Here is a 271931-nt window from a genome sequence, read left to right as displayed (position 1 = left end):
TTAAAGAGCATCTAATGGAAGATAATACCTGTTCCACTGTTAAACTATGTGCTGCAAACTATAAAGTACCACAGAGAATTCATTGAGGTCTAGAGTTACCAGGTACCTTCAAGAGGGAAAGACAGGGAGGATGCTTTAACCAGAGTGGAGAATGTATCAGAGAGCACAGAGAAATAAGCCTGCATGGGTTTTTATAAACACAGGATTATTAATTTACCTAAGAGAATAATAGATAGGCTAAAAAAGAGACGGCTTAATCTGTGTGTTCTTTCCTTCTTCACTAAGGAACACGAACTTGAAAGTGGTAAAGGCAAAACAACATAGGAAGAGAGCTGAAACTTGAGATGGCTGAGGAGACCGTACGCAAACACCTATCTATTTCAAATAAGTTCATGTTTCTGGGCACAAACTACATCCCACAGCTGTTTATAGGTAACCTAAGACCTACTGCATTGCTGGTAAGTTCAGAGAAACTGTAAAAAATGAAAAAGATAATAGATCACCTGCTTTAAAAAATGTTTAAAAGACACTGAAAACTTTAGAACAGAAAAGTAAAACTCCAGAATCCATCATTCAATATATTTTATGAACGTTTAGAAGAGAGGTTGGTGGTCACTAAGAACCAGAATCACTAAACTAAGGATGTCATGCTATATACTATACTTCTTTTTTAATCTTTGAATTAAAAATGGGAATTATATAGTCATGATAGAAATTAATTTCAGCAAAGCATTTAATCTGGCCCTTTATGATGTTTGTGGATGAGACTCTAAAATAAGGGCTTGACATAATAATACTTAGGTAAACTCAAAGCTGGGTAACTGTAGCCAAATTTTTGTTGATAATCTTTCATAACTTACAGAGGTTAGGATATAGAAATCATTTTCTGGTCAAATCAGAGTATGAAATAAAACCTATATAGCATAGAAAATATGACTGAAGACAGAACCAGGAAACAAAATTCATTTTTTTTTTTTTTTTTTTTTTTGCGGTACGTGGGCCTCTCACTGTTGTGGTCTCTCCCATTGCAGAGCACAGGCTCCGGACGCGCAGGCTCAGCGGCCATGGCCCACGGGCCCAGCCGCTCCGCGGCATGTGGGATCCTCCCGGACCGGGGCACGAACCCGTGTCCCCTGCATCGGCAGGCGGACTCTCAATCACTGCGCCACCAGGGAAGCCCCAAAATTCATTTTAACAATTTGAACTCTGAGCTAAAACCTAAAAGATACAATTTAACAGAAATATATAACAACCCCCACATTTGTTCAAGTTGGAAAGAAAACTGCAGAAATACAAAATAGGCTAGGTCCTGGTGGTAGCCATGTAAACAGCATGCAGAGGGTTTAGTGTCTGCCCAGATCTATAGGAGTTACTAGTCCACTCAGGCAGCTGACAGTCATACCTCCAACCCTTCCATCTGAAAACACTATGCCCACAGTCACCTAGCCCTTGCTTTCCTTTGGGGATCCCTTTGCCAGAATTCACTGTTCCTCTGGAATAGGCAGAATAATGCCATCGTGCACCCAAAGATATCCACATCCTGATCCCCGGAACCTGTGAACATGTTACTTTACACGGAAAAAGAGGATTACGTTTGCTAATCAGCTGGCCTTAAGACAGGGAGATTCTCCTGGATCATCCGGGTGGGCCCAGAGTAATCCCAAGGACCCTTAAAAGTAGAGGAGGGCGAACAGGTCGTCAGCAGGTTATACCCTGAGGTCTGCCCACCACTGCTGGCTGTGAAGCGGCAAGAAGGAATGAAAAAGGTCAGGACGCTGATTCTCCCCCAGAGCCTCCGGAAGGGATCGCAGCCTTGCCAACACTGTGGTTTTATCCCAGAGTGAACTTTGTGTTGGACTGCTGACCTACAAGGACTCTAAGCTAATACATTTGTATTGTTCTAAGTCACTAAGTTTATGCAATTTGTTAGAGCAGCAATAAAAAAATAATACGCCCCTTACAAGCTAGTTTCATCCTCTGCAAGGTGGCCCTGTGATTACGTAGCATCCAAACCTCCTTTATTTTCTTCTCTCCCTCTAGGTAAGCAACATGGTGACAAAGAAGGGACGATGAATATTACTTAGTGTGGATTCAAAAATGTAATAACTGATGTAACTCCATAATATGGTTAGCCTCTATAATCATGAGTTTTCTCATTTGTAAAAAAAACTTTTGAGGGGGCTTCCCTGATGGCGCAGTGGTTGAGAGTCCGCCTGCTGATGCAGGGGACACGGGTTTGTGCCCCGGTCCGGGAAGATCCCACATTCCACGGAGCGGCTGGGCCCGTGAGCCATGGCCACTGAGCCTGCGCGTCCGGAGCCTGTGCTCTGCAACGGGAGAGGCCACAACAGTGAGAGGCCCGCGTACCGCAAAAAAAATTAAAAAAAAGACTTTTGAAATACCTGCCTCCTTTGACTCTCTGGGTGGCTTCAAGGAGTTTATGAGATGAGGTGGTAAAAGAATAAAAGTGCCAACTATTAAACACACATGATGTGCTACACACTGGTCCATAGGCTTTATATGCAGCCTTTTGTTTAATCTCTACAGTAACACCATGAGCTATTTTCCTCTATTTAAAAATATTTAGTGCTTAACTATTTTTAAAATACTTAAGTATTTACTATTTCAAGTAGTATCTTAAAAACTATTTTTCCCCCACCAAGGTAGAGAGTAGCTAAGGACTCTGAAAATGATAAAGCACCAGAGATTATAAGTAAATGGACTTCATGCGCAGAATCAACATACAATGAAGAAAAATGTTTTTCTTCTACTAGTAATTTTCCTGAAAATATTTTCTTTTTGCGTTTAAGCTTTACTGATATTAACTTTCAATATGTGTTCCTTGGACATTTCTATCACAGTTATTCTCTTCATTTATCTGTCCCTTAATTTTGTAAATAGTATATGTGGGGTGCCTGTTAGATGGCAGGTACTACCCTAAGCATTACGGATAGAAAAGTAAACACCAATAGCATGGTACCAGTTGTTGAGGAGTTTAAACTGTAATGAGGTCTATAGACAAAAACGGGAAGTGACAGTGCAGTGTGGTCACGGCATCATGGAGATGGTGGTCGCTAGGAGGACATTAAGTGATTCATCTAATCCAGACCTGAGAAGTCAAGGAACACTGTCCAGAGGAAGTCACATCTGAATTAAGATCTGAAGGCAAAGTAGGAGTTAGGCACGGGGGAGAAGAGAATATTCTGGTCAAATACCTTTACCTCCAGTATTTCAGCCTCTTCCTCATTTACATGGACTTGCCTTTTCTTGACTCTCTCTAGAAACTCAACTAGATCCTGCTTTAAGGTTCATTCTAAAATACAATTTGATGTTAAGTCCCTGATGTGAAATTTTCAAAGGTTTCACGTTTAAGAAGTCCTTGGTCTATAATCCATTTTTATCTGATCCAATATTCTCGTAAATCAATGATAAAAGTTGTTTGAGACCACTTGATTTCCCTGTCCAGTTAGAGTGTGGCCCACTTTTATTAGCTAATCATTATATAAACAAGTGAAAAATAAATGTTTTCTATATCGATTTTCATTCCAGTGCTTACCTTCTTTGGCCACTAGATGGAGCTTGTATGCCTGAGAGACAAAAATGCTGATTCAGTTTACCTCGGAAACTAGTGAAACTAAGCTATCAGGACACTGAGAAGAGGAAACCACTCAAACTAAATTTTAAGTGATCCTGGTCCTTAAGTTTATCCTTAAAAGGTAAAACCAACATCTTCCTTTCCTTTTAGATAAATAGGATGGTAAGAAATTTTAAATTAAATTAAATTAGTGCCCATCTTGTCCCACCTCATCCTGACCCAAGCTTTATTTTCATTTCTTTTATTTTGACATTCTAATCATACTGTCTTCTAACATCCTAACCTGGTAAATGGCACTACTTGCTGTTCCTTATTTATGCCCGCCACTCTCCCGTCTCCTTATCTAAACGGATGCTTTTCTCTCAACCTGGAAGACTCACTTCCTCTCTTCCAATACTTCCCCCTCCATTATTATTGATACTTTTAGAAATCCCACTCATTATTCAAGACACATTTCAACTAGCACCTCCCCCATGAAACTCTTCTGGTTACTGCAAGAAAATGCTTTCTTTCCATTCCCTTTTCCTTCTTTTAACGAGCTTACTGTTTTGTTTAATAATAAATGTAGCATGCATTATTGCAAAGCGATATGCATCTCTCTAGCACGTAAAGATTTTCTGCCTTATGATTATTTATGAACATTTCTTCATCTCTGTACTGTATAATGTTTGCCTCTTGAGTGCAGAGACTATCTTAGTCATCTTTATGTTTCCTGAAATATCTAGCACAATATTATTTATTGAGTTGATTTGAATAATGTCCATACGTTGTTGCCAAAAACTCTAAGAATCAGAAGTGGGATGATGATTCTTCGTGATAGTCTCTTGAATAAATTGGATGAAGTTCGTTTAGCAAGAACTGTGGAACCAAATCGTCTTTCTACCTAGAAATGACGGTCGTGGCATGAGCCTCCAAATTTATAGAAATGACAGATACTGTGTAACTATTTTAAAATATAAAACTGATCTCAAAATAGAGAAAGCAAAAGCTTCAGATGGCAGAAATAAAGGTGAAATTCAAAGTCACAGTAGTAAGACCCAGGAATTGAGGTCTTAACCCAATGAAGATGTGGCCCTAGAGCCACTTAATGAGAAGCTGAACTGAAATCCCTGTGTAAATTAGGACCCTGAAGAGATTTTCACTTTCTGAAGGCTCAGGAAGTTGCCAAGCTTATCCTCTGCTCAGCACTCTCAGCTGAGTACAGAAGGTAATGGTTCCCATGGAAATTCAAAGTCCTAGTCTGTGAGAGTGCAATTTTACATGTTTGGGGAAACTAAATGAGTATTGGTTGTAATAATAATGCATTCTAACTAAGAAAATTAAAACGTCGTAACATTTAAGAAGGAGAGGTTACAGTTGAAACATTTTGTGTTCCTAAATTATGGTTTTTCTGAGAGGAGGCTACAATCAATCATTGATTAATTTCGAACATCGTAAAATCAAGTATGCATGTTTAAAATTTGTAATCACCAGTCGTGTGTTTGCTGCAACATTTAAGAACATTCAATTCTGTAATAGAAAAAGAAAGAAAGAAACAATGAATAGATACACAGATATGTTGCTGTAGGTAAAGAAAACAGACTATATGGATACTGAACATACAGACAGAAAGGGATGGGAGGACCAGGTTAGCACATTCATGAGACATACAAGACACCAAAAATTCATGAGGATTTACTGTGGCCCCGTGTGCCCTCTGCTCAAGCCAGTTAGATAAAATCCATGGATGCTCGGCAAGTTATCAGGGTTGAGTTACAACTCTAGCCAGTCATCCCAGTCCCTGAGTCTGGTAAAGAAAGTATGAACTGGCTCCAGACACCTTCTATCTGCTCACCCTCAATGCTGGTCCTCACAGCCACAGCGTCAGAGAGAAAGGCTGGTGCAGAAAAACGGGGGTTGGGACGCACGAATGTTTCCCTCTCCGGGATTCAGGTAACTTGGTCCTTCCATCTCAACTGCAGCCTTTCCTAAGAACACCATTAACTTACTCCCTCTCTTTTCCTTTGTCTCTTGCTATCGGCTTTACATGGGGTCAACAAACCGTGTGATTTCAGCATCTTAATTTGTTCTGTGAGCCTTTGCAAGTTAACCCCTTGGTAGTGGCCTTGGAAGCTACCATTGCATCACAATAATTCCCCACTGACATACCACTAAGAAATAGAGATAAACATATAACTCATAAATAAAGAAGGGAGGAAAAGAGAAAGAAAAAAATCACTCAAACAGAAGGCAAGAAAGGACTAAAGGGAATTAAGAAATGATATTTATAAAATTAGATTTGATTACCTTCTCCTCTATTTCAAGAAGGGACAACCAGTTTTTCATTCACATGCTGGCTCACATGGCTCAGTAGTGGCTGAATAGGACACCAGGTTAAGAAGGAGTCTAAAACCAATCCTCTTCATGAAGAAAGAGGACCCTCATCTATTAGCAGTCTGCTAAAAGCCACTGGAAATGAGAAGAAATAATATGAGGAGCACATATTTGCCTTTCCTGGTCCAGGTTTTTGAAGCTTAAAAATATCACCACCAATTCCTAGGGCTTTCAACAACTCAATTATATTTTCTTTTAGTGTGTGTGTGTGTGTTTTTTTTTTTCAGGTGGTGCTCTTACACTCAATTCTTGTATCTAGCTAGGAGAAAAGTGAACTTATATACCATTAACTTAAATATGAATATTTATAATATCTACAACCTCATCAAAATCATAAGGTAACACATATATATGTACGTATGTATAGTGCTGCAGCATAGGAAAGAAGGTACAATGATATGCTTATACCTGGCAAGAGATATCAGCCGTTATTCAGTTTAATTCTACAAATGGTCATTGAGTTCTTACTCTGACATGTGCAAGGCACTCTACTATAGCAAAGCATAGTTCCTGCCCTCAAGAAACTTAATTATAGTGAAGGAGAAATCCATGCACAGAACCAACTGTAAAACAGAGATACTAAATCTAACTTGGCATCATGGTCATCCAAAAACCTGTTTTTTAAATCGAAATATATTTAACACACTGTGTAAGTTTAAGGTGTATAGCATGTTGATTTGGTACATTTATATATTGCAGTATAATTGCCATTGCAGCATTAGCTAGCACCTCTTTCACTTCACATCCCATCCCATAATTATCATTTCTTTTTTTCTGGTGGGAATAATTACGATCTAGTCTCTTAGCAAGTTTGATGCTTATAATGCAATATTGTTGCCTTAACACATGAATCATAATTTAGCTGGGCACAGAATTCTTGGGTAACACTCTTTCCCCCTCAAAGCTCTGTAGATACACACATTGATGTTATTATCCAAATCATCTGAGAGTAGTTGCACACATCAAACCCCTTTACCCCTAAATATGGTGTGTATTACCTAAGAACAAGGATAGGCTCCTGTACATACAGACATATTAATTTGCTGACCTTCAGTCTTTCTTCTAAGAATATGAGCCCCACAGGGGCAGGAACTACTTCTTTCTTGGTCCCTGCAACATCCCCAGGGGCTAGGAGAGTACCTGTCAATTAAAGAACAGGGATAGGCAAAGTTTTTCTTTAAAGGGCTAGAGATATGTATTTTAGGCTTTGCAGGTCAAGAGGCAAAATCTAGGCTATTATATTGACTCTTCTATAACAGGGAGAAAACAAATTTTCACAATTTTTTAATTGATGGAGTTCAAAATATAAGGATTCTAACTGAACACAATGTTTTAGTAACACTACAGGCTGGATTAGGCGGCAGCAGCGGGCAGGCAGCAATGGTTTGGCCACAGCAGAGGATCAGTGACGCAGAGACAGTTCTTTGGGGGAGGAGAGAACAAGGGAACGCAACAGACAGCAGAGGACGCTGGGGGCCTCGTCCACACCCGCAGCCCGAAAGGGGCTCTCAGGGGCTCCACGGTACTCAGAGAACTAAGGTGGCATCGGAATCCTTCCAGTCACTGGGAGTCTGGTTGGGGAGGGGCGGGGGTGGCGGCCAGGAACGAGCCGCGATGAGATACAGCAACGAGAAGGAAGGTGGTAGAGGGCAAGAAGGTTAGATCAGGTCTCTGTAGCAACTGAGCAACTGTTGTAGCAGGAAGGCAGCCATAGACAATATAGAAACTAATGAGCGTGGCTGTGCTCCAATCAAACTTTATTTATGGATGCTAAAATTTGAATTTTGTACAATCTTCCCATGCCCCGAAATATTACTTTTGTTTTTTTCTTTTTTAAATTGCTAAAAATGTGAACATCATTCTTGGTTAGTAGGCTATACAAAAACAGGATTGGGGTTAGATTTGGCCCCTGTAATAGATGCTCAAATAGAAAGAAGAAATAAAGCGTTAAAGAAAAAAAAATTAGGGCTTCCCTGGTAGCGCAGTGGTTGAGAGTCCACCTGCCGATGCAGGGGACACGGGTTCGTGCCCCGGTCCGGGAGGATCCCACGTGCCATGGAGCGGCTGGGCCCGTGGGCCATGGCCACTGGGCCTGCGCGTCCGGAGCCTGTGCTCCACAGCGGGAGAGGCCACAGCAGTAAGAGGCCCGCGTACCGCAAAAAAAAAAAAAAAAAAAAGAAAACAAATGTAATGGTGAAGTCATGAGTCATATACAAATACGACGTGAACGTACATCAAAGATTTTATTTAACTCATTAAATTATGGGGGAAGTCAGTCAGACGTTACAACTGGTTCAAGGAAGAATTCAAACACACACACACAGTCACACACACAATTAGGAACGCTGAAGTAAATTTACTCATGGATGCAAAATTGGGCGGTATCTACAGGGCAATGATCCTTTGTATTCCTCTGCACAAAATTCATCTGCATTACTCCAACTCTGAGTTGTAAACTAGCTCAAAGACAATGAGAGGCCCTGGGCCCTTCCATTCAGGGCTACATTTGGGAAAATGAGACCACTTACCAGTTGAAAAATCAAGTATTCTGAAATCTTAAGCATGTACTGGTTTCAAAATATCAAATGTGTACTTTGTGCTGCTTTACAGGCAATGCTAAAAATTTATTTGTAGCCAGTTTGTTCATAAACTATCATAACATTTTAAGAATATGGTAGTTGCAGAAACATTTTATTCCAAATCCTCCAACCCAAGCATACCACCTGTGGCCTACAAGACTTTATGTAGGATCAGGGGCTTCCCTGGTAGCGCAGTGGTTAAGAGTCCACCTGCCAATGCAGGGGACACAGGTTCGAGCCCTGGTCTGGGAAGATCCCACATGCCGTGGAGCAACTAAGCCCGTGTGCCACAACTACTGAGCCTGCGCTTTAGAGCCCGCAAGCCACAACTACTGAAGCCACGTGCTGCAACTACTGAAGCCCGTGCGCCTAGAGCCCGTGCTGTGCAATAAGAGAAGCCACCGCAGTGAGAAGCCTGCACACTGCAACTACGAGTAGCCCCCACTCGCCACAACTAGAGAAAGTGGACACGCAGCAACAAAGACCCAACACAGCCAAAAATTAATTGATTAATTAATTAATTAAAAAGAAGACTTTGTGTAGGATCAGGAGCAACAGAGTAAAGTAGCTTTTTTCAAAATGTAGATTCTGGTCACAGGTCCAGCACGTACTGTCTGTGGGGTCTTGGGGGAATAAGTTTGACATGTCTCAGTCTCAGTTTCTTCATCTGTTACTTGGGAATAATAATAGTAACTATTTCAGAGGACTGCTACGAGAATTACATGATATAATACAAGTGACACACTTAGCATACAGAGTAATCACACTACATGGTTATTCTTTTTCTTTGAGATCAGGGCTTGGTAAATTCTAATTTGTCTAAAATTTGTGTAGGACCACATACCATTTGGGGGCAGTCTTGATAAAGCCATGAGTTACTATTTTATGGCATGTTTGTATATTATGAGAGAAAGTTTCCTTTTCTGGGGGAATACCAATACACTTAAAACTCTGGATCTTAACTGAACTGTAGTGATGTGGAATTGCTGAGCTCTCCTGGTTACCCCATCTCTCAGAGGCATGCATGTCAACAAAAAGAGGAGAAACACCACCTGATTTTCTGCAAAAATCAAGATGTTCTTTGAATTAGACACAAGTCTTTTCTAAAAGTCTCCATTGAAACTATGTGGGTATTATTCTCCAGAATGCATTCAATTATATTAGATCCTAATATTAAAAAGTCATCTTTTTCTATATGGCTGTTAAAAAACTGGCATCTCCCACACTACAGTGGGCACAGAAGAAGAATTAAATTTGAGCCTAATTTCATTCCAAGTACATTACACACTTAATTACATCTTTTTCTGTTCAATTTAAAGAGCATTCGATATTTAAGAAATTAGAATTGCTATACCTGCACTTCTAAGTTGAATAAAACAAGCGTCACTGAAATGGCTTTTTTAAAGAACCACAAGAGTTTGGGTTTTTTTTCTGAAATAGAACATTTTTCTATATGAAGAACTGGCATTTTTACTCCGTACCCTACCCATTCATCACTCTGCTCAAATTATCATTTCAATTCCTCAACTCAGTGGTTTGTTGTTATTGTTGTTGTTGTTTCTATTTATGGCAGATGAAAACCAGTACTGATGCTATAAAAATAACATTAAGATGCAAACTCAAACCTCATAAGAAAAACTTTCTGAGCTGAGGGCATTTCTGGCTGGGTTTTCCATAAAATGAAAGTCCCTTAAGATTGACTCTTGAAATATCCTTTGTTTGACCTTGGATTGCTCTCTTTCGCCCACTTGGGCAACCCAGGTGAATTTAATTTTCTCTCTCCTTTGTGCCATTATCAACTCTGCAGGCAACGCTTCCATGGAAATCCAAACTGCTGTAAGAGGACCCAGTAGGGCAGAACTGCCCTTGAAATGGTACAATGGGGAAAACAGCTTGAGAATGTTATGAGGCAAGGCAGACTGACGTGAAAGATATTTTCATCTCCACTCACTTGGTGCCAGCTCAGGGCAAAGCTAGGAAAACAGTGCACAGTGTACTGTAAAGTAATACTGTATGGAACAGGTGAGTTAAGAATGGAGAATGGAAAAGTGAGTCAGACACAAGTCACACCATTGTGAATTTATCCTCAAGATAAACTGTCAGTGGCAATAACTGGCAAATTTCTGTTACTGTTTAATAGGAAACTAATTTATGCTATGAACATCTGCATTCTGCACAGAGCACGGTACGATGTTCTTAGTATAAAAGTAGATTAAAAGTGGAATTTAGCTCTCAGATCCAAGCTGTCTCTTAAGTTACTGATTTCTATTGCAAGCCGAAGGAAAGAAAATTATCGTTCAGGAAACATAAACAGTCTAGGGTGCATAGTGAGGAAAGGAGAATGCTCTGCTAGCCAGGGCTTTATGTAAGAGCATGATAAAAAGTTACTGAGGGAGAGTATGTTTTCTGTGCATGTGACAATTTTTCTACATTACTGTTTTCCAACAAAAATGATGTCTTTGGGGACTTCCCTGGTGGTCCAGTGGTTAGGAATCCGTGCTTCCACTGCAGGGGCAAAGATTTGATCTCTTGGCCAGGGAACTAAGATTGCACATGCCCCACGGCGCGGCCAAAAAGAAAAAAAAATGACATCTTTCATTGCAAGCTAGATGAGGCCTTCATATTGAAGAAAGCCTACATCCCAGGTCTTTGATTGTCAATCCTATTAACAAATTGCCCTGAAGCCATCTCAGGTTCCTAGTTCTTAGCTTTTCCTTTCCATGAATATAAAATGGAGATGATGAAATAATGGAAATTTTTTAAAAGTTTTTTTTTTTCTTATGTGTTTGCTTTAGGATTCCTGAGTGGCCATTTTTACCTCTATGAAATACCACTAACACCGAGAACTTCAAAATACAGTGGTACATCCATGGGCAATGCCATAGAAGCTACGCCTATTTGGATGAAATAAAACTTTAAAAGAACAAGCTTCAGAAAACTTTAAAAGAGGGAATTCCCTGGAGGTCCAGTGGTTAGGACTCTGCTCTTTCACTGCCAAGGGCACGGGCTCGATCCCTGGTTGGGAAAATAAGGTCCCTCAAGACCTGAGGCGTGGCCAAAAAAACTTTGAAAGAATAGATAGAGAGATAAATGACTGATACATAGATACATCTTGAAAGAATAAAATTTAAAAATGTTTTGAATGTGCTAGTGAGAGTACAGGGCAATAGGGCTCCTTACATACTGCTGGAGAAATGTATATTGGTAACAACTTTCTGGAAAGTAATTTATCAGTATGTATAAATAACTTTTAAAATGTGTTAGTCTGCTCAGCCTGCCATAACAAAATACCATAGTCTGGGTGACTTAAATAACAGAAACTTATATTTCACAGTCCAGAGACTAGAGTCCAAGATCAAGGTACAGCAGGTCCTTTTCTGGTAAGAGCTCTCTTCCTGGCCTGCAGACAGCTGCCCTCTCCCTATGTGCACACGTGGTGGAGAGAGAGAAAGATTTCTCTCACTTTCTTTTCTTAGAAAGCCATAGTCCAGTGGGGTTAGACTTACTCCAGGACCCTATACTGCGTGTGAGGTGAGGGTGTGGATCAGGGAATGGTAACTGGAATGTAGCCCTATATGAAAACTTAAAAACAGTCCTTGTATTGTTTATAATGTTAGACTATGAAAACAAACACACTGTTCAAAAAATATTAATAGTTGAGTATGTTGTGATACAACATAAGACAGAAAATTAATCAGTCAATGAAAGGGTTAAAGTGTTTTTCCTATCCATGGAAAATACTTATTTTACAAAGTACAGGATGAAAAATTATTTAGGTACTATGATATCAACTATGAAAATATATGTATAGATGCATAGAGAAAATCCTTAAGGAATATATAACAAAATATTAAAAGTTATTATGTCTGGGTAGCAAGATTATGCCGATTCTTTTCAAATTTTCTACAATAAGCATATATTACTGCTGATAATATAACAATCTTCTTTCAAAGTCAACAAATATGTAAATGTAGGGTAAAGCAAAGACAGGAGAGCTAAATGTGTATTATCTAGGAAGCTCACCGACTATCTTAATAAGAGTAATTAAAGAATTTTATAATGAAATCTTATGTAAATAACTTGGGTCTACCCTTTTTTTGTAAGCTCAAAAGGGGCATTTTCTTCCTCATTTTGCCCATGTATACATGTTGCAGATAGGAAAATAAGGGAGAACTGCTTCTCTATCTGATGTATTCCCTCATATTGGACTATTTAAATTACAGTACGTAAATCTAATTTATGTTCCTCTCAGATGCGGCTGCTGAGTGGAACACACAAACATTTATTTTTTTGTTTTGCATCTAACACTTTATGCTTTGCCTTATTTCCAACATTGGGGTGCTGAAATTTTCTAAACACAGTTGAATTTCAAGCTTCAGTGGAAACAAAAACGCGTCTGACATTATGCTACTGAAGAAAGCTCTTTCCTGTTCCCTATCCTTCAGTTGGATGTAGTCCCTTCCGAAATTAAACTTTCATTAGTATTACAAAAACTTCAGCCGGACACTAAAAATACAACTCTTGGTCTTGTGGATCGGTTGCCTTTGCCCCCAACCTCCTCGAGTCTTTCTAGAGGAGCACATTCAAAAACAATTTATAAGTATTTGCATCTCTAAGTGATCAATGCACATACCTCCAAACTATTTTATGTTTTACCCTTATAATATTTAAGAATAAGTCTTGCTACTTTGTTACTTAGTTGTAAGTCGTCTGGTAACCAAGTAGGTACATGGGCTCACTCTTAAAGAAATACACATATTAGGAAGAGCACAGGGGAGAGAGCCCCAAAGGCAGGTGTTTGTGATGATAATTTATTTTTCTGAATACTTAATCCCTATAGAGTCCCCATTTTGTCTGTTGGCTGAGAAGGCAATCTAATAGCTGCTAAATAAAGTCAAAGACTTCAGTCGTTTATCCCTGCATTCAGGTTTAACACCGTCAGTCCCTTCAGGACGTGGCATCTTACTCACCGCCAGCACAGATTCAGGGCTCAGGGTATAATGATGTGGCAGGCTAGCGGGGCTCCTACAGAAGGGGAAGAGTTTGGGTCTGCTCTCACCCTCTCTCTTCCACTGGCCTCTACAGAGAGGCAATTTGTCAATTCAGGTCATCGATTTGGGCTGCACCCCTGCTATCACCTCATCACGTAATCTGGCCCATCACTTACAGACTTCAAGTTCATCCCATGTTATCTTCATCCCAAACAGCTCCACGACCTTTCTTCCTTTTGCCATTTAGATGACCATCAATGAGAATGGAAAATTTTAGTCCACGCCCCCTGGGCTATGTCAGAGTCAAGTAAGACTTAGGCAGCCACACTGGACCTTCTCTGTCCAGAGATGCCACAGCACCACCCCTCCCTGACTGCCACTGAACTCTGCTGGGTGGAGATTCTTCTTTCATGGACTTGCCACATCCTTGGGCTTTCTTGGGAAGCAGGACATGTAGGTCCTTTCTACTCCCAGATGTTCAAGCCCAGAACTGTACCATTCATAACCTCCTCTGGGACCAGTTACGAGGAGACAGGGTAAAGGACCTTAGAGTTCACTCAAACCAGACCCTCCTCCTCCCCCAACCCACAGAGACTCCTTCCACACTTTGGGCAAACTTGGTCAAGTTGAAGATGGGGACAAGGATACCTTGGCTGTTTATCTATTCTCTCCCTCTCCCATTTATTAGTCTTAAATTTTAAATGTCCATATGTTTGAAACTCAAAACACTATCGTCTTTCCAAAACCCAGCTCTGAAGATGAAAAGTCTAGAGTTCCAAGAATATTTCCTCATGTGTATTTCAAGGGCTTATCTTCGAGGTCAAATGCCACACATTTTATGGTTCCATCTCTACCCCCAGCATAATGAGCAGTTCAAATTTCACAGTGCAACTTACAGGGGATGAGAACCACCTCAGTAAATAACTCAAACTTACCTAACTACCTATCCAAGACCCCCACCCATTTATTCAACATTTATTTATTGAGCACCTATTGTGTGCCACGCACTGTCCTAAATACTGATGTGTATATTGCAAAAGGTAGAAATACAATTGGTTTTCATAACATAACTTTGTAATGTTTATAAATTTCCTGAAATATTTTGAAAAGATAGTGGTGACCGAGCCACAAGCTGTACTAGATTTACCATGAGTTGAAAACCAGGCAGTTGTGCTCTGGGCACCTAGGCAAGGTGGGCATATCATCTCCTGAATAAAAACCATGAGCTAGTCGCAAAAGCAGAATCCCATTAGATTTCCAGGTTGGCATCAATGTAAACCAGAACAGTGTTGCAAAATTCAAGTCAGGCACAGCAAGAAATTAATGAGCTAAAAATTCAAGTAAGTCACAAACTAAAGGGAAACCAATGCAGAAGGAAGTTCCAAGTAGGGAAAAGGAAGGTGAAACTGGCATAATTCTCTGAGCCTCCTTGAAGTGTTCATCAAAACTTTTTTTTTTTTAATTGTGTTGGTGACCTCAAGCCTGAACGTGCTATAGTGTAACCTCTTTTGGCTTTTGCACTTTCAAAACAGTTATAAGCAACACTATTTCAGGAACAAAACAAGTAATACTTATGCACAGAGTAACAATTAAATTCTGAAACAAATTCCTCTTTGGCTATTTCCTCTATTTGCATGACCTCAATAATGGCAATTCACAAATCTGTTACCCTGAAGACCCAGCGCAAATGAATGCCCTGACACATCTTGCGAATCTAGTGATGCATGGCCAAATGCTTGATGCTCATTTCCCTCTGATTGTTTTGGCATCTCAAACTCATTTCATCTCAAGCAGAAATCACCTCTTTCAGAGAAAGGTGCTTACCACCCTGAGATCTTTATCTCTCTTCATGCATTCCTGCCCCTGGGGCCACCCAAATTCAGAACCTCCAAGCTGTCTTTGATTGTTATGTCTTATCCACCGGTCTTCCTCCAGCTCACATTTCCCATTCAGCCTTGGGTTGACATTAAATTGAGTTATAAATAACAGATGATCATTATATACTTTGGCTTTTTATTTTTCTGTGCTACAGAGAAGCTATAGCTTTGGGTCATATTAATCAATGTATTCTTTTTTTTTTTTTGCCATTTTAAGACCATGTAAGAGATGTATGTGTGTCTTAGCCTGTTCAGGCTGATATAACAAAAATACCATGGACTGGATGGGTTCCACAACATTTATTTCTCACAGTTTTGGAGACTAGGAAGCCTAGGATCAAGGTGCTGGCAGATTTGTTGTCTGGAGAGAGCCTGCTTTCTGGCTCATAGATGGGCATTTTCTCTCTGTGTCCTCACATGAGTGACATGTCCTCACATGGGTGATGGGGTGAGACAGCTCTCTGGGGTCTCTTTTATAAGGGCACTAATCCCATTCATGAGGGCTCCATCCTCATGACCTAATCACCTCCCAAAGGTACCATCTCCTAATATCATCACATTGGGGGTTAGGATTTCAATATGTGGATTGGGGTGGCGGGACACAACCATTCAGTCCATAATAATACAGCTGCAGAAAGTTATGTGTATTCATGAGTGCTGCTAGTCTGTTAAAAAAGGCTTGTGTCTGATAGTTCTCAACCGTCCACTCCCTGCTTTTCTCTGTGAGATAGAAGCTCATCACTTTCATTAAAGGTTATAAACAAGAGGTTGAAACTATACCAAGAAAAAGAGTGACAGAGAAATACCACTGTCCTTTCACTTTTCAAGGAAGACTAGTTTTGTTCTGAAGCAACAATCTTTAGGCTTTTTAGTCTCTGAGTTACTTTATACTTTTAGGACCTGTTGAGTATCCTAAAGAACTTTTGTCTGTGAGTTATAAATATCAAGACAATGTTTTGGAAATTGAAAAACTGAAAAGTTATTTGATTGGTTTGAAGATAGGAATAATGAACATACTGCATATTTAGTTAATGTCATCCTAGTATTAATATTAGTATAATTTTGACATCATACGCTAAGAAACTATTGTCCTAAAATGTCAGTTTGTTCCAGAATATGAAAGAGCATAATTAAGCACAAAACTCTGAAACTGAGTTTATCTGCTTTGATTTATTATACCTGAGTCTCAATAAAAGCTATGAAATGTTAAAAATTATAACAAAATTTTCTCAATTCTGATGGGCTGTCTTCCTTGGTTTACCAATTATTGCCTTCACCTATGATATCAAAGTTTATTGTTTACCTGATGTGTAATCTGCCTACAAAGCAGAGAGTCTGTGTCTTAAATAATTTTCTTCATTTTATATTGACATTATTATGAACTCGATTATTCAAGAAAAAGAAAAGCAAAGATCCTCACTTATGAAAGAGCTAAGTTCTGTACAATAATGCTATTTCTATGCTTTTAAAAAATAATTATTTAATAAACCATGGACATTTATTTCTCACAGTTCTGGGGACTTGGATCTGAAGCCCATGTTCAGAGTGCTGGCAGATTCTGCATTTGGTGAGGGACAATTTCCTGGTTCATAGATGGACATTTATTTTCTATGCTTATTTTTATATTTGTTTTCTTTCAGCCACGTCACGTGGCATGTGGGATTTTAGTTCCCCAACCAGGGATTAAACCCATGCCCCGTGCAGTGGTAGTGCCAAGTCCTAACCACTGGACTGCCAAGGAATTCCCATCTATGCTTATTTTTAAGTGTTATACTGTCACTTTGATTAAATAGTTTCTCAGGCACCCATTATCTTATCTTAATCAAGTCCCCCAATTTCCTTTGATAACATTTTTTATATAGAATTTTCTTTTTAATTTCAGACTATCTTTTATAATAAAACCATCTGAGATTTCCTAGAGGGCCTCTGGAAAAGCACAAAGGTTTGTGCTTTTACTTTATGAAAAGAGAGATGCTAGAAATAATTCGGTTAAGTTTGTTTGATGTGTTACAATAGTAAGAGTTGCATAGGAATATTTTTCAAAGTAGAAAGTGCACACAGCCTAGCCTAGGTTAAATATGTCTAGGTAAACCGTTATCAGTATAAACATTTCAGAAATCAAATATGGTAGAAAAGCCTGGAGATTCGTTAATACCTTTGCTGATGATAATGTTTTACACTCAGAGTGAACACAGACAATCAAAATGCATTTTTTAAAAATAAATTTATTTATTTATTTATTTTTGGCTGCGTTGGGTCTTTGTTGCTGTGCACGGGCTTTCTCTAGTTGCAGCGAGTGGGGGCCACTCTTTATTGTGGTGCGTGGGTTTCTCATTGCGGAGGCTTCTCTTGTTGCCGAGCACAGGCTCTAGGCGCATGGGCTTCAGTAGTTGTGGCACACGGGCTCAGTAGTTGTAGCTTGCAGGCTCTAGAGTGCAGGCTCAGTAGTTGTGGCACAAGGTCTTTGTTGCTCCATGGCATGTGGGATCTTCCTGGACCAGGGCTCGAACCTGTGTCCCCTGCATTAGTGGGGGATTCTTAACCACTGCGCCACCAGGGAAGTCCCAAAATTCTTAAGAAATAGTAATTCAATGTTCCCCGATAAATTCAGTATCTTCCATTATGATATCACTGGTTATAGTAATAAATTAGTGGGACAATGGCTTGGACCAAGGTAAGGTGGAGGTGATGACAAAAGTCCGTTTCTGGATAAATGTTGAAGGTGGAGCCTACAGATTTATTCATGAATTGGATCTGCGTTCGTGAGAAAAAGAGAGGCTGTACGGTCTACGTCAACTAAACATGGAACTCAGGTGGTCTCTGCATTTACTGAATCACTAACTCAGGATTAAAAATCATTTTTCTCGGGCTTCCCTGGTGGCGCAGTGGTTGAGAGTCCGCCTGCCGATGCAGGGGACACGGGTTCGTGCTCTGGTCCGGGAGGATCCCACATGCCGCGGAGCGGCTGAGCCCGTGAGCCATGGCCGCTGAGCCTGCGCGTCCGGAGCCTGTGCTCCGCAACGGGAGAGGCCACAGCAGTGAGAGGCCCATGTACCGCAAAAAAAAAAAAAAAAAAAAAAAAATCATTTTTCTCTTCTCTAGATTAAATCCCAGTTTCATTTAACCTCTATAGTCTGTATACTCAAATCCAATTTGCAATTTTAATAAAGTTTTCGACAGACCCAAAGTGTTCAATATAACATTCAGATGATGGTGTCTAAAACTCGTCGTGGTGCTGGAAAGAGAACCAATTAAAATTGCAAGTACAGTGAAAAGATTTCACAGCAGTCCCTCCAACATTTTTGATTTTTCCAAATGCAAGATGTACCTGAAGAGAAAATCTCATTATGTTGGGAACGTTTATGCCTTTGCCAGCACAAGTCATTTTTTGAGCCAAGCATGTACTAGCCCAGGACAGATGATCTCTATTCCAAAGAAGAGATTGCAACACTTTTCCCTTGTTCACCAGATGTGCTCCAGCCTTTAGGTCATAAAAGACCTAAACAATCTTTCTCCAACACTAATGTTGACTGATTAGTTGCTACTTTGGTCAGAGGATTGCTTTCTCAAAGTCAGAGTGAATGGTTTTGGAAAACGGACATAGATTAAGTAGAAAAACCAGTTATGTGATTCACTCCCATGCAGGAGCCTTTGCCTATTTCCCACGACAGAAAGTTATTGCATCTGTTTACTTACTATTATACAGGCAGAGCTTGTTTTATTGTGCTTTGCTTTATTGCGCTTCAAAGATAACGTATTTTTTTACAAATTGAAGGTTTGTGGCAACCCTTCATCAATCAAATCTGTTGGTGTCATTTACCCAACAGCAATATTTTTAAATTGTTATCCACATTATTTTTTTAGACATAATTTTATTGCATACTTCACAGACTATAGTATAGTGTAAACATAACTTTTATATGTACTTGGAAACAAAAAAAATCATGTGACTCGTTTTATTCCAATATTCGCTTTATTTTAGTAGAACTGAACATGCAATATACCTGAGGGTCTGCCTGTCTTGACAACTACAATATGAATAAGCAGATCAATGGATCTCCAGGACTTTCCCACTTGTGAAAGTATGTTAAATCAAGCTGTATTGATTACCTATATGTGCATTTCAGTAGCTTAAGTAGCAAAGAAACACTGTAACAAACTGATTTGTTTATATATATATATGTACATATATATGAATAAAATCTGAACATGACTTGATTTTTAATTTAAATATTGTAGCTCTCAGGTTGCTTTTCTGTTGGATTAAATGTCAAGTACATCCTTAATTTACTAAATCAGTGTTCAAGTCTGTAATTGAAGTAATCTCTTTGATAATGTGTCCTTAAGGCAGGGGAGTACTTTGACTTAATTAAAAAGAGAATGTCAGTTGATGAGCATGACTTTTCAGAGAATGTCTCCTGGCAGGAATATTGAATCAAAGAAATAAGACTCAGTTCAGTGAAAACTTACAGTTAAAGAAAATATTTGTAATCTTAAAATGAACATACCATTTGTGTCATCAGGCAGTGTGAGTTTGTCACTTTTGCTCTGATGGGAGAAAACAGGTTTTCTGATACCAACACAGTCCCTGATCTTATCCTGAACTATGACCTTAGGGAATTTTCCTAACTGATATTTGCTTCAGTTCATTTTTATCATAGTGAAACTGAGTCCCCCTAAAACCGAGTTCCCCTGCCACGTTTATGATTAACTTCTCTATCCAAAACTGTATTCCTTTTCTTGTCCCACCCCTGGTCCCCCTAGGATTGAGGAATATCAGAGAAAAGGGGGGATTAAAACTGACCAGGACCCTGCAGGGCCCTCCTGAGTACAAAAAGTCCTCCATGTCCCCTGTTTCTTGTTTGGAGAAAGAGGCTTAATCTTCTAGGCCTTCCCTGAGTTCCACAGAGCAGACCCAAGCAGTTACTAATTAGGGAAGTGAGGGAATGCAGAAACAAAGGAAAAGCAGCCAAGCAAGAAAAGGAGTGATGGTTTAAACAACAGTTCAGTGATAAAGCAGAGCCCTACTTACCCCTCAAGGGCTACACATAACAATCTGACACTTATCTTTGAGTTGTTCTGCAGAAATTAGTCCCCTACCCAGGGGGAGGGTGGTGACTGCATGCTGACCACAAGCACATGGACCCCCAGCCTGGGTGGAACCAGAAGGTTGATGATTCCAGAAGCATCACCCTGTTACCTCACCACCCACCAGTCAGAAGAAAGTCATGCACCCTGCAACCCTAACTGAAAACATGGCCTTTAAAAACCCTTCTGTGAAAGCCATCAGGGAGTTGGGGTCTTTTGAGCATGAGCTGCCTGTTCTCCTTTCTGGGTGCCCTGCCCTAAACGCTGGACTTTCACTCACCACTGCCCAGTGTCAGTAGACTGGCTTTGCTGTGCCATGGGCGAGCAGACCCCAGTTCATCTTGGTAATGATAGAGGGGGTAATTTTTCTTTTTCGGCCGTGTGGTGCAGCATGTGGGATCTTAGTTCCCCGACCAGGGATCGAACCCGGGCCCCCTGCAGTAGAAGTGTGGAGTCTTAACTACTGCACCACCAGGGAAGTCCTGAGGGGTAATTTGTTAAATGTAATATATCTAAAGGTAATTCTAACACACAAGGTTTTAAAAATTTTTTGTTTCTCTTTAATAATACTCTAGGAGAAAGTCCTGGTTTCTCTGTTCTTCTCTTGACCTGCCAACACCCAACTTTATGACTTTAGGTGAATTATTTAACCTCAGATTCTCTCACGTATAAAATGTGAAGTTTTATCTGCAACGTTTGATCCAGATCTAATATTCTGATTACTTGCTTTATTTAAAGATCATCTTTTGTTTATCAAAAATTTGAAGATTTTATTTATAGTAAACTGATCTTTTATTCCTATGCATTGAGTTCTAAAACCTCCAAAGTTGGAATAATACTGTCAGGAAAACACTGAAACAACAATAGTAAAAGACTTTGAAATGGATGAAGAGTATTGGGTGACCTGTCTAGCACAACCTTCTGGGTTATCTCTAACTTTCACTGTCCTTGAGCTATTTTTTTTAATTTAATTTTTATTTTTTATGGAGTATAGTTGATTTACAATGTTGTGTTAGTTTGAGGTGTACAGCAAAGTGAATCAGTTATACACATACATATATCCATTCTTTTTCAGACTCTTTTCCCATATAGGTTATTTCCTTGAGCTATTTTGTAACTCCACAAGATGTAAAATACTGATAGTAATTCAAATGAGTCTTGTCCATATGCAAATTGTGTCTACTGAAATGTAGACATGATCATTGTCTTTGGATATTAACCTGTTTTACATTTATTTGTAAGTTCCTTTCAGTATTCCTAATTGACTACATGTGTGTAGTTCTTTGAACTGTTCTTTGAATCAGTTATAACACCTTATTGGTTTCCTCGTTTATTAATAAGTTATCATTGAATAAAATGCATTAAATAAAATAAATGGACATGTGTGCATTTTATATTTGTATTAGGGTTATGATTTAAACCTTTAAAAAATTACCCTTCTAATTAGCTAAATAGGTTTCTGGGGGGATTAAATGAGATGACACGAGTGAAGTACTTGGCATATAGCACCTGAGACACAATGATGATGATTTTTCATGTTTAGTTTAATGATCAAGTGAACTTTGATTCTAGTGAACAAGTGTCTTCAGAGTTAACTGGTAAGAATTCAAAATAACATAAAGGATTTATTTAGCTGAGGTGGTTTGAAGCTATATTTGTTATGGTGATCTGTGATGAGTGATCTTTGAAGTTAATGTTGTAAAAAGATATGACTTGCTGAAGGCTCAGATGATGGCTTGCAATATTTAACAATAAAGTATGTTTTATAAGGTATGTGCTTTTTGTAAGACATAATGCTATTGCACACTTAGTAAACTACGGTAGTATAGTGTAAACATTATCTTTATATGCACTGGGAAACCAAAAAATTCGTGTGACTCACTTTCTTGTGATAGTCGATTTATTGCGGTGGTCTGGAACCGAACCTGCAGTATCCCTGTGGTCTGCCTGAACCTACCTGGAGATAGCCTGAGATTCCATGAGATTCTACAGATAAAGGACTCAGTCCCACAAGACTGTCCTCCACTTCAGGTGCCAATTGCAAGCCCAGCTTGTTACTTGTGCTTCTGACCCACCGGCTACAGCTTTGAGGCTCCCAAGACCCCCTCCTTGGGTTCAATTAATTTGCTAGAGCGGCTGACAGAACTCAGAAAACCCACTGACTCACTAGATTACTGGTTTATTACAAAGGATATTAAAGGATTTGAGTCAACAGCCAGATGAAGAGAGAGATACACAGGGCAAGGTCCTGAGCAAAGGAGTGCCTGTCCTCCTGGAGCTTGGGGCCTGGTGGCACATGAAAGCATTCTGGTTCCCCCCACCTGGAAGTTCTCTGAACCCCCTCCTTTTCTGGGTTTTTATGGAGGCTTCATTACATAGGCATGATTGATTAGGTCACTGGCCATTGGTGATTGATTCCTCCAGTTCCTCTCCCCTCCCCGGAAATCAGGGAGTGGGCTGGTTGGTTTCCCTGGCAACCAGCCCCCATCCTTAGGTGCTTTCCAAAAGTCACCTTCTTAACAGAAACCCAGTTGTGGCGGAAAGAGGCTTGCTATGAAAAACAAGACACCAATTCCACCTTTATGACTCTGAAGTTTTGCAGGAACTGAGGACAAGACACCAAACATTATAACAAAAATGCTCCCATTTCTCTTATCACTTAGGATGCTAAGCCCAAGGATTTGGGGAGTTGTGAGCCAGGAATTGTGGACAAAGAACAAATATATATGAGAAGTATATTTTGGTCATCTGAATGATCAAAAATATATATTTTCCATAAATCACAATATTGCACTGCTGCTGGGGGCGAGGAGTGAGATCAGAGGAATGAACAATGAGCCTCACTGGCTCATGGATACAAAGGTTCTAAGGCTATACTGTGAATTGAGGGAAATGGTTCAAATGTTGAATAAAGAGCTGTAATGCACGGTGGGAAAAAGTCAAGAGGTTACCTCATTATAACAGGTGAGATAGAGGTACCCGGGCCTTCAAAAGCAACTGCCTCCTAACTATGCACATACCCTGTAAGGGGAGAGGAATACAGCTTGCAAGAGGCACGGAGCCGCCTTAGAGGAAACGTAACTCAAGAACAGACCAAAAAGGGGTATTATTGACCTAAGGAAACCCATCACAAGCTTCAGTACAATGTAATTAGAGAACTAAGTAAAAAAATTTAGAAGTAACAATTAATAGAATAGACACTACTGAAATTTGAATTACTGACATAGAGGAGCTTCAAATAATCAGAGTGAATGCATATAAGAAATACAGAGAATAAAGGAATAAACAAAGCTACAGATCCAATTACTGGGGGTGTTAGGGGATAAGGATAAACTGGGAGATTGGGGTTGACATATGCACAGTACTATATATAAACTAGATAACTAATAAGGACCTACTGTAGAGCACAGGGAACTCTACTCAATACTCTGTAATGGCCTATATAAGAAAAGAATCTAAAAAAGATTGGATATATGTATATGTACAACTGATTCACTTTGCTGTACACCTGAATCTAACACGACATTGTAAATCAACTATACTCCTTAAAAAAAAAAAAAAAAGCTAAGAGATCCAGAACATAGACCAAGGTCATTCAATAAGAATAATTTCTCCCCATGAAATAGATGGACCCCATCAGATGGTACAGAAGATGTATTTTAAATTATAATTCAAGAAGCATATCCCATAAATGAAGAAAAAATTGCATCTCCAAATTTAAAAACACATTTTTTTTCCCTACTTAAGTCTGATAGAGAATGCTCAGATCCAGTGTGATGACTGAATCTCAGGATAGACGAATTCTTCAGGCATCCAGGCAGAAGAAGCAAATGATTTTTAAATGGGGAGAAGTAAAGCAGGTGTTAGACTTCTCTGTAGCAGCATTTGGGATCCAGAGATAACGAAGCAAAATCCACAAACGTGGTAGCATGAACAATAATACCTGGGCGCCTGTTAGAAATGCAGAATCTCAGGCCCAATGTCAGGCCTGCAGAAGCTGCATTTGTAACAAGTTCCCAGGTAATTTCGATTGCAGATTAAAGTCTGAGAATTAGTAATCTACAAAGATCTCACAGAGAGAAGGTGCTGTCAGGAATATCCTATTGCAGTTAGTATGTCATTCTATTATAAGGTCGTATTTTCAAATATGAAATTATTTAGAGAAATAGCACCCAGGAGCCCTTCTGAAGGCTTGATAACAAAATTCAGATGTCTCAAAGAATTCAGGAACAAAGAAGCAAGAAGTGAAAGCCCGGTGTTAACTTTGAATCCATTTGAACAAAGAGCAAAACAACCACTAGAATTATGGTAAAGAGCTGAGTTTCAATGCAGTAACCTGGATAATGTAAAAACAATATAACTCACAACAGGGAAAATGGGAGGAAGAATACCCTATCTTGCATATCTTTCACAGCAGACAGGCTAAAAAGACTTTCTAAATTTGAAGCATGTAATGTTTTAAAAAAGCATAATGACTCATATCTTAATGTTTTTAATGTTTACATCTGTGCTTTTTTTTCTTTTAAATTAACCTAAGAGACATATTTTAGGAAATGAGGTTCCTTGTGGTAAAGAGACATGTGAAGTTCAACAGTTCCCTCAATTTCACTTCCTTTTATTTTTCTTACACTAAATTCAAGAAAATCTAATATTTTAATTACAATAACATTTATAGTTATCTTTACAAAAGTAATTTTATCTTTCTATCTACTCATCCATCATCAATATTTTCTCTTATCCTTATGCAGAAAAAAGTTGCATATGTATTAGCGGTGTCTAGAATGTTGGTGAAGGTTGACAACACAAGTTTTAAAATGCTCATATATTTACATTTCTTTGTTGTCTAAATTACTTCAAAATAGCATGAATAATTTTTAAAAAGTAATATAGCGAAACAAATATGAGAGGATATAAATAGTAATTAATTGTAGGTGGTGGAAATGAAGTTGATTATTTTTTTCTTTGGATTTTTATGTATTTTTTACTTCAAAGAAAATTTTTAGCTAACCTTTACATTAGAGCATCAAACACATTTTTGAGCTAAAGAAGATATTTGCTGATCCTTCGTACTTGGGCTTTAGTTCCTTCGCCTTAAGTGGAGTAAAGGTAGATGCCAATGACCAAAGTACATCTAAAGTAGAGTGCTTTAGAAAGAATACATTCTCAGGGTAAAGATAAACTAAAACTGATCTCCCCGGGGCCCCAACTTTAGGGCTGCCCTGGCATAAAGGTTGCACTGGCATGTCCTGGGGACAAAACTACTATTCTTGCCACAGACCAGCCTCACGCAGATCTGCACCCTGGACGTGCAGAGCTGGGATGGGCCAGGGAATCCCAAGCCTTGAAGTCAGTTTGAGGTGGTCCTCAGTTGGTAAAATACACTCGGGTATTTTGGCAGATGTGAATGGCAAATCTCTTTAGAAGGAAGCCACCATCATTAGAGGCACTGGAGAATCCCCACCAAGTTTTTCAAAGACAATGACCAGTATTCCATCAATGGTAACCAAGATACAAGGTAACAGGGAAACATGAATGATGACCAGCAGAAACAAGAGACAGCAGAAACAGCCCCACAAACAGCCAGATACAGACTATAAGACAAACATCCTCAGTGTTTAAAGGAATAAATGACAAGCTTGGAAAATATCTGCAGTCAGCAGGAAACTAAAAGCATGACCTTGCAGTTTTGAAAAAGAACCAAGTGGCATGTCTCAAAATAAAATATATATATAATAGCTAGAATTAAAAGCTCAATAGGGAATTCCCTGGTGGTCCAATGGTTAAGACTCTGCATTTCATTGCTGAGGGCCCAGGTTCAATCCCTGGTCAGGGAACTAAGATTCCACAAGCTGCAAGGCACAGCCAATAAAAATTAAAAATAAACTAAAAGCTCAATAAATCTGTGAAGAAGCAGACAACACAAAGTAGAAGAATTAGTTAATGGGAAGATTGAAGTATTTATCCAGAATTTTAATACAGAGTAAAAAAAAATGTGGAAAATTACAGAAAAGAGCTTAAGAGAGGCAGAGAATTCTAACATATGTTTGATTAGTTATAGAAGGAGAGGGAAGACACAGAAGCCATATTTGAAGAGATAATGGCTGAGAATTATCCAGAACTAATGAGGTCACTAATCCATAGACTTAAGTGGCTCAGTACATCCCAAGAAGGGAAAATAAGAAGCTAAATATACTCATACGCATTTGAGTGTGTAAACCACAAGGCAGCTGGGGTAGTCAGATTGATATAAAAAATGTAGATGTTAAGATAAAAAGTGTTACTAGGGATAAAGTGGACCACCGCATAAGGATAAAAAATTTAATAAAAGGAAGGTAACCATTTTACATTTTGTGTACACCTAATAACACAGCCTAAAAATATATAAGGAAGAATGAAGAACCACAGAAGAAAGAAAAAGATCCATAGATCATATTGTGGGACAAAAAAACCAAAACACTTTTAGTAATTGATGCAACAAAAAAATTAAAATGTCAGGACAGATAGAAGATTTAAATAACATGATTAACAAAACTTGAACTAACAGACATTTGCAGAACAGTGCTTGAAACAACCATGGGATGTGCATCCTTTTCAAGAGTATAGCACTCCTTCAGAGTGTTGATATTTGCGTTTCAGCAGGCAATTAACTATGCTATGCAGTGTGTTCCCATCAGTTGTCTATTTTATACATAGTATCAATAATGTATGTGTGTCAATCCCAGTCTCCTAATTCCACCCATCCCACCACCTTCTCCTTTGGCATCCATACATTTGTCCTCCACCATTTCAGTGGAATCTTGAAACATGTCACGGGTGGAGCAGGCGGGCTCGGAGGGCATCTGGGAGCAAGGAAAAGCCTCAGTGTTGACAACACACCTTGTTCTCATCCGTCTGGCTAGCAGAAAGGGCTGTTTGGAGGGCAGTGCGACAGATAAGTGTGGGCAGGTGAGCCGTTTTACAACGAGCCTCACACACCACGCTCAAGAGCAAGCGTTCCAGCCGGCAGGGGAAGGTGTGCAGTGATGAGGAGCCGCTGGTAGAGTGGTGGCTTAACGCTGCCATTCCCGCTCTGTTTGCTTTGCAGCAGCTACACAGATAACGGAGTGAAACCGACTGGGAAGAAGGAACGTCTTAAGTGTTAGCCCTTCACTCGCCCCAACTTCCTCCTCAACACACGGCTCTACCTTCCTGCTCTACCACCTGCTCCTCTCGGCCGCATCCCTGCATCCCATCCCTCTCTGCTGCACTCGTGCATCCCGTCATCTCTACTGCATCCGTGCATCCTTCTCTTTACTGCAGGCCTCTCACTCTGCTGTTCTGATTTATTTACACGCATGTGTCCTCTACGAGATCGTAAGCTTCTCTCTTCCCCCGCACCCCCACAGCTGAAAGGTTTTATTAATCCATTCTTTGAAAAGGCAGCCAAACCCACTGAGGACCTACCAAATGAGAGGATGTTAACCTATTCAGCGGGTTGTACGTTTGGGGTTCTGGCTGGAATTGCAAGCTCACGTTAGGGGCCTGGCTCATGGTTGCAATTTACACTGTTCATCAGTACGACTGCTGAAGCGCTAAGGAGACTGGAAGCTTCTCAAGGGCAGGGGCAGTGCTTCACTTACCTTCCTATACTCAGTATTCAGCCTGATGCCTAGAGGAAAGTGAGCAGTGAATACATTCACCATCACATTCCTTCAGTATTTATTGTGTGCCTACTACGTGCTTCCTAGGAAAACTGCTAAAAGCACTGCATGCAGGACAGTGAACAAAACAGAAAAATCCCTGCCCTCGTGGAGTCTGCGAAAGAATTCTGAGAGACACGCAACAAATCAGGAAGTGCATCAATAAATAAATGGGTAAAATTTTAGTATGTAAGATAGCGATAAAGGCGATGGTAAAAAATAAATCAGAGGAGATGAACTAGCATGTGATTTGAAATAGGGTGGTCAGAGAAGGCTTCACTGTGAAGCGGATCTTAGAACGTAGACTTGAGAAATGAGGGAGGAGGCCGGGTGGACACCTGAGTGGGGTGAGGGGGAGGAGGCTGTAGGCCCACGGACTGACAGCCAGGCCCTGAATCAGGACAGGCCGGGTGTTCAAGGCGCAGCAGAGGCCGGCCGGAGCGGACGGTGCGGGGAGAGCAGGGTGGGGGAGGCGGACCTTGTGAGGCTACGCTGAGGCCGCTATAAAGACTCTGGCTTTTACTCTGAGTGGAACGGGGAGTCGCTGAAGGATCCCGAGCAGAGGAGAGGCATGACTGGACTTGCTAAGTAAACAGGGCAGCTTTAGCAGATTGATAATGGACACGTACTTTTGGGTGACAGAGAAGGTAGCCGGGACCCGTGTGGTATCAGTGGATGTGGAAAGAGGGGCTGGATCCTGTGTGAAGGTGGTTTTCTTCAACTGGATTCGCTAACGGTGGACCGGGGTTATGAGAGGCTGAGCAGAGCTAAGGATGTCTCCAAAGGTTTGGCGTGAGCAACCGGGAAGTTGGAGTTGCTGTTGACAGAGACGTGCTGGGTAACAATTTAATTCCCTGTCCAAATGATGACACTTCTGAGAGAGAAAGGGATGCTATATATTTGGGAAAACATGTAAACTTGGATTATCTCGGAGAATCTGTTCACCCTAGAGCAGTGGTTCTCAATCAGGGGTGAGTTTGCCCCCAAAAGGGGCATTTGGCAGTGTTGGAAGACACATTTGGTTGTCACGACAAGGAAGCTGCTGCCAGCACCCAGTGGGAAGAGGTCAGGGATACAAAGGATGGCACCCCATGACAAAGAACTACCGGGTCCAAAATGTCAATAGTGCCGGAGTAGAGAAACCCTGCCCTAGAGATGGAGAAAAGAATGAGAAGGCCAGGTTTGCTGATGGGAATTGAGATGAAGATCAATGCAATCGAAGAGATAAACTATGAGGATGCTTTTTTCTTCATTTGTTTATCATTTCTATCCAGGCTACTTCTACAAAATATATAACGTCCTTTACCAAAACAAAAACAAAAACAAAAACCAGGCATATACCCTTGAACACAGCAGTGTATTAAGAAATTATACAACTGAAAGAATCTACAGAACTCACTAGCCTTAACATTAAAGAAGGTTTGAAAAACAGTACGAAGAAATAAACGCCATCAATTACTATTGTGATCAGGGTTTTACTGGGACCCTCACCCACTCCCCAGTTACCCTTTCCCTTACCCAAGGCTCAGTTCAGCTACAGCATCATTGTTGGCTTCTTGGATTTCCAAAGTAGATATATAAGGAAAGGAAGTTTGAATGCAACCTTAAGAAAAATGATCGCCGTGATCACCACCCATCTGAATACGGTTCGCTGACACTGATTTTACCAGCAAAGTTCTTCCTGTTCACCACCGACGGGTAAATCTCTCAGGAAGATGATCAAGGGAGATAGCCAGGCTCATTCTCATCCTCACTCCGTCTTCCCTCCAAAGCTGAATGAATGAATGAAAACCCCATTCAAACGAGTGGCCGACTGCCAGATCTCTGTAGCCATCCTTTCTCCCCTTCATCTGTTTGGACCATCTGTGAAGTTATAACGAAAACTGCACACTGGGCTTCCCTGGTGGCGCAGTGGTTGAGAGTCCGCCTGCCGATGCAGGGGACACGGGTTCGTGCCCCGGTCCGCGAAGATCCCACATGCCGCGGAGCGGCTGGGCCCGTGAGCCATGGCCGCTGAGCCTGCATGTCCGGAGCCTGTGCTCCGCAACGGGAGAGGCCACAACAGTGAGAGGCCTGTGTACCGCAAAAAAACAAACAAACAAACAAAAACTTCACACTAGCTGACCTAAAAGCATTCTTTTAGTCCCAGTTTAGGTTCCTGCATTTTTTTCCTCCCCTTCTTTTTTTTTTTTTCCAGTTAAATGTAGTCATAGAATGAGGTGACTCCGATAGTTGGATATATCTGAATAAGCCTGCTGGCTTCTGAGCAGCCAGAAACGAAGAGTAGCATCTCAACCATTAAGCTAATGAAAGAAATGAAAACTTTCAAACCAGCCCTCATTTTCTGCACTCAGGTCTAACAGACAAGGGTTTAGGATCTCAAACCCTTTCCTGTCTCATTTTCCTCTGTGATCTTATAACGGGGTCCCAAACTTTAGCAAAAGGGGCAAAAGCACCTTTCTGCCTAAAATACTGAGAACACAATGTTTTGTTTCTGGCGGAAATTGTATCAGGGCTTAGTTCTGTACCAGCCCCTTTCTCCAGGTGGTTTATATGCAGGCACACAAGAGCATTTACAGCGATTATATAATGTGACCAGTGGGCAAGGGTTTGTGCGTACACATTTGAGAACTCTGCCCTCAGTCTGGAATGTGACAGAAACAAGTTGAAGCAGGACTGTGCCCCCGAAGACAGGGGCACCTGAGGGGGGGGCACACGGAGACCGTCAGCAACCAGTCTCTGTGTTCTGTTCACTCAGGTGAGATGTCGTGAAAAGGCAGGAAAGCTGAAAAGGATCTGTGTTTCTTGAAATCTGTGGATTTCCACATTTGATTATCAGTCAGGTAGCTATGAATGTGTTAAACACAAACACTGTTTCTACCTACGTCATGAGGGAAATAGCTTGCCCATAAGGCACTGTTGGTGCCTTGAAGAATAAACAAACCCACGTAAACATTCAAGGAACGCATAGACAAGCAAAGGTACAGGCCTGCTTTTGAACTTCAGAGGCTTGTGTCTGGCTACCATAGGCTTGGAGGCCACAGTCACGGGTAGAATCACATGAGGGGGTCCAAAGAGGTGGCATTTCTACTCTCAGCCCTACACGTCTCCCCAGAGTACAACAGAACAAGCAGCCCGGCTAGGAGGTGCCAGAAGGATTAATACATTGTCCTTACTTGACCTTTTCCTCACTTCCATTTGAAGAGAACAGGTGGTTCAGTCCAGTGACACAGAGATTCAAGACCCGATCCGGAAACCTAGACTGAGGATCCTCACAGATGAGCTGGATTTGCCTGTTTTCTCAAGAATAAAAGACACCCCTGTTCAGAATGATGCCAAACCCTTCCTCTATCTTCCACAGCGCTCACTGTTAATCACTACTTGTCAATGCTCGTTAAGAGCTGCCTGCATCCACTTTCTGAATCTGGGAATAAAACAGATGCACAGTGGGCATACTTCCTGAGGCTCCTTGTGTGCGAACCCAGCACACTTCATCATCTCAACGTGACAACATGAAAATAATTTGGGGGGGGCATTTGTAAAATCCAAGAGTGCTCATACTCTTCAGGGAAATTGGTCTTTGTTCTTGGAGTCTCACAAGTGCACTGCATAAATTGCCCGTTCCAAGGAATACGGAAATAGAATGAAGAGGGCGCACATATAGTCTCTTGAAAAGTGATTTCACATTCCTTGTTATTCTGCTTCCAAAGCATTATACAGAATTGATTGAAGAGACAACTGGAACAGCATCCACCACAGCTCAGCTCTTCATCTCCCTTAAGACTTATTTTAAAAATACTGCTTTTTAAGATACAAGGCTCAATTCATTTTTTGGAAGGTGCTCTGATATAGATGTTTGCTCAGCTCTTGCTGCAGAAACTTTTTTCTTTGAAGGAATCTCAGTCACTGTGAACATGGAATCTTAAAAATACCTTATTTTCTTCACTTTCTATCTACTCAAAAGCAGCACTGACCATAAATGGCTAAAATAATTCATCCATATCAATTAAAGTTAAAAGGTTAAATGTATACTCTCTTAGTAAGGTCAAAATTTTAGCTTTATGATTCATAATACCTGGAGAAAATAGTAATAATATTATGGAAAGAAAGCAAAAGCACATCCTACTTACAGGTCAGACTTTTACATTGTTCTCAACTCTGAAAAATTCAATATAATCCTAGGTAACCTTTTGAAATTCTGCAGATTCTTACAGGATGATTTTCATGTCTGGACTTCTCTTAACACTGATAAAGGAAGAATATGCACTTATTTTCTATGTTCATTTTTTTAAATTCACTATGATGGAAAAGAAAATATTTTAGCTAATAAAAAAATTAATTTGTCTTTGTTTTCTGGTTCTTTTCTTTTACCCCTGCCTAATTCCAAACTATCCACATGGATCACTTTGGATAGGTAGTACTGAACAGTTATTTTAAACATAGACTCAACTAATAAATAAGAATTAAAATAGACTCAATAAATGAGAATTTCTCCATTTTAAAATTATAAAACATCTCCAATACATGCTTAAACGCCTCTACTATTTAGTTATTAGGTAACTAGGCCACCACAGAAAATGTATTTTGGTGGTTTAAAAAATATGCCTAAGGTAGACTTTAAAATTGAGCTAATTAGTTAATTAGTAAAAAGGTAGCAACCAGTAGTAACGGTCACAAGAAAAACGTTAGTACAAAAGCCATGAATAAGGAATATGCAGATAGAATAAATAAAGTGGAAGGACATAGAATAGCAAGGTCCTAATGTGTTCAAATGATTAGAAAGAACCCAAATGTGATCCGTCTATGTCTTTCATAAGGAAAACCATATCATAAAAGCTGATCACTGAAGTCTGACAGCCATTTCCACCTCTCATTAACTACCACTCTGCCCCCTGTCGTTTGCTTTACAAGGCTGTGACACGTCATGGTCAAAAGCCTACATCATTCATGCCCTAGCTATTCAGCCGTCCTTCCATCCAGTCCACACAGTGGAGTGGAATTGTTTTCTCCAGATGGTCTCCATTCCTCTTCACAAGCATCCAACAGAGTTCTGATTTGCCACAATAATAAAATATGTCTTCTCCCTTTCTCTTTCATTAAACTAAGCATTTCTGTTCTTATGTCCTTGGGTCAGTGGAAACAGTCCTCTAAGATCATAGCTTTCTTATCTCCTGTCTTAAAAGGCTTTTTTTATTACCATTCGGTAGGACACATGTTCTTACATCTCAGTGTTCTTCTATGTCAATTACAGTATCTTCCTTCTCAAGAAAGGGACCAATGCTTGGAAATGTAATAGCCATAATAGTAAGAAAAGCTCCAGTAGCTAATAGCCACTGAGCATATATCATGGATCAGATACTGTTCTTAGAGCTTTAAGTATATTAATTCAGTTACTCTTCTCAACGACCCCATGAGGTAGGTACTACTATCATTGTCTTTGTACAGGTAGGAAACTGAGGCATAGAAAAGTGATCTGTTTAGCCTGTCACAGAACTAGTAACTGGTAACCAGTAATTAGTAACAAGTCACAGAACTAGTAACTACAGCTGGGAGTCCAACCCAGGCAGTCTGGCTCCAGAGTCTGTGGCCAAACTATGTAGGTATAGCATAGTCAAGTTACACCTACGAACAACTAGAAGAAGATAATGGAAACTGGAATTGATCATAGAAGCAAAGACTAGAGTTGTCAATTTATCTGCTTCTATGGAATACTGTACAGAAAAATATATATTCCAATGGTATATTCTTGGCATTTGACACTTTACTATTTCTACCAAAGACTTCAGAATGTAAAACTGGGGTCCAAAATTCACATTTACTTGAATGTTTATTGCACCTAATTCTTCACAATATTTACAGCCTAAATCACAACGAACGGTATCCCATCAGCTGAACTGTCTTTAAGTCCTCAATGAGCAACTGTTCAGTTGAATGAAAATGATGTCGATTATAAGTGAGATAACAGAGAAGCTTATATACTTTTCCATCATATATACCTGAAATAATTTATTTAATCTAAAATTGATGACTTTACTTTTTCTGTGTATTAATTTAGTGTTTGAGGTATAAGTTATAAATAGATCAAATACACTCCAAATTATCCGATTCCCTTTCATTTTTCTCAGAGTCTGACCATATTTACTAATTTTCATGAAATACTTATATTGTAATATAACATGTGAACATTCTGAATCTTTCTATCTCTTCCAAACTAAACTGGTTTCAACAGAACACTTGAATTTAAGAAACAGTCATCATATTTGACTCTTCCATTAACATAACTTTTAAAAACAGGTAGGATAGGTATTAATTTACTTACTCAAATTCCCTTCCCAATTTAAACGTGAATGGCTGAGAAAAGAGCTAGAAGGAATCCTTAGAATGATTTTTTTTTAATGTAATAGCTGTTGATACACTATCAAAAATGGGTATGGAACAGAACACATGAAACATAGAATGAGAAGGACACTTGAATGGCATTATTGGTCAGTAAATTTCATATTTCAGAGTCATCATTGCCCTTGAAAAATAGTCCATGGCTACTGGTTATAAAAAGACTTGAACCTGAAATAATTAAACAACTTTATAGAGCATAAGCTTTATGTATCTGAGTTGGGAGGAGTATTAATATGTCAGTAACATCCAAATAAGTGTAATCTTGTTTTAATCATATTTTGGAAACCTCTGCTTCTCTGATACTTAATTTTAAAAATAACAGTGAAAATAGCTAGTAATGGTTTCAGTTTCACCTTGGTATTGCTCCCAGGTCAACATCATATAAATTAGGTCACTTAAAACTGTGACAATGAGGGTTCTCAGTCTGCAAACTAACACAGTGCCTTCAGCTCACCAAACTAAAATTTGAATTGACTTGACTCCTCCAATGTTGAGGAAAAAAGAAACAGGCATTAACAGACACAGGAATACACAGAGCAATGCATTTTACATTTGAGGTGCCTTTTTACTCACTTCCTGTGTTACAATTTTTTTTATCCTAGCTTAGTAGTTAGATGTCATAGGCAGGTGTAGAAATGCTCTGCTTCCTTTCCTGATTATACCTGTCACATCACAAACAAACACATATTATGGATGTCCTTCAGTTTCTCTAACTTCAAACTGGGAGGCGCTTTGCTTTGCTACCTCATTAAGATAAGAACTAAAATTATGATTTAGCATATGCTCCATTTTACACAAAATTAATGAGTCATTAAAAGTTAAGAGCCAAGCATTATATTTTTCACAAAGCACTATCTGGGTATAAAAAAAAAAAATCATTGAAATGTCTGTTGAAACCCTACAGAATGAGTTTCCTAAATCATGGGTCTCCTGGAAATATATTTAAGAAAATTATACACAAAATCTCCTAAATTTTTCTTTGAAGTTTCCACAGCATTCCAAAACTCACTCACAGTGCCAGATGGTATGACCATAATCCACAGTTTCCTCACGTACAGTAGCATCCGATTTGGCAACATGCCCCCAACACGTTTAATAAATGCATGTTGATATTTATTTGGATTAAAAAAAAAACAGCAACAAAAGGAGAAATAAGGCCCTGTGAAATGGAAACCTCCAGTCTTTAGCGAATGAGCAGGTTTTGGGGTTCACTTCAATTCCCATCTAGGTAAATTCCCAGTAGGTAAGGCTGCTGGAAAGGGCTCTAGAATAATTTCCAAAGACTTCCAGCGGCAGTAGACTACTGTCTAATGTATCTCTGCTGTTTCACTCCTTATACTGTAGGAAACAAAGTTACGGACAGGTTTGAGGCATGTAACTCACGCCAGTGCCCAATCCATAAAATACCATCAGGTGTTCATTATAGCCTCAAATAGCTAATTTTTAATATTATACAATTTCATAATACTTATACTTTTCAGTTATGCAATATATTAATTTAAAGAATACATTGAACCCACTGTTTTTAGGAGCTTGGCCGACAGATAAAATGATTAGTCTACCCGTCTCAAAAAGAGAGCAAATATGAAAAATTGGTAGTATTTTCCATGATTCTGCCATAGGCTGTTACTAATAAAACATTCCCTTTGGACACTAATCCAAATGGAATAATGTAAGAACAAGCTGATTTATTATATTGACTCTAATTATTTCTACACCACTGTAGTTCAGACAGTTTCTTAATTTTCTGTGGACTTCTGAACTTTTTCTATAACTTGCATATATCACCCATCTAAAATATCTCCCAGAATATTTTATAGTTTTTTTTAAGCAGTGCAGCAGGTCAGTTTGACCTGAATTATTCAGGCCTGTGACTGAAGCCCAGAACCATCTATTAATATCAATGTAAACAGATCAAGGAGCCTTGAAGGGCACAACACTGCCTTATATCAGTGTTTCTAACTCATCCTCAAATAGTCCAGCATTTACCGAATTTTCAGTGTATCGCCTAAGGTGCAGCGTGTAAAGGAGATATACTGATTTACTAGGGACTTCGTAAGTCCTGAACTGTGCTTGTCCCGTTAATAACGCATACAAAATGAGGCAAAATGTTACCAGACTACACTTAGCCTGACGAAGGCACATATCTAGGGCATTTATTAAAAGTCACTTAGCTTAAGACAAGACTGGACCGCTTAAAGGAAGAAACTAGGGATCAGAAGACAAGTTTTTACATCTGCAGTCAGGACAGTTTTAAATCACGTTCTTCCACCTTGGCCAAAGGAAGCAACAACATGAGGTGATCTGGATAAACTGAGATGTTGGGACAATGCATTTCACAGTGTCATTGTAAGGATAAAATGATGTAGAGAGGACGGAAAGAGCCTGTAAACCTTAAAATATTACAAAAATGTTATTAAAATTAGCCACAGGATTTTAAGCTTCTCAGACCAGGGATCATACTCTGTCCATTTTCTTTTCTTTCTTATTATAAATTTTTAAAAAATTACTTTAGCATGTTTTTCACTTATTTATTTTTAATTTTTGGCCACGCCACGCGGCATGTGGGATCTTAGTGTCCGGACCAGGGATCGAACCTGAGCCCCCTGCAGTGGAAGACAAAGTCTTAACCACTGGACTGCCAGGGAGGCCCCACTTTGTCCCTTTTCTTCACCCATACCATACCTGTCATAACTGTAGGCCTTAATAAAAGTCTATTACTTCTTAAAATGAGACATGATAAACTGGGGTGCTTCCCTCTTCTGTTTTCTTTTGGTCCTAGGGATAAAAAGATTTGTGAGGTGTGTGTTTTATAGCTGGCATTGCCTGTATTTTATATTTTGATTTTTCCTAATCCTTCTCTAGTACGTAGACCTAGTATTTAAAAATGTTAGGACTTGAACATTCTGAGAGATACGTAGGGAAAGCAAAATAGGTGGAAAGTCGGATACATGCAAAGAAAACTGAGAGCTAATTTTTTCTTATGTTACAAGATTCATAATTCTTACAATAAATGTTCAATTTAATCAATCTATCCAGAAATACTTATAACAGCCTAGCTATGCACCCACTGCTATGCACCCACCCACTTGTTATGCACCCAAAATGATATAGGATTTCCAGGGTATACGAGAGTATTCTCAAGGATTTTGCAGTATAATTATGGAGTTAAGACTGTTGTATTAGAAACAGTTAAGTACAGGGTGATTCCAAGCGAACTGAATGCCAACAAAAATGCACTAATCAGTACCTGGGGTTTATAGGAATATGTAGAAAAGACCAATTTGTAAAGTTGGGTCTGCACGCATTCTGTAAAGGGACAGACAGTCGCTGTTGCAATATTTAATTCTGATGTAGTATAAAAGCAGCCATACACAATCCATATGAGAATGTGTGTAGCTGTGTTGCAATAAAACTTTATTTACAAAAGCAGCAGACAAATGGATTTGGAGCAGGGGCCATAATTTGACAACCCCTATTGTAAAGAAATTCTCCCAGGTGTCTCTATAATAAATGTTCAATACATCCCTTTCATGTCACTAGGGCATGCGTCAATCACCTTTGACCCCTTTGTAATACATCACCTTTGACAACCCAAATGGCAGCCGCAACAAGATTCTCATTTCTTTAAGGTTAAAACAATGAGGGTGCCGTACAAACACGAAGTGCTTGGAGATATTCTCTCTGGAAGAAGTTGCAAGGTGAGCTATCTGGGGATCTGGGTGGCCAAGGTGCAATTCTTTTTTGAATCTTCAGACTTTCAGAAGCCAGATGAGGCAGGGCCAGAGAAGAAAATGAGCGAGTGTTGTATGAGAGAAAAAAACCATACAGGCACACACAGACACATACACATACACGTGTGTGTGTGTGTGTGTGTGTGTGTGTGTGTGTGGAAAAAGAGACTGATTTGCTTACGGTAGAAGGCGGAGGAAAGTATACAGTTGGCACTCCATATCGATGGGTTCCGCCCAAATCCTCAGGTTCAATCAACCTCAGATGGGAAATATATATTTTTTAATTCCAGAAAGTTCCAAAAAGCAAAACTTGAATTTGCCACTCACCCCAGCAATTATTTACGTAACATTTACATTGCATTTACAACTGTTTACATAGCAATTATACTGTATGAGGTATTATAAGTCATCTGGAGACGATTTAAAGTATATGGGAGGATGTGCGTAGTGCCATTTTATATAAGGGACTTGAGCATCAGAGGATTTGGGTATCTGTGGGGAAATGGGGCAGGGGAGGGGGTCCTGGAACCAATCCCTGACAACTGTATGCATAAGTGATATTAGACAATATTCCAATTCCCTCTCTTGATTTAGCAGGATTTGAAATCTTTTTTCTTCCCTGTATCGCTTATATCTAATGATCTAAAGTAGTTACTACTTGCCAGTGCTTTAATGCACCATCCAGATAATCACTAACACCGTTATTGGGTTAATGCTAGGCTGGAATCATTTCTAGTCTTGCTTTCCTAGAACATACACTTTTTTGTCAGTTAGCCCATGCTAATAGGTCTGGCCAAGAGTCAACACTGCTTGGGGCAAAGGTTGAAGCAGCTTCCCACTGGGGCTCTATATGCCCCTTCATTGCTCAGAAACAGTGAACATTCATATTACTTATTTTTTATTCAGTGAGAATGCAGTCCAATAAGGATTCTGGATAGTTGGTTGGCATTTCCATAAGATATATCAGACACTATTAATTTTATTTTTATTATTTTTTAAATGTTTGTAGATGTATAGTCAACTTACAACGTTGTGTTAGTTTCAGGTGTACAGCAAAGTCAATCAGTTATCCATATATATATATACCCACTCTCTTTTTTTTTTTTAAGATTCTTTTCCTGTATAGGCCATTACAGAGTACTGAGTGGAGCTCCCTGTGCTATACAGCAGGTTCTTATTAGTTATCTATTTTATATATAGTGGACTCTATTAATTTTAAACGTTATTCATATGATTTGAAAATCTAGAATCTTAATAGGAGTCTTAGTAAAGTATTAGCCCAAACAGTTTTTAGATAATTAGATATCATAGTTAAATAAAAATTCTTCTTCCTAGCAAATCCCTATGCCAGTATTTCTTTTTTTTTATGCCAGTATTTCTTTAACTTTCAAAAAAGAACTCTAAGATAAGCTAATTAACCTGTTCTAGATGAACTCATTGATCAGTAATAAATCCATCCATCAGATAAACAGGTACTGATTGAGCACATATCATGTGCAGGACATATAGTAGACCTGGGGCTACAGGATGAAGATGAAACTGTCCTGCCCAAGCTTAGATTCAATGGCCAAACACAGATGAGCAAAGGGGGTCTACTCAAGGGCAATGGGTTAGGGACGTGCAGGAAACAAGAGACTTAGCAGAAGAGGTAAGATTCGTGCTCAAGTAATAGCACTGCAAGTTATATTGGACACACGGCTCATAAGAGCAAACAGATGCCTTCAGAACTCAAGGGGAGGGATGTTCTTTGACAAGACAGGAGGATGTGATCAAAGACAACTTCACGGCAGAGATGACCTTGAACCTTCGAAAGGTAGAATTTGGAAAAACGAAGACGCAGGTGGGGACCAGAGAAGGGTGAAGACAGAGAATAGCACAAGTTAACAAACAGAAATGGTAACATGTAAACTCATGTCTCCAGTAAGATAAGTAATCCTGTTTTGACCAGACTGTTTAAACAAATGAAGCGTAGAGTAGACGAGAGAGAGAGAGAGAGAGAGAGAGAGAGAGAGAGAGAGAGAGAGAGAGAAGCCTGAACAGGTATGGTTGCGCCATATTGGGGATGACAATGGAAGCCAAGCTGAATCTATTTTGGGATTTCTAGAATTTCTGCTAGTAGACATAATTCACTGTGATATTTTGATACAGTAAAAAAAGAATGTACTTAAAGATGCTGTAGGGCTTCCCTGGTGGCACAGTGATTAAGAATCCGCCTGCCAATACAGGGGACACGGGATTGAGCCCTGGTCTGGGAAGATCCCACATGCCGCAGAGCAACTAAGCCCATGCGCCACAACTACTGAGCCTGAGCTCTACAGCCCGTGAGCCACAACTACTGAACCCATGCGCCAGAACTACTGAAGCCCACACACCTAGAGCCCATGCTTTGCAACAAGAGAAGCCACTGCAGTGAGAAGCCCGCGCACCTCAAAGAAGAGTAGCCCCCGCTCGCCACAACTAGAGAAAGCCCACATGAAGCAACGAAGACCCAACACAGTCAAAAATAAATAAATAAAATAAATAAATTGTTTTTAAAATTAAAAATAAATAAATAAATAAAAAGATACTGCATAAGCACAACTCATCGTCCAGTCCCCTAAACCAATCCCCCATGTGGGGAGATCCTCAACAGACTTCATTATATAGTATACATAACACACCTATTTATACTACAATTTTCTAAAATCTAGAAAAGCAGATATTCAGACCTGAACTCTTAGCTTTACCTTTGGTCCCTTCCTTTCCCTTGTTCCTGAGACCTAGTGGACACTGTTGGAAAACATTCATAAATGTCACATGCAGGTGAGTATTGCGACCTGAGAGGCAATGTTTCAAACTGTAACAGGAGTATTTCCTGTCTCACCTCGGAAGTGATACGGTCATGGTGGTCACTGGCTGTCTTGCTAGAGCAGGGGATCAGGAACCCTTCTAATTCCTGAACAGAAGGACAGGAGCCAATGTGAAAAGCAGGATGTGTGATCACGACTCTCTTCACATCACGAGTGGCCTTAATCAGACACATGAGCTGGGTTCACAGATATGAACTGTTCAAACTGGAAGGGGCCTTAGTCTGACCCTCCTTATTTTAGTGGAACGAGAAGAGGTCCAGAAAGGTGAAGTGCTTGCCTTAGAAGACACAGCTAACTTTTCTACAGCCAGGACTCGAATTCACATCTCCTAGATTCTAGATTTCTTACGTCAAAAGTTACACCTTGGGAATTCCCTGGTCGTCCAGTGGTTAGGACTCCACGCTTTCACCACCAATGGCCCGGGTTCAATCCCTGGTCGGGGAGCCAAGATCCCATAAGCCATGTGGTTTGGCCAAAAAAAAAAGTTACACCTTACCAAATCTCATTAGCTTTAAATGAACTTAAAAAAATAGAGCGTAGGTAACTTCTCATGGTACTACTACCCAGCAGGGTTTCTCAAATGCAGTACCAGATGATTTATGACCGGACAATTGTTTGTTGGTGGAGGCTTCCCATGTACTGCAGTACAACTGCCAGCATCCCTCATCTCTACCCACTAGATGCCACAATCACCACCACTCCTTGGTTGTGACAACCAAAACCATCTCCAGACATTGTCAAATGTTCCCTGGGGGTAAAAAGTCACCCTCGGTTGAGACATTCTACCCCCAGTCCCCGCCTTCTCCAGCTCACGTAACCCTCTAGAGAAATTCCTTCAGAGCCAGTCGGACCTAACCTAAGGGCCTCCTTCCAAGCACCTCATACCTCTAACCTGACGGCAAAGGGCTCTTCCCAGGTGTTCCAGTTTCCCCTGTAGGTGTTAACTCTGTCGCTGGCATCTAGTTATTCCAGGTCATCGAGGTGACAGGCCCTCTTCCATCTACTCCATTCCCTATTTCAGCGCGCATTTGAGTGAGCATTGTATGCTAGGTGCTGGGCGTGGGGAACACAGAGATTAGTCTCTGATCTCCAGCAGTTCAGTCTCCTGAGGGAGACATATACGAACGTGAACACCTGCCTGCCTTACGGTGAGTGTTGCGAGACAGCTGTGGGCAGGCTGCTCCAGAATTAGGGAATACCCTCCTTCACACTGAAGGTGGCCACAGGGTGATGCATCCCAGGAGGTGGACAAAAGGAAGTGCCTGCTAAGCAGAGTCTTCAAGGACAAATCTGAAGGAGCTAAGAAGAGAATGGATAAGGCTTGCCAGGCAGAGCTAACACTACCTAGAAGCAAGGAGGCAGCAAACCTGGCTTCTGGCTGTAGCATCAACACAGGGTGAGAATGAAGTGGCAGAGTAAGCAGGAAGCAGGTCTTGAGGGGCCAATTATACCAAGCCCGAGAGTCTGGCAGTGACCTCGAAGGGAACTAGGAGCTGGGTGGGGGGACAGTGCTTCAAACGCGCACTCTAGAAAGATGGGAAGTACAGACAACTTCAAAGACGAGGAATTCGAAGTAGCAGCACAGGTCACCTCAAGATAAACGCCTAATGTGCTGCAGCTTTGGCTCCTGCCATTCCCACTGTGGGAGGGATTCTCTCCCTAGGAGCACTGCCACAAACGGGCAAGAAGAAAGGCTCACGTCTGTACGGAGGTACAACCTCTTCTTCCACCCAGGAATGAGGCGGAGGAAACCTTTTACCACCAAGGCAAGAAGAAGAAGAACTTTTTCTCTGGGAATCTAAGACTTTACAGAGAGGTTGAGTTCCCTGTGGAAATTCAAAATATGTTTTTTCCAGAAAGAAAAATGATACATGTTGCAATTTTTAAATGTATGGTTCAATTTATGGTCAAAGGTATTTCGCATAGGTGAGGGTGTGTGAGCGTAGATGTGCACTGGCTATTAAACATATCACTGTCTCTATGGGAATATGAATTACAGACTCACTTGCAGGACACAAGCCATTTGCCAGCTGTGAACCGTGCACGCCTGTGCAGAGAAACAAGCGCAATGGCAGCAAAATGCACCAGATATGATGTGATTAGAGCTCTTCCATAGTTGGGAGTCTAGGGCGATTTAAGAGCAATGCTGCTGAGCACATAAAATGAAAATGGAAATGAGTTCTAGGCGGCTGTTCAGGCCTCGCCTGGGCTGAGTCTCAGAGCAGCTCCAGTAGCTGACCCAGGGCCTGGCGCACAGCAGCTGCTCCATTGATGCTTTGGAAAGTGACCTGGATGCATTAAAATGGATCTCCATGCCCACATGTCTCTTGCTTAAATGAGACTTAGAGGAAAAAATACTGGTTAGATGAGGCTGAGATTGTGCATGTAAGAAAGGGAGGAACAGACAGCACGGATTCGCCCAGAAGGAGAGGGAAAGAAAGTGAATTAGCAAGTTTTCCTGTCTGAGCTCATGGAACAGAGATCTCTGCCTTTCTGAGGCAGAAGCTAATGGGAACATGAGGTGACCTTGATTAATTCTCATTAATGTCAGCAGAGGGGATCAACTTAAGTAAATTAATGTTAGTTACATGACCTATTGCATATTTGTTTTAAGAGCTGATTTGCTGATTTGTAGCTGAAACATGGCAGCCTTCTTCCCTCTGATTCATCCATTACTCAGAAGGCCCTGCCTTCTTAGAATTCTTAATAAAATTCCAACAGTGTTCATCAGCAGTCATCAAATACAGCCGAACGCTCTTTCAAAGTGCGTCTTTTTGCCTTTTGCTACTGACCTGACCTATCTCCAGCCTCTCCCAGTTTCAACTCACCTTGATCGCTGACGGCAAATTTACCTTCTTAAAACAATGCTTTGATTCAGTTACACCCCTTTTCAAAGCCCTTTCACCACCCTGCAAGTATCTGCAGAATAAAGTCCAAACCTCTGGCCTGACTTTAAGGCCCTGTACAGTCCCCACTGGTAAATCCCACCCACGCCCACTTCTGCATACAATGCAGCAGGCAGCCTCGCCGGCCCCTGAAGAGGCGCTCTGCAGGCTTCTACTGTGCTTATTCACACCTCAGCAGCCCCACACCCTCCATTCCTCCCCCTGTACCTGAAAAGCACATTTCTGAGTCTGGTCCACTCGATGAAGTAGAAGTCTAAGCTCATGTCAGCCCAGGTCCCCTCACTAATGGAATATTCTATGCCTCTCTGCTTCCCTGAGAAGGGGTGACCCTATTCTCGGCCAGGATGGTGTCTAGGCCCTAGCTGTGAGCAGTACAGGACAATGGGATGACCCAAGGTCCTAGAAAGGTGCCTGGCACACCCTGGGAGCTCAACAAAAGTCTGTAAATTTTGTTGAATAAATTCAAGATATTTGATTTTGTTAATTTAAGATGACCACCCACTTTCTCCCTGAGGCCAGGGGCTTTCCTCCCACCCAAGTGAGAAAAAAACATCGAAACATTTTAACTCTGATAAAGTTTGCTTTGACACACCAACAGCAGAACTTTCTCTTTAACCCTTCAAGAAATGAGAACTCCCCGATCCCCCACCCCCACCTCCACTCCGCCTCAGGACTGAATTTCAGATTCCTGGCTGCAACCGACCTGGATCCTTTGCATCTCCTCTGCTGTTACCTCCGCCCAGCCAGATCAGCAGCAAATTCTCCAGGCAAGAAAAAGATTTTTTAAAATGCACGTTTGAGAGGAATAAAACGTCTACAGGCAGGAACAGTCCAACAGGTGCTGCCCTACAAACACTTGAACCCCGAAACTGACTTTCTGAGCGGGCCGAGTGGTTTTTAGCCAAACTGATACGTTTTTTGGCTATTTCAGGGGCTTTTGGAGAACGTAAATGCCCGCTCCCCTGGGCCTTGCCTTTTTCTCCCATCGCTTAGTACCGAGTGCGTCTATGACTTGTTTACCTGGATGCAACCTATGTTGCTCCCAATCACCCCGCTCAGCGACCCGCGCGACCACGTGTCCTTAAATCAGAGCCCCGTGGACTCCGCTCGGGAACTACATTTCCCAGCGGCCCCCGCGCCCTTCGCAGGAAGGACGTCTGCGCACTAAGATACTCAGTTCCAAGTTTGGAGCTTTTAGCTGCCAGCCCTGGCCCATCATGTAGCTGCAGCACAGCCTTCCCTAACGTTGCAACTGGGGGGAAAATCACTTTCCAGTCTGTTTTGCAAGGTGTGCATTTCCATCTGGATTCCCTGAAAGTCCATCTGCTGCCTCGGTCAAGAGAAACTCCACTTGCATGAAGATTGCACGCCTGCAGCTTGCATCTTTGTTGCAAAACTAGCTACAGAAGAGAAGCAAGGCAAAGTCTTTTGTGCTCCCCTCCCCCATCAAAGGAAAGGGGAAAATGTCTCAGTCGAAAGGTAAGAGCCTATTTGCATTACTTGCAAAAATGCAAAGGGTTGTGCATGCATTTATGAATGCATGGATGCAATTTTCGCCTGGCGATTGCATTTTTAAGTTTGAGGTTTTCCACATCTCAGTTGCATTTCCTGTTTAGTATGTGTCTCTCTTTTTTTTTTTTTTTTTTTTGCAGACACAGAGAGTTCCTGTAAGGCAGGGCTTGCAGTTCAGCTGTGCATTGACGTTATTTGCATTCTTCTGCTAGGATTACTGAGCTCTTTTTGCCTTTTGCACAGTCAGGAGAGATAGAGCAGGTTGGTGGCGTCTAAATGTGCAATGCTTTATATAATTGTAAAATTCTTTAGTATGCACACATATAATAGGTAATTTTACGTGCAACAGGAATACAAACTTTTAAAAAGTCTGTAGATGAAAATGAAAGGTAAAACTTGATTTAAACTAGTAGGAAATTAATGTAATCTTATATTCCTTTGGGAATGAATTGTTGGTGCTAGTATTTAGTTAAATTTCCATTGGTATCGTTTTGAACATTAAACAACTTCTGATCTTTAAAGGAAGTAAAGGTGAATAATAGCATTTTACAAAAAAGCAGACAAGAAGTCTTTCTCCTTCTGAGACTTTGCACTTTACACCAATTCCTTATTGGTTCACAGTATTTAGAAGCAGCAATGAGGACATCGAGGTTTTATATCTTCCCATTTGGGAGATGCTTTGCATCTCGAGGGAAAATACTGGGAGAAAAATTGTACTTTTAAGCATTACGCCAATGTGGGAGGACTGCACTGTTTCATTGACAACCATAATGAAATCTTTTAAGTGTGTAATTGCATATATTTAGTCAGCTGTAATAGGTCAGAAGTTCAGGGTTATGGCTGTTTTCTTTCTTTCTTTTTTTTTTTTGTTGTTCTTAAAAATATTCTTTTTACACAGTTGTACTTTGCAGGCGTAATGTCATGCTGGGGAGGGGATTAAAAATATAAAAATCCTGACATGGCATTAGAGAGCTGAGGGGGTGTTGTCAGGTGGCCCTAGGACTGTAAGTCACTTGTTTCAGAACAAATCCCTATTGAGCATAGAGAAAGCATATGCCCTGTGAGAAGGTATGGAAAGGAGAGGTGAGCTCAGCACAAGGTGAGTTAGGCTACCCAGGGAATTAGGTAAGTAAGATCCAGTGAAATTCAAGTGTCTCATCAGCGTTCTGCTACTTTTGGGAGAGTTGTTGTGTCACTTTTTAGTTCTACCTGATGGGAATCATACATCTCAGCCCCAGAAGGAAGTAATATATATTCTAAAGAATTCAAAGTAGGGCTCTTCTTTTCTTTGAATATTAGGGGAAAAAATGGAAATCTGAAAAGCTAAGAGTGCCGAAGTACCTAGGAATTGGCATTATGAGCTGCCAATGTTCCTTAATATTGGGAAAACCGACAATCTTTTAACTGAGCAGAGAAATAATAGCTTAGGAGGGCATTCCAGGCTTTGATGTATGAGAGAGATTGCATCTAGTTACTTTGTATTTGGTTTGCATTCACTCATTCATTCAGGTCAGTTTAATATATGAGTAAATATATTATGAGATGTGTGTGTGTGTGTGTGTGTGTGTGTGTGTGTTTGTAGTGCACAGGATTTGGGGACATACAAAAATATTTTATATGTAGTTGTTTCCTTCAAGGAGTTTACCATGTAGTTGGTGAAAGAAAGCACATATGCAAACCATTGTGATATAAGATAACTGCATAGATAGTGAAGCAAAATGGTGCATTTGCAGTTTAGAGATGGCAGTGATCTCTCTGGGAGATAGGAGGGGGGTGCTCTAGTGATCTTATCTTTGAACCTTAGGGTTTAAACTCAATCAGGTTTCTTTGTGCATTTTGGGGGGCTCACTCCTAAGGCGGCTCCCTCCTAGCAGAAGAAGTTGGGAAACTGAAAAACGTATTAGCATGGCACTCTTCCATTATGGGTGCACCCATAGTAGATCAGGTACTGGTGGTTCTTTACATTAATTCCCATTTATCCAAATAGTTTTCTTAATTGGGTCCCCTTTGGAAGGTGCATCTGGTGTGAGCATGGGATTCCTGTCCAAAAGGAAAGTTTTGATAGAAGGAAGTGTGTGATCATTTCAGAAATGGCAAAGACTTTTGGCCTGGGCTTTAAATGTGGAACTGGCCTAATTCAGCTACGGTATTCTCAAATGGCCAAGAGAGTGTTTTGTTTTTGTTTTTGTTTTTGTTTTTTTTTTGCAGTACCAAACTTCTTTGTAATACTCTAACCAAATGAAATGGAGGAAAAGTGAAAGGTGGCTATAACCTCACAGTATTGAAGGATTTAACAACATGTTCAATTCAAGGACCTTCATGAACTTTCTAGATCACTATAATTCCGTTTTACAGACCTCTAATTTAAGGCACAGCAGAGGCAAAAGAATTACAGACTCCCTGGGAGCTGGAAGGACTGGGTTACTTCTTTCCAGCCTTACCAACAGTGAGATTCCGAGAAAGAATTTCTTAAAAAGAAATTTTGTTTTCCACAGTTGTAACTTTAGGTGGTATGCTTTTCAGCTTGTTTATATTAGCTATCTGGGGTTGAGCTGACATTTTTCAAATATTAAAGTGGTAGAATGCCTTTTGAGGAAATCTGAAATGTAAGTTAACAGGAAGGGCACCCAGAAGGTGCAGGAATTCCTGCACTTTACAGGAAGACAGGCTACAGGAAAAATGTGTCATCTACATTACCCGGGAAAGTAAAACTATTGTTACCAGCCATAATGATCTGAAGGAGGGAGGGTCGGGGCGGGGGGAGAGGGCTGGCACCCCCCCAGTTCACCTGAAAATATACAAAGAGTTTGACCCTGTTACAAATGCACTTCTTCTCACTTCTCCTTCTATTCACCTTCAAAAAATATTAGTTTATCTTGGCTTAAAATAGTAATAGGTACATTGTGTCATGGGAACTGTGTATAAGGCATAATTCAGAAGCATGTAGCAGAGTGACAGGCAAGGACTCAACCCTACTGTGGGTCCTTTGCTTCTGTAGTTCATTCCACCCTGGGAAACGAAATGTGTAAATTTCTCATTCTGTAAATTCCTTTGTTAGGTTGCACCAGAGGGACCTGTCATGCTTAGCCTGTAACCTGAGCCAGTATGTTTTATAACCTCGCACATCGTAGGACACAAAATCAGAATAGGTACCCTGGGTTTCCTGAGTTTGTTTTGCATCAGTGTGGCATTCATTACTTTTCAACATGCTGCAGGTCAGCTGCAGGGGCTTTCCTGGGGTCTCTTGGTGGTAATTTGATGCTGGAGCAAAGGGCTGAGATTCTCATTCCTTTGTTTTTCACCGATTAGTATCATTATAACTACCTTGCCTTATTTTAAAGTCTGAAAGGTCTATAAGGGATGTTTTTAAAACTTAAAAGAAAAAAGTACATAAATAATACTTGTTTATTGTAGAAACATTTGAAAATGTAGGGAAGAAAAATAAGAATCACTAGTTACCACAGTATACATTTTGGCATATATGCTTTCGGACTTTTTTCTATTCTATATATATGTGAATATGAATAAATCCAAAATGTGTATAAAATTATTTAGTTGCCTTTTGTTTCACTTACCAATAATACTGTGAAATATTCCAAGTTAATATATTTCTATATTAATAATGTCTAATTCTAGTGTATTTATTTAAATAGAACATTAATGTTTATTAACTTTCAATATTATGAATATTGCTATGATAATCATCCCAGTTCATACATTATTACGCATACTGTGGTCTTAGACTAAATTCCAGGACACAGAGCTACAGGTTATGGATATCTAATTCTTCCCCATGACCCATTCTTCTCTTCACCTTTTAAAAATAGCTTTTTTATTACTATAAAAACAATATATCCTCATTGAAAAAAATTCAAGCTGAAGAGAAATTCATAATAAGAAAATAAAAATTACTCAAAGTCACACCACACACAGCTACCTACTGTTAACTTTTTAGTGACTCTTTGCATTTGTACATGCATACATATATTTGCATACGTGCTCTTTTACACACTATATGATATTTTGCAACTTGCTTCATACTCCATATATCTTCGACATCTTTCTATACTCATGCACATACAGTTTCCTCATTCTTTTTAGCAATTGCTCATTTTAATTTGTAAGAATGTAGCTGTTTCATCAATCTCCAACTGGACTTTCACAGAGTTCCACTTTTTTACAGCTATAAACAAACTGCAAGGAATACCTTGAACACACATTTTTGCACATTGGCCCAATTATCTCCTTAGGATGAATGAATTCCTAGAAGTGGAAGTGCTGAGCAAAGGGCGGGCATGGATGTACTGCCCTCCAGAGTGCCTGCAACTAGTTCTTATTCTCACCAGTAATGTGTGGAAGTGCCCATTCTCTCCTCTTAAGCATCCTGCTAAATATTGCCAAATAAATTACACTACTATATATAAAATAGATAATCAACAAGGACCTACTGTAGAGCACAGGGCACTCTACTCAATATTCTGTAATAACCTAAATGGGAAAAGAATTTGAAAAAGAATGGATATATGTGTATGTATAACTGATTCACTTTGCTGTACACCTGAAACTAACGCAACATTGTAAACCAACTATACACCAATATAAAATGAAAGCTAAAAAATAAATAAAGAAAGAAAGAAAGAAAAAGAAAGGTTATGCTCACTTTCCTTCATCCTGGGTACAATAATTTGAAAAAAAATTTTTGCCAATTTGATAAAAAGTATCAGTATTTTACTATTATTTGCATTTCTTAGTGAAAAAGAAATTGAATTTTTCTTTTATTTTTGACATTTGTGTTTCATGTGTTTGTGTTTCTTTTTTTCCTCATAAAATGTATCTTTAAAAATTTAATTTGGGGATCAAATTATTTTCAAAGTTAGGTCAGAACATTCCAAGATGGCAGAGTTTAGGTAATCATGGGTTGAAAGTTGGGCTCAGCTTTAATGCATCTAAACAATTTAATTCCCTGGTGAGTTCTAATTTTAATATTAACCAAAATGTCTTAACTAAACTTACACTTTATAAACTCATTTTGTTATACTAATTATACCTATCCAGATCTTACGAAAATAATAAGAAAAGTGTAATGATTTGATTTAAATTCCATCTGGAATTTACTAACTTCTGGACGTTTCTGCATTTTCAGTTATCTCTACAGGCAAAAGTAGTTTTTCTTTGGTTTCATAAATAATTCTCACATAAGCACCTGGTTGTGTTATGTGCATTGTTGCAGAATAATTCTTTTTTTTTTCTGCTTCATGTGTAATGTCTAATCATAAAAAGTGCTTTCCTTTACCAGATTTGTTAGAAGAATTAAGGCAAGGATCGACTTTGATGACCTCAGAAATTCTATCAAGTCAATCACACTTCACGTATTCTTAACATAGCCTTCCTTAGTAAACGCGCCTATGTATGCATCTTGATATTAAGTAGTAGAATTTAGAGCTTTGAAAGGAGTTTTATAGTTTAATCATCTCATTTTACAAATGAGCAAACTGAAGCTTTGGAAGAAAGTGATTTGCCTGAAGACAGAACCATAGGTGGAACTCACATCTCCTGCTTCTCTGCCCCAGTGTTCTTTTCACTAAATCACACACAAATGCTAGTAATCCACATTTATAAAACATTTTTTCCCCCAGAATCTTTAGTATATTTCACATTTTTTGTTTTGTTTGTTTCTGTGCGGAGCAGGCTGGTAAGGAAGGCTGACAGTACAATCAGCAGGGGTTCTTATTCTGTGCCCAAGAAATGGTGATACATCAATCATGGTGGTGGGGCTTCTTACCAATTTTCTGCCAAAGGATATTTTGCGAATGCTCTCATTTTAAGTCCCAATGCCTACACTATACAGCTGCAAGTTTTAACCACTGTAATTGTTGTTTGCCTTTTATGGACGATCTCTGAGAGCCCCTGCTGGGTAGCTCATATTTCTTCTTATACATCTTTGCAACTCTGCCTCTTTGAGCATTGAGCTTATAAATACTAGGTGCTCAATAAATGTCTGACAGTGAAAGTATTTTTCATCCGTGGAGATCTCTGTCATTTTGCCCCACATTTCATAAAAGGTGTGGGGTAGTTAAATTATAATGCAGTTTTCCTCTGCTTCCTTTTTTTGCATTAATATTTCCATTCTATCTTTGCTTGATTATTTGGAAGTTGCAAGAACAGCATAAAAAGCAACTTAACAATGGCTGAAGAAGTGTGATTTCTCCCGCCTAAACAGATCTAAAGTTTGCATGATCCTTGGCTATTAACTCTTTTAAAACTATGCAGAACTAAGATGGGTTGTCTGAAGGGTCCCGTGGGATAACTTAAGTGAAGGACTTAAGGACTGAAGTGAATTCCTCCACCCTGTGCTGGTTTTAGGAGCTGGTTTGTAAATTACCTCTGAACTCGAGCCTCTGAAGCGTTGGGAGAGATAACCTGAAAGTTTTTAACAGCTGGCTGCCCTATGACAAAACAGGGAACTCTGCATGGATAACCCCACAATGAAACAACTTCCTTCCCGACCACCTACCACTGTCTCTGCCGCCCCCTCCACGCGCCCCGCCCTAGGTTCTGTTTCCTACTCTGCTTCCTCAGATGGTCTTCCTTTCCTGAGCTGGTCCATAAGGTTTGGTACACGGTTCATAAAACCCCCTCTTTCTGCAGTTGAAAGGGTAGTCAGGTTATAACCTACACACACGAAGTCTGTTACAAATCATCGTAATTTAGTCAACTCAGTTCTGAGTTGAAGCATTAAACAGGCTCTTGCTGAATCTCTCTTCATCTGTTTTATTTTCTAGTCTGTATATCCCTCCTTAAGTTGGATTGGGGTCAGCCTTGGTTTCTTGGGGTTTTTTTTTTCAGAGACAATTAGCTATAGATCTGATGCCATCACGACCCACACCCAGACACCCAGTTCTATCACCATCACCATCATCACCACTTATTTTATGTCAGTCACTTTTCAGGTACTATGCTTTTGAACTTCACATAAATCCTAGGGGGACAGATACAGTTATCGTTAATTTACAGATGAAGAAGCTGAGGCTCAGGTGAGTTCATGAACTTGCCCACGGCTGAAGAACCAGCAGGCAGCCCAGGCAGGATGCAAGGCCAGGCATGTTTGGCCACGGGGCCCAAGCTCATAACCGGGGGCCAGCAAACTACAGCCTGGGGGCCAAATCCAGCCCCTCCTGTTTTTAAGTACAGCCTGTGCGCTAAAATGATTTGCACATTTTCGAATGATTGGGAAAAGAATAAAAAGAATAACATTTCACGACACATGAAAATTATATAAAATTTGAAGTCAGTGTCTACAAATAAAGTTTTATTGGAACACAGCTCTGCTCATTCATTTACAGGTTGTCTAGGGCTGCTTTTCCCCCACGGTTGTACAGTCCAACAGTTGTGATGGAGATCCTATGTCCCGCAGGGCCCAAAACATTTACTCTCTGGCCCTTTTCAAAAGAAGTTTGGTGACCTTGCCCTTTTTGACTTTCCTCAATCACGTAATGACTCCTGGTCCGTATTACATTCCTCTTTGGCTTTAACTGGAAGTTGTTAACCTGGATAACTACTCGCCCATGACTCAGCCAGCGACCTCTGGGGCCCAGCCCACAGGAAACGTCTGAGCGGTGTTTCTCCTGGTTGTGAGATTGGCCGGCCATTGCTCATTTCCGCTCAGCGGAGCTCCCCGTCTCCTTTGGCCCATCCTGGGGTCCTTTCCCCTCAGCTGCACTCTTCCTGTTTGCTTGACGTCTCTTTGCCTTTCTTGCCTTTCTTTCCCCTCCCGTTGAGAGGCTGTTCATTAGTTCTTCTCCTGGTCCCTTCATCCTCCCCTTCTTCGTCCCATATTGTGTTTAAAAAACAAACGAACTAAAAACACCTCTCGTGCTACCACCATTGCCTGGCTTTGTTGATTCCTGCCATGACTCAGGTCAGAGGTGCCATCATGTCGTCTGTGTGGAATGAGGATGGAAGCCCCCCTTCATTGTAGAAGCCTCCATCTCACCCAGACGGGTTTCCGGTTGTCGCCTCCTACAAAGGCTAGAGCCGTTTTCTCACATGAACTGCCCCAGCCCTGGGGACAGTTTTCTTTTGCGTATGAGTATCCTTTTGCTTTCCGAGTCACTGATATTGTAGGGATTGTGCGTATTTAGCAGGGAAGGTCCTGGCCCAGGTTCTGGAAATGAAGGGAGGGGAGGATGGGGATGGAGGCTACCTGAGGACAGAGTAGCTTTGGTAGGACAAGCCCAGGTTTGTTCACGGCCTTCCAAGTGAGGTCCGTTCAAGTCCCGTACAAGGAGGTGCCATCGTTTCTACCATCTTAGGTGGTTGCACTGATGGAGAGCCCTTCTCTACGCCAGATACAGCGCTTAGTGACCAACATGAGTTATCTCCTTCTCCCCTCGCTAGGGCCCGATGAGGTGATGCCCCATTTTGTATATGAGCAAACTGAGGCCAGAGGTTAAATGTCAAGGTTGATCGTGGCAGAGCAGTTGCTTTCATCAAGGTCTGTGTGACCCCAGGACCTGGGCTCCTGGCTACTCCACTGGAGGTGTCACTCCATAATAAATGTCTGAACCCATTTCCCAAAAGACGTGGTTGGAGATGGAAAACATGAATGGATGCCATGGGAACCTGTGCATACCAGGGCCAGGTAGGGTAATTAGGAGGGGCTGACCTGTGTCTAGCTATACATGGATTCCTTCTGACTTGTTCCTTTAAGCCTCTGCTGATCATAGAATATTGAGACTGACGCATTCTGAGTTTTAAGCTTGAGTTCCAAGTACAAACTGCCCATTGGTTAAAGGAAGCTGGTTATAACTGGTCTACTGGTAGGTCTACTGGTAGATACAGGTGTGTACAGACAGGAAGTTTATGTTAAACCTCAGTAATGAATGTTGATTCCATTAGCTCTCTGAGAGGCTGTAACTAAGCAGATCTAAACTTTATGTGTTTCTCTGCACATCCAAGTTGAATTGTTTTAAAACAGTAATGAGAACATGGCCATTTGGCAACATACCTACGTAGAGGAACAAGCCTTTTTGGCTTAGTGATTTCCTTTCTTCTTGGTTATTTCTATGTAAAAGTAACAGGTGCAGTTTCCTTGAAACTGAGCCTGAACCCGCATCTTCACTGTTTCCCTCTTCCCTGGACAGAGTGGAGGAAACCGGAATCACGTCTTTTTTGTGGTATAGGAAACGGGGGTTTCGGGATGAGTTTTCTCTCTTAAACCAGTGAGCCTTCTGCCAGCTGTCTCTCGAGCCAAGCACAGCAGCGAGCGCCTGTGTGTGATTCCTTCCCTTGATCCCTCACAGAAGCCATGGGAGTAGGTGGCCTGGGTGTTGAGTGACGAGTTATTTATTCCCCTCCTCCAGTCCCACATGGGAGGGATGAGTTTGAGATAAGGGAGAGGCTAGAGTCTGGAGAACCAGTGGGGACAGAGTGGCAAAGAGTCTGGGAATTATTCTGTAGTGAACGTGCAGAGACAGCCTTTCCGTGATATCTGAAATCTTTATAGGCATCTTCTCCCCACTTTACTTACTCCTTCCCGTGCCCCAAACTTCTTAGCCATTGAAAAAAATAACCCCAAAGACTCCAAACACATCTAAAGAGAGAACGTGGATAAAGGGCCTGTCCGTATCAGTTCAACAAATAACTTTTTACTGATTGCTATGTTTAAGATACTGTGCTAGGTGGAACGAAATAAAAATGCATGCTGCTCTACTTTCCCACTTACTAGCTCTGAGCCTTGAAAAATCTACTTGACTTCTAGCTTCAGTTTCCTGACCTGCTAAATGGAGAGACTGATACTCATTCACAGGATCGTTATAACGATTAAGCAAGGCTATGTATGTAAGGTGCTTTGGCCAGTGCTTGGCATTCATTTGTTCAGGAACTATTTACTGAGAGCTCTTCTGGGTTTGAGGCACTGAGCTATATAGTAAGCTCGCCATAAGCATAACTTTGCTTTACTCTTTCTTTCCCTCTAGGCTTTAAGGAGCTTAGAGTCTAGTAGGAGGTAAGATTGCACAGAAATGTACAGAATACAAGCTAGAATCCTAGATATGCTTAGAATAGATACTATGGGTTAGAAAGCCCTGCAGGTGAGGGTGATCAGGAAAATTTTTTACAACGAGCGTGCAAGTATCAATATGATTTTCAGAGCTGTTGAGGAAATGGTGTCCTAGATCCAAAGTAAATATGGAGAAGGATCTTGACTTCAAGATCAATAGAATAACCAGTCCAATGTTGATAGAGGCAGAACCATTCCTCAGAAGAATAAAGAAGAGAAGATGCCCTAGGAAAATCTCTGGAGCTTTAAAGACCTTATGTGTGTTTTCTAAGAACTTCCTTTTCTTAGCAAGCTCAATACGGTTTTATCACTTATGATCACAGGAGGTTAATAAACGGAACATGTCATATCTCATACTTTTAGGTGCTTTTTTTTTTTTTTTGGATTGTGGAAACTCCAGGAAATCTAGAGGTTAATAGTTAAACAAGTCTATCATATCAACTGGGTTTATAGGCACGCTGTAATTATATAAGCAAGCTGTTGGTTCAATAGTCAATGTCTACCTAGGTCAGGGAATAGTTTCCAGAGCATGGCCACAGCTGTAATTTTCATTTTTCATAACCTGCCAACCTGCCTTTTCCACTTCTTAGTTCCTTTTCTCTTTTCTAGAATTAGCTGAAGTCCGTTGACAAGAAGGAAAACTGCACTTCTGAATTCTCATTTTGCTTTTACCTGAAGAGAAGTGCTCCAGAAAGTTCTTTGTTTTACCAAACTTACTTTCTCAAGCATGATACCGGGTACTGACAAGGGGGTTCATACATTTTTGTGTGTATTTTTAATTTCCGAAAAATTCCATTTAAAAGGTGAACAGATTTAATACAATTGATATTTTAATACAATTGTTAGATTAAATCTGTGTTTCTTTCATTATCTTGGTTTCAAAAACACAGTGACCTACAGCTCTGGAGCTCACAATAGGCTGTTTCTCAGTGTAACTATACTAAGTCACCTTTTTCTCCTTGGTGACTTCATTCAGCTCAGGGTCCGTAGAGTGGACTGGGTGGGTGGGCTAAATCACCCCCAGTCTGAGTCAGGAAAGCCATGGGGCAGTTTTTGCCTCACCTTGCTGGGCAGTTAAAGAGAACATACAATCAGCCAGGGGGCTAGGACCGACCTGCCGATTCTGTCATCTCCTTCAAGTGGCTTGCTAAGTCTCCTTGCTTGGGACTTTGTTCCTGAATGAGCTTCTATTTTTATAGGTAAAGTAGTGGGGGGAATGCAGATTTAGTTCTGGAATTGATTTAAGAATGAGATTGAGAAATTTTGATACCCTAGGGTTAGGATGACTTTTTCCGTCTTAAATTTCAATCTTTCTTTTCTGGTGTGACCCGTCCTTAGGCAAGACCGACAGCAAGTCAGTGTTGGCGGGGCAGGGGGTGGGGATAATGTGTGAGATTGTGTGTCGGGGGCAGAGGACCATATATGTCTTGGCTGAATTTAACAAGCGTTATTGAACAACTATATAAATAACCTGCACCTTGCGCTGTGCTCAGTGACTACAAAGGTGCATAGAATTCCATCTCTACCCTCAAGAAGCTCACCGTCTAGGAGGATGTGTTCGTTTGCTAGGGCGGCCATAACAAAGTACCGCAAAGTGGGTGCCTTGCACAACAGGAGCTTGTTGTCTCACAGTCCTGGGGGCGAGAAGTCTGAGCTCAAGGTAGCAGCAGGGTAGATTCCTTCTGAGGTCTGTGAGGGGGAGCCTGCTCCGTGCTTTCCTCCTAGCTTCTGGGGCTTTGCAGGCGATCTTTGGCATTTCTTGGCTTGTAGAAGCATTGCCCAGATCTTTGCCTTCATCGTTACACGGCCTTCTCCCAGTGTGTGCGCCATCGCCAAATTTCTCCTTTTTATAAGCACACCAGTCCTATTGGATTAGGGACCCACCCCAATCCTGTATGACCTCATCTTAATGGTATATGCAACCACCCTATTTCTAAGTAAGACAAATTCTCACATTCTGGGGCGCTGGAGGTTAAGTCTTCAAGTTAGGAATTTGGGGGAGGGGACAGCGTCTGACCCATAGCATGAGAAGATGAGCACGTCAGCAGGTTAACGCTCCTGTGTGTGATACGCGTGTAGTTTTGATACAAGGTGCGCTGGGGTACGGAGGACGGAGGAGGGCACCCCTCGACCTGGGTTAGAGCCTGTTGGTAGAGGGAGGACATCAACTTGGCCAAATGGAGCTTTCGGTGTCGTGCTCCTCGGGAGAATAAGCAAGTAAAACAGGAGACTTGCCGTCTGGTCCTTGAGCACACTACCGGCTCTTTCTTCTGATTTTCTGTTGTTAGTGAGAGACTGGATGCTTCTAAACTGGGGGGCGGCAGGAAGGGGGGTTGTTAAATTCACACACACACACAGACACACACATACACGCTCGCACACACACACATGCACACACATACGCGCTGTTGCTGTCTTGATTCCCAGACTTAATTAGTGTTTGCTGGTGAACCGTCCGTGGCTGTCACATGGCCCTTCCGTGCACATATACGGAGGCCTTTCCCTTTGTAACAAATGGTTCCAGTCCTAATGGAACAAAGCTTAAGAGGGAATGGCAGTGAGTAAGAACCAAGGATCTGTAGCCAGGCAAAGCTTATTTTTAGAAAAGGCCTGTAAGCCTTAGAAAAAAAAAAAAGTACTTCTCGAGCGTTACCAAGCTTTTCAAATATTGATTATTACCAACAGGTCTTTTCAACCTGTGTGTCTTACTTATTCGTGTTAATAGGTAGCTTTATTTTATGTGGTCTGAGTATGTTTAGCCTAAAATTCTGAATAAAAGTACCCGTATCAGCTTCAGGAAGAGGGTACAGTAAGGGATGAAACTGTCAGGATGTGTTATATGGGGTGGTCAGGGGCAAGGTCAGTGGGAAGGAACTTTCCCAGCTTAGGACAGATGTCCATCGTCGGTCAGATTGTCCTGCCAGGGTATTGATGGCAGCATCCTTCAAGTGTGAGGCCAGGTGGGCAACCCAGAACAGGCCACAGGAAGGTAAGGCATCCCTCAGAGCTGGGTGGATGGTCCCGGGGCAGGTGATCCAAACAGCAAGAGAACAGGTGGGCAAGCAGTCGTGAGGCAGAAAGTCAAGAATGAGATGAGCCAACATGGAAGAGGAATAAAGAAATCATCAGCAGGGAGGTCAGCTGGAAAGTGGGGATCAGAGGGTGAAGGGGTCTGAGGACCCAGGGTGCAGAAGCCAGGCATGAATGTGAGTTTTTATTCCATATTGGCCCTGCATATAAGAGACAAGTATCCACCTCACCTGTTTGCTGCAGCTTCGGATGCAGTCTCTGTTCACCTGCCTATAGTGTGATGATGCCTTCCTAGGCAGCCGGGGTGTACGGATATGAGGAAAAGGGCAACAGAAACTAGCTTGGGGCTTGTTTAAAGCGAGCCCAGACTTATCTCCTCGCTGAGGACCTGCACACAGCTCTCTAAGTGGGACCAGCAGAGTCAGAGGAAAAGAGGAAGTAGCAAATCAGCTGGATGGTCAGACCACTGGTTTTAGGGCTAAAACCAGCCCCTGATTTTCCGTCTCAGATTCGGAGGTGAATATGGTCTCATGTGGAAAAGCAGCCCTGACTCCTAGACTTTCAATTCCAAGGCAAAGCTGGGAAGGAGAAATGAAACTTCTAGAGGAAAGTTTGTGCTGCTTTTCTGTTTTAAAAATGGTATCGGCGAGGGCGGGGGGCACCTGAAACTAATATAATATATGTTAATTATAATTCGATTTAAAAAAGTATATCAGGGGTGCAGAGTCTTTGCGAAAGCAATTGGGCAGTGTCGAGAACCCGGACAATTTCGTTCCCGTTTATGAGACTCTCCTAAATAGCGAGTGATTTTTGAGTGCCTACTGTGTGCAAGGCTTTGTGATAAGCACTAAACTTACTAGGGCTAATCTTCATAAAGAGAGGTAGGTAAAATTATCCCCATTTTACAAAGGAGGAAATTGGAACTTGGGTTAATAACTTGCCCAGAATCATACAGTTAGTGGTTTGCAGAGCTGGGATTTGAGTCTAGTTCATTGAAATCCCAAAGTTCATGTTTTTCACTACGTAACTGTCACGTGAAAATAGTGAAAAATAGAAACACCCTATTGCATAATAATAAGGGAATAGCTGAAGTTACAGATGCCTACCTGATGTAATAGGTAATGAAGGCAGACGAAACCACTAATGGAAAGATGCTTATGACCTAGGAAGAGTGTATACAATATACAGGTAGAGTGATCACAGGTATGTGTATGCATTTGTGTATTTGTGTGTGTTTTGTTTTCCCTCCAATAAAAGAGTCTTTATGAAGGAGAATTTTATTGAGTCCAGTTGCAGGAGGCACAGCGGAGCCTGATAGGAACTGAGAAAGGCATCTTCTGACTCCTTTCTCTCTCCCTTTGCAGGGGCCTCGTTCTGCTTTTCTAGAAGAGTCTTTACTCTTTTCCCCTGCAGACCAGGCTTTGTTACCTTATCAGTGTGCACAGGGTGTAAAGGAGTCACTAGCCCTGCATCTGTGTGACTTTGTCCTTGAGTACCCACCATTGTTTGACTAGTTACAGGCTCTGGTCTGAGATCAAAATCTCTGTTTTGCAAAAGAAAAAAGAATTCTGACGATGGGTGGGTGCTGGACTGAGTGGATCTGAGTCAGGATCTGAGTGGTCTGAGTCAGGTGTTCATAGGCACCAGGAGTGCGAGGGTGACACGCATGGCCTGCTGCCCACCTAGAGGGGCTGTGGGAACAGGTCATCTGAGTACGGGCGTAAGTGAGACAAACGGATTGACATAGTAAATCAGGAAATACATGGAAAAATGAAAACAGCGAATACGGCTGCTTAGCCTTCAACTTGAATGAAACTTTGATAGTATTGTGACCTGTGGCATTTTACATTTGCGTAATATTTTTAAAATTCGCATACTGTTAATGATGAAGAACTTAATTATTAAGGAAGGAGCTGTGTCTACTCATATTCCCTCATAGTCTCTGTGAGTGGAAGAGACTCAGACCATATACACCAGCATTTGCCTTTATAAGGAGGCCACTTGAGCAGTGAAAAGAGCACTAATACCATCTGGTGAACAAACTGAGTCAATGCCCTGGAACTGAAGAACAGCACAGAAAAGGCGCCCTGGTGCTCTCTAATGGCTGAGTGATAAATACATGATTAACTTTCTGCTGATGTGACAGGTGCCCAAGTATATTGGTACAAAGAGTCTGGGCGGTAGATAGATACCTGGCAAAACGTAAAGGGTTTAGAACCATGGGATGTTACATCTAGCGGGGACCCTAGAAATCATGTAGGCCAAGCACTTCATTTTATAGACAAAGCAGTTATGATCAAGAGGGATTAAGTCACTGGGAAATCCAAGGTGATAGTGGATTAGGTCGGGAAGACAAATCTCCTGACACCCACATGGGCTGTTGCTAGCATCCCAGGCGCATCTTGATGCTAGGCCAACCTTTGACTCTCTGGGAAGCCCTTATGCTCATCCTATAAAGGCAGAAACTAACTAACCCTTGAGGCCTAAAGATAAAAAATAAATGAGAGCACCAGGCCCAGGAAATCAGGACCTCTGTTTATTCAGTCAGTCATCAGATGATTGAATGGGTCTGTTCAATCCTGCACACAGTCATTCTTGCATTTATTCGTTTTCCCTGACCACTTATTAGATGCTCTTGGTGTGGTTCATGGCTGGATGCCAGGGAGGGTGCAGAGAGATGATTCCTACTTGCAAGAAGCTCACGTTCTAATGAGGGACAGACGTGTGTACCAACATTTGTGACTTAATGAGAGCTCAGAGGAAAGGTTGAACAACCGCTTAGATCTTGGAAAGGGAATGGGAGACTTGGAGACTGGGTGGGAGTGGGGAGTCTGAGCAGACCCAGCTCTGGTCTGAGGGGCAGTGTGTGCAGGCATGAGCGTCCAGGAAATCCTAAAGCCTCGTGTGGCTGCAGTGTAGGGGGTCATCTAGCAGGGCAGTGAGGTGAGGGAGGGGAAAAAGCAGGGACCAAGGTAGGGAAGGCCTTGCAACTTGGGAGCCGTTCATTGCCGGACTCAAATTCACAGTAGGAAGTACTGCTGAGAGAGGGTTTCTTCCAGCAGCTAGCTGAATATAATTTTTAGTATATTAGACTCAACTCTGCATCTCTGTCCCTTGGCAACAGGTTTTGTTAATATCCTGAGCTGGGTTTAAAGTGGAGAGCCAAATTGGCCATGAAAAGCTTTCCTTTGGCAAGTCTACGACTAACTTTCTCTATCAGTTAGGAAAAAAAAAAAGATATCGAGCTTTATGGGAAAGAGTTTGCAAGGGTTGATTAGTATTGGTAGTTTTCTTTCACTACCATTTGGTTTTTTTTGTTTGTTTTTTTAAATTTTTATTTTATTTTATTTCACTACCATTTGATAACTCAACTCATAATGACATTTTGTTGGCGGTTCACCAGCTCGCGCCTGCCTCTGCACCAGGGCATGCCCGGAGGCCTGATTCTACGGTTTTTGTTCATAGGAGCATGTCTCCCACCCTGCTGTTTTTAGTTTTTAGCTAATGAACTTGACATTCCTGCCTGCTAAGCCCCGGGGAGATTGTCTGCTTACCCCATTCGCTTTCCTCCGTGAGGGCAGGCGAGTGCTACTCACATCTGAGGGCCTGCCATTCTGGAGGTTTTACCGACGGAAACCCCAGCCTCAGTTTGAGAGCCTGAGATTCTAACCATCCGGACCTCTGGAGGTGGGTCCTGATCTCTGAAAGAGGGAAACTGCTCCATGGGTCCCAATGTCTTAACAAAAGTGCTAGAGGGAGCACCTAGGAAATGGAAAATCAAACCTAAGATGGTTTCTTCCAAATTTCATGAGCAGTTAATATTATTTTTGTGTTATTTTCAACTTGCTTTTTTTTTAACTCAAAATTTCCAAAGTCTACATCCACAGCGTTGCATAGTTCTTAGCAACAAACTTAGCAACAAATCAGAGAAAAAAAATTAACCAGTTTTCTGTATTTTTTCACTACATGTGTAATCTCATCTATTTCCTCTTACCTCCTTGGGGCTTGGTTTCATCTTGTTGTAACTAGATGGTCGCTAATTCTGTTGCTTTAAATAAATGCCTAATTTGATTGGGAAGATACATTAAGGCTGAAACGTGCAGAGAATACAGAGAGATGGTGCAAATTCAGAAGCGTGAAATTAAGGCAGGTGCACCCTAGTGGGTGAGGCATCAATACTCCAGACATTTCACCCTTCCTCTACTCCATTTGGGCTCAAGGAAATCATCCATGCTTTTACGGTTTGTGGTAGAAGTTCGGGAGAAATTAACTACTTAAACCATACTCTAATAGTAACCTGAATTTACCTGTAACTGGACTCATTTGTTTTCCAAACTGCATTTATCCATTTTAAACACCTCTGAGAATAAAAGATAAATATGATCCTGCAATCCCACTCCTGGGCATATATCTGGAGAAAACTCTAATTTGAAAAAATGCATGCACCCTAGTGTTCACAGCAGCACAATAACCAAGACATGGAAGCAACCTAAGTATCCATCGACAGATGAATGGATAAAGAAGAGGTGGTACATGTATACAATGGAATATTACTCAGCCATAAAAAAGAATGAAATAATGCCATTTGCAGCAACATGGATGGACCTAGAGATTATCATACTAAGTGAAGTAAGTCCGACAGAGAAAGACAAATATCATATGATAACACTTATATGTGGAATCTAAAAAAATGATACAAGTGAACTTATTTACAAAACAGAAACAGACTCACAGACATAGAAAACAAACTTAGGGTTACCAAAGGGGAAAGGGGCGGGAAGGATCAATTAGGAGCTTGGGATTAACAAATACACACTACTATATATAAGACAGATAAACAACAATGTCCTGCTGTATAGCACAGGGAACTATATTCAATATCATGTAATAGCCTATAATGGGAAAGAATCTGTAAAAGGATATATATGTGTTTATACATATATATGTATAACTGAATCCCTTTGCTGTACACCAGAAACTAACACAACATTGTCAATTAACTATACTTCAATTAAACAAAAAAAGAAAAAGATAAATAGTGGAGATTGAGGAAGAACTTTGTTTTTCATATAAATTGTAAATGCAAGAGTATATGACCAAGAAAGGCAAGGAAGTCTTTAAAAAAAAGGACAGACTCAGCTTTAGGGATTGTTTTAGATCTGAGGTTCCTAAAAGTTAAAAAAAATCTAAAATGTATTTTCAATCATTTGGAATTGATTTAAAAACAAAATGCACGTGCTGCCAACAGTGTTAGCTTGTTAGACTGCAAAGAGCACTTTGAAAGAAGTACAGCTGTCACATTTTCTGTCCTTTGTAGAGATTTAGCCTCGGGAAGATAGCAAGTTTGCAAATTAACAGATCTCATCGAAATTCCATCCTTCTTCCCTGGAGCTTCCGCTATCCCAACTCCACTGCCCCCGCCCCCCAAGAGCACAATCCTGTGGTTATCTTGATTCATAGAACATTTTTTCCTTTTTCTCACTGTTGGATATGCTAGTTATCAGGCAGGTTTAAAATGAGAATCAATGAAGAAATGCTGTCATTTAAAAAACTGTATAATAATGACTCTACAGTAAATATTCTGCATATTTAGTTTTGCAAAAATAACTGGATGGGGGCTTTTGCGCCAGTTAATTATAGACTGGGAAGAATTGTAAGCAACACTTTTCTTTCTTGTTTTCTAGTTTATCCTCAGAGCCAGGCTCAGTGCCTGGCACATGGTAGGTGCTTAACAAGTACTGTTTGAATAAATTATGGACTAGCAACATGCAGAGTTAGCCTTATGCAGACTTGTAAGGTAGGCTGAGATGGACTTTGACGAATTCAGTCTCCCTTTTCTAACCTTTCCTCTTGCTTCTCACAGGAGAACTTCTTATCACACCTGTGGAATCCTCATGTGTCTTCTTTATATATGTATAGTTTTTATTGTGGTCAAATATCAATACATGTAACATAAAACTCACTATTAAATCATTCTGAAGTCTACAGTTCTGTGGTTTTACCGTCTTCACAGGGTTGTGCAACCGTCACCACTGTTTAGCTCCAGAACAGTTTTGTCACCACAGATGGAAAGCCGTCACTCCCACTCCCCGCCCTGGCAACCACTGACTTTCTGTCTCTATGGATTTACCTATTCTAGATATTTCCTGTGAATGGAACCATACAACATGTGGTCTGCCTATCTGCCTTCTTCCACGTAGCCTAATTTTTTTTCAAGGTTCATTCCTGTTGCAGCGTGTTATCAGTACTTCATTCCTTCTTACAGCCGAGTAGCATTCCATTGTTTGGATATATCACATTTCTTTCCTCTTTTTATTTCCTATCAAAATCTAGTGTCTAAGAGAACCTCTTAAAAAGTAGTTAATAAACTACATAATAAATATAACTTAAAAACTCATCCAAGGGGAATTTGCATTGTTCAAGTGGAAAACAGCTGAAAATAAAGTAATATATTTCTGATGGGGGAAGCTCCAAGATGGGAAGACATTTCCAAGGGGATAGGGGATGTTTTTTTTTTAGTGCTACTGAACATCTGACTTCTTGTAAAACCAAGTCTACCGGTGGTTGTAGGACTGGAAAAGGTATTGAACTGAGGATATGGGCACAGGTTTCTGATCCTGGGTTAATTGTTAGTTGACACTATGTTGCCTAGTGTTTTCTGTTTGTTGTTTTGGTTTGATTTTGAACCAGGCCTTCTGCTAAGCTCTTTTACATACCTTTTTATCTCACGTAATCCTCACAAAAATTGCATGGAATAAGTGTACTTTTACTCCACATTTGATAAATGAGGAGTCTGTACATAAGGAAATGTTGGAAGACTAGATACCAAAGCTGAAGTTTCACTTGTAGTAAATTGTGGAGCAAGACTCAGACTCATGTCTGATTATCTTTAGCCTGAGCTCAGAACCACTTTCTTTTACATTATTATTATTACTTTTTGTTTTTTTGGCTGCTTTGGGTCTTCACTGCCGCACACAGGCTTTCCCTAGTTGTGGCAAGCACGGGCTCCAGGCGCATGGGCTTCAGTAGTTGTGGCTTGTGGACTCTAGAGTGCAGGCTCAGTAGTTGTGGTGCACAGGCTCAGTAGTTGTGGCTCGCAGGCTCTAGAGCGTGGGCTCAGTAGTTGTGGCGCACGGGCTTAGTTGCTCTGCGGCATGTGGGATCTTCCCGGACCAGGGCTCAAACCCGTGTCCCCTGCATTGGCAGGTGGATTCTTAACCACTGTGCCACCAGGGAAGTCCCTCGGAACCACTTTATGGCAGGGGTTGGCAAACTACGGCTCACTGTGTGTTTTTATACAGCCCACGAGCTAAAATGGTTTCCCCTTTTTTTTTTTTTTTTTTTTTTTTTGCATTACGCGGGCCTCTCACTGTTGTGGCCTCTCCCGTTGCGGAGCACAGGCTCTGGATACGCAAGCCCAGCGGCCATGGCTCACGGGCCCAGCCGCTCCGCGGCATGTGGGATCCTCCCGGCCAGGGGCACGAACCCGCGTCCCCTGCATCGGCAGGCGGACTCTCAACCACTGCGCCACCAGGGAAGCCCCGGTTTACACATTTTTAAATGGTTAAAATGATCAAAAGGAATGTCTCATGACCCACGAAAGTTATAGAGTTCTAGTTTCTGTGTTAGAACAGTCATGCCTGTTTGCTTTATGTATTATCTCTGCTTTCATGCTACAATGGCAAAATTGAGTTATTTGGACAGAAATTATGGCCCACAAAGCCTGAAATATTTCCTATCTGGCCCTTTATGGAACACATTTGCTTGTTTCCTCACCCGTAAAATAGAGACAGGGAAAGAATTCAATTAAATTATCCTTCAGGTCCCTTTTAGCTTTAATGTTCTGAGAACTGCAGAGAAAGCTGTTTAGATATTCTGCTTTCCTGGGAGGTCTCCAGCTCCCTCTGCCTTCCTCACTGTCAGCAAATGAGTTTGCTTCTTTGAGGAGAAAGACTGAGTCCATCTGAAACAGACATTCCTCCCACCCACCCCACTCCTGGTCATACCCATCCGTGCCCTGACCTCATATCTCTCTGTGCATCTGTCCTCTCACTGATTCATCTCGTCTGAGTAATAAACAAGGTTATGGTTTATCCCGTGCCTGTCATACCCAGGCACTCCATGGGACAGTGAAGAAAGTTCAGAGATGATAACGTGTAAAGTCAGGTGTATTGTGTCCATTTTAGGGATGTGAGAACTGAAGCTTAGGGCGGTGAAACTGCTTCTCCGGGACACATCAGTTAGCAAGTCGTGGTGCTGGCAGAGGGAGCCCAGTCTTCCTGACCCCAGGGCCGCTACTTCTCTTGACCGATGTGATCTTGGCCCTCTGTCTACCTAGTTATCTCCCTGACCCCATACGGCCCCCATCCCTCTATGTATACCCTCTTCATTCCCCCCACTTTTTCTGATGTTCTTTTCTTTTTCATATTAAGCTTGCATCCTGAGAACAATATCGCTTTGGGTCAGCTCTTCTTCTGACCATCCCTGCCAGCCCTACCCCAACCCCTACCCTCATGAGATTCCTCTCCTCTTGGGTGTAAGTAGGGCAAAAAAGCATGAGTTCAGTTTGGTTCTGTCATTTGCAGCCATGTGACCTTGAATACTTGACTTCACTAAATCTGGGTGTACACATCTGTAAAATGGGATGGTGATCATAGCAGTCACAGAGGCTTGACTCGAGGATTAAACAAGATCACCTATGTGCTATACCTAAACGTGCCTGTGCCTAACAGACACTAAGAACTGCAGCTCTTGGTCTTCTATTATTATAGAATGGTATTTTCTATCCTTTTTTTTTTTTAAGAGTTTTTACTTTTACTCCAGAAATTTAACACTTTTAATTTGTATGCTTAAAAAAATTTTTTTTTTAAATCGGGGTATAGTTGGTTTACAATGTTGTGTTAGTTTCAGGTGTAGAGCAAAGTGATTCAGCTATACATACATATATATATATATATATATATATATATATATATATATATATATATATATATATATATATAAATATATATATATGCTCTTTTTTAGCTTCTTTTCCCATATAGGCCATTACAGAGTATTGAGTAGAGGTCCCTGTGCTCTACAGCAGGTCCTTATTAGTTACCTAGTTTATATACAGTAGTGTGTATATGTCAGTCCCGATCTCCCAATTTATCCCTCCCCTGCCCTTACCCCATGGTAACCGTAAGTTTATTTTCTACATCTGTAACTCTATTTCTGTTTTGTAGATAATTCATTTGTACCCTTTTTTAGATTCCACGTATAAGCGATATCATATGATATTTGTCTTTCTCTGTCTGACTTCTATCCTGTTGCTCAGTCCCAAGCCCCCAAATTACCTCACTCGGTTTTCTGGGGTGTTTCATGGTCTCTTTCCACTCAAACCATCCAATTTATATTCAGCTTGTTTTCCCCTCTGTCACATGCATCCTCTCCTCTAGCCTCTTATCGTTTTTTCCCTCCAGCATCTCATACCCCTCCCATAGGCGGTGCCTTTTCATAGATTGACCATCTTCCCCTCCTTTGCTTCAAGTCCTATGCGTCTGTCAGGCCTCACCTAAGAGCTAGAGCCTCCTGTGACTGGCCCCTCTTGTCCTGGTCTCTTCCTTTATGAACTTCCTTTGAACGGGGAGTCACAGAGTCATCAACTGGCCACAAAAGGCACCACGTTGTTCTTCCCACTTGGTCAGGTTACGTGACTTCAGGAAGGTCATCCAACCCGTTGGTGGCAATGTCAGACACTGCCTTCTCTATTTTCATATAAATAATCTCTGAATCATGTACATGTTCTTACATTATTCACCGTTGAATCCACAGAGTCTCAGTACTTATTTTATGATAGGTTCTGAACTGAAGAAAGACAGTAAGGACGCGTTTCGTGCACTTGCACTTGAGAGCAAGTGCCTCCTGAGGCACCTTGCTTGCCCTAACCTACTCCTGGCCCTGGTAAGACCTCCACTTGTCCTGAGAGCTGACGATCAGGGTGGGGTGGGGTCCGGGGAATGACTAACCACACCAGAGGCTCCAGCAACATAGAGGAAGTAGTGATTAATTTGGGGCCCATTAGGAAAGGCTTCACAGTGGAAGTGGCATTGGAGCTGGATTTTGAAGGATGAATAAGAGTTCAGTAGCAAGGGGAAAACATTTTGGTCAGACTGAAGAGCTTAGGGAGAGCAAAGGAGGCCTGAATACGCATGTCCTGTATTTTATGTAAGTTTTGGGTACAACTGGGTTTTGTCTGGGGTGCAGTTTCTTAGGGAGTTGGGGGAGAGGAGGTGATGGAGTGACCAAAATTCAGATTTTTTTTTTTAATTAAAAAGTCCATGCTCTTCTTCTAGTACCTCATTGTACTTCCTCCCATATAAAAGGTCTGAAGAGATTTGGCCCTGAAACCTTTTGAGGTGCTGTAACATTGTCTGTTTGTCTTTCTGTGCCCTTGAACTACAATTTTGTTATTTTCAGGCTTCCCCCACCTCCCTTTTTGTTCAATCCTTCTGCTTGCTGTGTGATGCACATTGTGAATGCAAAGGTTGATAGGGTCGTAAGTTTAGTGGTACTTCAACTGGAAGTTTCTGGATGGAGCAGGGTGCTCTGCTGGTTGATTTCTTAGCCTTGAGGATGATTTCTGAATCAATGAGAGTTCGTTGTGAAAAGGTATAGAAATTGATTCTTACGGATCTTGGCAGGAAATGAATCCGTTGAAAGAATCTGGGGTAGTTCGTAGAAGATGCCGAAGGGCCAGAGAACTAGAATCAGACAACAGAGCTTGAACAGACACGAAAATATACCAAAGAAGGGGGCTGGTGCCAACACCACTGCTACCACTAGTGGGTACAGATTCCTCGCTTGTGCCCCTGCTATTGGACCTGGGGTGTGGTCCTCATCGTAGCTGCTCCGGTAAGGCTTCCCAAACTGGAAGGAGCTGCCACTGCTATTGTCAAGTGCCAGAATGGATCCTGTGCTGCCCCTGCCTGTTTACATCACGAGGGACAAATTCCAAGTCTACAGTGGTTGTGCTGGGCCCAGACTCTAGCGCAAAGGGTGCTGAGAAAGTGAGTAACCTGCACTCTTAGCTTCCATCACGGGTAGCTGGCTCTGCCTCATGAGGTTGCAGATTCTCCAAACATAGGAAGGGGACTCATGCTAAATGCAGGACCAGTATCTACTGCCATCTCTAAGCTGGCCACTGTATGCTTGCCACCAACTTTCAGACGTATGGGAAATTCAAAGTGTATTTGCCTCGGGAAAAGATTTTCAGCAACAGTCTGAGATAGAGGAAGGAAACTCAGACTCGGAGTGTTCAGTAGTGGAGCGAAAACTCTCAGTCTTAGATTACTTACTGACCTCAAAAGCAAAAGGGCTGGCTCAGCCTTAGTTAGGTCTGTCAGGGAGCTAATTCTGTTTCACTTAAGAGAAGTGAGATTTGAAATGTGAATGGCATTGCCTTGATTTGTGAATGATTTTCAGAAATCATAGACAAAATCAGAGAATAAAGTTTGTTTTATCCTTATTAAAAACTTGAGTAGTAGAATAGGTGTTTTTCTTGTTTCACAGAAGGGAAAATTGTTGCATGGAGTAGGTCGTTTGGGGTTATGTAACGACCAGGTGGTCGACCCGAGGCTAGGACCTAGTCTCTCCCTTTTGCTTTCTGTATTTTCACCACGCCTTGGGTATTTGTCTGTAGGAACTCTGTTTTCTTTGGGTAAGAAATGAGTTGTCTGTAAATGCCCTGGTACCATGAAGAGTATTAAAAGAACTCTGATTTTATGCCTAACGATTGGGTTGGTAGGACATAAACAGTAGCTTTACTTCTCAGGGTGGTTATTTGGATGAGGGATATGTTGCATTTCTATACTCTGGCTTGAAAAAGTAAACCTCGTGGAGGTGTCTCTTCCTTATTTTGAGGTATTTTATACCATCAACTTCAGTTTCAAATGTATCATTCTGAGCTTTAGTTCACATTTATTTCGAGTCATTAAAGCAGGCAGGTCAGGTGGCCCAAGAAATCAGATAGGTACACACACAGCTAAGGAGTAAGAGTTTAAGCAAGAAAAAAATGTTGTTTCTATTTTACCCTGCAACAAAGGTATTTTGGGTGTGTGCACGTGGTCTCGCCAGCTGTTGTCTCCCTCAATGTTAGATTAGCTTTCATTGCTTTCGTCTCTTCTGGGGACGAATGGAAACGGAGCCGGGGGAAGGGCAGGTCTATCACTTTGCCTCAGAATATCAAATTTGTATAATCTAGCCGGTGATTGACAGTTGACTGTTGAGTGGCTGAACGCTGACGTTCTCCTAGGGAATGAGGACGCAGTGCAAGGATACAGCTTGTATTTACGTTAGTCAACAAGTGTTTGGAGTGACGCACAGGAAGCCTAAACTATACCAAGTGCTAGAGATTGAATTGCTGCATATTCAGAGTCGTGTTACACGGGCTAAATCAGTAGCAGCAGGACGGGAGAGCCAAGTTACTCTCTGTACCTCAGTTTCTCCTCCAGTGTTTAGAGGTATAGCCTAGATCCCAGACCTCTTAAGTGTGGCTAGGCTTGGAGGTGGCTGTTTTCTCTCTGTTGCAGGTGAGGAAATCCAAGCTCGGGGAGGCTGGGTACTTTCCTTTGAGGTCATGGAGCTAGTCGGTAGCAGGGTGGGGATGCGGATTTAGATCCGGGGCCCCTCAGCCACATTGCCTCTTCTTATCCCCTGCCTTTCAGCATCATATCAGTGCCCCCCACAGATCCTGAAAGACACGTGTGCACGCCTCCTCTGCCTTTTCACAATGGCTGTGTTTTGAGCTTGTTGGGGAACAGGTGCTTGAAAACACAATGGCTAGACTTCGTCATGATTCTTTTTTTAAAGATATTGAATTATTCAATTCTGTGAAGTAGTCACTGAATTCGATACCCTTAGCAGGTTCGATGATGTGGGTGATTTATATAACTTCATATTTTATTGTCATCTTTGTTTCCTACCAATAAAGGAGTCCTGTGGAAAGGTAGGTTTGGGAAGCGGAAATGGGTGATAGCACGGAAGGCAGTTTCGTAAACAGGTAGGGACTGGAAAAGGGAGGAGATGACGCAGGGAAGAATCACGGCAGCCGTTTGACCCGGGGCCGTCGGGGTATTCAGAAGGGTGAGCGCTCGCCGACCAGAGGGAAGTCAGGTCCTAAAGGCATGATGGGAGTGAAGAGGAAGCAAGGTCCACGTTTCCCTAGCAGGGAGCCCGGAGCAGGGAGACTTGGAAAAGAGGGGACGGCCGAGTCCAGGGAGATGCAGACGTGCCAGACTGTTGAGGTCAGCTGGGAGCCAGGGCCCTTTCAGCCTGAAATTGAGGGACTTCCCTGGCGGTCCAGTGGTTAAGTCTCTGCACTTCCCCTGCAGGGGTCACGGGTTCAATCCCTGTTCGGGAAACTGAGATCTCGCATGCCAGCGTGGCCAAAAAACAAACAAACAAAAACAAAACAAAACAAAAAACCTGAAATTGTGGGGCAGCGTATGGAACACCGCAGCGAGGAGACCTAGGGACTCGGGGTCAGAAGCAGGCCAGCAAGTCAGGCAGCCCAGGCCTGAAACGGGGAGGCACCCTTGAACGCTTGTTCCCTCAGGAAGCAGGACAAATGCACCTCAGTCTTGTCACAGCGCCTCTCTCGGTTGTCTTGCTCCTCCTCGTTTGTGCGAGGACTCCTTACCCCACCGTAAAACCAAGCAACTGGCTCAGTTATCTAGCTTTGTAGGGAAATAGTCTCAGAGCATTTTTTTTTTTTTTTTTGCTGTACGCGGGTCTCTCACTGTTGTGGCCTCTCCCGTTGCGGAGCACAGGCTCCGGACGCGCAGGCTCAGCGGCCATGGCTCACGGTCCCAGCCGCTCCGCGGCACGTGGGATCTTCCCAGACCGGGGCACGAACCCGTGTCCCCTGCATCGGCAGGCGGACTCTCAACCGCTGCGCCACCAGGGAAGCCCTCTCAGAGCTTTTTTTTTTTTTTTTTTTTTTTTTTAAAAACTAAAGTCCTCTCAGCATGGAGGCGTAATTGAACCCTCTTTTACGTAAGACTCTTTCTGAAAAGGCACTGTCTTTTCTTCTTGTCACTTAAATGCAGTCTAACGTTTCTACGTAACAAACATGACCGCCTTGCGGGTGTGCGGTGCGCGGAGAGCCCGGGAGAGGCTGCTAAGATGCTGGGCCTGGGTGCTCCCAGCGGGGTGGGCAGCCCTCGGTCTCCCCGCTCCTGTCCTGCTGCCGTGCCGCGGTCCCTGTCCCCATTCTGGCCTCGCTCCCGATGGCAGCCACCACTGGCCACTGCTCCTTCCATTCTTCTTTGTGTGCTGCTTCTGTTTTTTCGCTCAGCCACATCCCGACTGTCGGCCCCTGTGGTTTACTTCTTTAGCATCTCCAGGTAACGCCAGGCTCCTTCCTCTGGTTGGTGGATGGGCTGCTTGCAGGGCCGGATGTCCTTTTGGTGCTTTGCTTTATCGTGGCTCTTTTCAGCATGGTTCAGAGCATTTGTTTTCGTTGCTGGCGGTGGAGGTGCTTTCCCTTCCTTTTTGGCCTCTGGTGTCTTCTGTCCTTGGGGTTCACGGCTTTTTTCCACATGGTGAAGTTGCTGAGTGAAAGGCTCCCCTCACAACTGGAGTGTTTGTAGGTGTTGCAGGGCTGGCCGAGCGTGATCAGCCACGCGTGCTGTGTCAAGGTCTAGGGCAAAGGCCGGCACGCCTGGGTTACAGCTTTGAAAGTGACATCACCGGTCCTTTGATGACAGTGGTGAAAGGAGCCTGTTTTTCTCCTTCTTTTAGCATGATTAAGAGCATCGATTTTGGAGCCAGGCTGCCTGGGTTTAAATCCCAGCTCTCCCCTAATTAGCTGTGTAGCCTTAGGCACATGACTTAACATTGTTGTTTCTCAATCTATAAAATGAGGATAATACTAGTACTCTGGAAATAAGGCTGATGTGAAGATTCTATATTATGTGATATATGTTTTATATATTTATAACATACCACATGTAAAAGAACATATGTCAATACAATGTATTATTATTTATGCATTATATAACATATAATAATATATTTATAACATATATGTTATCTATCATAATACTATATTACTCAAATTATATACAATATTATAATATATAACATATAGTGTATAAACCATGCATATAGAGTTAATAAATGTAAAGCCTTTAAAACAGAGCTGGTATACAGCAAGCAGGTGCTATGCAAGAGTTTATTATGATTGCAACAACATTTAATGGAGTATAATCTGTAAAAATACTGAGTCACTATGCTGTACATCTGACACTAATATAGTATTGTAAATCAACTATACTTCAACAGAAAAATCAATAGGAAAAAAAGAGCTTGTTCTTCTGTGTTTCTGTGGAGTTTTTTCTGCAGGGGGGAGAGGGGAGTGCATTTTTGGTTTTGACTTAAAAACAAGGCTGATTATTATTGCTCAGACTGTCCTGAGTGGTTAGTTGTCATTTCTAGCCTTAATTTAAAGATGTAGTGTTTTCCTAGGAGTAGGTGCAGAGTGAGTATGTGTAGCTTGATCTAAATCTGAAGCACAGCAAGCACCTGGATGGCTCTGGGTCTGGGGCAGTAGCATTCGGAAAGCCTGGTCTCCACGTTGCCCGGACAGAAGGTAACCAGTCGGTCACCTGCCCACCTCCTCGGGCCTCCAAATGTCTCTCTTGTTTTCAGTGCTTTTCAGCTCCTTTCTGAGACTCTGGGGTTCAGGATGCAGCCGTGGAGGTCATGCTCTGGCCCAGCCTTCATCCATGCTCGGCTTCTCTGTAGCATTTCGGAGGTCGGGGGCAGGGGGTCAAACCCATTGTTCCAGTTTGGGGTAACAGTGTAGTTTTTCCTTGAGAAAAAATTTCTTCCAGAGTACTTTTTCTCTTAAGACCTGTGTTTCATGATAAAGTTGAGCTAGGAAGTTGAGGCCAGTTTTTTTGTCAAAAAACACATCTTGTGAGCACCTTCGATGCAAGAAAAATATAAATACAATCCTGCCCTCAGAGTAATTACGGTCTAGACAGTACAGTTTTGTAAATACACACATGTATATATAATGAAATATAATAGGAAAGTATTTTTGGTACTTGTGAACACAAAACCAAGAGGGTTCTAGTTAACCTGTGAGTGAAACGGGATGGGTAGGGGTGAATCTTGAAAAATGTTTATGGAAGGGATTTTCTTTGAGCTGAATCCAGAACATTGAGTCGGATGGCGTGAGTCAGTCAGGGAAAGGAAGCATAGTCTAGACAGAAAACAGCGTGAATAAGGGCACAGAACCTCAAAGCATCCTGGTGGTCTGAGAATGGCAAGAATTTGTCCTGGCTGAAGTGCAGTATGAGTGAAGGACAATGACAATTAACAATAGTGTACAGTCAGGGGTTATCAGCGGCATGCTGGCGCTGGCTTGTGTCTGGTTCACGAAAGCTGTTTATTAAGTAGCCAGTAATTTTGCAATCTGCTTGTTCAACTGTGGGTAGCTTGAAATCGACAGCGGTGGAAATATTTACACCATGGAAATCGGCAAATATCAGGGCTTTTATCCCCCAGAAGAGGGCTTTCTCAGTGCCCTACTGATGGTGATGCCCTTGTGTGCCCCTCTGATCGTTTTACTTTAGGGCCCCTCCGTGTAGGGCATGAGAGCCAGTGCAGGATGCTGGCAATGGAGTGGCACGATCAGCTTTGTAATTTAGAAAGAGAACCCTGTGTCTTTGGTTTTGTCCCTCAGGAAACAGACCCAGAGAGGGAGCTTTTCATGCAGGAGGTTTCTGGGGAGTGTTCTTGGGACTAGAATTGAAGGGGAGTGAATGACACATGCCTGGACAGAAGGAAGAGGGGACAGACTAAGCCGCTAAGGCCCGGGCCACAGGGATGCTTTGGAGCTGGAAGGGTTCACCCCAAGGGTCCCGCCCAGAGGCCCAGGGGTCAGGCCTTTATACAGCCGCCATCAGTGGATGAGGCTGGCCCCGTGGAGGGGCGCGCAGCCACTGGGAAGTGGCTCTGCAGCTGAAGACAGTCCCAGGAGAAGCTCTGCAAGCGGGGAGGGCGCGCTGCGGGCCTGAAGGCCACTCGGGCTGTTCCACCCCCGCACCCACTGCACCCCAGCGGCAGTGTGGAGGCTCTGTGAGCCCCACGGGAGGAGGGCAGGCAGGAAACCAGATGGGAGAGTGTGACTGTCGTCCAGGTCAAAGGTGATGAAGGCCTAGATAGAGGAGCAGCCCCAAGGATGGAGGAGGTGGGGGAGGGGCAGCTAGTGAGCAGGTAGGTCTGTGGGACCCGTTCGCCTCCCGTGGTGGTTTTCAGCTGCGGGCCGGAGCCGCCCCTGAGGCTGCATTAGGCAGCGTCCAGAAACAGTCTTGGTTGTGTAACTGGGAGGGGCTGTGTGTTTGTGTGTGTGCTCTTGGCATCTTGGGAGTAGAGGTCAGAGAGGCTGGCAAACATCCTACAATGCACAAGACACTCCACAGCAGAGCATTACCAGGCCCCAAATGTCGGTAGTGCCAAGGTCGATATGGTGTTATGAGCAAAGGAATGCTATCAGGAGAAGGGGAAAGGAAGTGTGAAATGCCTTCCTCCTCTGTCTCTGCCCAGGGCATCTGGGTATTGCGTCCACAAGTCAGTACCAGATTGCAAACGTGGAGACAGTCCTTTACTGATGGGCAGAGAAGAGAAGAACTCTTAGCCTAGAAGCAAATACACATCATATTGTGTCTAAAACCCTTCCCGTCTCCTATGGAAACTTTAATTCTAGATAGCAATAGATTCTCATGTCTTTCCTTTCCATCTCCCTTCCAAAAAGTTCAAAATTCATCTGTATTTAAAAATACAGATGTGAAGGCAAGCAAATAATAATAAAGGGGCTTTTGGAATCACCCCTGGTTTCTGCTACCATGGTAAAAGTTTTGCTAAGAAATAGTAGAACTATGGGGATAAGTGAGAAATGCGTTACTTAGGTTTTAGCAAGGTAGCAAAAGCAAATGAAGAAAACGAAATTTAATCAGGGAAAACCAGAAGCTGATAAAGGAGGTTTGAACTTAGGTTGTGAAGAAGGGCATGTCAGGTATCTTAGTTGGCTTCTAGCATGAAGACATTCAATTATAGCAAATCGGTAAGGACTTTGGTGCTATTTTTTTTGCCTGAAAGCTGGTATTGCACAGAGTGACGGTGAGCCAGGCCTCTGAGGTGTCCTGGCCAGAGCCGAGGAGGAGACTCCAAGCGAGCTGGAGTGGAGGGGCCCCTGGAGCCACTGCAGCGCCCTTGGACGGGCCTGAGCAGGCGAGCAGACTGTGGCAGGAGCAAAGGTGCAGATTTCTTGGACGTGCATGGGTGGGAGAGGTAGCAAAGGCAGGCACATGAACGCCTGGTGCGTTAACGGACAGGATGACGGATAAGAGCGGTGGGCTGAAAACCGCTCCTGTAAAGGGCCAGGCGGTAGGTTCTGTGGGTCTAGGGTTTCCTTTGCATCTCTGCTGTCATAGAGTGAAAGCAGGTAGATAAGGAGTGAGTGTGCGGTGTTCCAGCAAAATTTTATTTACCAAAACGGGCGACAGGCCAAATCTGGCCCATGGGCGGTAGTTTGCTGAGCCCCTGCACTAGGGTCTTGAGGAGCTGGGTGCACTTAAGAAATGATTCTAATGTGCAGTTTAAGGAAGGTGTGGACAAGGAGGCGTAGGTAAGATTTATGGCCAAGGGGTCCAGGCGCGTTCACCCTCCTTCCTTATGTCTGGTCTCCTTCTCCTAGCCACCTCTCTCCTGTCTCTCTTTATTGTTTGTTTGTTTATTTTGGCCGCACCACGCGGCACGCAGGATCTTAGTTCCCCGACCGGGGATCAAACCTGCGCCCCCTGCAGTGGAAGTGTGGAGTCTTAACCACTGGACCGCCAGGGAAATCCCTCTCTCCTTTTTCTAAATAATTTTTAGTGTGTGTGTGTGTGTATTTTTAGCTGCTTATTGATTAATAATAATTGATTTCCTGTTATTTTGGAAGTGTTAAATTGTAGGAGGAACCTCTTCTAGTTCTCTCTGTTAGCCCTTTGTAAATGCAGTTTAGCTATTTTTCTCTTGCGGGTAGCTCCTTAATTACATTTTCTTCTATTTGCCACTGACCTTGGGTCAGTGTTTCTCAACTTTGACTGTATGTTAGAATCACCTGGGGGATCTTTTAGACATCCCAATACCCAGGCTGCATTTGGAACAATTAATCAGAACTCCAGAGGCAGGCCCAGGCATCATTATATTCTAAAGCTCCCTGGGGATGCCAATGTACGGCCAAGGTTAAGAACCACTGCCTTGGATTTAAAGGGAAAAAATGTCCCCAACACATTGTCCTAGATGCTGAAATGAAGAGGGAATTTTAACCTGCGTAGATAACCATTTATGGCCCACAGGTTATAACTATGAAAATGGAATTCCTCAGATTTTAAGGGCTGTATTCAGACAAACTTATTTCTCAGTGCCACAGTCAGAATTCTTTGTTGTGGTAGAGGGAAGAAAAGAAAGATCAGGAAGGTATTGTGACTTGGCTGACGTCTGCATTCCTAGCCAGAAGCACTTTTTCCATCACCGGGTGCGGTGACAGCCTTTGAGCATGGTGAAAGCTTCCAGGCTCCAGTGATTAAGTCATTATCCACAAGAGCCAGTCTTGACCAGAGTAAATGATCAGGACAGATGCTCTGACTGTGTCCAGAGGGAATAACCTTCTAACGTAGTCATGGGCGCCTACATATTTGATGACGTTTCTTACAGAGAACCTACTTGGCCACTCAAGGTGATTTTTGTTTCATGTAGGGAGACCCAGGGCAATTGAAAAGGTAAATTCAAGGAACTTTTATAAAGATAGGTCAAAATTATTTTGAAAATATGTATCTGGGGATAATAATACTTTGTAAGTAGCAACATTTTTAAGGGATTGTGTCAACAGCATATGGTTCACAAATTTTTTTTTTGCACTTTATAAATGCAAGATTCTAACCTTGTGATGCTGGAATTGCTCAAGTATTTACTATTCAAGGCTGAACTTCAAAGATTTAGAGCTTTCTTTCCTAAGCGAGAGTTAGAGAATCATGATGCTGGGGGGCGTGGGGGGCAGCCTACAAGGTTCTGAAGGGTATTGCAGCTGGGAGCAGAGAGCCTAATAACTACTGCAGCTTCTCAAGTTCCATTACATATGCTGGGGATGTGACTTCGTTTATTGAGGGACCATGGAAAGAGAACAGGATTCTGTCCACTGCAGGTAACTGAATGCCAGTAAAAGTGGTTGCACAACGGGGGTTTCTTACTCCCTCTACAAGAATACCTGGAGAGGCATCCCTCCAGAGTTGGTTAATTCACCAATTTAACCCTGCCCGGGGCTTGGGAGGGTATCCCTTCAATTCGTGATTTCCTTGACTTTTTCTTTGTGGTCACAGGATGGCTGCTCTGTAGCCCCAAATATCATGAGGTCACATGACAACATCAAAAGGCAGGAAAAGAAGGGGGCATTTCTCCCCTGGGTCTTATTATTATTTTAATCAGGAAGGAAAAGCTTTCCAGGAGCTCCCAGAAGACTTCTCAGATTTCAAACCTGGAGCCAAAAGCTGTGTTATTTATTCCCCCTCAAACCCATATTGGCAAAAGGCGTTAATTTACCGCGGTTGGCATAAAATAGGGGTTAGCAAACTTTTTCTGTAAAGAGTCTGATTGTGAATATTTTGGCTTTGTGGGCTACATATGGTCTCTGGTCCATACTCCTCTTTTTCTTTTCTTAACCCTGGGAAAATGTAAACAAGCATGATTATATCTAGGGGTGTGTGCCAGGCATACACCAATCAATTGCTTTTCATCTTCTGAGGCTGCTGGAGGGGCCCACCAGCCCTGCCACCCATTTTCAGAACAAAACTGTGATTTTGTTAGCAAACTGAGTGGGCAGCCAACTGTGTTTGCCTCAATATCTAATTTGTAGACTTGTAATGATTATTACATGTCATAACTAAAGAAAGCAAATAATGTAGTTCTGGGCACATCTTAGGCCCGCAACCAAAATACTTATATTATTATTGTTATTTTGTATTATTGTCGTTGTTTAGTAATCTTGTTTCACCCTGTGGAATTCTGTCATCTAAACTTGGCTTAGATGCATGCATGGAATTCTGATTAGACTGTAGTAAAACATTATTTGGTGATTTTTTAGTTGATTCAGTTTTCCTCTATTGTGGGGAAGTGTGGCCTCTGAATTCCATATCTCGTCCATTTATACAAAATTTTAAAGTTCTGAGATTATCATAGTAAGTGAAGCAAGTCAGACAAAGACAAGTATCGTATGACATCACTTATATGTAGAATCTAAAAAAAATGATACAAATGCACTTATTTACAAAACAGAAACAGAGTCACAGACATAGAGAACAAACTTATGGTTACCAAAGAGGAAAGCGGGGGGAGGGAGAAATGAGGAGATTGAGATTAACATACATACACACTACTGTGTATAAAATAGGTAACCAATGAGGACCTACTGTAGAGCACAAGGAAAACTACTCAATACTCTGTAATAACCTATATGGGAAAAGAACCTGAAAAACGATAGATACCTGTATATTTATACTAAAGCACTGTGCTGTACACCTGAAACTAACACAACATTGTAAATCAACTATACTCCAATATAAAACAAAAATTTAAAAAAAAGTAATTTGGCAATGGGCAATTTGATGAAGAAAAATTGGGATTTGAATTCTGAGGACTTTAGTAGCCTTTTCATTGGAATGGAGTTATTATTCTCACTATGTTCGTCAGCTTAGACTAGGTTGCAAAACACCTCCAAATTTCAGTGGCTTAATACAAGAAAAATATTATTCCTTGCCCAAGCTCCATGTCCCTAATGAATCGTCAGGAAACCCCACCCCTCTCAGTGACTCAGTGACCTGGCCTGATGGAGGCTCCGCTATCAATGGTTGTACCATCTGGAGAAGATGGCCTTGTCACCAGTCTCCATGACAAGGGAGCGCCTCACTGCCTCACCCGGGAAATGACATATTTCACGTCTCATATTTCAGTGGACAGAACCGATCACATGGGTCAATCCAGCTGCAAGGAGGGCTGGGAAATATGGGGGAGCAAATGGAATACTGGGTGCGTATTACTGACCCTTTCACCATCCCATTGCTCTATTCATTTTCTTCAGAAGGAGAGAGTTGATGAAGTTGGACCATTATAACACGTGTAATTCCTAGTCCTTTACTTTCTATCTTGTCTTACACTCTTGTGTATCCCATTCTCACTTGTTTTCTCTTTATTTTTTTCATTTTTAGATTACATTCTTCTTTTTCCCTTTTCTTATACAGTTTAGAATCTTGTCAAGAGTTTCTAAAGGTCACAATGAATGAATTAGAAAGTGATAGAAGTGAGAAGGTGTGTTCCAGCTGGGTAACTACAGTGTGGAAATCTGACAGGATTTATCATTGCAAATGTCAAAAGCACCTTCTGTTGCTCTTTGCACACTCCTCTAACCCAGGGAGTCTCAATTAGGAGAGATGTTGCCCCCTAGAGAATATCAGGCAACATCTAAGAGCAGTTGTGCTTGTCACACAGGATGGGGGTTGCTACCAGCAACTAGTGGGTAGAGGTCAGATAGGCTATTAAACATTATACGATGCACAGGACAAGCTTCGGCTGCAGAAAATTGTCAGGGCCTGATATCAACAGTGTTGAGACAGAAAATGCTGCTTCTGTGTGGTACATGTATGTAATGGAATATGAGATAAAAATAAAAAAGAATGCAATCATGCCATTTGCAGTAACATGGATGGATCTAGAGATGATCAAACTAAGCGAAGTAAGTCAGACAGAGAAAGACAAATATCATATGATATCACTTACATGTGGAATCGAAAATATGACACAAATGAACTTATCGACGAAATAGAAACAGACTCAAACTTATGGTTACCGGGGGGAAGCGGGGAGAGGGATAAACTGGGAGATTGGGGTTGACACATACACACTACTATATATAAAATAGATAACTAACAAGGACCTGCTGTAGAGCACAGGGGACTCTACTCAGTACTCTGTAATGACCTATATGGGAAAGAATCTAAAAAAGAGTGGGTATAGGTATATGCATAACTGAGTCACTTCGCTGTACAGCAGAAACTAACACAACATTGTAAATCAATTATACCCAGTAAAAATTAAAGAAAAAAAAAGAAACAGACTCAGACATGTAGTTGTCAAGAGGGTGGGGGAGGGGTGGGTTGGGAGTGTGGGGTTCGCAGAGGTAAACTATTATATACAGGATGGAGAAACAACAAGGTCCTACTGTACAGCACAGGGAACTATATTCAATATCCTGGGATAAACCATAATGGAAAAGAATATGAAAAAGAAGGGATATATATATATGTATATCTGAATCACTTTGCTGTACAGCAGAAATTAACACAATATTGTAAATCAACTATATGTCAATAAAAGAAAAGAAAATGCTGCTTCTTTCTCTTACTAATTACTATCTTGAACCTACTTATTCTTGAGCAGCCTTTACGTATTTACATGAGCCTGACTTACTTCACACCTTTGTGGACTATATAAAGGTAAAAATGTAAACCCGCCCCCCTCCCCCGTCCCCCCCGCCATGGAAGCACAAGTAGCTCGTTGATTCTTTTACAGACTTTGTGATTATTAAGTAGACTTTCTCAGGGTTTGGGTAGAATCTCTGAATGCAATTTTCACGTTTTACTTTTGTCCTTCTCAAGCTTTATACGTCTGTGGAGTTCTAGAATATTTCATGTTGTTTGTCCAAGTCACCATTGTCAAAGTACGATTTCTAAATAGCTAAAAATATGACTCATACAAAGGTATAGGGAACATATATTGAATAATTATGTAATTCGTTAATGAGGATAGCAAAGTTGGTTCATGGGAGAAATCAAGACAATGAGGATCTACAGACACTGAAGAAAGACTGTTGGCATAGGGTTGATAGTTTAGGTAAAAACCTTGTTAATCTTTCAGGGCCATAAGACTGTAACCGTTGAGGTTATTTTTGGTAACAGACAGAAGTCATTTGCATCTGTACAGATGTTAATGCAAGTTAACACACAACTTCATGGAGTCCGGGTCTTACTCAGTAGAAGATACCATGTCAAACAATTAGAGAGTGCTCTGGAACAATGGTTCCCACATCTAAGCCTGCGTCAGAATCACCCCCAGGACTTGTAGAAACTAGATTAGTGGACCCAGCCTCAGTTTTTCCTTCAGTAGGTGTGTGGTGGGGAGATCCTGGCGTGTCTAAAAGAGGCCTCAGGTGATGCTGATACTGGTGATCCAGGGATCACACTTCAAGAGCAATTGCTCTAATGTGTCATTGAAAGACACAGTCGACCTTCTGCCTTATTTTAAATTTGGATGTATTTTTCTTAAGACCCACACAAGAAATATCATAATTGAGAGAAAAGAAAGAAAAAAAGAAAGTAGCCAGGGTAAGCTATCAAAGTAACTGGCAGCTCTCAGTGACTTAACACAAAATGCTGTTTCACTCATTTTATATCGGATAAAATTGGATGAGTCTTAGACTACCCTCCTTCAGCAATGCCATGTAGGACATGTGGATTTTGAAGGTGTTTATGGCAGGAGAAGAGAGAACCAGAGATCCCAACGTGGGCTTTGCACTAACTAATTCCTAAACCAGAAGTGGCACCTGTCACTTCTACTCACATCCCATTGGCCAGAACAAACGGCAGAGGAGGCTCGGAAATGTGGGGGAACTCATGTGTATTCAGAGAGCGTCTGATGTCTCTGCTGCATGTTTCAAAAATACAAAAAAGTTTGTAAATGTGTGCTTACCGTTCAAAGGACCCAAAGCATTTTAATGATGGTAATGATATTCTTGCTAAAATTATATTTGGATGTGCATATTTCACACTTAAGAATTTAGATTTCTAGGAGAGCAAGTAAGGGATAGTGTAACCAAAGAAAAAGATGAAGTTGACTTAGGGAAGATTCTAATGCTTGAAACTGCTGTTAATGATTTTAAAAATATGTCTGGGGAAGACTAGTAATTAATTACATAGACAAACATTGGTAGCCCCAAGTAAAACATACTTAAAGAGAGAGAACCATTCATTCTCTTACCATGATGATAAGCTCTTCTATTTCAGGACGCAGCAGGCTGTAGGTTTGGTGTTTGTAGGATGGGGTTCTAACTCTTGCCCTGCCCCAGTTTCCCTTATGGGAAAAACCACTGCACTCACCAAACATTTACTTAAGGATTACAAGTTGCCATACTCAAGGTGAGAGGAATCAAGTGATTCTTAAAAGCTTTCCATTTGGGACTGGTTGTTATGTAGCCTTGTGCATCACTTAGCTTTCTGAGTCTCAGTTTACTTATCTTTAAAATGGACCCCATTGAAATACTGTGAAAGTTAAATAGACACGAACACAAAGTCCCTAAAAATCCCTGATCTAATGGTTCCTTTGTTCTTCTTTATCTTATACTTGTCAACATAGGCTAGGAAATCTATCATCTGGATCTTTGTTAGTTGTGGGAGGACCAACTGTATAGATTTGCCTGGGACTGAGTGGGTTCCCAGGGTGTGGATTTTCAGTTTTAAAGCCAGGAATGTCCAGGGCAATGCAGAATGAGTTGGTCACCATATTTAGTGGAGCATTTTGGAACCTGACTATGGTCGGCCTGGGGGAATGCCTATACATTTGATCTCTGGGAGGAAATAGTATCTAGGCTTTATGATGAGATGACTCTTTTGTTCTTTTTTTTTTTTTTTTTTTTTTTTTTTGCGGTGCGCGGGCCTCTCACTGTTGTGGCCTCTCCCGTTGCGGAGCACAGGCTCCGGACGCGCAGGCTCAGTGGCCATGGCTTACAGGCCCAGCTGCTCCACGGCTTGTGGGATCTTCCCGGACCGGGGCACGAACCCGTGTCCCCTGCATCGGCAGGTGGACTTTCAACCCCTGCGCCACCAGGGAAGCCCTCTTCTGTGCTTTTACAGGGAAAGAACTTGGTTGGGAATGGCCTGGGATTTGTGTTGAGTCTTATTTTAAAGTAGGGCAACCTTATGTCTTTGGAACTTTAAAATAATTGATACTAGAAATTGTCCTGAGTTAACCTTCTCTACTGTACTAATCAGATCTTTAAACTCATTATAGTTTGGTCTGCTGAGCGCTACACATCTATGACTTTTCTAATGTAGAGCTAGTAATCTGAGGATGAGAAGTTGCTATCAATGTTCATAGAGATATGCTTGGTGTGACTGAGAGCTCTCCGTGTGAGATACAGACACCTGGGGTAAAGCCTGTCCTAAATGACCTTCCCCCTGGTTCCTGCCCACTAAGCCCTGTTATTCTGCCTTCACGCCGCCCCTGCCTGGCCTCCTGTCTTCAGGAGCTGACTGCTTTGTGTTGGAGGCTACACGTCTCTTGTGGGTGCTCTGACAGCACCTGCTCCCTTACGCTGCTGCTAAGTATCTTCCTACAAGACATTTCTCATCATCCTCCTGCTCTAACACTGCTGTTGCTGTTTCCTTCTGGCCACCGCAATGAAAGCCAGCTTCTTAGCTTGGAAGCTCTGCCTGACGGGCCACTGGCTCGAAACCCTTTCACAATCCACACCTTTGCCCCTGCCGCTCCCTTTGACACCCTCTCCCTTTTCCACCTGGACATTATGGATGCATCCTTTTGGACCCAGTTCAAGTGCCCTCTTCCCTGGGAGGCTCCCCAGCAAGAGTTCCGGCCTCAGAGAGACCTTAGTACCTTTCTGTAGTGGTGGCTTCTCTTGTTGAAGGATACAGCTTGGGGGTTTAGAGAATGAGCGTGTGACTCCTACTCTGCCTGGAATGACCTTTGTGCACCAACAGTGAGCACTGCAGGAAGGACCCCCATCGCTAAGCCCTGTGATGGTGTTTCCTCTCTCTTATCCAACGCCTGTTGGCATGTTTGTCCCCCATGTTGAGCAGTATTCAACTGGGAATCCTCAGTGCTTGGCCCACCGTTCTGCATGATGCTTGAGTAAATGAAGGAGCCCAGTCTGGCATTTTCACGGGGCTTCCTCTCCTTTTCAAACTACATCCTTTGCTGGGGGCTTGTTATCCCTAGTGTGGTCCCTGGACCTGCAAACTAGCAGCCTGGAAGAGAGCTTGTTCGAAATTCAGGGTCTCCAGTCTCCCCCGAGACCTGCTACCCCACAATCTGCATTCTACCAACATCCCCAGAAGATTCATAAGCGCGTTGAGGTTTGAGAGATACTGCTTTAGGCTTGTTTCCAGTTATGGTACCAGTACCACCTCTAACACGATCACCCTTGAATGCGGGGTCCTTCAGAAAAACCTACAGTTCTCCCTTCCTCCCTCCTCCCTCCCTCCCTTCTTTCCTTCCTAAAATGCACGTTCATAGGACCTCCCCTAGACCTACTAAATCAGAATCCCAGGGAACAGGGCCACAACCTTTGAACCAAATACCCCAGGAGATTTCTATCACCCTGAAGTCTGAGAACCACCTCCCAGAGCATTTCTTAGCTGTTTAGTTGTCTCTGATTTCCACCAAAATGTGGACTTATGAGGCCTGTCCTCATACTTAGTGTTAAGTCTGCTGAGGTCTGCGTCCCTGGACCCTTCCAGTTTCCCTGCTGCTCTCAGCAGTGCTGTCCTTCTCCTGTTGCCCCCAGGTTTCCACCTGGCTTTCATGCCGTTATTGGAATATTCCTTTATCTTGCATTAAACAATGCAGTGTCTCCCAGTTTCAGGAAAAGAGAGAGACATTTTTGTTTCCATCTGTTGCCTTTTCTGGTCATTGTCCACGTCTCTGCGTGTGTCGCTCCTTTTAAGTCCATCGTATGTTGCCACTGTCTCTGTTTTCTTCAGTTTCTCCATTTTCTCTGTGTCCATGCAACTTTTAGTGCCTCTAGTCTGGCATTTCTTCCCACTTCACCACCAAAACTCTTCTTACAAAAGTCACCAGAGACGTCTTTATTTTCATATTCACTTTTTTTTTTTTTTTTTTTTTTGCGGTACGTGGGCCTCTCACTGTTGTGGCCTCTCCCGTTGCGGAGCACAGGCTCCGGACGCGCAGGCTCAGCGGCCATGGCTCACGGGCCTAGCCGCTCTGCGGCATGTGGGATCTTCCCGGACCGGGGCACGAACCCGTGTCTCCTGCATTGGCAGGCGGACTCTCAACCACTGCGCCACCAGGGAAGCCCTCACTGACCTTTTTGAGTGCTTTAAAGCAGACCTCTTAGAGGTTTGCAGCCCCATTAAAAAAATCACGTATCACGGTTCTGACTTGCTTTGGTGGTGTGCAAAGCTGAGCATGAATATCAGCCCCTAAGCCAGGGAGAAAATGGACCTCACTCTCGCTTTACTTGCCAACCCTCAGGGTAGGAAAGTAGTCAGTCACCGAGGGTTTTTATACTTAAAAACCCTACAGGTTTCCAGGGCAATGAGAACTTCTATGTGGGGCTGAGACTCTGTTTGTGAATGATCATCTTTGGTTATTTTCAGTGATATAGATGAGTGTGTACGACCAGGGTAGCATGTTTCTGAAGGAATATAAATTAAAAACTGGTTGACATTCACAAACAGTAATATTTTGTGAATATATTTTGGACCCTTAAATATAAAATGACTAAAAACATAGCAATATTGTTACATACAGGTTATATGTTAACTCTGTTTGAAGCATACTCGAGAAAAAGAGCTGAATTGTCTTGATTATTACAGTATGGTATGCATTAAAAAAATCGTGTTTTACAAATTCAGGTTTACTACAGAAGTTTCTTTTTAGCATTAAGCTAGTTATTTTAATTCCTAATTCATTTAATTACCAAATTTCTTCAGGTAAATTATTGCCTATATTATTCTTGTGGAACTGATTCTGACTAGAACCTCCCCTTGTTTTATAGAATGCACTCATATTTGGGGTAACTAAACAAGTCATTATCTTCTCTTTGAGAACTGTAAACTAAATCTTTAAAATTCAATGGAAGAGTAGGTGCTGAGGTTGAAAGGAAATAGAATAAGAAGGCACCAAATGCAGGGCATCTTTCTTTTTTATTCGGGGGGCAGCTTTCAAAAAAATATATACATATTACCTTCCTTCTTTCTCTCCCTTCCTTCTTTCCTTCTCTTTTTCACATATTCAGCAGACATATTCCAGGTGGTCCATTCGGTACAGTACAATGAAACAAACATGGTCCTGGCATTTAAGATACTAAGGGTTTAGCACAGGGCAGTCTTGTCACCAAATAAATAACACAACTTGCTAAGCATACAGGAAAGGTGAGGGTCTGATGGCCGGGGAGGGAGCGATGCAGATGGGGCGAGTGGAGAGCAGGCGGAGACTCACAATAGGAGGGACCTTGCTGGAGCTGAATCTCGAAGGGGGAGCAGGTGTCCCGGGCTGCAGCATCAGGAAGGCAGAGGCGGACGTAGTTCAGGCACTGCACCCTCACCAGCAGGACCCCGAGGTGTCTTGAGGGAGTACTGACAGATGAGGCTGGGGAAGCCAGGGGGAGTAAGGGGGACCACAAGTCTGGATTTTAGTGACCACACGTCTGTCACAGCTGCGAGGACCGTGGATGGGAGAAGTGCAGTCCTGAAAGGTGGGAGATCATTGAGAAGATCCGAGCAGACTGCAGCTCAGACTCACGTCTAGCCTGGGATTTGGTGTTGGGAAGTGGCCTGGTGTCCCAGAAAACGTGAGCACGGGTGAGGGGCCCAGGGAGAGGACGGGCTAGGGATGGACCCTTAGGTCAGGGCAGACTTTGATGGGGAGAGTCGAGGCAGAGTCACTTAGAGGACTAGGAGGAAAACCTGTGTGGCACAGATTTAAAATGCCCACTACCTCGCCCAACTACTCGTAAGAAAGTCCTTTTTCTAGCGACACAACTCCCGTCCCTCCATTCCTTCACCTCCCGGAGGCACTCAGAAAGGGGAGCACCCCGTTTCGTCGTGACAGCTGTTGAAATGATGAGACGAAAGCTTTGTGACTTCCCACCACCGTTTGCCCCTGTGTTACCGGCTCCCCGTGGTCCCCACGGGCCCGCGTGTGAACATGGTTGCTGAGCCTCCAACCTGCACCGCGGGCACAGCCAGCAGCACGTGGTCGCAGTGAGCCGGAAGGAGTGAGAGAAGCGACTTCCCCTTGACTTCATCCCTTCCGCCTTCCACAGACGTTTCTTTCTTCCACGTTTTACAGCCGACTCTGCGTGCATTGTTGGGTCCATGCTCCCGAGGGGTGGGAGACACAGCTCCGGGGCCGCTGAATGGCCTTGCTTTGTCCAGAGGCATGTTTGTCCGACTGTTTCTGGGGCCCGACAGGGTCGTTTTTGTTCTGGGAAGAGTTGGTTTGAGAAAACGGGCTGCTGAGAGGGCCGTCTCCGGGGCTCCTGGGAGCTGCCTTTCACCTCCCCGAGGCGGCCCTCGCCCGGCAGAGGTCATCCGAGGCCGCTGTCCCCAGCCTAACTCTGATAGTCACGGAAACTGTCACCAACTTAACCGGCTTCGTAGTAGCCAGGAAGGAGCCTAGGCCAGCAAGATTCTGTTTTAATTGTCAATCACACATTACCAAAAAAAAAAAAAAAAACCCAGCTGTGTACCACCTTTCAGAACTTTCCCTCCGTGGTTGGCAGTCAAATTGCTTTCTTTTGCAGAAAGCACGAGGTCAATTTTAGTCAGAATTTACGTGTAGAAATTTGAAATCAAGCAGTTTGGAAAGGAAGGTGAAATGAGTGAGGTTTTCAGCTCGCATTTGGAACGAATCACACAAGTTTGGGATCGCAATGTGCAGACATCATGCTGAAGTTTCATTCTCGGGCCCTCCTGCTTCCTTGCAGACCCCTGGGCACATTGCAGAACCCTTTACAGGCTGGCTTTGGACACAGCCAGGGAGAACGTGAGGCCCTCTGCCACAGTTATTAGCAGGGAGCAGGTTAGCATCTTCTTTATGGGGGCATGGACTCTGGTCTGCTGACCTGTGTCGCAAGAATGCTCCAGCAATGAGGAGACGCCTGGCTGCTCTCTTAGGATTCCAGAACACGCAGTCCTACCATAAAATGACAGCAGAACACGGTGTGCTATTGAGTGCTACTGGGTTTGTGTTGAGCCATCTACTTTTCCCCCAGGGCCATGATAAGGATGGTTTCTTCCAGTGAATCCTAGACCCGCAGCCTAAAGGACTTTAGGTTCAACTCCCAGTTCTACCCTGTGTTAGTGTGATGGCCTTGGGTAAAGTTCTTAACCACTCCGAACTACAGTTTCGTCTTCTTTACGTCTCTATGCCAGGGATAGTTTTTCCCTATATGTGTCACCCTGTGTGATTGGGTCCCGGCCTCGCTTCTGCGCATCTCTTGTCCTTCGTGGAGTCTGGGCTTCCTTCCACTTAGACTTTCCTCCAGTCCCTCACTTCCCCACATCTACGCTCTTGTCCTTACTGCTTTCCTGCCCTTTCCCCTTAGAATGTTCTGTTCTCCATATTTGCCTTTAAGAGGTCATGTTTTTTTTTTTTTTTTTTTTTTTTTTTTTTTTTGCGGTATGCGGGCCTCTCACTGTTGTGGCCTCCCCCGTTGCGGAGCACAGGCTCCGGACGCGCAGGCTCCGGACGCGCAGGCTCAGCGGCCATGGCTCACGGGCCCAGCCGCTCCGCGGCATATGGGATCCTCCCAGACCGGGGCACGAACCCGTATCCCCTGCATCGGCAGGCGGACTCTCAACCACTTGCGCCACCAGGGAGGCCCAAGAGGTCATGTTTTTGAGACTTAGCTCAAATGATATCTCATGGATAAAGTTTTCCCCCAAGGGTCCTTACTATTCAGGAAGACATGCTGAACAACGTACAGATGAAATTATATGATGTCTGGGATTCACTTTCAAGAAGTCTGGTGGGGGCAGGGCTGTAGATGAAGCAAGACTGGCCCAGAATCGATCATTGTTTCATCAGGGCGATGGGTACTTAGGGGTTCATTAGATTGTTCTCTTTTGTGTATGTTTAAATTTTCTTATAATAAAAGGCAAAATTGTTTGAAAAGTTGTTTTAATTACCCAAACCGGGGATGATCTACTCCCGCACATGTGTGACGCTTGCTTGTGGCAGTTCCTTTTGACATCTGCTTCCTGTTAGGGCGGTTGATTAACCAGCTCAGTAGTTAGAAGACCACGCATCCTCATTTGTGCAGGACAGTCTTGGACAACTCCTTTGTCCTGCATTCCATCTGGTTTAGCATTTACCCCAGATTTTTTTTTTTAATTTTTTAAAGTAAACTATCATTATTTAGTAGATGCATTAAAACAAGCCAGGATGAGTTTTACAGACGACCACTTGTAGTTCTGGCTTCTGCCATGATCTCAGTTCGTGCGTGGGGCTTAATGCAGCAAGTGGGATTTTATGTTAATGCACAGACATAGCAACGACTTAGGTCTCTTGTCCTTGCCTTTCACGGAGAGAGAGCCTGCAGGGTGCTTGCTTCCTGGTAAACCCAAGCGGTCAGGGTTGGCTAGTTCCTTCCCGTCCTGGGGGGGAGGCGAGTATTTGTCATCACCGTGGTCCAAGCTGTGGTCTGTGAGACCTAGCGTTAGAGGCTTGATGGCTCAGAAACTGACTTTTAAGTGAACACGCGCCGAGAAAAATAATTCTGCTTGTGTCATTTTATAGTGTTCAGCTAATCAGTATGAAGTATTTTTCTACATTTTGCTTTAATGTACATATGTATATACATACATATGCATTTTAATATATATTTCGGAAAAAACAGGTTTGAATTGTATAGGTTCACCATGGTGAAACCAATCTGCTGATCAATAAACAAATATTAACATATTGTATAATTTTTATTGTTTTTCATACTATCTTTCAATCACAAAAGTGTCCCTATTTAGGTGATAAAGTACATGATCACCATACTCCATAGTCAAGAAAATGGACTCTGAAATGAAACTTTTGACCCCAAACCCCAGCTCTGGGGCATGTGAACTGTTTCTCCTTAGAGATTGGTTTTCTCATTTGTAAAATGGAGATGGTAATAGTTGACTATAGAATTTTCATGAAGATTAAAGGAGTTGTTACATGTATAATATTTAGTATAGTGCTTTCCCATTTATAAACACTCAATCACTGCTAATTATTATTTTTAGTTTGGTATCTTTTTATCTCCTCTGCTAGATTATATGCTCACTTAAGAGAAGAGATGTTTTGTTTACTTTTAGAGACCCCCTCACAGAGCCCGGCACATAATAGCTCCTCCTTGAAAATGTTTGTTGATTGAATGAATGAATGTCAGACAGCTCTTTTAAATGACTGGGACCATTTCTGAGCCGTGGTCTGTGCGTGTGAGATTGAGCAAAGTCCACGCAGGAATTCCAGATTCATTCCATCCTCGTTGGGACCCCGGCTGGGCTAACTGAACTACCACAAACGCCAAGTCTTAAATAAAATGCTGTTACTACATTCTATAAATTGACAAGTTACGGCCTGCCCACTTAGTTCCCTTATTTACGTTCTTACCATCCTCTTGCATTTTCTATCAAAAGCAGCCTCATTTGACCTTTCAAGCTCAGCAGAGGCAAACATTTCTTCATCTTGCTTTAAGATCCCCAGTGTATGTGCATTCATTCAGATGTTTGTTAAGCACCCTACGATCTAATTAGCAGCAGGTTGAAAGAAGAAAGGCCGCCTTCGGATGCTCCCTCATTGCGGACTCTGTTGATTATACAGGGGAGGAGTAGGGGGCTCAGGCGGAGGGTTCGCCCATCCTAGCGATGCTGCTCTGTGTTCCCGTCCCTCTCGGCCATTTTCTCTTCTCCTTAGAAATAGGCTGCCCTCCTCTTTTACCCGCTCCCTGCCAGCACGTCTTTGCCTCTTAGGTTAAAGGCATTTCATAAACAGTGGTGGTAAAAAATTGTAAGAGGATAGTTAGTCTGGTTACTTTTATTAGGATCTCCGCTTTCCCAGCAAGTTTCTGGATCTTTCTCCCCATCCCGTACCTCGGTTCCTCAGCTGTTTCCTTTCTGGAATTCATTTCTCAAGCCATCGGTACCACATCCCTTCCTGTGGTTTGAAACTAGGAAAGACCTTGCACCCACTGTCAGAGCAAGAGCAAAAACCCTGTGCTCTCAGCATCCCGAGTTGAAATCTCACAGACTTGGTGTATGGGTTAAGTGCATTATTCACAGGACTAATTATATGTCCTACAACAGCCTCAGTTTGCTCATCTGTGATGGATAAGATGACTTCCACTCCCTTAAGGCCTGTTTCAGCTTCAAAGATCTATGGCCCACTTACGTTATCAGTTAAATGGGCATTTTGTAGGAAACTCCCCGTTGGAATATTGTGTATCTATAAAAATAGATGCAGAGTTGTAAACAGTCAGGTTAACAAGTGAACTCCCGATACACCATCTGTTTTGTTAAGGTAGATTCTACCATGAAATCTGTTAAATGTACTATTATCAAAGCAGAAAAGTGCATCCTAGTATTTACATGGATTGCAATAAGAATCAGTAATGACTCATGAACTGATCATCTGACTGGACACCATTCTGTCCTTCTGGTCACTGCTTTACTTGAAGCTGGATATTACTCAGCCAATTATTTCCTCTTACCTGCATTATCTGGCAGGTATAAAGGTTGCTCGATCAGGCAAAGAATACGGGATTAAGAAAAGGAAGAGTGACCATATATAACAAACATACATAGGAAAAGACTAGAAAATGTTGGAATCTGTGTTGTAATACCTCTCAGGGAGAAATCCTGAGCTGGTGTTATATCTAATACTGAAAAGTATCTCCTTGGTCTGCTCTGCAGGCATCACAGCCGTTTGGTGCTTATGGGCTGATGTTTGTTAGGAAGCGGGAAATCTGTAGCCAGGAAGGTCTGGGATGATCGAGGGGGAAGAGGAGGAAAAGGGGTTGTTTGGAGCTCTGAAATGCCATTGTGGTGAGTTTCCTTTCATTGTGTATTGATCGGTTCTTCTAGAGGAAGGCTCTGGACTGAGTCCCTTTCCATGTTCACTGCTGCTAGGTTGACGATGAAGCAACGATTTTAGACTTGGACTTTTTGGTGAGACAACTGGGAGCATCCTGGAAACGCTATACTACAGAAATGTGAATATGCTCATATCTGTGAATAGCAGTAACTCTCAAATCTTGGTTGCCTGTCCAATCCTTTCCTGAAGTTTTAGATTTAAACTGACAGTTGTTTGCTGGGTCTGTTTACCTGGATGCTCCCTCAGCCTCACTCCACTCCAACCCAAGCTCATCTCTTCCCATCTTTTCGAATTTGCCTCTCCTGTGTTCTTGTTCTCAGTTGGGACCTGCCGTTCCTCTTAGGAAGACCTTTTTAGTGCAGCTCCTTCTGCCGGCTCTCCATCTTCACGGTTTACTGATCAAGTCCAGGCTCCTCTCTTCTCTCATTTGGACCTCCGCGGTTATCTCTTAGCCACTTTTTCTGTCTGCAGTCTTGTTCCCCATCTCCATCTGCTCTCCATGTGCCACCAGAATGATTAAAGAAGTAATTCAGCAACCACTTACAGACCAATCGCTCTCTTTTCAAGGGCTAGGAATAAAACAGTGAACCAACCACTGCTTCTGCTCTCACGGAGCTTATTTTCTAGTGCTGAAGACAAACAAAGCCATGTCACATACACAGACAAATAACTAACATGTTTATAAAACTGCACTGCATCACAGAGGAAACAAACAAGGATTCGAGCTGGAAGATAAAAGGGTGGACCTGCTTTGCTGTGTAGATAAGCAAGGCTGTCCTTGACGATGACATTGAAGCTGAGATCTAAAGCATGAGAAGGAACTAGAATGGAAAGACGTGGGGAAATCAACGTTCTGGGCAGAAAAGTGGTTTGTGCAAAGACCCTGAGATGTGTGAAAGCTTGGGGGGCCTCAAAGAACTGGAAACTGAAAGAGAATGAGAGTGGTTTAAGGTGGGATCAGAGAAATGGGCAGGAATTGTATCACACAAGGCCCTGTAGCCTATAGGAAGGAGTACATTTTACCCAAGTTCCATGCAAAGCCATTGAGGAATCCTAAGCACAGGAGCAGTTTTATCGAATTTACATTTCATGATCGCTCTTGCTTCATGGAGCATGGGTTAGGGGAGGGTGAAAGAGAAAGCGTGGAGGCCAGGGAGAAGGTGGTTCCAGTCCAGGTAAGAGATGACGATGGTGTAGGCTGAGGAGTTAGCCAGAGAGGTGGAGAAAGGAGCAGATTTGGAATCACTTTGGGAGGCAAAGTCAATGTGATCTCCTATCTGACTACACACGAGGACAAAAGAACAGGAGGAGGTAAGGACAGCTGGTTTGAACAGCTGGGTGGAGGAGGTCATCTCTTGAGATGAAGAAGATTTTGACCCTTCTGTCTTCCTCGTCCACTTTTAAGGACTCATGTGTTTCGATTGGGTGAATCCGAACAATCAAAGGGATCCCCCTGTCTCAAGGTCTTTAACCGCAAACACAGCAGCAAAGTTCCTTTTGCCGTGTAAGGTCACATGTTCACAAATTCTGGGGATTAGGACCTGGAAGTCTTTGGAGGGTGGGAATTATTCTGCCTACCCCAGCATTTGATTAGAGTAAAATGAGAAAAGTATCCACAGTGGTGTTTGGTGACCTTGACAAGAGCCTTATCAGGGGTGCGATGGCAAAGGACAGTAAATCGTGGTGGGTTGAGCAAAGAAAGGAGAAGTTAGGAAGTAGAAACAACGCAGTACTGTGTAGACAGCTCTTAACGAACTGGAGTTATGACTGGAGGGGGATGTGGAATAAAGTGAAGCAGTTTTCATGGCAGGTGCAGGAGCCTAGTTGTGTATTTACAGGCATAAACCAGACAAGAGTAGCATGATGGCAATGCCAGGGAGCACTGTCAGAGAAGCAAAACCTGAGGCACTGGGACCCTTCCCAGGACGGGAGTGGATGGACCCAGAGCCCAGTGGAGGCGGGGGCCTCAGATGGAAAGGACTTGCCTACTTTGTAGAGAAGGGAAGAAGGAGAAGATGGATGCTTCGTGACCCTGTGATGGGAGACAGGTGAGGTCTCATCGCGCACCTTCCATTCTTCAATGACGTAGGACACAGGGTCGCGGATGAAAACAGAACTGCGGCCGCACCAGTTCGCTGCTTCTAACCTCTCCGTGGTTCCGCCTGCTCACCTCTGATTTCGTCTCCTGGCTCCGTCGCCTCCCGTGCTCTGGAGAGCCGTGCCTCCCCTCTCTGCTGCTGACCAGTGTTTGCTCGCTCCCTTTACTGGGATGCCTTGCCTCTTCCTCCCCCCGCCCCTCCCCCGACCTCCGTGCACACATCTGCAGGAGCCAGCCTGAGACACATGCTCACTTAGGTGAGTGAGTGGCTCAGCTTCTCTCAGAGCTCCCCCGTCATGCTCCTGTCACTCCTAGTATAATCACTTGCTGTGTGTCCCTCGTCTCTACTAAAACGTGAGTTCCCTGAGGGCAGAGGCATGTCTCTTTCATCTTTGTTTCCATAGCACCTGGCACAGTGCCCGCATGTCATGAAAGTGTTGGTTGCATTTGATAGTCTCCTAGCAGGTAAACTGATTGAACATATATCAAAAAATACCAAAGTAGGATAGAAAAATAAATCCATTCACTGTCCAGGAACTGTTAGGCTGCTCTTCACTGACTTGTTATAACGTCATTCTAACCACTCCTCACAGCTGGATCTCAGCAAGCTCAAGCATCCAACTAAAGATTACGGCTCAGTCATTTTTGTGTTGCCGTTACTTGGCACAGGGCAAAGCCTGTCGGAAGCTAAAAATGTTTAATGATTTTGTATTATTTTAAAATTATTTTCTGTTTCTCTAGAAGCTGTAGTATCTAGCAAATCTTCCTTTCCAGGGCATGTTCTCTGATCAGCCTTTAGAGAAAATGTGTCTGATACAACCCTCATTTTGATCTCTGTTCATTTCAGAGGTCTTGGTTTATTCTAAGTGGGTTGACTATAAGTTCTGTGAAGCTGAGTGACTTAGCATATTGTTTTTCAGCTTGTTTTTTTTTTAAGAGTCAAACATATTTCACCCTTGCTACTAAGGCACGCTAGCTATGCAATTGGTCACTTAATAATTACATATAAGTAAGACATCTTTACAACCAGTGTTTGCAGTGCTTTGAATGAAATATTTTGCAACTAAAAAAAAAAGTTTACAAAACTATGGTTAGTGTCTGCAGAAAATATTCACAATAAAATGCTAAGGGATAAAAGCAGTATTAGAACTGCGTACACAGTGGGGTCTTAATTTTATGAGGAAACTCTATATCTGTGTTAGTATATATAGTTATAAATATGTATACCAAAATGTCTGCAAAGTCACGCACCAAAATATTAACACTGGCTCTGCCTGGGTGGTTGGAATTTATTTGGGTAATTTTAATTTCCTTCTTTGCACTTTTCTTTATTTTCTGAATCTTTATAATAAATATTTTCTACTTTTGAACTCAGGAAACCTATGGCATTTGTTGTTAAAAGTAACCCATTATTCTTTAAGCCTCCACGGTAAGGTATCTTTTTAAATTTATTTTTATTTTTTATTTTGGCCAGTGATGGAGAGAGCAAGAAACCCGGGTCCTAGATTTGAAATGTGTTTTTTAGCCAAGAGGACTTAGAGAATGAAGGTTAACGTACATAAATGATTTTTGACCCAGGAGAGGATTTGTAGATGACTTAAAATATAAGAATATGATCAGGGCTCAAGAGATTTTCAAGCGGTGCCCCATCAGATCTGCTGGATTCCCCAGCCTCAGCAGATGTTCCAGTGGTTTCTCAGGAGGGCCTCTGCCTACCCTGGTATGTGTGATTGCAGCAAGACTGTCTGAATACAGCTCGATTCCCAAGACCAAAATAGTCCAGTGAGTCACTTGGATATATTCTGAACCAAAGATTTAAAAACCAAGCATGCAAATGGTCCTCATGCCTTAGTGCAGAGCAAATGTCAGTTAGTTTTGATGGCAAGGCTACCAAAGTGGCTATTGCTCAAGACAGTCGGAGTCTTGTGGAGTGAAGATAGATGGCTATCAACTATACTTCAATTAAAAAAAAATTAAAAATTAAATTAAGAAAAAAAATTACAAAAAAAGATAGATGGCCCCTTCTTTGTGGGCGAGGACTCCACGTTACAGTGTATTATGGTATGCTATGTTATTTTCATTACTTTTTTGTATTCTCTGTGATGTTTAACACAATATAGGCAACATGCAAAGTGCTGGATAAAGGAGACACCAAAGCAGAGGAGCGTAGTGTTCTCAAGCACGGGCTGAGCGGGTGCCACGCACCTGACTGGCCGGGACTGCCCGTCCTCACACCTCTTGTCTTGGTTTCATCGTGAACAGTATCCTCTTTCACTCTCAAAAGTGTCCCGTTTGGGACGGTCATTTTATTGGGTCACCCTGTGGCCGAGGTGGTGAAGTAAAATCTAGAGTCCATGTTTTCATCTCTGTCTAAACAGCAGTTGTCTGCCTGGCAGAAAGTTCAGAGCCATGCCCAAGGGCACACGCTTTTTAATGCCACACCCTCCTCCCTACCCTGCCCTGACTGCAGTAGATGCCTTTGTATTAAGCCTTTTCAGAGAGGTAAACAGAACTGTTGAAGGAACCCTCGAAGATTAAAGCTCTGGACAAGTTGATCTCTTTCTGTAACCACAGCTGTGCCAGATGGTGGTCATACTTCTAGGACTCTGAGCGCTGCATTTGGAGCCAATGGGATAAAACCCTGAAAACACATTGAAACGGACAAGCTGCCTTGACTTTTGTTCTTTGGCTTTTAAGCCATAGATTTTCTTCTTCTTCATAACAATTTGCCTTTCTGTTTCCTCCATTCCTTTGTAGACTCCCTCTCGGTCCCCTTTTCCTTTAGAAGAATGAGTGTTGAACAGCAGCATGGCTAATTCGCGGAGGATTTAGCGTCCCTTAATTGTCCTAGAAGCCAGAAAAATCAGTCTCTGGAAACAAGCTCAAGGAGGATTCACACTGAGACAAGCATTTGTATTCGGACAAAGGCTGTGCACTTTTCTGTCTCTGCCCTAGGAGCAGAGGTATAATAAATGAGATTGGGGAAAACATGTGCATATTCTGAATTAGGGTTTAAGTTCCTGGAAACCTCCTGTGTTCTTTAAATTTAAGATTAAGGATTGTGCTAGTTTAAAACAAAAAGGGTTCTAAAATTTTCTTGGTTCCATGCGCCCTCTGAGAAAAGATGATTGCTGAGGATCCTCTCCCCAGAAAATTATGCATGTGACACACAAAGAAAATTCTCCCTATAATTTCGGAGGATTTGTGTTGCCCAATCCACTCTACGGATTGTAGGTTAACGCAGCAGATCCAGTTGGTTGCCGCTCGGATATCCATGCTATGTCGCCGCTCTTCCTTCTTTTATCAGTAGCCCTATTTTCTTCTGGTATGTCACCTCCTCCATGTGTTTTGAGGAGAGGCCCTGACCCCAGTGCCCGGATGGAGGTGATAGGGAGGATGGTTGTTCTAACCTGCCAGAACCAGAGATGGTTCTGGCACAGGTTTGTGACACCTTGTTGGCGTCTTTATGCTGGGGAGCTTTGGGGCAAAATCTCATCACTCTTAAAATGAGAAACATACAGTGGTATGCAGAAAGCCATCCTGACACTCTTTCTGAGGTATTATAGGATTGAGCAAATGAAAGAAAGAAAGAAGAACTCTGTGGAAATGGATTGGAATGGGCCATATTGGTGTCAATTCATGATTTCTAAAACATGCACATGGATGTGTGTATGTGTGTTCGTATGCAGAGGTGAATACCTATATGATTTTTTATGTTGGGGTGTATGTATATTTGTATGTTTGTATCTGTATATGTGCACACACATTGATATATTTCCTGCCTCTGATCGATTGATTGATGAAAGGGCCAAGAAGAAGTGATGCAAAGTAACAGTGAACACACCTAGTATGCAGATCTCAACACCATTGCCCACTGACAGGAAGCAAGTCTCCTTGCAGAAATTCCAGGGATGGGTCTTTACGGGGAGGGGGAAGGGTACCCTGGGACGAAGTGAGAGAGTAGCACTGACATATACGTGCTACCAAACGTGAAATAGATGGCTAGTGGGAAGCTGCTGCATAGCACAGGGAGATCAGCTCGGTGCTTGGTGACCACCTACAGGGAGACGCAAGAGGGAGGAGACATGGAGATATACCATGCATAGAGCTGCTTCACTCTGTTATACAGCAGAAACTAACACAACATTGTAAAGCAATTAGACTCCAATAAAGATGTTAAAACAACTCCAGGGATGGGGCATGAATTGAGGTGTAACTAGAGGAGCAGGTAGTTTTTCTCAGGCTGGGGCCGTAAGTGAGCCTTTAAAAGGCCGTCCCACCATTCAGCTAAGTGGCTGCTTTTGAACAATGAGGTTTGTGATCAAGCCGGTGGATCCCTTGGTCATACACTCATTGTTGCACCTCCTTGGACATAAAATCAGCCCCTTGGTTGGCCACAGTGTGGTGTGGGCTACCATGCTGGTAGGTCAGGCATTCTTATGTCCTTGGGTTGTGTGCCTGCAGAGGCGTTCTGTGCAGAGAAGGCAGACCCGCGTTTGGAGCAGGTAGGTATGGAGTCCAGTAAGCATTTTGCTATCTCCTCCTTCCCTTCAGGGTGCAAGTGGTCTGTCAGTAATGAACCTTCCACCAAGGTGCCGGCTGATCCCCTTGAAGGTGCTGTAGGGATTGACATCTGTCTCCGCTGCTGGTTGGTCAGACATCCCCAGTGGCAATGGCTAGGTCGTTGGTAAGAGGGGGCCCGTATTCTGGACCCAGGCGTAGCCTCCCTCCCTGCCACCTGAGCCATCCCATTCACGGGTTCCTTGTGCCAGCACCGGAGGCACAGAGAGCAGAAGGCTGGCTGATGTCCATAGGTGAGTCGTGCATTCTTCCAAGCGCCCCTCAAGCACCAGGGCTCTGCTGATTCCCATGGCTCCAGGGCAGGTCCAATTGCACCACCACCTACACATACTGACTCTGAACTCAGAGCTTGAGATCGAGGCTTGTGTACAACAGACTTGTTTGTCAGTGCGATCTCAGTGAGTAGGAGGGACTAGTGGATGAAATCGGGATGGAGGGAAAGCAGCAGTCTGTTTGAGTGTCCAAATTTCCTAATGACCCACCCACATGACCATATTTTAACTTAATTACCTCTTTAAAGACCCTGTCTCGGGCTTCCCTGGTGGCGCAGTGGTTGAGAGTCTGCCTGCCGATGCAGGGGACATGGGTTCATGCCCCGGTCCAGGAGGATCCCATATGCCGCGGAGCAGCTGGGCCCGTGAGCCATGGCCGCTGAGCCTGCGCGTCCGGAGCCTGTGCTCCGCGACGGGAGAGGCCACAACAGTGAGAGGCCCGCGTACCGCAAAAAAAAAGACCCTGTCTCCAATTAAGGTCTGAGATGTTGGGATTAGGACTCCAACATATGAATTCTGTGGAAGGGGTCATTCAGCCGGTTGTACCCTCTGCTTTCAGTTGTCTGGGGTATAAACTCAGAAGAATTGCTAGATCATATAGTAATTCTCTTTCTAATTTTTCGATGAAATAGCTTATTTTTGTAGAGTGGCTATGAGACTCAAATGCATATAAAGGGTATGGCATAGGGTTGGGCTCAGAAAATGTTGACTGTACTAGTTGTATAGGCCATAAATTAGTCTGACCACAGAATTTTCCCACAAAGAAATCGAGTCCAGAAAATATGGCATTTGATTTTATTCTTCATTTTTTAAACTTAGTTTTCTGAATAGGTAATATATTTACATGGGTCAAACTGAAAAAGTATACAAAGATTTAAAGTCTATTGTCTTTTTCCCACTTTCGTCCTCCAATATCCTGGCTGCCCTCCCATTTGCAACCAATATTGCTATTTTCTAATGTGTTCTTCCAAAGACTTTATGCATGTACAGGCAAATCTGTTTGTGCATTTTCTTGCCATTTTTATATACAAGGGAGCATACAGTCTTTTGCATCTAGATTTTTTCACTTAATGTATTTTGGAGGTATCTCTATATCAATGTATTAAAAATTCCAAATTCTTTTTTTTTTTTTTTAACTACACAGAATTTCATTGTTCGAATGCCCTACTCTTCACTGAGTCCATCCCCTATTGTTGTACATTTGATGTTATGGGCAGTGCTGCATTGAATAAATTTGTACATACATCATTTCCATAAGAGGGAGATGTATCTGTAGGATATAGATCTAGTGATGGAATTGCTAGGACAAAGGGAATGTGCATTTGTAATATAGATATTTGTCAAACCACCCACAATAGGGCTTATAGCAATTTACACTTTTACCATCATCTTAGGGAATTTTAAATAACAAGGAGAAATTACTGTACTATACCAGACCCTACTTTATTTATCTAGTGATGGTTGTCTACATGAGGCGTTGGCAGGAGTCAAGGCAAAATCAGAGGACATTCCCCTCAGATCAGGAACAAGTCAAGGACGTTAGATTTTGCTGCTTCTATTCAACAGTATATTGCCAGGGCAATTAGTCAAGAACATGAAATAGAAGCCAGCCAGATTGGAAAGTAAGAAGTAAAGATATCACTGTTATATATAGAAAATCCTAAGGAATCCACTAAAAAACTATTAGAACTGATAAGCAAGTTCAGCAAGGTTGCAGGATACAAATGCAATACACAAAAATCAATTGTGTATTTGAAAAGCAATTTGAAAATGAAATTAAGAAAAACAATTCCATTTATAATAGTGTTAAAATGATAAAATAATTGGGAATAAATTTAACAAAATAAGTGCAAGTCTTGTACTCTGAAAGTTACATTGTCAAGAGAAATTAAAGAAAGCTTCAGTAATTAGAAAGATATACCATGTTCAGGGACCAGAACATGGAGTATTGTCAAGATGGCAATACTCCCAAATTAATCGACAGATTCAATGCAATCCCATCAGAATTCCTGCTGGCTTCTATGCAGAAATTGACAAACTGATCCTAAAATTCATATGGCAATTCAAGGGGCACAGAATAGCCACACAACCTTGAAAAAGAAGAACAAACTTTGAGGAATCACACTTCCTGATTTCAAAACTTACTGCAAAGCTACAGTAATCAAGACAGTTCATACTGGCATGAGGATAAACATAGATCAATGGAATCAAATTGAGAGCCCAGAAATAAACCCTGATTACAATCAGTTGATTTTCAACAAGGGTCCCAATATAATTCAATAGGGAAAGAGTAGCCTTTTCAACAAATAATGCTCGGACAACTGGATATCCACATGCAGAAGAGTGAATTTAAACCCCCTCCTCACACCACATACAAAATTACTTCAAAGTGAATCAAAGACCTAAATGTAAGGAATAAAACTCTAAAATCCTAGAAGAAAACATAGGTGTAAGTCTTCATGACCTTGGATTAGGCAATGGTTTCTTAGGTATGACAACAAACCCACAGGCAACCAATGAGAAGAGAGAGAAATTGGGACTTCAGCAAAATTAAAAACTTCTGTGTGGCAAAAGACACCATCAAGAAAGTAAATAGACAACCCACAAAACGAGAAAATATTTATAAACTATGTATCTGGTAAGGGACTTGTTCTAGAATATATAAAGAACTTTTACAACTTAATAATGTAAGACAAGTAATCCAATTAAAAAACAAGTAAAGAATTTGAACAGACATTTCGTTGAGAAGATATATAAATGGTCAATAAACATGAATTATGCTCAATGTCATTATCAGAGAAATGCAAATAAAAACCACATGAGATATCACTTCATATCCGCTAGGATGACTGCTGTCCAAAAAACTGAAAATAAGTGTTGGTAAGGATGTAGGGAAACTGGAACTTTCATACATTGCTGATGAAAATGTAAAATGGTTTAACTGCTTTGGCACTTTCAAAAAAGGTAATGTCTGGACCTTGGGGTTTGCAACTCTGGAGATTTAGAATTCCAACTCTTTAGTAGCAAACTTTATAAAATTTATAAAATTTAATGAAGAGTAAAAGGCATCGTGTACTCACATATGGCCTTTGAGACTCATGGATGGTTCTTGAGCTGGGAACCACTTCTGACTCTTTTGTTTCCAGGTTTTATGATGAGCAGCTTTGGAATGGGGAGGTTCTGAGAAGAAATAAGGAGGGTTTAGAGCACATCTACCTACTTTCCAGCCTTACATAACTGAGTTGCTTGTTGGAATTTTCTCTTATGTTTCTCATAGACTATTAGCTACTTCCTCAGGAGCTCGTATACTGCAAGAGTCCTTGGTAAGATCCCATTTGAAACTATAGGAACTCTTCTGCTGACCTATTCTGGCTGTTTCTAATGTTTCTTGGCCTCGTGTTTCCTGGACCCCATGGGAAATCGTGGCAGAACCCCCGTTATGTGTCAGTACTTCCCTTCACAGAATTTTGTCTTTGTTGTCACTCTTAATGTCCTTCTTTTTTCTTGTCTTAAAGAGGGACCCTCCACTCCTTTCTCTGAGTCTAACCTCTCTCCTCTGGGCTATGGATCCCACCACATCCCCTGGGATTTTGCCCCATCGGTGCTGTGTGTTTCTCTGGTCTCTGTCTCCCACTGGCTTCTTTCCTTGGCTGGATTCTTGGTCAAATTTCCCATCATTTTTTAGAAAGCAGTAACAAAAGTACAAAAAACCCCAACACCAAAACTTCCCTTAGATCCTGATTTCTTCCTTAATATCCTATGTTCTCTTTTTTTCCCCCCATGGTAACCTTTTTTTGGGAAAGTCTGTGTCTTTTCCTATTTTCATTGATGTGTACTTTTGATGAAGAGCCTGAGGTTTCAAAGCTACCAGCCCTGTGCTAAAATTAAGTCTAGAATATATCACACCTAGAACAATTCTGGGTGGGAACGTAGAATGACACTGCAGCAAGGAGGAGAGAGAATTCTCTAAATGGTTTTCCCAGGCATTGTGCTCGAAGCCCAATGACCACATGTGGACTCGTGTTCTGGTTACATGGACAGATGCAGGGAGAGTGTTATTTGGTATAAGCCCTAGTTTGTTTGTTTATTTTTTAGGCATTGGAGAACAGAGTGGCTTCCGGGAGAGAAAATACTATCCTTTGTAAGAGACAGGAGTTCTTCCTACGCAGAAAGTGCCCCAAGATGGTTGTGGAGATGTATTTGGTTTTGTGCATTTATTTTATTTTGAATGTTAAGGTTTCTGGCATGTAGCTAGATTTACGAGGCTCAGTGGCCTTGAGTGTTTAGTTTAGCCTGAGACTGGTGAATCTGCCAGGAGGAAGTAAGAAGCATGAGGTGAGATTACTGTCAGGATGAGGTGATCAAGGAATTCACTAGTGGACTAAGAGCCCCTTCCTTGTTATTGAGAGGAATATCATCACACACAGCACAAGTATCACTGAGACACAGCGTTTTGCAAATAGTAGCCACAGTCACAACTTTGAAAGGGTCACTTGACTGATACCCTCCTGCTAAATGTAATTTATGCGAATAGGGAATAGGCTTTTCAAGGGGTGTTAGTTTATAAATACACCACCGAGCTCTCGCATAGTAGGAAACTTTATGATGTTATCAATAAAGCTGGAATACTGCTCCTGTCAAATACCAGAGTGCCATTTAATGAGAAAATTACCTAGTTTACAGATGGAATGTTTTCCATTTTAGCATCAGGGGAACTAAAGTCCAGAAAGGTTAAATTATCTTGGGCAAAGTTTATGGCAATATGGCTTTTCAGTTGAGTCTGGATCTCCCGATAGACCTAGGTCATGTCACGATAGTTCCTGGTAAACAGCTTTATAGCTTGCATTTCTTGTCTAGAGAAGTCTCCACACAGAAGTAGAAAATCTGTATAGGAGATTTAATCCAGGACTTTTCCCTCTGCCTCTCAGATATTTTTTCCCTTTTTTAATTTTTATTTTTTTTAACATCTTTATTGGAGTATAATTGCTTTACAATGGTGTGTTAGTTTCTGCTTTAAAACAAAGTGAATCAGCTATACATATACATATGTCCCCATATATCTACTCCCTCTTGCATCTCCCTCCCACCCTCCCTATCCCACCCCTCTAGGCGGTCACAAAGCACCGAGCTCATCTCGCTGTGCTAAGTGGCTGCTTCCCACTAGCTATCTGTATTACATTTGGTAGCGTATATATGTCAATGCTACTCTCTTTGTCCCAGCTTACCCTTCCCTCTCCCCATGTCCTCAAGTCCATTCATTCTCTACGTCTATCTCTTTATTCCTGTCCTGCCCCTAGGTTCTTCTTTTTATTATTATTATTCCATATATATGTGTTAACATATGGTATTTGTTTTTCTCTTTCTGACTTACTTCACTCTGTGACAGTCTCTAGGTCCATCCGCCTCACTACAAATAACTCAATTTCGTTTCTTTTTATGGCTAATATTCCATTGTATATATGTGCCACATCTTCCTTATCCATTCATCTGTCTATGGACACTTGGGTTGCTTCCATGTCCTGGCTATTGTAAATAGTCCTGCAGTGAACACTGAGGTACCTGTCTCTTTTTGAATTCTGGCTTTCTCAGTGTATATGCCCAGTAGTGGGAATGATGGGTCCTATGGTAGTTCTATTTTTAGTTTTTTAAGGAACCTACATACTGTTCTCCATAGTGGCTGTATCAATTTACATTCCCACCAACAGTGCAAGAGGGTTCCCTTTTCTCCACACCCTCTCCAGCATTTATTGTTTGTGGATTTTTTGATGATGGCCATTCTGTGAGGTGATACCTCATTGTAGTTTTGATTTGCATTTCTCTAATGAACAGTGATGTTGAGCATCCTTTCATGTTTGTGGGTAATCTGTATATCTTCTTTGGAGAAATGTTTATTTAGGTCTTCTGCCCATTTTTGGATTAGGTTCTTTGTTTTTTGATATTGAGCTGCATGAGCTGCTTGTATATTTTGGAGATTAACCCTTTGTCAGTTGCTTCATTTGCAAATATTTTCTCCCATTTTGAGGGTTGTCTTTTCGTCTTTTTTACGGTTTCCTTTGCTGTGCAAAAGCTTTTAAGTTTCATTAGGTCCCATTTGTTTATTTTTGTTTTTATTTCCATTTCTCTAGGAGGTGGGTCAAAAAGGATCTTGCTGTCAATATCCTTGATTGATGTCAGAGAGTGTTCTGCCTATGTTTTCCTCTAAGAGTTTTTTTTTGCGCTACATGGGCCTCTCACTGTTGTGGCCTCTCCCGCTGTAGAGCACAGGCTCCGGATGCGCAGGCTCAGCGGCCATGGCTCACGGGCCCAGCCGCTCCGCGGCATGTGGGATCCTCCCGGACCGGGGCACAAACCCATGTCCCCTGCATTGGCAGGCGGACTCTCAATCACTGTGCCACCAGGGAAGCTCCCTCTAAGCGTTTTATAGTGTCTGGTCTTACATTTAGGTCCTTAATCCATTTTTAGTTTACTTTTGTGTATGGTGTTAGAGAGTGTTCTAATTTCATTCTTTTACATGTAGCTGTCTGGTTTTCCCAGCACCACTTATTGAAGAGGCTGTCTTTTCTCCATTGTATATTCTTGCCTCCTTTGTCATAGATTAGTTGACCATAGGTGCATGGGTGTATCTCTGGGCTTTCTATCCTGTTCCATTGATCTATATTTCTGTTTTTGTACCAGTACCATATTGTCTTGATTACTGTAGCTTTGTAGTGTAGTCTGAAGTCAGGGAGTCTGATTCCTCCAGCTCCACTTTTTTCTCTCAAGACTGCTTTGGCTATTCAGGGTCTTTTGTGTGTCCATACAAATTTTAAGATTTTTTGTTGTAGTTCTGTAAAAAAGTGCCATTGGTAATTTGATAGGGATTGCATTGAATCTGTAGATTGCTTTGGGTAGTATAGTCATTTTCACAATATTGATTCTTCCAATCCACGAACATGGTATATCTCTCCATCTGTTGGTATCATCTTTAATTTCTTTCATCGGTGTCTTATAGTTTTCTGCATACAGGTCTTTTATCTCCCTAGGGAGGTTTATTCCTAGGTATTTTATTCTTTTTGTTTCAGTGGTAAATGGGAGTGTTTCCTTAATTTCTCTTTCAGATTTTTCATCATTAGTGTATAGGAATGCAAGAGATTTCTGTGCATTAATTTTGTATCCTGCAACTTTACCAAATTCATTGATTAGCTCTAGTAGTTTTCTGGTAGCATCTTTAGGATTCTCTATGTATAGTGTCATGTAATCTGCAAACAGTGACAGTTTTACTTCTTTTCCAGTTTGTATTCCTATTATTTCTTTTTCTTCCCTGATTGCCATGGCTAGGACTTCCAAAACTATGTTGAATAATAGTGGTGAGAGTGGACATGCTTGTCTTGTTCCTGATCTTAGAGGAAATGCTTTCAGTTTTTCACCATTGAGAATGATGTTTGCTGTGGGTTTGTCATATATAGCCTTTATTATGTTGAAGTAGGTTCCCTCTATGCCCACTCTCTGGAGAGTTTTTATCATAAATCGGTGTTGAATTTTGTCAAAAGCTTTTTCTGCACCTACTGAGATGATCATATGGTTTTTATTCCTCAATTTGTTAATATGGTGTATCACATTGATTGATTTGCATATATTGAAGAATCCTTGCATCCTTGGGATAAATCCCACTTGATCATGGTGTATGGTCCTTTTAATGTGTTGTTGGATTCTGTTTGCTAGTATTTTGTTGAGGATTTTTGCATCTATATTCATCAGTAATATTGGTCTGTAATTTTCTTTTTCTGTCATATCTTTGTCTGGTTTTGTTATCAGGGTGATGGTGGCCTCATAGAATGAGTTTGGGAGTTTTCCTTCCTCTGCAATTTTTTGGAAAAGTTTGAGAAGGATGGGTGTTAGCTCTTCTCTGAATGTTTGATAGAATTCACCTGTGAAGCCATCTGGTCCTGGACTTTTGTTTGCTGGAAGATTTTAAATCACAGTTTCAATTTCATTACTTGTGATTGCTCTGTTCATATTTTCTATTTCTTCCTGGTTCAGTCTTGGAAGGTTATACCTTTCTAAGAATTTGTCCATTTCTTCCAGGTTGTCCATTTTATTGGCATAGAGTTGCTGTAGTAGTCTCTTAGGATGCTTTGTATTTCTGCCATGTCCATTGTAACTTCTCCTTTTTCATTTCTAATTTTATTGATTTGAGTCCTCTCCCTCTTTTTCTTAATGAGTCTGGCTAAAGGTTTATCAATTTTATTTATTTTCTCAAAGAACCAGCTTTTTGTTTTACTGATCTTTGCTACTGTTTTCTTTGTTTCTATTTCATTTATTTCTGCTCTGATCTTTATGATTTCTTTCCTTCTGCTAACTTTGGGTTTTGTTTCTTCTTCTTTCTCTAGTTCCTTTAGGTGTAACGTTAGATTGTTTGAGATTTTTCTTATTTCTTGAGGTAGGCTTATATAGCTATAAACTTCCCTCTTAGTATAGCTTTTGCTGCATCCCATAGGTTTTGGATCGTCGTGTTTTCATTGTCATTTGTCTCTAGGTATTTTTGGATTTCCTCTGATTTCTTCAGTGGTCTCTTGGTTATTTAGTAATGTATTGCTTAGCCTCCATGTATCTGTGTTTTTTATGTTTTTTCCCCTGTAATTGATTTCGAATCTCATAGCGTTGTGGTCAGAAAAGATGCTTGATATGATTTCAATTTTCTTAAATTTACTGAGGCTTGATTTGTGACCCAATATGTGATCTATCCTGGAGAATGTTCTGTGCACACTTGAGAAGTGTAATCTGCTGTTTTTGGATGGAGTGTCCTATAAATATCAATCAAACCTACCTGGTCTACTGTGTCATTTAAAGCTTGTGTTTCCTTATTAATTTTCTGTTTGGATGATCTGTCCACTGGTGTAAGTGAGGTGTTAAAGTCCCCCACTATTACTGTGTTACTGTCGATTTCCTGTCTTAGAGCTGTTAGCAGCTGCCTTATGTATTCAGGTGCTCCTAAGTTGGATGCACATATATTTATAATTGTTATATTTTCTTCTTGGATTGGTCCCTTGATCATTACGTAGTGTCCTTCCTTGTCTCTTGTAACATTCTTTATTTTAAAGTCTGTTTCTTCTGATATGAGTATTGCTACTCCAGCTTTCTTTTGATTTCCATTTGCATGGAATATCTTTTTCCATCCCCTCACTTTCAGTCTGTATGTGTCCCTAGGTCTGAAGTGGGTCTCTTGTATACAGCATATGTATGGGTGTTGTTTTTGTATCCATTCAGCAAGCCTATGTCTTTTGGTTGGAGCATTTAATTCATTCACGTTTAAGGTAATTATTGATATGCATGTTCCTATTACCATTTTCTTAATTGTTTTGGGTTTGTTTTTGTAGGTCCTTTTCTTCTCTTGTGTTTCCCACTTAAAGAAGTTCCTTTAGCATTTGTTGTAGAGCTGGCTTGGTGGTGCTGAATTCTCTTAGCTTTTGCTCGTCTGTAAAGCTTTTGATTTCTCCATCAAATCTGAATGAGATCCTTGCGGGGTAGAGTAATCTTGGTTGTAGGTTCTTCCTTTTCATCACTTTAAGTATATCATGCCACTCTCTTCTGGTGTAGGTTTTCTGCTGAGAAATCAGCTGTTAACCTTATGGGAGTTCCCTTGTATGTTATTTGTCATTTTTCCCTTGCTGCTTTCAATAATCTTTGTCTTTGATTTTTTCCAATTTGATTACTATGTGTCTCGGCATGTTTCTCCTTGGGTTTATCCTGTATGGGACTCTCTGTGCTTCCTGGACTTGGGTGGCTATTTCCTTTCCCATGTTAGGAAAGTTTTCAACTATAATCTCTTCAAATATTTTCTCGGGTCCTTTCTCTCTCTCTCTTCTCCTTCTGGGACCCCTATAATGCAAATGTTGTTGCATTCAATGTTGTCCCAGAGGTCTCTTAGGCTGTCTTCATTTCTTTTCATTCTTCTTTCTTTATTCTGTTCTGCAGCAGTGAATTCCACCATTCTGTCTTCCAGGTCACTTACCTGTTCTTCTGCCTCAGTTATTCTGCTATTGATTCCTTCTAGTGTAGTTTTCATTTCAGTTATGGTACTGTTCATCTCTGTTTGTTTGTTCTTTAATTCTTCTAGATCTTTGTTAAACATTTCTTGCATCTTCTCGATCTTTGCCTCCATTCTTTCTCCAAGGTCCTGGATCATCATCACTAGCATTATTCTGAATTCTTTTTCTGGAAGATTGCCTATCTCCATTTCATTTAGTTGTTTCTCTGAGGTTTTATCTTGTTCCTTCATCTGGTACATAGCTCTCTGCCTTTTCATCTTGTCTATCTTTCTGTGAAGGTGGTTTTTGTTCCACAGGCTGCAGGATTGTAATTATTCTTCTAAAGAAAATCTTATAAAGTTAGTATATCCAGGGATCATTATAAATTATCTCTTTGAATTTTTGGTTAGCCATTAAAACCAGTTTGGGGAAACTGTATAGGTAACTGTGTGTAAGGCATCATGATGCATATTTAAATTTATACCTTTCACTCCCATTTCTGATCACATAGGTAGGTGGATCATTCTATGGATGCAACAGGGAATTTATGTACAGTTGACACTTGAACAACGAAGGGATTGGGCACTGACACCCCCTGCCCCCACCCCACACACAGTCAAAAATCTTCAGACTTCTATCTCTGCCTGAAAAACAAATGAATTGATCAGTGACTTACCCAGTGGCAGGAAGCTCAAACAGTTTGGGTAGAATCAGAACTCAAACCCTAGTTCTTTTGGTTCCACATATTGTGAGCTCTGATTGAGCACAAACTTTCCCCCACACTTAGTTCATTTAAAGAGCTATAAAATGAAAATACAGATATTGAAAAAAAATCCACATATAAGTGAATCGGTGCAGTCCAAACCTGTGTTATTCAAGGGTCAACTGTACTTTATTTTGCAATTAGTCTTAGAGATGAACTGATTTACAAGTTTCAAGGTGAGTGCCTGGAACAATTTCTAGACATATGACCAAGACTAGAGAACTCCACTTCTTTGACACCCAGAGTTATGGCACTGCCTGAAGCAATATTTGTTAATTACAGTGAGATAAGACCTAAGTCCTTCTATAGGACTGTGGAATTTTCCCTTAAGGGTTCCATGAGGACCTGAAATAGTAACGAAATATGAGTAGACATGCATAAAAAATGTTGTTTGCTTTCTCTTTTCAGAAAACCTCACATTTAAGTTTTGTGGTTTTCTTGAAGCTATTTCTTAGTCTTTGTTTTTTTATCAACCATCCTGAACCTCTAATCAGAAGTGTCACCAGTGGGGGATGCACGAAGCCAGCAAAGTATGTGGCAGAACAAAAGGCAGAGGCCACTGGTTTTCTGCCAGGCTGTGGTTTGTAAAACATGACTCTCAAAAACGTCCAGCCTCCCTGGGGAGAAAAAAGTGAGAGATACTGCAGAAACAGCCATGGGGAAAAGGATGATCCTGAGTTTTTTCAGGCTGCAGGGTTGGAGTGTCAAGGTGAGGAATCTTGCCATATTTTCTGAGATTGCTTTGGCCCTGGTTTCTTTACCTTCTCGTTTCTTGTTGACAGGGGACATGAAGAATTTCAGAATGTGCCACAGGCCTGGGGAAAGGGTGCATTTCTTCCTTGGCACCAAGCTAGAGAGAAATGAAAGGAAGCCAGCACCATCTCCTTTGTTGCAGAGAAAGGCATCTACCAAGGACCATTTACTAATACCTATTCCTTCTTTTTTTTTTTTTTTTTTTTGCGGTACGTGGGCCTCTCACTGTTGTGGCCTCTCCCGTTGTGGGGCACAGGCTCCGGACGCGCAGGCCCAGCAGCCATGGCCCATGGGCCCAGCCGCTCTGCAGCATGTGGGATCTTCCCGGACCGGGGCACGAACCCGTGTCCCCTGCATTGGCAGGTGGACTCCTAACCACTGCGCTACCAGGGAAGCCCTATTCCTTCTTGTTTGCATTTCATTTCTTAACTTTGTTTTGCCCCCTTGTATTGTCAAGTTAAGACTTTCTAGATGTTTCTTGAATCCAGGGATTAGCAGGCTCTAAGTTTCTACCACCACAGGCAATGCAGGAACACAGGATCCTCAGGAAGGCTTAGTGGCAGAAGCTGCTGAGGAGGAAATAAAGAGAGTGAAAATGAGTTGGTGAAAGAAAGAAAACAGAAAGGGAAAAAGTAAGAAATCCATTTGTTAGAGAGCGTGGCAGCTTGGGTATAATAGGAAGGACACTGGATTATTTCAATAAATGTTGAAAGGGAATTTGGTAAAATTCAGCATCCATTTCTAATACAGGCATACCTTGTTTTATTGGGTTTCGCTTTATCGTGCTTCGCAGATATTGCATGTTTTACAAATTGAAGGTTTGTTGCAACCCTGCATCGAGCAAGTCTATAGGCGCCATTTTTCCGACAGCATTTGCTCACTGATGGTTGGCATTTTCTAGCAATAAAGTATTTTAAATTAAGGTATGAACGTTGTTTTTTAGACATAATGCTGTTGCACGCTTAATAGACTACTCTATATTGTCAACATAACATTACCATGCACTGGGAAACCAAAGAATTCGTGTGCCTTGCTTTTTTGTGATATTTGCTTTATTGCCCTGGGCTGGACCGGAACCCACAATATCTCCGAGGTCTGCCCGTAGTGTACCAGTTTCTTGTAACTGCTGTAACAAGGAACCACAAACTTGGTGGCTTAAAACAGCATACATTTATTCTTTCACATTTCTGGAGGCCAGAAATCCAGAATCAAGGTGTCAGCAGGTCAGGCTCCCTCCAGAGGCTCTGGGATACAGAATCCAGCTTCCAGGAGCTGCCGGCCCTCGTGGCGTTCTTCAGGCTGTGGCTGAATCACCGGCCTCTGCCTCCCTCTGCTCCTGCTCCTCTGCGTGTCTCCTGTCTCTCAGCCTCTCTACTATCAGGAAGCTTTGTGATGGCATTTAGGGCCCAACTGGATAATCCACGATAATCTCTTCATCCCAGAACCCTTCCTTTAATCACATCTGCTGAAACCTGAGCATGCTAACACTCACAAGTTCTAAGGATGACAGTATGGGCAAGTCTTTGAGAGCCTTGATAAGACTTTTCACTCAGTAAATATGGATGGCTCTATACTTCTTCTGTCAAACTGAATCTAAAACCAGCATAAATTATTTTTCTTATTGGAGCATAGCTTTACACTCCTGTGTCAGTTTCTGCCATACAGCAAAGTGAATCAGCCATATGGATACACATATCCCCTCTTTTTTGGATTTCCTTCCCATGTAGGTCACCACAGAGCACCGAGTTGAGTTCCCTGTGCTATAGGGTAGGATCTCATTAGTTAATCTATTTTATACATAGTAGTGGATATGTCAATCCCAATCTCCCAATTCATCCTACCCTACCCACCCCCCCTTTCCCCCTTGGTATCCGTGTTTGTTCTCTACATCTGTGTCTCTATTTCTGCTTTGCAAGTAAGATCATCCATACCATTTTTCTAGATTCCACATACATGCGTTAATATATGTTATTTGTTTTTCTCTTTCTGACTTACTTCACTCTGTAAGAGAGTCTCTAGGTCCATCCATGTTTCTGCAAATGACAGTTTCTTAAAACCAGCATAATTTTTTTAAGGTGAAAAGCTAGAAAGAGTTCTCTTAAAGTCAGGATTGAGTGAAGTTGCCTTTCAATGCCATGAATATTTAATAGCTTTTAGACATAGCAGCCAATGAACTTATATAAGAGGTATAAATATTATAAAGATGTGTAAAATTAATGGAGGAAAAAAATGGACAGATTAATAGGTGGTATTGGGACAACTATCGAGCTATTTGGGGAGAAGGAAAGAATGTTCCTGCCTTGTAAAAGTGCAGAGGCCATGAAGTAATGTAAAAATTTTTAATTCTGTACAATCAAAAAGGGGGGAAAACCCAACCCAAGTGGGTAGACACACTCACATATGTGTGTGTTTTGTGATTCAAACTACAGAAGGGGCAATGTCTTCTCTTACAAATAAAACAACAATAATAACCTAACATAAAAATGAGCAAATGGCTTGAACAGGCAGTTCATAGAAACATAACTATAGATGTCAGTAGACATGTTAAAAATATTCAACTTCATTACACATTTTTAAAGAGTGATTAAAAACAATGAGGTACTTTTGTTTACTTATCAAATTGACAAAGATTAAAAAGTTTGTTGACTACCCAGTGTTGTTGAAAGGTTATTCATTTATTGATTGATTTCTTCCTTTTTCCATTAAGAGTTTAGGAGCATTTACTAGGATGCAAAGAATTCAGCAATTTAGTTAAAAGCAGGTGAGGCCACCTGTTATGCCGCTGTGCCAAACAGAGCAGTCGAGTTTCCGTCTGATCGCACTCTAGCTAACAAAGGGGCACACAAGCCCACAAGGCGTGCACTCAGAATTAGTGGGGAACTGTATAGGGCAAATGACCAGATTTCTTCAGCAAAATAATCGCATTAGGTAGGGAGGGGTGGACAACAAGAAATGGAGGGAGAGCTTATAGATTGACAGGGACCTAAGAAATTCTATCACCTAATCTTAAAACATTGTATTTTGACTTCTGTGTGCACTGCAGTCTGCTCACCACCAAAATTTAGTTTCCATCCATCAGCATAGGGTGGATCCCCCTTTACCCATTTTACTCTCTACTTCCTTTCTGGTAACCACTGCTCTGTTCTCTGTATCTACATGTTTGGTTTGGTTTGGTTTGCTCATTTAATTTTTTTTTGTTTGTTTGCTTTTTTTTTTTTAATTGATGTGGACCATTTTGTTTTAAGTGTTTATTGAATTTGTTACAATACTGCTTCTGTTTTATGTTTTGGTTTTTTGGCTGCAAGGCATGTGGGATCTTAGCTCCCCAACCAGGGATCAAACCAGCACCCCCTGCGCTGGAAGGTGAAGTTTTAACCACGGGACTGCCAGGAAAGTCCCCTTTGCTTTTTATATAGCAACGACCTAATTTTGATCCTGATTCAAACACAGCGTAATTTAAGAGTATTTAGAATATTTATAAACAAGATAATTATTTATCTTAATTATTTATAAGGAGGCAATTAGAATTATTTATTTATTGGAGTATAGTTGATTTACAATGTTCTATTAGTTTCAAGTGTATACATAGTGATTTGATATTTTTATAGATTATATTCCATTTGAAGTTATTACAAAATATTGGTTAGATTCCCTGTCCTATATATTAATTACATTCTTGTATCTTATTTATTTTATACCTATGGTTTGTACATTTCATCCCCTTCTCCTATCTTACCCCTCTCCCAACCCCTCTTCACAAGACAATTAGAATTTTGAACACTGAGTAGATATTAAGAAATTACTTATTTGTTTCCGTGCGATAATGGTATGATGGTTATTTTTTAATAGTCAATTTCTTTTAGAGATATTTGATAAAATAGTTATGGATGGAATGATTTGATGTCTGGGAACGTGGGTGGGGTGTAGATGAACCAAAATTGGTCTAAGTCGGTATTTTTTGAAGCTGGGGAATAGGTACACAGAGGTTGATTATAACTGTTTTGTTTACTTTCCCATATATATAAAATGTTCCACAATAAAATGTTATTAAAAGGGTGGGTAAGACAGAAACAGAGCCACAAAAAACACTGAGTCAGAAATGAGTATGAGGGCTTCCCTGGTGGCGCAGTGGTTGAGAGTCCGCCTGGTGATGCAGGGGACACGGGTTCGTGCCCCATTCTGGGAAGATCCCACATGCCGCAGAGCGGCTAGGCCCGTGAGCCATGGCCGCTGAGCCTGCGCGTCTGGAGCCTGTGCTCCACAACGGGAGAGGCCACAACAGTGAGAGGCCTGCGTACCGGAAAAAAAAAAAAAGAAATGAGTATGAATATGAGTCCAGATTTGGCCTTAAGTTTTTTAGCCATCAACCCAAGGAAGGAAACACATTAGAGGAACATTCACATCATCCATAGGCAGAGATTATACAGGAGAAACCAACTCTTCTTGTTATTGATAACACATATTTTTACCCCAAGAGTCTTTATAAAGAAGACATTATGGTTATTCAAAGGGGGAAAGGTGGGGGGGGGGAGGGATAAATTGGGAGATTGGGATTGACATGTACACACTGCTGTATATAAAATAGATAACCAACAAGGACCTACTGTAGAGCACAGGGAACTCTATTCAATATTCTTTAATAACCTAAATGGGAAGAGAATTTGAAAAGAAACAGCTATATGTATATGTGTAACTGAATCACTTTGCTGTAAGCCCTGAAACTAACACAACATTGTAAATCAACTGTAGACCAATAAAAAATAAAATTTTTTGAAAAGGAAGACATTATATAAGGTAATCAAAGACAACCTTACAGAGATGAATTTCAGAGTCCCCCCTCTTTTTAAAAAAAATTATTTATTTATTTATTTTTGGCTGTGTTGGGTCTTCGTTTCTGTGCGAGGGCTTTCTCTAGTTGCGGCAGGCGGGGGCCACTCTTCATCGCAGTGCTTGGGCTTCTCACTATCGTGGCCTCTCTTGTTGCGGAGCACAGGCTCCAGATGCACAGGCTCAGTAGTTGTAGCTCACGGGCCTAGCTGCTCTGCAGCATGTGGGATCTTCCCAGACCAGGGCTCGAACCCGTGTCCCCTGCATTGGCAGGCAAACTCCCAACCACTGTGCCACCAGGGAAGCCCCAGAGTCTCCTTTTTAAGGTGACCTCAACATGGGTCAATGACATCATAGTAGAATGCAGCTCACTGAAAGAAATTAGGTAAATCTGGGGGAGAAGCAGAATGGACTGTACTGGTAGCACTCTTAGAAGACATATAGATCAATAACTTTCCTCTGTATTTCTCTGCATTTCTTAGTCTTCAAGCAGCTGGCTGAATCAAAATTATGACCCTGTAGTTTTCCTTGGCTAAAGGGAGGTGATCACAGTGCTATTAAAATTGTGATCTTAAACTCTATTCGATACTCTGTAATGGCCCATATGGGAAAATAATCTAAAAAAAAAAAAAAAGAGTGGATCTATGTCTATGTATAACTGATTCACTTTGCTGCACACCTGAAACTAACACAACATTGTAAATCAACTGTACTCCAATAAAACTTTTTAAAATATTGTGATCTTAGACCAAAGGGAAAAAAGAATCCACTTCTCCCAAGAGAAAAATGCAGTCTTCTTACTATCCCTCTTTTTTAACTATTAAAAGAGAATCTTCTGTGATTCAGTAGCTATTCAAGAAAATCATTACATTTTGGAAATGTTCAAACATACTCAAAGACAGACATATAATGAGCACCGTGTGTCCATCACTCAGCTTTGACAATTACTAGCTTATTTCACCTCTATCTCCACCCCACCCGACTCCCATATTACTTTGAAGCATATCCTAGAATCATATTATTCCACTTGGAGACATTTCAATATTTCTCTCTAAAATATAAGTGCAATGTTTAAACCTAACCAGAATGGAGCATGCATTTTGAAAAGATGAGACACAGCCCTCAATTTCTTTGCCACTGCTGCAGTATTTTTATTGTAAAGCGGTATTTTTTAACACCCTGTGACTGCGTTTCCTTTTGATAAGACTCATGAATGAAGCGGCATGTAAACGAGGAAGGAGATGAGTACAGACGGTGGGCATTCCCCGCCCACGCAGGCCCCCTGCTTTCACTGGGCCCCAGACCACAACAGGGAGGGCCTTGGCTGTGATTTGCTTTTAGGTTCTTTCAAGAGCACAAAGTCAGCACCGAATGGTTAACGTGACTAAGCATATACTTCAGCTCGACTGGGTCTGAAAAAAGAACTTGAGTCCCGGGAAGCTGTAAGAAAACTCTCTGAGTGCTCTCATCCTTTGAAAATAGCACCTTTTCTGAATAGTGGATGGTGCTGCTCTGCACTCGCTTGTTTTTCTCCTTGGACACCTCCAGAGATTCTTGGTGTCCTTCGCTGATTCTTCATTTACATCTCATTCTCTCAAAATGTTCTTGCATAGGCTCCTTTCCGTTCTCTTTCTCTTCTTGTTTCCCTGCCTGTCTCATTCAACTTTCTACTTCTCTGTCACTCACAGATTTTCATATTCCCCCCCACCCCATCCCTCTCTGAAGCTCCATGTGCCTGCTTGAAATCTGCCAGGTGTTCCTTCAGCTTATCCCTAGCACATCTAAGGACTGGAGCTCATTATCTGCCTTCTCCCACCTCCCACCCCAACTGGCCTGACTTTCCTTTTTTACTTAATTTTATCTAGGTGGGGAAAAGCCAGATTGCTACCACTGTTACTACTACAGCTTAGCTTCTGGTCTTCTATACTTCTTATCCAGGAAATTACCAGAGCCTATAGATTTTGCCTCTGTGAAGTTTAAGCAACTTCAATTTATTAGCCAAGTTGCTGTGGTCTCTGCCTCTCATTTTTTGGGTCTAGTGCTTACTCTGCACATGGGTAAGGCATGGGGTCTGGCTCTGAAGAGCTCGCCTTCTAGTGGAAGAGATGGGTGAGCAGGTGGGTTCAATCAATCAGTGTAAGAAGGAAGACATGGAAGATAATGTGTAGAGTCCTGTGGCCACACAGATAAGGGACATTTATTGCATGTTTTTTATGGAAGGTTTCCTGGAGGAGAACACACTTGAGCTGAGTGTGTTGCAACTGACCAGGGGAGAAAGATGATAACACTTCAGGGACAATATGAGCAAAGACCCAAAAGCTTAAACCACCAAGGTGTGTGTATGTGGATTTGTGAGTGTGTAGGCAGGTGCTGTGTGTGTGCATGTGTACCACAGTTTCAAAACATCCTGCAGATAGATTAATCTTGTTACATTATTTGTTTTTAAAACACAAATAACATGGCATGATACTCCTCTACTAAAAAATAGATGATTTCTTTTCCTAAATCTGAAAATTAAAAATTGTTAGTTACAATCTTTCAGTCTTTGGCTCCAACCTATCCTTCCCTCTGCCACCATCCTGCACTTTGTCCCAGGCAGACAACTCACAGTCTTTGAAGACGCCACAATGTCCTTCTCGCCACCACTGTGAGCTCCTCCTCCTCCTCCTTGGAATCCTACTCTTGCCTTTTCATGTTTTATTATGGAAACATTAACTATATATAAAAAGAAGACAATAGTATAATGAGCCATCATGTACCCTCAAATCCTACCATTTATCAAAGGACCACGTAAAATACTACTTCCTCTGTGAGACTTTTTTTTTTCATTTCCCTTGCCTGAGTTTCTTGCTCCCTCTTTGAACCTCCTGTGCATTCGTGGTGTGATACTTGTATTGCACATCACACATGCTCTCTGATGTTACAGGAATTGGTTTCTCTTATTCTCTAGCTCTTTCAATACAGCAGTGACACTCCTAACGTTCGTACAAAAACCTGCGCACAGATGTTTATAAGCAGCGTTATTCATAATTGCCAAAACTTGGAAGCAACCAAGATGCACTTCAGTAGGTGAATGGATTAATGAACTGTGGTATATCCAGACAATGGAATATTATTCAGTGCTATAGAGAAATGAACTATTAAGTCATGAAAAGACATGCAAGAATCTTAAATGCATATTACTAAGTAAAATAAGCCAATCAGAAAAGGCTATACACACATACACACACACACACACACAGTATGATTCTAACTATATAACATTCTGGAAAAGGCAAAACTATGGATACAGTAAACAGATCAGTGGTTGCCAGGGGTTGGGGGGAAGGAGGGATGAATGGGGGAGCACAGGATTTTTAGGACAGTGACACTACTTCGTATGACACTATAATGATAGATGCATAGCATACATTTGTCCAAACCCCTAGGATGTACAACACCAAGAGTGAGTGGGTGATGATGTGTCAATATAGGTTCATCATTTGTAACACATGCACCACTCTGGGGGGTGCCGATAACGGGAAAGGCTCTGCATGTGTGGGAACAGTAAGGTATGTGCGAAGTCTCTGTACCTTCCCTTCAGTTTTGCTGTGAACCTAAATCTGCTCTAAAAAAATTGAAGTCCTTTATAAAAAATATGGATTCTGAGGGTTTGCTCTCAGAGATCCTGATCCTATAGAGCTTAAACAATTCCCAGAGTCAGTGGGAACCAAGAGAATATGGTTCACGATTGATGAGATGTTTGAAAATGTCATTTTCACATAAATAACACAGGAGGGGAAGAACAGAGATGGCATTTGAAGAAATAACCTGCCCACAGAGGGGACATTCTGTTTCGTTCCTATTTTAAAAATGTAAGCACGACCGTGGAAGGGAGACAAGAATCTGCTAGCCAGTGGGTACCTGCTGTGTGCTGGACTCCTTCCCGAAGGTTATGCCAACTACATCTCTCAGCAGCCAGAGTCTCCGTCTCCAGCTTGTCGCTGTGGAAACTGAGTTTCAGAAGCATCCTCAGGGTCCCCGTGTTAAGTGGCACAGCAGGGGCTTCAAACGAGCTCTCACGTATATGCTCAGGGTTGAACTCTTTCTACTCCATTCTGTGTTTTTTTTTTTTTAAATTATGGTTGATATACAATATTATATTAGCTTCAGAGGTACAACATAGTGATTCAATATTTTTACAGACTACACTATTTAAAATTTTTTTGAAGACCTCAGTACCAAAGTTCAAAACAGCTGAGAAAAGAACAACAAATGTTCAGTCAACAAATACTGACGGTGTACAAGCCCTGGGCAAAACTGCTGCCGTAGCTGAACATTTCTGGGTGAGACAGATAATAAATAAGTAATAAACAGATTCAAAAACGAACACATAAATGCAGAAGTGATTCGAGATTGTGAGACAAGGTATGAAGAATATAAATAGAAGACGGTCGTGGAGATCTATCTTAGGTAGAGTGGACATTTTAAATTAAAATAGTGGGAGTTGAGTGAAGTTGCATTGAGTTCGTATTGTGTTCGAGATGCCGGCCTGTGGGTGTGGACTGTGCTCCTTAAGTAGTGTCTGGGAAGGTCTGGGAAGGTTCCGTGGGGCGTGTGATAAATGGGCTGAATTTAGAAGGTTGAGCTCCTGTCCACAGGAGGGCTGGAGCCCCTAAGCCCAGGGACACGGAGGTAACGCTGTGGTTTCAGGAGATTCATCTGCCTCCTTGAAATAAAAATGACTGCACGTTTTAAAATGAGCTTTGCAGCTTTCCTTCTCTAAATTTTATGTAATTCCAAAGAAATCTGGCATCCTGGTTGGAGTCTCAGTGGTGGGTGAGATCCAGTGGTTTGGGGGAATTTTCTGTGTCCACTTCCGTGTCGCTGTTGTTAAGCCAGCAATCTCTCTGTTCTCCCTTCACTCTGCCCTGCTCTGTGAGCTGCCTTGCATCTGATCATTGTGACTTAATAACATTTAATGACACTTCTCCGCCACTTTTAGTGCCAGCTACCCGTGGAACTGAAGCCTAGATGCAAGTATGAAGGCAAGGGCAGCCAGGGCCTTCAGGTTGCCAGTTACTTGGCTGGAAATCCCATTCACATTGGGAAACAGATTTTTAAAATAAATTTGGTGCCGGGAGCAAAGCCATCCTTTTGTAAAGCTGTGTCAATAATCGTAAACCCTCATAATCATGTCCCCGGACCCTTGGCCAGGCTGACAAACATTTAGGTGTCGGGAGAGCCTCCGGATTCCACCCCTCTGGTTTCTCTTGCTGTTTGGGTTGGCGCTGGAGCGCGATCTTCTGTTTTATGTAATAAGGCACATGAGAGAAGCCCTTTGTGCTTAGCTTCTCTGAGCGGTGCTGAGCAAGAGGTCTTGTGTACCCCATCATTTTCAGTACGGTCAGAGCTGGTGAACATTTCTGTGGCTTGGTAAATGTTTTCTAACTACTGGCAAGGTTTTTTTTCTTTTTTTCCCCAGTGCCATTGGGGAAAAGCTTTGGTTTAAGATGAATTTTGCAAATACATGTGTGTAGTGGGACTACAATATTTTTGGAGAAAACAGGCATGGGTGTGACACAGGCTGATGTAATATGGTACCACATATGCTCCATCAGGCCAAGGAGGTTTTTACCCTTTGCAGATTGTGCCAGTAAGAGGGCACAGCTGGTTGAGATCTGCAGACGTATACAGAATTCTCTCTTTCTGAGAAGGCTTGTTACTAGCATGTGACATAACATAGAGCCTATTTTCTGACGTATTTTTCATTTTTGCTTTTGAATGTCAAGCAAAAAGGCCACTTATCATAGTTGGCCACTTAGTTTTATTATTCATTTTGCTGCCTCTCCTTAATTTTTTTTTAACACAGTGTTAAATGTTAACAGTCAGGTGTTGGCAGCCTTGCCAAGGGGAACAGATTGCTTTGAAATAAACACAGCTGGAAACTGATCACATATTGTTTTCCTTTAAGAAATGAAAGAGGCATTTATAGAAAAGCTGGAGAACACTGTGCTATCCACAATTACTTTATAGATTTATTCCTCCAAGTCTGGTTAATGATTAATGTCACACCTTGGTGTTCAAATGGACCCACTTCGACTCTCCCTTCCTGAAGTGGGAGTTTCCCTGGGAACAATAAACTTGCAGAGGTTTGGGGTGATCGGCACTGCAGGAGGGGTGGAGTCTGTGCAGCTCCGTTTTGCTCGGCTGAAGTGCGGTCTTCCGAGCTGAGTAAAGACGCCTTCTCTGGGGTTTTCTTCTGCTCGCTCTCCCAGCAGCCCTGAAACCCTTATTAGAGGCATCTCTGCTGGTCTTTTACGGGGCTGTTCTTCCAGTGATGGTCAAGTAAGTGAATTATGGAATGTTGGTGCGTGCCTTTGTGATTTTTGTTTTATTTTATTTACTGTTGAAAAATGAAGGCAGGGTGTTTTCTAATGTTGATTCAACTAGGTTTTGTGTCTGCTGGAACTCTTTTTCTTGTTTTTTTTTTGTCAGAGGAGAACCAGGGGTCTTCTTTTCCCACACCTAGAAGACTTTATTGTTGTTTGGGTCATTTCTTTCTTTAGTCTCTGTGCCAAAAGTTTTCTCTCTTTTGCTATTTCTTTGTATAGATGTTTTGATGATTTGTTGAGTTATAGCTTAATAGTTGATTGCTATTAATGAACTACGAATAATTAATTCCTATGGTGTAATAATTCACTGCTATGTTAAAGTTTTTCAAAGGTGTTTTCCTCCATAAATAGGTATTTCTCTTGACATCCATCTTGTAAGAGCTGAGTTAGAAATGAAGAAGAGAGATGTAGGAACTTAAGAGTAACGTTTGCTTTCGGCTTGCTTAAATGGCATCTGGGGAGGCTTTTTTGCAGGAAAAATATATTTTAGTTTCATTTTGTTTCGTTTTATCTGGGAGAACTACAGGGTTGTATTTGTTGGGATTACCTGAATTCTCTGTCACCTGTGTTTGAATCTGCATGATGTTGAGACAAGTCAAACTTGTTCATTCTTCCTTAGAGTATCTCATTTAAAATAGCCTTCCCTATGTATTGCCTGAGGCCCATGGATGGGAATTGTTGGAATTAGGCCATTTATCTATTTGGCTTCTCACAATCAGATCCAGCATAGTACAGCTCTGTGTATTGTCAATAACTAACTCTGTGACATGTGCTCAATGGCCATCTGAGCTCCAGGAATAGGAAGGTAAATGGTGAGTTTTGAATTTTTGTAAAATGCATAGGTAAGTCCAAATGAGGAGAGAACTGAGAAGACCTGTTAAAATGAAGGTGGTTCTTTTTCTTTTTGAATTTTATTTTATTTTTTTATACAGCAGGTTCTTATTAGTTATCTGTTTTATACACATCAGTGTATCCATGTCAATCCCTATCTCCCAATTCATCCCACCTGCCCACCACTTTCCCCCCTTGGTGTCCATATGTTTGTTCTCTGCATCTCTATTTCTGCCCTGCAACCTGGTTCATCGGTACCATTTTTCTAGATTCCACATATATGCATTAATATACAATATTTGTTTTTCTCTGACTTAACTTCACTCAGTGAAGGTGGGTCTGAAAGGCTTTCTCTGTGTTGATTACTGCCAAGCATGTTGCTTCCTGGCTTTATGCAACTTGGCAGAATTGATCTAGATTTCTGGATTTTGAAGGCATAGAAAGATCGCAATTATACATTACACTGGACTATGATAATATACCAATTCTGTTCCTGAGTTTCTAAATATTTATTTATTTATTTTGGCTGTGCCGGGTCTTAGTTGCGGCACACGGGATCTTTGTTGCGGCATGAGGACTCTTGGTTGTGACATGCATGCGGGATCTAGTTCCCTGACCAGGGATCGAACCTGGGCCCCCTGCATTGGGAGCACGGAGCTTTACCCACTGGACCACTTGGGAAGTCCCTGTTCCTGAGTTTCTTAAATGACTCATTTTCTTTTATGAGACTGTGCAGCTTGTTTTTTAAAAATGATTATAATTATTATAATTATTATTATTTCATTGCTCTTTCATATGTGTTATCCCATGGTTCTCACATCAGTCTGATAAGGTAGGTATTGATGTTACTACACCATTTTATAGTTGAGGATATCAAGAGTCAGATGAAAAGTGACCCTGAAGGTCTCTTGGAGAGTGAAGGAACTGGATGTAATCTGTTTTTGTTTTTTGTTCTTTTTTTGTGGTACGCGGGCCTCTCACTGCTGTGGCCTCTCCCGTTCTCTCTGGTCACCTCTAAACTTCATCCATTGTGGCATAGAGGAAAGAGTTCCCACCTGAGTGTTTGGAGACCTGGATTCTGATTCTGACTGGGTCAGTGCTGGCTCTGGTGGTGAGCAGTCACTGAAGTCTTTGGATGTCATTTTCCTGCAAGAGGCTACAGAATGTGACTTCTGCAGTTTCTATGCAGCTTCAGATCTCTATTCAGAGCCCTAAGCAGGGTTTGTGCCAGCTCTGTAATGCTCCCTGCAACGCAGAGAAGAGATGAGAAAGAATGTAAACCCACGGGTGTTGTATCCAGCTCTGCTTTGGAGTTTCCTGCCAAGCATGAAGAGATACAGGATGTCCTTAGATGAGGAAAATCCCGAGCCTTTACAAGACTGGATTCTCTGATCGCTTCTTGAGCCGTCCTTTTTCAGTCTGTTCTTTTAAACTCATCAACAAAAGTATTTGAGCCAAGCTCCCTTGTGGTTTCAGCCCGGGGATGATGAACACACTGATTATGTTCCCATCTTGCCCCCAGAGAAGCGACAGCCTCCTTGCATGGGCCCATCTGTTATCATAAGCCTTTTTTGGAACAGGGAAAAAGTAAATAAGTATTACTCTACCCTTCGCTTAGGTGTTTTAACTTACGGCAGGTGGTTGAGAACAGGAAGGGGAGAACAGTGGGGAAGTATGTTCTATTCTACCTCGGTGGTTCACTCTGTCAGCTAATCAAAGACCAATTTAGAAAACTGTGGTACACTAAGAGAAGTGTGAGTACATCTGACTGACATTATAAAGGAAAAAACCCTATAACGAACACCGTCTACCATTACCATTGTTGTGTACAAGAAAATAAAGAAGAAGTTGGAATGCCCAACTCCCAGCAGGGAGAAAAGGGCAAGTCTTCCTGGGTAAAGAGGATTGGCAGCCTTATACTGACATTGCACCCTGCACTGGTGAAAAACCTCATCCGTGACCTCAGTCTGCACTTGGGAAGCTCTGCTCAGCCTGGTGACTGGTGCTTGTCATTCACAGCCGTCCTGGTAGGAAGTGGGGTTCTGAATGCGGAAATGAGACCTGCGTTCCCAGTTCCGTCCTTTTTTCTGCTGCAGTCTCTGTCCCGGCTCTCATGCTGTGATTCAGACCTTAACTTTATTCTTCCATCTTTCCCAACAGGCAAGAAGAGAAACCCTGGCCTTAAAATCCCAAAAGAAGCATTTGAACAACCTCAGACCAGTTCCACGTAAGTCTGGCAGGATCATCGTCTTAATCCAAATGCTTGCACTTTACAGATTTCCAGGGAATGGGAGTTCATTTTTGGACTGGTGAGCAATACCTTGGCTATGGAGATAGTTGTTAGAAAGAAGAGCCTTTGAAAGGCGGAAGCCAAATACTTATTGTTCTGAGACCTGAAAAAAATAATCATAGTCGGTCAGTCTATATGGAATGGGTAGCTTTGAACCTCATTACTAGTTGGTTAAAAATTCTACAAATGTGTTCAGCAGATGGGGTCCTGTGTAAATCCGAAAAGGTCACTGGACATGGACTTTCTGCCTTTTCCATATAGATCTGAGCAAACAAGCAAACCCCTGAGAGAGCCACTACTATAAAATGTGGTTTGAGGTAGAAAGATGGTATTTGGTGAGAACTCAGCATCCTGCCACCTAAATCCTGCCCATATAAACAGAAGGCAAACATGAGACGAAGGACCACTCCTTTGTTAGCTAAGCCTTTGGCCCAAATCCCTAAGGGAGCTCTGGTCCTGGTGAAGCAGGGCACCCTCTCCTGGAGCCTCCATCTTGTTTCTTTGTCTCTCTGTTGGGTGGGGAGGGTATTTCCTGCCTAGCTGGGGGTATGACCACCTATCAAAGCATCTGCATGGGAGGAATGGAAATTCCAAGAAAAACAATTACAGCAGAGGTACCATAAAAGCAGAGCAAGTACAATGAGAGGCCATACCAATGGAAACTTAAATGTTTCAGGCTTCTGCTCATCTATAAAAAAGCACCTCCCTTTGTAGAGGTTTCTGACCTTAACCGTGATCATTCCCTATCGGACAGTGCACCCCTGGTGTTGGAATGTGCTAATAAAAATGATCATGTTCTGTAAGACTTTGGTCATTGCATCTTATGCAACCATGTAAACACACTTTCCACTGAAGAACTTCTAAGGACAGAGCAGCGGGGAGGGCTGTTCTTCAGTGCCCTGGACTGCAGAGCCACATTCAAGTGAGAGTGCTCCTTTCATGAGGATCTGCAGGAGGAATTCTTTCCATATCTACTACCAAGACTGGGGTTTCTTTTTTTTGTGTGTGTGGTACGCGGGCCTCTCACTGTTGTGGCCTCTCCCGTTGCGGAGCACAGGCTCCGGACGCGCAGTCTCAGTGGCCATGGCTCACAGGCCGAGCCACTCCGCAGCATGTGGATCTTCCCGGGCTGGGGCACTAACCCATGTCCCCTGCATCGGCAGGTGGACTCTCAACCACTTTGCCACCAGGGAAGCCCAGGGGGTATACTTTTAAAACTTTATTTTGAAGTAATTGTAGATTCACAGGAGGTGGCAAAGAAGTGTACAAAGTCCCCTGTACCCTTCCCCCATCTGTGTCCCCCACAATGTTAACATCTTACACAACCCTAGTATCATATCAAAACCAAGAAAGTGGTGTTGGTGCAAACCGTAGAACGTGTTCACATTTCACCAGCAATATAAGACCTCGTGTGTGTGTATTTGTGTGTGTGTCACTCTGTGCAGTTGTATCACACGTGCAGCCTTGCATAACGACTACTGCAATCAAGATACCCAAGTGTATGGCACTACAAGACCCTCTCATTTTACTCCCCACCTCTGACCCCCACCCCTGCCGTCCCTAATCCCTGGCAACCACTGATCTGTTCTCCTTTTCCATTTCATTACTTTTTTGTGTGTGTGTGTGTGGTATGCGGGCCTCTCACTGTTGTGGCCTCTCCCATTGCGGAGCACAGGCTCCGGACGCGCAGGCTCAGCGGCCATGGTTCACGGGCCCAGCCGCTCTGTGGCATGTGGGATCTTCCCGGACTGGGGCACGAACCCGTGTACCCTGCATCGGCAGGCGGACTCTCAACCACTGCGCCACCAGGGAAGCCCTCATTACTTCTTGATTGTGGTGCACATGGAATCATGCATCTCCTTTCTGAGACTGGCCTTTTTCATCCAGCATCATTTCCTTGAGGTTCATTCAAGTTATCGCATGTATCCATAGTTTATTCTTTGTTGTTGCTGAATACCATTCCATGGTATGGATATACCACAGTTTGTTAAACCCTTTAGCCTTTGAAGGAGATATAAGTTGTTTCCAGTTGAGCTGTTATGAATACATCTGCTGTGAACATTCATGTATAAGTTCTTGCATAGAAATAAGTCTCTGTTTCTCCGGGATATATGTCCAGTAGTGCAATTACTGGGTCATATGGTAAGTCCATTTTTAGTTTTGAAAGAACTTCCAAGTATTTTCCAGGGTGATTTTTACCCATGTACATTCTTACCAAAAATGTATGAATGACCCAGTTTCTCTGCATCCCTGTCAGCGTCATCACTGTTTTTCATTTTAGCCATTCTGATAGATGTGAGATATTACTGCAGTTTTAATTTTCATTTCTCTAATGGCTGTTGATGTTGAATACTTCTGGCATTTATTTCCCATCCCTATATCTTCTTTGGTGAAATGTCTGGGCACTTCTCTGCCTATTATGTAATCAGATTTTTTTTTTAATGTTGAGTTTTTAGAGTTCTTCATATATCCTAGATGCACAGAGTTTGTCAGGTATGTGATTCAAGAACATTGTCTCCCAGTCTGTAATGGGTCTTTTTGTCTTTCTATTTTTTTAAAAAAATTATTTATTTATTTATTTTTGGCTGCTCTGGGTCTTCGTTGCTGTGCATAGTCTTTCTCTAGTTGCGTCGAGCGGGGGCTACTCTTCGTTGCGGTGCGTGGGCTTCTCATTGCTGTGGCTTCTCTTGTTGTGGAGCACGGGCTCTAGGCGCATGGGCTCAGTAGTTGTGGCTCGCGGGCTCTAGAGCGCAGGCTCAGTAGTTGTGGTGCACAGGCCTAGTTGCTTCACGGCACGTGGGATCTTCCCGGACCAGGGCTTGAACCCGTGTCCCCTGCATTGGCAGGCCGATTCTTAACCACTGCGCCACCAGGGAAGCCCTCGTTTTCTATTTTGATGAAGTCCAATCTATCCGTTTTTCCTCTTATGTGTTATGTTTTTGGTGACAAGTTTAAGAACCCTTTGCCTAGTCCTGGGTCCTACAGATTTTCTCCTATGTTTTTTCTAGAAGTGTTTTAGTTTTACATTTTAGATTTAAGGCTATGTTACATTTTGAGTTTAATTTTTGTACAAGATGTGAAGTTTAGGTTGGGCTTTATTTTTTTTTTTTTGCCAATGGATTTCTGGTTGCTCCAACACCATCTGCTGAAAAGACTATCCCTCCTCCACTGAATTGCTTTTGCACCTTTGTCAGATATTAATTGGGCGTATTTGTGTGGATCTATTTCTGGGTTCTCTATTCTGCTCCATTGGTCTCTGAGTCTGTTGCTCTGCCAGTCTGTCATACTGTCTTGATTCCTGCAGCTATATAGTAAGCCTTCACATTGGGAAAAGTGATTCTTCGCACTTTGTTTTTCTTTTTCAAAACTATTTTGGTTACTCTAGGGCTTTCTTCTTTCCATATTAGTTTTAGAATAAGCTTGTCTATGTCTACAAATAAACTTTCTCAGATTTTTGGTAGGAATTGTGTTTAACCTATAGATCAGTTGAGCGAGCATTGACATCTTTACTGCACTCAGTCTTCCAGTCCATGAATGTGGTAGATTTTGCCAAGCACTTAGATTTTCTTTGATTTCGTCCAACAGTATTTTATAGTTTTCATCATACAGATTCTTTCCATCAGGTTTTGTTAGGATTTATACCTAAGTGTTTCCTTTTTTTGAAGCAATAAAAATTGTATTCCACTTTTGATTTTTATTTGCATTTGTTTATTGTCAGTATTTAGAAATGCAATTGGTTTTTGAGTTGATTGCATACCCTGTGACCTTATAAAACTCAATTATTAGTTCTGGGAGCTTTTTTAGTAGATTACTTAGAGTTTCCTGTGTAGACAGCCATACCTTCTGCAAAAAAGACAGTTGTATTTCTTCCTTTCCTGTTTTTTTATTTTTTTAACCTTTATTTCCTTACCTTATTTTAGTGGCAAGGATATTCAGTACTATGTTAAATAAGATTGGTGAGAGCAGGCTACCTTGCTTTGTCTCCCATCTTAGAGGGAAAGCATTCAATCTTTCACCATTAAGCATGATGTTAAGTCCTCACAGATGTTGTTTATGAGGTTGAAAAAATTCCTCTCTGGTCGAAGTGTACTCAACATTTTTATCATGAATGTGTGTTGAATTTTGTTGATTTTTTTTTTTTGTGCATTAATTGATGTCATCTTGGGGTTTTCTCCTTTGTCCCGTTGATATGGGTTACACTGATGGATTTTTAAAATATCGAACTAGCCTCGCATACCCCCAAAAAATCCCACGTGGTTGTGGTATACTACATTTTTTTATACATTGTTGGATTTAATCTTCTAAAATGTGAAGATTTTTGTGAAGATTTTTGTGTCTTAAATTCATGAGAGATGTTGACCTGTAGTGTGTATGTGTGTGTGTGTGTGTGTGTGTGTGTGTGTGTGTGTGTGTGTTTCTGAGCTACTATGTTCTGGTTTTGGTATTTAAGGTAATACTGACCTTATAAAATGAGTTGGCAAGAGTACCTTCTGTTTTCTGGTAGACATTGTATAAGATAGGCGGTAATTATTAAAAAAATGTTTTTGAGCTATAACTGACATATAATATTAGTTTCAGGTGTACAAAATAATGATTCGATATATGCAATTCTTTTTTTTTTTTTTAATGTTTGCTAAAATTCCCCAGGGAAACAAAGTGGGCTTATATATTCCTTTTTCTGGAGCTTTTAAATTACCAATTCATTTTCTTTAATAGTTATAGGGCAATTCAGATAATCTATTTCATTGTGGCTAAGTTTTGGTAGTTTGCAGTTTTCAAGGAATTTCTTCTAAGTTGTTGAATTTACGAAAGTAAAGTTGCTCATAGTATTTCCTGATTATTCTTTTAATGACTGCAGGATATATTGCGATATCCCCCTTTTTTGCTGATATTGATAATTTGTGTCTTCTTTCTTTTTATCTGTGTTGGTCTTGCTAGGGGTTTATCAATTTTTATTGAATTTTTAAAAGAGCCAACTTTGTTTTATTTCCCTGCTTTCAATTTTATTGATTTCTGATCTTTTTTTCCTTTGACTTTTCAAATTGACAATTTTATTGAGATAATTGTACAGTCACATTCAGTTGTTAGAAACAATATAGAGAAACTTTATATTCTCTGCCCAGTGGTAACATTTTGTGAAACTATAGTATTGTAAGCTCAATTTATATTGACAGTGATACAATGTACCCATCTTATTCAGGTTTTCCAGTTTTACTTATATTCACTAGTATGTGTGATCTTAAATTTCTGTACCATTTTTGTCACCTGTGTAGGTTCATGCATTCACCACTACAGTCAAGGAACTGAATGGTTCTGAAACCAATAGGATCCCTCATGTTGCCCTTCTATAATCACGACTGCCTTCCCTCCTCACCTCTCCCAGTACTGTTTCTCACCCCTGGCAACCACTAATCTGTTGTCTATTAATTTTTCTCATTAAAAAATATTATTATATAAGTGGGATTATAGTGTGTAACCTTTTGGGATTGGCTTTCATCACTCCAGCATAATTTCCTGAAGATTGATCCATGTTGTATATATACATTGCTCCTTTTAATCGTTGAGTAGTATATCTTGCTGAGTTATGCATGTACATCTGTAAGTGTGCATGCAGACAGCAGAGTTTAAACACTCACCTATTGAAGACATCTGGGCTGATTCTAGTTTTTGGCTGTTATAAGTAAGGCTATGAACAATCATGTACAGGTGTTTGTGTGAACATAAACATTTATTTCTCTGGGAGGAAAATACCCATTGGTGGAATTGCTGGTGGCAGTGCGTGTTTAGTTTTTAAGAGATTGCCCAACTGTTTTCCAGAGTGGCTATATTACTTTGCATTTTCACCAGCAATGTATAAGTGATTCAGTTTCTCTACATCCTGTCCAAGATTTGGTGATGCCACTATTTTTTGTTGTAGCCATCTGAATGGTGTATTGATATTTTTCTGCTCTTTATCATTTCCTTCGGGATATATTCTCATATCCACTTTCCAGCTGTCTTTTATTCCTTCCCTTTAAAATTTGATAGTCTTCACCGTCTAATTTATATTAATTTTCTGGGGTTTTTTAATGAATTTTTGAAAACCACCATAAATCCTTGCTTGGTATAAAAAAGTGAATAAAAACCTATGCAAAGGTAAAAGTAGTTTCTTTGTTATCTTTCCCTCATGTGGTAGAATAAGCCTTGAATGTACTTTTCTATTTCATCCTGTAAAGCCAAGGTCCCTTCATGATTGTAGACTGTCCCACGTTAGCTCATGGACAGGATTACTGCTGTTGTTGTTATTATTATTTTAATACTGAGGCTGAAATATGTACTCCTAAAGAAGAAGCTTCCTCATTGTGAGTTTTTCTTGGCAATTTTGTGAGGTTGGCTTGGTGACTCTTGCCATTTATATGTACCCTGCCACCTTCTGCTGGAGTACACACAAATAAATAGACCGGGACAGAGCCCCATTCTTTTTAGGACTGCGTGTGTGGTCTCTTCACTTGAGTTTTTTCTTTGAGTCACTGATGCCAATGTGTCTTTGACTCAGGTTTCTGGGCTGTTCCCTCACTTGATTGGCAGCAACTAATTCTAAATCGATTCCATGCTAGTCAGTATTCTTTCACTTAATCCTCACAAGAAACTCAGAGGCAGTTGTTACTCCTCTCACTTCATAAGTGAGAAGACAGACCTATACAAGGGTCAGGGGCCCTGCTCAAAGCAGTTGAGCTCCAAGAGCCCAGGTTCTGGTGCTGGAATGCCTGGGTTCACATCTGAGATCTGAACTTCCCCAGTTGGATATCTTAGGCAAGCTACCTAACCCTTCTAAGCCTTAGTTTCCCCTTGTGAAAAACGGGAACAAACACTGATGGGGTTGCTATGGGGATTAGATGTCACAGTCCATATTAAGTGTCAAGTTTAGTGCATTTTCCAATATAAGTTCTCAATGAATGTCTCTCTAAGTGTTGTTGTTATTATCATTATTATTTCACTTAATAAGTGCAAGAGGTGGCATACAAACTGAGGGTTCTTTGACCCTCAAGCATGTGCTCTTAGCCACACGTTAGACTGCTCGTGACTATAGCCAAATAGCCCATGGCTATCCATGAGAGGCAGGATTTTTTACTTCTGCAGCTGAGAAGACTTCATGGCGTCGCTCTGTGTTCCAGTGTCACCATCTCTTTGATGATATCTCTTAAATTATTTAGTCTGTTTCAATGTCAATTCTTCACATTAAAATAGAGCTAACACCTCTAAGAGTTGTGAAAATTAAAGAAGATATCTGATGTAAAGGGTCTCACATGGTCTCTGGACCAAGTAGATGCTTAACAAATATTATCATTAGGTAATAAGTACATATTGTTATTAATAAACATTATTATAGGTGAATAATAATTACAATAGTAACCAGTAAACTCATTACTCATGTAGAATTATTAATCGATAATTATTTTAATAAACCGAAGCTGGTTATTTATATAAAAAAGTAATAGCAGGTGACCTTTGGAATACCTTTGGCCTTCCAGGGTTAGGAGTTTCCTAGTAAGTTTGGTTCTTTCCCCAGAACACTGGAATAGTGAATAAGCAGCAGAGAATGTCCACCCACAGTTTAAACCTCCTGCACAGACTTGGTGCCCCAGGCAAACAGATATGCCCAGCCTTGGACAGGATACAGTGTCAACTAACCCAATACAAGCTGTCCATTTTGGTCCATCATTTGATGCTTTTGGCAGACTCGCTGAGCCTGTAGGCCTCATGGCGGGTGGGTGGTCATTTTCATTAGAGGGGGCCTGGGTGTGGGGGAAGTTTTCTGTGATTCAGTCAGACTTGGATTGAATCATAGCTTCACCACTTGGGAGCAAGTTAGCTCAAGTCGACACCAAACAGGTTTTCATCTGGAATATGGGAACAATGACACTTATAGGTAGGGGTGTGTGTGTGTGTGTGTGTGTGTGTGTGTGTGTTTTAATGATAGAAGAAGCGGGTAAAGCACTTAGACCAGTTTTCAGCCTCTATCCCCTTCTCCTTAGGTCAAGGCCGAGACTTGGGGGACATGAGTTTTATTTTCAGCTCTGTTGAGGACTGTCTGTTCAGCATATCACTGATTTTTTCTGGGTTTTGTTTTTCTCTTTCTGGAAAATGGCGTGAAACTCTCCTGTTAGGTAAAGTTGTCATGCAAGGTTAGAATAACGCTGGAGTCAGCAAACTTTTTGTGCAAAAGACCAGATAGTAAATATTTGGGGCTACCCAGGCCATCATGGCCTCTGCCGAAGATGCTTTGTCGTTTGTTTTTTCCAACCCTTTAAATGTGTAGAATTCACCCACAGCTGGGTCATGGACTGTAATTTGCAGAGCCCTGGTATGAATACTGGAATGTCAGCCCTGGAGGAGGTCTCACCCAGCACTCGCGCTGGATGGCAAGCACGTGCACGTAGCCCCGAATAACGAGCCACCTTTTCTGTTACTTCATTCTTTTTAAAAGGAAGCGTCCGAACAATTGCAAAGGATTTTTTACTGTTTCGATTAGTCACATGTTTCAAATAATATTTGTCTTTATTTCAAAGTTCCATTGCAATTACTACAAACAAATTGTGACAACTAAAGAAAAAGAGCTTTGGAGGTTTTAAGAGTGAGAAATCAGATTTTCAGAAATTTAATTCCTCTGGAAAGTGTTTCTGAAGAAAAATCCCCTGCTCAGAAACACAAGATATATGAAAACATCACTGCCGTGTGTGTGTATGTGTGTGTGTGTGTGTGTGTGTGTGTGTGTGTGTGTTTTCCTCTTTATCCCTCCCTCTCAGTCCTGGTTTTAAGTTACTATAGAAAAACTTTATTTGAGATTTTCTATACGTTTCAAAGAGATTTTTAAGGTGAGGGAAGGCTTGCCATTAAAACCTTAGATTCATGTGTGTATCTGTGTTTATGTTCCTACATTTTACTTATTGCTTTATTTAGTCAGTTTCAGCAGGAGGGGTAGAATTATAATACATTAGGGAAGGGGAAAATTGTCGTTGGCCAAGGATTTTTCTCTCTCTTCCTGTCTTCTTCCCTTGTATTTTTCTGTATAATTCTGGCCTGGAATGTCCCCTTGGGGACACCTGCATTTCCACCCTTTTTGGTCACCCTTTGTTCAGGCAACACCAGGATTCTTTTGTCTTTAGCCTCCTATCGCTTTATTCGTTTGATCATATCAACAAGTTTGTTATGTTGTGTTTGTTATGTGTGCTTTGTTTGTTGTATGTTATGTTTTCTGTGTTTCTTGGCATTTACTACTTTTGTCAGTATGCTTTTGGTCTATTTATTTGAAGAAAGGGCTTCTCTAGGCTTATAGTTAGGTGCACAGCCAAAGCCAAATATCTTTCTCGTACATGGACTGTTATCAGCCAAGGTAGCAATGAAGTAGGGGAAATAAATACACATGAGATGACTCTATTTTCTCTAATGGAGACACAAAAGCAGTGAACCTCAGCTGCTGAGATGACCCCTGGATAGTGAGTACACTATGTATAGAAGAAATATCACAACTGGGTATGCCAGCCTGGTAGAACAGAAAGGATTCTAACCTGAAAATCAGGAGGCCTGGGTTAGTCGTGACCTTGGGCAAGTCACTTTACCTGTCTGGACCTTTGTTCCATCTTAAAGGAAGGATTAGATAGATTTGGAATTCCTGTGATCTATGAATTTTGTGAGTTAACAGAACCATATTATTGTTTCTTTTTGTTAAAACAGTTGTAGAAAAAGTGGTGGGATAATTGGGCACATGGATGCTCTCGGATGAAAGAAGAATCTAGTACTTTTACTTCCTTATAAGAATATAATTACTTATACAGGGGCTTACTAGAGTAGTGTAATTATCCACATAAGTATATATATGAGACTCATATTTACTGAATATTTACTGTATGCCAGGGATTCTGCTAAGCATGTTACTTAGAATATCTCATTTAACACCCACTCCTACTCCATGAGGTAGTGTACTAATATCTTTGTATTAAAGAAGAAACGGGGGCTTCCCTGGTGGTGCAGTGGTTAAGAATCCGCCTGCCAGTGCAGGGGACATGGGTTTGAGCCCTGGTCCAGGAAGATCCCACATGCCGTGGAGCAACTAAGCCTGAGCGCCACAACTACTGAGCCTGCGCTCTAGAGCCTGCAAGCCACAACTGCTGAGCCTGCGAGCCACAACTACTGACGCCCGTGCACTCTAGAGCCCGCGAGCCACAACTACTGACGACCGTGGGCTCTAGAACCCACGAGCCACAACTACTGAGCCCATGCGCCTAGAGCCCATGCTCTGCAACAAGAGTAGCCACCGCAATGAGAAGCCTGCGCACCGTGAGGGAGAGTAGTCCCCACTCACCGCAACTAGAGAAAGCCCTCACACAGCAACAAACACCCAACGCAGCCAAAAATAAATTAATTAAAATAAATTAAAAAAAGAAATGGAAGTTCAGAGATTAAGTGATTTAAATGCAAATGTATTTTATTCCAACTCCCACACTATTAACCCCTTTATGCTGCTTTATTTTACTCACGAGCTTTCACCTTATTCCTAAGGAAAGATCTCTCCAGTCGCATCTGATTTGGGAAGGTCATATTTGACTAAATGTCTCATGTTTTTTTCCCTCCCCTTCTCTTTCTTAGGCCACCTCGAGATTTAGACTCCAAAGCTTGCATTTCTATTGGAAATCAGGTGAGAAAAATCATGTCTGCCAGTTAATATCGTGACCATTTTACATGGATGCTTTCCAAATGGCCAACGAAAAAACTGTATTTTCTGTAACATGCTGTCAGGGGCTGTGGGTCAATAAAGTCTGAATGTAAACGGAAGTGGTCTGTGGAGCTCTTGCTGTTTTGAATGTCGAACTGAAATCGGGCTGTTGTGGTCCTGAGGGAAGGTATTTGAGGCAAGTAGTTGGTGCTCTTTGGGGTAGATTCGTCGAAGTTCAGGCCCAGATCTAGCTGCCATCAGTCAGCAAACGAGAGGCAGGGCTAAAGAACCACGGTGCAGAGTTGGCCTTCACCGAGCAATGCGGAGGCTGAGTCGGAGCTGGATCTCTGTATTGCCCGTGATGAGCAGGTGCAGTAGGGTCTACCCATCTCCCATGCACTTCTTGCTTTCAGTGGCTGCTTGGAAAAGCTTCTAGACCAGAAGGTTCTGGACTAGAAAGAACCCCTAGAATGCTGGGAGAAACCAGAGAGAGGACAAGGTAGCCTGTGTCCAGTTTATTTCCCTTTTTCCTATGTATTCTTGCTTTTCTCTCCTGCAGAACTTTGAGGTGAAGGCAGATGACCTGGAGCCTATAGTGGAGCTGGGCCGGGGGGCGTACGGGGTGGTGGAGAAGATGCGGCATGTGCCCAGCGGGCAGATCATGGCGGTGAAGGTAGAGTTCCCCTTCCCCAAACGTTTTCCATCCCTGATTTATGTGTTTGTCCATCTCAACCGCAAACCAGCTCTTTTCATATAAGCAAAACAATCCTCTGTGGGGTGAAACAGCAAAGCTTATTCATAGGGAACAATATTTCCCTCCAAATATGTGAAAAATGCTTTCTTGGCATGAGTTGCATCAACTAGGTTTTTTTAACTGATAAATCCAACCCCCCCGTTTAATTTTTTGTGCAACCACCACATCATCATCACACGTCAAAGAATCAATAACAGCTCTTCAACGTCATCTAATAGTTGTTACTGTTTTTTCTCCTGCTGGTTTTTCAAATCAGAATCCAAACAAGAGCTCACATATGGCATTTGGGTTTTGTGTCTCCCAAGTGTCTTTTTAACCCTTATTCTGTTGCTTTTAAAGAATTGTCCCTGAAAATCAGGAAACACCAATTGAGGGAGGAAATTGTCTCCGTTTGTGGGAAAAAGGAGGGTAAAATCATCTTGAGTAAATTTGCATAGCTTTTGAGCTATAAAAAGAAATTTAGAATCATTGCAAATTTCTTGAGTAGATGTTGGAAGGACCTTGGAGAATGACCAATGTATTAATTCTAGATGAATTGTTAGGAATGTGGGTGGTCAGATGACTGGGATGCCTCTTTTTTTGGAGAATGGAGTTATCTTTCCCTTACCTTGTAGATTTTTCAGTTTCTTCTTCTGCAGGCTCTTTGCTACATAGGCAAAAAATGTGAAAGCCTCATGATATTATATCGTCTTGTCATTTAATGACATAATCGTGTTTCCATAAGGCTACGTTTGCTGGTGTGACAAGTTTCTCTTCTCTCAGAAGCCCTGGGGTAGGAATGAACAGTTTCTCCATTTCGGTTTGATTCCTCCTCTTTCCTTTCCTGAATCAATTCTCTTACAGTTGCTGTTCAGTCCAAATATTCTTACTTGTTCACAAAGAGGGGCTTTTGGCTTTTTTTATAGGACCCCACATCGGCCCCAAATCAATTAGTACTCTGACCTCTTTGCACTAAACCCACATAATAAATCAGACTGTTTTTGTAACTTGGAAATGCATTCCCAAACATTTGCACACTCTCCAAAATATATTATCAGTTTGCTCCTTACTGGGGATTATTCGGGAAATCAAATGAATAACCGTCTTCCTTACTTTTCATTCGTTACAAATAGCTAATCCTGTAGGGTAGATATTTGAAGGGTTGTTGCTGGAAGTTGTGCTGTGGATTTTGGTACTATTCTCAGGATGGGATGCTTCAAGGTCCCTGCCTTATCACCAGACTCATCCTCGGAGCAGTAACCATACATTTTTCATGCATTCCCATTCAGCGGATCCGGGCCACAGTAAATAGCCAGGAGCAGAAAAGGTTACTGATGGATTTGGACATTTCCATGAGGACCGTGGACTGTCCTTTTACGGTCACCTTTTATGGCGCACTCTTCCGCGAGGTAGGTGATGCTTCTCTTCAAACTCCAAGGAGAGCGATGGCTAAACAAGAAGTTTCCCTGATCACATAAATGCCACACACAGTCACAGTGCTCTTTCTTATTTGACGTGTCTTCTGTAGAGTTTCATGCTTGTGAAATGTTGGTGCAAAGTTGGCTTGAAACCACGATATTTTCAAATGCGTTTAGCCCTTTTAAAATGCTGAGGCCCCCTTTCTCCTTTCTGTTTTGGTTTGTCTATTTTGCCAGAACTATCTCTATCGAGAGTCTGTAGACTGATTTGGATAGATTCCTTAAAATCTGAACTCCTCTGGTCTTTGAGCCTCTTGCTATGCTTCAGGGAGCCTTGTGTACCACATGGGCTTACATTGACCTCTTTGCTCCGCCTCTCTTTTTCACTTCACGGTGATGTGGGTTACGATGCTTCATCTCCCTCTTAAAACCAGCCTTTTGATAAACGACCGCCAGCGGTCCGCCTGGGAGGTCAGACATGGAGTAGGTATCTGGACTTAACTCCTGGAGGGCAGTGACAGTAAAGGCTTAGACTTCTGAGTTCTATTGCTCGTGGCTATTAGTGTGTAGATCCTAGTTTTCATTAAGGAGTGGGTGATCACCTGCAAGTCGGCTTGGCTGTCTGCTAGTTTGTTCTTTGGAGGTAATCTTGCCTGTTTATAAATCCCTTTGAGAGCTTGAAGGGATTAGTACATTTCCTCCAAAACTCAAGCAAGAAACGGTCCGTTCTTCCTGACAGGTGTTAACTGTTTCCTCCTTTTTTCCCTTTTCCATCCTCTCTAACCACCTCTGAACTGACCGGCCTCTAGGGGGATGTCTGGATCTGCATGGAGCTCATGGACACGTCCCTAGATAAATTCTACAAACAAGTGATTGATAAAGGCCAAACAATTCCAGAGGACATCTTAGGGAAAATAGCAGTTTCTGTGAGTACATCAGGAACCCTACTTCAAGGCATGTGAGAAGTCTGGGCCTTATGTGTCCCTGTACCCCCAGTATGGGGAAACACTACCTGGACCATAGCTCCCATCCCGTACTTGTCTGTTGAATGCATGAGTGCATCTGTGGATGGATCAACTAACGCTTTACTTTCTGGGCATTATGTAAAAGAATCTACTCCTGACTTGGCTGGGTAAACTCTCAGTTAAAGTGCCTCTAAGCAGTACATTCATCTGTTATGACCATGTTCCTGGTGTCTCTGTCCTGATATTAGTTGATTTTGATTTTGATTTGTAGAGTTTTAAATGTTTTCTTAGGATCAATAGGCATAGGAGGAAGCAGGAGAAAATGAAATGAAGGGCTGCTCCCTTCATGGTTCCTGAGGGCCAGGAGGGAGGAGAGAAAAAAATGCTGGAGGCCAAATGAAAATCAAAATGTATGAGTGAGACATCCTCTCTGCTATGGGGTATAGTCGTCTCTGGTGTGAGGAATCCAATTTGTATGACTTCCTGTGTATTTTCCTGGATAGGAACACCACTATCTGAGAAGATACTTCTCCTTGTGACCTTAAGCCAGGGATGATAAACCTGGATATGCTTAACATTCAGTTTCTTTCCAGTGATGGGGGGAATAAACCCACCTTGTGTTTCTCTTGCAGATTGTAAAAGCATTAGAACATTTACACAGTAAGCTCTCTGTCATTCATCGAGGTAAGTATCCATGGAGCTGCCTTGGCTGTTCCTTTTATCAATTTTATTTCTTTTACCTGAGTTTTTTTTTTTTTTTTCCTACCTAGTGGATGGAATTGAGTCAGGCAAGAGAATGGAGGAGGTTTCCTTTGGAACTGGATAGCAAATCATATACAAGTAGCTGTTCTTTAACTTGTCTGAGGGCATCAGAAGACGTGGGCTTTATATGAAAACTTAAATATAAAATGCCTGTTACCAAGCAGAGCTGTGGTATTACCCATTGAGAACTTTAGAGAATAGGATAAAAATTCATCTAGTGTTGGCTGTCACCCGAGAGCTTGTTAGAAAAGCAGAATCATGGGTCCCAAGACCACTGAATCGGAATCTGCATTTTAACAAGATTCCCAGGTGATTCTTGTGCACATGAAAGTGGTATAAAGCACAGCCCTTTCAGACAGCAGGAGTCAGGATAAGATGAAAAATTTGGAAGATATGGCTCTTCCTCTTCTCCCTCCTTCCTTTTCTCCCTTCCTGTTATCTTTTCATCCATCCATCCATCCATCCACCCATCCATTCTTTCTTCCATCTTTCTTCCAAGCCTTCAACCATCCGTATACCTTTTTCAATCATTGTCCAACATTTACACAGCACTATGTTTATACAGCACTATAATAGATGCCCTGACAGGTATCTGAGAAGAAAATATATTCTTATTCAAATTCTACATAGGGATTCTTGATAGGGAAATAAGACAAATATATAACAAACACCTGGGGAAAAAAACACATTAGAAATATGAATGTACCACATATGGAAGTAGTAAAGGTAGAATACAAAACAAGGAAATGATTAGTACTGGGTAACCATAGTCAAGGAAAGCTTCTTGGAAGAGATATGTTTAATCAGGTCTCTGAAAAAATTTATGGAAAGTATTGATCGCTAATAGGGTATTGTGATTTGATAATTCTTACACTCTCTGAGCCTGAAAGTAATGTAAGATGCTTCAAACAGTATTCCTGTTATGATTGTTATTATTATTGTTATTCATTGTTATCATTAAAAATGGGGAAGATAAGGAGGAAGAGGAAAAGAAGAAAGTGGGAAGGAATTCAGATAGGAAGAAGAATGTGGATTATCCACAAATGTGAAACTGATTTTTAAAGGCTTATTTCAAAATTATAAAATGTTTCATTCATAGTAGAGAATGTTTATAAAGTATAAAAAATAATAAAATGAAATTTGTATATCTGCTGTTTAGTTTAAGGGAAAAATTATAAAGGATAGTTTTTAAAGTTTTTAGAATAACTTTTTTCTTTTGAGTACATGCCCTTTGTGAAGTGCCACTAGGGAAAAAATTAAGTGTAATTTCTAATTCCATTATCGAGACATAACAACGGTTCATCTATTTGGGGAGTGTGTTATCTCTCTCGAGACTGAAGGATTCATTTAAGAACTGTAGAATGAAACCTCTTTATCCACATGTATATTCTGTGACCTGCCTCCTGGTCTGGAATATCTGGGTTTATGATGAGTTAACACCTTGTGACCTCTGACACACTTCCAGCAGAAGCATCCATCAAAACGGGTTGCTTTGATCGTATTTGGTGTATCATTATGTCACAGTCTGCCTTTTCATTCCACTAAATGCACAACAGATCATTATGAACCGGGCTTTTAAAACACTATTTTGCTGTCACAAGAACACTTAGCATGAGCTCTACCCTCATAACAAATTCTAAGGGGCACAATATAGAATTGTTCATTACAGGGGCAATGTTGTAATGGCCGATCTCTAGAACTTATTCATCTAACATAACAGAGATGATTGGCCCATGGAGCTAGCCGTTTGATTCAATCATCAACTTTTAAGTTCTTACTGCATGTACGAGGGCAACGAAGATGAGAAATTAGATAGAGGAGACAGTTTTTTCCATTGATGGATTCCCAGTCTGACAAGAAAGATACAACGTGAAATAGAACAGGAGTCCCCAACCCCTGGGCTTTGCACTGGTACTGGTCCACGGCGCGTTAGGAACTGGGCCTTACAGCAGGAGGTGAGCGGCGGGCGAGCGAGTGAAGCTTCATCTGCCGCTCCCCATCGCTCGCATTACAGCCTGAACCATCCCCGCCCACCGCCATCCCCCCCGTGGAAAAACTGTCTTCCACGAAACCGGTCCCTGGTGCCAAAAAGGTTGGGGACCACTGAAATAGAAAGCAGACTACTAACCCAAGATCCAGCAGAATAAGAATTAATGACATTAGACGGAATGAACTCATGAAAAACATTTTTGTGACTATTCATTTTGAATACTGTTGAAATCATTTTATGGTCTATCTTCCATGTATATAAGAATGTCCTTTCTCTTTCTTCCTAAGCTTTCCATAATCCAAATGAACTTAGTAAATTCTACTTTTGTAAATTGAAATAAAACATTTGAAAATGATTTTTAAAAAGGAAGAAAATCAAGTTGATTTCCCCCCCTTTTCTCAGCTTTGATGTTTTTCTTTATTTTTTTAAAAAAATTTTATTTTATGTTGAAGTAGAGTTGATTTACAATGTTGTATCACGGGGGTGGCGGTTACTTCTGCACTGGGTCTTGAGAAGAAAGTGAAGGGGAAGGAGGAAGGGAGGGTCCAGGGCCCCTGGTGGTAGAGGGATGCTACTACCACCCTGCGCTCCTGACTGTTCTTGCTCTCAGATGTCAAGCCTTCCAATGTGCTCATCAACACCCTGGGCCAGGTGAAGATGTGCGATTTTGGAATCAGCGGCTACCTTGTTGACTCCGTCGCTAAAACTATTGATGCAGGATGCAAACCGTACATGGCCGTAAGTACAGCAGCTGGGGGTAGCATCGAGGATGTAACTGCCTTCAAACCAGGCCAGGAAATAGGAAAGGGACGGCCAGGGAGGGAAAACAGAGATGTGCCTAAGATGCAAGAAATAGTCTGCATCTTTTTTCTTAATATTTCCTGTCTGAAATACTGAATCCCTTGCTTCATATGTATTCTTTAAAAAAAAAAAAAAATCAGGTAAAGGGGACTTCCCCGGCAGTCCAGTGGTTAAGACTCCACACTTCCAATGCATGGGGTGCGGGTTTGATCCCTGGTTGGGGAACTAAGATCCCACATGCTGTTTGGTGTGGCCAAAGAAACACAACAAAACAAAAAACCTTACACAATGCTATATGTCAACTATATGGCAATAAAGCTGGAAAAATAAAATAAAATTTAAAAATATGCAATGAATTACGTTGCCTATGTTTCTACAAATCACTCTTTAAAAATATCAGGCAAAGAGGTATATTCTTTGAAAAAGCAGGTGGGTAATACATAGAGCCCACACAATTTTCCACACTGTGTTGCAGGGGAATGTTGCCTTGTTTGTTGAGAACAGAACAGAAGAATTTAAATTCCCCAAACAAGTCAGTTAAGTGAGTCCTGAAGGAACCTCATAGCTATGAAGGTTCATTGTCATTAGCAGAGACCTTGGGACTCCCTTTAACTTAAGGGACTTCTAACTGTAAATATTCTACTTGGAAATGAACTTGCTCTTGGAATTCAAAAGCTTTCTGTCCATGTTTAGCTAAAAGTTTTGAGGTCTATTAACACCAGACAGTAGCCCAGTGACTCTTGTTGACTCTTTTTACTGAGTTCTGGACCATTGGTCTTTTAAACAAGGAAACTTCTAGGCTGACAAAGTAATTTTATAATGTATATCATGTTCTTCATAAGGCAGAATTTAAATTGCTTTTGAATTGAGAGGGGACTTTGATCCATTACTGTCTCCAAGAAAAGACGTGTGGAGAATGAGGAAAATCCCATGGAGACGTTGTTATTTATTGTAGTTAGTGAGTCTCTTGGCCTGGGAGGTATGTTAACAGCTCACAGCAACTCATTGGGCAGCTGGTGACACTCTCACCCCTGAGCCTTTATGGAGCCAAGAATGTCATCTCAGCTGTCTTTTTCTGTCTCCTTTCCAGCCCGAGAGAATAAACCCAGAGCTCAACCAGAAGGGATACAGCGTGAAGTCTGACATTTGGAGTCTGGGCATCACCATGGTAGTGTATGATAATCATCATGGACCAGGGTGTTTGGGGCATGAAGTTGGAATGGGGTGGACCTGGAGAACAAGAGGCAGGTGCCTGAGATGCTGGTCTGAGAGAGCAGATTTGGAGCGACCATTGTTTGCAGTGTGGTGTAGCAGAAATACGGAACTGGGATTGGACAAAACACAGTTCTCTTGATTCTACTTCCAAGTAGTTGTGTGCCCCTGATTCACTGATGGAATCACACAGACGGTCTCACCGTCCTCATCTGTAAAATGAGAGGGTCTGACTACCGTTCCTGATAGTTTTCTTTATGGTTTAAAATTAAATTATTCTAATCAAGGCATGCAGAAGCTTAAGCTACTCAAAGAGGGCTAATGTGTGTGGACCCTGATAGAGCTTTTTTTTTTTCAATTTTTATTTTCTATTGGAGCATAGTTGATTAACAATGTTGTGTTAGTTTCATGTGTACAGCAAAGTGGTTCAGTTACACATGTATCTATTCTTTTTCAAATTATTTTCCCATTTAGGTTATTAGAGAATATTGAGCAGAGTTCCCTGTGCTGTACAGCAGGTCCTTGGTGGTTATCTGTTTTAAATATAGCAGTGTGTACATGTCAATCCCAAACTCCAGATCTATCCCCCGCCCAGACCCTGATAGAGCTTTGTTATCTAGGACATGGGCTCAGCTTCCCAGAATATGGTTATGACAGAAGTCTTGGCTGTTGAGTACAGGTATAGCCCAAACACATAGTAGCGCATAGGATAATTTTCTCAGGCACAGCCCTAAAAGTACACAATGAGTGCCTGATTTGTAACTTTGATGATAATAAATTTTCAGTGTATCACCGAGGTCTGGAATGATCCACGGTGGTCCTGTTTCCTTCCCAGACACAGCAGCTGATTAAATCCTGTGAGTTATTTTACATCCCTGCCCAGAAAGCACGTGATCTTGTCACAGCAAAGTGGCCTTTACTCAAGTCCAAAAAAAGATCAGTCATTTGGTCCTAGTTTTTTTTTTTGTTTTTAATTCTAGCATGCGCCCAGCAGATGGCAGCAGATGTACAGCTCTGTAAGAGTCTTAGGGTGAGAATTACTTTTTAGACTCAACATTTGAAAACCTGGTCGCTTTACATCCTGAAGTTTCATACTGTTGGCTTACAATTTTATGAAGTGCCACACCGGGTTTTAGGGAGGACCCAGTTTTAAGTAGGCTTAAGTGGCTGTCTCCGGTACGACGTTATCTGAAAAGCCCTAGCACTGGGACTTGGAGGAAAACTGCTAGAGAACACAGCATTAGTTCCCCCCCGCCCCCCCAGCCCGCGGAACAGTTTACCTGATGGTCACCATCGTGCCTCCCTCTGGCTCTCCTGGAGCCAAGTGGATTCCCTAGCGGACCCCCTCTTTACCTAAGCAGCCCCGTGTAAGCTCTTGTCTCCTTGTGTCCCTCTCCCCTCTAGATCGAGCTGGCCATCCTTCGGTTTCCCTATGATTCGTGGGGAACTCCTTTTCAGCAGCTCAAACAGGTGGTGGAGGAGCCGTCGCCACAACTCCCTGCAGACAAGTTCTCCGAAGAGTTTGCTGACTTTACCTCACAGTGGTAAGAGAGCCTGTCTCTCAGAGGCCAGCGTGAAGAAACAAGAGTTCTCATGACTTTCCCCTGTCGTTTTAATCCACGACGCATGCATCCATCCCCAAAGCATTGACGGGCCTGTCCTTGCTGCTGAGCAACAAAGATGGCTCTGCCCCTCCCCCGCTGAGCTCAGAGCCAAGGAGGGGGTGTCCACAGTCAGTCACTATAGTCCATACTGCAAGTCCAGACATGGAGACACGCATAGGGTATTTGGGGAAAGCAGAGGACCAGCGCTGGGTTGAGTTTCTGGAGGAAATAAATGCTGAGCTGGGACCCTGTGAGGTACGTCCAAGAGAAAGGGAAATAGGGGAGGAAGAGGTATTCCAGGCAGAAGGGACACCGTGCATCATATCGCAAAAGGGAGAAACTCTTTTATGGGAGGTTTAAGTCATGTGATGTTGACCAGAGCATAAAGAGAAAGGTGGGTTGACCCACCGGAGGATTAGGGATGAAGAGTAGATATGACACAAAGAACCACCCTGGATAAGAAGACAGAGGCTACTTTCAGAGCCTTCCTTAGGTACCCAGAAGTCTTAAAAGTAGTTCTAGGGTCTGTAGGCTGATTCTTACAGAACACTTGCTAACTTACGGATGTGCTTGCCCATAAGCGTACAGTGGACAGTACTGGGCTGGTGGGGGGCGGGTGTGAGAAGGGAAAATAAAAAAAGTTGGAAGGAACCGTGCTAATGCTGTAAACTTTGTTTTCATGGAAATTGACAGTGGAATTGAGGAAACTTGGAGAGGGGATTGTTTTCTCCAGAAAATCTAGTGATTTCTGTCTGCGTAGGGACCATGATGCTTGGCATGCTTTGATACTAATGACCATAGCAAGTGATGCTGGAAAGAGGAGGCTGCGTTGGAGCTGAGGTGGTTTATTTGGGCACCTCCGGAGCAGTTGAGACTTGGAGGAAGGGACTCAGAAGTGGCGAGAAGCCCAGCTGCGATCCTCAGAGAGGGGCAGTCTGGCTGTTGGCTGCTAAGGAAGGGGCTGGTGTTCTGAAGGCTGCTTGAGAGTCTGGCTTCCTCAAGGTTATCATTCCTTGGCCTCCACGCCCTTTGGAAGAAGCCTTTTGAATATGGCTTTTATTAGGAAACATGATTAAGACCAAGCAGCTGCCTATTGCTTATGAAACTAAGGCCCTTAGACTTTTCATCGGCTCTAAGCCCATGTCACCCTGGGTACTTTTCCCGAAGGATATATGAGGCTGAGCTGCCACTGTTTGTTTCTGGTGTAGTTTTGGCTGAATGGCCAGAGAGGGCTGTAGGACAGTGTGCTGCTGGGTCCTCCTAATACGTGCATCCTCTGGGCTCTGGGGATGTGTCCTCCTCTCTGCTTTCCTTGCCTGAGTATGCCGGGAGTGGTGGTACACCTGCCAGGCTGAGATGGCTTCCGGATTTTGCCTTCTGGTTTTGAGAACTTGGTTTTTGTTTTTGATTTTTGTTTTCCTTATCCTCAAATGTTTAAAGGTCACCTAGGAAAATGGATTGAGTCATCTTGGATAGTTCACACCCATAGTTTTCAAGAAGGGTGATAATGGAGAAGGACCTTCTGTAAGGAAGCCTGTTCAAGCTCTCTACTTTGTAAGCTTTCTCCCACCTGGCCCCCTTTCCCAAGATTCTGGGAACTTCAGGAAACCTTGCTAAGAACAAGGCTGGTGTGAAAAGTCTGAGAAAGCCACGTTGCCTGTTGTGAACCAGCAGTTTAATCTGATAGTTCTGAACTCTGGCTGCTCGTTTCTAAGATGTGCCATCACCTAGGCCTCGGCCTCAGAGACTTTGATCTAATTGGCCTGGGGAGCGTCCTGAATATCAGTCCTGTTCAAAGGTTCTCAAATCATTCTACTCTAGGGCTGCGGTGAGAACCCATGATTTACATCTATGCTCTAGGGACCCGTTATTAACTGCTTCCTATTGAGAAAGCTCCTCTGCAATTTATTGAAAAATCATTGGATGACTTTTTCTTTTACCAGTTTTCTTCTCTTACTTAGAACTTCCCCTAAAGAGTCGGAGTGTTAAAGCTTTTTACAGATATTTTAAAAACGAAAGCTTTGGAAAAAATACATGTTTTCTAATTTTAGCGCATGCACACATTTGTGGAAGTTGCAGATACTTGTGCTACTGCTCTTTATATAGCAGCTGCCCTGGCCTGCCCTCCCCGCCACAGAACATAAGAGTGTCCTCATGGCCACCCCTCTGAGGTCTCTGTTTCCCTCTCGTTTTCTCTCATTTTCAGTCCCAGCTACTATGGTTCATTAATTTAAAAATTTTGAGCCATAGACATTTTCCAGCTATCTCGGAATTGTTAATTCCGTTAATACTGTTGATTCTTTGTCATTTCATTTGCACTCAAGTCAGCCAGTCTAGCTTGTTTATGGGCTTACTTAAAATAATAATAATTGAAACAAAACTCAAATTGCTTTGACTTTGAAGTTGTCAAAGAATAAATTCTTCCTCAGACTTTTGAGTGTGGTAGCTCCCGTAGAATCTGATACCTAAGATCAATTGTGTAAAATAGTCATTTTTGTTGGTATGAGAATTGAGAAGTTGAAGCAGAGCATTAATTCTGAATTTTATGAGCATTCCTACTTATCCTCAGTCGGATTTTTTAAGAGTCCCAGGCTCTCCTGTTTCAGATGCCAGGTGCATCGTTTTCTGCCTACCATAAACCACCAACATATTTTCTTTGATACCCCCTTAGTGTGAACATTGTTTTGAAGTCAACTGAGTTGGGAAAGTTGTCTAATACTTCAAAAAAGAGTACTGATTTTTGGGGGGATTTTAGGAATGGCTTAGATCTTTATGGAAGCCACTTTATTTTTCACATGTATTAGCATACAGATACACACCTGCCCACAATAGCAGTCTAGGTATTCACTTGTTTTATTACTGACAGTTTTAAGTTTGATTTGGGGCCAGGTGAAAAGAATGGAAAAATGATCATTACCTAAAAAACACCTCTTTTATTTCTTGATGAAAGAAAGATGTAGCCTATGAGTGTTATCTCCCTTTTATACCTGGTTCCTCCATTTTCCTGTGTATTTTTGAGGCACATCTTCATGAAAGGACCCCTTTTTGAACGACCTCTGTGTGTATTCTGTATTTTTATGATATAGTCAGGCTACGATCCTTCAGGACTTCTCAAAAAGCCCAACTCTTTGTGGAAAGTGGGGAGGAAGGACTACAGATTTGGACAGTGAAAACCTGAAATCTCAAATTTTGAGAAAGATGCATCTGTGTTTTTATTTCCTACATCTGTCTTTGGGTTAAATGTAGAACAAGAAGAAAAAGGGTGCATTACTCACGGCTTAGGTGACCTGTCAGGGTATCTGTGACCTTCCGTGGGAAGCGTCCACCGTAAGCATCTGATGACATCGCAGTGCTGCTGCAACCGTGCACCTTCATTCAGGGCGTCAACTTGGTAGTCACTCTCCTCTGGTCACTGCTGGTCAGCTAACAGTACAGTGGGGTTTGAGGGGTGGAGTAGAGGCACTTACTGGCTGTCACTGTCGTATCCACAGTTATGATATGATAGAGCCCAGAGATCCGGCTGCTATCTTTCTTTTGTAGCAGCATCAGAGAAGCGTCATCCTCTGATTTGGGGTAAGGGGTGCGGGGAGGAGAGAAAAGAAAAGAAAAAAGAAAAGAAAGTTAAGGCATTTATTCCTTATGAACTTGAAGAAAACAACAACAGCAACGATACCTTACAAACCCCTCCTTTCTGTACTGATTTTGAAATAGGACCACGAATGACATTTTCTTCCTCTTTTTTCCCTACACCTGGCTTTCTTATCTTAGGGCTTTTGAAGAGTTCCTGGAGCCAGGGAGGCTCACCATCTAGGCCTTGTTTTGGGATTCACGGTAGAGAAATCGAATACAAAAGCCTTACATTCTAGTCCTACAGAAGGTTTCACAACTGACTTTCTCCAGCAAATGGAATCTTGGCAGGCTTACAGTTTTTCACCATAACCTCTTTCAATAGGTTATAGGCGTGGGGACTGAGGGAAGGTCATTGGGGACCAACTCTGCAAAGGGCCCAAACAGCTTGACTTCCTTCTTGCTGTGCCTTTAGGCCTATTGAAGAGCTCGGCGCCCAGTCCACCAGCCCGATGTCCATCGGAGATAGTTAGAGCCCCACCCAGATGTTGATACTGTGGGAACTAGTACAAAAGAGACACAATCAAAACAAGTTCCTGACTTGTTCAGGAAGGACAATAAAAAGAGGCACTGGATATTTATTTAGCTTATGACACATGTATTGCTCGGGAGGCACATTGTGTTTTTATTCTGTGGACGCACCAAAGAGCCCTTCTTGGAAACAGTCAGGGGGAATTCAAATAGGCAGAAATCCTCTGGTCAGCACAAACTTCAAGCTAGCAATTCTCAAGGCGGCATAAAGCTGTTTTTTAGTGTCAGCTACGGTCAGGAGTGTGTGTTGTGGCATCTGGAAGAGGAATTCGGGCAGTTAGCTAATTGCACGCTTGAAAATGACAAGCCACTTGAAAATCAAAAGTCTGACTCAAATCCAAAAAGAAATTGGTGTAGCTTTGAACTCCACAGTTGTTATTTTGTACTGAATTTCAAGCACTTCCTATTAAACATGGAAAATTTGCTTTTTTTCCTAACCTTATCCTGAGTATTTTGCTATTCTTAGCTCATGTTTTGAAGTGTTCTTGATTTAAAAGATGGAGAGAATGGGATATATCAGTTATATTAATTCAATAAACAGCCTTGGTTTGCTGTGTAAATATTTTCCATCAATACTCTGCAGTAGTGCTTGTGGTACATTCTGAGATTTCTAATCAGAGGCCGTAAGTCAAGAAATAGTCTATTGACAGCGATCTCCAAGGTTTTAGGAATTCTTAACGCTTTATGACGGTCAACTTGGGGTATTTTCCCTACATTTCCTTTATACAAAAAAATCTGGAGAAATGTTCATAAAGTGTTCCACAAGTGAAAAGACAAGGCGTCCTGACTTAAAATGACCTCTCCTTAAAAAAAAAAAAAGTATTTAATTTCTTCTACGTGATGAGAAGAGAGAGTATCATTTCATTACGTACTAAATAGAAGGTAAAAAAATCAGCTATATCACAAAGAACTCAGGTTGGTAGAAGAGGGCATTGTTTGAATTATCTAAGAGGCAAGCTTTTCTTTCTATCATTTCCTTGGTTCAGGGTTGACCAGTGAGAGGTGGGAATGGAAAGTTGGGATGTGGTCTTCAAGGAGACTTTTTCAGAGTCTGTGTAGATTTAGGGTTTGATGCTTGACTAATGGTCCATCTAAATAGGACGCTTGAAATCAACCACTTGACTACTGAGTGTGGATTTAACGTTGCAGGTGTGCTTTTCCTTACTCATTTTAGGAAGATAAATTGTTCAGATTATAGAGAAGACTTTCTGGTTCTTGATTCGATTTGAACAATAGCCGAAATTCAGGGCTTTTGTACCTTAGTCTGTTTGCTATTGTTCCTAGGGTCTCTGTGCAAGTCAGCCACGCTCCTGGGATCACATTTCTTCCGTGTTTCTTTCTAGATGAACTAGCTCTTGAACTTAGAAAGAAAGACTTTTGTTTCCTCAGGTGGAAGGCAGGGAGGGGAGGTAGACATGAGGATATGCCCAAGTGAGAGACGAACCAGCTGGAGACGACTGTAAGCCAACTTCATTTCAGAGAAGGAGCTAGAGGGGGCAGCAAGGAGGAATGCCCTAGGACACATAGCCCAGGGTTTCCCGACCTCGGCACTAGTGACATTTTGGATTGGATCATTCTTTATCCTTGGGTGTCCTGTGCATTATGGGATGCTTAGCAGCATCCTTGGCCTCTACCTATTAGTACCAATAACCGCCCCCCCCCCCAACCAGCTGCATCACCCAGAAGTGCCTCCAGACATGGCCTAATGTACCCTGGAGGGCAAAACCACCTGCAGTTGAGAACCACCAACAGAGCCTTTTAGAATCTCAGGATACAGGTGCACGTGGCGTCATCAGTGGGAGCTACAATGTCTCATTCATTTCACTCAGGCACATCTTCCCATGTCAACCCAGCTGTGACAGTTGATAAGTCCTCTTTCTAATTCGCTCTTATTTTTATCCTCAGTTGAGATGAAACGTTCTCTCTTAGGTTGGCTGGGCTGTGAGGTCACTAGGGTCCTAGATCTGCCCTCAGTTCCAGGTTGAAACTTCTGTCCTCACATCTACCTGTACCCTGTCTCAGGTTCCCTGGCTTCTACCCACAGCACTGCCTGGAGTCAACGGGTAGGCTGCTTTAAGTTGTTCTGCTTCAAAGGCTTCCTTTTTTTTTTTTTTTTTTCATTTCGTGTTGTTTTAAACCATAGTTTTTCCAAGCATCTCAGCTGTTTCACTCTCTGGTTCTGTATCTGGCCCTCCCCTCAACTGTTAGCCTCTGTGGGTGGAACAGAGCTCATGGCACACATACTAGGTCTCATTTTCTCAAAACGATCCATTAGCACAAATCCCAGCCACCCAATAATCAGTCACTTTTTGGTTCCTTCAACGCCAGGCAAACTTCCTTTCCATTCATGTATGATTTTATGGCCCAGGGCAGAGGAGTCTGTAGGTTGCCTTGCAAATCATACTTTTCAAAATCATTCTTTTCTCCATTCTGTAACCTGGGATTCCAACTCCAAATAACTGCTTCTTTTCTTTTTTTTTCCATTTTAAGGCTGCGGGTGGATAAAGGGGTGGGTCAATAACAGGGGTGAGGGGTTGGTGTCTTCATACTGCAGTTTTATTACTATTGCCTCCAGTATCAAATGTGATTAAAATGTCTGTGTGTACACACAGCTGAATGAATGGGAACCACTTGACAGTAGTGTATGACCACCAAGTATTGGTATTTCTAAGAAGAATAACTGCTAAGTCCTTGGCCGCGTGTTCTTTCTCTTTCCTCAGCCAAGAGGTCGTAAACCAGCAGCGTGACCTTAGACATTTTACGTGTGTATTGCTTCTCTCTCAAGCAGGTTCAGCAGGGAGTAGATAAAAGCAAATTTTACAAGCAAGGGGCCAGAGGCAAAGAGAACGAGGTACTGAAGATAGGAGATAATGAATGTAATATAAGAAATACCTGCCAATTTCTTTGCAAGTGGGGGTGGATTAAACGCTGTTTTGAAGACATGTATTTGATATATAATAAAAGTTGGGTTTTATGTCATTGGTAAAGTGTCATAAGGAAAGTAAACACACACACACACACTCTCTTTCTCTCTCTCTCTCTCTCTCTCTTATTCTTCCCATTAAGGTACACCCAGAGTGATTTAAAACATAATTGGTAAGACTAACCAAAGAGGAAAGTCAAGATGGAAGATTTATGTTTTCAGTACATTTTTAAAGGTGGTTCTGTTTAGTCTTCTACATACAGGTTCTGAAATCCTAGTCTAGTGAAACTACAGATGGTTTCTAGATTTTAATGTGTTCTTCTTTTTTTCTTTAAGCTTGAAGAAGAATTCCAAAGAAAGGCCAACATATCCAGAGCTTATGGTGAGTATTGTTAGTGGTGTAAATATGTCCAGACTAATAGCGAGTACAGGGAAAATGACTGACACCTAAATTATAATCAAACAGCTGTATTGGAAGTGCTGATTCACTGAGACATTGGTAAGTGAGGTTAAACTAAGAAAAAAAGAGCTGAGGCTTTTGTGTGCCCTATACTCGTCCTTAGTATAACCGGGCTGTGTCACCAGTCTTAGCAATTTTTTACATGATAATAAAACCTGTCATCTATAGACCAAATTATGTCTGTGAAATTTATATTTTCAAATTTTACAGACATTAGGAGTCACCAAGGAACACAAAATGAAGGAAACCATAATTTAAAGGATTTCAATAATGAGAGAAACTTAAGTGCTACATGACTGATTAACTTTTGATAAAATATTTAGGATTCGTTGGATGAACCTCTTTTTGGTGGGAGTTTAGGGAGGAAAGAATCACTTTGTTTTCTCCTGGTTTCACTTTAGTGGAAAAAAGTAAGACAAAGCCTTATTAATTTGAATTATCCTACCTCAGCATTCACAGTTTATTATTTGCATTATCCGTAAAAAAGGTGAAAATAAGACCTCAGGGTTGTTGTTTTTAAATAGTTTCTTTTAAATCATGGAGACTGCAATTCTAAGCTGGTTACAGATGATTCTTTAATACACATAGTAGGGACCTATACTTGGCATTCTTATCTATGAATATGTTGAATGCGGGAGAGCCTATTTACTGATTTGTGTTAATCCCTCCCTCGATGTGTTTCAATTATTAAGGTTTTTTTTGTTTGTTTGTTTGTTTTTTTGCGGTACGCGGGCCTCTCACTGTTGTGGCCTCTCCTGTTGCGGAGCACAGGCTCCGGACGTGCAGGCTCAGCGGCCATGGCTCACGGGCCCAGCTGCTCCGCGGCATGTGGGATCTTCCCGGACCGGGGCACGAACCCATGTCCCCTGCATTGGCAGGCGGACTCTCAACCACTGCGCCACCAGGGAAGCCCAATTATTAAGGTTTTAATTTTAGCAAGGAAAGGAAGAATTCTGTTCGTGCACAATTGCAAAAGACATAAGAGCAAACCTTAGCACCATTTCTAACTGGAGCGTAGTTATTCAGCAGGCGTTAAATGCTTGCTCCCATCCCATCCCACCCACAAGCAGCGCTCAATCTTCAGGACCAACTCTGGGCAGGTGACAGAAGTACAGGTTCCTGATGTCTCTTAACAAATGAGGTGGTGAAGTGGCTCCAGCCTGGAAAAGTACAGCTTGTTACCTATTTGTATGTCTTCTTTGGAAAGATGTCTAGTCAGGTCCTTTGTCCATTTTTAAATTGGATTATTTGGGGGTTTTCTGCTATTGAGTTGTATGAGTTCTTCTTTTTTTTTTTTTTTTTTTTTTTTGCTGCACCATGCAGCATGCCAGGTTCTTAGTTCTCTGACCAGGGATGGAACCCGCACCCCCTGCAGTGGAAGTGGGGAGTCTTAACCACTGGACCACCAGGGAAGTCCCCCTTTTTCTTTTCTTTTTTTTTTGAGTCCCTTATATATTTTGGATAATAACCCCTTATCAGAGATATGGTTTGCAAATATTTTCTCCCATTCCACAGATTGCCTTTTCATTCTGTTGTTTCTTTGCCGTGCAGAAGCATTTTAGTTTGATGTAGTCCCACTTGTTGATTTTTTCCAACAAGTACCTGGAAAGGTATCACTAGTCATCAGGGAAATACACATCAAAACCGCAGTCAGATATCACCTCACACCTGTTAGAGTGGTGTGAAAGATAAGAGATGAAGACTGGTGAAGATGCAGAGAAAACGGAGTCCTTGTACAAGATTGGTGGGAATGTAAACTGGTACAGCCAGTATAGAAAACAGTTACGGAGGTTCCTCACAGAATTAAAGACAGAACTATCTTATGATTAACATTCCACTTCTGGGCATATATCTGAAGGAAATGAAATCACTATCTTGAAGAGATATCTGCACCCCCATGTTCATTGCAGCAGTATTTATAACAGCCAAGATGTGGAAACAATCTAAATGCCCAATGATGGATGAATAAAGAAAAAAAATATATATATACACACACACACACACAATGGAATATTATTCAAGCATTAAAAAAGGAAATCCTGCCATTTACAACAACACGGGTGAAGCCTGAGGACATTATTCTAAGTGAAATAAGTCAGACAGAAACAAACAAATACTGTATGATCTAACTTAAATGTGGAATCTTAAAAAAATTGAACTTAAAGAAACAGTAGATTGGTGGTTGTCAGGGGTGGGTGGGTTGGGGGACTGGATAAAGGTGGTTAAAGAATACAGATTTCTGGGGCTTCCCTGGTGGTGCAGTGCTTGAGAGTCCGCCTGCCGATGCAGGGGACACGGGTTCGTGCCCTGGTCTGGGAGGATCCCACATGCCGCGGAGCGGCTGGGCCTGTGCGCCATGGCCGCTAAGCCTGCACGTCCGGAGCCTGTGCTCCGCAACGGGAGAGGCCACAACAGTGAGAGGCCCGTGTACAGCAAAAGAAAAAAAGGCTACAGATTTCTATTTACAAGATGAATAAGTTCTGGGGGTAGAATATATAGCATGGGGACTAGAGTTGACAACACTGTATTTATTATATATATTCGAAAGTTGCCAGGAAAGTAGAAAGCATATCTGGTTAGTCACAGCTTATCACGTGGATGTTTAGTTCTGTTGGTTAAGCTTGGATTTAAGTCTGAACCATGCATCGACTGGGCGACTGTGAAAGAATTCTGGGAAGAGTCTGACAAGAGACAAGGCATCCTTCTTGGGCTTCTTTGTCCTCTTTAAAAAGGCAGCCCCTGGGACTCAGCATTCAACTAAGCTTTATTCAACTAATACCCGCAATTGAGGCAGAAAAGGAGATGAGTAATGCTTGAAAAAATCTTAGCATACTGCATGTTTGGGTTAAACACTTCCTCTCTGATTATGTTTATAATAGCCAGTCAGGGGCCTTTTCAACCCTGGCTACTCTTTTTTGGTATTCTTCTGCAACCCCCAGAGTATTTTAAAATTAATTTCACATAAAGGGCAATAGGCACAGAGCGATTCCTGTGGGGTCCTATGGAGCCTGTACCCCTATTTTAAAGTTGCCTTGTTTGTCAGTCTTTTTAGATAAAAGAATATTTTCTGTATATGTCTGGCGATTTAAAATACATGACTTTTTTTCCCCCTTCCAAGTGACTTCTTATCAGAGGTTTCAATGGAACACCCTTGAGAAAAAATGCTGAGTCCTAGCTTAATATCCATTGGTAGCTGATGCTGAATTCTACTTTTCCAATTTATTCTAACACTATGGTCTATTATGGTCTACATATTAATGTTGTAAGATCATGTGGGTCTCCCCTCCCCCACTCCCCGCCTTTTATGGCATTCATCTTTGTGGTCCTGAAAATGGACTTGCCTTTTAAGGCCATAACTGCTCCTTGCTTTTCTGTGGAATTGAGGTTTTTCAATGGAAAATCTGAGTCCAAACTCTTTGACTGTAGCTTTGGGAAAACACATGCTGAGAGGCTATCGTTTAGGTTGTGGGAGTTGGTGAAGAGGTAGAAAGGAAAAAAAAAAACTCTTTTCCAGGTGAAGAACAGTATAATTAAGGCCCCAACCCAGACATGTACCTCTTATAGAAATTCCATATATTTTGCTCCCTGTTTGGATTGAGGAGTGGACATGCTTTAAGATCATTTCATTTGCTTATTCTCTCAAATGTCCATGGGGGAACATGACTCAGTAGGAATTGTTCTTCTGGGGTAGGGGACCAGCCAGTGTTTTTGTCAAGGATTAGACAGTAAATATTTTAGGCTTTGTGGGCTGTCACAACAACTTGACTCTTGTTTCAGTGTGAGAGCTGCCATATTCAATAGGTAAACAAAGGGGTGTGGCTGCGTTCCAATAAAACTTTATTTCAGAAATAGGCAGTGAGCTAGACATGGCCGCTGGTCCATCAATTGTTGACCCCTGTCCTAGATGATAACCACCAGAAGTGAAAACCAGGTGACTGCCCAGTGAGGTGGTTATGTTCTCTGAATGTCCTGGGAAGTCCTAGATTGAATCACAGTGTTAAACGAGTACGACCAAACACAGAGAAAACCATCGTCTTGAGGGACGAGGTGTCTGCAGGGGATCTGGAGACCCTTGGTGATGGGAGCGATGCTCCCGGCAGTATGTTCAAGTCCTCCCTTCCTGTACCTGGCCCCTCTTTGGAGAACCTCAGCCTGGGCCTATGGTCTGGGGATGATTCCACGGTGCCCCTTCGCTGTCTCCTGGTTGCTGTCCTTGCTATTCTTAGCTGATTGCTTATAGAAGGGACTGGTTCCCTCCCAACCTTTTACAGCCTCAAAACCCACACAAGAAGACGAGCCACACTTTCCATTTTCGCATGCCCGCCTGCTTTCCCCTGCCCCTGCCCTCTGGCTCTCACAGCATTTTCCCAGCCTGAGAATAAACTGAAAGATGCCTGAGGATTTTTTTACTTTTTAAGGCTCCAGGTCAGGTTATTGAATTCAATCACAGACCCGGGCTATGGACACTGAGCTAATAACCACCAGCAGAACCAGAGGTAGGACAGGACTGGCAGGCATTGAAAGCAGCCGCTGAGACAATCCCAGGCATGACATGTCCTGTTTTGATAGTAAAAAGCTTTAAAGGACATAAAATGATCTCTAAGTGTCAAGATGATATGGGAAAGCTAATAAGCATGATGGTAAAACACTTGGTAAGTGTGCTGTGTAAGTGGTTAGTAATCAAAAGTAATGCTTCTATTTATTTATCCAAGGAGCTCAAGAGGAAGGGCCCAGCACCTAGAGCTTCAGTTAATACCATGGATATGAAACTCTGGAGCAGCACCCAACCTATATCTTCAGATGGGCAAAGGCAGAAAAACCTCTTTTTTTAATTCAGTCACGATACTTAATGGTGACCACCAACCTTCTTTGGGGCTTTATTTCTTTGTTCCTTTCCCATTTGCATTGTTTTCTAAAACTTCCATGGGTGGGCATTCAGTTTCCCACAGGGCTGACTCATCCAGCCCTCTGCTGTCAGGTTTAAAACAAATATAATTAGAAAACCTACAGCTAGGCAACATGAAGGTTGTAAACTAAAATCCTCAAAGTCAGGGGAAACCGAGTGAGTCATCTAAATGTCTGCGTGCAAAAATACTCATATTTAGCTATTCAACTAGTCCTTGAGAACAATACCCCCAGACAATCAGGGAGAGGGCCCTCCCAGCTCGGGAGCATGTGGTACTAGGATCTACCTGAAGGAACTGTCCTTTTTGGTTTGTTCCGTTTGTTCTGTTTCCACTGGGAGAACTGTGGATCATGAGCTGATGTATCTACTTCTAACTAGAGGTGTAAGGTTCCAGTGTGACAGCCAGGCACTTCCTGTAACAAAATTGAGCAATTTGGGGAGGACTGCCCTGCTGCAGAGCAAATGGCTTCGTTTCCTTCAGAATTGTTTTGAAATGTGTGGCTTCCTGTATTGGACCGTGCTTATTCCCCCAGCAAACAACAAGACTTGATGTCAAGTTTACTTAATTGGAGCTGCAGTTTTTTGCTTTTCAGTTTTTTTTTTTTTTTTTTTTTTTTTTTGGTACGCAGGCCTCTTACTGTTATGGCCTCTCCCGTTGCGGAGCACAGGCTCCGGACGCGCAGGCTCAGCGGCCATGGCTTACCGGCCCAGCCGCTCCGCGGCATGTGGGATCTTCCCGGACCGGGGCACGAACCTGTGTCCCCTGCATCGGCAGGCGGACTCTCAACCACTGCGCCACCAGTGAAGCCCTGCTTTTCAGTTTTTAAATTCCAAGTTGAACTTTCTCTGCCCATACCTCGAGTTGGGCAGCCTACATTATTTTCCAAATGGATCAAATCATCATGGAGAGACATATGTATCACTTGTAGATGTGGCTTAAAAAGTAGCACTGTTAACTGTTTCAGTCCAAACCAGCTCGCCTGGTATTTTAAAAATGGGTTTCTCACTCTGCCACCCACTTCTTGAGAACTGAATGTACATAAGCCTCTGAAATGTCTAATTATTTTACTGCTGTATCTGTCTAAAAATTACTTTGTAAGGGACAGGGTTATTTGTAAATCGGAGCCTTGGACCATCTTTGCTCTTCCTTGTATTTTACCCGGGATGGATGTATATGGCTAGTTACATGTGTATATTTTAAAGCAGTGGATACACTGTCATGGAAATATATACCAAAATGGGAGGAGCAGCAGCTAAGCAATATCTTTAAAAAGTTTGCATAGGGGACGGTGGGATGAATTGGGAGATTAGGCTTGACATAAATACACTACCGTGTGTAAAATACATAGCTAGTGGGAAGCTGCGGTAGAGCACAGGGAGCTCAGCTCGCTGCTCTGTGGTGACCTAGAAGGGTGGGATTGGGAGGGGGGAGGTCCAAGAGGGAGGGGATATATGTATACACAGAGCTGATTCACTTCATTGTACAACAGAAACTAACACAACATTGTAAAGCAATTATACTCCAATTAAAAAAAAAAGTTTGCATCACTAAATGTGTACTTGGTTTGGGAGGGGGTAGGAAGAGTCCAGTTTAGCCCTGATAGGGGTACTTAACTTGTTGACTAACCAGATCTGTTAATTTGGTCATCTCATGCACTGTCAGTGACAGGTATTAATATCAGGTATTTTTCTTTTCTCTACCAGCAACATCCATTTTTCACCCTACACGAATCCAAAGCGACAGACGTGGCATCTTTTGTAAAATCGATTCTTGGAGACTAAAAACAATGGACTCCATCAGTTGACCCTCCTGTGGATTGGTGGGTTTAACAGGGTGAAGCAAGTTCACTAAAGCGCCAATAGAAACTCATCTTTGAGATAATTTAACCCTGCCTCTCAGAAGGTTTTTTTCTCCCCATTTCCTTTTTTTTTCCCCCTCCAAAGGGGGACTTGGAATCTATAGTATAGAATGAACTGTCTAGATGGAAGAAATATGATAAAGGCTTAGGACTTAAAAAGGTGATTAAATATTTAATGATGTATCATATGAGTCCTTAGGCTTTTCAGACTTCTCTTGTTCTTTACAAAATGAATGCATTGGCCCTGGTAAAAAGGTGCTACAGTGGTGATGAAATTGTAAGTAGATCTGTGGTTTGTCCCACTTATTATTTTAATATTTATGTTTAAGCACTTGGTTGAAAAGATTCCATTTTATGCAAGGAGGGAGAGACAAAAGACAAGATTGGGTTGGCAGTATTTATAGGCTTTTTCATTTTTTAAGTTCAGTCATGTCTGTGGTCCAGAAGAAGTTATTTAATGTGCATCTTTACGAGTATTATAAAAGTATCCACCAGGAGCTCTTGTGAAGTATCTGTCCCAGCTGTTGTGGCTGCTGCCTTGTTCCTAAATTTCTGCTCCATCCTGGGTAATAACCACATATTCTGGTGAAGTGGCAAGGTATCCTGGTCATACTCTTTTCCCAACTTTGGAAAACATAAAATCACTTTTATCACAGCTCAAAGAGTCACAGATTTGGTTCTCTTGACATTTGTGTTACCCTTTTAATGGAATGTGATTTGTGATGTGATTTTCTATCATCTATCCTTCTACGCGTGTGCACGCATGCGTGTTTGTATTTGATGTCACAAATTCTGCCAAATGGCTCTTATAAATAACGTCTAATATCTATAAATAACATCTAAGGAGGACGTTTGTCAGTCCTACGGGGAAATAAGTCAAACCACACAGAGAATCAGTGCCTTCCTCTGCTTTTCCCCCTCCTACAATGTATAAGCCCCAAGGATTGCCTTTGTCGTTACTGTACCCTTGCTTTTTTTTTTTTTTTGGTTTTGCTTTCTGTTCAATGAAGAAGCCTTACTATAAATGCAAAGGCTGCAGTAGAAGAAAATTAAAGGCAGTGAGTCATTCTCTGATAAGGTGAGAAGATAATGGGAAGGGATGAATGAATTCCTGGAAGTAGAGGCCACATTTCCACAGGCTGAGTTCAAGGCACGTCCTTCTTCAGCAGTGGATTGCTCCACGGTGGGAGGCCAGCTCCATGGTGGTTTCCTAACAGGTTGACGAAGCAACAAAAGCTCTTTCTCATGGCCAGATACACCCATGGGTTCTCTGATTTAGGGCTTGAGGTTCCTCAAAGGTCAAAGAGTGAAGTGGCCCACAGGGAAAATACAACTGATAACCACCAGGAAGCATTGCTTTTGGACACTGTGTTAATACAAAGCTACTCTTGCAGCACAAGGGCAGAGGATTTTTATTAAAAGAAAAAAGAACACACTCTGTTCCTTTTTTTGCCTCCAGTTCACAAATATGGGGAGAAGACTGCTCCCTTGAATACTCCGCTTTTTTCCCTTTTAGATTTTGAAGTGCAATCATATCTTTTTCTCTCTTTGTATGTTTACCTTGTTCTTGGCATCCAGCTCATGCCCAGAGAGGGTATGGCTCATCCATACACTTCTTCATCTTCAGTTCCAAGACATACCTATTTGATAAACAGCAAATTCATCTGCTTTGATGCTACCCTGGTCTTCATCTTTTTCCAGCCAGAAAAAAAGGGTATTATCCCAGTTATTATCGCCATTCACTTTCCTACCCTTCTTTCTAAGTCTGGAAGTTTCTCTCTTTGAGACCCAGAGAAAAAAATCACAACTGTATTCATTCATCTTCTGAGAAAAGAAAGTAGCAGAAAAAAATCTGAGGCCATTTCATGACAGTTTTTGGTGAAATATGTAAAGCAAGACATCTATCTGGTCTGGGTCAGATTACTTTTACCTCTTGTTCATTGTGATTCCTACTTTGAAATTTTCTTAACTAAGTGTGTGTCTCATGTGTACCCCTCTCCAGTCTGTGAGCCCAGGGTCTGGACTCGCAAAACAAGCACACCCGGGGAGAGGAGTTAGTCAGTGGTTCTCAACCCTGGTGCACGCTGGCATCACTGGGAGCTTGTGAACGTGGTTAATGCCAAGGCCCCAGGGAGTCTCACTGAACTGGTCAGGGTAGGACCTGGGAGCTGGCATTTTTTACAGGCCACAACTGTGATTCTGATGTGCAGCAGGGTTGACAACATGGTCTACTACCCTCTAAGGAGAGAGATGGAATACTGATTTGAAATTTGGGATACCTTTTCCCCATAGAAACGATGTTCTACATGGTGATTAGGTATCTTATGTACTAAGATACCTAAAGTAGAATGGCCTGATAGCCTTACAAGTCTGAAGTTTAAGACTTTTTTTAGAACTGTGTTATAAGTTCTAAACAACTAATTTTAAAATAAATATAGAGATGCATAAACCATATTTAAGTTGATGTAAGTTGGGAGTCTCCTGTACATACATACATGTGTGTGTGTGTGTGTGTGTGTGTGTGTGCGCGTGTGGAGAGAGAGAGAGAGAGAGAGAAGAAATCCCTGTCCAGGGATGATACTCAAAATATTTCATGTGCTATCAGCATGGACCATCTGAATATTAGCCTTGCCTATAATTATCAGTGTATCAGAAAGTCAATATATCTCTATAAAAGAGATCATGCTCTTTTTTCCACAAATGTATTTGATTTAGTGTGATATAATTACCCACATTATATACTGTCTTTATGTTGATAAAGATATCCATTTCTCTATATATTGTTGGCTTCAGAGGTATGCCAAAAAAGTAATGTGAATGACTTTTAGGAGAATTGCCGTTTATGTGTGTGTATCAGTAAGGATCGCCCTTCAGAGGAAACACTTTCAGGATTATTTATGTGAATAATGCTACTAAATATCTTGGCCACTTCTCTTTCAGAAAAGGCTTCAGAATCCACTTCCTCCCCCCATACGTGTTACATGTGGAATCATCATTTTATAATTACTCTTCAGTTGTTTGTTTTTACAAAAATCCTTACCAGGCATTTTCCTCTTTGTTTTCCCCACCTTGTGTATCAGACTTAGCACCAAGCTGTGCTTGGCAACTTCTAGAAGTCAAATTTGCCCTCAGAGCTGGAGTTTTACCATTGAAAACTTTTAAATGTCTTTTTAAAAGACCATGCATTGGCTCTGAAGATAATTTCAAATGTAGATTTCTCAAAAAAGCACGTGTTCGTTTTGAAGCAAAGTCAACCTCCCTGGAATAAGTGCAGAGCCTCCCCAGTGGTGACTAAAGGAGAAGGAAATCACACAGATGTGTGTATTTCATGATAAAATATCAGATAGTCCCCTATTTCCCACCTGGCAACTCCTATCAGCCCCAATGTAGAAGAACCATCCGTTCTTCTAGTGTCTGTGTTTGCTCACACTGATGTAATCAGAACAAGTTAGTTACATAAGCCGCTTCTCTCTTGCTTACACAGTCTGAGATGGAAAATGAGTACGTGTGCGTACAGCTCAGAACTGCTCGCCTTTTACCTCGCTCGTATCTCCTCCACGCATAACCCCAAAGTGTACGTGCCAGCGATTCCCAAACACCCTCTGTGCAGGGTGTCATTGATTGTCTTAGTAACTTTTTCCACGGTGCCCTAGGCCAGAAGAAATACTTAACAGTTCCATTTATTAAGTCGTTAGGTCCACAAAACTTTTTTTTTTTCATGTTAAAACAGTTTATTAAACTAGCAAGGAGAAGTTGGTAATTGAAATGACGATAAACAGTACCATTTACAGGAGCATCAAAAACCTCAAAATGCTCAGGGACAGATTTAGCAAAACAGACACAACACCTGACAGTGAAAACTGTACAGTGTTTCAGAGAGAAATGAAGGAGACCTAAATAAATGGAAAGAAATATTATGTTCCTGCGTTGGAAGATACTGTTTTCATATCAGTTCTTTCCAAAGTGATTTATAGAATCAATGCACTCTCAATAAAAATTCCAGCAGGTTTTAAAAATATATAAATTGACAAGCTGATTCTAAAATTTATATAGAAGCACAAAAGATCTCTAATAGCTAAAACAGTTTTGAAGTAAAAGAGCAAAGTTGGAGGACTTACACAGTTGTCCCTGGTACGCTTGGGGGATTGGTTCCAGGACACCCCATGGATACAAAAATCCATGGATGCTCAAGTCCCTTTTATAAAATGGTATAATATTTGCATATAACCTGTGCACATTCTCCCATACTAGGTCTACACAACTTAACTGTAGTTTGCAGGATGTCCTACAGATGCCACTGTGGTTCCCTTGAAAAGTTACGGTATCTCGTGTCCCTAGGAGTTTTCTGTGGAGTCTCAGGGTATCTCAGCACACAGTTTGGGAACCACAGATGTATGTTTTACTGATTTTTTTTTTTTTTGCTCTGTCTACAGTTCGTGACCCTGAAACCGCAACTCTTGGTTACTCGGTCCTCTGTACGACTTCACTTTTGTGTCTCATTATTGTTGTTGCTTGCCTCTCATTGATTAGGTTTTTAATTGAGGCCCTACCCTTCTTTGCTGTTCCTCAGCCCTGAGACCCTGATGTCATGGTCTAGAAAGTGAAACATTCCTTTGCCCCAGCATTGGAGGAGGTCAGCCTTGAGGCTAAAGAGGCACTGTTTTCTGCGAATGCAGTTGATTTAGTGTCTTTGGAACAGAATCACAAAGGAGGCAGAGAGGGGCGAATGTTTTTGTAGTTTAACTCTAAAAATGCTTTTGTTGACCAAGAGGCTTCACCAGCTCTGCTCAGGGAAACTACTCTGTTTCTCCCAAAGGTGTCGAACAAAACACCTTATCTTTGGCCTGAAAGTGCAGTGGATACCTACTTCTTAATTTCCCAACCCCAGTGCTTTTTTAGCTATGTAACGCCCTTTGACCTTGAAGGATTATTCTTCTTTTCATAAAATTCATTGGAGCTGGTGGTCACATCTAGTAAAATGAATTAAACCTCTACTGTGCTGGGGATTTTGCCTTCTTAATGTCTATCTATAATTTAAAGGGAGATTTCCTAGCTTAAGGGAATCTTCCATTTTTATTAGCAAGTAGAAGGTGCAGTTTTCAATCCAACCCCTGATGATTTACATATTCAGATGGAAAACTGCCAGAGTAAAATCTAGGAAGAGGAAGTTACCAAACCTGATAGAATAGACAAAAGGTATTTTACTGCAGAAGGTCCATGTTCCTCTTATCTAGGGGTGTGTGTGTGTGTGTGTGTGTGTGTGTGTGTGTGTGTGTGTGTAGCACTGTTCAATGTGCTAAGGATACTCTTTGGTTTTGTTTGGCTTTAAGTGGGGTACTCTGGATTGCTTTGAGACTCTGTTGAAAGCTAGGACATTTTCCCTAGAAAAATGTACACTGTACATAGTTTTGCAAACATTTTTCATTGTGGGAGAGGGGAACAGAGTACAATCCCATATGATCAATAACTTCTTGCTCTGTAGAATGTGGACTGTGACACCCTAGACCAGGGGTTGGCAAACTTTTTCTGTATAAAGGGCCAGATAGATAGTAAATATTTCTGGATTTGTGTGCCACGCAGTCTCTGTTGCAACGATTCAAGTCTGCTGTCAGAGAGTGAAAGCATCCATAAACAATATGTAAATGGATGAGCACAGTGCCGTGTTCCAATAAAATTTTATTTACAAAATCAGGCAGTGGGCCAGGCCATGGTTTTCCATAACCTGTTCTAGACCATCAAATACAAAACTGCAATTGATTAATTCTATGTATAGAGTTCTTCCATTTAGTGAGTATTTAGTTCAACTGCTGTTGAGGCAGATTAGGAAGATGGACATAGGAAAATGAATTCTGAAAAGATGGGGACTGTTCAATCCCATGAAAATTGCCTCTTAATTTCCTCAGGTAAGTATTCTGCTCTGGAAGCCAATGGGACAATTTTCTTCAGATTAAATTGAGTATCCACCTTTTGCATTTCTATGCAATAACTTCATAACATGGAAATAAAGGCACACTTCTCCTAGACGTTCACTGCATTCTTGTCTCTTAGCTTTGCATTTTGTTTCTCTTTGTGGTGTGATTCATGTCCAAGGAGAATCATGAACCCAGACACAAATCATTCGGTTTTCCTTCTTCCTGAACTGCATCAGGATTTGAGAAGTTGGGAGGCCACTTTAACCTCAGAAGTAGAAGGTAGATAGAATTGTTAAAATCTTCCAATTCATCCACCTCATCTGTTTGGCTGTCTTTGAAGAGAGTGATAAAGAACAGTTTGGGGTCAAAATACTTGTTCTCAGGTAGACTTAGAGCTATAGGGGACGCAGACCTACCCCTTGAGTGCTGTCCCTGGGCTTGGAGAGAGGAGACCGCTTTACCTTACTCCTTTTTTAAGGGGTCTATGCTGGATGCCTCCTTTCCGATGTGACTGTCTTGGGTTGCAGGCCTTGCTTGAATCTCTGGGCTCCACAGCCCTTGGTGAAAGCTCTGTTTTCTCCATGGGACTGTAACAACTGTATAATTTGCTTTGCTTCTGTCAGTAATTATCCTCTTTGCTGTACAGAATGCTATACAAATAACAGCCTGCCAGTTACCTAAGCTGTCTCTATTTTCTTCTTCCAGGACAACACATCTTCCTTAAAGCTATAGTCTCTTTACTATTCAGAAACACTTTTTTTTTTTCCTGCTACATCATCAGGCAAACATAAAGTACACTTAAAATGATACCCGGAAACTCCTTAAGAGAGCATATTTAAGTATTTGATCTGGCAATTTACCTAAAAGAATGTTTTCTCTTCACCTAGGGAAGTAAAACCTGAATTCCAGAGCCTTCAAAATGAAACTATCCTTCTGGGGGAAGCATATTGCCACCAAATACATCACTCACCACCTGCTCCTGGTGTCTGCAAAGAAGATGTGTCATTTTTCTGAGGTTTAGAGAGTCTGTGTTTACAGCTCTACAAGTATCATTCTACCATTGCAGGTTTTCTAATGGAGCCATTTGGAATCAAGACTTCAGCTGGGGTTTATCTTTTCAGTTCCTGACCCAAACTCCTTTTGCAAGCAACATTTCTCTAAAAGCCTTTTTTGTATCTGAGGGAAGAGAACTGAGGGAAGAGAACTGGGCCTCAGAAAAAACATAAAGCAAGGTCAAGGACTTTGTGATAGGGATTCTTTTCTTTAAAAAGAAGCCGATAGCACCTCATAACACAAACATGTGTTAACAGAATTTAAAAATATCCAGCCTTGTTCCCTTGGACTGTCAGTATCTTGACATCACTTGTATTTGTCATGTGAACTAGGATATCAAGCCCTTTATTCTTGGGAGTTTACAGTTAGATTTTGGGAGATTTGCATTGTATTTCTTTCTTACAGTTGTCAGTATGGACATATGTCTCTGTGCACAGTTAATCTCGACACACATGAGTTTTGCCCAGGTTACACTTTTGCATTTCTGGGTTTCAAGGTCTCTTTCGAGGAATGAGGCTAATGCTCTTATGACTTGGAGACTGAGTTCAGGGAAAGCACGGGGCAGTTTAGGCACTTACTTGTGTCTTAATATAGGAAAAAACAAAACAAAATGGAACTTCCTAAGTAATCCCCAGGGTTTGTGGCTTCGGCCAGGCCATTAGGGTCTTTTCTATTTTTCTTGAGTGCATTTGCTTGCTATTCCTCTGCCGGTTACAGATGAACTGGGCTGACTTAACACTTCCGTGGAAAGGAAATGATCCAACCATTTTCATATATCAAAAGTCAAAATCAGCAGTTTTGCATTGGTCTTGCCTACACGGACTCTATTGTTCTCAGACTGTGAAATGGTAAGGGACAGCTAAGAGAACTTGTAGCAAAGCTCTCATTCACAGTATAAGACCTTATAATAAAACTTCCATTTGGCCTTTAAAGAAGAGCAGCTGGGTTGGATATGTCTTCCTCCGAAGTCATATTCTACTGTAGCCAGAAATTAACAATTAGCATCATTTGGTCACTATCAGTGTTTGTGTTGGAGCCTGCAAGCTATTTCAACAGAGCAAGTCAAGCCACTGCCCTAGAGGATTGTCATTGGACTTTGTAGTTTAAGGCTGAACAGTGATGTGAAATTGTGCTTGGGGGCTTGAAGAAAAGATAAATGCAAAGGGCTGGCACCCCCATGGAAGAGCAAGCTGATAAGAGAAGCAGACAGATATATCCCTTAATTTATTTTCAGTAATACTATAAAGATGATCTCCTATGGGAAAATCCATCAAAAAGCCAAGCCTTTATTATTATTTTTTTCTTCAAAATACTGAACTATAAGAGGATTCAGAGAGTGGCATAGATTTGGATATCAGAGAATTTTCTCTTGTTTCCCTAGTGTTACTGATTCTACAGAGACCATTTAAACTGATGGCACCCAGAAAAAAAGGTACATGATTAGAGGGGTGATAAAGCATTTTGAGAGTATGCAACCCATCTATCAGCTGCCTTCTGGGTAAAGAAAAATGAACACAAAACCGAGCCTCCTAACGTTTAGTTCCGGGGGCAAACATTTTTAAGCAAGGTGGACACCAAAGGTTATCTGATGAGCATACTTTTTTCACAATGCAGAGAACTGTGAATGTTCATAGAAATACACTACAGGTCTTCACCAGAAGAGCTAGAATTTATAATTAAAAAAAAAAAACACTCAAAGCTAGTTTGAATTTTCTGAAGCAGTGTGGAAGAAGTGGTTGTTCTATTTTCTTTTCTTCTGATCTCAAGTGGCCTATTGTATGTTCAATTCTCGGGGAGGTAAGAGTTAAGGGCACAGAAGTTGTTTCCAGACTATATTCATTGGTGCTTCTGGGGGGGAAGGGGTCTCTTGTCGAAGGGGGAGGGAAGAGAGTGTGATAAAGGTCAACCTTGCCTATCTGAAACCCCTGTCAAACTCCAATCAGAATATTTGGCTATCAATATTGTTCCCTTTAACTGGAAGTCTCTGTGGCTATTAAAGTCTTGGGAACTTAGGATGAAATGACCCATCGAGGACCACAAACAGCCCAAGAATCTGGGAGCTGTCTTCAACAATATCTGTGTGTCCCTGATGTTTGCTGTCTTGAGTATGCTAACAGGGCTTGGAAGCAGAAGGGCAAGAGAGGGTCATGTATTTTCACTTTTAAGTGTGAATCATTTGAAAGAAAACGCAGACGTTGATCTGTGATGGCAATGCATATAGATCCTTAAGTTGGTTATTACTGTAAAGTGGTTTAGAGTAACCTGATCTCAGTGACAAGGAAGTGTTGTCACTGGGATCTTGATGGGCAGTGGAATTTCTAAATTTCTCCATTTGCTGAGGCGGGAACTGTCATTTTTGTTCACTGACACAAAGGAAAAAAATAAAGCTCTTTGGATAGTGTTAGCACGGAGAAGGGTGCGTTCTGAGGCTCAAGCTGAAGGCCACCACTGCTGGGTTTTACAAAGGCTGCACAGGTGGAGAACAGGAGTGGGTCCCAGGGTGGCCCTTGGGAGCTGGAAACTGAGACAGTGTATCTGTCGTGAATGGAACACAAGGGAACATTCAGACATCAAACGGATCGTTATCAGGTGCCTTCTGCACACTCATCAAAAATCTGCGGTGAATTCTGACAGTGGTACCTTTGCCATCAAACCAAATTTAACAGCTGGGGTTCCATAGCAGCCATTTCAGAACAACTATTTGTGTCAAAAAGTTACATTTGGCAACAATTTGTCGCATTCGCAGCCAATCTCTGTGTGAAAGCCACCCGAGGAGGTGCGATTAAGAAAATTCAGACAATTTATCCGTCACCTTACCCATGTGTTTGTTTTATTCTCTAGTCTCAAATTTATTTTCTGAGTGGAGTGACTTTTCTCTATGAACTGGAATGATGAAGTGATGCTTTAATAAAATAGGTATTTTTAGAGGAAAAATGTTTTCCTTCTGTAATTAACTTCCACAATTGGGACATATTTCCTACGCTACAGAATCATCACATGGGGTCATTTAAAACTGAAAGAGGGGTTGGGGTATATCAATAGTTCAAATTGTTTATTTAAATACATGAACATTTTTCTACATATTTTGTGAAAATATTGATGAGATGCTAGATATATACCTACTATATGGAACTGAACTTTACAAGAACTTTAGTTTGATAAGTGGGGTTCCCCAGCTTCCTTTGTGCTTCAGTTTTACTGCTGAAAATGCTGCTTTCATTTATTAATCTGGTCTTTGGATGGAAAAAAAAAACCCCAGCTTTTTCTTACCTTGTGTGAATTTTATGAGAGACCTTTTTTATTTGTATATATGATTGATTGTTTTCCTGTGTTGCACCCCAACTTTGGTTTTAAGCTATGTTTATTGTAAAGACAGCTGTTGGGCAAGTGGAAACATGCCTGGTCTTTACAATCCCTTGATGCTAGAAGGAAGTAATTCTAGATGCTAGTTAGGAGGCCCTGCTATCTCTTCCTGGAACCTGATATATTCTGAAAGGAGATCGGAGAGGTTGTCACCCCTATCTTTCAAAACCCGTCTCTGGCTCTGTGTCTCTGGAGAGTGTGAAATAGAAGACTGACTCCCATTTTGTGGATTCTTTCATCTTTCCTGCCATGTAGAGCACACTGCTACCTTTCCTGGTGAAATTCATCTCTTCTTTGTGGATTGCCATATCTTTTCTTTATGGCTGAGGTGGGCTGGGCTGTAAAGTATGGAATTCATTATAAGTTTATACAGTAAAGACCTCTGAAGACTGTGGGTAGAATGTTTCCATGCCTTTGAGGTGCATGTTACATCTGTGTTTTGGCCTTGGGGACTTTTTGCTTGTGAGCTGAAGAAGGTAGAAGAACTTGGGGGTCTATCCTTAACTCTGTGTGTGTTCTTCTACATGGAAATGTGTGCGGCAGCTTCCTTAAGGGGAAAACCTTCCTAAACCATTGTATAGGGCAAGGGGAATTATGAATATCAATTGATAACTTCCAGCCAAAGCTTCAGTATTGTATTTAAAAATACCTGTTTTGAGGGGACGTGTACCTTTTGTTGTCTCTCCCTTGTTAGCTTTGGTGGGGAGGCAGGCATTTTCATTTTAGCCTAGCTTTCCTGTTACCCAGGTTGTGTGCATTGTTGTTGTTGTTTTCGTTTAAACTACCGCTTATTGTAATTGGTGATGTTTTCTCAAAATCTCGAAACCAAGGAAATACTGGGCTGGCCAAAAAGTTCGTTCCTGGAAGCTAATGCGCAGGACTTGAGGTAGATGCAAGTATTAGCGTTGATGTAGGTTAAGTTTTAATAGAGTTAACAGAAATATCCTGGATTGAGGGATAAAGTGGCTTTAAAGAGGTCATGGTTGTTTTTAATATTGGGAGAAGCCACCTGTCCTAGGTCCTTATTCTTGAGAAATTCATCTTTTCATGTAAATGCCGTTGGTGGGCATACTTCATAGCCTGGATGGTTGGCCCCTAGCAGTCAGTAAACAAGGAATTATAATAATTACCAAAGGTGGGAGTAATTTTCTCTGACATAGGTTATTCAGTGGTGAAATTTCCAATCAGACTATCGTGCACAAAGCATAACTTTATAATCCCCCCCACCCTTTCTGATCTGAGAGCACAGTAAACGAAGAACAAAGTTCTGATGTGCCGCGAAACAGTTCTTTGAATCTGTGTTTTTGACCAAGGAAATGGCTGAGGTGTCGAACCACGTGATTATTACGTGGCTTGTATGGCGACCGCTCTGGCCTCCCTCCCACCACCTCAAGGAAAATGAGAATTTTCAAAGGAAAATGAAATCGGGAGATTAGGTCACACTTGGACTCCTCTGTGGATGAAGAGCTGACACTGATTTCCTATCTCAGGATACTCTTCGGTTTCCTACTGCTGCTGAGGAACGGGCTGCAGACACTGTATCTGTCTCCGGAGGTTTGTGCTTGTGTGTGTAAGGCTTCACTCCAGGGGTGTTGTTTTCCGTGTCGGGTCAATCTATGAACTGACTCAAATAACGTGATGAAGATGGAGAAGACAGTGACAATGTCAAATGACACCCGCCACCTCCTTCTGTCAAAGTGCTTGCCCTGCGTTCATGGCTAGGACAAAGAATTAAGTCTTCAGGAGCCAGGTGTCCTCGAAAGAAAGGGTGTGTTGATCTCATAGGAGAATGTACAACCAATAAAAGACATTTCAAAAAGGGCAGTGAATCTATATTAATTGGGTTGTTCATGGAAATCCTTTGTTCCAGAAATGCTGCTTTTATGTGTAAATGCCCTGCAGGTAAAAGCTTTGCTGGAACTCTATATTCTCTTGTTCTCTCATCCACACTACCCCACTTCCAAAACATATGGAACAAAACATAACAAAACAACAGCATCACAGTCTTGAAGACTCATTAGAAAGCCATTTCATCTGCAGGGGACTTCAGACTCGATATTCCTAGGTTAGAAGTGAAGGCCATTATTTCATTATTAAAATCAGATGGCTTGTGGTGGGGATGAGTCCAGATGGCTGAAATGAAAAGATGAAGACCAAGACTTTCTGGCTTCCATGTGTTCCTGACACTGAACAATGGTGATCAATAGGCCATCTAGTTATTTGAGTTTTTCCTGGTCCTATACGTAATGCATGTAATATTAGGAAATTTGTCTTACGCCTTCGGGTAGTGCCGCTGCCTGCAATGTAGATGTTCTGGGAAAGAAAATGTTATTACATTACAGGTAAACAGGGATGGGTCTGCAGAGTTCCCTGATTTCTCCTGTAAACCAAGTGGCTAGACCTAATTGACTTGTATCCACATTACTCCAGTTTAGAGAAGAATTGCTAGATCTTAATGTTAACAGTTTGAGTGGATCACCAGTTACATCTGGAGGCACACACTCACCTCTCTCTTGCTCACTGCTTAAACAAGTTGGTGTTGCTGAATCAGGAGTTGACTCTTAGAAGTCCCTAGTATTTCACCTCAGATTTACATCACTTCTACAGGTTGCTGGAATACAGGGTGGAGGGCTCACCTTACTTCTGCCGACATCATTCAAATGACTTTCCAATGACAACACACTCTCTTATGTGGATTTTGAAGTCCTTCTCCCCCTGGAGTGTATTAAGATCGCTGCAGTCCATCATCTTTCTCAGGTGATGGGCCTTCCTTGGCTTTAGGAATGTTAAGTTCCTCTAAGGGGTGGAGGTGTGTGGAGGGGAATGGCATGAACACACACAAGATTCTCAGGCATCATCTATGAAAGTTATTTTACCCATTTCTCCATTTTCCACAGGAATTTACAGCCATTCCATATTTTCACACCTTAACATATCATCAGATAGTTAAAATGTGTTTCTTTGGATGGGGATAAGGCCTTCCTTCTTTCTTTCTTTCTGATGGTCCTGGGAAAGTTTTAAAGAGCTGAAGGGCCTCAAACACTTTCCCTACTGCTGAATATCAAGAAAGGCTTCACTTTGCCTCAACACAGCTCTCTCCTTCCATTGTTCTGGTGCTCACCTCTCTCATCTCTTAGTTTAAGGTCCAGCCTTAAACTAAGAGATCAGACGTGTCTGGCAATAAACCCAAATTAGAAATGTCTAGTGCTGGGGCCTGCCCACACAATGGTATCCTGATGGTCATTCAAGAAATAAGGTGGAGTGTAAGAAATATCTTTCATAAATATCCACAGAGGAAGGTAGCAGCGTGAAGAACTTAAAGAAAAAGGACAGAGTGTAAGGACAGGGAACCAGAATCTGCCTCTAAGAAGCAAAAGTTTGCTTTAAAAAAAATTTAAAAAAAAACCTTTTGCAGTTTTGGTATAATGATTATACAATGCCAGGAATAGGCAAGAGCAGACTTTCCAGTTGGTCTGGTGGGCACTCTTCATGAAGTTAGAGCTAGAACTCTACAAGCAAAACCAATCCTCACTCACCCAACGGGCATTAGCTCTGGAATCCCTTTTCAGACGTGAGGTAGCCATGCTAGTTTTGAGAAGCTTTGCCCTACCCTAGAATTTGCCTTCTGGGACCTTGCTCTTCAATGCCATCGTCTGGGAGCTTGTTGACAACCTACGGAAGAACCTGGAGGGCAATACTATCCCCAGGTGATTCATATTCACGTTGTAGCTTGAGAAGGAGTCTTGGTCTATCCAGCTCATCCAATTTTGAAGTTTCAGTTGTCAGACCTCAAATGTCGTTGCAATGCTTTCAACATTTACCCCATGTTACAGACAAAAGATGCCTCAGGACATGATCACCAGATTTATAAAGTAGAATATCTATATTGGATGGAGGAATATATGTGTGAAAGTGTATTTAAATATATCAGCACTCTGATGTTTGGTTAAATACAGCTCCACCCCCCTTCCTTTTTTTTTTTTTCATTGCAGGATTATTGAAAGGAAGTATCGTGAAGGGAAAAAATAACCCTTATGCTTGAACGCCTTTATACCACTTATAGACAAACAGGGTTTTATCGATTCCAAATGGAATGCTGCTTTAGGGATGCAGAGCATTGTGTAGGCTTCACAGTGAAGGAGGTGGTGACCATGAAGTTTAGAGAATGACCTAAAAGAATTTGCTTCCAAGTTTCCAAATTCAGTGACTTCCTAGTACTTTCTGGGCCTTCATGCACCTCACCGTGGGTTTCTCTGCACTGACATTGTATCCAGAAACTTCTTTGGTAAGTGGTGGCTCTCTGTGTCCCAAGGGGGGTGAAGTCAGCGCTTCATGCTACTCGCCTGAGTCAGCTGAGCTCAGGGCAGTTCATTTTCCTACATTCTAGAGTGAGCCTGTGGCCTGGGAGGCAAAGAGCTGTCCGTAGACAAGAACTTGCTAAACCACTTGACCTTTTCAACAGCTGCAGAACTGCTTACTGAGAACATGCCATCTCTCTCGACTCCTCCAATTTGGCAGCCAGGAAAGTCAAGCCAGTGACATTGCTTGATTTTGAGAACTTCTGAACAATTCACAACTTTCACTGTAAAAGGGCTAGATCAGTCTTGCTAGTCAGATAGTGATAGGCTCTCCTCTCCTTGACTCATTCACTGGAATCAACAAAAATACCGATTTGCCAGATTCCCTAAACTATAAACAAGAATAGGGGCTTCCCTGGTGGCGCAGTGGTTGAGTGTCCGCCTGCCGATGCGGGGGACACGGGTTCGTGCCCGGGTCCGGGAGGATCCCACATGCTGCGGAGCGGCTGGGCCCGTGAGCCATGGCCGCTGAGCCTGCGCATCCGGAGCCTGTGCTCCGCAACAGGAGAGGCCACAACAGTGATAGGCCCGCATACCTCAAAAAAAAAAAAAAAAAAAAAAAAGAATAGACGAGGTCCGTTTCAAGCCACAAACATAGGGCAAGTGGCAACGTCTGTTTGCCGATAGCAAAGAACATGAATTCTGTTCATGCGTGTAAGCAATTTCTCGAAAATCAAGGAGCCCGTGAGTTTTAATTTAGCTTATTTGAAAATTATGCTTGTGTGCAAAAATATCTGATTCACGACATACTTCTGCAGGATAATCTGAGTTGAAGTACGACTTGATCATGCTCATAAAATGGGTGAAGAATTATTTTAAAATAGTGAAAGAAAGTGTGAGCAACTGAGCAAGAGATAAGCTTTGAGTTGGTATGGAAGCAAGGAGAATGTCCCCAGGCTAGAGCCACGTTGGCTGTTTTAAATCTTGGCTCCATCTCTTACTCGCTGTGTGACCTAGGACACATGTCCTCAGCTCTCTGTCCTTCAGTTTACTCCTTCTTAAAACGGAAATAATAACAGGGCCTACTTTAGAGACTGCTTGTGAGAACTAAGTGAAATGTAGCTTGTAAAGCCCTCAGTCCAGTGACTGCCGCATCGTCACTCAGTATGTTCTTAATGTCATCCTCTGATCACATCCTTTTTCAACAAATATAATTGAACAGAAATGCGGGTATTTTAGACCATCTAACCCAATGCATCGCGATAATTCTTGGTTTGTGTTGGCTGAACATGCAGGAGTTCATACACTGAAGCCAAATCTCATTTAGTCACGAACAAATGTTCGTATTTTTCGGTTTGTATCTCAGATTAAAAACTTTGCTCACCTCCTCACATCAGCGAGAAAACCAGCATTTTTACTTCTGCAAACCTTGTTTTGTGAGATTAAAACAGTGACATAACCACGTTTGAAATGGCAAATCCAACATATATTGAAAGAAATTTTCAAGGTATTCATTAAGATTGAAATCAGATATATCAGGAGAAAAGGCTACAGATAATAAAATAGTATAGATTGCTGGAATATGTTTTAAATACTGAAAACATAGAAATAATTTTAAACAAAAATTTCTTTGCAGTTTATCCAATACTTGAGAAAGCATTCCATGTGGGTCAAGACCTTAAAAAACATATGTATTTTGTTTTTTTAAATTGAAGTATAGTTGATTTACAATGTTGTGTGAGTTTCAGGTGTAAAGCAAAGTGATTCAGTTATATATATATATATTCTTTTTCGGATTCTTTTTTATTATACGTTACTATAAGATATTGAATATAATTCCCTGTGCTATACAGTAGGTCCTTGTTGTTTATCTATTTTATATACAGTAATGTATATCTGCTAATCCCAAACTCCTAATTTATCCCTTTTCCCCTCTTTCCCCTTTGGTAACCATAAGTTTATTTTCTAAGTCTGTGAGTCTATTTCTGTTTTGCAAATAAGTTCATTTGTATCATTTTTTAGATTCCACATATAAGTGATATCATATGATATTTGTCTTTCTCTGTCTCACTTCACTTTGTATGATAATCCCTAGGTTCATCTATGTTACTGCATTATTTTATTCTTTTTTATGGCTGAGTAATATTCCATTGGTATATACCATTGGTATATGGTATATAGCATATCTCCTTTATCCATTCATCTGTCAATGGACATTTAGGTTGCTTCCAATCTTGGCTATTGTGAATAGTGCTGCTATGAACACTGGGGTGCATGGGTCTTTTCAAATTAGAGTTTTCATCTTTTTCGGATATATGCCTAGGAGTGGGATTGCTAGATCATATGGCAACTCTCTTTTTAGTTTTTTAAGGAAACTCCATACTGTTTTCCATAGTGGCTGTACCTATTTACATCCCCAGCAACAGTGCAGGAGGGTTCCCTTTTCTCCACACCCTCTTCAGCATTTATTATTTGTAGACTTTTTAATGATAGCCATTCTGACCAGTGTGAGGTGATACCTCACTGTAGTTTTGATTTGCATTTCTCCAGTAATTAGCAATGTTGAACATCCTTTCATGTGCCTGTTGGCCATCTGTGCAGACACAGTTATTATTCTACTTTATTCTCAGAGAAAGCACCAAACATATATCAGTGGGAAGCATGTGGTCTTTGATGCCATCTAGACTTGGGTTTGAATCTCAGCTCTACTAACTGCTAGCTTTGGGGTCTAGGAAAATTTCCTAAACATCCTAAGACTTAGTTCTCTACCAAAAAAGAGGGAAATCGGTAAGAACATTATGGAGGGGGGAGTGAGAATTGTAAGGATATGAAATAAAGAATCTAACACTGCACCTGGTGTATACAGATAGTCCTTGTTTTGCTGTGGTGACATCAGTGGTCAAACAACCATGCAAAGTGAGGACTTGGTTCCCACATACACGCATGTGAGTTAACACAGCACCATGCAGAGTGAGAAGTGTCTATAGTAAAATTTCAATATATGACAGCTCTATGTAATTTTGATACATTGAATATGTCCATAAGAAAGCTTAACATTTTGCTTTAAAAAGAAACATATCTGAAACGACAATAACATTATGACGTAGCATCATTTCATTAAATCCTTACAAGAGGTCAGGCAGGTGTGCACCGTGGGCGCTCCCACCTTACAAGTGGAGCAATGGTGTTGGATGAGGTCATTGAGAGGATGTGACCACAGGGTGACCCTTGAGCTGGACCCAGGAGAACAAAGGCTCCTCACCCCTCCCCCATCCCTGGAATGTACACCCTCACAGGGTTGCCACCATGGGAACCATTTTCAAGGACGCAGCCCTCAGAGAGAACATGAAGTTGAGACCATCAGGACTCAATATGTGACTGAACCCCATTAAGGCCTCTGCATAAACTTTTAAGATTCTGGCAGGCAGGTGGGTGCAGAGGTCTCCTGGTCTCTCTGTGCCCAAGAGAAGCCTCGTATGTAAGTTCCGTTCTTCCTAACCAGCCACTTCCCAATCTGGAGGGGCTTCCCTCTTTCTTCCGTCTCTCCTTGCCGTCTGTGTTCGAGGCCCAGTTTCAGATTCCACCCCAAAGCTCCTGAGGTTTCAAACCAACAGAGACCAGCAAGTTCAGTGACTGGACCTTGTTTACACAGCCATGCGGAGGCGCTAGACATCAGACTCCCTCCGGAAGAGGCTGGTCTCGATCGTGTACCACTTAGATTTGCATTAAAACAAAGAAAATGGGTTCTAACTTTTTTGACCCTGAGAGTAATTTTTTGGTCTTTCCATTGTTGCCAAGGAAACCAGAGTTTTAAATGGTCCAATCTGGGGAGCTGGGTTAACCAGGACCTTGGAACCCTGTGTGATCCCGAGAGGGCAGAGGAAAGAGTTGCAGACCAAACTCCAGAAGATCAGGGGTGGGATGCGGGGAGTCAGGTGGGCAGATGTTATGCCAGTGGGCACGGGGGCAGATCACCGGGACTTTAGCAGTTGGACTGGCTTTAAGGTGGTGCCTTGTTTTGTTAGGGTGGCATCAGGTAGACTAGAGATTTGGATCCTGGTCAGGACTGAGGAAAGGGAGCGTCAATAGAAACCTAGGTTGGGGGGCCAATCGAAGAGAGACAGAGGAGAATGGTAGGCAAGCCGGGAGAACTGAACTTGTCTCCGTGTGCTTGATCCCATGTAAGGATGCAGTGCAGGAGACTGTGGGCAATCCAGTAACTCTGCGGTTACTGTGACAGCGTCACCACGTCTGGGAGTGGGGCTGTAACTCAACTCCCCAGAGTAAAGGAGTGCAGAGAAGCCAAACGCAAAAGAGGCCAGCCACCCAGTTATTCTGCTCTTACGACTGGGAGGCTGGGACTGAACCTTAGGTAGAAAGGACTGGTGGATCCAACTAGGAAAAAGTAGGAGAATGGGGACCGGGAACCAGAACCCACCATCTTAAGAGCCTGAAGCACTGGCAAAAATTTCTATTTCCCCAGCTGGAGGGGATGAATGATCCCACATCCACCATGTGTAAAGTGTAGGTCAAGGTGCTTGGGAGGAAGAGATCTCAGATCATTTGTTCTTCACTTTCAGGAACTCCTTAAGAAATGTCTAAGGCAGGGGCTGTTGCCTTGCAAGGTGGGCTTACCCTTTGGAACTCGGGGTTTGTTAGTAGGCAACTCTGTGCCATTCAGATGGAACATGAAAAACCAGGCCCATCTGTTGAAACCAGTGGCTGTAGAGCATATAAACTACTTTTATTCCCTGATTCAAAGGACAGAAAGAAAGAAATGCATTCTTTAAGGGCCATGTCAAAGACAAATTCTACCGCCGTTCAGAAATGCAATCATGCTTCAAGGTTGGGAAAATACCCCTTTGGCTCCTTTGACCTGTGACAGTGACTGACTTTTTCTAACATCAGATTGACACATCTGGGACAGGAGAGGGTGGAGGTGGGGCTCAGCCTCCCCAAACACACAGCCCTCCCTGATGGACATGGAAACCTCCTGTGTCACATGTAGTGTGACCCGCAGTGAACAAAGGTCTCTGGTGATCAGAGTAAGTTATGGGAATGTAAAGTTAACATCTTTTGCATGTGAATAGAGAGCTCATTCAGAGCGAAGTGACACCAAACGTTTACTAGGTGTGTGTGGGGTGGACAGGCAGGGAGGGGTAGGAAGATGTAGCTGGGAAAAGATCCACTGCAACTCCCCACTTACCCTCTTGTTAATCTGTACCAGACTTTTTTGGCCTTCTCGTATGGAAACTTCAGAAGCAGATGGAAATATTTTAAGATGTATAATACACATGGGCCTGTTACGTGAGTTTCCATTTTCCTTATAAGAGTGAACACAGGGAAGTTCTGCATTGTCATTTGGAGGTTAGCAAAAATTCAAAGGGGAAATAATATTTTATGCTAAAGGCTTCTAGACGGTTTAGAAATATCTTCTGATTTGCAAACAGTATAACAACACAAAGTGCTTCAGTTCTTCCCATTATATTTCAAAGGTCAATGGTCAGCTTTATATCAGGTAGTTGATACTCCTAACCTTGGGCAACAATTCAGTGAATTCAGCAAACTTCTTCCCCCCCTCCAAAGAATTAGATCTTTTGAGGCAAGAAATTATCAAGCTCATAGGAAATAGAATAGCCATCTCAATTTTTCATCAGAGAACGAACTGTATCTGTTTCAGATTGTAAAATTACCTTTGGTAAGATATCCTGATTTCAATGATTCACTGAGGGTGTAGCGCATTCTTAAGAAAAAAAAGAGTTTGTATTGGTGTATCAGCAGCATCACCATAATAATGCCTAAAAATAAAATCTATATGCAGCATGCTCATGGACCTATGAATGGAGAAATAAGACCACCTTAACACCAGAAAATGATGAATGAAATTCACACATGCCATCCAAGGAATCACGGTCAGGATGCTCAGCTTTGCATCTCCTATGCCCACTTACCAGTAACTGAAATCCACTCTCTTCCTCAGCCTGGGGGGCTTGCGTTCTCCTGGTCAGGTCAGCGTGAGGGGCCTCATTGGTGCTGAATGGACAGCTCTGGATATGGTCAGATCAGGCTGTCACGGGTGCTTTGGGACCCATGGGTGGTTTCAACCGGGCTGTGAATGTGACAAAATACAATGCAAAATTGTATGTGTAGCATGTATGCACATTTTTCTGAGAGGATCTATAGCAGTGAAACTTCGTAATCCCCCCCCAAAAAGGATTAAATCTGTTGCTTTACTCCTATCAAAAGAAATGCTATTTTCATAGAACTTACAATATTTATTTTAAATGTTAGTAACGTGACCGGTCTCATATCCAGATCAGATCACTAAATGATTTTAACCCATTAACACCCAAATATCTGTCAACTTTTCCACCGAGGCAAACAAGGTCTCTTTATGCACTATGTATAGGGCTTATGTTAAATATAGCTTATAATATTTTTGCTGACCCAGAGGCAGTTTATCCCAAAGCTTAAAGTGTCTCCCATTTTTTAGTATTATTATTATTATTTTTTGGCCGCACCTTGCGGCATGTGGGATCTTAGTTCCCCGACCAGGGATCAAACCCATGCCCCCTGCAGTGGGTGTGTGCAGTCTTAACCATTGGACCGCCAGGGAAGTCTCAAAACGTTTCCCACTTTTAATATAAGTCGGAGTGAAAGAGAGTAAATTTTCACAAGAGAGAGATCTACAAAAGAGCAAAAAAATCATCTTCAATGTTTGATTACTGGTATTTCACAGTACACAATTGTAGCTCTTAAGAAATTTGTTTTTAATGTGCTTGGTGATTCTGGGGGGAAAACCTTCCTAATGTTAGGGTATGTTTTGGGAATGGTGAGAATAGGAATAAACATTAAAAAGTTGTAGAGAAGAGACTGATAAATGTTTAACTAATGGTTTTAAACTAGTCAGTAAAATTTTCCTCTTAAAAATTTCAGGTATATTTCGGTCAGTTCCCACTTTAGTAGTGTTTTGTCATTCCATTTTTCTATGTCTCTGTTAACCTCTCAGTGATGGTGGACCTCACTAGCAGTTCTACAGCACTGATGAACAAACTATATTAAAATAACTCAAAGCTTCTTTCTTATGCCTTCTCTATTTAAAATATTAAAAATTATTTAACATTTTCATAAAAAGCAGGTTACACAGTGATAAGTTTATAATTCTCCTCCTGTCCCTTTCAATATAATGTTCTATTTATGTTAATAACATGGTGAACGATCAAGCTCCAATACTAAACTCTGGAAAAAAAGAAATAACTTTACATGTAGAAGTTTCAATCCAGAGATCCCTTTTGAATGCAGTTGAGAATTCAGTCATCACTGTATCAGTCATAGCTCAATTAAAATTCAGTGTGCTAGTGTATATATCTACTTTTTTACATTGATGACGATGGTACAAAGAATGCATACTTGGTCCTCTGAAGAGAGGAGTTTTAATTGGAAATTTAATTGGAAATTTTTTTATCACTTGAAAGAAAGAAATTTAAGATGGCCACAAGGGGACAGCAAAATACACTGGATTTCCTTTACGTGCTGCAGCAACAATCTTCTGCTATCTGGCTCCAGGGGTACAATGAAGGCAAATGAAAAAACTAATTGAAGTACCTGGCACATGAGCATTTCTAGTAAAAGCACAGTGAGACAAATACAGGGGACCATACTTCCTAGGATAACTGAATACGTGAGACACTAGGTTTCTCAGTATATCCTATAAAGGGCTACTGGTGATGTGCATACAGAGAGGGCTAAAACTTGGCAGTGGTTCACTGTCTCCCCATCAGAGGGAGTAGGTTACGAATTCCCCTTCCCCTATTAATATTTCCAGTATTTAAGGGAAGAATAACAATAGGGTAAAATTTCAATAAGATTTAATTTTTGAAAATAGGGAAACAGACTCTCTTCACAAGAAGCAGAAAATACTTGTGAATCACTTACTAATTATTAGGCTCTCTTCAGCAGGGAGCCTTACAAAATGCAGTCGAGTTCAAGGTACTGGAAAACCCTGAATTCTGTGGTCAGAATTCCTGGGTGTGGAACTGGTAACCTTGGGCAGATTTCTTAACCTCTAGCTGTCTTAGTTTCTTCACCCATAACATGAGGGTAATGCAAGAGGTTGCTTCAAAGATTCAGTAAAAGAATGTATGTCACCCACTTAGCTCAGAGCCTGGCATGTGGTAAGAATTCAATGAAGTTAGCAGCTATAAAATTATTACAATAAATGAGTGGCACACAGCAGTGCTTGGTAACTATTTCTTGACTACCTGATTATACCTTATCTTATTTAATTCTCACCACTAGTGTGAGAGCTAGGTGTTACTTTCTTCCATTTTTATAGATGAGAAAATTGAGGTTCAAATACACTAGTCACCTGGCTAACATCATAAATTAAATAGAAGAGCTGAAATTTGAACCTATGATTTTCTGATTCTAAGCCCATGTACTTTTTACCACACTTGGGACAGACAGACTACCATCATTTTTTCCCCCTGCTTTTGGTAACTCCTACAGTCACCTGACAGTTCTTGGAAATGACTCAGCAGTTTGGCTAGGCCAGCACAGGACACAGAATCATATGACTTTTCCCATGGGCTAATCAGACCAATAGAGGTTATGGGGATTTCTTGAAATCATGAAGGAAGAAATTGTTACTTAAATGTCTCAAATGTCCAAACCAGCCTCAACTAGGAAATCAGTCTAAGTCAACATACCTCAAACTCATGATCACATGCATTTGTGCATCTCTCACTTTATCCAGAACAATTCCTGTCTATAGGAACAAGTGATTGCTGAAATAAGTTGACCCATCTATGGTAAAAAATACATGGATGGGGCCTCCCTGGTGGCGCAGTGGTTGAGAGTCCGCCTGCCGATGCAGGGGATACGGGTTCGTGCCCCGGTCTGGGAGGATCCCATATGCCGCGGAGCGGCTGGGCCCGTGAGCCATGGCCGCTGGGCCTGCGCATCCGGAGCCTGTGCTCCGCAACGGGAGAGGCCACAACAGTGAGAGGCCCGCGTACCGCAAAAAAAAAAAAAAAAAAAAAAAAAAAAAAAAAAAAAAAAAATACATGGATGTCTGGGATCAGAATATGGTCTTGAGGTCTTTGTAAGAAATGTAAAGTAAATTCATAGAATTTGCTGTGGCTGGTCTCTCTCAATATGGTGTATATAACCCCTCTCTTTTCATGAAAGGAGGCAAGACTCTCCTTTCCATTTTTAACTGGAGATGCCACCCTCACTTACAGGCTTACAGACACACACCCCTCCCTGTGAGCATTGGAGAAACACACTGACTGTACATTATAAATTAAAAATACAAACATACGAACAAACAAAAATCAAAACAAAACAAGGGGCTTCCCTGGTGCCTCAGTGGTTGGGAATCCATCTGCCAATGCACGGGATGCGGGTTCGAGCCCTGGTCAGGGAAGATCCCACATGCCGCGGAGCAACGAGGCCCGTGTGCCACAACTACTGAGCCTGTGCTCTAGAGCCTGCGAGCCACAACTACTGAGCCCACGTGCCACAACTACTGAAGCCCGCGTGCCTAGAGCCCGTGCTCTGCAACAAGAGAAGCCACTGCAATGAGAAGCCCACACACCGCAATGAAGAGTAGCCCCTGCTCATCACAACTAGAGAAAGCCCACGTGCAGCAACGAAGTCCCAATGCAGCCAAAAATAAATAAATTAATGAAAAAACAAAACAGAACTAAAAAGCCAAATCTCCTCTGGTTAAAATAGCCTGATACTCCACAAACTGTTATTTTAGATCAGAAATTTTTCCCATGAGAGAAGGGGGCAGCACAAAACTACAAGCAGAAAGGCCCCTAACCTATATACACCCTTATCCCCTGAGAACAGCATTATGGAAATGACATGAGATTTCCTTTAGTACCTATTTATCTTCAAAAATTATTTGACGAAAATCCTGGTGTGCCCCCAAAAGAATAAAAGTTGTTTTCAGATCCCAACTTCTTCATGGTGTAACATGAGCATCTGCTGGAGAAGGTCGTGTGTCCTTCAAGAGGATGTGTCCGTAGGTTGACCCATGAGCTGGGCCAGGGCAATTGGAGGCACCTCACCCTTGCACCTGTTCTTGGAATATATGTTATTCCCACCGTTATCACAGTGGGAGCCATTTTCAAGGATGCAGCCTTGAGAGAACAATGTGTTGTGGGGACCATCTGGATGGTGTACATGACTGAACCCCATTAAGGCCTCTGTACAAACTTTTAAGATTCTGGTGGGTGGGTGTGGAGATCTCCTCCTCCTCTGGTGCCCAAGATAAGTCTCATACAGAAGTTCCCTCTTTCTTAAGCTTTCCACCTACCATTCTGGAGTGGCTGCCTCTTTCTTTGGTTTCCCCTTGCTTTTCCAGTGTGGGGTTCGGTTTACAAACCAACAATTGGCCAGGCAGCCAGAGACCAAAAAAAAAAAAAAGGGGGGGGCCTTGGGAAAGAGGCCTCTGTGGAGGAAATCCCAAAGTGGCCATTGACCTGAGAGTGGGTAGGAGTGGCCAGATGTTAGATGCTTGTGGACTGCCAGGTGAGTACCAGGACCCTGAAAATGCCCGCTGGCCAATGCACTTGTTTGGGGAGCTGTACATAGCACACTGTGGCAAAAATGGGAAAGGAATGGCTGTGCAGTGCACTGGTGTCCGCTGTGGTCAGTTCAGGTGGACACCGATAACCAACAAGAGCTGGAGTTAGAAAGCTGGGAGGAAATAATTTAGAGAAGGACACGTGGGTGTCCACGACTCTGCTAGCTTTTGGGGCTGGCAGACAAGGTGGGAGACAGGATAATAAGCTGGAGAGCTTAGCATGACTTTTTGCAAAGCCAGGAGGACACAGGCTGACACAGACTAAGATCCGAGCGCTCGTGACAAAGCCGACTGAGATGCTGAGAGGTTGAACCTCTGAGAAAGTGAGGAGAGGGAGGGGGAGAATGCTGTGGTGATTGGCTGTGAAATAGACCAAGTGCCCCATGCAGTCAGACCCCTAATACGAAGGAAGTGTGTACACTGTAATTACTCTAGACTTTTGGTAGTAGAGAAATAAACCCCCAAACTCCTAAGATAAAATTTGTATTCTTTCTCCGTTTCTTGAAGATGTAAATCTTATCGGGTCTTTGAAATATAAACACTCCAGGAGATAATAAAACACTGCCCACAGAGAAAGAATAAAAAGAATAGAGGCTTTTAAAAATACAGACTGGTATAGAAATCTAGTCCACAGCCTCCACGGGATTACCTGTCAAAGGCAAATACAAATCTAAAAAGCCTTCTCCACAAACAGTAGAAAATTCTAGCCATTTGAGTGAGTTGGATTCAACTTTTATAAACTAATGGGTTTTGTATTGTTTACATGATTCATGGCTAAAATTTTGGAATGAAAGCTATAGAGTTTCTGTGTGTGTGTGTGTCTGTTTATGTATATCTATAAACAGCATGTTATGTATCTGTGATATTTTTCTACCTCTAGATGATATTTTAAAAATTAATTTTTAAAAGAGGTCTATTTAATTGGCTTAAAGAAAAACAAACTTTAGTATCAGTAGTATACTTATGTAAAACTAAATTTTCTTTCACCTGCCAGAAGGACAAGCTTTTCTTGGAATATCCATCTGTTTTTGATAAGACTGTGAAAAGGTACTCTTTACTTTTAAGTAATTTGCCTAGAAAACAAAGATTCTGTGTTTTATTAAAATAAGTTCCTGTGTTTTTATCAGGTCTTTGATTACTTAAGAAAATGGAGTCTTCTCTATTAAAAAAGCTGAGTTTTTTTTGCAAGTATGTAGCTTTCTGTATTTGCCTTCAAAGTCACTGTCACTTTTGGTTAGATGGATAACTACGTATTCTTCACAGTGACCTATGAGCCTATTTAATCGAATTTTAAAATCTTTTGATACTTTTGATAAACTTCTCCAAAATCAAATTCTAAAACAAGTCTTTTTGACCTAGAACTTTGGAATTTTCCAGAAGGCTGATGGAACATCTCAAAATATTTGTTCTTTCTCCTTATAAAAAAGAAATATTCAACAAATTGGGCTCATGTGATATATTAAATTACATGGAAAGCACTGTCAAATAAGAAATGATGCCAAACTTCAAGTTACATTTATATGAAATTCCTAAAAATCTCATATATATGTTATCAATCATAATTCTAATTATTGTTTTTAAAAGGATATAAGAGAAATAACCAAATTCCCTTGTCAGTTGCATTATAACAAACTCTTACCAGATCTTTAACTATGGCCATTTTTAAGCCTTTTGTCATTTACAGAGTTATTGTTTTATTCCGATGCTTTTGCAAAAGTGTTCCTACAAAAGTGCTTCATTTTCAGGGAGTTTCATAAAAAGACTCTGACGAGTGTAAGCTTCTGATAACTCAGATCAACCTGCCTTCACGTGGCAGGGGCAACAATGCACCTTTCAAGTGCTTCTCCAAGGCTACCTGCACAGCCCCACCATGTGTCATGGCATGGCAGCCTGAGACCTGTCCCTGTTCTTCCCACATCAGTAAAACGGGCCCATTACACTGATGATACAATGTTAACACGTGGAGACTGGCCTCCGCTGCAGGACCCTCTGCAGACTTTGCTGGAACATTGGTGAGGGAGAGGATGGGTGGGGACCCCACAGAAAATCCAAGGCCCAGCCACCCTCGTAAAGTTTTGGGGGAGTCCTTTGGTTGGGTAAGATGTGTGCTGTGCCAGAAGCTGTGATCGGTAAGATGTGAGCCTATTCAACCCCTATGAACATGAAAGAGTTGCAAGCCTTTGCAGGGATTTGGGGTTTGGGAGGACTTTTATTCCCCACCTTTAACAGGGCCTCCATCCCTTTACCAGTACATAAAGGGAGAGCACGTGTGGGACTGGGGACCAGAGCAGCAAGCTGCCTTTTAGATGGCAAGAATACCAGTGAAGCAGATGAAAGGTCTGGGCATCCCCCAAACAGGGCTACCGTCTGAGTTAGATGCCTGTGACTTTGGAAAGTACAGGTGGGCATGATGGCAGAGACAACAGGAGAGAAAAACCCCAGGACTGCCCTCTGGAAGGTGGCAAACACCTGATACACCACCATAGAACGACTCCTAGCAACCTACACAATTGCTAGAACCTCTCACAAAGAAATAGCATATCATGGTAAGAACTTTCCTTCCTATCAAGGGCTGAACTGAAAATAGGTTCCAGTGATCCCCCTCTGCCATGGCTCAAATTCCCATTCTGACTAAGTGGCCTGTTTACAGCAGAGGAGCACCCTGCCTGCCAGCCCAGTGTCTCTAGAAATGCAGGTGCTACGAAGCCCTGTAGATCCTCCAAATGCTCTATTCCTGTGGTGGCCCCCGTGGCTGCAGAGAAGGAATGGAAGAAATTCTGTTCGATGCCCTTGAAATACAGTGACTTGGTTAATGCTTGTCCTATGTGTTCTAAAAAGTGTCCAAGGCAACTGCCAAGAGTCTGGGGCCGTCCACTGGGAATTTCCAACCAGTGAGGGATTGGCAAATTGATTACATTGACCCCTTCTCTCTAAATATGCCTTGGTTTATGTGGACACTGCATTTGGCCTAAACCAAGCTTTCCCCTGTCATTGTGCAAACCAGGCTCTCAAGGGAGTTAAAGAAGCTGAGTATCACGTACAGATACCTTCACCCAATAGACAGTGATTGGGGATCACATTTCAAAGGTCATGCTATGCAAGACTGGGCAAAAGAACATAGCATTGGAGGGCCCATCTCCCGCATAACCCACAAGCAACAACACTGACAGAAACGGAGAATGGGATATTTAAGCAGCAGATTAAATTACTAACAGGTAAAACCACCTTGGCTGGGTAGACTAAAGTACTTTCCCAGGCTTTAATACATTTGAAGGATCAGCCAGTAGGGCCTGTTGTCCTATAGGCCAGACTGGGAACCCCTGCCAAGACACGCAAGGCTGTAACGGTATGGAAGTCACGGAAGACCCACTGCCCTGACTCTTACCATGGATCAACGTGCTGTGCTGCCGAGAACACCAGGCCCTGGGAAACGCAATGGGACGTTTGCTGGGATTTGCAATGGGACGTCCCACTGGGATGGGTGAGTTACCTCACACCCCTGGGTGAGGGGGAACCAGTCTCCACCGTGACCCCCCATCCGGCTGCAAGAGGGGCTGTTGGAAACACACTGCACCTGGCGTAGAACACGCAGCTTGGAAAGAGGGGAGAAGATGGGGGTCCCAGTTGGGCACATCCCTCCCCCAGTCCACCTCCTCTCGCCAGGCAGAGCTGCCTCCCCAGGCCGACGTGCATGGTCTGCACCACCAGGTCACGTCCCTAAAACTGCCACCTCCCGCCCGTCAAAGGCAGCCGAGCATCTTTTCCCACGGGGATGACCACTGGAGCCGTCTTGGTTCCTCTCTCGGCCTAGAGGGCGTTATGGTGCACACACAGCCCCTCCTGAATCCACCCAGCCAGGCATCCATGACAGCCCACCAGGCTTGTCTTTACCACACACGACAGTGTCTCTAATGAGAAAGGCCGTCCTCCCAAATAGGTTGACCTCGGACGTGATTACTGCCTTGCCAGGAGGTACCTGTGCCTTCGTCCAAACAGTGCCCCCGGCAGAGCTCATTAACAACTCCCGGGAAATACAAATAGAATCTGGGTCATAAAGCCTAACCTTGTTTTTTCCTTCGGGCTTGGCTTAGTCACGTGCTCAGAGCGTGCCGCGACCTTGCACCCTCGCGGGAGTTCCTAGTACAAAATAGCGGCGCCCACACCTCCGCTCGGCGGCCCGTGCACAGAAGCTGCCCACTACACGTCAACCCACGATGGCGCTGGTGGGCCGTGTGCTGAGAGGCCTCTCCCATCGCCGTCTGGAGCCAGAGCCGCACAGCTGCCCCAGCCCCACGAGAACCCCGCCTTCTCCTCGGGAGAACCCCGCCCCTTCCCCAGCTGACTGAACCCTGCAAAGCAGCCCCGCCCCCAGCCGCGCGCGTGAGGGCTTGTGCTCGAAGGTGGAGCTCACACCTCTCCCATCTCTTTTCCAAGCGTAATGCTTTCCTTGGCTTCTGAGCCGAACTCGGTCTCCTTCTATTGGCGCAAAGGATGCTGGGCAGGAGGACCCTTGCTGGGCCCTGACTTGGGAGGACTGGTAACAATCCCTGATGAGTCCGCTCCGGCGTCATCTTTATTCAGTCCCACGAGGACGGTCGTGAACACCCTGCGTGATCAGACCCCCCAGCCTAGGGGACTTAAGAAATCTGTGGTTCCGGTCATGGGGCTCTTGGTGGGAGAAACTGTAACTTATTTCGGGAATCAGTTTCCTCTCGCCTGTGCCTGTATTTTTGCTGTGGCATCCGCCTCCCGTGCAGCCGCATAGCTGCCGAAGGGGCCACCTCCATGCTGATGAGACCCCTCGCTGATAGCTCAGGGCACCTCGTGGGGGGCGAGGGGCGGCGTGTGAGACTGTGGGAGCCGGTGCGGAGCTTGGAGGGGGCCGCGGAGAGGATGTGACCACCTGCTGACCCCCGGAGCTGGATCCGGGCAGTGGGAGCCTCCTCACCCCTCCCCCGTCCTTGGAACGTACCTCCGGCCCACGGGTCCTGCGGTGGGAGCCATTTTCAAGGATGTAGCCTGGAGCGAACGATTTGTTATCAGCTACCGACTGAATACGTTCCTGAACCCCGTTAAGGGTTCTAGACGAACTTTTAAGATTCTAGCCGTGGATGTGAAGACCTGCTCTTCTCTCTGTGCCCAGGACAAGCCTCGCATGTAAGTCCCCTGCTTCCTAACCCTGCCACCGCCCAGTCTGGAGGGGCTCTTTCTTCGGGCTCTCCTTGCCCTCTGTGCTCAGGGTCCCATTTCAGACGTCCCCTGGGAAAGCTCCCGAGGTTTCCGAACCAACAGCATTACCCATGCAAACCGGGTCAGAGGAACACCCATCCTGGTAAATATTCTACTATGGAGTGTGACCCCGTGGGACTTGGCCACCCGGACACCAGTTTCCAAAGGTGAGGGCCAAATGGAGAATGGCCTTAAAATGGCTTCTGGATTTTTATCTGTTGACTTAAAAAAATGTATTTACAAGAAGTGTTCATTTTAATCCTAAACGTAAATGATCTTATTTTACTCTTCAGTGCGGTTGGCATTGACGTGCCCTTGTTTGGGGAAAATTCTCAGTGGATTCTTTTCTTACTGACAATGAGCCTGGGGAAGCACGTCGCTTTCTGCTCCTTTGTCTTTCTCCAGGGGAGGCGGTCTCAGCGATCTTGTCAGCAGGTGCTGGGGGCATTAGGGAAGCAGAGAACTTCAGGTTCAAAAGCCTCAGGTTTCCCTCCACTCGTTAGCTTATTCTAGGGCTAGACCTATACTCTGAAGAGTACCGAATCTTACTCTGAGGAATAGTTCCCTAATGTTTCTTTTGGTATCAGATATTTGCAAATGAAACTACTGTGAAGCATCATCATATCACGTTCGGTAGATTTTTACATGACTTGTGTCTGCTTAAGTCTATGGGAAGGAAGTCTATCTACAACACAGGTACATGGCATAGCAGATATGGGAAATATATAAATTCCACTTTGTAGAGAGGGTCTTGTACTCATTCTTGTTACACTGTAGAATCCTGCTTCCTGTCTCACCTTGGGCTTTAATTTCAAACATGCAATGATACACTTATAAATTTTTGTAAAGGAGATTTTTAGCTCAGCCTTTGAAAGGGGAACATGTTCCTGCCCAAAGAATAAATCAAAACGGACATTTGTTTATTTAGTCAGAAGTGTGTCTGTACAGCTCTCCCCTGAAGCTGCCTGGAGTGCTTACTAGCATAACTAACACTAAGAAGTAGCTTTCATAGGTGAACTTCAGTAGGACAGGAACCAGGGAGATAATCACTGATGGTTTATCCTCCCCTCCCCTCCCTTCCCTTCCCCCCCTTCCCTTCCCCACCTCCTTTCTTTTCTTTTCCTCCCCCACTGTTCCCCTCCCCCCTCCTCTCTTTTCCTCCCCCACTGTTCCCTTCCCCCCTCCTTTCTTTTACTCCTTTCTTTTCTTTTCCTCCCCCACTGTTCCCTTCCCCCCCTCCTTTCTTTTACTCCTTTCTTTTCTTTTCCTCCCCCACTGTTCCCTTCCCCCCTCCTCTCTTTTCCTCCCCCACTGTTCCCTTCCCCCTCCTCTCTTTTCTTTTCCTCCCCCACTGTTCCCTTCCCCCCTCCTCTCTTTTCCTCCCCCACTGTTCCCTTCCCGCCTCCTCTCTTTTCCTCCCCCACTGTTCCCTTCCCCCTCCTCTCTTTTCTTTTCCTCCCCCACTGTTCCTTCCCTGCCTCCTCTCTTTTCCTCCCCTACTGTTCCCTTCCCCCCTCCTCTCTTTTCTTTTCCTCCGCTCCCCCTCCTCTCTTTTCCTCCCCCCTCCTCTCTTTTCTTTTCCTCCGCTCCCCCCTCCTCTCTTTTCCTCCCCCACTGTTCCCTTCCCCCCTCCTCTCTTTTCCTCCCCCACTGTTCCCTTCCCCCCTCCTCTCTTCTCCTCCCCTACTGTTCCCTTCCCCCCTCCTCTCCTTTCTTTTACTCCTCTCTTTTCTTTTCCTCCCCTCCCCTCCCCTCACCCCCCTCTCTTTTCCTCCCCCACTGTTCCCTCCCTTTTCTTTCTTTCCTCCTCCTCCTCCCTCTCCTCTTTCTCCTCCTTCTTCTTTAAGAAATGACATAATTTAAGGCACTGCCACAGATGATTTAAAACATGTACTTACCTTCCTATTTTGGAAATGACCTAAAAGGAAAAAATGATGTAAAGGAAGAAAACGACAGATTAGAATAGTTCACCTTCTCTCTGTGAGAATGAATCTTCTGAGCAGAAAGAATGGTCTCTAGTAGCATAACAGGCCGGTAGCTGGAGGCTGTCTGTTCATTGTCAGGGTGATGTTTGGTCCTGGTTTGGAAAATGAAAAGATAATTTAATCGTGTGTGTGCGTGTGTGTGTGTGTGTGTGTGTGTGTGTGTGTTTTAGCAGAATTACCCTGATAGTGCCATGGGGCTGGCAGAGTAAGGATCTCGTCCCAATGGCCTAAGGACATACAATTATGGAACCGGAGGGATGTGTGGTGACCGCCAGCCAGTCTGGAACTTTGGTTGTATTCACAGCAGTCCATTCAACACCCTTAATCCTTGCCCAGGTGGTAGACCTCTTCTGTGTCATTTTGACTTTCCAACCCAAGGTGGTTTTCTTCCCCCAAAGGCAGGTAAGAACAGCTCCATCAGGTCAGCAGGAAAACATGAACAAAACGGGAGAATCTGGAATTCTATTCAGGAGAGGTCCCGTTTGTCTATGAAGTTACACATATCTTGAATAGCCTGACCTGTAAAACAGCAAGCAAACAAGCAAAAAGTAAACAAGAACCAGAAACAGAGAAAAAAATAAAAATATTAATAACCAAAACAAACCAAAAACTGTCCTCTGCTTCTGTGGGTTGCTAATTTTTTAACATAATAAAAAATTACTATAAAAATAAGAGATTTTCTTGAAGGAAATGTAGATAAGCAAGAAGAAGAAAATGAAAATCACCTCTAATTCTAGCATTCAGAAAAGACATACAGTGTTTACATTTTGGGGAATGGAATTTCAGTATGTTTGTGTGTGTTTGTGTGTGTGTCTTTCTCTCCTTTACACATCCAATACACACAGTATATAAATTTATATAATATATAAAGTTTACAAAATACATATTTATAAAAATGAAACATTTTTGCTTTTCTTTCTCTTAATAAGCATACCCATCCTTTAATAACTGCCAAGTATATGATTGAATAAATATACTCTTGTAACTGGCCATTATTATTGGATAAGGTGTTTTTCAATTTTTCCTTCTTATTAATTATTTTATAAAAGTGTCTTGTAGCCACATCTTTGTGACATGACCAATATTTACTTAGGATAAATTCCTAGAAGCAGGATTTCTGTGTTAAAGGTTAAGAATATTTTAAATAGCATTTAAATCTTTAACATTCTCTCAGGAGCAGTGTATGAGATTGCCCAGTTTCATATACTATTCCTGAGTATAATCATCAAAGTTAAAATATCTAAAAATAAATTGTTTAAGAAGAATAACCAGGCAGTTTAATGCTGCCATTTTGAATAGTCAGACCTCATTGCAGAACCAAAGGTCTCTTTCAGGAATTCACTTGTTACCAAATGACATAGAGTCATATTCAAGGCCGAAGTCCACAGTGGTCTTGCCAAAGGGTTGTACATTCATTTGTAAGAAAGGTCACGTCTTTCTGGCTTAATTCAAAGGAGCGGAAGCTGGCTTGCTTCCAGGTAGGATATCCTGATTGGAAGTCAGCTCCGACATTCAGCTTTGCTCCTTCCTTACCATCGTTTTGGTGTAAATTCCTTAAAGAGGAGTGTGGTGTCTACACATGCTGGTTTGCACACACACAGCGTGACAGACACGTGATCTACTTTAGTCACCCTGTGCCACTTCAGGGCCCAAGGGGAGGAGGGGATAGGAAACAGGCTGAGGAAACTGGAAGTTCTTCCTGGTAAATCCATATCAAATGTTAGTGTTTGGCCCACAGACAATTATTCCATCTATTATTCCTATCAACAACAATGAGTAGCAATTTAAAAAAATCATGTGTGCCTGCCAGCACTGCATTGCATGCTATACAATATGCTTAGGTCAAAGTCCTTGCTAGACCTTTTATTGTAGCCTTGAAAATGATGTCTTAAACGTCTGCAAAGCTCTTTAGAGTTGACAAAGTGTTTTCACATTAATAAGCTCATGTATGGTGAGTTGTCAGATTTGGTGGGGCTTTCTGCTTTTACCTGTCTTTGAAGAATGCTCCATTTTGGACCTTCTGGAGATTCCTTGTGTTTCAGGTTTGTGATTTAAATCCTTATGGAAAAAGCAATGATGGGCTCGAATCTTTTATCCTATTTCTTAACGGGCTGCAATAAACTAGCAGATGTGGGGAGCTGTTATGACACATTTAAATAAATAAAAAGTACATAAAAGTCAGGCTGGGGCAAGATATGCTTTCATTCAGTGCCTTGTCCCCTGGAAGGCAACAAGAAAAAGTCCTGTGGGCCCTGGATTAGAAAAATCCCCAAACATCTTTCATGCATGGCTGGAAGTGTAAGACTTGGTGTCCTGGCTCTAGTCCAGGGCAAAGGGGAATTTCAAAAGCTGGTTCACATATTTGTAATTTTCCAGTTTGAAGCACACACTTCCTATCCTGGCCATTTGTGCTGTCTGAGAGCAGCCAGCAAACTGGTTGTGAAGAGGGCAAAAGCTTCTTGATATCTTAAAACCATAAAGTGCTGTGGGATGTTTTTGGATGAAGAGTTCACAGAGATGATTAATTTTGTGACCACTCCGTGGTCATTAGTGCAGTTCTAGACTTCCAGTGTTTCATTAGTGTGGTTTGCATTATTAGTTTACTTGGAGAATCATGAATTATTGATGTGGTCATTCTACGATGGGGAAGCCTAGTAAACTGGAGGAAATAAAAAGGCATAGATTTCTGTTGTTGTTTTTAATCCTAGTTTATGAGCTGCAGTGCTCTAAGTGCTTGGGAAAGCTACAACAAGATTTGTTAATTCTCAAAAGGAGATGCTGGTGCAAAGGACAAGCAGAGGAGTCCCAGAGGGTCTTCGAGCAGCAGAATAGTAGCAGGAGCCACAAAATGATTGAAATGGAGGATTCTTGCAAAAGTTAGGAGGCAGTGGGTTAAAAAGATAAAACCAAGAGCCACTTGACTCTGCAGGTTAGGAATAGCTTTTAAAATGCTGGAGCTAAAACTAAGCCCGTGCGCCGCAACTATGGAGCCTGCTCTCTAGAGCCCGTGTGCCACAACTACTGAAGCCTGCATGCCTAGAGCCCGTGCTCCACAACAAGAGAAGCCACTGCAATGAGAAGCCCATGCACCGCAGCGAAGAGTAGCCCCCGCTCGCCGCAACTAGAGAAAGCCCACGTGCAGCAACAAAGACCCAACGCAGCCAAAAGAAAAAAAAAAGGAGCTAAGTGCTAAGAGAAAGCTCCCAAGAAGAGGGACACATGTTGTGTGTCCTACCTGGGCTGCATGGCCATCATGGGTGCTTGGTGGGTGTCGTCATGAATGGCTGCTCTGTTCATTGGTTCCTGTGACTGGGCAGAAATCCCAGGTCGGGGAGGGGATGGGAGCAGAGGGTATTTGCTTAAGAAATGGATCAGTACTTTCTCCTTTGAAAAAACTTACAAATAAAGCCACAGCCTTGTTGACCGCTACCCTCAATCCCAGCATTCTCTCCAGATCTGCTTATCCTTCTGGCTGGTTTCTGTGCTCTTTTGTGATTTTGGCTTTCTGTAAATGGTACCATACCACACACATGAACTAAAACTTGCTTGTAGCATGGCCAATGTCTCATGAAGCTCTTTCCATGTCAGTTGATACAGAACCACGTTTTGTTTGAAACTGCTGTGCTGCATTCCACGGAATACTCTATATATGCGGTCATTCTCCTGTAAATGGATATTTAGGCTTTTCTGATGATGCCTGTCCAGTAAGAACAGTGTTGTGGATTCCAGGTGTGTGCTGTCAGTTATTTTCTGCCCAGGCAGGGAGAGAAGAAATGATATTCCAGGAATGTCTAAGATTGGTGGGCTGGGACTGTCAGACACATTTTTTGGATGTTTATTTGTGTGAGTAGACCTTTTACTTAGCCCAAGAGGCAAATGACCCCACTAGAGTATTGACTGATTTTTATGTGACCAATCAGAGGCCACTTGTATAGGACAGTTAGATTATTATATTAACATTTTTCTGTTTTCTCCTTTCTGTAAGGGTGAGAGAAAAAATAATTTTTAATGTATATTTTAGACTTCAGTGAGAACTTTCTTTTCTACCCACCCTTTTATTACTTCTAGTTTTCAATACAGGTATACCTCCTTTTGCTAAAATTCTCTTTATTGTGCTTCACAGATATGTAGATTAATAGAAACACCTATGCAAACTTAATGTTTTGGCATTAGTTTATGGCAAAGCTTAGAACATGTTCTTTACAGCCAAAGGTGTTTGTGTTGATTTCTGATTTTAATGACTGTGTTGCCTTCTTGTTCTGTGGCTGACACTTGACTGATATCTGGTTACAACATGTGTGGATCATTTGAGCAGCCATAGAAGGTGTTGATTTTCCTCCTAAAGTCATTAAAAGAACAAATCCGATTATGGAGAATAATGATTTGATCACAACATCCGTGAAGAATAGAGGACCCACTGATTAAAATGACCTGGTTTTAAAATATTTGTTTTGTTCATGGGTTTTAACGGTTTATGTTCTCATCTGGCAGAAAGGGAACATTTGCCTACTACCAAGTTGAAAGCATTACAGGTCGTGTTATTACACAATGACCTATGCAGGGGGGGATATTTCATTTAAGTCTCTATACCTTCTATGTCATAAAATAAATATTAGATGTTTCAAAAATAATGAAAAATAGGCTTTTCCCCGGTGACTTTGCTTGGTGGCTACCATTCGAAAAAGAAGAGTGAGTTTAGTTCAGGCGATCTGAGAGCAAAGGGTACAGGCGAAAATCGATGATAAAATTGAAGATAAATCCCACCCTCCTGAAATCTCTAAGGGCAGAGTGCATCTGGTCTGGTCTAACACGTTTGGGAATTTCAGATTTCTGAAAGGTCAGAAATTTCTGATTGGAGTGATTAATTGGCGTTGAATTTTGACACTCAGATGTAACTTGGAGTTTTGGGGGAATTTGATGATGACGTTTGATGACTTTCTTATCTGGGAAAGAAGGTGTGTTGGGGACTGCTGTTATGGAGTGGGATGATTCTCTCTGGAAATATCCAACTTTGATTGTACTCATGCTAACTTCCTGATCGCTGCTTGAAGTTGTAACGTCATGGCAAATTCTTGTGTTGCTCCTAAATCTGGCAGGGGATCATTGCCTATTCCCTGGCAAAGAGGTTCGGCATTTCCAGTTACCCAGGTGTAGGAGCAAGAATGCTTTTCCACCCGTGGGGCTCAGCTCAGCCCTGTGCAAAGGAATTGGCCCCTTTGGAGTCCTTTTTGATTTGCTGTGCTAGTTTGAGCAAGGGGCACTTGAACAGGCTTGATTTGTTTTTGTTTATAAGAGACAAACAGACAGACAACTCCTTGGCATTGATCAGGTAATCAACAAGCGTTTATGGAGTATTTACTGTGCACTCTCAGTCCTGCCACGTGCTGTTGGGAATGTGACAGTGAATGATCAGGAGCTGCTGAACTACCTCCCTTCCCACCCCATCCTCTTCAGGCAGGACCTTCCACTTATCTCTCCTGAAAGTCCCAAGTCAGATAACATTCAGGACCACATCCTGCCTTCTCAGAAACATCTAACACGTCAGGAGGGAATACAGAGGCTGGCTCGCTACGGGGCTCTGGCCTTGGGACTGCTGGAACTTGGCTCCTTGCCCATCCTTCTCGTCTGCGTCCTAGACCCTTGCTGGACAGCTTTGTTGCTGTTGTTCCTGAGTCTCCTTCTGGCCTCTCCAGGGTTCTTGCCTGTCCACGTGTCGCCTCCTGTCAGTTCCAAGTCAGATTCCCAGCTCCGCTGTCTTTTGGATTCAACTCCTGTCGACTCCAGAATCTGCCCCTGTCTTGGCCTCACTTTGGTGACCCCAAGTTTTGCTTTGGGCTCTAGAGTCTGCCGTTTTTTCAGCTCACAGCCTGATGCTGAGCCTTAGATTATATCTGTTATGGCTTCATCCAGCTGGTCCCAAGGGGAGGGTGGGCAAGACGACATGAATGTCTTGTTCAAAAATTATTACCTCTTTAGGGAAACTGGTCCAGTTTCCCTAAGGGATCTAGCTTGTCACTTGAGGGATCTACCTTGTCACTAAGTCCATGTAGGCTAGATTCTTTCTCATGCTTCTTGTATTCAGTATTACTTTTTGCACCATGCTCCTTAGCATCCAATGCCAACTTTCCCATTTGGAGGTCTGCCCAGTGGTACAGTTAGAGAAATAATGATACTGACGGGCCTCTGTATGTATGTGATCATTATAGCTTAGTCTATAAGGATACATACAATCCTTTTTTTAAAAGTTATAATTAATTTATTTTATATAATTATGCATAATTATGCATCATATAGTAAAGTGCTATGATAGGAGATAGCAGTCATAATATATACATATATGATTAAAAATAGAATGTATAATACAATCCCCTTTTTATAAAAGTAAATTATGAATGTGCATATGTATATACATTTTCAAAAGCGTGGAAGGAAATTAAAAAACGTGATAGTGACTATCCTCAAAGTAAGGTTACAGACGACTTTTCATTTCCTTCCTGTTGATGAATATAGTCTTAAAATTTTAGAAAACCTGTATAACTTTGTAATAAGACAAAATAATAAAACTCATTTTAAACTATTGATCAAGCCAAACCTTTTGCTGACCAAACAAAATCTGGCTATTTTAATTAGGACACATACAGTCCTTTAATTTATCTGACCTCAGTTTCCTAACTTGTAAAATATGGTTAATAATAGCCAGCTTATCTATCTCCCAGGATGGTTATAAGTCCAAACTAAAATGTTCTACAAGTACCTTCTAAAGGAATTAGAAAATTCTAAAAGCACAATTAGAGTGCTATAGAAATAAAATAAATCATCTTCATTCTCAGAAGTCTATAATGGATGTCTTTAGGGCGATTTTTGAACCCATCCTCCCATTGTTTCCTATAAAATAGGAAATCACCCAATGAGAGCTCCTTTTTTTGAGGGGGGGGCATTAGTCTGTGAATCATAGATTTATTTCTTCTAAAGTGACAATTAAATGTAAAGAGAAAGAAAGCCCAACTGCATAAACACATCTATTTCTATTTTAAACTCCAAGTGCATCACCCAAACCACAAAACCCCGGGATCAAATTTAGCTCCTTCCCAGCCCATGCCCAGCCCTCGGGCTCTCCCAGAGGTGAACTGCTGGGAAAGTGTCTGGGCTCTAAGCCCAGGCTGTTTAAATGGCTTCTTCCTCTCCTCCCCCCACGCCTTCCCTCCAGCACACCTGTTTGCAGATCCCTTTCCTCTCTGGCCCAGGCGTCTTGATTCTGGTCACGACCACCTGTTAAGGATGACGCAGATTTAGCCCTACGCACATCCTTGCCTTGCTGCTGCCTTCAGGGTCCCTAACTGTGTTGATTCACCCCGCAGGACATTATTTTTAGTCTTTATCTCTCGGTGGTTTTGTTTTCTTTCCGCCACCTTTCGACCCAAGAGCTGGAAATAAAGTCCACCTTCCATAAAGACGAGAAAGTTGTCAGCCTTTTCCTTCCTGCTCACATGAAAGGCCTGCCCAGTGGAGCCTGGGGAAGATGCTGAAAATGTCTATTCCCTGGTCCCGAAAACAGCCGCACTTAGGAGCAGGTTGCATCTCTTCCTTGTATACTGAACACAGCAGTTGTCTGGAACCGGCAGCTGGCCTTTCAAAGGGTCATGAAGACTTTCAAGGGCAGTGAAATAAAAGAGAACCACATTTTTCTCTCCTTTTTTTTTTTGTTTGTTACGCAGGCCTCTCACTGTTGTGGCCTCTCCCCTTGCGGAGCACAGGCTCCGGACGCATAGGCTCAGCGGCCATGGCTCACGGGCCCAGCCGCTCCGCGGCATGTGGGATCCTCCCGGACCGGGGCACGAACCCGTGTCCCCTGCATCGGCAGGCGGACTCTCAACCACTGCGCCACCAGGGAAGCCCCTTTTCTCTCCTTTTGATCGTGCTTGCTGGATGCAAACATCTGCGTGAATTTGAGTAGCCTACTTCCTTTTTTTGAAGTAATTAAAAGAAATTCACAGGCAAAGAGAGAAATGATTGCTTTTGGCATAAAACTGTGTGAAACAATGGCTTCCTTGGACTGCAGACCTAGTTTTTACTATGGAATAAAATATGGGAAGGTGCTTTGTAAATTGTAAAGGGCAAGGTGTATTAAAGGGCTTGAAAATTATAGTTTGTTATCCCTGATTTTGAACTGAATGTATGTGTATAGATAATTCAAATAGAATAGAAAGATATAAAAACAGAAGTGAAAAATGTATGAGTACCCTGTATCCTTTTCAATCCAGGAATCCATTACAGGGCTATTAAAATTCAAGCAATTGCTTTTTGATGAACTTTTTTTTTTGCTCATCAATATTACTGCAAATAATTTCCTTGTACTTTTACTTTAGTGAATTTTTCTATCATTATTCTTCAAATTAAGTTATATATGTGAAATTACTGATGCAAAGGCATACACACTTAAAGTTTTGATATACGTTGACAGTCCATCTCCCAGAAGACTGTAGCCACTTACAATTTCTTCAAAAGTATGTGAAAATTTTCATTTCCTCAAACTCTTGCCAATGGAGGGTTCATCTTTTTTTTTTAAAAAATTATTTATTTATTTATTTATTTATTCATGGCTGTGTTGGCTCTTCGTTTCTGTGTGAGGGCTTTCTCTAGTTGCGGCAAGTGGGGGCCACTCCTCATCGCGGTGCACAGGCCTGTCACTATCGCGGCCTCTCGTTGTGGAGCACAGGCTCCAGACGCGTAGGCTCAGTATTTGTGGCTCACGGGGCTAGTTGCTCCGCGGCATGTGGGATCTCCCCAGACCAGGGCTCAAACCCGTGTCCCCTGCATTGGCAGGCAGATTCTCAACCACTGCGCCACCAGGGAAGCCCAAGGGTTCATCTTAATCTTTATCATTCTGACCATCTTTGTTATTGGGTAGCTTGAATGTTCTTATGTGTATTAATGAGCTATTTATATTTTGTCCTTAAGGAAATGATTATTTTAATCTTTTTCCATTTTTCCCCATGAGATTATCTTTTACTAATTGATTTATAAGAATCATTTTTCTATTGGATATTAGTTTTTTGTCTTCTGTATGCAAGTAAGTTTCCAGTTTGCCATTTGTCTTTCAACCTTATAATGGCTTTTTTGTTGCCATACACTTTGATTTCTTTGTTTTTTTTTTTAAGTAGCCACACCTATGAGTCTTTTATGATTTCTGCTTTTTGTGTTTTCCATTCGATGGCTTACCTTGTCGCTGAATGTAAAGCTTGTTTCCAGACAGGTTTTGGAGCCAGGCAGAACAAGTTGAATCCTCTCCTCTGTCTCGTATTGACGGAGACTCAGAAAGGTTAAATCACTTGCCCAGGTTTGTATATGAGAATAATAATATCTACTTCACAGCGTTGTTCAGTGAAATAAAGTGGGCTTAGGTCTTAGGGTTCAGCACCGGACTGAACCCTAAGTTCAGTCCTAACCCTAGGTTAGTTTCCTTTTTTGCTTTCATCTCCAAAATGAACTGGAAACAGTCAGTTTAGTTCTGCTAAAGGAGAGAATGACCAGGCCAGAAGATCTTTTTCACTAATCTTGCTTCCAATTAATAAATGCCCTGCAGAAGTGGCTCTAAGGATAGATACCAAGGAACTGCCCATTTGTTCTCTGTTTTAGCATCTTTCTCTGAAAAAGAAATAGGTAATTATGTTCCTGTATCTTCATCAAAATATACATTTTTGAAAGAATAATTACTCTTAGGGTAAAATGAAACACTTCTTGTAGATTAAAAACTAAAATAATTGAATGTATCTGTGCTCATGTGAAAATTGCAGGCAAAACAGAAAGAAAGGAGGAAGCTGAGATGCTAAGGAGATTCTTGGGGAAAAGGGTTTCATTGGAACTCCCTGTGGAAGGAAACCCTTTAAGAATTTTCTACCAATTTATCACTTGTAGGGTTACCTTTATGCTAATGAAAATAGGCTCAGTCATTCCTAAAAAAAAAAAAAAAGATGGTCTCTGCAAGAACAGCCATATTCATTATCATGTTCAAAGCTTTAGTTTTATATTATATAGATAAAATATAAAAGAATATTTCACTCAGAGGTTTATTTCATTTCACCATCCAATATCTACCTTCGTATTTTCATTCTTCCCAATAAATAATGAAGTTATAACTTACATCTCCTTACAAAGATGGTAAATTTCCAGGGAGGTTCATTTTCTCTTGCCACGTGTAAATTTTAAAGTGCTCTTCAGTTATGTCTGCATGCACAAAATGATGGAGGGAATGAAGCCAATGAACAAGGTAATCCAAGAACTAGGGGCCCATCTTTGCCTTACTTATCAGAATATCTAAAATCGACATAGTTATTTCAGCCTGAATTATACAGGGTTATTGAGTCATTTGTAACTAATTTTGTGTGTGTAAGCATAGTCTATTTTAGGGCTTTATTTTTAAATCCACAATTAGACAAGCTAATGTATAAAATATTAAGCTTTGCAAAATAATGTTTGTTTCCAATTCCTTAATATCTATCTTCTGCTCCTCCTATAATAGAATTTAAATTTCACAAACTTATTTGAAACCATAACTACAGTAGGATTAAGGATAAATACAACATCTGTCATTAAAAGGTGATCCAGAGACGGTATAGAAGTCATTTTAAAAGACTAGAGTACAAACCATCACCATAATAAAGTATACAGATTAATTATTAATAAAAATAATCAGATATTATATGAGCACCTAGTATTGACTGGTTGACTGATTCATTCAGCAGTTATTTATTGAGTGCCTACAGTGTATTAGACACGGTTCTAGATACTGAGATTAGAATGCTAAGCAGACAAGATCCCTGCACACGTGGAGCCCAGAGCTGGGAGAGGAAACAGATAACAGGCGATTGCATAGCCAAGATGGTTTTAGATAGTGACAAGTGTGTAAATAAAACAGGATGGGGAGAGTTAAGAGATTGTGACTGAGGTAAGCAGGGTGGCCAGGGAGCTGTGATACATGGATCGGGCAGAGGTGATATTTGTGCTGGGATCTGGGTGATGAAGCATAAGAAGAGATGAGGAGAGGCTTTCTAAGCAGAAGCAACAGCTAGTGCAAAGGCCCTGAGGCAGGAATAAGCTTGGTGATTCTCCATGTGATGGTTAATTTTATGTGTCAGATTGACTAGGCCATGGTACCGAGATATTTGGTCAAATGCTAGTCTAGATGTTGGCTGTGAAGGTATTTTTTAGATGAGATTACATTGAAACCAATAAACTGAGTAAAGCAGATTACTTTCCATTATGTGGGTGAGCCTCATCTAATCAGTTGAAGGCCTAAAGAGAAAAAAGATGGATGTCTTTCCAGGAAGAGGAAATTCTACCTTCAGACTGACTTTTGGCTTATGCTGCTCTACCGTGCAGATCTTAGACTTGCCATGCTCCCCATCATGCAAGATAATTCCTTAAAATAACACACACTCTCTCTCACTGTCTCTGTTTCTCTGTCTGTCTCTCTGTCTCTCTCTCTCTCACACACACACCCTGTGGTTTCCATTTCTCTGGAGGACCCTGACTAATGCATTATGTAAATAACATTATAAGGCAAGACAGAAATGGCAGAAGTAAAGATGGGAAGAATTGGGTGGCTTTGGTATGTGTTAAGGGTCCTGGTTGCTCATGAATTGGTTGTGCATGAAGTGAGGGAAGGATTGAATCAGGGGACATTCCTCTGTAGGAGGATCTCGATAGACTACCTCTCATTTTCACAATCATGATCACTTTGTATACGAGGAAAGCAAGACTAAGAAGAGGTAAATAACTTACCCAAGTCACGAGTCTGTTAGATCACATTTGTGGATTTCCTGAGGATAATTTGAAGCCACATGACAAGCATAGATTTTCCAACTGGTTCCTCTTTCATGACTTGAAGTTGGGTCTGGAGGAAAGATCCTCTTGGCCAGTTATAGGTCAGTGTGTCCTACTAAATGCTGACCCAGCCTTACAGTGATCTTGTTTTTCTCACTCTTTCTTTACCTTTTTACCAGCCAATGACTCCTCAGTTAATTCTGTGTATTTCAGTTAGTACTCAGTTTCAATCTATTGTTTGACACATATGTGGGTGGTCAGAAGATTTTCACAATGATATTGATGGTCTATCCTTGAGAGAAGAAAAATGAGAAAAATCTTTGGTCAACTCTGCGTCATTTTACACATATTATGTTATTTACTCCTCCCATGTATCTTATAAGATCTGTACTAGCATTCCCATTTTAGAGAGGGTGAACCAGGGGCTGGATGAAGTAATGTAATTTATCTCGGTCACAGAACTAACAAATGGTAAGAGCAGGAGACAAATAAAAGATGTGCTGGAACACTTCCCATCATTTCACACCCTTAGTGTTTTCTTCTTTTTTCTACTTTTTTCCTAGTACCTCTTGCTTTTGACTGTCTCATATTAGAATCTTTCCCGTTTGCCACAGTACATATACACTAAAAACATTCCAAGTAATAATTCACCAATGACATAAGATGTTATTCCAATAAGTGTGTGTGTGTGAGTGAGAGTGAGAGGGAGGGAGGGAGGGAGGGAGAGAGAAAGAGGGAGAGAGAGAGGAAGAGGGAGAGATTACCTGCCAATGAAGGTGAAGCTTAATTTTTAAAAAATGCTTCATGGTGAAATTTCAGGAATGTGTTATCTTACCTAGCAAAACCTTCCTGGGACTTTCTGAATCATAAGAGGGACTTTTATTTATTTATGGAGGTTTAACAAGTTAAAACCACCATCATCCTTAGAGATGTAATTTTTACACCACGGAAACATTTGAATTTTGAGGCATAGCTTGTTTTACTTCCTTTGCTTCTGTGTGACATCGGTCCTAGTAAGGATTTTCCTTTCATTTAATCTAGATTTTTTTGAGTAATGACTTTGTATCATTTTTGCATCTTTGAGTGAAGACTCTCAGGACTCCCTTTTTATGGTTTTTAGTGTGTATAGGGGGCGGCATGTTTGTTTGCAAATCACTCTTTAAATCTAGTGTTTACCTGAATTAAACAACCACCTTAGTGTGATAGAGTCTTACTGAGGACTTTCAAACTAGGGAGGGAAAATGTTCAAGTCTTTGTGTGCTTTAGGATACAAGAAACCATCTAAAATAGACTTTTAATTGCATTTATTTTTGAGTCCTGATAACTTTGTAGGTGACCTCGGCATGTGTGGGCCAAGAAACTGTTTTTTTCCGGCTTTCAGACGTCAGATTGCTTCCTTTCACACCTTGGAATGTCAGAAATTTATTAACTTCTCTTGGAATATTATTATGGTGCCAGTGGTATTCTGTTTACGTGTGACTGAGTAGTTTTCCAAGCTCCGTTACCATAAAAATAAAAAGGCAGCCAACTCCCCCCCGCCTTCCACCACATGTCACATCAACAAGAACAACAAAATCAATGCTTGCTGTCATCTGTCATTTCTGTCACAAAGAAATTTTACACGAACCTTCTCAAAGGCTAGAGATTTAATACCAAAGTGCATTGTGACATTTGTAGGATGTGTCTCAGCATAGACCAGGGAAGTCAATTCCTTAAAAATTTGGGAAAAAAATTCAGTGTCTCGTGGAGTAAACTTGATATGTTCCATTATCTATTATCTATTCCATTTCATTATCTGTTAAATTCCATTGTCTATGCAATAGCAGTCTTGATAGAGGGTTACAGGTTTTTATTGAATAGTTAAACAAAAGAGATACTGGTGGCAGAAGTATTTAGTGCCCAGGGAAGTAATGAAGTAATGTAATTTATCTCAGGTCACAGAACTACCAAATGGCAAAAGCAGTGCTCCGTTGCTTCCACTTTTCACCCTTGTTTGCTTGTAAGTTGGAGCCATTGACCGGTTTTAGCCAATGGGATGTGAGCAGAAGTGCTCTCGTGGTACCCTCATGCTTGGCCAAAGAAGCTCCTCCATGACTGTCCCGTTCTCTCCTCCTGTGCTGTAAAGTCTCTGGGAAGTGGAGAATGGAAGAAGTCTAGAGCCACTTCCTGGAGAAAATCCTGTTCTGCACCTCTGAGCAAGAAATGTGCACCTACCCGTGCCCACCTGTCCATATGTTGGGTTTTCCTCGTTACCTTACCATTGAGTCAGTCAACCTGTTGGACATTTCTCCAATTTGTTTAATATCAGAACGATTATCCAGATTTTTATCATGGTTCCAAATATTGCCTTGGAAACTATCCTGGACGTAAAGACTTTATTTCCACAATCTTATAATTCTTACCCCAGTGATTCAGAGGTATATTTGGAAAAGCTTTGGTGGCAATGTTTGGCAGTTCTTTGTGTTACGCAGAATGTTGCTGTAGATGTTGAAATGCCCAGACAACCCCAACAATGTGAGGGCTGAGAAGCAATTTCCCTCCAGAGTTACGCATTTTGTGCACAACACAGGGTAGGAGAAACACTTTTGAACATTGTGCCTAGACGAGGGTGTCATCTAAAATGATGGCCAGTAAGAGAGAATCCGTTTAGTTCAAGTTGGTCTTTGGAACTCAGCCCTGGAGGAAATTTTGCCCCGATGATCTGTCGCAGCTGTTATTTTCATGTCTTGATCCTTACTGTCTGTCAGACTCCTACCCGTCCTGTGTATGTACATGTAACATTAACCCACGTGGGCTGTCCCTTGTAATTGATTTATTTTCCTAACTTCTCCTTAAAACAAAACTGTCCTCTAGGTCATTCCTCCAGTGAACACCTAGTAAATTAATTAGTGAATTAATTAATTCATTTGCTTATCAAATATTAACTGAGCACCTTCTGTGTGCCTGGCATTAGTGCCAGGGGTGGGTTATGGTCCCAAGTGATTGCTCTGTCCCATGGATATTTGTTTCCTTTTTTTCTTTTAACTGTTTATTTGGAAATTATTTCAAACTTAGAGAAAAGTTGCCAAGTAGTTCCCATGTTAAAAAAAGAGCTTCCTTCACCAGGTTCCCCAAATGTTAAAATTTTACCACATTTATTTATCATGCATCTCTTTTTCTGAACTTTTTGGGAGTAAGTTGCAACAAACATGATGTCTTTGACCCTGAAATGCTTCAGTTTGTGTTTCTTAAAAATAAGGATCCTCTTACATGACTACAGTGCAATCATCAAAATTGGGAAATTAACATTGCTATTACTATTATGTGGTCCAGTAGTTGGCAAGTATAGATGGCCATCTATACTTGTAAATAAAGCTTTATTGGAACACAGCCATACTCATTTTTTATGGTGTGTCAGTGGATGCTCTCTTCCCACAAAGGTAGACTTGAATTAGTTATGTCAGAGAACAGATGGCCTCCAGAGCTGAAGGGATTTCCTATTTGATCTTCTAGAGAAAAAGGTTTTGATCCTTGATCTAATTAAGAGATCTTATCAAATTTCATCCTTTGTCCACAATGTCTTTCATTGCAAAAGAAAAGAAAAAAATTTTTTTTCTAGTTTGGTATCCTGTCCATGATCACATGTTACATTTAATGGTTATGTCTCTTTATTCTCCTTCACTAGAAAGCAGTTCTTTAGTTTTTTTTTTTTTTTTGATTGTTCATGACCTTGACATTTTTGATAAGTGTAGGCCATTTATTGTGTAGATCATACCTCAGTTTAGGTTTGCCTGAAGATTCCCTTGATTGGATTCGTCGTGCATTTCTGGAATGAATACTCCATGCCACTTAACAGGAGACATTCAGTGTCTATTTTTCCCGTTACTGGTGATGTTAATTTTGATCCTTTTGGCTAAGGTGGTATCACTCAGATTTTCTCCACTGTAAAGTTAACGTTTCCTTTGTATTTAATCTGTTTTTTGGGAAGATATTGTATGTAAATATCCTTTTCTTTCTTATCAAATTTTCACACAATAGTTTTAACATCCATTGGTAATTCATCTCTATAACAATGATTACTGTGGTGGTTGCTAAGCGTGAATTTTTAAATTCCTTTATTCCTCTGCATTTTTTTGTTTGAATTGTATTGATAGAAAGAACTTTCCCTTTATTATCTATCTACCTATCTGTCAATTTATTTGTTTATCACTATGAACGCATGGATTTTAAATTTTATTTTGTGGTTTTAATCTGTTACTAATATTGCTTATTTTGGTGCTGAAAATGTTCCAGGCCTTTTTTTTTTTTTTTTTTTTTTTGCTTTAAACCTGATTCATTAGGGAGTAACTTGAAATACTAGTGGGCAAGCACTGTGTCTGTATAGACATCACCTAGTTTAGTGCCTGGAAATATTAGGCACTCAGTGAACAATTGTTGAACGCTGGTCCTAATTCAAACAAATAAATCCCTAAATGTAGATTGTTAGACACTGTGGTAGCTTAAGGAAGACATATTTTGGAATAGTACTCAGTACCCTTCAGATATTTTAGCCAGCTTGAGTGGAAACCATGATAATTTTCTTTCTTTATTGATTCATATTTTACAAGTGGAGAGGCTCACTTTTTTTCTTGGCCACACTGCAGGCATGCGGGATCTCAGTTCACCAACCAGGGATTGAACCCATGCCCCCTGCAATGGAAGGGTGGAGTCTTAACCACTGGACTGCCAGGGAAGTCCTGAAGCTCACTTATTTTTAATTTAATTTTTCTCACTTAAATTTTTTTTAATTGAATGAAAGATTTTTTAAATTCTATGGTGCTTTTCAATTTTCAAAAGTTTCACACACATGATTTCATATAATCCTATAATAACCCTTTTCCCCCCCTTACCCCTCTCCCCTCCTCTCTCCCCACTGGTAACCACTAGTTTGCTCTTTATATCAGTCTCACTTTTTTTTGTGTGTGCCACATTGTGTCTCTTTATTGAAGTTAGAAAACTCTCAAAAGTTACACTGTTTCTATAATCATGGGGGGGGGGGTTTACAGTAACATATTTGGGCATCTCTTTTTTATTTTTTAAATTTTTATTGGAGTATAGTTGATTTACAATGTCATGTTAGTTTCAGGTATACAGCAAAGTAAGTGACATAGACATATACCCACTCTTTTTTAGATTCTTTTCCCATATAGGCCATTACAGAGTACTGAGTAGAGTCCTCTGTGCTCTACAGGAGGTCCTTATTAGTTATCTGTTTTATATATAGTCGTGTGTATATGTCAATCCCAATCTCCCAATTCATCTCTCTCCCCCACCCCATACCACCTGGTAACCATAAGTTTGTTTTCTGTGACTATTTCTGTTTTGTAAATAAGTTCATTTGTACCATTTTTTTAAGATTCCACATATAAATGATATGACATTTGTCTTTCTCTGTCTGACTTTCTTCACTCGGTACGATAATCTCCAGGTCCATCCATGTTGCTGCAAATGGCATGGTTTCATTCTTTTTATATATATATATAAATTTATTTCTATTTTTATTTATTTTTGGCTCTGTTGGGTCTTCATTGCTGTGCACGGGCTTTCTCTAGTTGTGGCAAGTGGGGGCTACTCTTCGTTGCGGTGCGTGGGCTTCGCATCACAGTGGCTTCAGTAGTTGTGGCTCTCGGGCTCTAGAGCACAGGCTCAGTAGTTGTGGTCCATGGGTTTAGTTACTCCACAGCATGTGGGACCTTCCCGGACCAGGGCTCGAACCGGTTTCCCCTGCATTGGCAGGCGGATTCTTAACCACTGCACCACTGGGGAAGCCCTGATTTCATTCTTTCTTATGGCTGTGTCTCACTTAACTTTTAAGACTCTAAAACCTCCTTATAGGAAACATGGCTTTACCTAGACAAATTGTAGTTCTAACTCAGTGGGAAGAATTCTGAATTCCCTCATGGTCTAGAAACTACCTACTTTTATCTCAGTACTGGAGAGCGATTATCCCCAGGGATTCAGGAAAGGTTTTTACATGACTCTAGAAAAACTGATTCAAAGTAAAAGCAGTTCTCTGTATTTTCAAATCTCTATTTTCTGAAATCTATAAAAACTAGTCACAAGAATTATTCTAAGAAATCATGGTCCCCCCATTCAACACTATTCCTCCTCCGGCGCATTTTCTTTCCTAACTTACCCACAAAGGGAAAAGTGACCGGTCACGCTCTGAATCTTACTGTTAGGGTTACCATTTGTGATTTACCTTTGAAGTCAGTGAATGGGTTGGCAGGCAAAGGGACTATTTGGGAATTATAGGACCGTTGCTTCAGACTGTCTGTGCCTGGAAGGAAGCCATGAGTAGTGAGGAGGAAATAGCTGGGCGAGCTTCGAGGAAGCATAATGGGTGATATTTTCCTTATTCCTAAGTCATGGCTTTGCTTTTACCGTTAATAACTTGATAACTCAGAGGATACAACCTGGTCATTCATTTCCTTAAATAAGTGGCTTATACAAGCATGATGTGTATATGTTGGCAGGCATTGAAACGTGTGACTGGGCTGTAGTAGGACTTCCAGATGGTCAGTTTTTGTACCTCTGTGAGCCTCTGTCTACCTGCTACCCACCCCCCCACACCACCACCGAGTCTGGGAGGTAGAGCTGAGCAGAGATCGAGCTTCCCTTTGAGTCTGAGGCGGAGCAGAGCAGGATCAGTAAGTTTAGGTGCAGAGTTAAGCATGCTTGCTTTCTGATGAGCTCACAGATTGCCATTGGAAGTAAAACTGGTCCATTGCATTTCAGTTTTGGAGATGAATTATCCGAGGAGGTAACAACTTCTCCTGTTAGGAGAATGCAAAAAGTTATTGACTCTGTTTGGACAGCTAAATCCAAGTTGTTCTTGGGAGCAACATGATGACCATCAGCTATGTGCAAAGCAATCTAGAAGTCATTGCAGAGACCGTCACACATTCATTGCTTTTCCTGGGAGGTTAAGGCGTTGCACTGGTGTCTACAGCGTCTGACTGTTGGAATTCCATTTAGCATCTCAGCAGCCCACCCCCTGCCATCTTTGGGGTTTTGTTTTTGTGTTTTGCTTTCTGAACTCTCCTTGAGCAAGAACGCCGTCTCCCCATATGAATGGCCATGCCAGATAGTGATAGAGATGAACCTTGGAAACCGCAGCCCCGTGACAGCCTCCCTCCTATTCCTTAGCAGCAAGAGTCACACACAGCCCTCCTATTCCTTAGCAGCAAGAGTCACACACAGGCGGCAGGAAGCGGCTTCCAGGAGGGTGCACCCTGCGGAGGGGACGATAACAGCAGGAGAAGCACCTGCAGGCAGCGGCCCTTCATCCAGGAAGAAAACAGGATCTAAAACATAAACAACATCCTTGCAACCGCAGCGCGTGCACAGCTCACACCGGAGTTGGTCTGACTCCATTCTTCCAAGACTCTCATGAGAATCTTTATTGAAACAGGAAGATGTCAAGAGATGAAGTTTCACAGTTTCCGGTGAACATCATAAAAGAGTTTTATTATTGCTCTTTTATTTTTAACCACACGAGTGTGAGCAACCAGGCCAAGTCTGCAACGTTGAGCTTGTTTGTAGCTGAATAAAAATTGCAGTGCCTCAGGACTGACACGATTTTAAGGGAAATGATGTAAATTGGAACAAGACAGAAAGAAGAAAGGATTTTGAGGATCTCATCTTTCCAAAAGCATCTCTTCTGAAGCAGATGTTATCTTTGTTAACTATCGTATGAACAGCAAATGATGACATTGATTCAGTGTTCACCATGTCAGGCATTGTGCAAAATGCTTCCCATGTATTATCTCACTTAACACACTGGGCAGCCTTCTGCACAGAGAGGTGAGGTAGCTCTCCCAATGCTGCACTGGCTCCAGGATGGGAACCCAGGCAACTCGGCTCAGAGCTAGCTCACAAATCCCTTACACTCTTTGCCCATCCGTACGATTCTTACTTTTCAATAGGCGTTGTATTACATCCATACTCTTCCGTAAAGACCCTGCAATTGGTAAATGAACATTTGTGATCACTGTGTTGATTTTGTTTATTAAAATTATGAATCACCCTTCAGTGCTAGATTCAAAATACCAATTACAGTTTATGCCAAGTCTTTCCTACAACGGTGCAGCAGTCCTGATGGCATTGAGCCAATGCCCTTTACAGTTTTTTTAAGGATCAGGCCTAAGAAATAAAGAAAGGAGGAAGAACACAGATTGAGAAGGTACATGTCAGAATAAAATGCATCATTCTTGCCTCTGAGTGGGGTAACTATCGTTAATTCTATAAGCGCTGCCACAATGGACGTCTCTCCTGGTTCCTGTTCTCAAAGCAGAGCCCTTTTTCTAGCTTCAGCTGTTGCTTCACTTCGATTGCTCCTGGCATTTCTGGAAGATGTGAACTATCCAGGAATTGAGGCTGTCAGAAGTATGTAGATGTATCTTGCTATCTTGAAAATGCACCCAGCTGCCTGGGCTAATTAGAAACGCTGCTGTTTCAACAAATAGCTCAATTGTGCTGAAAAGAAATTGGAGAGAAGAGCTCAAGATTTTTCAAGCTGGTGGTCACCTTTATCTTGTCATAGGTATCACTGTGTTACTCAACTATCTTGTTTGTGCAGCAAGTATTTACTGATTACCTACCACCTACCAGGCATTGTTCCCTGGCTGGATGGAGTAGTGAACAAACACTCTCCTCTAGAAACTTACACTGTAGCATGGTATTAAGTGGTCTCTGTGTTATAAATACTTAATAATGGTAGTTTAAAACAGCAAATGACACAAAATGACAATAATAAAAATGTAATTGCTTTGTTGAATTTTAATAGGCATTAGTAGTATGCCAGGCACTATACATGTATTAACTCCTTCATCCTTGCAAAAAAAAAAAAAGCCTTATATCAGCTTTAACCTACAAAAATGGATCATTTTATGATTCAACCAAATGCAATTATTATTCCCATTTTAAAGGTGAAGAAAAGAGAAGCCTCAAGAAATGGACATGTTTCCTCGACATAATACATATACAAATGTTGGAACTGGGATCAAACCCCGGACCCGCGGACGCCAAGGCCATGCTCTCCGTCACCACGCTGTGCTCAGCGAGAAAGGCAGAACTTAAAATTAAATACGACCAGATGATAGGAGATTGGTTTAAAAGAAGACTGGCAGCTGTTGATATATAATCACTTTGGATGTTAGTACAATATGCCTAGCTCCCGTTGGCTTGTTCTTATTTTCACCATCATCTTTAGATGACAATAACATTTAGCCCTTGTAATGATTTGCAGGTGCCCAGATAAGGCCTGGAGGAAGAGCTTCCTTTCTTAGTTAACCCCAGTGAGTCATTTATCCTCCTCCCTATGATCAGGAATTATTTTAAGTAACTGGCTTCCAGGGGATGCCGTGGGGATTGACATAGACGGCTGGCCAGATTTTGCAAGATTTCATTAACTCACCAACTCTGACCTTCCGTAGGGAATGAGTAAGTTGAGTCTATCTATGAAAGGTCCTTGTGACTTTTTATGTGGGTGGGGTACAACTGATCCTTGCAAAGCGTTAAGGAGCTTCAGCTTCCTGCAGGAAATCTGTGACCGAGTCCCGGACCGAGAGCGGAAACATTAAGCGTATCGTGGGAGAAAAGGAAATCAAAGTGCTAAAGTTATTACTCTGAACAGAGGATATTGGAGCATCCTGCAGAAAACTTCCTGTTTAGCCAGTAGACTAGCAAAAAAAGATGAAAAACACTCAGCTTCAATGACTACTGTGTAAATGTATTTCCAAACTTTCATTACCTTGGGCAGGGCTTACAAGAACTCACGGTTTCCCAAGGTGGAGGGTGAGTCACTGAAGCACACCCTGCTTCCTCTCTTCCTTGTTTTGGTGGGCACATCGAATCCTGCTGTCATTTGTGCAGGCTACCCCCAGGCCTGAGTTACCTCCTAGGCTGGACTTTTCCCCTGGAATGCACTTCCTTTAGCTTGTATTGAACCCTCTGTTTAGATGGATTCAGAGAATGCAGTTGAGGTGTCTGGTTCCAACTCTCTGCTCCTCCAGGGCCAGCTGTGGGACCGCTGATTCAGTAAAGAGCGAGCAACACTGATGCTTAAATGAAGTTTAAGCAGCTATTTATGCTTTTCATTCCCCGCAGACCTTCAAATGGTAGAATAAGATCCAGTTCAAGGAGAAAAGTTGGAGTTCTAAATTTTTCTATTAAAAGTTTAAGCATTTAAGAAAATTTCCGGTATTTGGTCAAACGTATCCCAAATGTTGTTATTTTTTTGTTTTATAATTTTTTTTATTGAAGTGTAGTTGGTTTACCAATGTTGTGTTAGTTTCTGCTGTACAGCGAAGTGAGTCAGTTATACATAGACGTACATCCACTCTTTTTTAGATTCTACTCTCATATAGGTCATTGCAGAGTGTTGAATAGAATTCCCTGTGCTATACAGTAGGTTCTTATTACCAAATGGCGTTATGTTGTGTTATGTGTTATATTATGTTACATATTGTTTGTGTCATATGTTATGACGGGAAGTTACTCTGAATAAAGACCTTCTTAGTTGTTTTAAAATTTACCTGACTAGATTGCTTTGTATGAAATAAAGTAGAAATGGTTATAATGGGAAAGAAGGGAAAGCTACTGTCTTTTATTGGATGTAAGCTGTCTAGACTTCTCAGTGCATCTATATCATGGTTGTGTGTGGACTGTTTGGGCGTCTTCTCTCTAAGCTATTCTTCATCATCCTCTTCTTCCTCTCCACGCTCCAAATGAGGCTGGTCTGCTAATCATTCTTCTTCTTCTTTTTTTTTTTTTTGCTGTTTTTTCTTTTCCGAAAGTTTCTGATCAAAAGCACTTGCAACAAATAGGTAGTTAAGGGTAGAGAAGCATCAGCCTTATAAATCAGTAAAGATGAAAAACATATTAAAAAAATTTTTAATTGTAGTATCATTGATTTGCCATGTTGTGTTAATTACTGCTGTAACAGCAATGTGACTCAGTTATACATATCTGTACATTCTTTTCCATTATGGTTTATCCCAGGATATTGAATATAGTTCCCTGTGCTATACAGTAGGACCTTGTTGTTTATCCATCCTCTATATAATAGTTTAGCATCTGCTAACCCCAACGGTCCCACTCCATCCCTCTCCTGACCCCTCCCCCTTGACAACTAGTATGTTCTCTCTGTCTGTGATTCTGTTTCTGAAAAACATATTTAATCAGTGGTATGTCTGATGCCCTGTTCTCCCTCTATTCTTTCAAACACCATAGATTTGAACCTAAACCATCATTTGGAGACAGCACTCTGATGGGACAACCTTTGTAAGATCCTATTTCATTGCTTCCTGTGGGTCCCTGAGACCCTTCGACGTAGAGCTTTATATATTTCTTCTAACTCTTCAGTATTCTGTGATGATTCATAATAATAATAATAATAGTAACATTGCTTTAATTTGTATCCTTCTGATGGCTGACTTTTGAGGGCAAGCACCTCTCCATCTACTTCTTACCCGTTTGGATTTTCTAATTCCAGGAAGTACCTGTGCAAAACTTTCGCCTATTTAATTCCCTATTTTTGTTTGTTTGTTGTTTTTGCGGTACGCGGGCCTCTCACTGTTGTGGCCTCTCCCGCTGCGGAGCACAGGCTCTGGACGAGCAGGCTCAGCGGCCATGGCTCACGGGCCCAGCCACTCAGCCGCATGTGGGATCTTCCCGAACTGGGGCACGAACCCGTATCCCCTGCATCGGCAGGTGGACTCTCAACCACTGCGCCACCAGGGAAGCCCATAATTCCCTATGTTTTTTCATTGTTGATTTCTAAAAATTTCTCAGCAAATCTGGGTAGTAACTCTTTGTCAGTTTTAGACACTGCCAACTTCTCTAAATTCTTTGTGAGTGCTAATCTTCACTCAGCAAAATCTCTCCTTCTGGTGCAGCTGTCTCTATGGTGAAAGGCAAATCAGATTATGTAACTGTCCTGATGAAAATCCTTTAATGACTCTTAAGTCCTTAAGATAGACATAAATAGACAGGATAAGATGAGACAGGATATGTAAGATCCTCCAAAGTCTTAACCTAATTTCTTACTACTCTCCCTCTTGTTCTTTGTTTTTTTTTTTTTTTTCTACAGCATGATGGTATTACTTATCTTCTAAGCCTGGACATTTTTGAGATGAAGTAGGGACCATATTAATGATTACCTCAAAGCAGTTGATATGAACAGGGACTGTCTAGGTAACTGGGGACTTCTGGTCATCCTAGCTCTATGGGACTTTCATTTTCTTTGAACTTGACAAATATTTCTGGGCTTTTGCCCCCATGGATATTTCCTTTATCTTGAACATTCCTTCTCACTCACTCAGCTTTCACTAGGATCACCTTCCCCCTCATTTTTCAGGTCTCAGAGCAACACTAGTCCTCAGAGAGGCCTTCTCTGGAAACAATTATATACTTTCAAAAAGCTTTGATGGTTCTTCTTTCTTAATACTCATTACACTTTTTTTTTTTTTTTTTTTTTTTTTACATTTCCTGCTTAGTGGCTAACTTCCTTGTCCAACTGTAAACTCCAGAGACTTGTCTGCTCTGTTCACTGCTGCATCCCACAGTCCTAACAGAATTCCTAGCACAAAGTTGGTGTTGGATTCACACTGGTTGAGTGATGAAAGTTCATCTTCATAGCACCTCTGTGGGGTGGATATTACTATCCTTAATGTTTTTTGATAAGGAAACTGAGGCATATAGAGGTTGTGCGAAACCATATAACTAGTAAATGGTAGGAATAATAAGAACACTGAATTCAAACCCCATGCTCTCAAGCACTGTGCATCTTCCCTCTATAAATGAATTCTCTTTGTTCACGGTCTTTTATAAAACACACCCAAGGCACTCTTGTTGACTGCTGTTTGGACTATTACTCTGAAAATTTTTGCTAAGAAAAAAATCAATTTGAAAGTATATTTCAAAACCTAAAAATATTTATACTCTTTGATCCAATAACTCCATTTCCAGAGATCTATCTTACGGGAATAAATAAATGATGAGGAAAAAAATTTATGCACAAAGATATATGGTGCAAAATAATTTACATAAACAAATGTAAATTACCTGAAAGCTTAATAGGCATGGAATAGTTAATTAAAATATGACAGGTCCATGGATGAAATATACATAAACATTAAGATAATGTTTACATAATATGTTTAATAATGTGGAAACATAATAATATGTTACATTCAAATCTGATAAAAATGTAATTCTAAATATCCTTGAAGCATTAATTCATGTGTATATATCTACAGCCTTATGTTTACACACACACACACACACACACACACACATATCTACAAACATACCAACCTGTACTACACAGGACTGTCTATAATTGCAGGGTTCCAAGCAAAATGAAAAATTGAAATCCCTTCTATAAAAATTATTAAGAATTTCAAGATGGTGACAACATAAAATTAAACCAAAACTGGGGTGCCTTTGAGTGTGGGACCCTGTGTGATTGCACAAGTTACACACTCATAAAACCAGTCCCGTGTGCATATTGTGATAACAAAAGAGCTACGAGAAAGTACGTTCAGTTCTTTCTAGCAGTTACCTTTTGTTGTAGCGTTTCGGATGGTTACTTTCTATCTACTGCCCCACTAAATTACCTAAAATGTTCTCAATGGCATATATTGCTTTAATAGTCAGAAATAAAAATCATTTTTAAAAGCTACAGAGTTTCATAAACCCTGCAAAGCTACAGTATATATCCTGAAGCTTAACTATGAGTTTTCCTAGATGTGAGTGTACTTTGCTGCTCAACACCCCAAATACTTCTTCTCAGAGTTTTGGTTATTTCAACTATAGTTACCTAATAGGAATAAGATTCGCCCGTGGCAAACTTGATTGAAGTTGATAAAGGTTTTCTTTATCATCCTTTTACCTTTCTTTTTTCTACCAGGGAGGTCTCCCTCAGCAATTTCTCCGTTTAGCCACCTAATGACTTCTTATTTTCCCCCTTTATCAGAAGAGGAAAAGTAGTTATCATTTGTTACAAGGTTGCTACGTGCACAGAGCCGCACTAAGTAAATAGCAACAACTCCTTCACAAACAGTCTTATCGAGGAGACAGTGTTATTCCAGTTTTATAGAAGAGGATGTTGAGTCATAGAGGTTACATATTTAGGGCCAAGGTCATAATAGTAAGAGACAGAACAGGATTAGAACTCAGCTGGAGTAAGTAGTCTCCAGATATGCTCACCAACGAGCCCTCCCATCTCTCTGTGTGCCTGTGCTCCTTAGATCAAGACGTGGGATCTACTTCCCTACGTGAACTGGGAATGGTGTTACGACTTGCTTTGAGCAAAGAATGAAGCAGAAGTAGTATCCTGGGACTTCAAAGTGTAGACCTTAGCAGCTTCTGCTTCCTAGAACTTGGAACCCAGCCACCAAGCTGTAAGGAAGTCCAGACTAGAGCACTGCAGGATTGGAGACCATATGTAGAGAGGTTGGAAATAAATAGGTCATCTCACTGTGCTTATAAGCCTCAGAGTCTGTGGGGGGAGATAGCTCTATAGACCCAAACCCACAGTGCTTGCTTTGTAATCGATGCTGTAATAGAGGCAAGTAAAAAATGCTATAGAACCCAGATGAAGAGTGAGTAACTGTGTGTGTGTGTGTGTGTGCGTGTGCATGTGTGCGTGTGTGTGTCTATGGTGAGGGCAGTGGAGAAGGTGGCTTTATGGAAGAGGTGGCAATATTTGTCCTGCATCTGGAGGGTTAGTCGGGTTTCTGAGGTAGAAAAGGATATTCTAGGCAGTTGCTAAGGCATGGAAGTGTAACAGAACAGGGCGTGCTCAGGGAATGTGAGTGAATAGCACTTGGTGTAGTTTCTTTTTGAGTCTTACACTTCTAAACCTTAAATCCTCGAAAAACTCCAAACTTTCTCACTGCGGTTTCCATGCTGGTGAGGCTAAACGATAGCTAGAGGAAGGGTTTCTTGCCATGATCGGTGGAGAAGGACTTGTTTTTTAAACATTTATTCCTCTTATCCGATTCTTTTATTGTGCTATTACATAGTGTATTAGTTTGATAGGGCTGCTGTAACAAACAACCAGAAACATAGGGGCTTAAAACAAAAGAAACTTATTCTTTCACAGTTTTGGAGGCTAGAAATCTGAAATCAAGGTGTTGTCAGGGCCACACACTCTCTGAAATCTCTAAGGGAGAATCCTTCCTGCCTTGTCCAGCTTCTGGTGGCTGCAGGTGTTCCTTGGCTTGTGGCCACATAACTCTGTCTCCACACGGTCTTATTCTCTGTGTCTATGACTTCTCTTTTCTTACAGAGACATTGTCACTGGATTTAGGGCCCACCGTAACCCAGGGTGATCTCGTCTCAAGATTCTTAGCTTAATTACATCTGCAAAGACCCCTTTTCCAAATGTGGTCACCTTCACGGGTCCTGGGTGAACACATATTTTGGAAGAGGGGTCATCATTCAGCTCACTACAAATAGTAAACCAAAATCTCCCTTTGCTAATTGTTTATAGTTAAGGATAAATTAAAAAATAAAAGCCTTCTTGTATCATCATTTATAAACTTCAAAAAGTTTAAAATTCTACAGTGTTTAATTCAAAATGTGACATCGGTTAAAGAAGCTTGGCAGAATCTCCTAGGCAGGACTGTATCATCACATAACTGCTCCTGTAGACCACCTATGCCAATTTGAAATCTTTAGAAAACACGTGTTTATATTAAAGGCAGTTAGAAGGTGGTCTACATTATTACAAATACATGTTTTTCATTACATTTTACTGTTGGCAAGTGCTGGTGTGAAACCCACTGCCCTTCCTCATAAGAGGAAAACCAAAAAATACACCAACATCTGGGATCTTTGTGTGGGTTATTTTGTGGGTTCCAAAGACTACAAACTGAATTCAAAGAAACGTGAATGGAAATTCGATGGGGTTTACATTGGACTTTTATTCTTGCTTGTTTTGTCAGTAAGGAATGACTGCCTGGAACTTGGACTTGTTGCTAGACCCCAGTTTTCTTTTCTTTGCAACTCAAGTTTCTATTCTTAATCAAAGCTTATGGAGCGAGGGATACTCTCCCAGTCTGTAGAGTGATAGTTTTACCTACCAAGGTTACATGCAAGAATTTGGGTGGGGTTTAAGCTGCTTCCTCTTTGGAAACAAGAGAACTTTAAGACTTGTAGAAGCTCTTTCAGTCTTCTTCAGTTGCTACCACTGGGAACTGTAGTAATTCTAGGTGTTTCCTTTAAAAAGTCTACATCCATAGAGGCGGCAGGGAGTCTGTTTTATTAAAGTCTTACAGGGAGGGCTTCCCTGGTGGCGCAGTGATTGAGAGTCCGCCTGCCAATGCAGGGGACACGGGTTCATGCCCCAGTCCAGGAAGATCCCACATGCCACGGAGCGGCTGGGCCCGTGAGCCATGGCCGCTGAGCCTGCGCGTCCGGAGCCTGTGCTCCGCAATGGGAGAGACCACAACAGTGAGAGGCCCGCATACCGCAAAAAAAAAACAAAAAAAAGAAAGTCTTACAGGGAGTATTGAACACTTTCCAATTTCTTCATCATTATCATCACCATAATCATCTTCATAATTTTCATCATCATTCTCTTCATCATCAGCAAAACCATCTGGAGAACTCCCTCACTGAACTAATGGTTGGTAATCATGTTATCCTGGCCTCCAAAACAAAACAAAAAGAGGTGCCTTTCGGAAAATCCAAGTAGGCTGCTTGCTTTGTTTCTCTCTGTGTTGATTTCATTTACATATTCAGAGCACCCATTGATCCTAAGGCATATCAGAAACACGATCCCAAACAATTGGTCTCAACAACGCAGACCAACCTGGTCCTGAATTCTGTGTCCCCCTGTTTCTCCTGCTATGATAGTCTTTTGCTGTCACAAAGGCAGAAGTTCTTTGTTAGCTGGGTGAGATCTTTGTTATCTTATAAGAAGGTGAGAATCATAACCTCCATGCAGAGTTGACATCAGAAAGGTTAAGTACATGCTGAGATAGGGCAGATTACCTTGTGCCATTTCCCCTAGACTTTCTAACTTTTCTGACTTTTTTTTTTTTTTTTTTTTGCGGTATGCAGGCCTCTCACTGCTGCGGCCTCTCCCGTTGCGGAGCACAGGCTCCGGATGCGCAGGCTCAGCGGCCATGGCTCACGGGCCCAGCCGCTCCGCGGCATGTGGGATCTTCCTGGACCAGGGCACGAACCCGTGTCCCCTGCATCGGCAGGTGGACTCTCAACCACTGAGCCACCAGGGAAGCCCTTTTCTGACGTTTAATCAGTTGTTCACTAGATCTAAGGAAGCCCTCCCTGGGTGTGAGCCTAGCAAAGACTTTCTTCTTAGAGACATTCCCTGATTCAGGACACAGTAGCTAGAATTCAGAAGCCAGGTCTCTGTGCGTATTCCTCAACTACTTGGCACACAGAGATTTGGAAAATGAAAGACAGGCAGGCTCTGAGCAGTCAATGCATTGAGAAGCCGTGTAAATCCTGCTTAAAGTTCCACAGACTTAGAGACATGTTTTTCCACCTGACCACTGTTCAGAGCAATTTGGTTGTTCCAAAACTTCCTTCCCGACTTCCATCATTCAAAATCTGGGAGACTTGCATCAGCGCTCCTGGAAGACCCACAGAACAATTGGGAAATTTGTCGAGTTGAGGAAATGTTGAAGCTAGGTGGCGCTGGCTGCCACGGAGTGCACAAGACACACTTCTGCGTGTGAAAACATGCCCTGTGTCCAAGGGGCACAACTGTGAAACCCTTCTAGGCAGTCTGTTATGAGGTGCACGGACCCCGACTTGGAACAAAAGAGAAATAGAGACATTCCACTGCATTGCTTTCCCACTCTGCAACATTGCTTACTCTTGAACATGACCCATTCCTTTTGACTTAAAAAAGAAGACACAGAGAGCACAATTGCATTTACCTGTTTTCTAAATGGACTCCTCCTGGTCATTTGCAATTCTGATATATTCTGTTTGGTCTTTTTGGTTTCGCCACCAACACTGACTAGGAGCTCCACAGGAAAACCAGAAGTTCTGAAACAGCAATCGGAAGACAACTTGGTTTCAGTCCCTTTTCCATTAATACCTATTTTCCACGAGCCGCATAACCTGTTCTTTTGGAATATCTTCCCAATAGCACTGGCTTTCATAAGCTATAATGCCTATAATGCCTGTCAGGAAATAAAACTGCTTTGGTGGAAAGACCAAAGTCATAGCTGAGGACACAGGAATGTCGATCAAGCCTTGGAAGTTCTGCAGAGCGGACAAGAACAAGAAATGCACTGCACCAAGGAGGCCGATTTACCAAAAGCAGCATTTTTATCACTTTCTAGTCACATCGGCTGGCCACACCACCTTCTGCAGAGCCGCTTAGCTTTAGGCACAGGAGATGTTAATCTTCCAAATCTGATAAAGTATTCCGCCTTGTGAATGCTTATGGAAGGTGTTTCATAGATAAGTATCAAATCACATTTAATAAGTTCCATTTATTAACAGTAGTATAGTTGCATTAAATTGAAAAATTCATCAAGAATATGCTTTGTGTTAATATTTCCAGCTGTACTGGAAGATACTGTCCATAGTATACATGCATCTGTAATCGTGAGGGGTTTATTGCACAAGAAAAAGCAGAGCATGCTGTTGATCTTCCTCCCTCCCTCCCTCCCTCCCTTCCTTCCTTCCTTCCTTCCTTCCTTTCTTGTGGCACAGATTCACTGGTAAAATGCTGATCCTAATTAATCCCCAAGTGGAGACAGGCTTAGTGGCTGGCAGAGGGGTCATTAACTTTATTTATTTATTTATTTATTTTATTGGCCTCAGAGATACTGGAATCTCTGTTCCAACACGAGTAGCTTTGGCTCAGGTTAATATTTCTACCCCTGCTCACGGCCTCCTCTTGTCCTCGCGCTCCCTCCATAAAAGGAGCGCATTGAACAGAGTTCCTTTTCCTAAAAATGTACACCATTCCCCTTTACCCTTCTAACATCATTCCCACTCCCTCACCTCACCGGTGCACACATTCTTGTGCCAGCCTCGTAGGCATGGTAGTGATGAAAGACTTCACGGAAGAGAGTAGGAGTTGAGCATTTCACCTTTCCTCCTGGCATAGAAATGGATTTTAGCCTTATCTCATTAGAAAAGGCTACAGTAAACTCACAGAAAAGAAAATAAGCTCAAAAATGGTGGGCAACTAACTCATTCATCTTGTTTATCACTGTATTTCTGGCGCCTAGTGCACAGCTTGGATTATAGCAAGTGTGCCTTAGCTAAGTACCTTTTCTGTATCTGTTTCCATGTTCCAAAGATATGAGGATCTCTGTCACCTTGGACTGAATGTGAGACTGTTTATCAAATAGTAAACCAATGGTATTGAGCACCAGCTGTATGCAGAACTGTATTAGAAGCTGTGGGGTTGGGTAATAATGATATATTCATCCATGCTCTGTACCTATAAGTAGATAACTACACATTTGGAAGGAGATGCTATAGCACACTGCCTATCAGCCATCTGCCTTAGAATCTAGCTGTGTTTCCATCTTTAATCAGTTAAGCTAGCCAAATGCCACACAAGAAACCACAAAGCCAAGTTGTATTCTTGAACAACTGTGTGCAACACTCATTGGCTTTCTGTGGGCAGGATTTGGCCCATAGGTCTCATCTGTTGCCAGGGCTCAAAGGAAGTTAGGGATTAAATAAACCTATTTCTGGGTCCTAGAGTAATGTCATAATATGCCCATGAGGTCATCGTCACAATGGCACACTTGGCAAGTTCAGGGCTCTGTTATGCTACCTTTGTTCCCCCCTGAAATCCCAGTATCTTTCATGCATTTATTTTTATTTATGTAATTTAATTTAATTTTTAAAAATTGAAGTATAGTTGATTTACAATGTCGTGTTAGTTTTGGGTGTACATCAAAGTGATTGAGATATATATATATATAACTTTTCAGATTATTTTCTCTTATAGGTTATTACAAAATATTGAGTACATTTCCCTGTGTTATACAGTAGGTCCTTGTTGGTTATCTATTTTATATATATTAGTGTGTATATATTCATCCCAACCTCCTTATTTGTCCCTCCCCCACCCTTTCCCTCTTTGGTAACCATAAGTTTGTTTTCTATGTCTGTGGGTCTACTTCTGTTTTGTAAATAAGTTCATTTGTATCTTTTTTTTTAGCTTCCACATATAAGTGATATCATATGATATTTGTCTTTCTCTTTCTGACTTACTTCACTTAGTATGATAATCTCTATTTGCATGCATGTTGCTGCAAATGGCATTATTTCATTCTTTTTAATATCTGAGTAATATTCCATTGTATAAATATACCACATCTTCTTTATCCATTCATCTGTCGATGGACATTTAGGTTGCTTCCATGTCCTGGCTATTGTAAATAGAGCTGCAATGAACATTGGGGGTACGTGTATCTTTTTGAATTATGGTTTTCTCAGGTTATATGCCCAGGAGTGGGATTGCTGGATCATAAGGTAGCTCTGTTTTTTAAGGAACTTCCATACCGTGCTCCATAGTGTCTGTACCAATTGAAATAGCTTTAACAACTCATTTAAAATGCACCTGATATTAAAGCAAGTTCTCTTATTGTGTTTCAAGCGCTTTTTTTCCTCCCCATTCCAATCTCATAAGTTTTGTTCTGTGACAAAGGACATGTCTCTGTGAGCTTCCTTTTGGATCTCCTCTTTTGATATCATATGATAGCCTTTTTTTTCCTTTTCAGTATAAATGAATTTATAGCCAAAGTATGGAATGAGCAGAGTTTTTCAGTGTCAGTGGTATTGACATTTTGGGGCTGGGTCATTCTTTTTTTTTTTTTTTTTTTTTTTTGGTACGCGGGTCTCTCACTTCTGTGGCCTCTCCCGTTGCGGAGCACAGGCTCCAGACGTGCAGGCTCAGCGGCCATGGCCCACAGGCCCAGCTGCTCCGTGGCATGTGGGATCCTCCTGGACTGGGGCACGAACCCGTGTCCCCTGCATCAGCAGGCGGACTCTCAACCACTGCGCCACCAGGGAAGCCCTGGGTCATTCTTTTTTGTGGAGGTTTTCCTGTGCAATGTAGGGTGTTTGGTAGCATCGCTGGCCTTTGCCGCTAGATGCCAGTAGACCACCCCCTCCCTGCAAAAATATGCCTCCAGACTTTGCCAGATATCTAGAGGCATCTGAGCAGGGAGTGCTACCTGTGGAGAAACACTGACTTGTAGCAATGTGATTTTTCTGCCTAGAACCATAATACCGTTACTCAATAGCCACAAGCTGGCTAATGGACTTTTTCCCCCTATATTTTACCAAAAAATTCATGTGAGGAAAATGCTCATGACAAGGGGGGAAAATAATTATAGACCCTTACAGACTATTCCTTGACCAAGACAATGTCTTGCGCTGCCCGTCACCTCCTCCACTCACTCTGTTTCCCACTCATGCATTGTTGTTTTTAACAATCCCAGGCAGATGTTGCCGAGGGAGACCCGCTGCAGAACTTCCAGAGAGTTCTCTGGGTGGAGGGTTATCTGAGTGAGCTTGCCCCAGGTTCATGTGGGTGAGGACATTTTTAGGGGCATCCCTCTGACTGGAGTTCCATTCTGCTGCTTCTCCTTGATCCTGAGGTTGCTTGTTAGCACATTGACACGCAGACAGAAACTATTGTAAATGGATTTTTTTTCTTTTACTGACTGTTGTGAGAGGGCATGGTATAGCTGGTCAGAAATCAACATTAGAGATTGAAATGAGAAAGACCAAGGCAGATGCTCATGGTTAGATATTAGAAGTGCAGTTGGCAAAGCAGGAATAAAGCCGTATCGACTTGCCCTCTGACTTGCTTACAATTGGCTTCAGAAATGAACGTTTAGGAGTTTCATTGGTGATTTCCAAGGTGACCTTCGGCTCTTTTCAGGGGTACCAGGGTATGTCCCTCTCTCACTTTAAAAACAAAACTTTCGGCAGTAGAGCAGGGAGGTCGGGTTTTTTGTTGTTTGCTTGCTGTTTTTGTTTTCTGCAGGCTTTTCCGACCAAAGTGGATGGAAATGAGCTTGAAGGACTGGGGAGGTGGGGGTGGCTTGGCTTCTTCTGTGTCTCTGCCGGCCCACTTCCTCGTGGCCCCTCACAGCGAGCCTGGAATGCTGACGGGCATGGGGGTGGACACGGGAAGAAACCTCAAGGAGAGAGGGCGGGCGTTGGAGCAGAGCCAGCATTTGTTGGACCAGTTTTTGGTTGACATTATCTCGTAAGTTGCTCACAAGGAACCTGCATTTCTTCCTTATGTGTAGATGAGAAACTATAAAATATATGTTGACTGTGAGAAAACTACGAAGCGCCAGAATTGACATTAAGATCTCCTGTTGTGGGACTGGGAAACCCATCCTTTTTCTGTTCCACCCTGGTGCCCCTGGACAAGATGCAGTGTCTGTCTTACCAGCCTCTTGTGATGAGGTGTCTGTTGTAGGTGGGCATCCTCTTTGATGAGATATGAAATGTCAAGCCGAAGTGTGGTGATTACATAGCATGGAACTGCCAAGAATTTGTACATATTGGTTACCATCTGGATACAAAGCATCATATTTGACTGCCAAAGATTAATTAAAGTATGCTCTGTTGTTTGTTACTTAAACACATAATGCCTAGCAAAGAAAAGGCTAATGAAAGTACAAGGTTACATGAAATCTTTTCAGATATGTTATTTTCTTCTTTTTAATTTAATTTTTTATTTTATATTGGAGTATAGCTAATGTACAATGTTGTGTTAGTTTCAGGTGTACAGCTAAGTGTTTTGGTTATACATATACATATATCCATTCTTTTAAAATTCTTTTCTCGTATAGGGGATTACAGAATATTGAGTAGAGTTCCCTGTGCTATACAGTAGGTCCTTGTTGGTTATTTATTTTATGTATAGTAGTGTGTGTATGTTAATCCCAAACTCCTCATTTATCCATTTCCCCACCCCGACCTTTTCCCTTTGGTAACCATAAGTTTGTTTTCACAGATATATTATCTTCTTTTTTTAAAATTAATTAATTTTTTATTTATTTGTTTTTGGCTGCTTTGGGTCTTCGTTGCTGCACGTGGGCTTTCTCAAGTTGCGGCAAGCACGGGCTACTCTTCGTTGCGGTGCACGGATTTCTCATTGCGGTGGCTTCTCTTGTTGTGGAGCATGGGCTCTAGACGCATGGGCTTCAGTAGTTGTGGCACATGGGCTCAGTAGTTGTGGCTCGCGGGCTCTAGAGCGCAGGCTCAGTAGTTGTGGCGCACGGGCTTAGTTGCTGCAAGGCATGTGGGATCTTCCCAGACCAGAGATCGAACCTATGTCCCTTTCATTGGCAGGTGGATTCTTAACCACTGCGCCACCAGGGGAGTCCCTGTTATTTTCTATTTAAAGAGACCGTTTAAAGTTTTATTTGTGGTTCTAGAATTTTGTTTCACAAACATTTCTGAACCCCATCATGGCTCTAGAATGTTTGAAGGAGACTTTAATGAAGTGAACTAGAGCAATGAATTACTTAAGAACTGATAAAATTGGGAGTTTTTCTCATTACGTTTCTTATTTATAGATCAAAGTCACCTTTCTTTCTTTTTTTTTTTTTTTTTGTGGTACGCAGGCCTCTCACTGCTGTGGCCTCTCCCGTTGCGGAGCACAGGCTCCAGACGCGCAGGCTCAGTGGCCATGGCTCACGGGCCCAGCTGCTCCGTGGCATGTGGGATCCTCCTGGACCGGGGCACGAACCCATGTCCCCTGCATTGGCAGGCGGACTCTCAACCACTGCACCACCAGGGAGGCCCCAAAGTCACCTTTCTTGAAGCCTCATTCTTGAAGCTGTGGATCAGACTGTCCGTCTTGCCATGGCATGTGCTGACATAGTTAGCTATGTGCCCCATTGTCCCCATAGATGCTATGGAGCCTGACTCTGTAACCACCTGTCCTCTGGTCACTCATGGCCTGCAGAGGGAGCCATCTCTGAACTTCTTAGTGACACTGGTCCCTTGTCCCCAGTGCATTCCTCCTGGCCTTGGTGAAAGGTGCCTGTTCTCTGGGTCTCCCATGGAACTTGCTCCTCTGAATGGGTCTTCTGGACTCACATTATTTCTCCGTTCCAGCATGGCCATGCCTTGAGGGGCTGAGAGAAGCTGAGCTTCTTACTCTATTCCTCTACCCCCTGCCCAGGCAACTCAGGTATTTCTACATTGCCGAGAGCTGCCTGTTGTCTTTCTTCCCAGGCTTCTAAGAGCCATACCAGTGACACGTTTTTCCAGTTCCCTGCATTCTTTGCTAGAATGTTGAATGGCATTAAGTAAGATACTCCTAATTCAACAAAGTCTGGCTTATCCAGCTTGACTTTCCAGCCCCCTTGATCAAGTGCCCTCAAAATTTCATCGCAGGAGAACCCCCCGGCCCCTGCCAGTTCTTAGGAATATAGGTCTTTAGGTACATAGCTTCTCTGCATCCTTACCAGACCCAGCAGGTTCTGTTGAGATGTAACTCTTCTTATTTAACTCTTGGGCAGTTCGTGGGGAATGGGTGATGGGGGTAATATATTAGTTTCCTATAACTCTACTGTAACGAATTGCTACCAACTTAGTGACAGAAAACAATACAAGTTTATTATGTTACAGTTATAAAGGTCAGAAGTCCTAAAATCAAGATGTCAGTGGAAGAGAAGTCGTTTCCTTGCCTTGTACAGCATTTAGAGGCCAGTTGCATCCTTGGCTGATGGCCCCTTCCTCCGTCTTCAAGGCCTGCAACATCTTCAGATGCTTCTCTGTCTCTGTCTCTGTCTGTTTCTCATTTTCTCTCTTTCTCTTGTTCTTTCTCTGACTTCTGCTGTCATTGTCACACCTCCTTCACTGACACTAACCCTGCCCCCCTCTTCTAAGGACCCTTGTGATTACACTGAGCCCACCCAGATAATCCAGGATCATCATTGCATCTCAAGATTCAAGTTTAATCACATTTAAAAAGTCCCTCCATGGGGCTTCCCTGGTGGCGCAGTGGTTGAGCGTCTGCCTGCCGATGCAGGGGACACGGGTTCGTGCCCCGGTCTGGGAGGATCTCACATGCTGGGGAGCGGCTGGGCCCATGAGCCATGGCCGCTGAGCCTGCGCGTCCGGAGCCTGTGCTCTGCAACGGGAGAGGCCACAACAGTGAGAGGCCCATGTACCGCCAAAAAAAAAAAAAAAAAAAGTCCCTCCTGCCATGTAAAGTAATATATTCACAGGTTCCAAGGATTAGGATAGAGATATCTTTGGAGGGTTGTTATTTTGTCTACCACAGGCACCTGCTGTTTTACGGGAGAGGGACAACCGTAGTGGAAAATGCTAGCTCTTCTTAAAACAATGATGGGCTGCCTTGTGCCAGGGACTATCCATGCCCCTCCTACCAACCAGGAGGCTGGCTGTCCTCTTCTTCTGCTGGGTGGCAGGTTGGCCAGTCCAAGTCCTCATCCCATCGCCTGTTTCTGTGGATCAGCCCTGGCACCATTTTTGTTATTCCAGGTCGTCTGGGAAGTAGATGCCAAGACGGGATTAAACATGCAGGGAAACATCTGAGAACATCTGGGGATCTGCCATAGAAGGGGAAATAGGGAGGGGCGTGGGGGAACTGGGAGAACCTTTAGCCCATGAAGCCAGTCTGACCCCAAATGGAGAGCAGACGTCCTAGGATGCCCTGCAGTCCCGTGGAAGTTCAGTGGCACTGCGGGGGTGTCCTCAAGCCAGAACTGGCCATCGGAGGACCCCCTGTCTCCAAAGAAGGGCTTTGCCTGAGTATCCGTCACATTCAGTTACTGGTCAGTAGCAGCAGCCAGTGGGAGGTATAGAGCCTTGGCAGACAGGTGACACTGCATTTCCGAGCTCAGCAAACAGGGCCCTTGTTCATTTATCTTCCCTGTAGCTGCAGATCTATGACAGGCATTCTCATTCTTCCACAGACACCATTTTGACTTTCAAGGATTAGGAGGTAGACCTTAGACCACAAACGTGAAACTATAACATTACCACATGAGACTCAGGAGTGTAGTTTAAGTATTACAAGAGAGGTATAACCTTCTTGGAAATTAAAGGGAAGGAAAGAGCACACACATTTAGAACAAGAAAAATGTTATTGGCCTTGGTAATAGACCTTGCAGGGGGATTAACAGTCTATTGGCTTGATGCTGGCTGAGAGGAGAGGGTATCCCTCATGGAGCAAAGAAATGAGCACAAAGTCAGCAGCAGCATGATGTGTGTTGTGTCTGGGAAGAGTGAGTGGCGCCATGTACCTGGCGCCATCACGAGTCTGTAGGAAAACAATGATGGATTTGGTGATCAACTCGAGTCATAGGGTGGAGGGCAGGCAGCAGCTTGAGTAGAAGTTAGCCAAGCGCCAGGGAAAGAAAAGTGTCTGAGGGAAGAAATAGCAAGTGAAGAAGAAGAGGTACTTCCAAGTGAAGATGAGGTCTGAGGGAAAGGAGGGAAGATAAGCCATATTAATGGGTAACAAAAGTGGGCTTGTCATTAAATTCAAAAAGTGTTTAGGTATTGTGAGAGAAAGGTACTAAAAGTAGCGAGAATATGGTAGCGTGCTGGACTAGGCAGTGATGGACAGAGACGAGTGGAAAGAAAAACTCTGACTGGAAGTTGGAGGGTGAGAGGTAGAGGGTGTCTTAGGATCCTGTAGACTCTAGCACAAAGGAAAGAAAGAGGCAGATGTAATTACTGAAGATGAAGTGTCAGGATAATGAAGTACCCCTTTTCTGTGTTCACAGAGTATGTGCATTTATCACGGGCCAAACAACAATGAGAATCTGTGTGTGATAAATACTATCTCCTCTGGCAGATTTGCGAGTGCCTCGAAGACTCATTCATCTTTGTGTCACCAGGATGTGGTTCCCAAAGAGGACCGTAGAAATATTCAGTAAGAAACTATTGCACAGAAGAATGAGAACTGGGTATCGGGAAATGAAAACCAGTATCAGTTGACTCCGTGGTGAGGGATAAGCACTTTTGCCCACATCGTTCTACCAATTCTCCAACCATCCTAGGAAGTAGGTATTATTCCTACTTAAGAAACGAAGAGACGGAGGCTTTGAGGGGTTATCTAACTTGCTCAACTTCCCATTACTAGTAAATGGCAGAAACAGAGCAGGATGCGAGAGTGCGCTGGGGGAGGTGAGCAGAAGTTTCCTCCATGGAAGAGAGCTTTGATGTGGTTTTTGAAAAAGCCTGGTTTGAGTTAACACTAAGAAGTTAAAGGAGTTTGTGAATAAACGGTTACACTTTTGTGGTAAGACAATGAGCTCCTAGATTATGCAGTGAAAATGAGACCATGAGGTAGTGAGTAGGGCTAGTTTGGTCCAGAAATTGAATAGGGATGAGAGAATGGAAAGATATAGCTGCAAGAATGGATTTGAAAACCCAGGATTTAGGAAAGATTTCTTTGACTTTACTTTCAGTTTGTTAAGAAAGTATAGCACAAAATACAAAACCATAGGAAACCAAGTTATGCTACGTGTTAACTATCTTTTGCTGTGTAATAAATCACCCCAAAACGTAGTTACTTAAAACAAGAACATATATTATCACACAGTTTATGTGGAATCTGAGCATGGCTTTGCTGGGTCCTCCAGCTCATGGATTCTCACAAGGCATCAACCAAGGTGTCAGCCTGGGCTGCATGCATCTTAAGGCTTAATGAGGGTGGATCTGCTTCCAAGCTCAAGACAATGCTGGGACAATTCGCTCCTGGGAAGTTGTAGGGCTAATGGCCTCAGTTCCTTAACACTTAGCCTTTCCAGAAGGCTGAGCCTGTGTTAACTGACATTATCAAAATGAGCACCTAGAGGGGTGGGATAGGGAGGGTGGGAGGGAGGGAGACGCAAGAGGGAAGAGAGATGGGAACATGTGTATATGTATAACTGATTCACTTTGTTATAATGCAGAAACTAACACACCATTGTAAAGCAATTATACTCCAATAAAGTTGTAAAAAAAAAAAAAGAGCAAATGAGGAAGAGCCAGAGAATACCAGCAAAATGGAAGTCATGGTCTTTTCTAACTTAATTTCAGAAGTCATATCCTATCACTTTTAATTTAGAGTCAAGTCACTAGGACCAGCCCACCCACAATGTGGGGACAGAATTTACACAAGAGACTGAACCAGGAGGCGGGACCACGGTGGCTGTTTTAGAAGCAGCCTACTACAAAGGGATCTACTGGGATAGATGCTCTCATCCAAAGAAGGAAGTAGAGCTGAAGCTGCCTGTGAATGTGCGGAGCTGAGCATGAGACAAAAGAGGACTAGGTTATGAATCACTTGGATGTAAATATAAGGACATCAAATGATTTATTCAGACTCAGCTCTATCTTTCTGACAAACCTTCTGCAACCAAATTTCTGGAAAGAAGTTACCTGCAACCTTTCCTGACCCTCTCTCAATTAAAGTGTTGGTTAAGGTAGAACCTTCCAGTATATCATGCTCATCTGAACATTTGATCATAGATTTGAACTCTTAGAGTTTTTCAGTGACCATTGCGCTTTTCCCAAATCCTGTCAAATGATTCAATAATGAAGGCATTTCTTGTGTTTCTGGAGCCTCAGTTAAGCTTTGAAACACACGTTCTATGGCTGGACAACTTTTTTTTTTTTCACGGTGCTCAGTGGTCAAAGAAGAGCAGTGGTTGAGATAAGGTCCTATACACAGTGATGGTCTGTTGCAGGTATTCAGTAAAGAAGGATCCAATCTTGTTAATGGAAAAAAATTACCATTTTTATCCTTTAAAACCCAGAACATTGTTACTGTGGATTAAAGAAAATTTTAAAGGTCTTCATCTTTGTGGGAGAAAATGTTGAGTCAAGAGTCTACCTTCTCACAAGGGCATCAAAGACAATGAAATGGTAAAAGAATAATCTCTTCAACAAATGGTGCTGGGACCACTGGACATCCACATGCAAAAGAGTGAAGTTGGGGGCTTCCCTGGTGGCGCAGTGGTTGAGAGTCCGCCTGCGGATACAGGGGACACGGGTTCGTGCCCCGGTCCGGGAAGATCCCACATGCCACGGAGCGGCTGGGCCCGTGAGCCATGGCCGTTGAGCCTGCGCATCCAGAGCCTGTGCTCCGCAATAGGAGAGGCCACAACAGCGCGAAGCCCACATACCGCAAAGAAAAAAAAAAAAAAAAGAGTGAAGTTGGATTCCTACCTCATACCATATGCAAAAATTAACTCAAATGGATCAAGACCTAAATACAAGAGCTAATACTATACAACTCTTAGAAGAAAACATAGGAGTAAATTTTGTGACCTTGAATTAGGTCATGCTTTCTTAGACATGACATCAAAACACAAGGAACAAAAGAAAAATAAATAAATTTGACTTCATCAGAATTAAAAACTTCTGTTCTGCAAAGGATATCAGCAGTGAAAAAGCCCACAGATAGGGAGAAAATATTTGCAATTCATATATCAGATAAGGGACTGATCTGATATATAAAGGACTCTTTGCATAAAAATATATAAGGGACTCTTCAAACAACTGAATAAAAAAAAAGACAACCCAACTTAAATACAGGCACAGGATTTGAGTAGATAATAAAGAAGATGTAGGAAAGGTCAATAAACACATGAAAAGATCCTGAACATCATTAGTCATCAGGGAAATGAAAATCAGATCCACAATGCAATACCATTTCACACTTACTAGGATAGCTATAAAGAAAAAGACAGACAATAAAAAGTATCAGTGAATAGGTGAAGAAATTGGATGCTTATACCTTGATTATGTGAATCTAAAATGGTACAGCTAGCTTGGTAAACAGTTCGGCAGTTCCTCAAAAAGTTAAACACAGAGTTAACATACGATCTGGCAGTTCTGCTCCTGGGTATATACTCAAGAGAATGGAAAACATGTCTGCACAAAAATGTGTACACAATGTGTATTCACGGCCACATTATTCATAATTGCCAAAGTGTGAAAACAGTCCAAATATCTGTCAACTGATGAATGGATAAACAAGATGTTTTATAATGTATATAAACACTGGAATATTATTTGGCCATGAAAAGGGATGACACACTGATGTATGCTGCACCAAGGAACCTCAAAAACATCACGCTAAATGAAAGGAGCCAGACACAAAACACTGCATATTGTGTAATTCCATTTACATGAAGTGTCCAGAATAGGCAAATTCACAGAGAGAAAAGGAGATCTGTGGTGGCCAGGGCTGAGGGGAGGGAGGAATGGGGGGTGACTGTTAATGGCTGTGGGCCTTCTTTTTGGGGTGAGGAACGTGCTCTGCAATTAGATGGTGGTGACCAATGCACAGCGTTGTGACTATACTAAAAACCATTGAATTATCCATATTAAAAGAGTGCACTTTATGGTATGTGAATTATATTTCAAAAACCTGTTACTCGAAAGAGTCTCCCCCATTTCACCACTTCTGAGTTTTGAAATTTAATAAAATGAACAATAGTCTGGACTATGTTGGAGGTGCCTAGGGACCAACTTTCCCACTAAAACCTGTCACAACCACCTAATGGCCTGTCTTTCAAAGGACTGAAATTCCATTCAGCATGAATGTAAAGGCCAGGGAAAAAACCCATTCTTTGTCATTTCAGTGTTTTGAGTTTTCATTAACATTTTGTTCCTAAAGATGAGTGGTAATCTAACAAATGTAATTAGATGAGCTGCTAACACTTGTCACAGAAAATCTCCCAAGAAAAAGTTCAAGTTCTAACATCCCATCCCCTGAATTCTCAATTCCGTTTTTAAAAGTAGCAATAATTGTTTCTGGAGCATAGGCTCAGATGTGTTTAATGTATTTTAAAACAATATATTTCTAAACACAAGATATATAATGACAAAAATTAAAAATGCCCACAAAGAGGATATTACCACACTTGACAGCTTATTTTTTGATTTGGCAATTTTCTGCTAAACTCATAGCAGCTGGAGAGAGCAGCAAGTAACAAAATAAGACAGATTTATGGAGCCCACACATGGCAATATTTTTGTGTGAAATTAGTCAAAATCATTTTACTTGTAGATGAAGGAATGGATTCCAACAAGTTTGCGTTTTTTAAAGAGCAATCGTATTTGGTCTTAGTGAACTGGAAGATCTGAGCAATGCATTGGATTAGTTGATCACCAGCATTGTAACTCACAATAAAATCTGAGGAAGTGGGCCAAGCATTGGCTCTTGGCAGATTAGGATAATAATACATTGATTTTCAATAAGTAGAATTCAACCCATATTGCAGTCTACCTTCATATCCAAGGAACCAAGGGGGAAATAAGCCATTAGAAGAATTTTCCACTGAAATTTCTTTGTTTTGCTCTTATGTATACCTAAAATTTTCTGACACCAAAGGGTGAGACAGGCATACATGTGCCTCATTTGAAGAAAATCTAATGTACAATATTTCAATTTTATAATATAATTAAGAGAAATGGCTGATTCCAGGTCTGGAGCAGGGTAAGTACAAGATGAGCCTGAAACATAAAGTAAGGAAGCAATATATAAAATATATATATATACACACACACACACACACACACACACACCCCTACATACGTATATATAGCTATATATATGTATAGCTATGTATATGTATCTATATCTATATGTATATCTATATATGTCTATATATCTATATAGATATATATATACACACACACATTGGCCTGTCACAAGGTTATTGTTAGTCAAATCTAGGACAATTTGGACATTAAAATAATTAAGTTATATGATTATTAAGTAAACAATAATGAATGAATTAAACAATAATGAGTTACAAACCATTGAAAAAAATGGGAACTTATGATTTCATACCAAAACTAAACAGATAAATGGAGAGAAAGGAGGGCTCTTGCTAATAGTTGAAGGCTGAGGATCTACTGTTAAATGCAGGGGAACTGTGGACTCGGAAAACTATCATTTCGCAACCATTGTGGCAAGATGCAATTCGGGCCATCATTGAAACCCTCTTTGCAAATCAAGCAAGAATCATCAATGGATTTTAAACACAGAAAGACATTTTGATGAGGAACAGGATGTTGATATGGATTTAAAGTGTCTTCCCACAGATTACTTCTCTGTTGTAAGGGAGACAGATAATTTAGTACCTCTGCAGTGAAGAATCAGGTCATACTTTGTACCTTTGAACAGGTAGACATTGTGTGCTTCCAGGTGTGACGCTCCCAGGAGGCCATCACATCACCTAGGCAGTGTTTCAGCTGAGAATGCATAAACTCAATATAATCAGGAGGAAAGATCAGACAAGTCCCAAAGGGGAAACTTTCCATTAAGTAAAAGAGGGGCTATATTTTTCCCCAGTGTCAATATCATGAAAGGTAGAGAAAGGTTGTGGAAATGTTTCAGAGGAAAAGAGGTCAGAGACCTCAATGCAATACCTGACCCTGGAAAGATTTGGTCCTGTTCTGGAGTGGGGTAGGGCAATGCTTCATATGACTCTGTTAGGCCAAGTGACAAAATTGGAATACAAATTGCAGATTAGATAAAAACATTTGCTGATACTAAATTTGTCAGGACTGACAACTGTACTTTGGTAATGTAGCAGAATATTCTCATTCTGAGGAAATACACATTGAGTTTTTTATGGGTCAAGGCCATGGTATATTTAATTTACCATCAAATAGTTCAAAAAATAGATATATCTAGGTAGCTATATATTTAGATAAAAAGAACCAATGATAGAACAGTTGGGGTAAAATGTTAAAAATAGGTGAATCTGAGTAAAGGGTATATGAGTATTTTTCATATTATGTTTTTTTCCACAATTCATCTGTAAACTTGAAGTTATTTCCAAATAAAAAGTTAAAAATATATCCTTTAACTGGGAAGTTTTCATTTCTCTTGGCAAGGGATTGCTTGCTTGTGAAGAACTCAGCAAATGAACCCCTTGACTTGGGAAATCTACTAGAGCTTTCAAATATGATGACTTTGCAAATTACAATTTGGATGCAAGTTTGGGATTATGTTGAGAAGGAAAGGCAAAAGGCTAGTTTTATTTCTGTTTAGGGGCTATTTGGTTATAAGAAAAACAAACCCATGTTAACCAAAAGGAAATTTACTATAGGGAACCAAGAGAATTTCATGAAACCTGACTCTGGGAAGTACTACTGCCCTCATGGGAACTATTAAGATGTCAGTCATCTCTGTCTCTGTCTGTCTCTGTCTCTCTGTCTCTATCTCTTATCTAGTTAGTTCTGGCCAGATAGAAAAGGGAAGCTACTTCTTCAGCAAAGGCTATAGAGGCACTTCCAAGTAAGAGGGTATGGGCTGTGTAGGTACCCCAAATTGTCTTTTAATGTTGAAATTAAAAAAGAATCACTGACCATTGCTCTTTCATTATTAACTTTTATTAATTGTTATTAATTTTATCAATAATTTATCCTAAGAGTAATATAAGGTAAAACAATTTTAATTTGAGCACGATATGCTTAAATTTGCCTTTTATAACGATCACAATGACATAGCACTGGGAGAGCATTTTAGAGAAACAAGAGTCAATGTGGGATATAGTTTTGATGCTCTTCTTGTAATACAAGCAAAACACGGTGACTTGAATTGGGGTAATGGTAGCAGTGGAGGTGGAGAGAAGGGAATGGATGAGGGACATTTTTAAAGGGCACAGTTGTAAGCCTTGGTGTTGGACTGAATGTGAATGAACGAGGAAGAGGATGTTTTCAAGGATACCTCCCGGGTTTCCAAGTAGGAGTGACTGGTAGAGCCATTTGTGGGGATTGAAAACATTGAGGAGGAGTTATTTGGGAGCGAGGAAAGGACATGAATTCAAAATGGGTCTTTTTAAAGTTGAGAAACCAAAAAGACACAAAGAGAACTCTCGGGTAGCTAGACATATGGGTTTGGAACTTGGGCCACTGAAGAGAGAGCTGATGTAGATGATCTTGATAAAGGTAATAAGTGTGTGGTATTTGAAGCCATAGAAATTGATGCAATACTTTCATAAGAAGAGAAAGAGGTAGGTAAGGGGAGATACTTGGACCAAACCCCGAAAAACTCCAACATTTAAGGAATAGATGGGGAGACAAGATCTCCAGCAGGAGTCCGAGAAGAGATGGCTTGAGATGTAGGTGGGAAATCAGTAGAGTCCAGTGTGGTCAAATACTCTTGAGGGCTTCAAAAAGGAGCAGGTGGTCAACTGTGTCCTATAGTGATGCTACTCGGATGGGTCAGGTATCATTCTTATCCCCCTCTTTGCAAATGGGATACCCGTTAAGACTCACAGAGCTTAAATGACTCACTCAAGGTCATGGTGCTATTAGGTGATGAAGCTGGAATTTGGACTCAGGTCTCTCTGACTCTAAAGCCTGTGCTTTTATGCCTTGCTTCATTCATTTGGCCAACAAATAGTTATTTCATCCCTACTCTGGATAACAGATCCTGGAGATAATGTGATGAGCAAAACCTACATGTTCTAGAGCCCGTAGTCACTGCATTGCAATTTGTCACCAGTGGAAAGGTGCAGTTTGTAGCGAATGGGTACACAGGTTGGATGAGTACTGTATGGCCTCCCAACAAATTACTGCAACTTCGCAGTGTGAAACAACATCTACCTCTCATCCCACAGTTTTGTACGTCAGAAGGTTGGGTGCACTTGGCTGGGTTCTATGCTCAGAGTCTTGTAAGACGGAACCCAAGGCTGGGCTTTTATCTGGAGGCTCTAGGGAAGAATCCATTTTCAGGCTCCCTCAGGTTACTGGCAGAATCCACTTCCTTGCTGCTGGAGGACTAGGGTCTCCATTTCCTTGCTGGCTCTCATCTGGGGGCCTTTTCCAGCTCCTGGAGGTTTCTTGCAGCTTCTTGCCACGGGCTTTCTCACAGACCCCTTTGCAACATCACCTCTTCAAGGCTGGTCATGGGATCCCCCATGTAGCATCCCCCTCAAGCTTTGCAGCTCTTCCACTTCTGCTCTCAGCAAGAGAAACCTGGCTGCCTTTTAGTGGCATGTGTGATGAGTTTAGATGCACCTGGGTAATCTCTCTCTGGACACATAACCTAACATCATCATAATACCTCATCATATTCACAAGTTCCAGCCACAGTCAAAGGAGAGGGGGTCCTACACCAGTGAGAGTCATTGAGAGTCAGTCTTAGAATTCTGCCCCCATACAGGCACACACCTCTTGTTGCTGCCTTCCATCTGAGATCTCCTGATTCTCCCTTTAAAAAAATCTCATTGAGAGAGAAGTATGCAAACGGGTGAACAGTCCGTTGACTTGGCAGTAATAGTATCAACATTCCAGAAAAAAGCCTGGTCTCCTTCTCTGGGAACCACCTTCCAAAGTGGAAAAATATAAGATGATCCTGCAGCAAAACGATGTCACTTCCCCCAAGATGCCACAGAGGGGAAGCTCGGCCTCCTTTCTGGAAAGAGAGACTGCTCTGGTCTGCATGGAAGGCCACCCAGGAGGGAGTGCAGCCATTTGGGAATCTGAAGAAAGAGTGCAGTGTCCTGCACACAGCGTCAAATTGTACCACAGCCGTTCTGTTGCCTCTCCCAGAGAGATCAAGACAGACCGCTGTCCCGAGAGAGCAAGAGTCCAGGACGCTGGTGATTAAGGGGGAAATAATGCTCCAGGGATGAGCAACACCAGAGACTTAACTGCCCAACTTCCTGGCCAGTTTCAGCTTCTGCTGCTTTTTGAGTTGTAGCAAGATGCCCTTTCTTTGGAGAAAGCAAAGGGAGAGCCAGGGATATGGACAACGCAATGATGAGGGCTGCCAACCTCTGAGAATCTGGAGCCTGGGGTCTTGGCTCTGAGAGCTGCAAAGCCTTCAAAAGGCCGGAGAATCGTCAGTGAGAATGAATGGAAAGCCTCTGACAGGCATGCTATGAGCTGTGAAATTACAAACAGACCTGGCATGCTGACTCGGGAGCCCAGCAGAATCCGAGCATCGCTTACTGTTATAAGTCATGGGACAGCAGGCGCTTGCTTCACTGGAGCCGGCTTTGGCATTAAAAAAAAAATCATCATCTGTCTTCTTTTTTTTTCCTTCTTGGCTAGTTCAGACCCCCAGGGAGGGACTTTGTTGTTGTGTCTGTGCCCCGCGCCTCTTTTGTAGTACAGAGGAATCACGCAGCAGAATCAGTGGCTGTCTGGAAGTACTGAAGAATGATGAGGGCAGAAATCTTAGCCTGCAGGGCATTTGGATCAAAGGGTTCAGGGATAGGCAGGCCTGACAGGTTCAAACCTTTATTCCATCACCTTCTATCTGATTCATCTTAGATACGTTGCCTTTTCTTTGTGATTCTTAGTTAGCTTCCCTGAGTCCATCCAATGTCTTATCTGTAAAATGGGGGCTGGCAGGGGGGAATGATGTCTCTAAGCTATGGAAAGAAAGCAACATAGATGAAGTGCTCAATAAATAATAGGATGAGATCTTAAATGTAGGTAGTATCTCATCCAACATTCAGAGGGCCTGTTGGCTGCCTGCCCAAAAGCCGTTCCTCCGAACTTCTTCATGGCTGGCAGAGCCTGTTGTTCAGTACAGGTATTGAAATGGCAAATATTCTTGTTTTCCTAGCCTCTCTCACAACCCAGATGTGGGCATGTCACTTAATCCTGAACTGGACCTTCTATAATCACCTTGAAGCTTTAAGGGGAGACATCACTGTTTGCAAAAGAAGAAAAAATTGGGAAGAGGGGAAGCACAAAAGCCCATGACATCAGAGAGCTGCTGAATTCATCCTGGAACATCCTTCTTGTATTAGGATTATCTGAGTTATGCTGAGGAAATAAGCGAGCCCTAAATCTCAGTGGCCTCTGACAGCAAAGATTTATTCCTTGCTCAGACTGCCTGCACACTGTAGATGGGATAGGGCATTTCTTCCATGTCTCCTGACTCTGGAAGCCAGGCTTGTGGGACCATTGCATCCTAAACATTATAGATTATTGTGTCAGAGGAGTAAAAATATCTCTAGAGGGTCTGTAATAAGTCTCTAAATTATCTTGTTTCCAGTTTATTCCTCATCCTCACTGATAGACTGATTTTTTTCCAAAATTGCGCTTTTCACTTTTATTAGACAGTTGTTGCTGTAGTAATGCTGTGTAACAAACAGCCCCGAACCTCAGTGGTTTACACTGACAAACATGTGTTTCTCAATCACACGTCTGTGGGTCGGTGGTGGTCGTTTTGCTGGGCACAGCTAGGATTGCCTATTCTTGACTTCACACCTGTATTGAATTCAGTTCTATCCCACGTAGCTTCTTCTCTTGGGATCTGCTGCTACCTGGTGTATGTTCTTCTCATGGCTACGGAAAGATATATAAGCAAACCGACCCATGTAGGTGTATTTAACATCTCTGTAGGTTCCCATTAGTTAATATTTCATTGGTCAAGTCAAGTCCTGTGGCCAAGCCCAAAGAAAGAGAGGCAGGCACTGCAAAGCCATGTGGGATGGGATGTGGACACATAGTTTCATTACAAGTAGGAAGAACTGGTAACAAAAGTCCAATTTATCAATCACATGCCAGTGAACTGATCACAACTTTCAGTACAAAATATAGCCTACGGTATTAAATCGGGCATTTGAAATTCTCTACATTCTTACCTTTTCATTTTTTTCTGTTCTTTTCTCCCATGTCTCCTTATTCAAGTCAAACTGGTAGACTTTGTCCCTGATCATCCATGATCCAGTTGTGGTCATATCTCTGTGTTTTGTTGATTGCATTCATCCATAGAGATAAGTCATACCCTTCTTCCATACCCCAAATAAACCGTAAGATACCCTCCCATGCATTTGGTCTTCTGAGTCTGTACCATAGCATCTATTTGAACTGTTTATTTAGGGATTAGCAATTGTAATCTTGGATGGATTGCCCCCCTTTTTTTTTGTCCCATGTAGAAACCGTAACTTTGAAGCATACAGAATAACTTGACCACTTGGAATTGAAATTCTTGGCTTTACTTTAGGGCAATACCCACAGGCATGCAAGCCAGTAATCATTTTCATTTCCTTGAGATAGGAACTTTGACTGGTAACAAGATCCCCTTTTCATTAGCCACGGACATTTGGGGACCTGGGTAACTGAAATAAAGCAGTCAAAGCGCAATCCTGCTCATACAATCTTTGGAGATTTAATTGATCACAAGATATTTGGCTGATCACGAAACTCTCTCTAAAAATGAAGTAGGTGAATAACACTAATGCAAGAAAGAGAAAAAAACCTTTTCCCACTACAGTATTTTATACTGTAGTTACCTCCCAACACTCAGCCAAAAAAAAAAGCGGGGGGTGGTTAGGGAAATGTTAGGCTACTTCTGCTACCTTTATCCTTAACTTGAAACTCTTTATTTGGAAAGGTCCTTTCTGTATTCTACTGTGAGCTCTCAGTGTCTGGTAACATTTAGCTCCACATTTTAGCTTTGGGAAATTGTCTCTGTGCTAGCATCAATTGATCAGTGTTCACATACTTAAAATTACAAAGATTAGACATAGCCACTGTTGGCAAGGCGAGCAGTTTAACACAAAGGAAATTCAAGTTCCCTTAGGGTGGCTGTCTTTGATAAGAAAGGAAATGCCCTTAAATGTTGCAGTGTTGCTTAACTCTGAAACAGTTTTTATTAGCCAGGGTTCTCCAGGGAAACAGAGCCAATAATAGGATCGAATAATCGATAGATAGATATATAGAGAGATTTATCTTAAGGAGTTGGCTCACACACTGTGGGGCTGGCAAGTTTGGAATCTGTAGGTCAGCAGGCTGGAGACCCAGGGATACTGCAGTCTCTCGTCTGAAGGCAGCTTGGAGGCAGAATTCCTTCCCCTTCCGGAACCTCAGTCTTTCCCCTTAAGTCCTCTCACTGATTGGACAAGGCCTCCCTCAGGTGATGGAGGGTAAACTGCTTCACTCCAAGTCAGCGGGTTTAAATGTCAGTTCCACCTGAAAAAATACCTTCACAGCAACCTCTAGGCTTGTGTTTGACCGAGCGACCGAGCACCGTAGCCTGGCCAGGTGGACACTCCACATGAACCGTCACAGGGCTTTAATCCACGATTCCTGACATTTCATCAGGAAGTTCAGAATTAGGCACACGGCACTGGCTGAAGCCACTTGCAAGGAAGGAGGGTGTACGTTTAGCTAGGATTACCTTGCGCTCGTGTGTGATAGATCTCTGGACACCAACTTGAAATGCCTACTTACAAAAATCCTTCTTAGCCCCCAGATATTCAGGATAGCTATGTGGCGTGTCATTCTTTACCTCTTCCAAACTCTATTTTAAGAATACCTTTACTGGCTCTGTTCGCTACTTCCTTCCCCTTTCCTTTTTCATCCCTTCTAACCATCTCCTTCCTCATTCCCAATAATCACGTTTTCCTAATGTAATTCTAAATTGCTGACAGACGAGGTCTAGATCTTTTACCTTTTTACACAGCCCATGAAATGAAGAGAGGGTGCTTATTACTGAGAATTAAGTTTCTACACCCGTGAAAGATATGTCTTGGTTTGCACTATTGGTGTTCTGAAAAGTTGCCTATTTAAGGGGCTTTGAGGAGGGAACACAGGTACTAAGTAAGATTTACGAACAGGGAATTTCTCAGATTAATTCAAGTTAGATGGTAAAGTTAAGATAATACGATCAAATCATTTAGATAAAATTATTTATGGTTAAGATCATACGATCAAATCATCTAGATACAATTATTTTTAAAATTATCTTAGGTAAAATTAAGGTTTGTCAATTAAATGGTAATTTCAAGAAGTGAATATTTTATTTCAAATAAATGATAAGCAACAGCTTTATTCCAGTAGCACACATAGGAGAGTAGGACTCGCGCTCTGAAGGGTCATCATCACTGTGCAAGGACTGTTACTGAACCAGGTTCGTTTTGCCCGATGCACAGCAAGCCAAAACTCCGAGGCACCGACGTTTGCAGCAAGGAGAGGGTTTACTTGCAAGGCGGCCAAGCGATGGGAAGGAAGGACACATCTCAGATACACCTGCCAAAAGCAAGGGGCTTGGGGAATTTACAGGATAAGGAATACAGAAACGGCAGTCGGACGCGTGGGCAGCGTGGGGAAAGGGGCGGTCGTCAGTGTTCTGCGCAGGCGTCATTAGGCTGCCTCATGTGCACCTGCAAAAGGTCACCGGACCCTCGCGCATGCCCAGTCAAGGGTCGGTGGTCCTGTCCAGTCTTAACCGGCTCAGACCGGGCTCAGCGCAGCAGGCTCCAAAGTCTTGGAAAACAGCTCAGGCAAACATCTTACTGTTTAGGCTCCGCGCCACTGGAGGACCTGCAAGTCTTGAAACGACCTTGGTTAGTGAAGGCAGGTGAAATGGATTTAACCCGGGGTTTCAGACATGAAGAGAAGTGTTTCACGTATTTTAAAATTCTCTGTTTTCCGAGTTATTCACATACTTGTACCTTCTCCTTTCTCCAGGATCTTGAATGCCTTATCACTTTGCATGAATCTAATCAGAAAATCCAAGTGTGTTCTAATCATAGTCTTATGTTTTCCTTAAATGAACTTAGCTATGACCCTGAACCTCTTTTGGCCCCTGGCCTGAGGAGACGTATATTTCGATAATTATCGGGATGCTTTCCTTGTCTTTATTGTGCTCTTCCTCCCTCTCTTCCCCCCACCCACCTTCGCTGGTGTTGCATAAAGATTCCAAGGTCACAGACAGCATCCAGGTGATAACGGGAAATGAAGGGGACAGTTTCTCACCATCATCAGTTGATACTGGTTATCGCCAAGATACCTTTTGTCCCAGGCTTTATGGTACCTTCAGGGCTTGTCCTCTGCTATTTTGTGCCACTGTGGGGCACTGCCATCTTTACCAGGGTTGGGAGACTGTCTGCCTGGGGTCTGATATTTCTGAAGGACTTGTGCCCTGTCCCCCTGAGGTCCTGCTTTCTGATCAGCAGTGGCCAAGCCCAGCCACTCAGTTGACTGAGAAGAGTGAACCTTTGCTCAGCTTGGGTCACTTTCCCTTCTCTCTGTTTAATCACACAGCCTTCTGTCTATTCCCACCTGAGGAAGAACTTCTAGCATCATGCCATCAAGGAGTCCAGGCTGTACAAAAGCATGAACCAGGTAGGAAATATCTGCTAGTAAGAAAGTCTGAAATGAGCCAAGCTTCCCTGCTGGCAGGGAGAAGAAGAAGGTATGGGGGGATGTAATTTGGTGTTAGTATATCTTGAGGCACGTGATACGTGCTCTGGTTCGTTCTGGTATTTCTGCTGTATTTATTTTCCCTGCCAGATGGAAAATTCCTTCAGGTCTGTGTTTCACTCCTAACGCCGTGTCTTAGCACTTTCTGGGTGCTGTAACAAAATATTACAGACTGCTGTCTTAGCACTGTCTTAGCACTTTCAGGGTGCTGTAACAAAATATTACAGACTGCGTAGCCTCTAAACAACAGAAATGTGTTTCTCACAGTTCTGGAGGCTGGAAGTCTGAGATCGGGTGCCCGCATGGTCGGGAGAGACTTCTCACGTGATGGACAGGGTAAGGGAACTCTGTAGGGTCTCTTTATAAGGGTGCTGATCGCGTTCACAAGCGTTCCACCGTTTGGACCTAATCATCCCCCACAGCCTCCACCTCCTAAAAAGCGTCACTTTCAGTGTTAGGATTCCAACAGGTGAATTCTTGGGGGACACAAACATTCAGAGCATAGTGCCTCCATAAAAATGATGATATTTCAATATCAAAAAATATCATTGAGGGACTTCCCTGGTGGCACAGTGGTGAAGGATCCGCCTGCCAATGCAGGGGACACGGGTTCAAGCCCTGATCTGTGAAGATCCCACATGCCGCGGAGCAACTAAGCCCGTGTGCCACAACTACTGAGCCTGCGAGCCACAACTGCTGAGCCCACGTGCCACAACTACTGAAGCCTGCATGTCTAGAGCCAGCACTCCACAACAGGAGAAGCCACCACAATGAGAAGCCCGCACACCACAACGAAGAGTAGCCCCTGCTCACCACAACTAGAGAAAGCCCGCATACAGCAACGAAGACCCAACACAGCCAAAAATAAATAAATTGATTAATTTTAAAAAAGTGTTGAATGACTGAATACAGGAGAGAAACAAATAACAGTTATAGAAAATAATTTAGAATGTAACCATCATTGGGCAACAGAATCATTTGGAGAACTTTGGTAGATTTTCCTTCTGGGACCTCACTCCTGGGGAGTCCAATTTAATACAACTTGGGGTGGAATCTGTATTTACAGAACACCCTAGGGATTTCCAGTTAGAGAACCAATGGTTTATCAATAAATTAGTAATTTCATTTTATTGAGGAAAAAATAAAATTCAGAAAGATTAAGTGACTTTGCAGAGATATAGCTAGTGATAGAGAGGAAAAAGGGACCCCAGTTTGATTTGCATGTCTTTTTATAAATACATTATTTTTGTGATAAAGACAATACATATCTATGCTAAAAATTCTAACAGTATGTAGAAGTGTATGGTAAAAAGTAATTTCCCTCTGTCTCCAGACTCGTATTTTTCTCTCTCCAGAGATAATCACAAATTATTTTCCTGTGTATCATTTCAGACATTTTATATACAATTATAAAAATATACATATGCATAAGTACATCATACTTTACACAAATGAGACTATAGTATGCATACGCATATAATTCGTTGGGTTTTTCCACTCAAAATCTTTTCAAATCAGCATTTATGCATGATAGATATGATTTATGCATATGTTTATATTTACATATAAAATGTCTGAAAAGGATACCTAGGAAATACAATTTGTGATGAGCTCTGGGGAGTGAAAATGGGAGTCTGAGAGCTGGAGGGGGAAATACTTTTCACTATACACCTCTATACACTGTTTGAATTTTTAGCATAAATACGTATTGTCTTTATAGCGAAAACAATGTGCTGTATTTATAGAAGGGCATGCAAGCCAAACCAGGTCCCTTTCTCATCCTTGTCACTAGCTGTATCTTTTCAAATCAGCATTTATACATCTACTTCGTTTACTGAATAACTTACATTTTGAAGCATGAAAGCATTTGGTAAAGTATCCTATAGCTGCTATTTTTCAAATATAGGATGGCTTTCAAATATAGGATGGCTTATTTTGTTATGAATGGAAATGTCTACTCGTCATGAGGGGAAGATCAAGGTTCGTGTCAGAGGGGTTGGCAAGTGGTGGACTAGGATACTGGGAAGAAAGGGTAGAAGACAGACTTTGCCGTTGGAGCATCTTCATGGAAAAAACCTCATACTCGCTGTAACATTTATTCTACTAAAGCAAAAGTTGACAAGATGTATTTACCAGTTTCGTAAAGGAGAAGGCAAAATAGAAAGTTGAGGAGTTGGTAAATTATGGGCGTATGAAATTTTGGAAAGATTCACATTTAAAATATTGATAGTTTAGCAAGAAATGAAGGTCGAATGCTACTCTGGACTTTATTCCATGTTAATTTTGACCATATAGGACCTGGTGATGTAATAGCAATGAAACTTTGAAAGAAAATGGTCATATTATCAAGTTCATAGCAATAATGAAGGAGAAATCTGGCACCAGGTGTAAAAGTTGTTGGCTTATTAAAATGTACATGTTCCCACATTTGAAATGTGATACTTTGCAAACTTATGCTTGTATACATTTAGGATTCTGGCGTTCAGAAAGGAGTCCTGGTTAATTTTTTTTTTTTCCCGCCATGTGGCATGTAGGATCTTAGTTCCCCAACCAGGGATCAAACCTGCATCCCCTGCAGTGGAAGCGTAGAGTCTTAACCACTGGACCACTGGGGAAGTCCCCGCAGTCCTGGTTTAAATGTGCTGCGTTGCTTGGTTCCAAGCTTTCTTTGTTAAGAATTTTTCTTCAATTTTTAATTTTTTAAAAAAATGTGAGCTTGTTTGATCTTTTTATTGTGGTAAAATATACATAGCAAAATTTATTATTTTGATCAGTTTAAATGTAAGACTTAGTGGCATTAAGTACGTTCACATTATTGGGTATCCATCACTACTACCCATTTTCAGGACTTGTCCTCGTCCCAAATAGAAACTCTGTACCCATGAAACAATCACTCCCCAGTTCTTCTCCCCCAGCCTCTGGTAACCACCATTCTACTTTTTGTCTTTGTGAATCTGCCTATTCTAGATACTTCTTATAAGTGCAGTCATACAATATTTGTCCTTGGTATCCGGTTTATTTCACTTAGCATAATGTTTTCAAGATTCATCCATGTTGTAGCATGTATTAGAATTTCATTCCTGGGACTTCCCCGGCAGTCCAGTGGTTAAGACTTCGCCTTCCAATGCAGGGGGTGTGAGTTCGATCCCTCGTCGGGGAGCTAAGATCCCACATGCCTCACAGCCAGGAAATCAACACATAAAACAGAAGCAATATTGTAATAAATTAAATAAAGACTTAAAAAATGGTCCATATCAAAAAAAAATCTAAAAAAAGAATTTCATTCCGTTTTCTAGCTGAGTAATATTCCATCGTGTGCGTATACCACATTTAAAGAATCCATTCATCTGTTGACACTTGGGTTGTTCCCACCATTGATGTACAAGTACCTGTATGAGTTTCTTACCTCATTTCTTTTTCTGGGTTTATGCCCAGGAGTGACATTGCTGGATCATGTGCTAATTCCACTTAACTGAGTTAATTTTGGGGGAGACTTCCTGTTTACCACAGTGGTTGCACTTTTGCACACCACCAGCAGTGCACAAGGACTCCACTTTCCCCACCTCCTCCCCTGCACTTCCTGTCATCACCCCTCCTCCCCTCTTTGGATAGTAGCCATCCTAGTGGGCATGAAGTGGTATCTCACTTTTGATTTACATTTCCCAAATGACTAATGATGTGGAGCATCTTTTTGTGTGCTTATTGGCCGTTGGTGTATCTTCTTTGGAGAAATGTCCTTTACTTATTTAAAGTTTTTGTTGTTGCTATTGTTCAGGTTGAGTTGTCCAGAGTTCACATGTTTCATGTTAAGGCTTCTTTTGGCCATGCATCCTGACAAGGAAAATGGACATCTGATCATCTAGGTTGTTGGAGAGTGTGGAGGCTTAGGGAAACCTTCTCTGGCTGTGCTTCTTCTGCAGTCTCCCAGGTCACACTACATATTGTAGTACAGTTGTATGACAGCTATCTGACCGCTTCCTCTGATGCTCAGGACACTATGGAAGTGCTTGGGAAGTAGCGCCCACCTGAAACGCTCATCCAGTGCCTGATGGGAGTTAGTGTATAATGAACTAACTGGGGTGTGATAACTCCAAGGCACAAATTCTGCGCTGGATCCCAGAGCTCCCCAGCAGGAATTGGGGTATCTCCTCTCAGTGGGAACTAGCTTAGTAATAATGCTTTATTTCTTTTCCTTCCCTGTCTCACTTCCCCATTTTCTTGGTGTTTCCGATCATCTTTTAAACAACTTGCATTTGAATCCTTGTCACATGATCTGCCTCTGGGGAACCCTAGCTAAGACAGAAGCACAGGCTGTGTGTGGGACACAAGTCGGCCGCGTGGGGTGGGGAGAGGGACTTTAGAGCCTTCCTTCGGTTACTGTCCTTCCCCAGGATCTTCTTACTGTGGGTTCCTAAAATAACCCATTTCCTTGCTGGGATAGAATGGGAGGCATGTTACCGGTGTGACTACCAGCAGGCAGTTAAGCAGTAGTTGCTACTCTCCACGATATACTAAAGTCCTTTGCTCTTGTTTTCTATGGAAAAGCTGCTTTTGGCCTATTAACTTTGGTTTCTGGATACTTTTTCAATGCAACGTTCCATGGTTAGACCAGAGAGTGGCTTACTACCAGAGAGTGAATACGACATCTTAAAATAAGGTGCTCTTCCAAAATTTTGAGCAGTAGATAAATATGATCTCATGGCTAAGCGTTGCACAGGCGGTTTGTCATTTGCTCCTTGCTGCTGTTACAATTTCCATCTTACAGATGAGAAAACTGAGACTTGGAATAATATCTGAAACAATACATCCTAGCTGTGATTTTTATGACATTAAAGTTTTGATTCGATAATTCAAATATTATTTCAATCAATGAATGGGACATAGACAAAAGGGTCATTTCTCAGACTTGCATTTGCAACCGAAGTGGAAGGAATAACTAATATGCTAGTTAAACGACTCAGGTTTCAAATATCTCGACATTTTTAATTTAGGCAACAAAAATTATAGCACAAGTATAGGATGTGGGAGGCCTGGCTAGACAGTAGTTGACCACAGATTTCATATGAGCCAGTGGTGTGATGTGGTTGCTCTAATGCAGTGTCCAGCATCCTTCTAAGAAGGCATCTGACCCGAAGACGGGTGGACTCCTCCTCGGTCAGATCAGATGTGTTCATTGGAAGGACCAGAATTTAATGAGGGATCTGGCTGATGTGGGAAGCTGCCAGGGGACTTCAGAATGGTAAAGTGTTCTGGAAGCCCTGCTGCGCGAGGAACACTTGAGGGCACTAGTGTTTATTCATCTGTGTCTGGGAGGCAGAGTGTAATCATGACCTTGGGAAACAGACAGACCTAAAGTGAAACTCAGCTCCTTTACTTTGCAGCTCTGTGATCTTGGATGAGATGCATTCTGTGCCCCGGTTTACTTTTCTTTAAAGTTGCAACACTAACGCATGCCCTTATATATCCTATAATGTCCCAATAAGAAATTATTTGCAAAGTACTTGGCATATACCAGATGTGTAGGAAATAGTGGTTTTCATTCTTTCAGATATTTGGAGGCTTGTGAAGCAAGTAGCTAGCTCCTCCCTGACCCAAGACAAACTTAGGACCAATAGGCAGTTGTAGGGGAGAAAATCTCATTTCAATATTAGGAGTAGCGTACTAATACTTGAATTGTCTTGCAAGATGCAGATGCCTCAAGAATCTGGTCTCTGCCTAGAACTGCAGACTTGTACAGCCAGTTGTCTACACAGCAGGCATTTCAAACACATTAGGGTCAAAGCAGAATTCTTGGGTTACATACATTGCCTGCAGGCCTGGTCAACCCTCAGTTTTCCACATGTCAGAAAATTGTACCACCACCTGCTCAGCTATTCAGAGCAAATGTCTTAGAGAGCCTTGTTAACCCTGATCCTGCAGTGTATTCCAAATCCACCCACTTCTATCACCAGGATCACTGTCACAATCCAAGCTCAGAACATATATTTTTTTTATGATTTACCACAATAACCTTGCAATTGGTGTCCTTGCTTCTACTCCTATTGCTTTGGATTCTGTTCTCTACACATGAGCACTAATGTCTCCTGTTTAAAATTGTTTAACTAAAAATTTAAATACCAGCTTCCCATCGCACTTAGAAGAGAACCCATAATCCTTATTCCACCCTGCAAAGGCCAACATTGAATGGCCTCTGCCCACCATTCCAGCTTTGTCTTTCAGCATCCTTGATCTGATCCAGCGCTCGTTTTCTGTTACATTGTTTATTTCACCTCTTCTTTTGCTAAAGACCCTTCATCTCAGCTATTCCTTCTGCTTAGAACACTCTTCTCTCTGAACCCCGATGTCATCTCCTACAAGAAGCCATCCTTGATTGCCTGATCTTTAGGAGCTATGCAGTCACTCATGTTATTCTATTTCAGTGCTTTGAATTCCACTTATCCCTGCCTTGTGAGTTTCCTATTCATTACGTTATTCCCAGCACCTATGGAAGTGCTTAAAATATGTATTTAATGCATAGATACATGAACAATGGCAAAATGGACCCATGAAACAGCGGGTTCCTTATTCGTGAAAATATACAAGCATGTTCTCTTTGGTGACCATATATTAACAGATACTAATATATGTTATATTAACAACCCTGAGTCAGAGGTCCAACTAGATGAGCACTGGGATTCTTTCTAATCGACAGATTCTGTGATCTTATTGGCAGTTTCCAATTTCCATCTTCAACAGCTCAAAATTTACGTGCGAAGAAATCAGTGATTTGCTTTGTATATATATTTTTTAAAGGAATTAAAAATGGAGGAGTAATGGAAGGAAAGAAGAAAAATGCCTCTAGAACAAGTGTACATTTGAAAATGGGTGCACTAACACAAAATCGGTGGAGTGACTTTTTATGAATTGGTTTACTTGATAGACCTGAGATAAGTGTCACATAGACTCATAGCACTGAAAGTTACGGATATGTATCCACACGTAAGCTTCTACCCTGTGCAATTTTCTGACTGGGTCTGTCTCAGATGTTGGAATTTGTGCTTTTCTATAAAAATCAAAAAGCAGGGATTCATTCTGTTCCATGGACTTCATCTGTTCCTTGTTTCAACTGTATAAATATTATTTGCATGTCATGGGTTTCTGACCCCTACCAGTGGAGACCAAATCGATTACCCACGAGCTGCTCAATTTGCAATCATTTAAAATTCCAGACTCTCTCTGGCACAGAGGAAGAACAATGGAAACTTGTCTTAGTGCTCTGTCTTGGTTTATTTCTTTCCTTTCATTTTTCTTTTGATTTTCCCTTTTCATCCCTCCCCGTTTTCTGCTTTTTCTTTCTGCATGCCCTCTGGGTCCCTTAGGGAAACCCCAATCCTCTTTCACTCGCCATCTCACTTTTGGTCACCAAATGAAAGTGTCGGATCCTTCCAGGAGCCCTTCATATTCACAAGGTCGGTACACCTGAGTCTGCTGAATGCAGGTGTCCCAGTGTCAAAGGAGGGAGAGAGGGGACTGAGGACAGTTACTGTCATAGGAGCTGCGTGTGGTTGATCTGCCAAGTGGCAGCATCTTTCACTCACTGCCCCAGCACAGCTCCGAGGGTAACCTGGTCTGTCTTTAATCTACTCCAACCACAGAGCAAATGTTTTAAATAAAATCTCTGCATGAGTGAGTCACTACTCTTCTGGCTTTTATATGACATACCGAGGAGTGATGGTTTACTTTGCCTGAGTAACAAAATTAATATAAGAGAAACATTTTTGTTATGTGGTATCTTAAAAAAATACAAAAAGAAGAAAGAAGAGACATATGGGCCTGAGCAGTGAGATTTGGATGAAAAAGTTCCACTTGACACAAGGGAAATAATGAAAAAAAATGTAGTAAATTTTCTTGGCACAGAAGGGTAAAAAAATTAGCAGGAAGCAGTAGGAAAAAAACACACTTTCACTAAACAGCTGCAGTGCCTCTAATAATGTCCCTTACGTAAGGTCATAATCTCTAAGAACCATCATTTATTATATTATCATTTTTGAAAGAGATGTTTCATGTTCAAAACCTTTTCAGTTTCTAGGGTGCTTGTGTATTCGGTGACATCTGTTATGGTAGAGGGACATGGTGATGTTTTGTGTCTCCCCTTAGGGAGCTGGTTTAGAGGTAAGTGCAGGCAGTGATGGTTGCCCTCCTCTGGCTTGGAGAAAGTTTCTGTGTGATTTTTGTCTGACCCAAAACGTCCAACTTCTGTAATATCAGCTCAGTTTTCATGGTTTCTGATGCCCAAACCAAATGTTCTCCATCCAGTGAAAGGGGTGTGTCTTGAAGACACACAAGGGTGTTTGGGGTGCCTCAGTGATCCCTTATGAGTCCACACTTTGCAGTGTGTGTGGGATAGTTTGTGTAGCAATTTCATTTTTCCATCAACTGATTCTGATTCCAAAATGAAAGGGAATTTCTTTTGGCCCCAATCTTGCCTTCATCCAAGGAAGACACAGCAGATGAAAAACAGGGATGCGCTTGCCCATCTTGGCAAGTCAGGCAAGGAAGGAGAAGCCCAGGATGAAATGGCAGATGCAGAGAAGGTCAAAGAAAGCTGTGAAGCTTGACATTCAAGAGAGGACAGGCTCACTATGGAGAACAGTATGGACGTTTCTTAAAAAACTAAAAATAGAACTACCATACAACCCAGCAATCCCAATACTGGGCATATACCCTGAGAAAACCATGATTCAAAAAGAGTCATGTACCAAAATGTTCATTGCAGCTCTGTTTACAATAGCCAGGACATGGAAGCAACTGAAGTGTCCATCAACAGATGAATGGATAAGGAAGATGTGACACATATATACAATGGAATATTACTCAGCCATAAAAAGAAACGAAACTGAGTTATTTGTAGTGAGGTGGATGGACCTAGAGACTGTCATACAGAGTGAAGTAAGTCAGAAAGAGGAAAACAAATACCTTATGCTAACACATATATATGGAATCTAAAAAAAAAAAAAGGTAGTGAAGAACCTAGGGGCAAGATGCGAATAAAGATGCAGACCTACTAGAGAATGGACTTGAGGATATGGGGAGGGGGAAGAGTAAGCTGGGACAAAGTGAGAGAGTGGCATGGACATATATACACTACCAAACGTAAGGTAGGTAGATAGTGGGAAGCAGCTGCGTGGCACAGGGAGATCAGCCCAGTGCTTTGTGACCACCTAGAGGGGTGGGATAGGGAGGGTGGGAGGGAGGGAGATGCAAGAGGGAAGAGATATGGGGACATATGTATATGTATAACTGATCCACTTTGTTATAAAGCAGAAACTAACACACCATTGTAAAGTAATTGTACTCCAATAAAGATGTTAAAAAAAAAAAGAATAAATAGAATCCTTTCAAAAAAAAAAGAGAGGACAGGCTCAGAGTGCGTCCCATGTCTGCGGCCATGGATTGGCTCTCGTTCTGACAATTATTATCAACATCACTGTGAGCAGGTGACTTTCATCTTGGAGATTCATCTCCCACATCTCAGAGTGAGACTAACCTACCTGCCTCTTTCCACACAATAGGAAGCATTGAGATCACATCTGCAAAGTACTAGCACATTTCTGGCATATAATCAGTTTGCTCAATAGTGATTCTGTAAATGTTATTTTTATTATAAAATGCTTGCTGAGAGCATCTTTTAAGGGCCCTTGTGCTTTCTTCTGCCTGGTATGATATTTACAAGCAACATTTCCTTCTTCAGCTCAGAGGGCAGGAGGGGTTGATGCTCTTTAGGGTAGTGCTCTATTATGCTTTGTAACTGAAGGAGATGCAATTTTTACTGAACAAACGGTGAAAAAGACTAAATTATTTTTACAAAATCTGATGACATTTGACCCTCAGTTGCTAACTCAGTGGATTAGCAAGAAATTGAATCTCAATCAAATTTGGCGTTTCTTGGGGGTTGAGTGTTCTGTACTGGCATTTCGGCAGCTTCTTGTCAGTTTGGACAGCAGCATATTTGCTAAGACCTGGACATCCGGTGTTTTGAGTCCAGACTTCCTAGGTTGGTCCATTTTGTCCACTGAGGTCTGGCCATTTTCCAGGAAGCTGAGAGGAAGCAGGTTTAGGGATCCTATTACTCAGACAGTTCTAAGGTCCCCATGCTACCTGATTTAAGAGCCACACTTTCCCCTCTCTCTCCTCCTATATCCCATCTTCTCCCATACAGCCCTCTCTTCTCTCACGCCACATGAGGATTGCCTACTATAATACACTTAAAGAATTCAGGATTTGGAAACATAAGCCAGAAAGTGAAGTCATCTTCAGACAACTTCAGATTTTACCCGGCAACACAAACCCTTACAGACAAGGGAACACTAAGGTTTGACTATTTTTCTTGTAGGGAGAAATACAGAATCAGCAAAGTACATGTTTTTATCACACTAAATTAGCTTGCCATATGCCAGTTTTGAGGATGATCCAAAGGGGCATTTTGGAAGTGTTGTTTTCACTTTGCATTTTATAAATTTAAAATGGGAAGACATGTTCTTTACTTCAGATGAGGACTGGGTGGTTGCAGAAGAAACTCAGCCTTGAATTTGCTTTTCTTTTTCCCAAGTACTTCTTGTTATTTTTTTATTGGTAAATAATGGAAGAAAAAATGGTCCTCATTTTTATATCTTTTTTTTTTTTACATTATTCTTGCACTACTCTCTTTTGGCTAATTTTGTTGTTGTTCAGTCTCCTTTTGTTATAAAGCAGAAACTAACACACCACTGTAAAGCAGTTATACTCCAATAAAGTTGTTAAATAAATAAATAAATAAATAATTTTATAATACTTAAAAGCAACAGAAGACTGAATTTGTTTTTGAAATAAACTTTTTTATTTTAGAATAGGTTTGGATTTTCAGAAGCGTTATGAAGATAGTCCAGAGGGTTCTCATATGCTCCACACCCAGTTTCCCCTATTATTACCAGCTTACATTAGAATGGTACATTTGACACCACTAATGAACCAATATTGGTATATTATTATCAAATAAGGCTCATATATTAATCAGATTTATCTCATTTTAACCTTTTTTTTTTTTAGGACCCCATCCAGGATACCACATTACATTTAGTTATCTTGTCTTCTTGGGTTCATCTTGGCTGTGACAGATTTTTAGGCTTTTTTGTTCTTGATGACCTTGACAGTTTTGAAGAGTACAGATCAGGTATATTGTAGCATCCACTATATTGCATGTTTCTGGTATTTTCTCAAAGTTATACCAGGGTTTTAGGTTTTGGAGAGGAAGACCACAGAGGTAGAGGGTCATTCTCATCACATCTTACTGAGGGTATATGCTATCAAAATGACTTATTACAGTTTCTGCTAACTGTGATCACCTGAATGAGATGGTGTTTTTCAGGTTTCTCCATTATAAAGTTACTCTTTCTATTTTCCCCTCTTTCCATCCTGTGCTCTGTGGAAGAAATCAATATTGCATCTCACACTTATGGGATGGGGAGTTATGCTCCATCTCCTTCAGGGGGGAATAGCTACATAAAATATTTGAAATTCTCTTGCCTGGGAGATTTGTCTATTACCTCATATTTATCAATTTATTATTTATTTGTTCAAAGACTTATTTATACCAGTATGGACTCATGGTTATTTATTTTACATGTCAGGTTATAATCTTATGTTATTTATTTGGCTCAGATTACTCCAGTTTTTTTACATTCAACAAAACTTCCTTTGCTTTTTCGCTCAGTGCCTACCCCCCATCCCTTTCTTTTATGAAAAATGGTATGTAGGAATACCTTTAAGATTGAATAATTCTAATTTTTGTAAACACACGTAACACCAGGTGATTTGTAGGAGTGGAGAAGGCAAATCAACAGTAGTTGCCGAGGGGCTTCCCTGGTGGCACAGTGGCTAAGAATCCTCCTGCCAGTGCAGGGGACACGGGTTCAATCCCTGGTCCAGGAAGATCCCACATGCCGCCGAGCAGCTAAGCCCATGCACCACAACTACTGAGCCTGCGCTCTAGAGCCCATGAGCCACAACTACTGAACCCGTGAGCCACAACTATTGAAACCACAAGCCACAACTACTGCAGCCCACGCACCTAGAGCCTGTGCTCTGCAACAAGAGAAGCCACCGCAATGAGAAGCCCACGCACCGCTATGAAGAGTAGCCCCCGCTCGCCACAACTAGAGAAAAGCCCACGCACAGCAATGAAGACCCAACGCAGCCAAAAATAAATAAAAATAAATAAATTTATAAAAAAACCAAAAAGCAATAGTTGCCAAGTTTAGAATGCATCCATGAACTTTTGCATCTGAAGTTGCCAACCCAACATGGCCTTCTGAAGATTTCCATGCTAGTTTCACATTGGCAGATGGCCACTTCCTGTTTTACGGGGAGGGAAAAACCAAACCTCCACTAAGGTCTGAAATATCAAAATGGCTCAAAAAAAAGCAAAATTTGGTTGACAGAAGTTTAAGGGATTAGATATATAGGTGGATTTGATTTCCCCCCAAATACACACAAATTGTGGAATTCAGGTGTAAGGGAGGGACTGGGAGTATCTTCTAGAAGTTCTCACGTCGTCCTCTGGAGCCTACATTGAACGTCCATGATGTTACAATTATTCAGTGAAACTGTGCTCCAGGGTCATCATTCCTTAGCTCTAGAAGTTGGTTGATTAAGGCAGGCAATCAGCTGGTAACTTTACGTGTGACCATGCAGATGGAGTTTTATGTACAGATTCTTCTGGCTTCTGGTTCTGTCCAAGATAGTATAATGCAAACTTACATCCACCCCCGCCCCCGTTACAACTGAAAATATTTGGGCAAAATACAAAAAAAACACCCCAGCTACCTGAAGACACGTAGAAGTAAACATAAACAGAGGGGTTGGGAAGTGAGATACTAGAGAGGTGACCGAAAGTGGATTGTGTTTTCCAGTTTTTAGTCTTCTCTTATGGCCCTGAACTGCACAGCCTGACATGGGAGGTAAAAACTCCTAGAGTAATGCCACCTGTCTTCCCTGAGGGACTAGAAAAAGGAGCCCCTGTGATCTGAACTGTGTGGGGCACCCTCGTTTTCTTTCTTCCCTTTCTCTCTTGTCTTGCTCTGAGGGCAGGCCTCAGTCCCAGAGAAGCATAACACTCTCTGTGCAGGCAGCTAAAACTCAGAGAAACCCTGTGTTTCTGGCCAGAGCATCCAGGAAAAGAGGCCGTGAGCATGCGAGAGGGTAGGAGCATCCCGGGGAGAAGTTGGCTGGTGATGAGGGACCCCGCTTCTGTGTCTGAACCCACAGAAGTCCAAGGCTCACCTCTGAGCCGCACGTTTTTGAGACACAGCAAAGGCTTTGAGACCCAAACGAAGATTTAAACTATATTCAAAAATCATTCAGTAAAATTCACCATATCAACATACAGAAGAAGAAGAAAACTATCTTTTTGACAATAGTCAACATCTGTTCATGATAAAAACTCTTGCAAATTAAGGATAGAGTGGGACTTCCTTAACCTGATAATGAGCATTTTCAAAAGGCCCACAGCTGACGTCATACTTAATCATGATAGACAGAGTGATCTCCCTCTGAGATTGGGAACGAGGCAAGAATGTCCACCCTCACCACTCCTATTCCACATCGTACTGGAGGTCTTAGCCAGTGCCGTTATGTATGCACAAGAAATAAAAGTCTTGTAGATTGGAAAGGAAGAAATAAAAGTGTTAACATTAGAAGATAACATGATTGCCTGTGTAGAAAACTCCAGAGAACCTCGAAAAACGTACTGACAGTAATCAATGAGCTTAGCAAGTTTGCAGAATAGGAAGCCAAAGTGCAAAAATCAATTGTATTCCCATATACTAGTGCTGAAAAAGTGTAAGTTTAAAAATAGCATCAGTCACGATGCCGTTGCAGATAATGATTTCTAACTCTAAGTTGTTAATTTATTTTTTCTGAGACTGTATATAAGTCTGTAATAACCCAAGCTTGGTAAGTAGTTGAGTGGGCCTGACTAAAAAATGTTTGGAAAGGAATTTTAACCAAACCTGTGGGATTAAGTTAGAACTGGAATTGTGAACATAGGTTTCAATTTCACTAGTCATTTTTACAAGACGCAGAACAGCGCAGCTGACCCTGAACAACACAGGTTTGAACTGTCGGTGGGTCCACTTAGACCTGGAGCTCTTTCAATAGTAAATACTGTGGTACCTACATGATCAGTGATTGAGTCTGCAGCTGTGGGATCCTGGATACGGACGAACTAGGTATTACATACAGAGGGCCGATGGCAAACTATATTACACTTGGATTTTGGACTGAGTACGGAGGGTCGGCACCGCTCATCCCCATGTTTTTCAAGTGTTCACTGTACTTTTGAAGGTAGATTTATTTTTTTAATTTTTAATTAATTTTTATTGGAGCATAGTTGCTTTACATTGTTGTGTTAGTTTCTGCTTATAACAAAGTGAATCAGTTATACACATCCATGTATCCCCTCTTTTTTAGATTTCCTTCCCATTTAGGTCACCACAGAGCACTGAGTAGAGTTTCCTGTGCTATACAGCAGGTTCTCATTAGTCGTCTATTTTATACGTAGTAGTGTGCTTATGTCAGTCCCAGTCTCCCAATTCATCCCACCCCCTGTCCCCTCCCCCCTCGGTAACCATAAGTTTGTTTTCTACATCTGTGACTCTATTTCTGCTTTGCAAATAAGTTCATCTGTAACATTTTGAAAGTAGATTTAAAGTCAGACACTTAAACCTAGGAAGGCAGTCCAATGCTGTACCCCAAAGTTGAATGCATGACCTAGGGTAGAGATTTTCAGGTTGTCTTCCATGGAGCCATAAGATTGTATATAGTACTGCCTTGGGGTTGAGGGTGTGTGTGTGTGTGTGTGTGTGTGTGTGTGTGTGTGAGAGAGAGAGAGAGAGAGAGAGAGAGAGAGATTGGGAAGGCTGCCTGCATTCCCTTTTCCCCCACCATCTTATTCACAGCAGTTTTATTTTATTTGTATTTTATTGGAGTTCCATATAAGATATTTCTTGAAAAAAAGAAAAAGAGTCTCATAGCTAAAAATAACTATGAAAACCACTGATCAATTAAACAAAGAAAAGGCCAACAGCACTGACAGGGCTCCCCAAGACAAGCAGCAGGTAGACAGCAAGGGTCTGTCCAGAAGCTGGCGCTGGATGGGGCATGAGGAATTTTTCCATTACCTTTCAAGGGTAATTTGGGCTTTGGGGACGGGAACCTTAACTGCTGACGGATGGAAGGACTGCTCGGGAGTTCAGTTGTTGATAGGAAAATTACAGGGAGCTAGTCGGCAACGTCATTGAGGCAAGAACACATTTTGTGTTAAGTTGGGCTGTAAAGGTCTGATCCATAACCATCAGAAATCTGATCCGGTAAACTGTTGCCTGGGAACAGCTGTGGGAGGGGGCCAAAATCTGTAGGGGTGGGGGGATGTCCCCACTCAGTGCCCTTCCAGAGGTGGGTGTTGAACACCTCATTAAAGTCAGTCACCTGGGCAGTTTGTTTAAAACGCAGGTCTTGTGCTTCTCCACCAGTTCACTGAATCAGGATCTCAGGCTGGGATCCAGAAACGTGCTCTTTTTAATGAAAGATGTGTCGTGGTGAATCTGATACCCTCTAACATGTCAGAACAACTTGCCAAGTTTCTCACAATTTCTTGTTGCTAAGAATCACGCATGGTCTTGTGAAGCATTCAGCTTTTCAGGCCTGTTCCCCAAAGATGCCTGGGTGAGAGGAAGCTGGGGTATTAATATGCTGGGTTCTTCTTTTTTTTTTTTTTTAATTGAAGTGTAGTTGATTTACAACATTGTGGTAGTTTCAGGTGTACAGCAAAGTGACTCAGTTATACATATATATGTATATTTTTTCTGATTATTTTCCATTATAGGTTATTACAAGATATTGAATATGGTTCCCTGTGTTATACAGTAAATCCTTATTGCTTCTCTATTTTATGTAAAGTAGTTTGTATCTGTTAATCCCAAATTCCTAATTTATCCCTCCCATCCTTTCCCCTTTGGTAACTGTAAGTTTGTTTTCTATGTCTGTGAGTCTGTTTCTGTTTTGTAAATAGATTCATTTGTATTATTTTTTTAGATTCCACATATAAGTGATATCATATAATATTTGTCTTTCTCTAACTTCTCTTAGTTTGATATTCTCTTGGTCCATCCATGTTGCTGAAGATGACAACATTTCATTCTTTTTTATTATGCCAGGTTATTCTTATCATAGATAACAGTCGTGGGGCATATTGAGGTAAGAGTCGAGTTTGTGGAATTTCTGGCTTTTATTGAACAACTATTGTAATGTTGCAGATAACTCCCAAGGAATATTTAAAAAATAATTTTCAGATTTCCTTCCTCTCACTGGAAACGGTTTTATGAAAGTGTCATTATGAACAGTTTCATGAGATTGGGACAGAAATCACGTATGACTACAAGTGTTGGTTTTGGTGGAGTGACAAGGGGGCCTATTTGTCACTATTTGAATAAATATGACATATGATTTGCAAAGTAAATCAGCTGACATCAAATGCCATTGCTTCCCATGTTTGATCAGAAAACCGCTTATTAACCTCATGGAATGCTTCATTTAGGTGTAACTCATAGATATCCATTTTTTTTTGGAGTTTCATACTTTATTCTCAGAAGACAGAGCAGAAACAGCAAAATTACAGCAGAGTTAATTTTAGCATCAGATTCTTTTTTTTGAATTTTATTTATTTAATTTTTATACAGCAGGTTCTTATTAGTTATCTGTTTTATACATTTTAGTGTATATATGTCAATCCCAATCTCCCAATTCATCCCACCACCACCCGCCTCCCCACCCGCTTTCCCCGCTTGGTGTCCATACGTTTGTTCTCTACATCTGTGTCTCTATTTCTGCCCTGCAAACCAGTTCATCTCTTCCATTTTTCTAGATTCCACATATATAGCATCAGATTCTTCACAAAGGAAAATAAACCTATTGGGTCTCCAGAGAACATTTTCTCTTACTTTCTGTGAAGTGAATTTCTTTTTTCTTTCAAATTGATTGATTGATTTTTAACTTTTTTTTTATATTGGAGTATAGTTGATTGACAATGTTGTGTTAGTTTCAGTTGCACAACAAAGTGATTCAGTTATACGCATACATGTATCTATTCTTGTTCAAATTCTTTTCCCAATTAGGTTGTTACATAATATTGAGCAGAGTTCCCTGTGCTATACAGTAGGTCCTTGTTGGTTATCTAATTTTTTTATTACATTTTCCTTGGAAATTTACTGGATAAAAGCTAGGATTAGTCCCAAAAGGAGCTGTGGATATCTGCTCCTTTGTCTCATAGGTGAGTGAGTTGGACATACAGAAACAAAAACTCATTTGCAGAAGCACCTCCACCAGTGCTTGTCAAACTTTAATGTACTTATGGATCAGCTGGGGATCTTGATAAATGCAGATTCTGATTTGGTAGGCCTGGGGTTGAGTGTGAGATTCTGCACTTCTAATCAGCTTTCAGGTGATGTCACTGCACCTGATCCTCTGACCACGCTTTGAATAGCAAGGGGCTAAAATATAACATCCTGTCCTGAGAGGTGGGAGTGATGAACTTTAATTTCAACATGCAGTATTTGACTTGAGATCATGCAGTATTTGACATTCTGGGTCTGATATTTCACTTAGCATAATGCCCTCAAGCTTATTCCGTGTTGTTGCAAATGGCAGGATTTCTTTCTTTTTCATGGCTGAGTAATATTCCATTGTATATATGCCACATTAAGTAAAATTCATTCGTCCATTGATGGACACTTAGATTGTTTCCATGTCATGAATATTGTAAGTAGTGCTGCAATAAACATGGAGGTGCACATATCTCTTCAAAATAGTGATTTCATTTTTTTTTTGTGGTACTCGGGCCTCTCACTGTTGTGGCCTCTCCCGCTGCGGAGCACAGGCTGCAGATACGCAGGCTCAGCGGCCACGGCTTACGGGCCTAGCCGCTCCGCAGCATGTGGGATCTTCCCGGATCGGGGCACGAACCCATGTCCCCTGCATCGGCAGGAGGACTCTCAACCACTGCGCCACCAGGGAAGCCCAGTGATTTCATTTTTTTGGATATATATCCAGAAGTGGAATTACTGGGTCATAATGTAGTTCTATTTTTAATTTTTGAGGAACCTACATACTGTTTTCAAATACTGGCTGTACCACTTTATATTCCCACCAACAGCATACAAGAGTTCCCTTTTCTCCACATCCTCACCAGCACTTTTTATGTCTTGTCTTTTTGATAACAGACATTCTAACAAGTGTGAGGTGGTAACTCATCGTGGTTTTGATTTGAACTTCCCTGATGATTAGTGATGATGAGCACTTTTTCATATACCTGTTGGCCACTTGTATATCTTCTTTGGAAAATGTCTATTCAGGTGATTTGTCCATTTTAAATATATTATTTGGGTTTTTTGCTGTTAAGTTGTATGAGTTCTTTACATATTTTGGATATACATATATATGCGTATATATTTGGACATATATATAATCAAATTAATGATTTGCAGTATCTTCTGCCATTCCATGGGTTGTCTTTCAATTTTGCTGATTGTTTCTTTTATGGAGAGAAGAATTTAAAAACAATAAAAAGAAACAATAAAAGCATTCTTTTATTGTTTCTTTTTAGTTTGATGTAGTCTCATTTATTGACCTTTGTTTGCATTGCCTTTGCTTTTGTTGTCAAATCCAAAAAATTGTTGCCAAGACAGTTGTCAAGGAGCTTACCCGCTACGTTTTCTTCTAGGAGTTTTGTGGTTTCAGGTCTTATGTTTAAATGTTTAATCCGTTTTGAGTTGATTTTAGTGTACAGCACGAGACAGAGTCCAGTTTCTTTCTTTGTTTTTTTTTTTTTTTTTTTTTTTTTTTGCATGTGGCTTCCCAGTTTTCCCAACACCATTTATTTAAGAGACTATCCTACCCACATTCTATATTTTTGGCTCCTTAGTCATAAATTAATTGGTCATAAATGCATGAGTTTATTTCTGTCCTCTCTGTTCTCTTCCCTTGGTCTGTATGTCTGTTTTTATGCTAGTACCACACTGTTTTGATTACTATAACTATGCAGTATAGTTTGAAATCAGGAAGTGGGTTGCCTCAAGCTTTGTTCTTCTTTCTTAAATTCGGGATCTTTTGTGGTTCCATATGAATTTTAGGATTGTTTTTCTTATATGAAACGTACCTTTGGAATTTGGATAGGGATTGTTGAATCTACAGACGGCTTTGGGTAGTATGAACACGTACCACCCAAATTAGTAGTAACTAAAAGACTGCTTTGGTGCTGCCGTAAGCAGGAATACCATTTACCAGGATCTGCGTACTGGTTGCTGTATGCCCACCTCCCCTTCTCCATGTCTATCTGAGCCCCAGGTTGAGCTCTGTAGATTCCTCCAGTGACCCCCATGAGGTTAGACCTGAGTGGGCCTCCTGGGAAGTGTCTTGCAATGCTGGGAGAGCTCTATGTCCACTTGGGGTTCTCTTTTTCCTATTGGAGAAACCATAGGCCCAGGGGGCCCTCTCTGTGCAGTGTTCTGCCAGCCTGGAGGAGGGGCCGTGCCGTGAAAGTGTAGCCACTCCTTTTACCCTTCTAATGGGGTCCTTCTCAGCCTCTATGGTCCAGAGGGGAGCTTTAGCATCACCCTCAAGTTCCAGGATTTTTACGATGGTGTCTTGCCTGTGGATAGTTGCTAGTGTTAACCTATAAAGAGGTAAACTGAGGCAAGCTCAAAAAGATGAGTTTATTTGGGAACAACAGAGGAATTGCAATTTGGGACAAGCAAGTGGTAGTGAACCACGGCGAGTCCATTGAGGGTTTGGGGTAGGTTGTATTTACAGGCAGAGAATGTAAAGGGGGGAGAGTTTAGTTAGAGTCAGTTAAAATCCACAACAAACAGAGACCAGCCTGGAAAACTTCCTGAGCAGACAAAATCAGTCTAGTCACACAAGCAAAGCTCAATTCAGCGCACTTGGTGAGACCAATCCGACCCGGGTCATCTCTCATCCATGCCTCCGGCAAAACTTCCCAAGGATGATATGGGACTACTTTTGATCAACACCCCACCATCCGAGTCTCTTAGTCTTGAAGTTTTTTGTCTTCCTGAGGGCACAGGCACAGGAGTCTCCATTTCATATCCTCTGGTTTATTTTCGATAGAAATTCTTTCACATGAGTTTGTCTTCTTGTGACAAGGACCGAATTCAGAACAACCTATGATGTCATCTTGATGATGTCATTCCTAGGGAGGAATTTCACGTTGCAGCTCCTGGGAAGGCCCCATGAAGAAGTGTGAGAGCTCGACGGAAGATTCCTGAAAATGTACCTCACCTCAGAGAACAGCAGGTGGGAGCAGACAGTGCAGTTAGAAGGGTGACATGAGACCCAGAGCTTTGAACCAGCACTCGGGCTAAGCCCCTGCCAGTGGAAATCTCAGCAGGGTGTCAGCAGGCACTGCCTCTGGAGACGATTGAGAAAGTGATGTTGGGTCCCAAGCATCACTGACTGACTTGGGAATCCTTGGACAGTGGCGAGTGGCCACCAGGGAGCTGGGACTGAGACCACATGCAGTTTGAGGATCGCCCATGCATGACAGTTTTCTGGGAGAGAGAAGGAAGTGACATTTTAGTTTGGGGCCAGGAGAGGACAGGGATTTAGAGTATCTCACTTTTCCTGAATGACTGAGGGGCTGAAACAACACTTTCATCCCACGAAGGAATCTGGCTGGGTTGGAAGCCTAGACACGTAGGTCTGGGTGTGGGGTGAGGACAGGCACAGGACAGTGTTGTGTCCATATAGAGACTCCTAGGAACCTGGGCTTCGGGTTTCTGACCTGGACACAGAGGACCACGGAAGCAATACTCTTTTTATACAACCAGTGAATTTCGAGAATTCCCTTAACATTTTCTGCTGTAGTACATTTGACTTGACCTTATTTCCTCATCACCCCCCCCCCACCAAACCCCGGTGGTTCTTAATCTTTCTAGAGCAGGTGGAATTTGTTTCATGCAGCTGGTTTTTCACTGTGGTCTTCTAGAGACTATTGTGAAAGTTTTATTTCTCTTCTACAGAATGTGAGTGTTCGCTGTAATGTCCTTGGCTGCAAAAATTAGATGAGTCTTTATCTCAGTGGAATATTAGCTTTTCCATAGAAATTATGAATTCAAATTATGCACCATGAAAGGGAGTACAGAAGCTGCACAAATTTAATGAGAAAGAGATTATATTCAAGTTTTATCTAGTAATTTAAAGTGCACATTAATTGAAGAATCTTGGATTTTGGAATTGGTCTTCTCTAATGAAATTTGAATATTTGGGATAAAGGGATTGAAGATTAAAAACAGTTTGAAATGGGATTTCACAGTGCCATTTCTTTAGCAGATATAAAAGCTTTAATAACATTGTTTATAATTTTCACTTGTGAATTGTTCAGAGAAAAGGCTCCACCCCCATTCTGTTCCTTCTTCATCTCCTTGGTCCTTTGGCAGAAGAGAAAACCAAGGAGTGTGAAAACAGAAATAGCAGGTTTGGAGTGATGCGGAGCCGAGTCTTTAACTGTGACTGGATGGTTCTGTAGGTATACATTTAATTCCAGGATAGTGTTTCTTTGGCCATGATCCAGTCTCACTGTCTTTGAGTTAAGTGGCTTTTTTCAAATACTGAATGTGGGGATATCTCCATAGAAGTACCCTCGAGAGTTCTACAATAAATGGTGATACTGATGGCTATCAATGCTGCAGCGGGAAACTGTGTTCCTGATGAGTAAGGCATCGGGCTTGTTCAAGGCATCCAGATTGGCCCAGACAGATGGGTAGTGGCAGATAAGGTATGATCAGAAGGTGTTAACTCTACTGCTTTGGAATTTTTGGAAACAAATTTTATGCCCAAAGGAAAAACAAACAGGAAAATGAACACAGAGTAGAACAAGAACAAAGGAAAATTCATACATACACAAAATTAAAGGAAAATGAGTTAAAGAGATGAATGTGGGCATTGATTATTTTATTCTAACTTTATAGATGGCCATTTTATATCAGCATGGTTCACAGTATGAACTCACTGAACTGGTATCCCACAAGCAGAATTTCAGAATCCCTGGAACACACTTTTCCCTTCCAGGGGACCTTGATTGACCCTGCTTACTCAGACCTTATTTAAAACATACCCATCCTGTAGGTAATGGCTAAATGTAATATAAAAAGTTCTTACATGTCCGGTTAAAAGCTCAATGGGAAAATAGGTAAAGAATACAGACATTTGGCAAATGAATGTAGAAATCGCTATTAAAGTATGAAAAAGATGTGCACCGTGACAAAGAATTTTAAATGAAAATAATGTGACAGCGTTAGTTTTGAAACGCCTTAAGGTGGCGAGTAAAGACAAGATTATGCTCAGTGACGGTACCTATTGAAATCACGTGTCCAGTTAGTGAACTGGGCATTCTTCTAAAGCCCCTGTGGCCTTGTAAATTGGTGTAACTTTCTAAAGGCCAGTTTGACAATACTGTATTCACTCAGAGATTTGACTTTGTGTTATTTGAACCATCCTAAAATGTAAATTTGATCATGATTTTTCTGCAAAATAATATTTGTTGGTTCCCCCTTACTTAAAGCAAGGGTCAGTAAATTTTTTTCTGCAAAGGGACAGATGATAAATATTTTTGGGTTTGTGGACTGTATGGTCTCTATTTCAATTACTCAACTCTGCCCTTGCACACAGAAACAGCCATAGAAAGTAGGTAAATAAGCATGGCTGTGTTCCAATCAAACTTTATTTATAGATAAAGTTTTGTTTACACTACAAAAGTTACTTCTTCTATGAAAGTCTTAAACCCCTCAAAGTCATCCATGAGGGTTGGAATCAACTTCTTCCAAAATCCTGTTAATGTTGATTTCTATACTCTTCCCATGAATTACGGGTGTTCTTAATGGAATCTAGAATGGTGAATCCTTTCCAGAAGGTTTTCAATTTACTTTGCCCAGATCTAGCAGAGGCATCACTGCCTATGGCAGCTATAGCTTTACAAAGTGTATTTCTTAAAAAGTGAGACTTGAAAGCCGAGATTACTCCTTGATCCATGGGACTGTAGAACAGTTATTACGTTAGCAGGTATGAAAACAACATTAACGTCATTGCACACCTCCATCAGCGTTCTTGGATGACCGCATGCCTTGTCAGTGAGAAGTAATATTTTGAAGAGAATCCTTTTTTCTGAACAGTAGATCCCAACAATGGGTTTAAGATATTCAGTAAACCATGTTGTCAACAGATGTGCTGTCAGCCAGGCTTTGTTTTTCCACTCATAGAGCACAGGCAGAGTAGATTGAGCATAATTCTTAAGGGCCTTAGGATTTTCAAAATGGTAAATGATCATTGGCTTCAACTTAAAGTCACCTGCTGCTTTAGCCCCTAACAAGAGAGTCAGCCTGTCCTTTGAAGCTTTAAAGCCAGGCAATGACTTCTCTCTAAATATGGAAGTCCTAAATGGCATCTTCCAAAATAAGGTTGCTGCTTCTACATTGAAAATTTTTTGTTTAGTGTAGCCACCTTCATGAATTATCTCAGCTAGATCTTCCGGATAACTTGTTGCAGCTTCTGCATCAGCACCTGCTGCTTCACCTTGTACTTTGATGTTATGGAGGTGGCTTCTTTCCTTAAACCTCATGAATCACCTCTGCTGGCTTCAGGCTCTTCTTCTGCAGCTTCCTGACCTCTCTCAGCCTTTACAGAATTGAAGAGGTAGGGCCTTGCTCTGGGTGAGGCTTTTCATTTAAGGGAATGTTGTGACTGGTTTGATCTTCTATCCAGACCACTGCAACTTTCTCCACATCAGCAGTAAGGTTGTTTTGCTTTCTTATTATTTGTGTGTTCACTGGAGCAGCACTTTTGATTTCCTTCAAGAACTTTTCCTTTGAATCACAACTTGGCTACCTGGTTGGAGCAAGAGGCCCAGCTTTCAGCCTGTCTCAGCTTTAGACGCACTTTCTTCACTAAGCTTAATCATTCCTAACTTTTAATGTAAAGTGAGAGATGTGCAACTCTTCCTTTTACGTGAACACTTAGAAGCCATTACAGGGTTATTAACTGGGCAAATTTCAGTATTGTTGTATTTCAAGGAACAGAGAGGCCCACGGAGAGGGGAGAGACGGGGTATGGACAGTCGGTGGAGCAGTCAGAACACACACAGCATTTATCCATTAAGTTCACTGTCTTATATGGGTGCAGCTCATGGCACCCCAAAACAATTAAAATAGTAACATCAAAGATCACTGATCACAGGTCACCAAAGCAAATAAAATAATAATAGAAAGTTTGGAAATATTGGGAAAATCACCAAACTGTGACACAGAGATAGGGAGTGAGCAAATGGAACAATAGCGCTGACAGACTTGCTCAATACAGGGTTGCCATAAACCTTCAATGTGTAAAAAGACACAATATCTGCAAAGCACAATCAAGTGAAGCACAATAAAATGAGATATGCCTGTGTCATCAAATATCCAGTGTTCAGCTTTCCAGTTATCTCATAAAAGTTACAAATGTGTGTTTGTACTTTTAATTTTTTAAAAATTGTTTATTTGAATTGGGATCCAGATAATTTCCACATATTACAAATAATTTTTAATTTACAGGTGCCCTCTCTCTCTTGCTCACTCTCTCTTTTTATCTCTTTCTTTCTCTCTTTCTTTCCTTGCAATTTATTTTATTATTTTTTTCTCTACTCTTTTTTGTTTTGTTTTTTTGTGGGATCTTAGTTCCCCAACCAAGGATCAAACCTGGGCCCTCAGCAGTGAAAGCGTGGAGTCCTAACCACTGTACCACCAGGGAGTTCCTTCCTTGCAATTTATTTATTGAATAAACTGGGTCACTTGTCCAAGGTCTGGATTTTTCAGGTTGCACCCCCCATGTGGCTCTGTCCTTTGAGTTTCCTGTAAATTGATAGTTATTTGGAGGCTTGATAAGGTAAATCTGACAATAGATTTTGGGAAGGGCAAAGAAGACCTGTGGATGGTTTAGGTTCTTCTGTAAGGAGCCTTGCTTTCTCTCTTTTTGTGATGTTTGTAGATGCTGCTGTTAGCGACCTAGATTCATTAATTAGGGTTTCCAAAATTGCTATAGACTAATTGTAGCAACTTTTTTTTCATGTATTAACTAGAAACTTCTTTAAAGAGAAATGTCTCTCATTTCCAACTTTTCTCCCATGTGGTACATTTTACACAGGAAAATAAGGACAAACTCTTCATTCCCCCCTGGCCCTCATATTTACTAGTTCTTAAATTAATGAGTTAATAAGCAACTGTGATCAGATAGTGTGATTATTTATTTGGAGGGGGTCATTGTGATTCGTAGATTATACATAAAAACATACAAACATACATGTATACACACATGAAACCTACACCCTTAGTATGTTTCAACCCATTATGGTTATTTTTCATATTGATGTTCAAAGTATCCCACTTCAACTGGGGGCAGTGGGCAGAGCTTACTCAGGTTGGTTCCTGGGTCCTTTGGTAAGACGCCTGTGGTCTTTTTTAGGGTCCTTGTC

General features: G+C 41.7%; 1 protein-coding gene across 1 annotated transcript; it reads left to right on the top strand.

Annotated features, from left to right (window-relative positions):
• The first annotated feature begins 45277 nt into the window (after positions 1–45277).
• MAP2K6 (mitogen-activated protein kinase kinase 6) lies at positions 45278–160940 on the top strand. The gene is made up of 12 exons (XM_060081330.1): positions 45278–45546; positions 126304–126370; positions 137060–137108; positions 137686–137799; positions 139149–139268; positions 140087–140203; positions 140875–140926; positions 143605–143732; positions 144886–144963; positions 146412–146551; positions 154029–154074; positions 160763–160940. The coding sequence occupies exons 1-12, from the start codon at positions 45531–45533 to the stop codon at positions 160838–160840; spliced, it is 1005 nt and encodes a 334-aa protein (XP_059937313.1). The 5' UTR covers positions 45278–45530; the 3' UTR covers positions 160841–160940.
• The last annotated feature ends 110991 nt before the right edge of the window (positions 160941–271931 follow it).

Source organism: Mesoplodon densirostris, chromosome 18 (genome assembly GCF_025265405.1).
Source record: "Mesoplodon densirostris isolate mMesDen1 chromosome 18, mMesDen1 primary haplotype, whole genome shotgun sequence".
In the NCBI taxonomy this organism is placed as follows: Eukaryota; Metazoa; Chordata; class Mammalia; order Artiodactyla; family Ziphiidae; genus Mesoplodon; species Mesoplodon densirostris.
This window is presented reverse-complemented; position numbering and strand designations above follow the sequence as displayed.

Bases quoted from the DNA above. Each gene is read 5' to 3' on its own strand.
- MAP2K6 (XM_060081330.1), top strand. The intron at 140,204-140,874 runs GTGAGTACATCA...TTTCTCTTGCAG, and splicing joins TAGGGAAAATAGCAGTTTCT to ATTGTAAAAGCATTAGAACA. The intron at 154,075-160,762 runs GTGAGTATTGTT...TTTCTCTACCAG, and splicing joins CAACATATCCAGAGCTTATG to CAACATCCATTTTTCACCCT.